Source organism: Mastigoproctus giganteus, chromosome 9 (genome assembly GCF_048544385.1).
Source record: "Mastigoproctus giganteus isolate SK-2022 chromosome 9, ASM4854438v1, whole genome shotgun sequence".
Taxonomy (NCBI): Eukaryota; Metazoa; Arthropoda; class Arachnida; order Uropygi; family Thelyphonidae; genus Mastigoproctus; species Mastigoproctus giganteus.
Window position 1 is genome coordinate 91,867,663 of NC_143583.1, and position 227,479 is coordinate 92,095,141.

A 227,479-nucleotide genomic window follows, 5' to 3' on the forward strand; every position below is an offset into this window, starting at 1 on the left:
CTTGTCCACAAGGGTTATGTCCTATCTGTTGTGCGGGATTGTCCTATCTTTTATTATGGTGTGGTCCCAGTACAGCTTGTGCATTGGGGTCTAGTACTGCCTGGGGTTCGTACTTGTAGTACGATACACTTTCTTCGATAAACTGCTATTTCCTTCCTAGCTTCTGATGTATTATCGTGGCTACCTCGTCGTGTCTCTGAGTATACTGAGTCTGGGTGATTACCTTGCATCCCGCGCTGATGTGTTGGATCGTTTCTGAGGCTAGGTGGAATCGTCGTAGGCTGTAGGCTGTGTACATGTTGCAGCACGTCTTGTAGGCATGCTCCATAACTACTGCATCTATGATAATTGCTCTTTGCATCCTTTCTGCTGTTCGGCCATTATGTTCTGGCTCTCCAGGTGATCTGATATCTCCTTGGTTATGCAGCTGGTCAAGATCTTGTACATTGTTGGGAGGCAGGTGATCAGCCTATATTTCGCCTGGTTTCTTGTATGTTCGTGTTTTGGCTTCAGATATGTGATTCTCTGAGTGAGAAACTTTGGGACTGTCTGTGGGTCCTTATCATTCGGGTGAACTGCTCTGCCAGGTGCTTGTGTGTGCAAGTGAGCTTCTTGTACCATTAGTTGCTGATGTTATCTATTCCTTGAGTTTCTCCAGTTGTGAGAGTTCTTCATCGTCTGTTTTACTTCTTCTTCTTCCCGAATCTCCCATTCTCTCATTTCTTGTACGTCTTTGATTTTCTTGTATTCTAGTTCTAGCCAGGAACCTCGGCTGTTATGTCTTACTTCCATGCCGCATATCTTTCCCCCGAAAATCTCAATCGTCTTGTGCTCAAGTGGTCCGTTCCCTACTTTCATGTCATCTCCGAGACTCCTTTAGAAGCCTCTTTGATCTTCATCGAAGATTCGGTTGTTTAATTTCCTCTGTGCACTCTCTTTGTATCGGCGTAGTCTCCTGCTGAGTGCAAGGAGGTTCTGCTTCAATGTGTCCAAGTGTTCTCCTAATCTCTGTTTTTTGTGTCACGTTTGCTGTGGATGCTGTCTCTCTTGATGATGCTCTTTTCCAATTAATTTCTTACTCCTATTGCCCCATTGGCACTAGGTGAAATGGCCTATCTTCACTCTTAATTCTTCTATCTTCTGCTGAAGTCTTCTTTCCCAAGCTGGCGGTTCCTTCTGTTTTCGATTCTTCTGCTGCTGGTCTCTCGTTTCTCTTCCATTAGTCCATTTGGCTGCTACCGCAGCACAAAACACAGAGATAGTTCAACACTGAAAGCCATCCACACGGCTGTGTGGATGGCCTCCAGTTCGTTCTTTCTTCTGGATATCATGACCTCATCTCTTTCCACTTCAGCTGCTGTGGGTTGTATTTCGTCTTGCTCTTCCTCCTCTAGTTCGGTGTTAGTATGTTCTTCCTTCTCTGGTTCTGTATTCTTTATCCTTTGTAGTTAGTCGCTCACTTCCTTCTTGATTTTTTCCAAGATTGCAGGAGCTATCAGATTCTTTGTGACAATGGTCCTTCTCTGCTTCGCTATTCGCTGTTTGGGGACCTGAATATCCGGTAATCGTTCCAAACACTGGTAAGTCTCGCCCTTTAAGTTGTCATATCGGTCTCCAGCTTCGTTATTTTGTAGTATGCTTACATGATGTACGTATTCATTTCGATGCTCGACTTCATGCGGTGGCGTTTTCTCCCTTCCTGGGTGGTCACTATTGCAGCCTCCCAGGAAGCACTTCCAGTTGGTGGGGCTGGATGGTCTTGCCCTTCTCTTGTGGTAGCCATATGGAGGACAGAACCACTTGCTCCACTGTGTTCCTCGAGAGACTGTCTCTGATTTTTTCGAACCGACCCCTATGTCTAAGGCCTGACCGCGAGTGACTTTATGCTGCGCCACACTCGATACAGTACGATTAATATTTCTCTGCGACATCATCCATCATAACTATTATTATTATTATTATTATTATTATTATTATTATTATTATATATACAATAGGAAATCTTATATGCAATAGGAAAGAACCTAACAAAAATGGAGAATGATTTACAACAGGATGCAATACATTTACAAACTTGGTTGCACGATAATAAATTAGCACTCAGCTTTTAAAAAACAAAATTTTTGGTAATAAGACCTCCTCATAAAACCTTGGACATTCAACCCTCTATCAAATTGCACAAACATGATTGCCTACATGATCAGAATTTCAAGAATTGCAGATGTCTAACTGTGGAAGAAGTTTCAAATCATTGTTACCTTGGGTTATGGATTGATTACAGTCCAAGTTGGGTTATGCATACAACAAACTTGAACAAAAAAATTAGATTTTATGTGTACTTTTTCTACTACATTAAGAATAAGTTAAATCTTAGAACAAAAGTTACCTTAATTTATGCATTAGTGGATTCCCAACTCAATTATTTAGTAAATATATGGGCACGAGCATACAACAAACTTGAACAAAAAAATTAGATTTTATGTGTACTTTTTCTACTACATTAAGAATAAGTTAAATCTTAGAACAAAAGTTACCTTAATTTATGCATTAGTGGATTCCCAACTCAATTATTTAGTAAATATATGGGCACGAGCAAATAAAACAGAAATAAGGACAATAAATAACTTAATGAATAGGATTCTGAAACTTTTAATGGGGACAAACTCTTGGAATGACCTGAACAAGAGAAGGCAATTTTTGTTGAAACATAAAATACTGTATCCAGTTCAAAAACTGAAGTTAAATCTATTCTTAAAAAATCTTAACACTATTTTTGAAGAGTCGAATCTGCAAAGAAATGTCTCACAAAATTTAAGGAACCCAAAAGCAATTACTTTGCCTCACCCTAGGATACTAAATAGATTTGGAGATAGGCACACAATGAATATAATAAACAACTTGTTGGCTAGCATTGATTTCAGGCTCAGGAGAAGTTACCCCATCTCCAAATTAAAATTCCTAATAAGAAAATTCTTGATACTCAATGACACAGTAGATTAGAATTGTTATGCAGATAAACTACTACCTCTGTTTACAGTGTGGAATATACTATGTGTAGTGACTTCACAGTCTTTTCTGTAAGATAACAAATTTGTACAAAACTGTTGTAAAGGAAGAATTACAACTTGTTGTCAAGAAAATTTACTTTTCTTAACAAGTTCATTTATTGTAAACGAATTCTCTTGATAAATAAAATTGTATTGTATTATTATTATCCGTATGGTGGAAAGCAGCCTGAGGCTTATGGTGCATCAGCCAAAAAAAAAAAATTTCTGAGTTAGCCTGAGAGAGAGAGAGAGAGAGAGAGAGAGAGAGAGAGAGAGAGAGAGAGAGAGAGAGAGAGTCCAAAGTATAAGGAAATCACCAAGAAAGGGAAGAATTATGATATTGTTCATTATGGTGTCAGAATTTAGAATATATTTTTTTACGTTTCCCATTTTGGTAACTGTTCCTTGTGTTTTGTCAGAAGAAACCTGATTGGTGAATTCTGTGCACAGGGCGTAAAAGAGTGTAATTTGTTTGATGTCTAACGGTCCCAGGGGTCTCCCTCAACTCCACATTGTGTACTCCATTTGTGTATCACAGAACTCTGTGAAGGTCAGAGGTTTAAAAAGTGTAATATGTGTCTGTTAGGATTGTGTAGTGTAGTGTTATGTTGTTCTTCTGACCTTTCAGCCGTTGGGCCCCTGGTGGAAAATGCCCCCCCCCCCCATTGCCCACACTGTGCACCGAGGAGATAGTTTAAGCAGTAGAGCGATCACTTAAGTACTCGATCAGGCCCTGCTACCTAATTTCCGAATATTTCAGTGGCATGGGCCTAAAAAAAATTAATAAATTTATAATAAAATAAAATAAACTAGTAATAAAATTAAATAGACTAGTAATAAAATAAAATAAACTAATAATAAAATTAAAAAAATTAAATAAGTAAATAAAGTAAAAAAAAAATGTGACATGTAGAAACATGGGGATGATAGTGTAGACAACACCAAACTGGTCAGTGTGGGGACAAGCTCCACCAGGAGAAAAGAGGTCAGCAAGGAGGGGAGGGGACAGAAAACCGTCCCCCCGCTCAAGGGATGGGGATTAAAAGTGAATTGTGCTAGAGCGCCCCGTTCAGGTCGTCAATGTCAACAGTCACTATCAAGCAATGGATCCATTATGGAGCTATGATTTTTTGAAGCATCCTAGGTTGAAAGAGGAGAGATAAGATAAACTGTTACTTCATAGACTTTGTTGCTTCTTCGCAGTTGCTAAACTACTTACTCGTTAACTTCCCTGTCCTTATTCATGTTATCGAGGTAATCGAAATTTGCTCACACACAACACACTACTAGTGAAGTTTCTGCTGTCCCTACAATGTCTGCATTTGATGCAGACATTGGGGGATAACAGAGACGTGGTTTCACTAAAACATAAGTAATAAGGAATATGGGGAATACAATGTATAAGGAAAAAAATAGACAGGACAAGAGTGGTTGGGGTTATTCTCTTAGTTAAGGCAATGCATACAATTGACATGGGTAGCAAGTGTAATGTTCAGTCAGTATGGTGCGACATAAGAATTGGGAAAACAAAAATGAAAATAGGAGCGTGTTTTAGGCCGATTTACTATGATGAGTATTCCAAACAGCTATACAGAGAAATAGGGTGGGCCAGTAATCAGATTATCTTATAATGGGCGATTTTAACTATTCAGATGTTGACTGATATTTGTAGGTTGGTCCTTCACAGGCCTTTTGTACATTTATTGTATGACTGTTTTCTACAGCAGCTTGTTAGAGAGACAGCAGGAGAGAGTAATAAATACTCTTGATATGATAATCAGTAGTGATTATTCATGTACTGTATTAAGAATCTGCAGATAAAAACGCTACTATGTGGTAGTGATCAGAGTATATCGATGTAGGATTTACTTAAAGATGTAATACCATCAAGGTCAAAGGGAAGGGCTTTGCTTACATAAAAGGTAACTATAGTGGTCTCAGATAGGTTTTAAATTCTATACAGTGGGATCAACTAATGATGTTACCAACAATATATTCTAAATGGTAAGCATTAAGTGAAATAATCATAGAAGCTACTGAGCTTTTCATACTAACAAAGAAATATAGTACTGTTCAAGGCTAGACCTAAATGGATGTCAGATGACCTCATGAGATTTGTGGCAGAAAGAAAAATGTATGGGATGCATATAATTATCAGGTGATGCAGAAGCCTATGATAGGTATAAACTACTCTCCAATCAAGGCACAAAGCAGGTGAGGCAAGTCAAGGCATATTATGAGAATTTTGTGGCAAAAAAAAAGCCTAGAAAAGCAACAAAAACTTCTTTACGTATATTAACAGTAGAAGGTGGAGGTTGAAAGAAATTGGACTTGATGTCGATGGTTTAACTTTTGATGCGCTTGCTCTGGTGTCTGAGAGTCTGAACAGATATCTTGCTTCTACATTTATAAATGATGACGCCACAAGCCACCATCAAACTTTCAGTGGAACCTTCCGTACAGGACGACATGTTTCAAATCGGACTCAGACATCCAGTGGAGACTGTGGCAAAACATCCTTCCCACCCCAGTCAAGCTACAAATCTTCGGGTTACGCTCCTCAAACTACTGCCTCTTCTGCGCCACGCCAGGTACCCTGGAACACATATACTTCGCATGCCCTGTGAACAAGGAACTCGTCAAATACGCTTTGGATGCAGCAAAGCTTGCCTGCAAACACGCCCACACTACTGGTACCTACTTCACTCTGAGCAGACAGCACACACCACCTGCAACTTCCTATTCATTGCGGCCAAGGCTGTCATTTACAACTTCTACTTAAAGCACACAAGAAGCAGTGACGACGTATCTCCAGTCGACACATCGGCGCAACATCTGAAGTAGAGCCTATGGAGGAAGTTGCAGAGCAGATTTCTACTCGAATTCCACAGCAAAAAAACAGAAACTGTGGATCATCTTAACAGCGAATGGCGGTCACCTCTTCACCATCACTGAACAGTCCATCACTTTCAACGTGTGACATTTAATATGAGAATGATCCAACGCCAAGAAACTGTTTTCTTAATTCCTGAAATTGAAATGTTGAAACGTATTTTTTTTTTTTTTCTATGTGAACCCCAAACACGAGAGGTATTAGAACCTATAGTACTTAGTACCGTGCTTGGGTTGGAGGTTGAGAAGACGAAAGAAGATATTTGTTGACATTGGATTTGAACTTCTGTAGATTGTTGGTTGAGGAAGATGAAAAGTTGGTTCTGTGGGTTTCAAGTTGGACAGTAAATGGATGTTGGCTGGTGGCGGCACGTGTTCGGACTGTTTTGAAAGAAGTTTTTAAGAAGAAGAGGCATGTTGCAGAAACAGTGCGCCTATGAGAAAGCGAGTGGAGAGACTCTGTTAGAGATGAACCTTTAATTAACCTAACTGCCCTCTTCTGAATGGAATCAAGAAGCCAGAATGAAATACGAATAATTAGAATGAAATACGTTGTATTTCATTCTAAAAAGTTTTCTTTATCTTTCCTTTTTTATTTTTGTACATAGAATGTAAATAGTTGTTGTTGAAAATGTATCTACTGTTCAGGTTTTAATAAAAAAAAAAAAAAAAAAAAAAAAAAAATATATATATATATATATAAATGATGAATTGTTTAGGATGGGGATATCCAAAATTTATCAAACTTTAACAGGGAGCTGAATGATGTTGCGTTGAATTTGAAGTGTTGGTCAAGACATCAAAGGCGGATATTGTTGGGATATCAGAGACATGGTGTCACACTGATATAAGGAATGCCGAACTGGAATTTGGGGAGTACAATGTGTACAGAAAGGATAGAGAGGATAGGAAGGGAGGAGGTGTTATGCTGTTAATTAAGAAAAACATAAAATCAAAAGAAGTGCGTCCAGTTGGTTTGTATAGATGAACAGTGCACTGTTGCGTCAGTTTGGTGTGACATAAGCACTGCGAAAGCAAAAATAAGAGTAGGAGTGTGTTATAGGCCTAATGACTCGAATGAGTACAATGAACAATTGTACAGAGAAATAGAGTGGGCTAGTAAATCGGAATGTCTTATAATGGGGGATTTCAACTTCCCAGATATTGACTGGAACTTGTGGGTTGGCCACTCACACACTAGTCAGACATTTGTGGATTTATTGGATGATTGTTTTCTGCAGCAGCATGTTCGCGAGGCAACCAGAGAAAGTAATATTCTTGTTCTGGTTATCAGCAGTGATCATTCATGTATTAGGAATTTGCAGATAAAAGAACCACTAGGTGGCAGTGATCACAGTGTACTGACGTGGGATTTACTTAAAGATTTAATTACCATCAGGGGTAAAGGAAAGGGTTTTTGCTTCCGTAAAGGCGAGTACAATGGTTTCCGACAGTTTTTAAATTCTGTACACTGGAATCAACTGATGATGTTACCAACAGTAAATTCTAAGTGGGAAGCATTCAAGGAATTAATCGTGGATGCTACTAAAAGTTTCATACCTATTAAGAAATATTGTTCAAGGTTTAGGATTAAATGGTTGTCAAATGAACTAATGAGACTCGTAACAGAGAAGAAAAATGCATGGGATGCATACAAATTAACACGTGACACAGAAGCCTATGATAGCTACAAGTTGATCTGTAACCAAGTTACAAAGGAGGTTAGGCAGGAGAAGGCAGATTACGAGAAATCCTTGGCAAAAGATGCTAAAAAAACAGCAAGGATTTCTTTACTTATATAAACTCTAAAACGAAGGAGATGAATCTGATTGGTCCACTTGACATCGATGGTTCGACTGTTGATGATCCTGCTCAGATAGCAAAAAACCTGAATGAGTATTTTGCATCTACATTCACACGTGAGGAATTATTAAGGTTTGAAAATGGCAGAAGGTTATCAAATTGTAGCAGGATACTTAATGATTTTGTAATAACTGAGAGCAAAGTGGAAGAGAAATTGTTGAAGTTAAACATAAGAAAAGCACCTGGGGTGGATGGGATCTATCCAGTTATATTAAAGGAGGCGGCAAAGCAACTAAGCAAACCGTTAGCCATAATTATGAGAGCATCCTTGGACTCAGGGGAGGTTCCCACGGACTGGAGATGTGCAAATGTATCCCCAATTCACAAAGGGGGATCGAAGGGTGATACGGGTAATTACAGATCAGTTAGTTTAACTTCTGTTCCGGGTAAAATAATGGAGTCGCTGGTTAAAGATGCATTGCAGGATCATCTAGACAAGACTGCAGCAATAATTCAGACACAGCATGGGTTTGTTAGGGGAAAGTCTTGTCTGACAAATTTGATAGGATATTATGATGTGGTTACAAAGAAACTGGATGTAAAAAATAATTTTGATATCATATACATGGATTTCAGGAAAGCTTTTGACACTGTTGCGCATGGAAGACTATTGTGCAAATTGGAGCAGAATGGTATTAAGGGTAAGTTGCTACAATGGATAAAAGGATGGTTAAGTGGGAGAAGACAGAGGGTAGTAATAAATGGGTGCTGCTCTTCTTGGACTAATGTTATTAGTGGAGTCCCACAGGGTTCGGTGTTGGGTCCACTGTTGTTTTGTGTATTTATCAATGATATTGATGAAGGTATATCAGGCTTAATGTCGAAGTTTGCAGATGATACAAAGGTTGGCAGGGTTGTTAATGACAGTAATGGCAGTGTGCTACTGCAACAGGATCTAGATAATTTGGGCAGATGGGCTAAGAAGTGGCAACTAAAGTTTAACCTTGACAAATGCAAAGTACTGCATATGGGTAGAAGTAACCCCAGAGAAACGTACCAACTGTGTGGTACTACACTTAAGGTGGTAGAAAATGAAAAAGACCTGGGAGTAATTGTGTAGGCAGATATGAAGTTTTCTGAGCAAAGCAAACAGGCCGCCAGGGCAGGTCATGGGGTTTTGTCAATGATATATAGGAATTTTGCTAGCAGGGAAAAGGAGGTGATTGTCCCTCTGTATAAGGCAATGGTCAGGCCACGCCTTGAGTACTGCGTACAGGTCTGGAGGCCTCATTTTAGGAAGGATGTAGATTTACTTGAGTGTGTACAGAGAAGGGCAACAAGATTAGTGAGGGGAATGAAGGGATCCTCTTATCAAGAGAGGCTTAAGTTCTGCAAATTGCAGTGGCTGGAGACTAGGCACCTGCGCGGTGATCTGATTGAGGTCTATAAGGCCTTGAATGGGTTCAGCACGCTGAATTCTGATGGGATCCTTCCACTTGTTCAGATTACGAACCTAAGGGGGCATAAATTCAAATTAAGAAAAGACAGATGTAGATTGGATGTGCGAAAATTTGCCTTTAGCTAGCGGGTGGTTAATTGCTGGGACAAACTTCCATCTCTCGTTGTGGAAGTTGATAGGTTGAATAAATTTAAGGAGGAACTGGACAGGCATTTGTGATTTTTTTTTTTTTTTTTTTTTTTTTGGCTTATGCTGCATAAGCTCATACATTTGCTCTCTTGCATCACATGCCACTGCTACTACTACTACTACTACTACTACTACTACTACTACTACTACTACTACTACTACTACTACTACTACTACTACTATCTGAGAGGAAAGTGGTAGAGAAATCGTTGAAGTGAAACATAAAAAAAGCACCTTTCAGCGGATGGGATCTATACAATTATATTTATGGAGGCACAAAAAATGTGCAAACCCTTAGCTACATTACAAGAGCATCTATAGGTTCAGGAAAGGTCCCTGTTTACGAAAGATGTGAGAATGTATTCCCAGTCCACAAAGAGTTATCCAAAGGTGACTGGGTAATTATAGACCCGTTAGTTTAACTTCTGTTCCAGGGGAAAATAATGGAGTCCTTGGTTAAAGAAGTATTGCAGGACCATCTAGACAGGAGGACAGTTATTCTTCAGTCACAGCGTGAGTTTCTTAAGGAGAGAGATCTCGTGTGATCAGTTTGTTCGGATACTATGATGCAGTGGTAAAGGAAAAGGATGCTAAAAATTATTTTGACATCAAATACTTGAATTTCAGAAAAGCGTTTATTACTGTTTCTCATAAGACTGCTGTACAAATTGGAGTAATGTGGCCTTAAGGGAAACTTGCACTGAAAAGACAAAATTCATGGAACAACTGGTTCCTGAGAAACGCAACGCTGTCACTCCTCTCGCTAGTAGACGAATTCAAATCTTGGCAGGTATATAGGTACACTGCATGGGTCACTCTATCGCAGAGGTGTTACAGAAATTGTACTGTCCGCGTTCGACAGTATCAAGAGTGTATCAGAAATACGCCATTTCCAGAATAACATCTCATCGTGGACAGCGCTGTGCGAGATGAAACGTGGTGGATGAACGTTGCCTTCGACGTCTGTCTCGCATTGTTTCAGCCAACTGCAGAGTGACAGATGCAGAAATCATCGCTGACTTCAACGAGGGTTGTTCAAGAAACGTCCCCATCAAAACCATCAGGCAATCAGCTGCAATAGGTTATGGAAGCCGCCTACCCACCACAGTCCCATTGCTAACGCTACGACGCAGGGCTATACGCCCCATCTGTGCGAAAGGACATCGGCACTGGACCTTGGATGTTTGGAGACGGGTCTTGTGGTCCGATCAGTGTACTGCTATGTGTAGAGGAATGGTTGAGTAGGAGAAACAGAGAGAATTATTATCAATGGACAGTGCTTTTTATGGACTAATATTAAATGGAGTCCCATAGATTTCGGTGTTGGGCACATCGTTGTTTTCTGTATTTATTAATGACATTGATGAGGGTATACCATGCTTAATATATAAGTTTTAAAATAATACAAAGGTGTAGTCAGTGGTTAATGACAATAATAAATGTATTTGCTTCAACTAGATCTAGTAAAAGTAGGCGGTTGGGCTGGGAAATGGCAGTCGAAGTTCAATATTGACAAAAATGTAAGGTACTGCTAATGGGTAACAATAGTCTCAATTAACATACCATCTCTATGGTACTACACTCAGGATATTATAAACTGAAAAGAACCTGGGGTAATTGTGCACTCAGATGGGAAGTTCTCTGAGCAGTGCAGACAAGCGGCCAGGAAAGCGCATGGGTTTTTGTCAATGAAATACTGTAATTTTGCTAGCGGAGTTAAGGAGGTGACTATTATATTGTATAAGACAATGGTTAGGTTACATCTTGTGTACTGTATGCTGGTCTGGAGACCTAATTTCAGGAAGGATGTAAAGCCCGCTGTAACGGTTACAGGGAAGGGCAATGAGATTGTTGAGGGAAACAAAGGGGGTACTCCTACCAGTAATGTCTTCAATTTTGCAATTTGAGCGTCTGACACTAGGTACCTGCGAAGTGATCTGATTGAGGTTTTTAAGGCTTTGAATGGCTCGAGCAAACTCAATGCTGATGGGTTCTTCCTCTTGCTCAGATTATGCTCATGAAGTGGCCGAAATTCAAATTCAGGGAGGATAGTTGCTGCCGAGAAATGTGCAGAAGTTTTCCTTCGGTCGATGGGTTTTTGATTGCTGGAACATGGTTCCATCCGTTGTCGTAGAAGAGGAAATTTTGAATTAATTTAAGGAAATATTACACAAACTATTCGATGAGACGGATAGGTGAAATGAGATTATTATTTATTTTATTATTTTATTTTTTGGTCTAGTGCTATATAAGCTTGCTTTCTTGCATCGTTATATGCCACTCTCGATAAGGCATCTTATTTTTTGATTTTGTCTGTTCATGGACATTTTTTATGATATTTGATATTTGGGCTGAAATGTTTAAAGTTATGATGTTAAAATTGGATACTAACATTAAAGTTCGGACTTCCTAAATTAAAATTAAATTTAGTTGAATAAGTTGTGTATATTACCTTTTAATGTGAATGTTTTGTTGTTTTTTTTGCAACAACAGATTAAACAGTCTTTCATCTGTTGTTGTAGAAGTTGTTCCTCACGTCGGTGTAGTCTAAAAGGTCATCAGTGTACTTGAGAACCAATGTAGATCAATTTTATTTGAAACACACACACACACACACACACACACACACACACACACACACACACACACACACACACACACACACACACACACACACACACACACACACACACACACACACACACACACACACACACACACACACACACACACACACACAAATATGATGGTTGTATTAGCATTAGCATTAGCAGAGGCATATGATGCAAGAAAGCAAGCTTATTCAGCATCAGCCAAAAAAAACAAAAAAAAAAAAAAAAACCCACTCCCATTTCACCCCTCCGTTCGTTCGAAATACCTGTCCAGTTGAGCTTTAAATTTGTTTAGGCTATCAACTTCAACAACCAGTGATGGAAGTCGGTTCCACCAACCAACCACCCGCTGGCCAAAGGCAAATTTCCGCACATCTATCCGACATCCGTCCTTCCTCAATTTGAATTTATGCCCTCTGAGGTGATTATTCTGAGAAAGATGAAGAATCCCATTGGCATTGAGCATGCTCAAACCATTCAAAGCCTTATACACCTCTATCAGATCACCTCGCCAGTACCTAGTCTCCAGACTCTGTAATTTGCAAAACTTAAGCCTTTCTTCGTAAGAGCAACCCTTTGTTCCATTTACTAATCTTGTTGCCCTTCTCTGTACCCGTTCCAGCAGCTCTACATCCTTCTTGAAATGAGGCCTCCAGACCTGTATACAGTACTCAAGATGTGGCCTTACCATTGCCTTATACAATGGAATAATCACCTCCTTATCCCTGCTAGAAAAATTCCTGTATATCATTGACAAGACACCATGAGCTACTCTTGCAGCTCGTCTGCACTGCTCAGAGAACTTCATATCTGCCTGCACAATTACCCCCAGGTCCTTTTCATTCTCCACCACTGTCAGTGTAGTACCGCAGAGTTGATACGTTGCTCTGGGGTTACTGTTTCCCATATGCAGCACTTTACATTTGTCGATGTTAAACCTCATTTGCCACCTCTCAGCCTATCTGTTCAACCTGTCCAGATCCTGTTGCAGCAGCATAGCGTCAGTATTGTAATTAACGACCCTGCCAACCTTTGTATCATCTGCAAACTTGGACATTAAACTTGATATCCCATCATCAATATCATTCATAAACACCGAAAACAACAACGGACCCAACACTGAACCTTGAGGAACTCCACTAATAACATTAGTCCACGTTGAGCAGTGTCCATTGATTACCACTCTCTGTCTTCTGCCACTCAACCATCCCCTTATCCATAGCAGCAATTTGCCTCCAATGCCACACTGCTCCAATTTGTGCAGCAGTCTTCCATGTGCAACAGTATCAAAAGCCTTTCTAAGATCCAAATATATAATATCAAAGTTATTCCCTGCATCCAGTTCTTTTGTGACTACATCATAGTATCCAATCAAATTGGTCAGGCAAGACCTGCCCTTAACAAAACCATGCTGCGTCTGAGCTATAACTGAATTCTTGTCTAGATGATCCTGCAGTGCTTCTTTAACCAGTGCCTCCATTAATTTACCTGGAACAGAAGTTAAACTAACAGGTCTATAATTACTTGTGTCAGCCTTTGAACCTCCTTTGTGAATTGGGGTCACATTTGCACATCTCCAGTCCATAGGTACCTCCCCTGAGTCCAAGGAAGCTCTCATAATTATGGCTAAGGGTTTGCTTACTTCCTTTGCTGCCTCCTTTAATATAACTGGATAGATCCCATCCACCCCAGGTGCCTTTTTTATGTTTATCCCCAACAATCTCTCCTCCACTTTCCTCTCAGTTATTACAAAATCATCCAGCTCACTGCCAATGTTTACTTTACCTACATCATTCTCCTTCCTGAATAACTCCTCATGCGTGAATGTAGATGCAAAATACTCGTTTAGATTGTTAGCCACCTGAGCAGGATCCTCAACTGTTGAAACATCAATATCCAGTGGACCAATCTGATTCATCCCTTTCCTTTTCGAGTTCAAGTATGTAAAGAACTCTTTTCTGTTTTTCTTTGCATCCTTTGCCAAGGATTTTTCATAGTCTGCCTTTGCCTGCCTAATCTCCTTTGTGACTTGGTTACAGACCAACTTATATCTATCATAGGCTTCCATGTCACCCATTAATTTGTATGTATCCCATGCATTTTTCTTCTCTGCCACATGTCTCATTAGTTCATCTGACAACCATTTAGGCCTAAACCTTGAACAATATTTCTTAGTTGGTATGTAAAGCCTGGTAGCCTCCAAGATTAGTTCCTTGAATGCTTCCCATTTTGAGTTTGCTGTTGGTAACATCATCAGTTGGTCCCACTGTATAGAATTTAAATACTGTCTCAGACCATCATAGTCGCCTTTACGAAAACAAAAACCCTTCCCTTTACCTCTGATGGTAGTTACCTCCTTGAGTAAATCCCACTTCAACACACTGTGATCACTGCCACCTAGTGGTTCATTTATCTGCAGGTTCTTAATGCATGAGGAATCACTACTGATAATCAGATCAAGAGTATTGCTCCCTCTCGTTGCCTCACGAACATGCTGATGTAGAAAACAATCATCCAATAAATCCACAAAAGCCTTGCTAGTGTGCGAGTGACCAACCCACAAATTCCAGTCAATATCTGGGAAATTAAAGTCCCCCATTATAAGACTCTCTGATTTACTGGCCCACTCTATTTCCCTGTACAATATCTTATTATACTCATCAGAGTCATTAGGCCTATAGCACACTCCTACTCTCAATTTTGATTTCCCTATGCTTATGTCACACCAAACTGACTCGACGCTGCCCTGTCCATCGATGTCGACTGGCTTCACTTCCTTGGACTTTATGTGTTTCTTAATTAATAGCATAACCCCTCCTCCCCTCCTGTCCTGTCTATCCTTTCTATACACATTGTATTCCCCAAATTCCAGTTCCGCATTACTTATATCTGTGTGACACCACGTCTCTGATATCCCAACAATATCTGCCTTTGATGTTTTGAGCAATACCTCAAATTCATCAAATTTATTTACCAAACTCCTAGCATTGGTGTACACGCAGGTATACATGCACCTGTTTCTATTCTTAGCTACCCTAACACAACCCATGTGTTTACTTGTACCGCAATGACTCCCAGCAGTCTCTGAAATATCCTGCATCCTGTTTTTCAGACTTCTGCTCATTTCAATAGAAGCAGTGCAAGAATCACTTCCACCTCTGCCACTGGCTACTGTTAATCTATTAGTCCTTGTATCCCCCCCAACTAGCAGTTTTCCGACCCACCTAACACTGCCTCGACAGCATCAGCAAAAATTCTTGCACCCTTTCTATTTAAGTGTATCCCATCCCTGTAGAAGCAATCTCTCCTGTTAACAAGTACAGTCCAGGCTGAAAAAAATTCTACCCCTTGAGCCTTGCACAATCCCTCCAGGGCCGAATTGATCGACAAGGCTCTCATCATATACTCCCTCCTATCGTGTCTGGGCAGAATTGCAGACACTTTCAAGTTCAACCCTAATTCACGGCTTTTTTTCAACAGTGACCTGTACTTGCTAAGTAATTCCGCCGGTCTCCTACTCTTAATATCATTAGTGCCAACGTGTACAACTATATCACCTTTTGTGCCCTTAAAAGATGATATCCGTTCTACAACGTCATCAAGCTTTGCCCCTGGCAGACATACCCTGGTCCTATTCCACCTATCCTTTTTACAAAGTATGTTCCCCGTTTCCCTGACAATAGAGTCACCAACAACTACTAGTTCCTGTGGGACCAGCGCATTCTGCCTAGGGGGCTGCTTCTGTGTTGCCTGATGACCAAGTGCAAGCTCTGGCGTTGATGTGGGCAGCTGAGAGCTTGATGGGCCCCTCAATTTATTTCCTTCGAGGGCATCCACCCTGTCCTTCAAGCTCTCATAAAGGCCCATAACAACGCTGAGTTGTCGCCTGATTTCCTTGCACTCCTTACATCGTGCACACACAAAGACATCCCCCTTGGCAGTATCATGTCCCGTACCCGACTGCTCCGCAAACATCAAGCAAACAGTGCATTTTAATAGACTGTGATTCAGAGGGCAACTGCCCCCCTCAGTTCTCCCCTGAACCACAGCACTCCCATTAGCTTGAGCCTTTTGCTTTGCTGCTCTGGTCAGAGTCATGATTCCGATTTAATTCAATAAAATTCAAAACAAAAATTAAATCCTTAAGTTATATCCCAAAACAGTTATGTTATATATATATTTTTTTCGGTATCTAGTGTTTTCTACGAGTTCCCTTTATACAACTTCCGTATCACGTGTACCACTATAGTTATGTATTAATTATTTGTTAGATTAATCGTTACATATATATATATATATATAGAGTTAAAAGTACAATTTAATTGACAATAAAGTTTATCAAGATTAATAGATTTACTGATTAATTGGCAATATTATATTATGCACTATACGACACTAAGCTTATGCTATCGTGTAAAAATGGCGGGAATTCACGAACGGTATTTCTACGGACTAGTAAGTATTGATTAGCTTCCAAATCTCGCTATCTCAATTTAGAATAAACTAAGGCTCCTGACTAGGTCTATAATCTACTTATAGAAGATAATTTGATATAACAGTTGGTTAATAAATCGACTAAATTTGGTTAAAAAAAAAAAAAAAAAAAAAAAAAATGTGGTTTGTGACACGTCGATTTGATACCGTTACCGATACTAAGTAATATCTACAAAATCTCTGTCTAAGTTAAACTTTAAACTAAGTATCGTAACTAGGAATATAAAGCTACTCTAGAAAATAAGGTAATATGACAATTTAAACTAATAAAGCAGAAAATAAATCAGGAAAAACTTCTCTGTTTGAAGAGCTTTAAGGAGCAATGGCCGCACAGGCTAACCTCGCACCCAGTGACAGTCTGCGCGGTAGCACAGTGGTATCGTCACCGTCCTCCCCACACCGGGTGGAAAAGGCTCGGGTTCGAATCCCGTCGATGACGCGAGGAACTTTAGTAGGCTTTTTTCAGTCCGTAGCTGAGTTAGTCGGTCTCAGACGTAGATAGCAAGATTTTCCCAAGAAACTGAGGATTTTTTTCGTCCAGCAAACAGGCAAATCGACCCGAGAACACACGCAATCATTTACAGGATTGTAAAGGATGATATTAGGGTCTCCTGTAAATGATTACACCGTAATCATTTACAGGAGACCCTAATATCATAATTTGTTTGTATGTGATGTTGACTCTTTAGTGCGTGTGCGCAGTGCTGGATTAAGATACGAGTTAACTGGGCCTATGCCCAGGGCGCCAAAAACCAGAAGAATAATGAGGAAAAAATGAAAAAATAAAAAAATAATAATATTAAAAAATGTATACAGGAGAACCCGGATTAAGAAGTTTTCCAAGGGATTGGAGGTTTAGAACTTCTTAGAAAGGAAAATGACCTAAGGGTATGAAATATTAACTACACAAATAAAAATGAAAAGATACACGTACATAAGTTAAAGATAATTTTTAAGTACTATTTCAGAATTTATAAATATTTTACTCTGCCTACGGGAAACATTTTTAAACTGAGGATTTCTAATTGCTTAACATTCTGTTCATTAAACTGTTGTGTTCATTACCAAGTTGGAAGAATGAGCACCTTTGGGATTTCAACAAACCTTGAAAAGGTTACAATTACATTAAAAGAGAGCTACACTCCACTAAGTAATTCAGAACTGTTCACAACCATCAGAACTTAACGGTTTACGTGGTCTACGTATCCAATCATGGATGTCGATGAAAACAAGTTGCAATATGTCACTTCCATTATATCAAAATATTTCTATTAAAAAGGTTTTAGCGCTGAAAGTCTCAGACTACGGAAAATTCACTTGCTATCTGCGCCTAAAACCGACTAACTCAGCCACGGAGTGAAAAAAGTCCATTCAAGTTCATCACGTCATCGACAAGTTCGAACCCGGGCCTTTTCCACCCGGTGTGGGGAGGACGGCGGCGATACCATTGTGCTACCCACGCATACTTATATCTCATATTAAGGTATGTTCGTGTCCGACAGCACCTGGGATTTCTCCCATCTCCGCGTGTGTTTCGCTGTATCGAGGACAGTACACTGTCAAGCCAGAGACTTGAAAGTGTGTGGGCCGTGTCAGTGCAGTGTAATATGTTGTGCCCAATGTTTGTCCGGCTTATTGGCCGCCAGGCCCCTAGTGGGGGCCTGACGGTACCCATACCGTGCCACGTGGAGGCTAGCTGGGTGTATCCAGTATCACAACAAATTGTTCTGGCAGGTCCTGCCACCTAGTTTCCTGGGATTTCAGTGGCTAGGACCTAAAAGGAAAAAAAAAATTGCGTTTAACATTAATGCTTAATGGGATTGCTGTTAGGAAATCGATGGTTCGGGTTGAACGCTAAAGAGATGTGTTAAAGGCCTAATAGGTCGGCAAAATTTTGATGTTATTAAATTTAGACATGTGAGGCTATACGCTAGATAATAAAAAAAAAAATTAGGTGGCTAGGACCTAAAAGAAAAAAAAAATTATGCGTTTAACATTAATGCTTAATGGGATTGCTGTTAGGAAATCGATTTTTGGGGTTGAACGCTAAAGAGATGTGTTAAAGGCCTAATAGGTCGGGCAAAATTTTGATGTTATTAAATTTAGTCATGTGAGGCTATACGCTAGATAAAAGTTAATAGTGTTAGTTGTCTTAGAGATTTACACGAAACCGTTAGAATTTAGATGTTGATTAGAATTTGGCGCTTCGACAATGGATTCTCGGAGAAGACTAAATTAGTAATTTAGTCTTCTCCATTGGCTAAGTGTTGCTTCTTAGAGATAGTGCAATATCAGGGCAACTCGGTGTGAAGGCATTCGTCTGCGCGGGTAGCACAGTGGTATCGTCACTGTCCTCCCCCACACTGGGTGGAAAAGGCCCGTGTTCGAATCCCGTCGATGATGTGAGGAACTTTATATGGACTTTTTTCACTATGTGGCTGAGTTAGTCGGTCTCAGGCGTAGATAGCAAGGTTTTCCCCAGAAACTGGGGTTTTTCGTCCAGCATACAGACAAATCGACCATAGAACACACGCAATTAACAGACATAAGACAGCACGGCAGATGAATTTGATTATCCAGGCGGCATAAATATAATAGTTTGGTTTTAGTTTAGTTTGGTGTGAAGGCATTAACAATATGAGATACATGTATATCAAAAACAATGCCATTTATAGTAGTAATAGTAATAGTAATAGCCATATAGTGCAAGGAAGCCACAGGCTTTTGCTACACTAGCCGAAAATAAATTCAAAGGTCAACTATCCAGTTGACCCCAGGGGCTCACATCTGGTGAGTATGGGCTTGGCAAACCCAGGGTCCTGAGCTGGATATCATCATTATTCTCTTTCTTGGTGATTCCTTTCTACTTCTGACACTCTCTCTCTCTCTCTCTCTCTCTCTCTCTCTCTCTCTCTCTCTCTCTCTCTCTCTCTCTCTCTCTCTCTCAGGGTAACTCAGGGAATAATAATAATAATAATAATAATAATAATAATAATAATAATAATAATAATAATAATTTATTCAAAATTTATTTCACTTATTTCAGTGGTTTACTACGAACTGAAATGGTGCTTCGCACTAACTTGTTCAATTACCAAATGTTTATATTGTTTAATATTTTTTAATATTAAAAATAAATAATTTCGATATTTAAAAAATGTATTAAGTGGGAAAACGTCATTATAATGATACACCTATACTTCTTTTATGAAAAATAAAATAGAAAATAATAGTAATTTAAAGTTTTTGAAACCGTAAGAAATATTCACGAGACAAATCACGAACTTTTTATGCAAGAAAACTTTTTACACGGGAAAATAATACATTACAACAAATAGAGTTGGAATTGGGATTTAAGAAACCAAACGTAGTACAGGGGAAAACTTCCTATGGGGGAATTTCTTATCCGGGTTCTACTGTATATCCTTATTAAATTGGTGCCGAAAAATCTCTGTGCTTTCGGTACTTCTTAACCGTGGTCCGGCCCTGCATGTGCGTTAACTGTGAACAGCTAATCGTAGGATAGTTGTGTGTTACATCTCCTTATGCTAAAATTTTTTGTTTATTTATTTATTTTTATTTTTTTATTTTATTTTTTTGAAGAAAATCGTTTTACTCTTGTTTCAGAGTAAAACGATTGTAAAAACTGTAAAAACTTCACACTGGTGAAGTTTTTACAGGAAATCGAGCTTAGGAATAACATTCCCATTGAGGAAATAATCAGTTATTCAGATAAAATTTTAATTTAGACAACGTTAATTCTAAACAGTTCAGACAGTCTTATTTTAAATTCACTTAAAAAAATAGAATAAGAAAAATATTTATAATGTTTTGAGGGTTATGTTTGGTGAAGTGACTTTGTTCTGATGAAGTGGTTTATCTTTTGCGAAACAAAAACGAAAAAGATACTTTTTAACCAGCTGGCAGCACTATTACGGAGTGTAAATTTGTAGTCATGTCTGTAACTGGCACACCGGCGGATTTTGAAGATGAGTTATTTGAAGATGATAATCTTAATTCGTTTATATCATTTCCACCTGAGGTGCAAAATGCAATTGAGCAGGTTAGATAATTATATATATTTTTAAGAGAAGATATTGTGTTAGCAGTCATTTTTAATTCAACTTGAGCAGGATATTTTCTTGACAGCATTGTGTTATTTTATTCTCTTCATTTACGATAAAATAATAATAACAACAATAATAATGATAATATTATTATTATTATTAGTAGTAGCATTATCCATATAGTTCAAGGAAGTCAGAGGCTTATGCTGCACCAGCCAAAAAAAAAATTTCTGAGAGAAAGAAAGAAAGAAAGAAAGCAAGCAAGCAAGGGTCAGAAGTAGAATGAATCACCAAGAAAGATATATGATTTATTAAAATTATGCTCTTTTTTTTTTTTTTTTTTTTTTTAACTCTGCCCTTTTTTATTATTTATTTTTGGGTCCACCCATATTCACTCTTATTATGGGCGAAAACTTAGAGGTTATGAAAGGTGCTAAAATAGGAGAATAATTTATGAAATGATAACACAGTACTTCTCTCACAAATTGGTTTGCAGAGTGGTTAATGGCAGTAATCTGGGTGAGCTACTGCAACAAAATCTAGGAAAATTAGGTTGATTGGCTGAGAAATAACAGTGGAAGTTTAACATTGGCAAATGATAGATACTGCATATAGGTAGCAGTAATCCCAGATTAAAATACTAACTGTGTGGTACTACACTCAGAGTAGTGGAAAATGAAAAAGACCTGGGGTAATTGTGCAGTCAGATATGAAATTCTCCGAGCAGTGCAGACAGGCTTCCAGGGCAGCTCATGGGGTTTTGCCAGTGATATACAAAAACTTTGCTATCAGGGATCAGGAGGTGGTTATCCCTTTGAACAAAGCCACGATTAGGCTGCACCTTGAGTACTGTATGTACTGTATATTTGAAGTATTTCGATCTACTGGAATGGGTGCAGCGATGGGCAACCAGATTCTTGAAGGGAGCAAAAGAATGCTTTTACCAAGGAAAGCTTCAGTTCTGCAAATTGAGGCATCTGGAGATTAGGCACCTGCAGAGAGAGAGAGAGATCTGATTGTGGGTTTTAAGGCCTTGAATGGATTGAGTAAGCTAAATGTTGTTGGCATTCTTCCTCTTTCTGAGACTACACACATAAGGGGCATAAACAAGTTGAACAAGGATAGTTGCAGGACAGATATGTGAAAGTTTGCCTTCATCCAGTGGGTGGTTGATGTTGGAACAGACTTTCATCTGTTGGTGTCGAAATGGTTAGTTTAAAAATAAATTCAAGGAACAACTTCACAAATTGCTGGAGGGGATGAATGGATGATGGAGCAAGTTCTTTTTTTTTTTTTTTTTTGGCTGATGCTTTGTAAGCTTGTTTTCTTGCATCATTTGCCACTACTAATGCTGCACAGATTTAAACAAATTGCAGTCAAATATAATATGAAATTTCAGTAAATAAAGAAATTCTGGAACAGTTTCAAAGGACCCTTTTTGAATTAAATTGGAATAATATTAATTTAATGAAGTTTAAATATTTTGGCATGGGAATTAACATCAACATAGAATAGTGGATGTAGTCATGAACAATGTTGATAAAATAGCTGGATGCTCAAATAGTGCTGTTTGGTAGAATAAAAATCTAAGAAAAGAAATAAGTGGTCTCCGACAGTTTTTAAATTCTGTACAGTGGGATCAACTGACAATGTTACCAACAGTAAATTCTAAGTGGGAAGCATTCAAGGAATTAATCGTGGATGCTACTAAAAGTTTCATACCTATTAAGAAATATTATTCAAGGTTTAGGCTTAAATGGTTATCAAATGAACTGATGAGACTCGTGACAGAGAAGAAAAATGCATGGGATGCATATAAATTATCAAGCGACTCAGAAGCCTATGGCAGATATAAGCTAGTCTGTAATCAGGTCACAAAGGAGGTTAGGCAGGCGAAGGCAGATTACGAGAAATCCTTGGCAAAAGATGCTAAGAAAACAGCAAGGATTTCTTTACTTATATAAACTCTAAAAGGAAGGGGATGAATCTGATTGGTCCACTTGACATTGATGGTTCGACTGTTGATGATCCTGCTCAGATAGCAAACAAACTGAATGAGTATTTTGCATCTACATTCACACATGAGTAGTTATTAAGGTTTGAAAATGGCAGAAGGTTATCAAATTGCAGCAGGATGCTTAATGATTTTGTAATAACTGAGAGCAATGTGGAGGAGAAATTGTTGAAGTTAAACCAAGAAAGGCACCTGGGGTGGATGGGATCTATCCAGTTATATTAAAGGAGGCTGCAAAGCAACTAAGCAAACCCTTAGCCATAATTATGAGAGCATCCTTGGACTCAGGGGAGGTCCCCACGGACTGGAGGTGTGCAAATGTATCCCCAATTCACAAAGGGGGATCGAAGGGTGACACGAGTAATTACAGACCAGTTAGTTTAACTTCTGTTCCTGGTAAAATAATGGAGTCACTGATTAAGGATACATTGTAGGATCATTTAGACAAGACTGCAGCAATAATTCAGACACAACATGGGTTCGTTAAGGGAAAGTCTTGTCTGACAAATTTGATAGGATATTATGATGTGGTTACAAAGGAACTGGATGCAAAAAATAATTTTGATATCATATATTTGGATTTCAGGAAAGCATTTGACACTGTTGCGCATGGTAATCAATGGGTGCTGCTCTTTGTGGACTAATGTTATTAGTAGAGTCCCACAGGGTTCAGTGTTGGGTCCACTGTTGTCTTGTATATTTATCAATGATATTGATGAAGGTATATCAGGCTTAATGTCGAAGTTTGCAGATGATACAAAGGTTGGCAGGGTTGTTAATGACAGTAATGGCAGTGTGCTACTGCAACAGGATCTAGATAATTTGGGCAGATGGGCTAAGAAGTGGCAACTGAAGTTTAACCTTGACAAATGCAAAGTACTGCATATGGATAGAAGTAACCCCAGAGAAATGTACCAACTGTGTGGTACTACACTTAAGGTAGTAGAAAATGAAAAAGACCTGGGAGTAATTGTGCAGTCAGATATGAAGTTTTCTGAGCAATGCAGACAGGCCGCCAGGGCAGGTCATGGGGTTTTGTCAGTGATATATAGGAATTTTGCTAGCAGGGAGAAGGAGGTAATTGTCCCTCTGTATAAGGCAATGGTCAGGCCATGCCTTGAGTACTGCGTACAGGTCTGGAGGCCTCATTTTAGGAAGGATGTAGATTTACTTGAGCGTGTACAGAGAAGGGCAACAAGATTGGTGAGGGGAATGAAGGGATCCTCTTACCAAGAGAGGCTTAAGTTCTGCAAATTGCAGTGGCTGGAGACTAGGCACCTGTGCGGTGATCTAATTGAGGTGTATAAGGCCTTGAATGGGTTGAGCACGCTGATTTCTGATGGGATCCTTCCACTTTTTCAGATTATGAACCTAAGGGGGTACAAATTCAAATTAAGAAAAGACAGATGTAGAATATATGTGTGGAAATTTGCTTTTAGCCAGCGGGTAGTTAATTGCTGGAACAAACTTCCATCTGTTGTTGTGGAAGTTGACAGGTTAAATAAATTCAATGAAGCGGCTAAATATGGCTAAAGAACTTCTCGTTCAGCGGAGTTGCAAACACGTGGATACCCTTACCGATACTTTTATGCAATTACAAGGCCGAGTAAAGAATAAAAACACCAAATTAATCAGAAAATCACAAAATAATGTTATACTACTAAATTTAAATCAAAAGTTTTAGAAAAACAATAATTTCAAATCAATAAATAAGAAAAATCCACTTAGCGGCTTTGAACACGACCGTCTCCTCATTCAAATGCATAACTGAATAGAGAAAAAGAATTTAAGAAGAAGAAACTGTTTGGAAAATAGTACATTACAAGTTGGTTTCAGCTTTTCATCAATGGCAAAAATATCAAACGAAAAGTGCTTAGAAAGCCTGATTATGCAATGTGCAATTTGTTGTTATATAGCCATGCAACTTCGAATTTATTTAAAACTGTTATTTTACTACCTTTGATGTAATTAATGTTAAATGTCACTACCTTTAATGTTAAATGTAATTTCTCTGGAGCAGTTATCCTATACTGACTTTGCATAAGGTGATACCCACAATTAAACATAGTACCTTTTTTTTTCATTCATGTTACACCTTCAGATGATTTCAGAATGGTAGGTAATCTTTGATTTAATTTATCTTAGTTGTGTTGCAGCAATTTAACCTGAGAAATCAAGAAATGAGTTCATATAGTTGATCTGATTTTTCTATCCCTTTTTTCAAATATGAAGAGTAATTATACGTCTTTACTGCCTATTTATGGTTAAAAAGTTGGAGAAAGATACCATAGAGGTTGAAGGAGCATCAGTTGATGTATATTCACAACAAAAAATTTTGAATAAACATAATGAAGGTTTGTGCAAATTATTGGCAGGAATGGGCAAATGAAATTTTTTTTTTTTTTTTTACTGGTGCTGAATAAGCTTTTCTTCCTTCCATGTTGCCAATACCATTTGAAATTAACTGTGGTTGTTGGTCATAAAATAGAATGAACAATAGCTAATGTTTGTATTAAATTATTATAGAAGGGATATAATCTGGGAGGGTCCAGTAATATGACAGAAAAAGAATCTTATGGTGAATATTAGGAGTAGTCTCATGAACAGGTTCAACTTCTGGAAAAGATGTTGAAATTTGCAGTGACACCTTACTGTCCACCCCCTTACACACATTTGCTATGGGAGTAGAAACATTAGAAACATTTGGCATAAGAAGAGGAGGGAGTGTTGCACAGGGTGACTAATGTGTTAAGAGGAGTCCATCCCTTCCCATTCAAATATACACTGGCAATAGTGGAAAGTGTTATGTGAATTAATGGAAGATCTGAATTTGGCCGTACTTACAGCCAATAAAGACAGGTGTTACATGTTATCTGATAATTCTCTGCATTACAAAATGAGGAGTGTTTCCTTAAAATATATGAAACTAGCATTAACGTTGCAATTGATGCGAGAAAGCAAGCTTTACAGCATCGATAAAAAAAAAAACAACAACACTTCCCATTCACTTATTGATTCCCTCCATAGTTTGCCTAGTTATTCCTTGATTTTATATAAGCTATCAAACAGCAATAGATGGAAGTTTTCCAGCAATCAAACACCTGCTGGCCAAAAGCAAACTTCTGCACATCTATTCTGCAACCATTCTTCCTCAATTTGATTTTGTGTCCCCTCATGTGTTTGTGTGTGTGGTCTGAGCAAGAGGAAGAATTTCATCAGCATTGAGCTTGCTCAATCCATTCCAAGCCTTAACACCTCAATCAGATCACCTAGCAGGTGCCTAGTCACCAGATGCTGCAATTTGCAGAACTGAAGCCTTTCTTGGTAAGAGTACCACTTTGTTGCCATCACCAATCCTGTTACCCTTCTCTGTACTCGTTCCAGCAGCTCCACATCCTTCGTAAAATGAGGCCTCCAGACCTGTATGCCGTACTGAAGATGTGCCCCAACAATTGCCTTATACAATGGGTAATCACCTCCTTATCCTTGCTAGCAAAATTCCTGTATGTCATTGACAAAACCCCATGAGCTGTGGTGGCAGCTTGTGTGTATTGCTGCACAATTATCCCTAGGTCCTTTTAATTTTCCGATACCCTGAGTGTAGTACCACACAGAAATTATTGATAATTTTTAAATTATAAAAAGTAGAGTAGATAGGTATATAAAAATTTTAAATAAATTTACAAAGTAAATTAGTCAAGAAATTAATGATTTTGAAATTTACCACTTGATTGTAATCAATCATTGTCAGCTACTGGTTTATATGAATAGATACAGGGGATAGCCATAGTTTTTCTGGCAAATGTTACTGTTGAAAAGACAGTGATGGAACAATTAAAATTGTGCATGTCTTGTAATCCCCCCTCGTATATGGGGGAGATTTACAAGGGCAATACTTTTTCAGAAATTTGTAGGGAGCGCAAAGAATAGTTATTAGGTTTCATAAGTAGGTAGTCATCCAATATTAAATTAGGATGGAGTTGTAGTGTGACAATTATCTTTCTTTCCCCACTGCTTTAGTAAGTGTGTAGCACAGTGGTCATCATTGGAGTACAGTACAGCCATTTGAGTTGACAGTGGTTTGAGTGACTACTAAAGTTTTTGTATTCTCTTGTTTGTAAACTTCTCTGACCCTATGTGGCTGTCCCAAAGTATGAATAGAATACTTATTTTAAAGGGAATGGGCTATAGTGTTTGCACATAAGCATTTATATATGTATTTTTTGACAGTGAGAAAAGGAATTAAGATAGGGTAAGATCTAAAGGTGCATGGTTAACTAGAACACATTGTAAGGCATTATATAGAACAGCTGTCAGGCCATCTTACTCACATACTCATTTTGTTACAAAAACAAAATAAAGCATACAGGGTGATTCACTACCAGTGCGACAAACTTGCAGGAGGTGTAGGGGGCACAAAGACGAATCAGAACCACATAGCATTGCAGGGTCCGAAATGCCTTTGTCATGCGGTAGAGGATGTTGAACGGGAGGTCGCGTGAACAGCAATCCCGCTGGAAGTCAGCATTTGCAAACCTGTTCCTGAGGCAGTCGGATGGACGAGTATTCAAACGTTGAACTGGCCGACATGCACCTTGCATATGGAGCTGCAGACTGTAACAAGCGCGCTGCTCTGCACTTGTACCAGGAACGTTTCCTGCACAGGCGTGCTCCTCATCATATGATTTTTGCACGGGTGCACAGAAGGTTATGTGAGACTGGTTGTTTCACGAGAGGTACCATGAATCGAGAGCGAATGACGAGGATGCCAGACAATGAGGAGAATGTCCTACGTCTTGCAGAAGGCAATCCGAGTACGAGTACTCGAGCGATAGGCCAACGATTGGGTATTTCCCAATCCACTGTATGGAGGATACTGTCAACAAACCAAATGAGTTCATACCATCTGCAACACATCCAATCATGGAGCCTGCGGATTATCCACTCCGGAGGACTTTTGCTACTTGGTTTCTTCAACAGAAACGGTTCGCAAATGCTGACTTCCAGCGGGATTGCTGTTCACGCAACCTCCCGCTCAACGTCCTCTACCGCATGACGAAGGCATTTTAGACCCTGCAATGCTATGTGATTCCGATTCGTCTTTGTGGCTCCTACACCTCCTGCAAGTTTGGCACACTGGTTAGTGAATCACCCTGTATATTCCATTTTTTCTGGCATGTTTGAATGGATTACCCAAATTCTTAAATCATACCTGATTAAATTTATACAGATGCTGGTTAAGAAACCAGGAAATATTCATTAGCATGGTAAAAATTCCCCTTTCTCTACTTAAACAGAGTGGAGTGGTTTATTCTATTCACTGTGTAGGCTGTGAGTATCACGTTGCAAATTAGAGAGCCATCTGAAAGATAGAGTACAGATGATAATGTTGCTATAGCTCAGGTCATTCTGCATTTGTGGTACCTTATTGGGAGGAGTTGCATCATTTGGCTCTGTGATGTCCAGATGAAGGATGTAGGCTGCAGTTTTGGAAATGGTTAAAAGGAATATTAATTAGAAATTAAGAATGCACTTTGAATCATTGGTTGCTAGAGCAACAATCTTTGGGAAATAGATTTCTGAACATATCCATTTTATGCCTAATAAATCTATTTCTTTGAATTTTGCTATTTTTATGACATATCTGCACACTTTCAGATTTTTATTATAATTCTTTCATTCAGAGAAACTTTCATAATGCTACTGATGCACATCTATTATTTTGGTAGAATATTTTTGGCAATAGTATATGGTCTTTTGATAACACAACCATTGTGTGATCTGTAGAATCATTTGGAAGTAAAAAAAAGGACATCTGCTCTTTACACCATTGCACAACTGATCTGCATGTGATCAGCTGCATTTGTCCATGTGATTCATGACTGCTGGAACTTTTGGGTTTTTTTGCATAATTGTCTGCTGCATTATCTCCCTAACTTGCTTACAAAATTTGACTAGATTCCACCAGTTTTTTCTGCAGGTGCATCAGAGTAGTTGAATTTTATTTCTAACTACTCTGTACACACAATTTTTGGATATAATTTTCTGTATTTTTTATCTTTTGTTATTGTTTAGAAATAAGTTGCTTTTTTTTTTTTACCAGGTGTCCAGAGCATTTTAATGATATAAATTTGCAAAAACTTTTTTTCATTAGTATAAAAAGGAGCTACGATGCTCAATACCTTCTACATTGTATTTCAATATTTGTAGAAGAATATGAGAAATTTACCTCAATATGATACATAGAACCTTCAGTGTGACACTCTCCAGAAATTGAAATGAATATAAAATTAACGCAAAATGATTACAGTAAGAAAATCAATTAAAAACAATTTTTAAAAAAAATTCAAAAATTTTAACGTGAATTTTGAAGGTGAATTTCTCTTATTCTTCTACAAACAATTTTTTCGATAATGTGAATTTGTGGACAGACAGACAAGATAATTAATTTATCTGTAACACTGCTTATAGATTGTATTTGATCATGTGTTGCACTCAGCATTAGTAGAGGCACATGATGCAAGAAAGCAAGCTTATACAGCATCAGCCAAAAAAAAAACCCTTTCCATTTCACTGATCCATTCATTTCAAATGTTTGTCTAGTTCTGCCTTGAATCGATTTAAGCTATCAACTTCCACTACAACAGATGGAGGTTTGTTCCAGCAATCAGCTACTCGCTGGCTAAAGGCAAACTTCTGCACATCTATTCTACAACTGTCTTTCCTCAGTTTGAATCTATGCCTCCTCAGGTTTGAAATCTGAGCAAGAGGAAGAATCCCATCAGCATTGACCCCTGCTCAATCCATTCAAGGCCTTATACGCCTCAGTCAGATCACCTCACAGGTGCCTAGTCTCCAGAAGCTGCAATTTGCAGAACATAAGCCTTTTTTCATAAGTGCACCCCTTTGTTTCCTTCACCAGTCTTGTTGTCCTTCTATGTATTTGTTCTAGCAACTCTACATCCTTCCTAAAATGAGGCTTCCAGACCTGTATGCAGTACTCAGGTGTGGCCTGACCATTGCCTTATACAAGGGGATAATCACCTCCTTATCCCTGCTCACTTGTTAGATGTGTATAAAGTTTGCTTTTAATTGTTTTTTTTTTTTAAACACTAATCATTGTTATTGTAATCTTTCTTCAATAGCTTTGCTGCATGTAGTTTAAAAGCTACTTTTTTTACAGGTCCTTCCAAGCACAGATCCTCTTGATAGGCCAGATTTCAATGCAGTAGATTACATTAACACTCTTTTTCCTACAGAGCAGTCATTGTCTAATATCGATGAAGTTATTGGTAGAATGAAATTAAAAATAAGGTACTTTTCTAGATACACAATAATATTTTCAAATTTTTTGCTATGAAATTTGAATTGTTAGAAAATAGAATTTGAGCATAAGAAATGAAATGTTATTACATTAGGCTAGTGAACATTTTAATTGTGTAAGAAATACATTTTGTCTTTATAAGGAAGCTAAGTTTAATGGGAAACAAGTATGTTTTTACTAAAAAAAAAAAAAAATAGTATGGCCACAGTTTGTCATTGTTGGAACTTCCTTTTAAGAAAAATATGTGGAAAAAATATATAAATATTAAGAAAAATATTTATATATTGATCATTCAAATGTAAATGTTATAAATTTAATTATCAGAGATTGTTCCCAAATTTGTTCTAAATTGCAGTTATACTAGGAGAAAAAAGTAGTAATACTAAAAAAAAAAAATAATAAAAAATAAATTGCTTTTATACCCTTCCTGTGAGGGCAGAGTATAGAAGCACATTCCGTTAGCAATGAGGGTGGAGTATAGAAGTACTGAGTATACAATCACTGTGTAATAAAAATGTTTTATCTATTCACCCATTTCTTAATATGTATTTTGTATGTTAAATCCAACAGTGCTGTTGGTTTTTTCTCATATTTTTGCAGTGATTGAAAGTTTTGATTTTACATTTATATGTGTCGCACCTGGATTGTGAAATTGACCAGTTTCTGAAATGGGAAAGTTTTTGTCTTCCTCTTGCCAATTTCATGAATAGGGCGAAAACGTGCCCAGTTCATGAACTGGCAGTTTGCTTGAAAACTTCCTTTAGTCTTATAGCATGTTTGGATTAATAGTGAACTGGTGGTTTGTTAATGGGCTTCCCTTAGTAGTGGGCTGGGATTAATAGTAATCTCAATGGTATGTATTTGTGAATACGGTATACAGTTACATTGGTTGTGACAAAAGCAGCAATTTGCAATCACAGCTGCTCAAGCATAGCTCCTCCTACCACTGGTAGTGATTTGCTGCATTTATTCCTTTTTTGCTTAGATTAACCTGGAAATCTATACCATGTGTTTGCTAGGCTGCTAATTACTGCAAATGAAAGTAGTAAAAAAAAAAAAAAAGTTAGGTTATTTTAAACAACTGTTCAGGAGGAATTCAAGGGGAAAAAACACAAGATTAATGTGTTTTTGACTTAATAAATGGTAGCAATAGCTTAATTTTTTAGTACTCACCTTAATATGAACTGCAGTTGGATTTAGAATAAGTGGAGTGGGAATTGGCTAAAATTGAGGTTAATATGGGTGAGCTTAATTGTTTTGAATGGAATTAAAATGCACTCAAGGAAATAGAAATGCACATTTTCATCCTTGGTTGTCATGAAATAAATTGAAAAAATTGGAACTTGAGAATGTAATCATGGAGACCAATAGCAGTAACAATTGGCTTTTGTATTAACGTCTTCAGTTGGTAATAGTCAAGAAGAGAGAGAGCGTGAATATAAAGAACTCTAAGTTCCCGTGATGCTCTTTGATGCATGCGGGGTGCATGAGATTCCAGGCCGGGGAGAGATTATATGATAGTTTTGTGTTTAATACATTACATTTAGAATGATGTCGGAACCATTCTATGATTAGGGCTTCATACTGGTAAATTCTGAAACTGGATTTTAATTTAATAATGGGAACTGCTGAATCTACTAGAGGGGTGTGGTTATGGGATTGTACGTGTAACATGAGTTCTGTATTTGATTGTCAGGTTCTAAAACTATTATAATGGTAGTATGCTCGTGTGTTTAATGTTTTTGTAGAGTCGCATTTTGAAGTGGTGCTTCCGATATAACATGCATTACATTTTTGCTGGCATTTTATTAAATATACTATATTGTTCATATGACTGATTTGGTATTTGTAGGATTCTTTATAAGAGTTGAACATGGATCCTAATTTATTGTACGTAGAAAATGTGAGTGTAATATCACTATTTTTAAAATTTCGCCTGAACTGTCTAGCAAGGTCACTATGATAAGGAAGAACTACGCGTGTGTTGTTGTGTATTTTATATTTGGGTGGTTTATTGATATTATTTTGAACATTAGAAATTGTTTTTTGAATCAACTGTAAGTGGTATTTCCTGGATGTAAATTTTTCTTAATGATATTGTAATTCATTAAAAAGGTCATTCTGCGTGGAACTATATTTGATGGCATTGTATATTTGATTGTATAAGACTGCTTTTTTTTGGTATTAAAGTAGTGATGTGATTCATAATGTAAGTATTTCCCAGCATGGATATTTTTCCTGAAGATCTTAGTTCTGAAATTATTGGATTATATTATATTATATTATATTATTGGATTTATATATAGTTAGGTTAAGAAAATTTAATTGTCTGTTTTCTTCTAATTCAAGGGTATACTTTAATCTATCGTGAAAAGAATTAAATTTAGTAAGAAGGCTGTCAATTAAAGTTTTATTACTAATTATAAGAATGTCATCAGCATAATGTGTGTATAATTTTAATTCTGCAGGGTAAGGTTGTAAGATTTTATTTTCTATGGAGGCTAAGTATATTTCAGATAGAGGAGCTGAGATCCTAAGATTTTATTTTCTATGGAGGCTAAGTATATTTCAGATAGAGGAGCTGAGATCCCCAGTCCCACGAGTAAACCAAATATTTGTTGATATATTTGGTCATTGAAACGGAAGTGTCTAGTGTCTAATAGAAAGGAGGTGAGTTCTAGTATACTATTGATTGAAAGGGAGGTGCGATTAATTAGGGTGTTATCATTGGTTAGAAATTCGCGGTAGGGCCTGTAAAGCAGTTGGTAAATGTACATTGGTATATAATGAAACTACATCAAAGGATGTCATAGCAGCCCTTGCGCCAATAAACCCACTCCAACAACAACAACATCAAAGGATGCTAAAATATCTGTGTTGGAAATAATAATAGGATTTATTTTCTCGAATGCTTGGATGGTATTGCTAACTCTAAATTTAGAAAATCATGTGGGGGAAAAATAATTTTAACTAGAAAGGAAGAAAGGTTGGCAAAAGCTGATTTATTAAATGAGATTATCAGTCTTAGTGGGTGGTTGGGTTTATCTAGTTTGGTAATTCCAAACATATGCGGAAGGATGTTATTTCGTATACCGATTTGTTGTAAGGTACGTAGGTTGATTTCTTTATTTGTCCTTAGATTTCTTAAAATAATATCAAGTCTATTTTTATGTTTGGTGATATTATATGTGTTATCTGGTTTGTATGTATCTGAATCAGAAAGAATTTGGTTTATTTTTTCGATATATGTACTTTTATTTAGGATAACTAAAGTGTCTCCTTTATCTGCTTTTTGTATAATAATGTTTGGGTTATTTTGTAACTTTTTTATGTCCATTAACTGTTGTTTATTTATATTGGGTTGCGACTGGAATTTGATTTGAGAATGGAATTAGATTGGTGTATTATGCCCCATTTATCTGGATGATGTTCTAATTTGGTCTGAAGTCCTATAATACAATCTTTAGAAGGATAGTTATTATCTTTGATGGAAAAATTGAAACCATATTCAAGACCTGTAAGTTCTTGAATGCAAGTTCGATGGAGGTGAAAGATTGTGAAGACATGTTAACAGTAGATGTTTTTTGAGGTTTATATGTTTTATGTGTAAGAATGTTCCATTTTTTTTATTGTGTCTAAGTTCGATATCTTTTGTAGCAGCTGTAATGTGTATTTCATTATATGTGGTAAATTCCTGCCAGGATTGGGGGTCCATATCTAAAAATTAATACTAAAAATTAAGCTATTGCTACCATATTGGTACTTTAAGGAATCCTACAATTCATCTAATTATCAGAATTTTTAAAATATTTTTAATGGTTTAAACGCACCTTAACTGCACTGATCTTCTATCAACTCTTTGTCTCTAAATGCCTTTGATCATGCTAAACCAAGAGACACAATATTCAAAAATCCTTATAAAATACTTCACTAATAAAACCCATATCTCATTTTTAAAAAAATGCTTTACTTATAATATTATTCCTAAATTTGCCGGTATTTTCCCGAAACATATTTGTAAAAAATATCTTTATATTGTCCACCAAACCTGTTTTAATATTATACGGAAAGAATTATAAAAAAGATATAACAAATAATGCCGACTCCTTCACCAAATACACTTGCTCAAATTTAATCTCAAAAGAGATATGGACCCCCAATCCTGGCAGGAATTTACCACATATGATGAAATATGCATTAGAGCCACTACAAAAGATATCGAACTTAGACACAATAAAAAATGGAACATTCTCACACATAAAACATATAAACCTCAAAAAACATCTACTGTTAACATGTCTTCACAATCCTTCACCTCCATCGAACTTGCATTCAAGAACTTACAGGTCTTGAATATGGTTTCAATTTTTCCATCAAAGATAATAACTATCCTTCTAAAGATTGTATTATAGGACTTCAGACCAAATTAGAACATCATCCAGATAAATGGCACATAATACACCAATCTAATTCCATTCTCAAATCAAAATTCCAGTCGCAACCCAATATAAATAAACAACAGTTAATGGACATAAAAAAGTTACAAAATAACCCAAACATTATCATACAAAAAGCAGATAAAGGAGACACTTTAGTTATCCTAAATAAAAGTACATATATCGAAAAAATAAACCAAATTCTTTCTGATTCAGATACATACAAACCAGATAACACATATAATATCACCAAACATAAAAATAGACTTGATATTATTTTAAGAAATCTAAGGACAAATAAAGAAATCAACCTACGTACCTTACAACAAATCGGTATACGAAATAACATCCTTCCGCATATGTTTGGAATTACCAAACTACATAAACCCAACCACCCACTAAGACCGATAATCTCATTTAATAAATCAGCTTTTGCCAACCTTTCTTCCTTTCTAGTTAAAATTATTTTTCCCCCACATGATTTTCTAAATTTAGAGTTAGCAATACCATCCAAGCATTCGAGAAAATAAATCCTATTATTATTTCCAACACAGATATTTTAGCATCCTTTGATGTAGTTTCATTATATACCAATGTACATTTACCAACTGCTTTACAGGCCCTACCGCGAATTTCTAACCAATGATAACACCCTAATTAATCGCACCTCCCTTTCAATCAGTAGTATACTTGAACTTACCTCCTTTCTATTAGACACTAGACACTTCCGTTTCAGTGACCAAATATATCAACAAACATTTGGTTTACTCGTGGGACTGGGGATCTCAGCTCCTCTATCTGAAATATACTTAGCCTCCATAGAAAATAAAATCTTACAACCTTACCCTGCAGAATTAAAATTTATACACACATTATGATGATGACATTCTTATAATTAGTAATAAAACTTTAATTGACAGCCTTCTTACTAAATTTAATTCTTTTCACGATAGATTAAAGTATACCCTTGAATTAGAAGAAAACAGACAATTAAATTTTCTTAACCTAACTATATATAAATCCAATAATATAATATAATCCAATAATTTCAGAACTAAGATCTTCAGGAAAAATATCCACGCTGGGAAATACTTACATTATGAATCACATCACTACTTTAATACCAAAAAAAGCAGTCTTATACAATGCCATCAAATATAGTTCCACGCAGAATGACCTTTTTAATGAATTACAATATCATTAAGAAAAATTTACATCCAGGAAATACCACTTACAGTTGATTCAAAAAACAATTTCTAATGTTCAAAATAATATCAATAAACCACCAAAATATAAAATACACAACAACACACACGTAGTTCTTCCTTATCATAGTGACCTTGCTAGACAGTTCAGGCGAATTTTTAAAAATACTGATATTACACTCACATTTTCTGCGTACAATAAATTAGGATCCATGTTCAGCTCTTATAAAGAATCCTACAAATACCAAATCACTCATATGAACAATATAGTATATTTAATAAAATGCCAGCAAAAATGTAATGCATGTTATATCGGAAGCACCACTTCAAAATGCGACTCTACAAAAACATTAAACACACACGAGCATACTACCATTATAATAGTTTTAGAACCTGACAATCAAATACAGAACTCATGTTACACGTACAATCCCATAACCACACCCCTCTAGTAGATTCAGTAGTTAGCATTAGTAGAGGCATTTGATGCAAGCTTATGCAGCATCAGCCAAAAAAAAAAAAAAAAAAACCCCCACTTCCACTTCACCCCTCTGTTCGTTCAAAATACCTGTCCAGCTGAGCCTTAAACTTATTTAGGCTATCAACCTCCACTACAAGGGATGGAAGTCTGTTTCACCAACCAACCACCTGCTGGCTAAAGGCAAATTTCTGCACATCTATCCTACATCTGTCTTTCCTCAATTTGAATTCATGCCCTCTCAGGTGATTTTTCTCAGCTAGAGGAAGAATCCCATCAGCATTGAGCATGCTCAAACCATTCAAGGCTTTATACACCTCTATCAGATCTCCTCGCTGGTGCCTAGTCTCCAGACACTGCAATTTGCAAAACTTAAGCCTTTCTTTGTAAGAGCACCCCTTTGTTCCATTCACTAATCTTGTTGCCCTTCTCTGTATTCGTTCCAGCAGCTCTACATCCTTCTTGAAATGAGGCCTCCAGACCTGTATACAGTACTCTAGGTGTGGCCTGACCATTGCCTTATACAAGGGAATAATCACTTCCTTATCCCTACTGGAAAAATTCCTGTATATCATTGACAATACTCCATGAGCTACTCTTGCCGCCCATCTGCACTGCTCAGAGAACTTCATATCTGCCTGCACAACCACCCCCAAGTCCCTTTCATTCTCTACCACTGTCAGTGTAGTACCACAGAGTTGATACGTTGCTCTGGGGTTGCTGTTTCCCATGTGTAGTACTTTACATTTGTCAATGTTAAACTACATTTGCCACCTCTCAGCCCATCTGCTCAACCTTTCCAGATCCTGTTGCAGTAGCATAGTGTCAGTAGTGTCCTTGACAACCCTGCCAACCTTTGTATCGTCTGCAAACTTGGACATTAAGCTTGATATACCATCATCAATATCATTTATAAATACAGAAAACAATAATGGACCCAGCACTGAGCCCTGAGGGACTCCACTAATAACATTAGTCCACGATGAGCAGTGTCCATTGATTACCATTCTCTGTCTTCTCCCCCTCAACCACCCCTTTATCCATAGCAGCAATTTGCCTCCAATGTCACACTGCTCCAATTTGTGTAGCAGTCTTCCATGTGCAACAGTATCAAAAGCCTTTCTAAGATCCAAGTATATAATATCAAAGTTATTCCCTGCATCCAGTTCTTTTGTGACTGCATCATAGTATCCAATCAAGTTGGTCAGGCAAGACTTCCCCTTAACAAAACCATGCTGTGTCTGAGCTATAACTGAAGTCTTGTCTAAATGATCCTGCAGTGCTTCTTTAACCAGTGCCTCCATTAATTTTCCTGGAACAGAAGTTAAGCTCACAGGTCTATAATTACTTGTGTCAGCCTTTGATCCTCCTTTGTGAATTGGGGTCACATTTGCACATTTCCAGTCTATGGGTACCTCCCCTGAGTCCAAGGAAGCTCTCATAATTATGGCTAAGGGTTTGCTTACTTCCTTTGCTGCCTCCTTTAATATAACTGGATAGATCCCATCCACCCCGGGTGCCTTTCTTGTGTTTATCTTCAACAATTTCTCCTCCACTTTACTCCCAGTTATTTCAAGATTCTGTAGCTTACTGCTAGAGTTGAATACACCTCTGGCATTCCCCTCGCTGAATAACTCCTCATGTATGAATGCCGATGCAAAATATTCATTTAGTTTGTTAGCTACCTGAGCAGGATCATCAACAGTTGACCCATCAATATCAAGTGGACCAATCTGATTCATCCCCTTCCTTCTAGAGTTTACATAAGTAAAGAACTCTTTGCTGTTTTTCTTTGCATCTCTTGCAAAGGATTTTTCGTAATCTGCCTTCGCCTGCCTAACCTCCTTTGTAACTTGGTTGCATATCAACTTGTATCTATCATAGGCTTCTGTGTCATGTGTTAATTTGTAAGTATCCCATGCATTTTTCTTCTCTGCCATATGCCTCATTAGTTCATCTGACATCCATTTTGGCCTAAACCTTGAACAATATTTCTTAGTTGGTATGTAAAGCCTAGTAGCTTCCAAGATAAGTTCTTTGAATGCTTCCCATTTTGAATTTGCTGTTGGTAACATCATCAGTTGGTCCCACTGTATAGAATTTAAATATTGTCTCAGTCCATCGTAGTCGCCTTTACAGAAGCAATAACCCTTCCCTTTACCGCTAATGGTAGTTACCTCTTTGAGTAAATCCCACTTCAGCACACTGTGATCACTGCCACCTAGTGGTTCATTTATCTGCAGATTCTTAATGCATGAAGAATCACTGCTGATAATCAAATCAAGAGTATTACTCCCTCTAGTTGCCTCCCGAACATGCTGATGTAGAAAACAATCATCCAATAAATCCACAAAAGCCCTGCTAGTGTGTGAGTGACCAGCCCCCAAATTCCAGTCAATATCTTGGAAATTAAAATCTCCCATTATAAGACTCTCTGATTTACTGGCCCACTCTATTTCCCTGTACAGTTTCTTATTATACTCATCAGAGTCATTAGGCCTATAGCACACTCCTACTCTCAATTTTGATCTCCCAATGCTTATGTCATACCAAACTGACTGAACACTGTACTGTTCAGCGATGTCGACTGGCTTCACTTCCTTGGTTTTTATGTGTTTCTTAACTAATAGCGTAACCCCTCCCCCCTTCCTATCCCGTCTATCCTTTCTGTAGACGTTGTACTCCTCAAATTCCAGTTCTGCATCCCTTATATCTGTGTGACACCACGTCTCTGATATCCCAACAATATCTGCCTTTGATGTTTTGAGCAATACCTCAAATTCATCAAATGTATTTACTAAACTCCTAGCATTGGTGTACACGCAAGTATACCTGCACCTGTTTCTATTCTTAGCTACCCTAACACAACCCATGTGTTTACTTGTACCGCAATGGCTCCCAGCAGTCTCTGAAATATCATGCATCTTGTTTTTCAGGCTTCTGCTCATTCTAATAGAAGCAGTGCAAGAATCTCTTTCACCTCTGCCAGTGGCTACTGTCAATCTATTGGTCTTTGTCTCCCCCCCAAGCTAGCAGTTTTCCGACCCACCTAACACTGCCTCGATAGCATCAGCAAATATTCTTGCACCCTTTCTATTTAAGTGTATTCCATCCCTGTAGAAGCAATCTCTCCTGTTAACAAGTACAGTCCAGGCTGAAAAAAATTCTACCCCTTGAGCCTTGCACAATCTTTCCAGGGCCGAATTGATCGACAAGGCTCTCATCATATACTCCCTCCTATCGTGTCTGGGCAGAATTGCAGACACTTTCAAATTCAACCCTAATTCTCGGCTTTTGTTCAACAGTGACCTGTACTTGTTAAGTAATTCTGCCGGTCTCCTACTCTTAATATTATTAGTGCCAACGTGTACAACTATATCACCTTTTGTGCCCTTAAAAGATGATATTCGCTCTACAATGTCATCAACCTTTGCCCCTGGCAGACATACCCTGGTCCTGTTCCACCTATCCTTTTTACAAAGCATGTTCCCCGTTTCCCTGACAATAGAGTCACCAACAACTACTAGTTCCTTCGGGACCAGCGCATTCTGCCTTGGGGGTTGCCTCTGTGTTACGTGATGCCCAAGTGCAAGCTCTGGCGTTGATGTGGGCAGCTGAGAGCTTGATGGGCCCCTCAATTTAGTTTCTTCGAGGGCATCCTCGAAGAAAACTAAAACTAAACCCTGTCCTTCAAGCTCTCATATAGGCCCACAAGAACGCTGAGTTGTTGCCTGATATCGATACACTCCTTGCATCGCGCACACACAAAGACATCCCCCATGGCAGTATCATGTCCCATACCCGATTGCTCTGCAAACATCAAGCAAACAGTGCATTTTATAAGGCTGTGAGTCAGAGGACAACTGCCCCCCTCAGTTCTGCTCTGAGCCACAGCACTTCCATGAGCTTGAGCCTTTTGCTTTGCTGCTCTGGTCTGAGTCATGATTCTATTAATTTATTAATTAATTATAATTAATTATGTTATGTTATTAATCATGTTAAATATAATTAATTATATTACGTTTGTAATCTAAGTCGTTATATGTATTTATTTAAAGTACAATTTAACTGTTAACGAAGTTCAACTAACACTATCTAGTACGGTATATAACTATCGTATCACAAAGGCGGGAAAGTTACGAACGGTGAATCTACGGACACTTAAGTATTAATTAACTTTCAAATCTCGCTGTCTCAATTCAGAATAAACTAACGATTCTTACTAGGTCTATAAGCTACTTACAGAAATAATTCGATGTAAAAAATATTCAATCAAGCGGCTGAATATGGCTAAAGAACTTCTCGTTCAGCGGAGTTGCAAACACGTGGATACCCTTACCGATACTTTTATGCAATTACAAGGCCGAGTAAAGAATAAACACACCAAATTAATCAGAAAATCACAAAATAATGTTACTACTAAATTTAAATCAAAAGTTTTCGAAAAACAATAATTTCAAATCAATAAATAAGAAAAATCCACTTAGCGGCTTTGAACACAACCGTCTCCTAGTCGCCTCGTCTTAAAATCCAGTTTCAGAATTTACCAGTATGAAGCCCTAATCATAGAATGGTTCCGAGATCATTCTAAATGTAATGTATTAAATGGAAAACTACCATATAATCTCTCCCCGGCCTGGAATCTCACGCACCTGAGATTCCCGCATGCATCAAAGAGCATCATGGGAACTTAGAGTTCTGTATATTCACGCGTTCTCTCTTCTTCACTATTACCAACTAAAGACGTTAATACAAAAGCCAATTATTACGGCTATTGGTCTCTGTGATTACATTCTCAAGTTCCAATTTTTTCAATTTATTTCATGACAACCAAGGATGAAGATGTGCACTTCTATTTCCTTGAGCGCATTTTAATTCTGTTCAAAACAATTAAGCTCACCCATATTAACCTCAATTTTAGTTAATTCCCACTCCACTTATTGTAAATCCAACTGCAGTTCATATTAAGGTGAGTACTAAAAATTAAGCTATTGCTGCCATTTATTAAGTCAATTAAATTTGTACCTTAAGGAATCCTACAATTCATCTAATTAATGTGTATTTTTATTTCATTTGAATCCATTCCGGATAGTCGTAACAGACTTTGATTTTAAATTGTTTTTTTTTTTTTTTTTGTTTTGTTTTTTTTCCCCACTCGAATCACTCCTGGATAAAACTAACATAACATAACCTAACCTTTCCCCCCTTCTCCCCCTTTTTTTTTTTTACTAGACTCGCACACTAACCTACCTAAATGGGTGTAATATATTAAAGATTAACCTAAATAACCTGAATCAGAATTTTTATTTAATATTTTATAACTAAACAACTTTTTACTATAACCTGTGATAATCATTATAACATTGTTGCTACTTCAGTGCGAGTGTCCTTGGAGTTTTCTCTCTCTAAGAATAGTTTTAAGAGTTGTGTTTTATTTTATTTTTCATAATAAAATAAATTCATTTATCATAATGTTTTATAACTAAACTTTTGTGGTGGTTCAGGCAATAAACAGTTTTTATACTCTAAGACATGTTTATTCATATTATTATTTAATATTAAATGGTCAGTTCATGAAATGGGCAGGACACAGTCCAGATGTGACATATGCATTACATAGGTGCATACCAGTATTGGGATATATAAGAACTCATAAATACATAAAGTTAAAATTTGGTGCATTGCTAGAAGAATTTGAGTCACTGAAAGAATCGGTTCTTGCCTTTGACAATAATGAAACTGGGAGCTCATCAGGGACTCAAGACTAATAACCTACCAAGCGATGCACTCCCGATTCGGGCCCCATAACAGAATAACCAAGTACAAACTGCTCTGGTTCAAAAGGATCTAGTTCTATTAGAAGACTAATAGAACTAGATCCTTTTGAACCAGGAAAAACGGGAAAAAATATTTTTTTCCCATTTTCCCTGACAATGGAGTCAGGGAAACGGGGAAAAAATATTTCCCGTTTCCCTGACTCCATTGTCAGGGAAACGGGAAATATTTTTTATAAATGGGATAGATGGACTAGAACCAGGGTATCTGCCGGGAGCAACAATTAATGCCGTCACCAACAGATTGTCAGATTTTAAGGGGGTGTAAAGAGAATATTATTATTCATGTGGGGACGAATAATGTTAAGCGCACATGATCTGACAATTTGTTAGACAAATATAGGACCATGCTGAAGAAATGCCATGAGTTAGGTCACAATGTCTGTGTATCTGCAATTCTTTCTAGGCACGATAGGAGAGATTATATTCTGAAAGCTTTATGGATTAACTCAAGGCGTGAAGGACTCAGCAAGTCTTTTGGGGGAAATTTTTATTAGCTTAGCCATCACTTGTAGGTAGAAGGAATATGTTTTGTAGAGACAGGATACATTTAAACAAAGAGATATAGGACCATGCTGAAGAAATGCCATGAGTTAGGTCACAATGTCTGTGTATCTGCAATTCTTTCTAGGCACGATAGGAGAGATTATATTCTGAAAGCCTTATGGATTAACTCAAGGCGTGAAGGCCTCTGCAAGGCTTTTGGGGGAAATTTTTATCAGCTTAGCCATCACTTGTAGGTAGAAGGAATATGTTTTGTAGAGACAGGATACATTTAAACAAAGGTGGTACAAAGGTTTTTGCCAGAATCATTGAGGATACCTTAAAGGTTCAGGGAAACTGCTAGTTTGTGGGGGGGGGGAAACAAGGATAATATAGATATGCATTTATATGATGATATTGTTCTCATTTGTTACTGCAACAGATCATATTAGCAAGATATTCTGAGGGCAGAAATGTTTCAAATGAGTGGGTAGCTAATGCCAGGGAAGCAAGCTTAAATAACTTCAATGGGTGTGTAAGGGTAGTTAACTATACAAGAACACCAAGTCTTAATTGCAAAATATAGTAATGTCGGAATTGTCATCAATAAAATGAGTGAATTTGAACTGCTGGTTAGGATAGGTAATGCTGACATAATAGGGCTAACAGAAATGTGGTGCCACCTAGAAATAGGGGATGACGAGTTTCAGTACGGTTTGTACAGTGTATTTACGAAGGATAGGGCAGATTGGAAGGGGTGATGGGGTCATGCTTCTTATCAAAAGTAGCCTGAGTGCAACGAAAACTTTCCCAGATTCAGACGATTTGTATGCTAGTATAGAATCTTTATGGTGGGAGATTGTTGGAAGCAAAGGTATAATGAGAGTGGCAGTAATCTATAGGCCAGGTGATTGTAAAGTTTATGATGAGAGCCTCTACATGCAAATAGAATGGGCAAGTAAGTATCAATGTCTTATTATGGGTGATTTTAATTTGCCTCTAATTGATTGGAGCAAATGGGAACAAAACTCGACATGGGTGACAAAATTTTTAAATCAACTAGATGACTGTTACTTGTATCAACATGTTGGAAGGTACTAGAGAAAAGAATATTCTAGACCTAATCATCACTCACGAATCAGATGACGGCACCTCCGTAGCCAGGTAGGAAGTAGCAGCAGTGCGTAGCACACGCTTCTTGATTAGATCGGGGTTCGAGCCCGTCACCACCAAATATGGAGGATGCAGAAAGGTCAGGGAATGACCACCGCATATCCCAGAGCAATATGGCCTTAGTTGCTAATGCTTCTAAAAACCAAATAACAATGAATCAGATGACATAATAGGGTTGACCATACAGGAACCAGTAGCAGGAAGTGATCACAGAGTTCTACAATGGATGATGGAGAGAGAGATAGAGAGAGAGAGAGAGGGGGGGGTAGCAGCAGTTAAAGGCAAATGAGTGGGTTATAATTTCTTGAAAGGAAATTACGATGGCTTAAGGTGCTACATGACCTCTATTAACTGGGTAGATATCTCACAGAGAGCGAATACAGTGTAATTATGGTAGGCCCTTAAAACATTAATCAGAGAAGCCTTGAATGTGTATATATCATTAAAAAATTTAAAACGTACTCCACGAGGAGGATTCCAAGTTGGATTAATAATGAAGTTGGCAGTTTACTTGAGCAGAAAAAGACTGCATGGAAAAGTTGCAGAGCAATAAAGAGTACTGAAGTCTATAATAGCTACAAATTTATCTGTAATAGTGCCACAGAAAAAAAGTTAGGCAGGCAAAGGCAGATTGTGAGAAATTGCTAGCAAAGAGTAGGAATAAGGAATTCTTGACATATATAATTGCAAAGAAGAGAAGAACAAATCAGATTGGACCCTTATATAATGGACATGGGATAGTATTAGATATCCCAACCGATGTTGCAGATGAACTCAGCAGTTACTTTGCATCGATATTTACACAAGAAAAACCCTTTATGTCACTGAGAAATTATGGGAGTTCAGTTGAAAAATATATAATTAATGATATTGAAATTTCACATGATTATTTAATGAAAAAACGTTCGAGCCTACACATGAATAAGGCTCCTGTGGGTTGATGGCATATACCCTATAATTTTAAGGGAGATGGCAAGTAAGTGCATTGAACCATTAAGGCTGATTATGAGAGCATCACTGGATGCAGGAGAGATTCTCTTGGATTAGAAAAGCCAATACATAAAGGCAGTTCTAAGAGTGTAGTGGGAAATTACTGACTGGTCAGTCTAACTTTAGTAGCAAGTAAAATCACTGAGTCAGTGATCAGGGGTGGAATTCAGAATCATTTAAATAGAAATGGAATTCTGAAGGATACACAGCATGGTTTTGTAAAGGCAAATCATGTTTAACAAATCTAATTCCCTAAATCCAGTTCATGAGTGATCCTGTCAAAATATCTAATCAGATTTGTTAAACCTGATTTTGACATTGTTTATTTAGATTTCAGCAAAGCATTTGACTCAGTCCCACGTGAGTGGTTACTTTATAAGCTGGAATAGGTTGGAATCAGGGAAAATCCTTAAGTGGATAGCAGGATGGCTTCAGGGCAGGAGACAGAGGGTTGTGATAAATGATTATTCCTCAGATTGGGCTAATGTAAGAAGTGGGGTTCACCAAGGACCAGTATTGGAACCATTGTTGTTTTTGATTTTCTTTAATAACATTGATAAAAGGATAGAGGGCATGATTTCTAAATTTGCAGATGATGTAAAGATCGTTAGAGTAGTTAATGATCACCGCCAAGCAGAACTTCTTCAGAGTGACATAGATTTGACTTCAGGGATGGTCAGAAAAATGGCAGCTATGCTTTAATTCAGCAAAATGCAAGGTCTTACACCTGGATAACAGTAACCCCAAAATAACTTATATACTTGATGGAGTTGAACTAAAGCTGGTAGTGGAAGAAACAGAGAGAGAGAGTTGGGAGTTACGATACCGTCAGAAATGAAGTTCTGCAAGCATTGTAGACAGGTTGCAAGGAAGGCCCATGGTGTCCTATCAATGATTTATCAAACATTTTCTAGTAGAGATAAGGACGTCATAATCTCATTATATAAGGCTATTGTTAGACTACACTGTGAATACTGTGTTCAAGTGTGGAGACTGCACCAAGAAAAAAAAAAAAAGACATCAAGCTTCTTTGAACGGGTCTAAAGACTGGTAACTCACCTGGTGAGATCAGCAAAAGAGCATCTATATGAGGATAGACTTTGAATATGTGTGTTGCACAGCTTGGAAACTAGGCACCTTAGAGGAGAATGATTGAGATGTTTAAGGCTCTGAGAGGTAAAAGTAAAATTAATGAGGACGAAATTTTTATGATTATAATTGATTCTGGAACTAGGGGCCATAAATTTAAGTTATAGGGTGAGATGTTTAGACTGGACTGCAGGAGTTTTATTTTAAATTCAAGTTATGGGGGGAGATGTATAGTCTGGATTGCAAGAAATTTTAGCCAGTGAGTTATAAATTATTGAAAAAGTTACCAGTTGGGGAAATTCAGAGGTCAGCCGAATAGTTACTTATGGGAGGAGTAAAATGCATAAGTTGTCTATTTCCTTATCTTTTATTATTTATTAATTATTTTTTTATTTTAATTGTATTATTATTATTTTACTCTTTTTTTTTTTTTTTTTTTGGCTGGTGCAGCATAAGCCTTAGGCTTCCTTGTACCATATGGCCATTACTAATACTAATACTAAAATGCATATATTATTTTTATAAGTTTTTTAAGTTTTGTACAGCTACCAAATGGAGGTGTAAGTTATTTCCACACTTGTTCTGCTGTATTTAGAGAAAAACAAAAAAAAAAACATTTATTTTGAATCCTAATTATTTGAAATATTTTTATATCCAGATTAATTATAAGGATTACTCCTGAGATATAATATCTGAGGTGTAATCGCTATCATTCAGACTCTAACGATCTCCAGCAATTATTCTTGCCTTTCTCTTTCAATTGAACATCACTCATTTCAAGAAATATCATCCCAGCATGCAAAATGTCACTTATATTAAGGTAAGAAAGCAGTTTTACAGTATAACACAAATAAGAACATGTTATAAAGTTACATTTATAATATATATACAATAAAATATATTGCTTTGCATAAGTCATAAGTCAAATTTTATTTGTAAACTTTGACTTATTAACTTTTTGACTTAATAAACAACCTCTAGGGAGACATATTCATAAGTCAAGGACCATCTGTACATAGTTATATAATATTCATAGTAGGCAAGAGGTATTGTATTGAAGTTGTATCTGCAATTGTCACCTCTAAGTTTACCATATGGGATGAACTTGAGGTAGAAATTTCAAAAAACACTGAGCCTTTCACCTGTTATGAGCACTTTTTTTGAGCACAAATTGAGGAAAACAGGCAGATGGAATAAAGCTGAATTATTAATGTTGATAAAGGAGATAATTTGCTCTATCTCTGGGAACTTAGATGTTTTATAAATATCTAAAATTTTAAGACTTTAATGAAGAGCAATAGTAGGATGTAAGAGTTAAATGAACACTTGATTTATGAGCTCAGAAATGTTCGATTACTTAACTTATAGAAAAATGAGTACCTGCTTGCAACGTTCAAAAGAAAGCATGGATATGTCTATAACAGAAAATTCTTTGCAGATTTATTTTATATTCATTTAAAAACTGCTTAAAAGATGAATTTATTTTGCAAGCCTTTAAAGCAGAAGTCACAAATTCAGAAGAAAGAAGATTAAAATTGTTAGAGAGAGAGATAATTGATCAAATGTGTCTCTCCTGATTCCTATATCTCTATAATTTGTGTACTATGGCATATAACACTTTCAGTCAAATGCACATCACATAAATATGAGTGTTACCAAAGAAGAGAAGAATAATGTTAGAAGTTAGATTAGGAAGACATTTTCTAAACAGTTAATAGATGATTTTAAGAGCCCTATGTGTATATGAAAGCTTAAGCAAAATTTAAATTAGAAATCAGAAAGGTAAAATTTAGCCAAATTTTAGCATTCATTTCAGTACAAATATGAGAAATCCACATTCACATTGAGCTGCAAATCACATATTTGTTATTAGTATTAGTAGTGCCAAATGATGCAAGGAAGCAAGCTTATATAGCATCATCCCCCACCCCCCAAAAAACTTTCCACATCACCTGTTGATCTTCATTAATAATTTGTATAATTCTTAAATTTATTCATACCTCCACAACATCAGACGGAAGTTTGTTCCTAAATTCTGTCCCGTCCCTTTAAGTGGTTGTTTGAGAAAGAATAAGGATGCCATCAGCATTTAGTTTACGCAATCTATTTAAAGCCTTAAACACTTCTGGCACACTATGGCCATAATTGCCGATGCGCCTAATAAATCCCTAAACAAACAAACAAGCAAGCCTTAACACGCTGAACGCCGACTACAAGTTAATTCGTATTTGGTGATCTGGCCCAGGACGCCGACTACGAGTTAACTCAGACTGGTATGACTTGCCTTTCAGGTGCGGCTTCTGGGATAAGAATGAAAAATCAACCACAGCATCAGAAAACAGAATTTATTCACAAAAAAATAAAAAATTTTTTTTGTGAATAAATATTTAGTGCACTGGACAGTAATAGCGTGTTCCACGACATTTTTTATTTCTTATACATACTCGACATAGCTTAGTCGGGGGTGGTTTTTTTTTCAGTTGTTGGTATCGCCAACTGAAATTCTAAATAATGAATTTTACGTTCAGACCTAATCTTCTTGAAATGTTTAGAATTTTTTCTCCAATCAAAGATTCAATGTAGCTTTTCCGTCAAGTTACGGGTTCCATCAAAAAATGTCCGAAATTCAGAGAAACCTGTAACTTGACGGAAAAGGATGTATGCGTTATGCATATAATTTCTATAATATATAATGCAGTTTTCTTTGGACATCTGATGGTTTTTCTTAGCGCTGAATAATACGAGAGTATTTGATCCGATCAATCTATGAACCAGAACCGTACGACTCGTCAAAAAGCTCTTCAAATTCTGAGCCACTCATATTAGCATAGAGCTCAAGCTCTTCTTCACTCAGTGATCTCTTCTTATCCATGTTTTAGGGGTTTTTTTTTTTTTTTTTTTATTAAAAAAAAAAAAAAAAAACAAATTACTAAATACAACGTACACGACAAAGTCTGTGTCACTGCAGCGGATTTACGCGTAGCACAGATTGATATACAGAGAATTCTGCAAGTTACAACACGTCGAGTTAACTCATAGTTGGCTGCCACAAAGAATTTTCTATTACATACGCCAAAGGTTGCGGGTTCAAATCCCGCCTCTGGCTTGGATCAGAGTAAAATGCAAAAACTTTGGGAGGTGCATTATGGCCACAGAAGGTGATGCGCCAACAACTAACAAAAAAAAAAAAAAAAAAAAATTTACATACGCCAATTACGAGATAATTCCCGAGGCTTCTTTTTATAACAGTATGCTATTTTTGTGAGTTTTGGTGATGAATATATATTATAATTTTGGTTTTGAATAATTTAACATGCCTAACTCAAATTGACATTGGAGACCAGTTTACCCAAATAAGCCTTGGCAGTCAACGTGTTAAACACTTCACTGAGATCGCCTAGTTTCCAAGTGCTGCATGTTGCAGAACTAAAGCCTTCCATATTAAGAATACCCTTTTGTGTCCTTAACTAATTTCATTGCTCTTCTCTGCACTACTTTCAACAGTTGCACATCCTTCTTAAAATGAGGCTTTCAGGTCAGAATGCAGGGTTCAAGATGTGGTGTAACTATTATTTTATACAATGGGAGAATCACCTCCTTGTTCTTGTTGGCAAAATTCTTGTATATAATTGGCAGAACTTTATGAGCTGACCTAGCAGCCTGTATGATGCACTGCTCAGAGAATTTCATGTTGGACAGTAAAATTACCCCCAGGTATCTTTTGTTCTCCACCACCATTATACCTAATTGGTATGTTATTCTGGTATTACTGCTGTCCATTTGCAGTACCTTGCATTTATCAATGTTAAATTTCAACTGCCACTTCTCAGCCTGTCTGCCTAATATTTGTAGCTTTTTTGCAGTAGTATACTTCGATTCCTGTCATTAACCACCTTGAAAACCTTTTTTTTGTCCCTTGAAAACTTAGACAATAAGCTTGATATGCCTTCATCAGTATCATTAATAAATTTTGAAAACATTAAAGTTCTGAGCACTGAACCCAAAGGGATGCCACTATTAACATTAGACCAAGGAGAGCAGTTCCAATTTATAGCCATTCTGTCTTCTGCCATGTGACCATCCCTTTATCCATAGCAGTAACTTGCCCCTAATGCTACACTGGTCCAATTTGTATAGTTGTTTTTCATGTGAAACAGTGTCAAAAGCTTTGCTGAAATCTAGTATTTGATGTCAAAATTATATTTTGCATCTGGCTTATTTGTTACTGCATCATAATGGTTATTCATATTGGTCATACAAGACCTCCCCTTTAACAAATCCATGTTGGGATTTCCATGTAACTATTATTCCTCTCAAGATAATCCTGTGATACTTTTTTAACCACTGATTCCATTATTTCCTCTGGAACAGAAGTCAAGCTTACAGGTATAAGTACTTTGCCCTTTGATCCTCCTTTGTGAATAGGAGAGACAGTTGCACATATACTATCTCCCCTCCCCTGCATTCAAAGATGTTTTCATAATTATGGCCAAAGGTTTGCTTACCTCTTTTTCCTGCTTTTTTAAATATATTTGTATAGATTCTATTGGCTTCAGATGCCTTATTTACTTTTAGCTCCAAGTTACAACTGAGTATACTTCTGGTATTTTCCTACTTAAGTTCTACAAATTAGAGTGTCTGGAGACTAGGCACCAGCGAGGTGATCTGATAGAGGTGTATAAAGCCTTGAATGGTTTGAGCATGCTCAATGCCGATGGGATTCATCCTCTTGCTCAGAATAATCACCTGAGAGGGCATAAATTCAAATTGAGGAAAGACAGATGTAGAATAGCTGTGCGGAAATTTGCCTTTAGCCAGCAGGTAGTTGGTTGGTGGAACAGACTTCCATCCCTTGTTGTGGAAGTTGATAGCCTAAATAAATTTAGGGCTCAGCTGGACAGGTATTTCGAATGAACAGAGGAGTGAAGTGGAAGTGTTTTTTTTTTTTTTTTTTTTTGGCTGATGCTGCATAAGCTTGCTTTCTTGCATCATATGCCTCTACTAATGCTAATACTTAAAATCTTCTTCACACATGAATGTAGATGCAAAATGTATACTCAGTTTTGTCAGCAACCTGAACAAGACTAGCAATGGTTATGCCATTCATATTTACTGGGCCAGTGTGGTTCATCCCTTTCCTTCTAAACACAAGCAAAGAATTTTTTCTTTGCTGTTTTTCTTTGAATTGTTAGCCAAAGACTCCTCATAATCTGCCTCCTTAACAGTTAATCATATTGGTCATACAAGACCTCCCCTTTAACAAATCCATGTTGGAATTTCCATGTAACTATTATTCCTCTCAAGATAATCCTGTGATACTTCTTTAACCACTGATTCCATTATTTCCTCTGGAACAGAAGTCAAGCTTACAGGGGTATAAGTACTTTGCTTAATCTCCTTATTGGCATGATTGCAGAGTTGTTTGTACTTACTGTAGGTTTCTGTGGCCCTTGATAATTTATAATCATCCATATGCATTTTCTTCCCCTCTGCCATTAGTTTTATCAGTTCATTTTTGATATTCATTTGGGTCTAAACCTTAAAGAGTATCTTTTAGTTGGTATGAAAAGCTTAGTAGCTTTTGTGATTACTTCTCTGAATGCTTCTCTTTTACAATTTGTAGTTGGCAATATCATCAGTTAGTCCCACTGAAAAGAACTTAAAAACAGTCACAGACAAACAGAAAACAACTTAAAATTTCAGTCACCATTACAAAAGCAAAATCCTCTCCTCTTACTCTTGACAGAAGTTATATCTTTAACTGACTCTCGCATCAGTACGTTATGATTACTGCCACCTACATTTCCATTATCTGGAGATTCTTAATGCATGAAGAGTCCCTGCTGATAGCCAGATCAAGACTGTTATTTCCTCTGGTCACCTTTCTAATATGCTGCAGTAGCAGTCATCTAGTAAATCCAGAAAAGGTTTGTTTTTATGTGAGTGCCCAACACACAAGGTCCTGTTAAAATCTCCCATTATTGCAGCATTCTGATTTTTTTGGCCTCTCTTTGTCGATATAGTTGCTCATTATACTCAACACAATCATTTGGCCTATAACATACTATTATGTTTATTTTTGTTTTTTGAGTGCTTATGTCATATGAAACTGGCACAACATTGCACTGCCTTAGATTCTATGTGTTTCTTAACCAAGAGCATACCCTCTCCTGGCTGTCAGTTCCATACATGTCGAACTCACCATATTTAAATTCCACATCCCTTGTATCTGGGCAGGAGCAGCAGTGCGTAGCACACGCTTCTTGATTAGACCGGGGTTCGAGCCCGTGACCACGAAATACGGAGGATGCGGAAAGGTCAGGGAATGACCACCGCATATCCCCGGAGCAATATGGCCTTAGTTGCTTATGCTCCTAAAAACCAAATAACAAACAAAACAAACATCCCTTGTATCTGAGTGGTATCATGTTTCTACGTTTGATGAGTTAATCAGTACTTCAGATTTGTGAACTTTGTTAACTGTACTCTTACCAATAATGTACAAACAGGTACATGTATTCAAGTGTAAAGTGTATTTAGTGTCAAATGGCACCAGGGGTTTCCCCCATCTCCGCGTTGCTTTCATTGTAGGCGTACCAGTTCACTGGGAAAGCCAGAGATTTAAAAGTGTATAGATATTGTATGAATGTAGTGTTATGTATCATTGTTCTTCTGGCCATTTAGCTGCTAGACCCTGCTGGAGCCCAACGTTGCCCACACTTGGCCCCATGGAGGCAGACTAGGTACACCAGTATTGAGAAATTATTTACTCTGGCAGGCCCTGCCGCCTAGTTTCCTGAGATTTCAGTGGCTAGGGCCTATGAAAAAAAAAAAAAAAAAAAAAAATACATACATATATAATAAAAAAAGGGGGGGGGGATATGGACGCTAGAATCTAGTTAAGCCGAAAGGGGTTCGTGTATGCGGTGAGAATTTGGACACTTAAAAATTTTTCATTGTGTGGGGCATCGCTGGTGATATAGGCAGAGTAGGGAGGGAGACTGAAGACTGGGGGGAAAGACAGAAGTATGGGGACGAAAGAGAAGGCGACCCCAAGGCAGAACAGTGGGGCATGCTCGTGCCCCACCACGAGAAAAATAGGGAGTGGCAAGGAGAGGAGGGGACAGAAGCACTGTCGCCTCCCCCCCAGCCAGGGAAGGGAATGAAAGTGTGTTGGGCTAGAGCCCAGCACAGGTTGCCAGTAGGGCATGTGGCAGCAATTCCTGCTGTTCAGTTCGGTTGTGATGTTTGGGTTTACAGTCCACTTGGTTGACTTATGTTTTGTTTTCTCAAAGGGTATTTCAGTCAGTTTCATTTGTTTTATAACTGTCTATTTTCATTTTTAAAATCAATTTCTTATGTAGCTACCATTCAGTGCCAGATTAAGGTACGGGCTAGTAGGGCCCTTGCCCCGGGCGCAAAATTGAGGCAAAAAATATGTATATCCTTAGTAGAGTGCGCTGAAAAATCTTTCTGTCTGGGTCATGGAAATGCCTTCGTTTGGCCCTGCATGTATTTGCTTGACCCTTGAGGACCTTTACCAGGGCTTGTAATCTGTTATATTCCTTACTTGTTGACAGGTAAGTACAAGTACTCACTTGTAAATAACTTGATGAATTTGAAGTACTGATTGAGTCATCAAATGCACACATTGTAGGGATAGCAGAGACATGGTGTCACTCAGACATTAGTGATGCTGCATTTGAATATAGAGAGTACAATGTATACAGGAAGGACAGACAGGACAGGAGGGGTGGAGGTGTTATGCTCTTAGTTAAGAAGCATATTAAATCAAAGGCAGTGCATCCAGTCAACATGGGTGACCAAGGCAATGTTGAGTCAGTTTGGTGTGATATAAGCACACAAGGAAAACAAAATTGAGGGTAGGAGTGTGTTATAGGCCTAATGACTATGATGAGTATACCAAACAGCTATACAGAGGAATAGAGTTGGCCAGTAAATCAGAATGTCTTATAATGGAGGTTTTAACTTTCCAGATGTTGATTGGAATTTGCGGATTGATCACACACACACACACACACACACACACACACACACACACACACACACACACACAAGCAAGCAAGACTTTTGTAGATTTCTTGGATGACTGTTTTCTACAGTAGCATGTTAGAGAGACAACAAGAGGAAGTAATACACTTGATCTGGCTATCAGCAGTGATTCTACATGCATCAAGAATGTGAAGGTAAAAGACCCACTGGGTGGCAGCAATCAGTAGGTATGTAGCAGTTAGTTATGTCTTTAATAAAATTCCACTAAGGTGGAATTTAATTACACTGGGTTAACTGTTGATGACCCTGCTCAGATTGCTGATAATTTGAATAGGTTTTTTGCATCTACATTCACACATGAGGAATTAATTAGGGGAGGAGATGCTAGAAGTTTATAAAACTCCATTGGGGAGCTAATTGACTGTGATAACTGAGAGGAAAGTGGAAGAGGAATTGTTTAAGCTGAACATTAAAAAAGGCACCTAGGTTGGATGTCATCTGTCCAATCATATTGTTCTGTTGCTTAAATGGAATAAATTAAAAAAAAAAAGCCCCAGGGGTTAATCTTGGGGACTTGACTAAGTGACTTATCTAAAGTATAATTAGTGAAGTTTGATTTAAATTTCTTATTGATTTGTTACGTTTCAAGTTTTCTGTTGCACGAAGTGCATAGATTAGCTGCCCTACGTTCTCGTTGTCTGGGGTGAGCGGTTAGGGGTTCACCCCCCTAACCGGCTAAACGGGCATTGATTAGGTGGGGTAGAGTGAATTTGGTTAAATTGTATTTGTATTGTAAAGTTAAAAGTTGTAAATAGTTGGCAATTACAGCCCTTTAATGTTCGGTAAAAAGTCGAGCGCTAGCTCTCTTTCCAAGAAGAAAGCACATACTGAGATGGATGTGGATAGTGATTCAGGAGATTCAGAGAGTGAAAACTCTGAAGTTCAGGAAGAAGTGGAAGAAATAGTTCCTGAAGGGACACCACAGGATACAGCTTCTAAAAAGGGAAGGAAGGAGGTATGGACACCAGAAAAGAAAGTTGAAATGATATGCAATATGAAGAAGTTGTTGAACTCTATGATTAAAAGTTCAGGACAAAGACCAGTGGAAACTAGTATGGAAAAAATAGTGAAGGCACGAGAGAGATTAAAGGCTCTCCTGTTACAAAGAGAACACCGAGTAACAGGTAATGTGGCAACGAAGATAATGGAAATATGGGATGACTTAGAAATGGTTATAGTAAAGTTGGAGATAGATCTACAAGTGAGCAAAGTTGAAAAGGAAGGTACTCAAGAACAAAATAAAAAGGAATATGCTACCGTATTAAAAGAAAAGTGTGTTGCAAAGCCTCGGGTAGCAATTATCACCACTAAGAACAAAAAACATAAATGTAGTGAAGACATTAAAAAAGACCTAATTAGAAATGTGAGACCTGAGCTACAACATGTTAAAGTCCAAAATCTAAGAACTGTTCTGGATAATAAGATCGTCCTCGAAGTAGAAACAGAAAAAGATATAGATATGCTCGCAGAATGTCCAAAGTTCAAAGAACTAAAATTATGTGTAGAAAAGGTACCGAAGAGAAATCCTAAAGTTTTGATTTACGATGTAGATCTAGATGTGAATGAAGATGAGTTAAAAGAACAATTATGGATCAAGAACTTAAAAGACTATGGTGTAAACCAAGAAGTGTACCAAGTAGGGTTCAATGTGGTATCCGTGAACAAAGCAAAGAGCAAGAAGTTAAATAACTGGATAGTGCAGATACCAGGTCCTGTCCACAAACAGTTGATCAGAAAAGGAAAAGTGTTCATCAATTGGTCCGCTTGTCGGGTCCGTGACATTGTCACGGTAACCCAGTGTTACAGATGTATGAATTATGGCCATATTGCGAAGACCTGCAAAATGAAAGCGTTCTGCGGACATTGTTCAACCGAAGGTCATTCATATAAAGATTGTGAGAACAAGGAAAAGTCACCGTGCTGTTTAAATTGCAAGCGTAAAAAACAGACAGCAGAACATAGTGCCATAGACCATGCCTGTCCTGAATATGAAAAGGCTATAGCCTTAAATCGAAGAAGAACAGATTATGATTAGAGATAGTGCTGTGCTTGGAGAGAGACCTAGTGTGAGACTACAATTTTATTATGAAAAATTTTTTAGCCGCCTTACGAGTAGAGGTCTTCCTCCACGAGGAAGGGGCGGTAACTGTGGTCACACGGGATATTTGCTTATCTCTGTGTGACCACAGGCTAAAGACCGAGAAAAAATAATAAACTGTTTAATCAACAGAAACGTTAGAACAGTTTTGGCCTAATAACCATAGTAGTGATGATAATTCACACAAATAATAATTGTAATAAAACTAAAAAGATTAAGACTTTTGCGCAGATAGGCTATTGCCTGGGTGGCGCACTGAAGGTTCTGTTGCTTAAATGGAATTAAATGTCCAATCATATTAAGAGAGGTAGCAAAGGATGTAAGCAAGCCTTTAGCCGTAATTATACTTGGATTGGGGGTAACTATGGACTGGAGATGTGCGAATGTATTCCCATCTCATAAAGGGAGATCAAAAGGTGACATGAATGATTACAAACCTGTTAGCTGAACGTGTGTTCCAAGTAAAATAACGGAGTCACTTGTTAAAGAAGTAATGTAGGACCATCTGGACAGGAATGCAATTATACTGTAGTCACAGCATGGATTTGTTAAGGGGCAGTCTTAGTCTAACCAATCTGATAAGTTACTATGAAGCAGTGACCAAGGAACTGGATGCAAAAAATAACTTTTATATCATATGCTTGCATTTCAGGAAAGCTTTTGATGCTGTTGCACATAAGACTGCAGTACAGATTAGAGTAGTGTGACATTAAGGGAAACTTACTGCTATGGATACAGGGATGGTTTGGTGGGAGAAGACAGAATTCTTATCAATGGACACTGTTATTCATGGAATAATGTTTAGTGGAGTCTCCCAGGGTCCGGTGATGGGCCCATTGTTGTTTTCAATATTTATTAATGATACTGATGAAGGTATATCAGGATTAATGTCAAAGTTTGCAGATAATACAAAGGTTGGCAGGGTGGTTAATGACAGTAATCAGGGTGAGCTACAACAACAAGATGTAGGAAAATTGGATCAGTGGACTGAGAAATGATAGATGAAATGGCAAGGATGGTTTCAGAATAGATGTGGGGAAGTTTGCTTTCAGTCAGTGGGTGGTTGATTGATTGTTGGAACAGGCTTCCATATGTTGAAGTGGATGGATTGAATAAATTCAAGGAAGAACTGGACAGATTCTTGGAGGATAAGTTTGGATTGTGCGTGTGTGTGTGTGAGTGAGTCAGTGTGAGAGATACTATATAAGCTTGCTTTCTTGCATCATTTGCTTCTACTACTACTAGAGGGCACAATTTTATGATATTAATCCACTATAGTGGAAATTATATATATTTTTTCTCTTGCTGTATTTGACTGTAAAACGAGTTGGTGTGATTTTCTGTTTAATTTACTTCAAATGTTTGCACTAAATAAACATTAACTGCAGCATCCACATGCTGTTCCATGTTTGAAGTTGTCTCAATCACAATAAATTCTTTTACTATGTTCAGGAAATAAAATATTATTAGAGAATTTCTATGTAGTGTTTTTGTATTGTATAGTAATGAATAATTAGTGAAGTCAGTTAAAATACTGTTCAAGTCTTAGGCTTAAATGAATGTCAGATGAACTAATGAAACTCGTGGCAGAGAAGAAAAATGCATGGGAGACAAATTATCAGGTGAAACAGATGCCTGTGGTAGATATAAGCTAGTCTGTAATCAAGTCACAAAGGAGGTTAGGCAAGAAAAGGCAGTGTACGAGAAATCTTTGGAAAAGGACGGAAAGAAAAACAGCAAAGACTTCTTTACTTATATAAACTCTAGAAGGATGGGGATGACCAGATTGGACCACTTGATATTGATTGTTCAACTGTTGGTGATCCTGTTCAGACAGCTGACAAACTGAATGAGTATTTTGCATCTTCATTCACACATGAGGAATTCTGTAGAGAAGTGGAGGCCAGAAGTTTATCAAACTCTAACACGGAGCTAAATGATTTTGTAATAACTGAGAGCAAAATGAAGGAGAAATTGTTGGAATTAAGCATAAAAAAGGCACCTGGGGTGGATGGAACCCATCCAGTTATATTAAAGGAGGCAGCAAAAGAAGTAAGCAAACACTTAGCCATAATCATGAGAACATTCTTGGATTCAGGGGCGGTCCCCATGGACTGGATATGTGCAAATATATCCCCAATTCACAAAGGGTGACACTGGTTACCCTTTGTGAATTGGGGACAGACAAATTACAGACTTTGTTAGTTTAACTTTTGCTCTGGGGAAAGTAATGGAGTTACTGGTTAAAGAAGCATTGCACTATCTATACTCGAAAAGAATGCAGTTATGGTTCATACACAGCATGAGTTTTTGTTAAGGAGAAATCTTATCTGACCAATTTAATTGGATAATATGATGTGGTCACAAAGGAACTGGATGCAAAAAAATAATTTTGATATCATATACTTGGATTTCAGGAAAGCTTTTGATACTGTTGCACATGAAAGACTGCTCTAAAAATTGGAGCATTATGCCTTAAGGGTAAGTTGTTACTATGGATAAAGAGATGGTTAAGAGGGAGAACACAGAGTGGTAATCAGTGGGCACTGTTCACGGACTAATGTTATTAGTGGAGACCCCCAGCATTCAGTGTTAGCATTAGTAGAAGTATGTGATGCAATAAAGCAAGCTTATACAGCATCAGCCAAAAATGTAGACACTTCCATTTCACCCATTTATTTGCTCCAAAAGTTTGTCTAGTTTTGCCTTGAATTTATTTAATCTCAACTTTCATGACAGATGAGAAGTTTGTTCTAGCAATCAACCATCCACTGGCTAAAGGAAAATTTCTGCACCTCTGTTCTACAACCGTCTCTCCTCAGTTTGAATTTATGTCCCTTCAGACACGCAATCTGAGCAAGAGGAAGAATCCCATCAGCATTGAGCTTGCTCAAACTATTTAGGGCCTTATACACCTCAGTCAGATCCCCTTGTAGGTGTCTAGTCTCCAATTGCTGCATTTCACAGAACTTAAGCCTTTCTTGGTAAGAGCAACCCTTTGTTTCCCCCTCACCAATCTCGTTGCCCCTCTCTGTTTTCGTCCCAGCAGCTCTACATCCTTCCTAAAACGAGGCCTTCAGACCTGTACACAGTATGCAAGGTGTGGCCTGACCATTGCTTTATACAAGAGGGATAATCATCTCCCCATTGTTGTTTTCTATGCTTATCAATGATATTGATGAAGGTATATCTGGCTTTATGTCCAAGTTTACAGATTATGCAAAGGTTAGCAGGCTTGTTAATGACAGTACACTACTGCAACAGGATGCAAGAAAATTTGGCAAGATGGGCTGAGAAATGGCAACTGCAGTTTAACATTGACAAATGGAAAGTACTGCATATGGGTAGCAGTAACCCCAGAGTAACATACCAAATGTGCAGTACTACACTCAGGGTAGTGGAAAATGAAAAAGACCTGGGGATAATTGTGCAGTCAGATATAAAATTTTCTGAGCACTGCAGACAAGCTGTCAGAGCAACTCATGGGGTCTTGTCAATGATATACAGGAATTTTGCTAGCAGGGATAAGGAGGTGATTACTCCTTTGTATAAGACAATGGTCAGGCCACACTTTGAGTACTGCATTCAGGCTTGGAGGCCTCATTTTAGGAAGGATGTTGAGCTGCTGGAACAAGTACAGAGAAGGGCAATGAGGGTGAGGGGAAACCAAGGGGTTCTCTTACCAAGAAAGGCTTAAGTTCTGCAATGAAAAAGTCCCAGACACTGCAAGGAAGGAGCAGTGTCTGAGACTAGGCACCTGCGAGGTGATATGATTATTTGTATGTATAAGGCTTTGAATGGTTTTGAATAAGCTCAATGCTGATGGGATTCTTTCTCTTGTTGAGATTATGCACTTGAGGGGCATAAATTCATATTGAGGAAGACAATTGCAGAATAGATGTGTGGAAATTTGCCTTTAGCCAGCTGGTTGTAGATTGCCAGAACAAACCTCCATCTGTCATTGTGGGAGTTGATAGTGTAAATAAATTCAAGCAAAAACTGGACAAACGTTTGGAGCGAATGAATAGGCAAAATGGGAAGGGGGTTTTTTTTTGGTCCGATGCTGTATATGCTTTCATCATATGCCGCTACTAATGCTAAAATTGTTGGTTGACTCCGTAGGGGTCACTCTTCCTGATGAACTATAGACCTTGTAATCCCTTTTATTCCTTTCTGGTGGGCACATTTTTCTGATATTTATCCACTGTAGTAGGAAGTATATATTTTTTCCTCTTGCTGTATTTGCTCTTGCTGTAAAATGAGTTGGTGTGATTTCTTGTTTAATTTACTGCAAATATTTGCACTAAATAAATATTAAATGCAGCATTCACATATCATTGCATATTTGAAGTTGTCTCTGTCAATTAGTTCCTTTACTATGTTCAGGAAATAAAATAACAGAGAATTTCTGTGTACTGTTTTGTATTGTGCAGTAATGAATAATTAGTAATGTCAGTCAAAATTGTTTGCCCACCAGGGGGTTACTCTGCCTGATGAACTGACATTGTTATCACCCTGTTTCTACTTATTTTTGATGCAGCAGTGTAACGTGATTTCTTTTTATCTGTTGTTTGAAAATACATTTCTGTTACAGTAGTTTCATATTGTTTGTTGTGTAGCAAGAAACTTCACGGTCATTAAAAAAATAATAAATAAAGCTCCTTGTAATCTGTTGCTCATTCACGACATATGCCTATACAGATGAACTGCCATTAAAGGAAAATAAAAGTAATTGTTCGTGTGTAATAAAAATTCATTGTTTCTATCAAATATAATGAAATGTAAATCAGTGGAGTGTATTTTAAGATCATATTTGTGTATGTCATCTCAACTTTATAAGTTGAGATGACACTGATAACTTGTGGTAGTAAGATATTACATGTTAGAAAGAAAGCTAAATTTGTTCTTATATTATTATCAAATATAATTTTGTGAAGTGCAGGAGAAAAATATTTTGGCAATATTCACATGAATTTATAACATGCTGAAAGCACTTGGCAATCCACCAGTGAGTTTCTCCACTCTGTTGGTAGTTGCTTAGGGAGACATATTGACTTTGCTATAAAAAAAAATTAAATATTTTCCTTCAGAGAATTTTATATAAACTATGACTTGTCTGTAAGGCAAGGAATGTGATGAGACTAATTACATTGAAACTTTCCTTTAACGGATAGCCATGGGGAACAAGAATTTGTCCATTAGAGAGGTGTCCGCTAACAAGAAGTCTGAGGGAGAAAAAAAAAAAAAAAAAGAAAGAAAGCAAAATCGTTAAATGTTTAATGTAAAATTAAATTAAAATATATACAGATTTTGAACAATATTTTTGTAAATAATATACAATTACATACACAAGAGATAAAGAAAAATCGTCAAACATTTAATGTAAAATTAAATTATATACAGGTTTTGCACAATATTTTTGTAAATAATATACATACAAATGTACAATTGTGCTATGCATATTATGACTTTATCTTAAGAAAAATACATACAGTAATCACTTATTTTCTTCTGCACCTTCTTCTGGCTGATAATTTTGTTTTCAACATTTGTTTGGAGTGAAGAAACCATCGAAAGTCCTTCGGTATCTTCTTCAGTGGCGAAAAACATTTTTAAACGATTGATTTGTATGAGCGCTTCTTCCATTTTCATCGGTGGTTCGTCATTAATATGTTCTTTGACAGAATGACCTACTTCCATTTCTTCATCCTCATGAGGAACTTCTTGAACAATATCGATGATAATGTCATTGATATCTAGAGCACCATCTTCTGTAGTGAGGTTCGAGTCTATATCTTTGTAGCCAGGGTCACTTGTAGCTGAAGTACCGTACATTATCAATAGATGAAGTTCTTGTTCTTCTTGGTGCTCCACATTGCTGTTCACAACTTCAATTTTTGCGTTTAAGAAGCCAGACTTTACAAAACAGTTCATGACAGTTTGTTTTCTAATTCTGTTTACTGAAGAGGAAATCCATTGAATTGCATCTAGGATGCTGATTTTCTTTGCAAGGTCACTCGCACATGTTACATCGTTCATGTCTGCAATAAGATGTCTTAAAACACGTTTTCTGTAGTGAAGTTTAAAATTTTTTATTATCCCTTGATCCAAGGGCTGACACTCTGCAGTTGTTTGGTGGCAGAAAAACGATTTGAATGTTGGACAATTCAATGTGCAGGTGAGATGCAGCATTATCCATGAAAAGAATAATTTTTCTGTTTTGACGAATCATGTTTTGGTTAAAGTGACTTATCCATTTGCTCATGATATCTTGTGTCATCCACGCTTTTTTATTAGACTTCCAGTCAACATTCAAAAGATTCAACTTTATGCCCTTGAAACAACGAGGATTTTGTGGTTTTCCTATAAAAAGAGGTTGTTCGAAGTCTCCCAGCATATTTGTACACAATAGTACAGTCAAGCATTCCTTAGAAATTTTTCCGCCCTGGCAGTTTTCGTTTTTTAGACTCATTGTTTTTTCAGGAAGAGCTTTAAAAAACAACCCTGTTTCGTCACAGTTGTAAATATCCTTAGTTTCAAAATCACAACATAAATCTTCCAATTTGACAGTCCACTCTGTTACAACCCCAGTATCAACAGATCTACCTTCACCACTTACGATTTTCCAAGAAATTTTATGCCCAGTTTTGAACTCATTTACTCCCATAGATTTTGCAACCTCCAAAGCCTTTTCTCTAATAATAGGCCCATTAATGGGAATTTTTTTAGCATGTGCATGACAAAACCACTCATACGTAACATGGTCAATTTGAAGTCCAACAGTTTTCGGGAATGATTTTTGAACCTGATCATTTCCGTGTTGCCAAAATTGTTTGAGCAGGTCATTTTTTTTCTTTAGGATGTCACTTACCTGCATCTTCCTGATTTTGAATTTTGCAGTGAGATTGCGAACACTATTTTTTTGCCTATCATACACATTAGTGAGTTCGACTTTATCTTTTAAAGTTAAATGTTTATGAGGAGACATTGTGCACTTCACACGACACTGAAAACTGAAACTCAAAAGACGAAAGGCCGACCAAATCCCCTCCCCCTGCACACACCGAATTCATCAGAAGTTTGACACGTGCCTTAAAATTCTTGAAAAAGGGTTTAGAACCGCGACGTAAACCTTGATAAAATTCAGAGAATCGGAAATAGAAAATAAACACACGAATGAGGCAACACGTGGAAGAAAAGTTCCTAGAAAAAAGGGCCGTGAGCTCGCCCACCGTCCATTATGGTGAGATCAAATTAAGTGCTAATCTAAACGAACAGTGCAGATTGCCTGTCCGCGTCCGTTACAGAGAATGTCCGCTAGACAGAAGCTGAAAACACGTTAAAACCAATAGAGGAGCGTTGGAGAATTTGAAAATGTCTGTTGTAGAGAGATGTCTGTTAGAGAGAGGTGTCCGTTAGAAGTTTCACTGTATTTTTCAGACACCAGGAAGAGAGGCAGATGAATGCAACCTACCCCCCACCTGCAGAATGAGACACTCAGTGGACTACTGGTGAGTTGCCTCATCTGGGAATGACCCACTGGTTGGTCTCCCCAGCATGAATATGTTAAATTTAAAAATAATGAATATATATTTTTTTTCTTTTGCTCCTAAGTATTTGAAATATTTTTATAACCTGTTCTTGCTGCTTTAGTTTATAACTTGACCTTTTTGAGGATACTAAAAAATTCTGCATTGTGTTAAATATAATATGAATAATATGAACATATAACAAGAAAAAAAAATTGTGCTTCAGTTCAGTATGAATGAAGGTGTGTGTGTGTGTGTGTGTGTGTGTGTGTGGAGCACACACACATGCTTCAGCTGGGAAATGTTTATTTATGGATTGGAAGAGCTAGGCAAATTAATGCTAATTGCAAATTGCTCTGCCTTGAAACAAAATAGCCACACCGAAATTTTAAGCAAACTCTTGTATTCACTTACATTCAAAATTTTACAGTATTTATAGGAGGAGGTGGCTTAGAGTAGCTTGATGAAAATGTCTTTATTTTGATCCATTATCTTGATAATGACTATATTGTTAAAAGTAGAAAGTAGTCCACTCTCTTATCGAAAAGAAAAAATATTTAGAAATTTTTGTTTTCCCATTGGATTAGATTCCCCCATCCTTTCATATTACCATTTATTACCATATGTGTATTTTTGGATCAACTTTCTTGAGCAGTGGATTGCATGAAGCAGAATGGTGAAATTTCTACTACATTCTCCAAACTTAACCCATATGAAGTTAAGGTTGGTAAGTTAATGTGTATGCTGTGAAACCCATAAAAATTGAATATCTGAAGAAGCATTTTATTGTTGATTTTTGACAAATATTCCTGTTATTTCTAATGTATACACTACTGTCATTTCTGTAAAAGTGTCTATCCTTATCTTTTTAAAGTTTGGCTGTGTTTTGGTAGTATATTATTTGCATGTTATATATCCAGTTACACATGCTGCTCTGAAAATTTCCTGTCTTGTTGTTAACCAAGTGCTCTGTAACCACTTTAATAACAAAGTGTCAGTACTCCTCTTATTATATAACTGTCCTAGATATACTGCAAGAGGAGTATTAAAAAAATTTCTGTTTACAGTATAAACAGACTTTTTTTTATAATGGTGATATGTCTTCATTTATCATATTTTACTTGGTCTTATCATTAGGTATACTCATGAAATTTTAGTGTGTGAGTTGGAGTATTGTGAAGCAAGATTTTATACAATCTTTTATACACAGAATTTTAGAATAAAATTTTAGAATGAAAGGAAAAATAATATTTTTCCTTTCATAAAACAGTTGTAAAATTATAATTTTACATGTTTGGATGTCTTAAATACCAAGAAACATAATAGCAGATTTAATTTTGCTTATTAATGAAATATGTTTCAGTATCATATTGATTTTCTAATAATGGGAATATTTTAAAGTTGTTTCAGTGATATATAGGAAAAACTAATAATAAAAAGTAACATTTAGTTTTTTATTTATTTATTTTTTTAAATTTAAAGACAACTAGATGATGAAATTAGGACTGTGGTTCGGGGGCAAACTAGTATGGGACATGATGGTCGCCAAGCTTTAGAAGAGGCCCAGAAAGCTATTCAGCAACTATTCGCTCACATTAAAGATATCAAGGATAAAGCAGAAAAATCTGAACAAATGGTAATATTAAATGATTTCTTCTATGATATTTTGTTCATTAAAAAAGATTGAGATGAAGTGAAACTCACTTTACTCCTAACTATCTTTCATAAACAAATGGATTGGAAGAGCTAGATACAAGTTTATAATTTATGCAATTTTACTCTGGTAAATACTGTAAAATACATTAATTCATTATCAGATTAAATTTGTAGGCACATTGTCAAAAGTTGACAAGTTATCAAGGAATAAACCCAAAAATACAAGTGTATGAACATCCATTGTTGAATTAGCTTCTAATTTCCTCACACAATTATTTTGCCTTAACAGAGCTGTTTAAAAATTTCTTACATTTTGTGTATTTTAGTCATAACATCATTCCACCAATAGATATAAAAACATTCTCATGATGAAAAACAAAAAAAAAAAAAAATAAATAAATAAAATAAAGATAACACTGTCTCAAATGGAAATTAAGATTATAGACATGTGAATTCTTTGAAGTTTTTAGCATTTTTTCAGTGTCAGATATCAGAAGTCTTAAAATCAGCTCAAAATCATCTTCAATGTCATCTCAAAAGTTTAATCTTTTCCAGTTTATTTTCTTATGTTTTCTGTGTGCTTTATTCTTTACAACTGTTGATTCTGAAACTGCAGATAAGTTACAGAAATGTCTACTAACTGGACTCTGTAGATTGACTCTTTTGTCTCCCCCCCCCCCAACACACAGTGTAATAAATAATAGATAAAACTTTTGGTTATACTATATGATGTAAAGCAAATGTTTCGTTTTGACAATAGCTCTTTAAGAACTTTGGAAATAACTCTTGAAAAAGAAGTTACCAACGTATAAGGATGATTGGAGCTTATTCAGACTTGCCAATCTCCTGATTTAGGCATGTGAATTTCAGTTTTGTTCTTTTATATGCCATTAGAATGAGGTTTATTTTTTCATGGATTTATATGAATTATAAATTGCAGGTGTTTTTTTTTTTTTTTTTGTTTTTTTTTTCAGTTTCTACTACTTAGCTCACAGATCTCTGTGGTTATTTTAATTCACTGATTAGAATATCATATAATAAGCTAAGATTGGTAATGTAATTATTTCATTTCTCTAAATTAATGTGATAAAACTTTGTTGCTTAATAATACCAATATCTAATACCCTGTTACAATCTGTGGAGATGAAATAGTAATGCTACTTGTTTGGATCTTCAATGAGTTGTGTTAATTTGTTCAATCCTCAATAAAAAAAAATATATATATATTTAATCTTAAAAACATTCATGTGTTTAAATATATATATATATTTTGTGCTTATATACAGGAATTTTATAAATCAATGATTATGCTGTACCATGTATACAGGTCTGGAATTATCATTTTAGGAAGGATGTGTACCTGTTGGAATGGGTGCAACAAATAGTAATGAGATCAGTTTCTGATTCTGATTCAGATTCTGAGATTCATAAGAATCTCAGAATCTGAAATATCAGCCACATCTACCTCAAATTCCAGAGAGTTTTGGAATTCTCTTGGTGCTAAAATAACTTTTAAAGATAAGTGTAGGATGCAGAAAAATGTATAGAAATTTCAAAGAAATGCAGATAACAAGTAATTTATCATGAATGCACAGCTATTGATCTTACAGAATAGTCAAGCTAAAGTTCATGTATTTAATCAGATTGATATGCATCCGCAAAAATGAATGATAAGAAATAAAAGGTGAAATGTAATTCTAAACACTAGAGGTCAAATCAGTTGTAGAGAATGTTTATATATATCTATAATGTGATCACTCCAAATTTGGCAAATTCCAGAACTGGCAAAGAAAAAGCTTTAGGAGTGCTTGTTGAGAATTTTAGATAAAAAAATCTATAAAATAACATAAAATAACAAAATAAAATTTCAACTAAATTAAATTAAATTTTTTCATGCGTAGCCTGATATGGAATCTTATTGAGGCTTCATAGAAATGATCTGTGAGGGTAAAAGTTTTTTTACCAGTTGAAGGAGGAACTTGGCTTTGAAACAAAGCTAAGCAGTTAGTTAACAAAAACTAGCATTTTGTATTATAGTTTAAAAATTTAATAAAAGTTTCTCTTAATGAAACAATATATTTTCTATTGTCTGTAGGTAAAAGAAATCACAAGAGATATTAAGCAGTTGGACCATGCAAAACGTCATCTTACTGCCTCAATCACAACATTGAATCATCTCCATATGTTAGTAGAAGGAGTAGATAACTTGCAGTAAGTTTTTCAACTATCTATCCATATATTTGTAATATTTATTTTTTAGGCACATTAGCATATATGCATAATATGCCTATTGTCTTCGCCATATACATCTGCCTGCACGTAATAACTCAATTTCCAGTAGATAGATTTTCACAAAATTTTGTATTTCACTCTGTTAGAATAATTTGCCAAGTCTTCCCAAATTACATTACAATCAGTAATGTAATTTTTTTTTTTTTTTTTTTTTTTCATGCATACACGTGGGTTATCCATATGTCATGTATTGTAATTGAAGCACTACATATGGATATTGTTTGTCGCCATGCACTAATTAGAGGAATGAATGGGCAATATAGCAGATGCACAAACAAAATGTTTTCAGTTCATTAGTAAAACTTGTGTTTTGTTTGTTTTTGTTTTAAATCATGAATTATCACTGGTCAGCAAAAAAAAAAAAAAAAAAAAATTTTTTTTTTTCACTCCGTATTAAAATTCAGGGTAATTCTTGTAGATTTGACATTGCTGAATTCAAATATGGCAGTCGTATTGCTGTAACACCCACCAATTTTAAGGGAGAGGGGATTAACGTCAAAAAGGTTTCTAGTAAAAAGATTTCATATATTATAAGAAAATGTTACGTACAGTACTAAATATTGAAAAATGGGTGTATTAACCTTATTCTATTTACAAAAATGTTTATCTGATAACAAGACACTTATCTTGTCATTTTTTGCATTTTATAATCATCCATTGGTGTATCCCATACAAGATTCCAACAGTAGTCTGCCAACATTGGGGTACAAGGGTATTCACCTGTTAGGCAAGATTTTGCAGCTCCAGCGAATGCTAAGTTTTTATTTATATTTAGCCATTTTATTGACTTAATTATTATATTAATTATTTTCTATAAGTAGCTTTATAGTCCTAGTCAAGCTCCTTGGTTTATTTTGAATTTAGATAGCGATTTTGAAAGTTAATACTTAGTGTAGATTTTAATACTTAGTGTAGATTTTACCATTCGTAACTTGCCACCATTGTTATATGATACGGAATAGTGTAATGTATATCCCGAACTTGATAGCATAAGGTATAACATAAAATTAGATAGCAAATATGTAGCACTGCATTAAAAATCTGTTAGCTTAGTATAGTATTATCAATTGGTCCACTTGAGATCGATGGGTCAACTGTTGATGACCCTGCTCGGGTAGCTAACAAACTAAATGAATATTTTGCATCGACATTCACACATGAGGAGTTATTCAGCGAGGGGAATGCCAGAGGTGTATTCAACTCTAGCAGTAAGCTAGAGAATCTTGTAATTACTGAGAGCAAAGTGGAGGAGAAATTGTTGAAGATAAACACAAGAAAGGCACCTGGGGTGGATGGGATCTATCCAGTTATATTAAAGGAGGCAACAAAGGAGGTAAGCAAACCCTTAGCCATAATTATGAGAGCTTCCTTGGACTCAGGGGAGGTACCCATTGACTGGAGATGTGCAAATGTGACCCCAATTCACAAAGGGGGATCAAAGGCTGACACAAGTAATTATAGACCTGTGAGTTTAACTTCTGTTCCCGGAAAATTAATGGAGGCACTGGTGAAAGAAGCACTGCAGGATCATCTAGACAAGACTTCAGTTATAGCTAGGACACAGCATGGTTTTGTTAAGGGGAAGTCTTGCCTGACCAATTTGATTGGATACTATGATGCAGTCACAAAAGAACTGGATGCAGGGAATAACTTTGATATTATATACTTGGATCTTAGAAAGGCTTTTGATACTGTTGCACATGGAAGACTGCTGCACAAATTGGAGCAGTGTGGCATTGGAGGCAAGTTGCTGCTATGGATAAAGGGGTGGTTGAGGGGGAGAAGACAGAGAGTGGTAATCAATGGACACTGCTCATCGTGGACTAATGTTATTAGTGGAGTCCCTCAGGGTTCAGTATTGGGGCCTTTATTGTTTTCTGTATTTATAAATGATATTGATGATGGTATATCAGGCTTAATGTCCAAGTTTGCAGACGATACGAAGGTTGGCAGGGTTGTCAAGGACACTACTGACACTATGCTGCTGCAACAGGATTTGGAAAGGTTGAGCAGATGGGCTTCGAGGTGGCAAATGAAGTTTAACATTGACAAATGTAAAGTACTACATATGGGAAACAGCAACCCCAGAGCAACGTATCAACTCTGTGGTACTACACTGACAGTGGTAGAGAATGAAAGGGACCTGGGGGTGGTTGTGCAGGCAGATATGAAGTTCTCTGAGCAGTGCAGATGGGCTGCAAGAGTAGCTCATGGTGTATTGTCAATGATATATAGGAATTTTTCTAGCAGGGATAAGGAGGTGATTATTCCCTTGTATAAGGCAATGGTCAGGCCACACCTAGAGTACTGTATACAGGCCTGGAGGCCTCATTTCAGGAAGGATGTAGAGCTGCTGGAACGAGTACAGAGAAGGGCAACTAGATTGGTGAATGGGACAAAGGGGTTCTCTTACGAAGAAAGGCTTAAGTTTTGCAAATTACAGTGTCTGGAAACTAGGCACCAGCGGGGTGATCTGATAGAGGTGTACAAAGCCTTGAATGGTTTGAGCATGCTCAATGCTGATGGGATTCTTCCTCTAGCTCAGAAAAATCACCTGAGAGGGCATAAATTCAAATTGAGGAAAGACAGATGTAGGATAGATGTGCGGAAATTTGCCTTTAGCCAGCGGGTGGTTGGTGGGTGGAACAGACTTCCATCCCTTGTCGTGGAAGTTGATAGCCTAAATAAGTTTAAGGCTCAGCTGGACAGGTATTTCGAACGAACAGAGGGGTGAAGTGGAAGTGGTTATTTTTATTTATTTATGTTACTTTTTTTTTTTTTTTTTTTTTTTTGGCTGATGCTGCATAAGCTTGCTTTCTTGCATCAAATGCCTCTACTAATGCTAATGCTAATTAATCAGTAAAATTTATTAATCTTATTAAATTTCATTGTTAATTAAATTGTACTTAAACGGAATCACGACCCAGACCAGAGCAACAAAGCAACGATCACAGATTAGCGGGAGTGCTGTGGCTTGGGGAAGAACTGAAGGGGGAAATTCTCCAACACATCATAGTCTAAAAAAATGTGCGAAATGTGAGGTTTGCAGACCTTTCTAGAACAATATATGATCTAGCCAAGGAGGATGTCTTTGTGTGTGTGCTAGTTGCAGAGATTGTGAAGAAATTAGGTGCCAACTTAGCATTTTGATGGGCATCTATGAGAGTTCGAGGTGTAGGGTAGATGCCCTCAAAGAAATTAATATGAGGGGCCCATCAAGCTCTCAGCTACCCAACTCAATGTTAAGGCTCACTCCTGTACATCATACAACACAGCGACAATTTCCAAGGCAGAGTGCACTGGTCCCACAGGAGCTAGTTATTGTTGGTGACTCTATCGTCAGGGAGACAGGACATATATTATGCAAAAAGGGATAGGTGGAACAGGACCATGGTTTGTCTGCCAGGGACAAAAGTTGATGATGTAGAGCAGATATCATGTTTTAAGGGCACAAAAGGTGATATTGTTGTACACATTGGTACTAATGACCTTAAGAGTAAGAGATCTGCAGATTTTCTTAACAAGTACAGGTCAATGTTGAAAAAAAGTTGCGAATTACGGTTAAATTTGAAAGTGCCTGCAATTCTGTCCAGACACGATAGGAGGAAGTATATGATGAGAGGCTAGTCAGTCAGTTCGGCCCTGGAGAGATTGTGCAAGGCTCATGGGATAGAATTTTTTTCAGCGTGGTCTGTGCTTGTTAACAGGTGAGGGTGCTCCTACAGGGATGGGGTACACTTAAATAGAAAGGGTGCAAGAATATTTGTTGATGCTATTGACGCAGTGTTAGGTGGGTCGGAAAACTACTAGCTTGGGGGATTCGCAGACTAAAAGATTAACAGTAGCCGCAGGCAGAGACGAAAGTGATTCTTGCACTGCTTCTATTGTACTGAGCATCAGTCTAAAGAGCAAGTTGCTGGGGATTTCAAGTGCTGCTGGGAATCATCATTGAACAAGTAAATACATGGGCTGTGTTAGGGTAAGTGTAAGAACAGGCGTATGTATACTTGCATGTACACCAATGCTAGACGTATAGTAAATAAATTTGATGAATTTAGAGTGCTGATCAAGAAATCAAAGGCAGATATTGTTGGGATATCAGAGACATGGTGTCACACAAATATAAGCAGTGCAGAATTGGAATTTGGGGAATACAATGTGTATAGAAAGGATAGACAGGGTAGTAAGGGAGGAGGGGTTATGCTGTTAGTTAAGTAACACATAAAATCTAAGGAAGTACATCCAGTTGACATGGGTGGACAGTGCAATGTTGAGTCAGTTTGGTGTGAAATAAACATTGGGAAAGGGAAAATGAGAGTAGGAGTGTATTATTATTATTATTGCTCTTATATTATTTCTCCCTGACTCCTATTGCTCTTATCCTATTGCTCTTATATTATGTCTCCTTGTCCACAAGGGTTCCACCTCGTGAAGGGTACTACTACCAAGTACTCAGGGTGGTTGTTGTTATGTCTGGTGTTACTGTTGGTCGAGGAACTCTGAACTATCCTACAGCTGTTCAGGATTGTGACTTTCTGGAGTTCCTTGTAGGTGTTCGCTGGGAGACCTATTGATGCTAGACTGTTATGTAGGGTCTTTGGCACCATATCTGTGGCTGACACGATGATCGGGATGGTTGTTACTTGTTGTATATTCTACATCTCTTTGATCTCCTGTCTTTAGGTTCATGTACTTCCTGATTTTTTTCCCCATGGGTTTTCTGGAGGTTGCCAGCGTTGGGTACCCCTATGTCGATCAGATAAGTAGCCTTTTCCTTCTTGTCCACAAGGGTTATGTCCTGTCTGTTGTGCGGGATTGTCCTATCCATTATTATGGTGTGGTCCTAGTACAGTTGGTGGGTTGGGGTCTTTAGTACTGCCTGGGGTTCGTACTTGTAGTACGGTACACTTTCTTCGATCAGCTGGTATTTCCTTGCTAGCTTCTGATGTATTCTCCTGGCTACCTGGTTGTGTCTGAGTGTACTCAGTCTGGGTGATCACGTTGCATCCCGCGGCAATATGTTGGATCATTTCTGAGGCCAGGTGGCATTGACATGTGCCATTGAACACTCTGGGCTTCTTGGCGATGTATTTTCTGTAGTTCCTGGTGTTGATTACCTGGTCTTTGATGGCGAGCATGAATCCTTCAGTCTCGGAGAAGAGTGTTCCACTGGTGAGCCATGCATTGGAAGCAATTTTATCTATGTGACCTTGATGGAGATCATTGTAGTGTCTTCTCTGCCCATCTTTCTAGCTTTGTTTGTACCTCCTGGTTGGGGAGGGGGGACCTCCTCGCTTAGGTTGATTGAGATATACCACTTGTCTATCTTCCTTTTGACCTGGTGGAGCACTGCTGTGTGTTTCTGGAAGTAATCCTTCAGGTTAACTATTGCTGTCTTCTCTTGCTCAATGTGGTCTATCAGCCCCTTCCTCCTTCTTCCCGGGCAATTGTCAGTCTTTCCCCGGCAGATTTCGGGTGGTGTTGGCAGCTCTTGGCCATCATTGTCCTTGTCTTTCTCATGATATCCTCCAGCTCGGTGTTAGTCCAATCTATGACCCTGAAGGAGTATGTTAACACTGGGACTGCATAGGTGTTTATGGCTTTAACTGTGTTCCCTCCATTCAGCTTTGCTTTCAGCAGGCTTCTGAGTCTGATGGTATTTTTTGGTCAGGCAGGCCTTAATTTCCTTGTGCTGTAACTGCTGAACCTGCATCATCCCCAAGTATTTGTAGGCCTCTCCATCTGGCAAGGCTTCAATCTCTTTACCAGTCTGCAGGTGGTAGTTTCGGTTGACTAATTTTCCCTGGTGCAATCTGTGAGTCTTGCATTTGTCTAGACCAAATTCCATCCTAATATCATTGTTGAATTCTTTGATCTGGAGTAGTTGCTGGAGGTGCTTCTCAGTTCCTGGGTAGAGCTTGATGTCGTCCACAACATCAAGCTCTACACCTTCACCACCATATGCAGGTGGGTGAAGGTGCACAGGTTTTTCCTTCCTTCTTTGAGGTTATATCTGTACTTGCTACTGTTGAGCATGGTGGATAGCAGGTTAAGTGCTAGACAGAACCATAGTGGGCTCAGGGCATCTCCCTGAAAGATTCTTCTCCTGATGGATGTTTTCGACCTTAATGGTGGTACTCCATTTAGCCATCATTTCTCCTAGGAAGTTTGTCACTACTGGATTGATTTTTTTGTAAATGTTCAGTGCCTCTATTAGCCAACTATGAGGCACGGAGTCGAAGGCCTTGCGGTAATCGATGTAGGCTGTGTACATGTTGCGGCACTGCTTGTAGGCTTGCTCCATAACTGCAGCATATATGGTTAATTGCTCCTTGCATCCTTTGTTCAGCCACTTGCATCCTTTCTGCTGTTTGGCCATTATGTTCTGGCTCTCCAAGTGGTCTGATATCTTCTTGGTTATGCAGCTGGTCAGGATCTTGTACATTGTTGGGAGGCAGCTGATTGGCCTATATTTCGCCAGATTTCTTGTATCTTCATCTTTAGGCTTCAGATATGCTATTCCTTGAGTGAGAAACTTCGGGATTATTATTATTATTAGCTACATGTTGCAAAGAAGCCTGAGGCTTATGCTGCACCAGCCAAAAAATAAAAATTCCCCCGGTTACAGAGAGAGAGAGAGAGAGAGAGAGTCAAAAGTAGAAGGGAATCACCCATACTCACAGATGTGAGCCCCTGGGATTATTTATAGGCCTAATGACTCTGATGAGTACAACGAACAATCGTGCAAAGAAATAGTGGGCCAGTAAATCAGAATGACTTGTAATGGGGGATATTAACTTTCAAGATATTGACAGGAACTTGTGGGTTGGTCATTCACATGTTAGCAAGACTTTTATGGATTTATTGGAGGATTGTTTTCTACAGCAACATGTTTGAGGGGCAACCAGAGGGAGTAATACTCTTGATCTGATTATCAGCAGTGATTACATATGCATTAAGAATTTTCAGTTAAAGGAACCATTAGGTGACAGTGATCACAGTGTACTGATGTGGAATTTACTTAAAGATATAACTACCATCAAGGGTAAAGGGAAGGGTTTTTGTTTCCGTAAAGGTGACTGCCATGGTCTCAGACAGTTTTTAAATTCTGTACAGTGGGATCAACTGATGATGTTACCAACAGTAAATTCTAAGTGGGAAACATTCAAGGAATTAATCGTGGAATCTACTAAAAGTTTCATACCTATTAAGAAATATTGTTCAAGGTTTAGGCCTAAATGGTTATCAAATGAACTAATGAGGCTCGTGGCAGAGAAGAAAAATGTGTGGGATGCATATAAATTATCAGGTGATACAGAAGCCTATGACAGATGCTAGTCTGTAATCAAGTCACAAAGGAGGTTACGCAAGTGAAGGCTGATTGTGAGAAGTCCTTGGCAAAAAGATGCAAAGGAAAACAACATACTTCTTTACTTACTTAAATTCTGGAAGGAAGGGTATGAATCAGATTGGTTCACTTGATGTGGGTGGTTCAATTTTTAATGATCCTGCTCAGATAGCTGACAAACTGAATGAGTATTTTGCATCTACATTCACACATGAGGAATTCTGTAAGGAGGAAGGGGAGAACAGAAGTTTACTAAACTGTAACAGGGAGCTAAACAATTTTGTAATAACGGAGAGCAAAGTGGAGGAGAAATTGTTGAAGTTAAACATAAAAAAGGCACCTGGGGCAGATGGAATCTATCCAGTTATATTAAAGGAGGTGACAAAGGAAGTAAGCAAACCCTTAGCCATAATTACCAGAGCATCTTTGGACTCAGTGCAAGTCTCCACAGACTAGAGTTGTGCAAATGTATCCCCAATTCACAACGGCAGTTCAAAGGGTGACACAGATAATTATAGACCTGTTAGTTTAACTTCTGTTCCAGGGAATAATGGAGTCACTGGTTAAAGAAGTGATGCAGTATCACCTAGACAAGACTTCAGTAATAGTTCAAACAGCATGGATTTGTTAAGGGGAAGTCTTGTCTGACCAATTTGATTGGATACTACAATGTGATCACAAAGGAACTGTATGCAAAAAATGATTTTTATAGCATATAATTAGATTTCAGGAAAGCTTTTGATACTGTTGCACATGGAAGACTGCTGTACATATTGGAGCAGTATGACATTAAGGGCAAGTTGCTGCAATGGATAAAGGGATGGTTGAGTGGGAGATGGCAGAGAATGGTAATAAAAGGACACTGCTCTACGTGGAATCTTTCAGGATTCGGTGCTGGGTCCATTGTTATTTTGTGTATTTATGAATGATACTGATGAAGGTATATCAGGCTTAACGTCCAAGTTTGCAGATGATACAAAGGTTGGAAGGGTTGTTAGTGACAGTGAAGACAGTATGCTACTGCAGAAGGATCTAGAAAAGTTAGGTAGATGGGCTGAGAAGTGGCGACTGAAGTTTAACATTGACAGATGCAAAGTACTGCATATGGGTAGCAGTAACCCAAGAGAAATGTACCAACTGTGTGGTACTACACTCAGGGAGGTGGAGAATGAAAAAAGACCTGGGGGTAATTGTGCAGTCAGATATGAAGTTCTGTGAGCAGTGCAGATGGGCTGTCAGAGCTGGTCGTGGAGTTTTGTCAATGATATATTGCAGCGTTTCCCCAACTGTGTTCCGTTAAAAATCCTAATTAATAATAAAAAAATAAAAATAAATAAATTTTGAATATTTGTAGCGTACACCACTTTTGTATCATTCTAATTTAAAAAAAAAATTTTTTTTTTTTTGGTTATTGATATACTGTACTGGCATTGACTAAACAAATAGACCTCGTAACACTTTATTTTGGTGGGCTTTGCAAAGAGAAGTATGCATAGATGTAATGACATCTAAGAAAAGTAGCGATGTAGTGTTTTAATATGCAATTTAGCCTGTAGTAGATGGGTTGAGGGGGAAGTGAACCGATATCATGCATCATTTGGGTGGATGTAACAGAATAGCCTTCCACTGAAACATTCTTGCATGTTTAAACAGCAAGTCTGTAGTAGTGCGGAAAAATAGTAAGAATAACTAAACACACCTTCTTGTATAAATATTTTTTTTGATAATATCAGTATTTCGAAATATTATTATCAAAATAAATGATCGTGGGTTTGTGATTGAAAAAAGGAACTTTAAAACGAGAAGAAAGTACTTCTAGTAGTGCAACCGTGGTTGATGAAAACGAACACAATATTGTCACACTTCAAAGTGAGGATGAACAATCGCAGCCTTTTGTTCCCCAAAAATCGGAAGCGAAAAAACAGGAACCAACTAATAAAAGACCAAAAAGAAAGTGGCGCCTCCATAGTCAGGTGGGCAGGAGCAGTAGTGTGTAGCACACGCTTTTTGATTAGACCGGGGTTCGAGCCTGTGCTCACCAAATATGGCAGATGCGGAAAGGTCAGGGAATGACCACCGCATATCCCCGGAGCAATATGGCCTTAGTTGCTAATGCTCCTAAAAACCAAATAGCAAACAACAAACAACCAAAAAGAAAGTATGATGACAGCATTTTGAATTTTGCCTTTACATGTGTTGGAAATAAAGATGCTCCTCATGCTATTTATTTGTTATTTGGTTTTTTTTAGGAGTATTAGCAACTAAGGCCATATTGCTCCGGGAATATGCGGTGGTCATTCCCTAACCTTTCCGCATCCTCCGTATTTGGTGGTGACGGGCTCGAAACTCGGGGTCTAATCAAGAAGCGTGTGCTACGCACTGCTGCTCCTTCCCACCTGGCTATGGAAGCACCCACTCCTGATGCACAGTGAGTCGCATGTAATAAAATATTAGCAAACATTTGGCTCCCGCTAAACTTGTGTTCTGTAAATATATTGTGAGATGAAAAGTGTTCCATGACAAAAAAAAGTTTGGGAAATGCTGATATATAGGAATTTTGCTAGCAGAGAAAAGGTGGTGATTATCCCCTTGTATAAGTCAGTGGTGAGGCCACACCTTGAGTACTGTGTAAAGATCTGGATGCCTCATTTTAGGAATGATGTAGAGTTGCTAGAACGAGTATAGAGAAGGGCAACAAGATTGGTGAGAGGATCAAAGGGAGACTTAAATTCTGCAAGTTGCCGCATCTGGAGACTAGGCACCTGTGAGCTGATCTGATTGAGGTGTACAAGGCCTTGAATGGTTTGAGCAGGCTCAATGCTGATGGGATACTTCCACTTGCTCAGATTAAGAACCCGAGGGGGTATAGATTCAAACTGAGGAAAGACAGTTGTAGAATAGATGTGCGGAAGTTTGCCTTTAGCCAGTGGGTAGTTGATTGCTGAAACAGATTTCCATATGTTGTTGTGGAAGCTGATAGCTTAAATAAATTTAAAGCTGAACTAGACAAACATTGTTACATTTGGAATGAATGGATGGGTAAAATGGGAGGTTTTTTTTTTTTTTTTTTTTTGTTGCTGATGCTGTACAAAGGGTACTAGGAAAGTTTTGCAATATGACGCAACAATGAATCACAGGAAGCTGCTTGTTGCTGCATGTTGAGACATGTTCATACGTGCATAGTAGCCGCCGCGCCAAGTCGATGGGCTCAGTTATTCATTAGTTGTGAGAGTGTAAAGTGCTTGCGATGGCATCGTGGTCACGAAATGAGATAAGGACAGTTTTGCGGTATAATTTCGTGCGTGGTTTAACCGTAGACCAGTGCTTAGAAGAAATGACTCTTGCACTAGATGATAATTGTCCACATCGTACGATGATATTCAGGTGGTATAGAGAATTCCAAAGGGGAAATTTCACTCTGGAGGATTCTGAGAGGCCGGGAAGGCCACGAACGTCAGTTACGGAGGAAAACGTTACTGCTGTGAGGAAAATGCTTGACGAAAACAGGCGAGTGACCTACCAACAGATAGAGGATACTTTGCGCCTAAATGCACCAGCAATTCGTTCGATTCTGCAAGATCATTTGCACGTGAAGAAACTTTGTTCTCACTGGGCGCCGCATCAACTGACTGAAGAGCAGATGACACGACGTGTGACTTGGTGCCGGGAGATGTTAAAAAAGTTTGATAAGGGACAATCTCGGTATGTGAAAAACATCGTGACAGGTGACGAGACTTGGCTGTACTATTACGATCTGCCGACCAAGGCTCAAAACAAAGTTTGGGTTTTTGATGACGACGACACACCCGTAATTGTCAGAAAATCCCGATCTGTAAAGAAGAAAATGATAGCTGTATTTTTCAAATCGAGTGGAATTGTGGAACGTGTCGTTTTGGACACGCAGAAGACAGTCACAGCTAAGTGGTATACTGAACAATGCCTGCCTAAAGTCATTGGATCTATGAAGAACCTGCGGCCAAAGTCAAGAATGGACACCTGGTACCTCCATCACGATAATGCTCCAGCTAACCGCGCCAAAGCTTGCACCGAATATTTGACCACGACAGGACTGAAACTTCTCGAGCACCCTCCCTACAGTTCAGACCTTGCTCCCTGCGACTTTGCACTGTTCCCGCATGTGAAAATGAAGCTAAAAGGGAGGCAGTTTTCCAGTCATGAGGACCTTCTACGGGCTTGAGACAACGAGTGTGCTTTACTCCCTAGTGAAACTGGCAGAACTGGTTTAAAGATTGGTTTCGGAGGATGGAGAGGGGTATTGAATGTAGAGGAAATTACGTTGAAAAAATTAAATAAACAAAGCTGTATTGCAAAACTTTCCTAGTACCCTTTGTATAAGCTTGCTTTCTTGCATCATATGCCTCAACTAATGCTAAAACATATTTGGATTCCAATTTCCCCGGTATGTTTTTTCCATTTGAGAAATATTTTTGTGCAACCTTTCACCATCTTCATCATAGGCCACTCCCAAGTTTTCAGGAAAAAAGTCTAAATGGGAATGTAGGAAATGAAGCTTTAATGATAGGTCTTGGTTTTCAGTCATTAACCTATGGTATTTGAAAACTGAGGGTGATGAGAGCACATAATTGAGTTTTTTAACATATTTCCTATGATAATCTGTCAAATTTATTTCATACAAAAATTCTGCTTTTTTCGGCCTTGGCGACATATTTATATTGGATTATAATACCTTTTCAGCAGGTATTAAAATATAGTATAAAGAATTATGATATCTTATATACAAATTTAAAATATTGTAAAATTGGAGGAGGAGTTAAATTATTTTTCCTTGATGTAGTTTCATTATACACTAATATTAATGAAATATATGTGCTGGATGTAATTTGGGATTTATTAAACAATAACACTATTAACATTAACAGTACGAAGATACCCAAAAAAGAGATATTTGAGCTAATTAAGTTACTGGTTGGGCCATTAAGTTTCAAACCAGTAACTAATTAAGTTACTGGTGTGAAAGTAAGATTTATAGACAGATTTTTGGTTTGCCTATGGGTTTGAACTTGAGCGGCCTAATATCAAAATTGTATTTAGATAGATTAGAAAATATACATTTAACAGTTTTTACCAAAAATCACATTTTATGGAAGATACCTTGACGACATCCTCATTATAACGGATTATGACACTACAAATGAAGTTTTGCAAACTTTTAATAATATGCACATTAGGTTAAAATTTACACTCTAGAAAGAACAAGAAGAAACAAAGTCCATAAATTTTTTAAACATTACACTTAAGAGGGAGGGCAAAAATATTAATTTTAGTATTTATCGTAAGCCCACAAATACGGGGATGTTCCTACATTATAGTAGCTACCACCGATACTCATATAAAAGGTCAATCTAGTTCTTAAATGCATTCAAATACTCTTCTGCACAGCTCGCCTTACAGATAGAAATAGAAGAACTGACGAATAGGTTCCTAAATAGAGGATACCCTATTACCTCTATCAATAGCATTAAATTAGAAACTAAAGACAAAATAATCAATAACAAACTTAATGACAGGATTATTAAAAAATATTTTATTTCAATGCCGTATGTTGAACACTGGTATAGACAAATTAATAACCTTTTTAGAGGTACAGAAATGAAAATAGTAGCAAAACTGAGCCATAAATTATATGCAACACTAAAAATCACAAGCTACTATCGACATCCGAACAAACACATGACCTCGTCTACCACATTTCATGTAAGGATTGTGATTCTTCTTGCATTGGATCTGACAGATGTATTTTAAACTCAAGGGTTAAGCAACATGAAGCATCAGACCATGCATTGTGTGCAAATGTATTGGAACTAGCATTCCATGAGATAAATGAAAACCACGCATTCCTGTTTATTGAAGCCAAAATTTTAAATATTCAACATAATTATAGTAAGTTATTGATTGCCAAAACTTTAGAATGAAATTACAAAAAAACTCTATTAACATTCATTGTCCATTTCTCATATCTGATTTGTGGTTGTTCAAATGCATGTGTACCAAAGACTAATCTCCTATTTATAAGATTCCGAACACATGTTTCGTTAGATTCATTCCACCCTGTGGACATGACACTTGTCAAAGTTTTGGTCCACTTAAGGGAGGAAATTTAGTGTATTTTAAATTCATTGTTTTATCCTACTTTTATCTCATTTTAATAGTATTTCATTCATATTTCAAATTTGCATTTATGACAAAATGTCTTCCTTCACTAAAGGTTGCATGGGGGGTTTGATATTTCTGGGGTTGGGTTGGGGTTCACCACTGTGATCCTGGGGTTGGACTACCCATGTGTCAATAGTGAGGAACACATTATGAGTTTTAAATTATGTAATATTGTTTTAATGTATCACTTCATAATTTATTCGCATAAGAAGTGGTAAAGAAGAAATCCTACTGACTGAATAAAAGGTAACTCCTTGTTTATTTCTAAAATATTAATAGGACTTAGGAAAAATTGAGCATATGTAAGCTCTCATTTATGTACTAAAAAATTTATTCTGAATGAAAAATGTATTTACTTCATAAAATTTTGTGTAAACAAACTGCACATGTACACTTAATTGTTTAAATCAGAGAGTTTTAGATGTGTGACGTATGGACCATATACATCTACCAAATTTTGTTGCATAATTGAAGTATTTCCAGCTTTTACAAACAAGTTGATGGTACTAATTCTATAGAGGAAAATAATTTAATGAGATATTTAATAAATTTATTTCATTAATGCCACTGTGAGCTGTGGCTCTTGAAAGATGACTCTGATCCACAAACCCTTCTGTATCTGACACTTCTAGTTTAAACTTTTCCAACTGTTGTGAAAGTCATAACCAGTTTCTTCTGATGAACTCTAACATTTTTAATTATTAATGATTTTTGACTTACAGACAGAAGAGAGATGAGAAGTGAAGAGACAGAAGTAATGAAATAGGTACTGATTTTAATTGCTGCTCTTAATCTTGTAATTGTGACTATGAATCAAATTATAATATCAGTGGGTGAGATATCCTGTAAGTAGGAAACAGTATTTTAACAAAAGTAGAATGGAAAAGTTGAAGTTATGGGATGGATAGAACTTTATTGTATTTTTCTTGAATTTGTCAGAAAGCATAAAAATTTAAATGCCAGCTCAGTGCTGTAAATTCTATTCATGAAATGCTGTTATAAACTGTAAGCCTTTGTTAATGATATTCTTGTACTAGAAACTTTTATTAGAAGTTTTATTAAGCAAGTTGGAAACTGGAGTAGTGACTTTGCATATCTGTGGAGTGGATCACTGATGGAAAAGTTTCATACAGTTTGGATTAGCTTATTAAACTGATGTTATGAGAATTCTTTCAAAAAGCTGATATAATAGGATTAACTGAGACTTAGTATGAGAATGTGGTGTTTCCAAATAATGTGTATAAGGAAGGACAGGGAAGAATGGAGGTGGGGGATTATGTCTGGTAAAAAGTTGCCTGAATGTAGTAAAATTGTAACCCTATTCAGAACAATTTCATGATGCCATCCATAGACCCTGTGTGGTGCAAGATAGTAAGCAGTAAAGAAAAGTTGAGAGTGGTAATAAACAGACTGCCTGCTAGTGATGAGTATGATAAGAGTCTCTCAATCTATGTTGATTGGGCCAGTCTTGAATACGTTGTTATGGGAGATTTCAAGATATTGCTTCAAGAAAATTGACCTCACAAGTTGAACTGCTAGTATGGACTAGCAGTTCAACTTGTGAGGTCAATTTCTGAATCAACTTAATGATTAACTTGTATCAACATGTCACAGAAAGTACAAGGATGGAGTGGAGATGGGATGGGATTCTTAATCAGATCATCACCAAGAACTAAAATAATATCACAAATATAATGATACAAGAACTGTTTTCAGTGTGATTGTAGTCTTAAAGTGGTCAATGGCAAATGAGATTTCAATAGTCAAGGATAAAGGCAAGAATTGCAGTTTAAAGGATGAGGATTACTGTGGACTAAAAAAGTTATTGAACTCAATCAGATGAGATGAAATATATAACAAGGAAAGGGCCATTTGTTCATCACTGCTTTTTCTTAACCGATTTTAAGTATAGGGTCATTAATCCAAGACTAATTTTATATTAAACACACTGTGTGTGCATAATACACAGTTTTATTTTAAGCAGTGTGTGTGTGTGTGTGTGTGTGTGTGTGTGTGTGTGTGTGTGTGTGTGTGTGTGTGTGTGTGTGTGTGTTGATATCACAAATGGCAGCAAGTTAGGTTTCTTTCTTCTGTGATACAAGTCTAGAAACAATACATGCACTCTGAGATGTACATTTTTTGTATATTTTGTTAATCCTGATATTGGCATTAGTACAGGCATAGGATGCAAGAAAGCAAGCTTATACAGCATCACCCAAAAAAAAAAAAAAAACACACACACACACATGCTTCCCATTTCACCCATCCATTCATTCAAAAAGTTTGTCTAGGTCTTCCTTGAATTTATTTACGCTATTAACTTCCACAATGACAGATGAAAATCTATTTCAGCAATCAACTATCCACTGGCTGAAGGCAAACTTCTGCACGTCTATTCTACAACTGTCTTTCCTCAATTTGAGTTTATGATCCATCAGGTTCATAATCCGAGCAAGAGGAGGAATATCATCAGCATTGAGCCTGCTCAAACCATTCAAAGCCTTATACACCTTAATCAGATCACTTTGCAGGTGCCTAGTCTCCAGATGCTGCAATTTGCAGAACTTAAGCCTTTCTTGGTAAGAGACCCCTTTGTTCCCCTCACCAATCTCATTGCCCTTCTCAGTACTTGTTCCAGCAGCTCCACATCCTTCCTAAAATGAGGCCTCCAGACCTATACACAGTATTCAAGGTGTGGCCTCACCATTGCCTTATACAAAGGGATAATCACTTCCTTATCCCTGCTAGCAAAATTGCTGTATATCATTGACAAGACCCCAGAAAGATGTACCACATAATTGGTACATTTTTCTCGGGTTACTGCTGCCCATATGTAGTAGTTTGCATTTGTCAACGTTAAACTTGAGTTGCCACTTCTCAACGTTGAGTTGCCACTTCTCAGCTCATCTGCCCAACTTTTCTAGATCATGTTGCAGTAGCATACTGTCATTACCAACCCTGCCAACTTTGTATCATCTGAAAAATTTGATATTAAGCCTGATGTACCTTCATCAGTATCATTGATAGATATACAAAACCTTACACCGAACCCTGGGGGACTCCACTAATAACATTATCCACAAAGAACAATGTCCATTGATTACCACTCTGTCTTCTCCCACTCAACCATCCTTTTATCCATTGTAGCAACTTGCTCTTAATGCCTACTGCTCCAATTTTTATCAAAAGCTTTCTTGAAATCCAGCTACATGATATCAAAAGCTCTCTTGAAATCCAGCTACATGATATCAAAATTATTTTTTGCATCCAGTTCCTTTGTGACCAAATCATAGTATGCGATCAAATTGGTCAGATAAGACTTCCCCTTAAAAAACCCATGCTGTGTCCGAATTATTACTGCCGCCTTGTCTAGATGATCCTGCAATGCTTATTTAACCAGTAACACCATTATTTTCCTAGGAACAGAAGTTAACCCTATCAGGTATGTAATTACTCATGTCACCCTTTGATCCCCTTTATGAATTGGGGATACCTTTGCAATCTCCAGTCTGTGTGGATCTCCTGAGTCCAAGGATGCTCTTGTAATTATGTCTAAGAGTTTGCTCACCTTCTTTGCCACCTCTTTTAAGATAACTGGATTGATCTCGTCCACGCAGGTGCCTTTCTTATGTTTAACTTCAACAATTTCTCCTCCACTTTGCTCTTAGTTTTTACAAAATCATTTAGCTCCCTGTTAGCATTTAATAAGCTTCTATCCTCCACTTCAGAATTCCTCATGTGTGAATGTAGATGCGTAGTACTCATTCAGATTGTCAGCTGTCTGAGCAGATTCATCAACAGCCAAACCATCAATATCAAGCAGGCCAATCTGATTCACATCTTCCTTCTAGAGTTAACATAAGTAAAGAACTCTTTTCTGTTTTTCTTTGCATTCTTTGCCAAAGATTTCTTGTAATCTGCTTGCCTAACCTCCTTTGTGACTTGATTACAGACTAGCTTATATCTGCCATAGGCTTCTGTGTCACCTAATAATTTATATGTATGCATCCCCAACATATTTCTTCTGTCCTGAGTCTCATTAGTTCATTTGATATCCATTTAGGTCTAAACCTCGAACAGTATTTCCTGGTTTCAGGTATCTTGATTATATTATCTCAGTAGAACACAACACATCTAAAAAAAAAAAACAGAGCAATAAATAGTTTTGCATGTTAAATAATTTACAGAACAAGGTGTGTGTGTGAACAAAAGCAACAATATTCTGATGATCAGCATTTAATAAGGAAGTCTTTCTTAACAATGTTCAACCATGTGACTGTCTGAACCGTTATACCACAGTAAAGCAAAATTATTTTCAATCTGAATGATCAAGTTGCATTAACATTCACTGATTTAAATTAACAGCAAACTAGATTCAGTATAGCAATGCTTAACTTTCCAGGCAAATTTATCAAAAGTCTAAACATAATCATTAAAATTGTGAAAGTTATTTCCATTTTTCTAACTCACTGGTTTTGCAAACTTGTGTTCCAGGCTTATGATGATTTCTGCCTCCAAATTCTGTAATGGCTCTCGCAGGGCCAATTTTCTTATATAGTGCTTACAGTAGTTGAGAATAAAATAGAACATGAAATTTAAAAAATTCTGTTTGGGTAATAACAGACGTTGAGTAATAATTAAATTAAGCAATGGAAGTTTCTTAAATAAAAGAAGACAGCCAATTTTTGAAGTTATTCTTTACTCCTCATTAGCTTCAAGGTGATTATTGAGAATTGTCACACTGGTTTGCTTAGGTTTTACTTCATAGTCTGTATGTCATTGCACACACATTTTAATTAACACATTGTAATTAAAACTGAGCCCTCTTAATAAACTGGACTTGCTGATGACCTTGGTTAGTTTGGAAGAAAATCTGTAACATGATGTATTAAATTGGACCATGAGAATGCACATCTGGCTTTCTGTCAAATTTGGAGCAGTGCTTTTTTGTGATAATTACTTGAAATAGTCTTGTGACACTGGGCACTACCTTTTGACCTTGGTGACATAAGTTGTGATGTTTGTTGCAGTAAGTATTAGTTCAAAAGGTTAAAGGCTACTGCCTTCCATCACTCTTCTTTTTCACCATCTCCATTTAGCATTTCTTCAAAATAGAATACAAATTTATTTGGCCTATGAACAGCTGAATGAAGAGGTTCCACTTGTTTTATTTGTAATTATCACAGTCCTTTGAAGATATGATATGTAGATATGACTAATTTAATTCCACAAATTTTATAATTTATGGTATAACATAAAGTTTGTTTTCTGATTGTCATAAACAATTAATTTAGATGATTTGCATTCTATTAGAAACATCATATCAAAGAAATAACAGTGGCATGTATGGTTTAGTGAAGTAAAAATTCATTAATTATAAAATATGTATACAGATTAATAACTATGCTTTACAACTATTTTATTTGATACTTAGGGCTTTGACAAAAAGAAGACAGTATGGGGATATAGCAAATCTCCTACAAGGTGTCATGAACGTACTAGAACATTTTCAGAAATATATGGATATTGTTCAAATTAGACAGCTTGCTGACCAGTAAGTATTGATTTTGTGTTAATAATCATTAGAGAATTTGATACAGTCTACAAATATGATGTGCACTAAACAGTATCTACACCAACCTGTCCATCTATTCCTACTGCTAACAGTAGGAACAGATGGACAGGTTGGTGTAGAATTTTATATATAGAAAGCAATATTAAACCTTTTTACTTAAATGTTCAGTCCATGTCATATAGCAGTTTCTTTCAACTTCTTTCTCCAAATCTTCACTAGAATTAATTATTTATGACTGAATTTGAGTATCACTTTACATTTCAGACTATCTTGTCTGTTTGAAAGATGTGATAAAAAAATTTATTTATTCTCGGCTAACAAGAATAAATGAAACTGAACTGCTTGAATAAAAGACTTCCATAATATTGAGATTATTTATATTATAGGGTGGTGACTATTTTGTTTTGCATCTGTCATTTCTACTTCAGTATTTAATTTTGTAATAAGCATATTTATATTTTGTTTATATGTTTTAGGGTTCATTGTATAAGGTCTGAACTAGCTCAGCAAATTATTGCAGACTTTCATGCTGCCTTTGCTGGCTCAAATGCTAAGGTATGTATATATTATTATACAGTAAATCTATTACACTTCTGGATATATTTTTACTGATTGGAGCAGTGAAATAATATTAAATTGGTTGTTTTTATTCACATCTGATAGTATGACAGTAGAAACAGATGTGATTTGCAACTACAAAGATGCTGATTGTAATTTGTCTCAGATTAATTCTTTTATCTGAAATCTATAATAAATTTCTGTAAAAACATTGCTTAATTCCTTTAAAAATAGCATGCTTTTCATTAATATATTTGTGATAACAGATTTATTGTAGTACTCATGGGCAAGTAAATTGGGAATGATTTTATGAAGAAGCATCATTAAAAAATGTGCAGTGTGCATTCAACTTGTGTTGTGTGCTTCACAATTTGTTCTGCTAGAGGGGTTGAAGTGCATTATATAGAATTCCTCCTTTAGTTGGGCATTTTCCTTGTCAGAAGTCATGTTGGCATTGGAGCAAATTGCTAATATGAATATCCACCAGAAATTAAGTAAAACTGCCACTGAAACTTTGCTGATGCTCCAACTGGTATACAGGGTGATTCACTACCAGTGCGAAAAACTTGCAGGAGGTGTAGGGGCCACAAAGACGAATTGGAATCACATATCATTGCAGGGTCCGAAATGCCTTCGTCATGCGGTAGAGGACGTTGAACGGGAAGTTGCGTGAACAGCAATCCCGCTGGAAGTCAGCATTTGCGAACCATTTCTGTTGAAGAAACCAAATAGCAAAAGTCCTCCGGAGTGGATAATCTGCAGGCTCCAATGATTGGACGCGTTGCAGATGGTATGAACTCATTTGGTTTGTTGACAGTATCCTCCATACAGTGGATTGGGAAATACCCAATCGTTGGCCTATCGCTCGAGTACTCGTACTCGGATTGCCTTCTGCAAGACATAGGCCATTCTCCTCATTGTCTTGCGTCCTTGTCGTTCACTCTCGATTCATGGTACCTCTCGTGAAACAACCAGACTCACGTAACCTTCTGTGCACAAGTGCAAAAATCGTATGATGCAAGTTTGTTGCACTGGTAGTGAATCACCCTGTATATAGCACGCCTGTGAGGGAAAAGTTCCTGGTACAAGCACAGAGCAGCGCGCCCATTACAGTCCGCAGCTCCATACGTGAGGTGCATGTCGGCCAGTTCAACGTTTGAATACTTGTCCATCCTACTGCCTCAGGAAGCGGTTCGCAAATGCTGACTTCCAGCGGGATCGCTGTTCACGCAACCTCCCGTTCAACGTCCTCTACCGCATGACGAAAGCATTTCGGACTCTGCAATGCTATGTGATTCCGATTCATCTTTGTGCCCCCCATGCCTCCTGCAAGTTTGTCGCACTGGTAGTGAATCACCCTGTATATAGAAATGGCACTATGACCCAGAAGTTGTGTGGTTGGGTGGCACAGAAGATGTACTGGAGGCCAAGTTTAACTGCAATATGGTGGGGTATCTATGTGGACAAGCAACAGAAAAAGGATAAATGGCAAGAATATCTGAGGAACTGTACTGCGAGGACAACAGACAACTAGGAAATGACAACACCCAAACAGAAGGTGAACATCAAGACTTTCTAATGGAAGAACTGGAGCAAGCTATGAAGTCAGTGAACAACAACAAAGCAACTGGCATTGATAACATCCCAGCCGAACTACTCAAATAGCTCAGAACAAGAGAAAAACAACAGCTCCTCAATATTTTCAATAATATCCTCAATAGGGGGAAGCTACTCCTTCACTTTCTGAGATCCATCTTTATTCCCATACCAAAAAAAGGCAAGAGCAGCAAATTGAAGGCAAGATTCAAGAACAAATTGGAAAAGACCAGATGGGTTTTAAAAAGGGTGTTAGCACAAGAGAAGCAGTATTTGCTCTGAATACACTGGTAGAAAGAGTAATTGAACACCAGCAGAACCTATTTTATCTGCTTCATTGACTTTAACAAAGCATTTGATTACTTGAAACATGATATCCTCTTTCAGCTCTTGAACAATGTTAATATCAGTCCCAGGGAACTAAGGATACTATGGTTACTATACCTTGAGCAAGAAGTGGCAATCACTGTAGAGGGAGAAAACACAGACTGGGTACAAATCCAGAAAAGAGTGAGGCAAGAATGTATGTTGTCTCCTATGCTGTACAATCTCTATGCTGAAACCATTATAGAACTAATACAAGATTCTAAAGAAGGAATTACTTTTAATGGTTCAGTTATCAGTAACCTGCGATATGCAGAAGATACTGCCCTCATTGCAACATCAGAGGAAAAGCTACAAACACTCCTCAGCAAAGTAGTAACAGCCAGCAAGCAGATAGGCGTAACGATTAATGCCAAAAACACCTTGCTTGGAATCAAAATATGCTGTGGCAACTCCCCATTGAACAAGTGAGGAGCGTTAAATATTTAGAGAAGCTCTTTACAGATAATAATGACCAAGGCACAGAAATTAGAAGCAGAATTAGTATGGCCAAAAAGGTATTTAAGAATCTTAAGAACTTCTTCTGTGACATGAAACTGGATTTCCAGAAAAGATATCGAATGGTCAAGTGCTACACATGGAGCACTCTCCTATATAGATGCGAAACCTGGGTCATGCAGAAATCAGGAAACTGGAAGCCTTTGAGATGTGGACGCTCAGAAGAATACTCAAAATTCTGTGGATAGATCAGGTTACCAATGCGCAGGTCCTTAAGAGGGCAAGGACCATATGGTACTACTAACTACAATTGCAAAGAGAAAGGCTGCCTACCTCAGGCATATTATAAGCGGCCCACAATATGACCTGCAGAGACTAATCCTACAAAGGAAGATTAAAGGCAAAAGAGCAAAAGGAAGACAAAGAAAAAAATGGCTTGATAACATCAAAGAATGGACAGGGGTCTTACGACACAAGAACTATTTCACAGAGCAAGAGACAGCTGGCTGGAAAATGTGGTCTCCAATGTTCAAATTGAACATGGAACCTGAAGAAAAAGAAGAATGATATGTATGTGCTGATCACAAAATGAATGACACAGTGACAGCTGCTCTTAAGAGCTTTGTGGAAACTGATTTTCAGCAATGCTTTTGAGAACTGCACAGCTGAAAGCAGATGTGTAGTTGCCTAAGGACGTTATTTTGAGAGCAGTGGTGTGTGTTATCTTGAATTTAAATCATAAGCTCTGACAGTAAATCCATTATTGGGACTTTTGGAACCAACCTCATATATTTTAATATCTGTAATTAGAATTTCCTGTTATTGTTTCCATTCAAAATACGATGTGTGTCATTTATAAATATTTAAATTAAAAATGTTCCATTTATACTCTGGCATGGCCACATTGATCATAGGAGTTTACAACTGATCGCGTGACAATTAATATGAAAATAGAAAATTAACATAAAATCATCAACTGTATTTTTTCACACAAAATCAAACCACATTCAAATCAAAACCAGGGATGAGGATGCTAAAAGTATATTAAATTCTAACAGGAGCTAAATGATTTTGTGATAACTGAGAGGAAATGGAAGAGAAGTTGTTAAAGCCAAATGTAAATATGGCACCCTTTTTTATATTTAAACCTATCGACTACCTGATGCAAGATTATTTTTACTAAACCAATGTGTGAATTACCGTTCACAAATGCGCTGCAAGTCCATGAGTGGCAATGCTTTTGAAAATCAATTTTAATGATTTTAGATATTTTAACCTGTGTTTTTTTAAGAATAAATCCAACAATTATTTTCAGTTCTCATGTTAACATGTGGTATTGGTTTTTTGGGAGTGTTGATAGCTGTCGACTTCTCCTGGCTTTTCCTGATGCGTTATGTCAGGGATGAGAATTGAATTAATGACAATCTTTTAATAAGTATTTATTTTTATAATTTTAATGTAATTTTCATAATTGATTTTATTTAATATTAAATATGGGACATTTATTTCATATAATTATATAATCACATAATCCTTCCAACATTAGTATTGGGAGAATTCTGATTCTACATAAAGATATGAAGTTTCCTTTTATAGTTTATAATAATAACATTAATAGGACATATTGAGCTTTATCGCTCTTACGATTTTAATTAACTCTTTAAAGACATACATTTTATTTAGGCCACCTTGCAATGTATATTTTCCAGAGATTGCAGTTTACAGAACCCCATGATTTATTGGTAAGAAAATTCTTTTGTGCCCAAACTAATTTGCTCTTCTCTGCACCCTTTCTAAAAGATCTAGGTTCTTTCTAAAATGAGATTTCAGAACCTTTATGCAATATTCCAGTGTGGCCTTACCATTGCCTTATACAATGGGATAATAATCTTTCTTTCCGTTGGAAAAATTCTTGTATATAATTGATATAACCCCATGAGTGTTCTAACAGCCTTTCTGCACTGCTCAGAGAATTTCACATCAGGCTATACAATTTCAACTAGATCTTTTTTCATTCTCTGTTGCAACAGCAGTAACAAAAGTGGAATTTCAGGATGCAAAACTTGATGCACCTTATCATGGATGGGATATTATAGCTGATGACCAAACTGGGTTCCATTCCTGTCAACAAAAAAAAAAAAAAAAATAAAAAAAAAAAATACCATATGTGTACCTTGTATGCATGAAAGATGTTTTGTGTGAAAACATTTTTTGACGAAAATCAGAACCTTTTTTAAAATCGAATAGTTACAACTGAAATTGTGAACAATGTAATGTTTTATGCACACGCTCGCTTCTTACTCTACCGAATCAACGTTTGGAAGATGTTAGCGAAATCCAAGCCAATAGCCTAGTTACCCATTTGATTGTAACCATTTGTTGAATAGTATGATTACAACAATACAAGTATTTGTATTATTGTATTCTGCATTTTCGTTGCATTCCATTGTTAGGTGCCGCTGTAGATGTTTTTGCATCAATAATTTCTCAGCAGTAAAATACACTGAATGCCACACTGCTATAGTCTTTGTGTTCAATGATGCTGAAGAGCATTGTCGAGTGTATTGAGCAAGCCAACCTAACAAAATAAAGATGGTGGTGGTATGGTGGCAGTGAACGAGCAAAAGCGACAGACTATCGAGACTGCGTAAAAGACAAACAGAAAATCAAAAGTTAAATTTCGCACTGCCTTCAACCAGCAATGCCACTCCATCTAACAATAATGTACCCAAAGTGAATATTAATTATGTACAATGGAACAATTTCTCCAATTGCAGAGCAGATGAGTTTAAATGATCAAACTCCTTTTCCATACACCAACTACTATTCAAATAAGAATAGGCATTGAGAATTTGAAAGAAGATTTATGAAAAACAATTTCTGTTCTGTATGCTGCATTTGTGATAATCTATGGTTCAAAAATGACATAAAGAAACCGGCTGCTAAAGATGCACCATTGATACGCACTACATTTCCCGATGTTGATGTCGACAGGATCCTTGTGTGTAATAGCTGTAGAGGATCACTTAAGAACAACACCATTCCAGCACTATCTAAGTCGATTGGCTTGGTCTACCCAGAAATTCCATCGCATTTACCAAAATTAGATTTAGTGACAGTGTGGCTAATTTCTTTGTGCAGTTTCCACCAAATACTCACCCTCCCGTCCGCTCGAAATAACTGGAAGTGGGACTTGTTGGACCAGGAGACCCGTCTCCAACCATCCAAGGTCCAGTGGCGATGTTCTTTCTCTCAGTTGAGGCGTATAGTTGTGTTGTGGTATTAGCAATGAGACTATGGTGGGTTGGTGGCTCCCATAACCTATTGTGGCTAATGATATTGCCTGTTGGTCTTGGTGGAGACATTTCTGGCACCTCCCTTGTTGAAGTTGGTGGTGATTTGTGCCACTGTTGCTCTCTGGTTGGCTGAAACAATGTGAGACAGATGTTGAAGGCCACGTGCATCCACCACATTTCGCCTCCCATAGTGCTGTCCACATTGGCAACCCAACGGTCGCAGGTTCGAATCCCGCCTCGGGCTTGGATCAAAGTACTGCAAAAACCTTGGGAGGTGCATTATGGCCACAGAAGCCGATGTGCCAACAACTACCAAAAAAAAAAAAAAAAAAGTGTTGTCCACGATAAGATGTTATTCCAAAAATGCCATATTCCCAATACACTCTGGATACCGTCGAATGGGGATAGTGCAATTTCTGTACCACCTCCACAATAGAGTGACCCATACGTCGGGCACCCACTATCATTTCTCTTTCAAAGTCAGTTAACTTACAATATTTATCCATACTGACATTGAATTACCATCTATGTGAATGCAGTGTACCTATATACCTGCCAAGCAGTGGGTTCGTCCACTAGCAAGAGGGATGACAGCGTCACGTTGCCCAGGAACCAGGTATCCCATGAATTCTGTCCTTTCAGTATAATATAAAAATAAAAAGATAAATATTACCACGTTATGCTTATCTTATTATTAATCAATTTTTTGCATTAAATTAGTGTGTGTGGGTGCATATATTTATATCTTTTTTAATTCTCCTGTAGCATTTCAGTCCTAGTCAACAGTTAGCAGAAGCTTGCCTGGTCGTATCCGTTTTAGAGCCAAAAGTCAAGTAAATATCTTTTTGTGTTACTCAGTGTAAGATATTATTATTATTATTTTCATGAAGCATGATTTTTATTGAATTATTTGTATGTGTATATGTATGTATGTAGACAGAATATGACACAATTTGAAAATGGTGTTAAATTAGTTAGAATTATGTTGTAGAAGGCATCTTATGTTTATAAGATGCCTTCTTGGTCATTGAAGATTGGTTGTAGACATTTTAGCTCAGGCCTAGGAGACCTGAGCATGTTTCAGCATCTAACTAGACTGACACTTGGAAGTAACACACTAATGGAGCTGTATTCAGCTCACATGCATGCTGGGTTTTCAGCATCATTCAGTTGTTCTGTGGCAGCAGAAATTTTCTCTTTGCACCTTTATATTTGTAGAACTGGATATATATCCTATAGGTGAGGATTAATGGAAATATCAATGCTACTGTACTGGAGCTAACCATCCAGGTGTGAATCAGGCTGCCTTAAAACAAATAGGAGTGCAAGGCAAAAGGCTGCCTTTACAATTCTACACATATGGACGGCGATAGATGAGTTGAAAAAGCAAGACCAATCGTGTTCGATGCATGGAGTAGCTTACCAGACAAGTATATAAATTTGAAAATATTTGCATTTGGACTTCTATCAGTTTTTGGTTTGACATATTTCTGCGAGCAAATATTTTCAAACATGAACTATATTAAAAATAAATCAAGAAACCGTCTGCAATGCGAGTCTCTCAGCATGTTTAAAGATGAAAATTATGGCATGCTCATCTGATGTTGAGAGACTTGCTCAAGAAGTTTAGCAGCAAAAGTCACATTAATTTGTATCTAATTGAATATTTGTTACATTTTTTCAGTATTAATAAATAATATTTCAAAAAAATATATTTTTTTAATACCCTTCCTTCCTTCCCACTCTATTCCATTTCTTAAACTCTTCCCCTCACCCCCAGCTTGAGCTGAGGTGTGGCTCTTTGGATTCTCTCTTCTTTTTTAATTAGATCAAAAATGGCTCTTCACACAAAAAAGGGTTGCCGACCCCTGACTTGGTACAATACTACCAGCTTGCATAATGGATGCCTAAAGTAACCAAAGCCATGTGTACACTCATGGTCAAGTTTTGACATTCCCTCTTATTCTCTTCTGTCTAATATGAGTTGTAAAAGATACTATACAAAGGGTACTAGGAAAGTTTTACAATACAGCTTTGTTTATTTAATTTTTTCAAAGTAATTTCCTCTACATTCAATACACCTCTCCATCCTCCGAAACCAATCTTTAAACCAGTTCTGCCAAGTTTCATTAGGGAGTAAAGCACACTCGTTGTCCCAAGCCCATAGAAGGTCCTCATCACTGGAAAACCGTCTCCCTTTTAGCTTCATTTTCACATGCGGGAACAGTGCAAAGTCGCAGGGAGCAAGGTCTGGACTGTAGGGAGGGTGCTCGAGAAGTTTCAGTCCTGTCGTGGTCAAATATTCGGTGCAGGCTTTGGTGCGGTAAGCTGGAGCATTATCGTGATGGAGGTACCAGGTGTCCATTCTTGACTTTGGCCGCAGGTTCTTCATAGATCCAATGACTTTAGGCAGGCATTGTTCAGTATACCACTTAGCTGTGACTGTCTTCTGCGTGTCCAAAACGACACGTTCCACAATTCCACTCGATTTGAAAAATACAGCTATCATTTTCTTCTTTACAGATCGGGATTTTCTGACAATTACGGGTGTGTCGTCATCATCAAAGACCCAAACTTTGTTTTGAGCCTTGGTCGGCAGATCGTAATAGTACAGCCAAGTCTCGTCACCTGTCACGACGTTGTTCACATACCGAGATTGTCCTTATCAAACTTTTTTAACATCTCCCGGCACCAAGTCACACGTCGTGTCATCTGCTCTTCAGTCAGTTGATGTGGCACCCAGAGAGAACAAAGTTTCTTCACGTGCAAATGATCTTGCAGAATCGAACGAATTGCTGGTGCATTTAGGCCCAAAGTATCCTCTATCTGTTGGTAGGTCACTCGCCTGTTTTCGTCAAGCATTTTCCTCACAGCAGTAACGTTTTCCTCCGTAACTGACATTCGTGGCCTTCCCGGCCTCTCAGAATTCGCCAGAGTGAAATTTCCCCTTTGGAATTCTCTATACCACCTGAATATCGTTGTACGATGTGGACAATCATCATCTAGTGCAAGAGTCATTTCTTCTAAGCACTGGTCTATGGTTAAACCACGCACGAAATTATACCGCAAAACTGTCCTTATCTCATTTCGTGACCACGATGCCATCGCAAGCACTTTACACTCTCACTACTAATGAATAACTGAGCCCATCGACTTGGCGCGGCGGCTACTATGCACATATGAACATGTCTCAACATGCAGCAACGAGCAGCTTCCTGTGATTCATTGTTGCGTCATATTGCAAAACTTTCATAGTACCCTTTGTATGAGTTATGACAGGCACCATGACTCAAATTGTACATTTCTTAAATTTAGAGGGACAAATTTAAAAGATTCACAAATCAGCTTGTAACTAAACATAATGTTAATTCTCTAGGCAGTTTCTCAAAAAAAAAATAGTGAATAAAATGCTGCTTACACTTTCTCAGCTGTGACTGGGGAAATTGAGTAGTGTAGTGGTATATGGAATGTACTGTAGAAGCCACAAGGATTTGCATATACCATTTTATGTGTATGGCATATCTAAAAATTTCACATCATACTTCCCCTCCCCCAACATAAACAAATCACAAGTGGTTAAATTAATGAGATAAGCTAATAAACAAAAAATCTAAGCCCACTTCAAAAATTTATGCATCTTTGTGAAATTCATTTCCATATACAGTCATCTAAACCCCACTTAATTTTTCTAATGGCATCTCAGCTGTTGTTTTCTTTAACCATCACTTATTTCATTTGTCCTGGTTGCTTGCTCTGAGCAACGTCAGAAACTTTTAATTGTGTGATTACCACCATTAGAAGGTAGCGATTATGCAGTCCTTAATTGGAAGATGAAGAAAGAGACATTAAAGTAAAGGGTTTTAATTTTAGGAAAGGGGACTCTGACAGTTTAAGGTTTGCTACATAGTTTCTGTTGATTGGGGAGATGACTCATAAGCTATTACTACTTTGTACTAAAATCTTGGTCTCTCATTTCACAAATTATACTTCATTATAAGTTTTGTTTTACTAAATTTCTTGTTGACAAATTAAGAAAGATTTAGGAGGCTAAGATCTTATCTATGAAAATATCTAAACCTCACAAAAACTTTGTCATTCATTTCACAAATATACATGGTCTCAGTTCAAGGCTCATTGATGTCTGTTTCCACTTACAATCTGCCAAACCCCATATCCTTTTTCTGACAGAATCCCAGTTATCAGTCGATTCAACCACTGCTCATCTCAGTTGTCCAAATTATTCACTTTATGATTCCTTTTGCTTCAAAGGTGGTACTTGTGCACATGTCCATTTTGATCTAAGAAAATATCTAAACCTCCCAAAAACTTCCTCATTCGTTTCATAAATATACATGGTCTCAGTTCCAGTCTCAATGTCAGAGACTCTGTTCCCTGTCAGTAATTTTTTTTTTTTTTTTTTATGAAAATCCCAAACACGAAAGGTATCAAAACCTATAGTACCGTGCATGGGTTGAAGGAGAAGTATGGGGGGAATGCCGGAAACTTTGCTCTAGAGACTAAACATGGGTTTCACCACTTCAAGCCTCCACAAGTAATAAGACTTAGTAATTTGGAATTGGCTGTTTTCGATCTTCTCTGGCTTAAAATCTCTCCACCACATTGTCAATTTCATCTGTTGCTTCTATCATTCTCCCAACTTCACTAATCACTTGGAACTCTTTGACTTTATCCAATCTAACTTTCTTAACAGTGAAGTTATTTTCCTTGGTGATTTTATTATTCACAACTCCAGTTTGCTTCTGTTTTCTAGTCACATGGACCCAGCTGGGCGAGATGTTGAGGCTTTTTCAGTTGCTAATGATCTTGCACAGATTATTCCTTTACCTACCAGAAAATCCTAACCATACATCCAACATGCTTGATCTTTTTCTCACAAACAACTCTTCTAAGTACACGCTCGAGGTCCTCTGAGTGGTCCTCTAGGCACCTCAGATCACAACTTGGTGATGGTCTTGGCCATTCCCAACCTCATTCCTATGAGGTTGGGAATGGCCATGGGAAAAATGGCCATGTTGTTTGGCACAATGAGATGATCTATGAGATTTCTTTCTCTTGGTCAGATTACTCTTTTAAATCTTTTGATCTCAACATTTGCTCAGATCGTGTAAGTGAAATTATTCTTGTAGGGATGAAATCCTTTATTCCATGCTCCACCTTAAAATCTTATCCTTTATCTAAGCCTTGGTTTTCCAATAAATGTGCTGAGGCGGTTCAGGATAAGAATGTTGCATATTGCAATTGGCTTATATTCAAATCTCCAGGTTCATTTTCTGCCTACACCAAAGCTCACAACAATTGTATAGCAGTTATTAATCAATCCCAACTAGATTTCGAACAGGCTAAGAGTAGAAAACTTGCTTCTTGTCCAAATGGTAGTCGAGCATTCTGGTCTCTCCACCACAATCTCTTGCCAAAGCTAATGGCCACAACTTTTGTCCATTTCTATTTTAACCTCTGTCCAAACCTGACGGTTCTGTTGCCACTTAAGCCAAAGATAAAGCTGACCTGCTAGCATTCTACTTTTCTTCTAACTTGATGATTTTGGTAAACCACCTGATACCATTCCCAGTACACTCCATTCAATGCTTCATGTGGTCTTCCATCAAAAGGATGTCAGAAGGATTTTGAAAAATCTTGATGCTAAGAAAGCTCCAGGTCCTGATGATATTTCTCCACTTGTTCTCAAAATCTGTGCTTCTGAATGCACCCATGTTCTGTCACCTTTTTCCACTTTCTTATTAAAAAGCTGTTTTCTCCTCTGCTTGGAAATGTGCTCATATCCAGCCAGTTCCTAAAAAGGGTGACAAATCTCTCCCATCCAAATATCATCCCATTGCACTTTCTTCTACCCTTTTTAAAGTAATGGAAAACTAACTTCCAACTCTTAAACTGTCTGAGGGTTTGCTTACTTCCTTTACCGCCTCCTTTAATATACCTAGGGTGGATGGAATCTATCCAATTATATTAAAGGAGGTGGCAAAGGAAGTAAGCAAACCCTTAGCCATAATTATGAGAGCTTCCCTGGACTCAGGGAGGGACCCGTGGACTGGTGATGTGCAAATGTGACCCCAATCCACAAAGGAGGATCAAAGGCTGACACAAGTAATTATAGACCTGTGAGATTAACTTCTGTTCCAGGGAAATTAATGGAGGCAGTGGTTAAAGAAGCATTGCAGGATCATCTAGACAAGACTTCAGTTATAGCTCTGACACAGCATGGGTTTGTTAAGGGGAAGTCTTGTCTGACAAATTTGATTGGATACTATGATGTAGTCACAGGAACTGGATGCAAAGAATAACTTTGATATCATAGATTTGGACCTTAGAAAGGCCTTTGATACTGTTGCACATGGAAGACTGCTGCACAAATTGGAGCAGTGTGGCATTGGAGGCAAATTGCTGCTATGGATAAAGGCATGGTTGAGTGGGAGAAGACAGAGTGGTAATCAATGGACACTGCTCTTCATGGACTAATGTTATTAGTGGAGTCCCTCAGGGTTCAGTGTTGGTCCATTGTTGTTTTCTGTATTTATAAATGATATTAATGATGGTATATCAGGCTTAATGTCCAAGTTTGCAGACGATACGAAGGTTGGCAGGGTTGTAAAATGACACTGCTGCAACAGGATCTAGAAAATTTGAGCAGATGGGCTGAGAGGTGGCAAATGAAGTTTAACATTGACAAATGTCAAGTACTACATATGGGAAGCAGTAATCCCAGAGTAATGTATCAACTCTGTGGTACCACACTGAGAGTGGTAGAGAATAAAAAGGACCTGGGGGGTAATTGTGCAGGCAGATATGAAGTTTTCTGAGCAGTGCAAGAAGCGAACAGTCTGCAAGAGTAGCTCATGGAGTCTTGTCAATGAGATACAGGAATTTTTCTAGCAGGGATAAGGAGGTGATTATCCCCTTGTATAAGGCAATGGTCAGGCCACACCTTGAGTACTGTATACAGGTCTGGAGGCCTTATTTTAAGAAGAATGTAGAGCTAGAGCTGTTGAATGAGTACAGAGAAGGGCAACAAGATTAGTGAACAGAACAAAGGGTTGCTCTTACGAAGAAAGGCTTAAGTTTTGCAAATTACAGCGTCTGGAGACTAGGCACCTGCAAGGTGATCTGATTGAGGTATATAAAGCCTTGAATGCTTTGAGCATGCTCAATGCTGATAGGATTCTTCCTCATGCTCAGAATAATTGCCTGAGAGGGCATAAATTCAAATTGAGGAAAGACTCTTGTAGGATAGATGTGCAGAAATTTGCCTTTAGCCAGCAGGTGGTTGATTGCTGGAACAAACTTCCATCTGTCATTGTAGAAGCTGATAGCTTAAATAGATTCAAGGCAGAACTTAACAAACATTTGGAGCAAGGGGATGGGTGAAATAAGGGTGTTTTTTTTTTTTTTTCCTTCCCTGATGCTGTATAAGCTTGCTTTCTTGCATCATGTGTCCTTGCTAATGCTAATTCTAAAAAATGCTAACTGTCTAGGAACCTTCCATCTGATTAACGATTGCCAGTATCAATTCCGCCAGTGTTGATCAACTAGTGATATTCTGGCTTCTGTTACCCATCTATGGATAAATTCAATGGAAAAGTTTGGTGAAACTCAAGCATTTACTCTTTACATTCCAAAGGCTTTTGATCTTGTTGGCATAAAGTTCTTCTAAATAAGCTTCTTTATGGTTTGCCAACTGTTTTTTATAATTGGGTATACAGTTTTCTCTCTGACCATTCCCTGCATGTGATGGTAGATAGCTCTGTCTTCTAATTTCTCCACTAATACTGGTGTTCCCCATTTAGTTCTTTCACCCACTCTTTTCTTCCTGTATATTAATGACCTTCTTTCATTGAGTGCAAATCCTATCCATAGTTTTGCTGATAATAGCACATTGCATTCCACTTTCCATTTTGAGAAACCTTGCCTTGCACAATCAGCTTCAACTTCTCGAATATCCACTACCAATTCCTTAAATACCAATCTCCAGGTAATTCTCCACTGGGGCAAAGAAAACTTAGCTGATTTCAATCCTTCTAAAACTCAGTTCTGTCTTAAATCTCATAAAAAAGGATTCTTCTACTCCTATACTTATCTTTGATGACACTCTGATTTCCATGCAAAATCATATATCTCTATTGGGATTATCCTGACTTCTAATCTCTCTTGGCATAAGCACATTACAAATATTGCTTCCTTTACATCTAAAAAAGTGGGTTTTCTCTTTTGCTCTCAGCATTACTTTTCTTCCAAACAGCTGTTCACTCTGTACAGATTTCAGATCCTCCCTACCATGGAATACCATGTCCACATCTTGGGTGGTGCTCCCAAAACCTCTCTCAGGCTTCTCGATTCCATTCAAAAGAGGGTAGTTAGGTTAATTAATGACTCACCTCTAACAGAGTCTCTTCACTCTCTGTCTCACAGATGTTCTGTTTCTACTGCATGCCTTTTCTATAGATACTTCCACAGGCTCTGTTCTTCTGAATTGGCTTCTATAATTCCTGCTTTCTCTTTCAAAGCAATCCAAACACGTGCCGCAACCAGTCAGCATCCTTTTGCTGTACAACTGCTCATTAAATGAGAGTGTATTGTATATTTTTTCTGTAAAGTTTTCTGTTTTAATGTTTTTTATATTTAAATTGCTGAAAAGACTATGAAATAATTTTTACAAAGTCTTATGAATTATTAATTGTAAGCAAGCATTTTATCTTTATTGATTTTATTCTCTATTTTCTTTCATAATTTCCATTAGGCGAGAACTGTTGCAGTGGTTTGTGGCACTTCAACTGGCTGAATATACTCATCTTTTCCAGGAAAATCAAGATGCAAGTAAATTTAAATATTTTTAGGCTTCATTTTCTACTTAGAGATTTAAGATTTTTAATAATAAGTTATAAACTTTATTTTCAAGTTTAAAACTTGAAAATAAAGTTTTAAGCATGTACAAAAACTTAATTTTATATGCATGATAGACACAAAGTATTTTTACAACTTTATTGTGTTTTTTTTTTTTTTTTTTTTTTTTTTTTCAATTTAAAAAAAGTAAATGAGATAGAGAAAAACAGTTTGTTCCATTGGGTAAAGAAAATAAAATTTTTATTGATGTGTTTGTAGGAGCTTTGAAGCACGAATACTTTATTTCATGCTGCAAGAACTACTGAAAATAATGTTGCCATTAGAGAGTTTCCTTCACCTATGAACGACACTGGCTCTCTTTAAAAGGTATTCATAGCTGACTGTGCAAGTCTGAGAAGATCATATACGACAAGTTTTTGTTCACAGTCCACAGAGTTTCACAAGAAGGATATTATCATTCTTCTTGTGGAAATTAGAAATACAGGGCAACCCCCATATAACACGATACTTGTACAACACAGTATTTATACAACATGGTTTCACTCTAACACTGTTTGAGAATTGCTGGAAACCTCGCATAACATGGTATTTTTTTGCTTTTGTGCTGGGAAAACCCTTCTATTATGTTGGATGTAATTTTTCAACATTTTCATTCCTTTTTGTGAATCCTAACTGTTGACTTGCTAGTCGTTATCGCCTTTGTGATATTTTTCTAAAGCACATATCTGGAGGTCACTACCATAAAACAATAAAAACAATTTGCAATTTCTGGTTTATTGGGCTTTTCAGTTAGTGCAATCAATTATAAACGGGTAGTAAACTCTATCGTATTGTATTTGTGAAAGTACCGATAGCTGTAATTCTGTGGGTTTTCACATTATCATGGTGAAATATGTAGTGAAATTAATTGCTTATCATTTTTATTGTTTTAATTTTTACAACAAAAAAAGTCAGTGAACAGAAATATCAATTAGTTTGTACATATTACAGTACGTATTAATTAAGCTATGTACGTACACGTAAATTTATTTTTATTTTGCTAGCTGGTAAATATTCTTCCAATTTTCATATGTCTTTTAACTTCGTTAATTTGTAAGGTAATAAAGTTAAATTTGCGCTTTTTATCTTTATTTTTATAACCTGTGAATAATATTCCTCCTATTTTTGCTTATTAGAAACACCTTTTAAAATGGATTTATTATGAAGAGTCCATCCTAAAGCGATTTAGCATTAGCATTTCTAGAGATATACAATGCAAGAAAGCAAGCTTATGCGGCATCAGCCGAAAATAAATAAAAAACCGTTCTGATTTCTTCCCTTCATTTGCTCCAAATACCTGTCCAGCTCAGCCTTAAATTTATTTAGGCTATCAACTTCCACAACAAAGGTGGCAGTCTATTCCACAAATCAACTACCCGCTGGCTAAAGGCAAACTTCCGCACATCTATCCTACAACTGTCTTCCTTCAATTTGAATTTATGCCCTCTCAGGCGATTCTGAGCAAGAGGAAGAATCCCATCAGCATTGAGCATGCTCAAACTGTTCAAGGATTTATACACCTCAATCTGCAAAACTTAAGCCTTTCTTCGTAAGAGCAACCCTTTGTTCCATTTAATAATCTGGTTGCCTTTCTCTGTACTCGTTCCAACAGCTCTACATCCTTCTTAAAATGAGGCCTCCAGATCTGTATACAGTACTCAAGGTGTGGCCTCGCCATTGCCTTATACAAGGGGATAATCACCTCCTTATCCCTGCTAGTAAAATTCCTGTATATCATTGACAAGACACTATGAGCTACCTCTTGCAGACCGTCTGCATTGCTCAGTAAACTTCATATCTGCCTGCACAATAACCCCCAGATCCTCTTCATTCTCTACCACTGTCAGTGTAGTAGCACAGAGTTCATACGTTACTCTGGGGTTACTGCTTCCCATATGTAGTACTTTACATTTGTCAATGTTAAATTTCATTTGCCACGTCTCAGCCCATCTGCTCAAATTTTCTGGATCCTGTTGCACAGCATATTGTCATTAAAAACCCTGCTGACCTTCGTATTGTCTGCAAACTTGGACATTAAGCCTGATATACCATCATCAATATCATTTATAAATACAGAAAACAACAACGGACCCAACACTTAACCCTGAGGGACTCCACTAATAACATTAGTTCACGAAGAGCAGTGTCCATTGATTACCACACTCTGTCTTCTCCCACTCAACCATCCCTTTATGCATAGCAGCAATTTGCCTCCAATGCCACACTGCTCCAATTTGTGCAGCAGTCTTCCATGTGCAACAGTATCAAAAGCCTTTCTAAGATCCAAATATATGATATCAAAGTTATTCTTTGCATCCAGTTCCTTTGTGACTACATGATAGTATCCAATCAAATTGGTCAGACAAGACTCCCCCTTAACAAAACCATGCTATGTCCGAGCTATAATTGAAGTCTTGTCTAGATGATACTACGGTGCTTCTTTAACTAGTGCCTCCATTAATTTCCCTGGAACAGAAGTTAAACTAACAGGTCTATAATTACTTGTCTCCCTTTGATCCTCTTTTGTGAATTGGGGTTACATTTGCACATCTCCAGTCTGTGGGTACCTCCCCTAAGTCCAAGGAAGCTCTCATAATTATGGCTAAGGGTTTGCTTACTTCCTTTGCTGCCTCCTTTAATATAACTGGATAGATCACATCTACCCGAGGTGCCTTTCTTATGTTTATCTTCAACAATTTCTCATCCACTTTCCTCTCAGTTATTACAAAATCATCTAGCTCACTGCCAGAGTTTAACTCCCCTCTGGCATTCCCCTCCCTGAATAACTCCTCATGTGTGAATGTAGATGCAAAATACTCATTTAGTTTGTTAGCCACCTGAGCAGGATCATCAAGAAAAATGTTAAACCATCAACATCCAGTGGACCAATCTGATTCAACCCCTTCCTTCTACAGTTTACATAGTTAAAGAACTCCTTACTGTTTATCTTTGCATCCTTTGCCAAAGATTTCTCATAATCTGCCTTTGCTGCCTAACCTCCTTTGTTACTTGGTTACAGACTAGCTTATATCTATCATTGGCTTCCATGTCACCCATTAATTTATATGTATCCCATGCATTTTTCTTCTCTGCCACATGTCTCATACTTCATCTGATATCCATTTAGGCCTAAACCTTGAAATATTTCTTAGTTGGTATGTAAAGCCTAGTAGCTTCCTAGATTAATTCTTTGAATGCCTTCCATTTTGAGTTTGCTGTTGGTAAAATCATCAGTTGGTCCCACCATGTAGAATTTAAATAATGTCTCAGACCACTGTAGTCTCCTTTACGAAAGCAAAAACTCTTCCCTTTACCCCTAATGGCAGTTACCTCTTTGAGTAAATCCCACAGGAGCACACTGTGATCACTGCCACCTAGTGGTTCCTTTATCTGCAGATTCTTAATGCATGAAGAGTCACTACTGATAATCAAATCAAGAGTATTACTCCCTCTAGTTGCCTCCCGAACATGCTGATGTAAAGAACTCATCCAATAAATCCACAAAACCCTTGCTAGTGTGTGAGTGACCAACTCACAAATTCCAGTCAATATCTGGGAAATTAAAATCCCCCATTATAAGACTCTCTGGTGTACTGGCCTAGTCTATTTCCCTGTACAGTTTCTTATTATACTCATCAGAGTCATTAGGTCTATAGCACACTCCTACTCTCAATTTTGATCTCCCAATGCTTATGTCACACCAAACTGACTCAACACTGCACTGTCCAGCTATGTCGACTGGCTTCACTTCCTTGGATTTTATGTGTTTCTTAACTAATAGCATAACCCCCTCCTCCCTTCCTATCCTTTCTGTTGACGTATCAGTTTTTGTATCAGGGATCAGTTTTAAGGGATTATGCTTTTTTGCCATCAAACTGAATTGCATTATGAAACAACTTCCTCCTGTAAACTCATCAATCAACATAGAAGGCACTGTAAACTGTGCCTTCTATGTTGATTGATGAGTTTAGCATATTCTCTCAATTCTGCAAAATGAGGGTAATCGAGAGACAACTCTGTTGTAGTTGTCTCTCGATTGCCATTATTCACTGACCACCTGGGCTCATGGGCAGTTATTCGCTGCCCAGAAGGCACCTCTGTAGCCAGGTGGGAAGGAGCAGCAGTGCGTAGCACACGCTTCTTGATTACACCAGAGTTCGAGCCCTTCACCACCAAATATGGTGGATGTGGAAAGGTCAGGGATTGACCACCGCATATTCTCGGAGCAAAATGGCCTTAGTTGCTAATGCTCCTAAAAAAACCAAACAACATCGCTGCCCAGAAGCTAAGTTGGATAACTGCCTATAAGCCTAGTGAAAAGGCCATTTGGATACATTTTCATTGCAACTGCAATCTTCACCTGGAACCTGAACTGAGACTAGTGCAAAATTCTATTCCAGTAGTACCTGGGACTAGATCTTTCGGGATCATATTTGATAGAAAGTTGACTTTCCTACAACACATCCGTCAACTACATGCAAAGTGCATGAGAAGCTTGAATATTCTATGTGCAATCTCATCTAACTCTTGGGGTGCTGACTGATCCACTTAATTGCTCCTCTATCATGCAATCTAAGTTAGATTACAGGCCCCATGTATATATATGCATCTGCTAGACTCAGTGTACTCTGATGGCTGGAACCCATCCACCATCAGGTGATTCGTATTGTCAGTGGAGCATTTTGAACTTCTCCAGTCCAAAGTCTCTCTCGAAGCATGTAAGCCACTGTTATTTCTTTGTAGGAAACACTTGTCTTTAAAGTATGCATTCAAACTAAAATCCCCTGCCAGATTATCCCACATAAACAATCTTTTTTTGAGCCATGATAGGAAAATCTTTGTAACACCCATCAGACTGCCAACCGTCCCTTTTGTATTTATGTCTAGGAGCTGCTCAGAGAACTTAACATCACGGTAGACAACATTGCCCTGTTACTGGCATGCCTGAACACCACCGTCATACAACTTCTCTGTTAACAAGTGGGGAAAGGCCACCACTCTGAATTCTGTCTACCGACAGCTCTGTGCTGCCCACTGAGCCAAATACTCTGGCATCTTGCCCGTCTCACTGATGGCTCGAGGTTAGTTATCTGTCAGGTCTGCCACAATCTTCCCAAATAATTAAATGCTTTATTTTCTCAACAGAGTTGTATGCTATTGAATTAGCCTTGGGCCACATTAAAACTCACAATTACCAAAGGTGTATGGTGCATGCAGACTCTTTAATATTTGTAAAAGACTAAGAGAAGTTTGCCTCAATATGATACGTAGAACACTTTCTTATGATACTCTCCACAAACAAAAACAATTAAATCAAAAATCTTACATTATAGTAATAAACAATTAAAAATTAATTTAATGCAATTAAATTGAGCATTATAGCTCTGGTTCATACTAACAGACTCTTTAAGTATACTACAGGCTTTATCAGGGATGAGATGTAAGTCACATCCATTCCTGACCTGGGTTTAGCATATGTTATATGCCGACCGGGCTAGCCGAGTGGGTAAAGTACCTGCCCGGCAACCCAAAGGTCGCGGGTTCGATTCCCGCCTCGGGCTTGGATAAAAGTACTGCAAAAACCTTGGGAGGTGCAATATGGCCACAGAAGCCGATGCGCCAACAATTACCAAATCAAAAAAAATCAAGCATACGTTATATTCTCTTTTTGAATGTTCCTTTGACATCTGTTTCTGCTGAATCCCAAGCCACACTGCGATCAAGGGTAGTGAATTGGCTGCTGCAGCCAGGTCACTGCAACCTCAGAACAACTGTACCCTGTTAGACCACTATACAGACTACAGGCAATTAATACACAAAAGATTACTTTCCCACTGGCAACAGTCTTAGACTGGACAGGTTACAAACAAGGTCTATCAGATAAATCTTATATTTAAACTCTGGCAGTCTATCTGTGCAGGAACCACAGAGAGGAAGTTGTTTTTGCTTACCGCCGCATAAGACACACAGTCATCTTCATTCCTGCTGAGGGCAGATGGCCCTCCTATGTGTGAGCAATGTGACACCTTTTTATCCATAAGACATTTTATCCAAATGTCCACTTTATAGGCATGACCAATGTTGTTTATCTTTTACTGATTTTAGCCATCTGACTGAGCCTTATACAGTCATGTTTTATCTGACAATGTCAATGTATCAGCTGTTTTTAGTTATTTAAATATTTTTACACATATTTAAAATGTACTGTTTTATAAATTTTTTACTATATAATATCCGTGTAAATACACCATAGTTTACCCATAAATTTAACTACATAAGTAGTGATGATATATTAAGGATTCCTTATGTGCTTTGATGTAACAACTAGATCATAAGTATAGTGTAACTTAATTTTCAGCACTCACCTCATAGTAATCCACTTGGTTTGATGAAATTTATAACAGATACATAGCAGTAAAACTTAAATTCTGTTTAATAGCTATTTGTAACTAAGTGTAATTATGAATTTAAAAAAAAATAATATTTAAAAATTGAGCTTTAAAACGTTAAAATTTGCCTAAGAAAGGAAAGTGCACATTCCATTCTATAGTTGTCTTATTAAATTCATGTATTAAAAATTAAAGTGAGATAAAAGCTAATAGCTGCGCACGAGCAACTTTCAAAACCTACAGATTTTTTATTATACTCATCATAATCATTAGGCCTATAACACACTCCTACTCTCAATTTTGATTTTCCAGTGCTTATGTCACACCAAACTGACTCGACACTGCACTGTCCAGCGATGTCGACTGGCTGTACCTCCCTGGATTTTATATGTTTCTTAATTAATAGCATAACCCGTCCTCCCTTTCTATCCTGTCTATCCTTTCTGTGCACATTGTACTACCCAAATTCCAGTTCTGCATTCCTTATATGTGTGTGACACCATGTCTCTGATATACCAACAATATCTGCCTTTGTTGTTTTGACCAACACCTCAAATTCATCATATTGATTTGATTACAATGAACCAATCGTAAAACGGGGGTCCACTGTATTTTTTGGGAGATCCCTGGGTTTGTGCTTGTTTGAGACCATAAAAAATTGCGAATTCAAAGCTTGCAGTTCATGGCATTTAAGATTTTTGTAAGGTTATTTTGGTTTTTATTTGATCGTTTATTTATTTTTCCTGGTATCTATTACTAAACTTTGATTCTTATGAATCATATTGGAATAATTTATTTGTTGTGAATTAAATTTCAGCCCTAAATTATGTCTTAGGAAAGCAAAAAAGCACTGCTCAAAAGAAAATTTATTTCTTTAGAATCAAAGTTATAAATTTTGGATTGTCTTAAAAAAAGGGGAAAAGGTATCATACGTTGCAAAAAGTTTAAATTTAAATGAAGCAACAATCTGGACCATAAAGAAAAATGAACAGAAAATTAGAACTGCTGTTGCTACAGGATCTTCATTTCCACAAATATGGCAGCTCCTCCGTGAGCACCAATAATTGAGAAAATGGAAAAAGCACTCAGTATTTGGAGTGATGATAGCAGTAAAAAAACGGATCCCATTAGACCGAAATGCCATTAAACAAAAGGCACTAAAAATTTATAACCATTTAAAAGAAAATGGAGAATCTTCTGTTAAGAGTGATTTAAAAACTGCTTCTCGTTACATAACATAAGAATTCAAGTGGAAAGTGCATCGGCTGATAATGAAGCTGCCAAAAAGTATGTAGAGGAATTTCAAAAAATTATTGAAGAGCACGGATACACACCACATCAAGTTTTCAATGCCGATGAGACAGGTCTTTGGTGGAAAAAAATGCCCAAAAAAATCTTTATTTCTAAAAAAGAGAGAACTGTACCAGGCATCAAAAGATTGTGTAATGTTATTTATGTGCAGTAATGCATTAGGAGATTATAGGATAAAAGCTATAATGGTTTATAGATCCTCTAATCCTCATGTAATGAAAGGTGTAAATAAAAATGTGTTGGGTATCTACTGATTTGTTTAAAGAATGGTTTCTAAATTGTTTTGTGCCAGCTGTGGAAAAGCATTTAAAGTGGAAAAAATCTAGATTTCAAAGTTTTATTACTATTGGATAACATACCAGGCCATCCAAAAGGTTTAAGTCATCCAAGCATTGAAGTAATGCTCCTACCACCTAATACAACTTCTTTAATTCAGCCATTGGATCAAGGCATTATATCTACCTTTAAAGCTCATTACATCAGAAAATTGTTACAATGGATTTTGAAAAAAATTGATTCCAAATCTATTGAAGTGATGGAGGCATGGAAACATTTTTCAATTGTGGACTGTATCGGAATCATAGCTTTATCGCTCAAAGAAGTAAAACCATCAACATTAAATGCGTGTTGATAAAATGTATGGCCAGAGTCAGTTCATTCAGGAAATATGGTCAAACTGGCAGAAAATGGAATCAGTGTGATAGTAGAACTTGCTAAGTCGGTAGGAGGGGATGGTTTAGATGTTATGACTACTGAAGATATTCATGAATTACTGGTAGAAAAAGAGGCTGGTGAAGTGGATTTGGTGGAAATGGCATTGGAAGTAAACCAAATCAATTCAGAGGATGATAGCGCAGATGAAAATTCTGAAGTTCCAAATTTTACACTAAAAAGCCTATGGGAAGGCATAAACTTAGTAATTACAATCATATTTTTTGAATGCAGATCCTTCTACTGAAAGGAGCACAAATGTCAAAAGGGAGCTTCAAAAATGTTTAGCTCCATACCATGAAATTTACAAAGATCTATCAAGCAAAAGCAAACAAACCCAGATTACTGATTTTTTAAGGAGAGCAGAAGATACATGAAATCTAGATGCTGAAGAAGAAAGTTCAGAAGGTGGAGATATTCTGCAACAGAGAAAATGTTCTCATTTGATTGTGCTTAGCAGTGATGAAGAGGAAGAAAAGTAAATGAATGTACATTATCTGACCTATGTTTCACAGTTTGTAAGGTAAGATGTTTGTTCAGTTATTACTATTTAAGTTACTACTATTATAAAAATAAAGTTAAAATATTAAGTTATTACTATTATAAAATTTAAGTTTCCGATAGTTATAAAAAAATTTTTATATTTTTGTTAGCTTTTGGAACATAACCCCCCTTTTTGTACTGGTTCTTAGTCCCATATAACACCATCATCCAAGTTTCTTGCGATGATCGACTAACTGGTTAAAATAAATTTATTAAAATTTAAAAAAAATGATATATACATAAGGTAAAACAGAAATAAAATAAGATAAGTGTTAAAGTACAATAAGATAAAAGAGTTAAAATATAATATAATAAAAGCATTAAAATACATAGTAGCTTTCGAAGCGAACTGCCTCTTCATCAGCTAGTCTGTGAATGGTGTACTTCAGTATATATTGATGGTTACAATAGCACAAGTCAGCTGGGCATGATCATGTAACACATATATCAGCTTACTGTGCTAACTTTTTTGAGATTTTTGTCAAGGAATTAATGAAATGTGAATTTCCAAAATCAGCTAGGTTCAGTGTGGTATAGGATAAATAGTTTTTCATATGGCTTGTTGAAACCATATAGGAAATAAAGTTTCATTGGGATAATCTTTCATTCTCTCAAGATTATTTACAAATAATGCAATCAATTATATAACATTACTTCTATTCAGAATCATTTTTTAAATATTACCGATATAATAAACAGTACGTATTTTATATTATTAAACTGCCAGCAAGAAATTTAAAGTACATGTCATTAGTCCTGAAATTAGACATATATTTTTCTAAGAATACTTATATCATTGCTGCTGCTAAATGCAACAATACAATGTCGAGAGTTATAATACAATTTAATGTTGAGTGTAGTGTACAATCATATAACATGTAGTGGGAGAAATATGTATTTATATATATATATATGTGTATATTGGTGCATTATGGCCATGTTGCCCTTGCACTGTAAAGCCCATAAACAAACAAACAATATGTATGTAATATGTATGTTATTTAGATAGCATGGTTGGATAAAATAGATCGCCGATATACATGGCTAAAGAAACACCTCCTTGACTTTGAAGAAAAGTTCGGTAGAATGTTCCCACCAGACTGGGAAGTTAGTGAAAGAATTGCTGTGGAATTTTCAGAAATAACAAGGTAAGTTTTTCTGTATCTTGATCAGTTATATTAATCAAGAATCAGTTATTTCAAGGTTTCTTTATTACAAATATCCTGTTGATGTTTCTGGAAATATAAAATATATTTATTCTACCAAAAAATAGAAGATAAGTCAATTACATAAGTCAAGGTAGGTGAAATAAAAAAAATATGGTATTGTACTGTATCTTTACTTATTCAGTGACTATTGCTATTGAAATATGCAAAGCATTAAACCCCTAACTCCATCCAAAGTTCAGCAGAGCTAAATTCTCTGCTTGCATTTCTCAGACTAGTGGAACTGTTTAATAGACCTGGATATATTCCCATACTTGCCAGAGTTCAGTTTTTTTTTTTTACAGATTTTTGTTTTCTTTTGTAAGCTTTTAGTTGTGTTTCTTTCTTTATTTTCTTTTTCTGTTTTTTCCCTAAATGTATCAGGACTCATTTAAGCTTCAAATCTGCTGTCACTCAGTTCATGTTTGTGTGGAGAAAATCAGTCATGTGCTCAGGCTATGCTTTCAGTTTCTCTATCTTGGACAGTATTGGTGTTAGTAGGTTTGTGTTATTTGTTCATCTGTAAATAGTTAATTTTAATTAATTGCTTTTTAAAGATGGGTAACTATATTAGTTGAGAATGCTAAGGGTTGTTTCTGCATGGAGCATCTTAGAAGACATGGACTACAGTGCCTGGAGACTAGAAACCATAGGGGTAACCTAATCAAACTGTTTAATGCCTTAAAGAATAATGATGAATGAGGAAGGTATATTTGCATTAGCATGCAAAACTAGACCTAGGGAACACAAATGTAAAATTTGAGGAAGCAGTGGAAGGTTAGATCTCACCTATTGGCAGCACGTCGTTGATCATTGAAAGTTGCCTTCCAAGAGAGATCAGGTAAAAATTCTGAAAAATTTCAAGTTAGAATTGAATAGTTACTTTTTAGTGATGGTTAAATTGTGATTAAGTGTTTTTTTTTTTTTTTTTTATTTAATTGACGTAGAATAAGTTCATTTCCTTGTATCACTTGCCTGATTTAATACTAATGCAAAAAATATTTTTGGAAATGTGTAGATTACGTGAGAAATTTCTATTTTTTCTGTGAGTGTTGAATGTTGTTTTCTGAAAGTTTTTCTTCATTAAATGTATAACTTTCTACAGATTGTTCATTAAATTATACGATATTGGCTGGTACTTTGTTTTTATGTTGTTGCATTAACAATAAAAATATTTAATAAAAATTCATTTGTATAAAAAGTTTCCTAACTTAATCCTCCCTGAGAAATGAAACGTATACATAATGTATACTAAAATTCATAAATATTAAATTTAAAATTTTATGGCAGCGTTTCTCAAACTGGGATCCATGGAACCCTGGGGGTCCGTAGACCAGTTCCAAGGGGTCTGCGAAACGGTGGCCGACCATATATATATGCATATGACATATGCATATGTTATATATATGGGTCCGTAAACTTTTTTTAATTTTTGAAAGGGTTCGTAGATATCAGTAGTTTGGGAACCACTGTTTTATGGGAATGAATTAATTAAGGCAACACTAATATACTACATGAAAGACTAAGTTATTTTGTTGAAAGTGTTACAAATACATTGAAAACATCTCAACAGGAACACTTGAGCAGTTTTGAAACATTTCAAGAAGTCACTGTTTTTTGTTGTCAGGCCTGTTGTTTTGTTGTTAGGCAACTTCTGGATAGATGAGGCTTGTAGTAGATGAAACAAACAGATGAATTGTTTTTGCAGTATTAGTTTTCTCTCAATTTTGGTGTGAGAAAATACTACATGCTATTATGAAAGAAGAAAGAATTGATGTATAGTGGTCCTTGGAATTGGATGTTGAACTGTGACAGATATACAAGGAAGTTTGTATATAGTAATACAGTAAAACAGTTTTGAAATACAGTAAACCCTTGATTTAACGGACCAGACAAATAATATTAATCTCTGCCATATTATTTTTTTTAGGTTATACGAAACTTCAGTGTTATTATTAATTAAAAATTAATAATAATTACCTATTTCCATTATTGTTTTGATAATTACATACTTTTATTTTTATAATCAAATTCAGGAAATTGTTTTTTATTCTTTCTGAAAACATGTTCAAACATGTTCAAAAGGACGACGAGGAATATTACAACTTTCTGAAAGTGATAAAGCCCAAGAAACCTATAGGGAAAAAGAAATCCAAAGAAAAAATTAGTCAAGAAACACTTGTCATGGTGAACCGAAGACAACAAATGAAGAGCAAGAAAAACACTGACATGGAGAAAATTGAGTATACTGAGTTATGCAAAGCCATTAGAAAAAGACTCAGAGAGGACATAAGAAGATTTAACACAAGTAAAGTAGAACAAGCATTAAGGAAAAATAAGGGATTTAAATCAGCAGCCATGAGCAGTAATACAGAAAGACAAATGGTACTGAATCTGAAGAATAGTGATGGTGTACTTATAAACAGCAGAGAAGGCATAATTCAAATAGCAGAAGACTACTATAGAGAATTATACAAGGAGCGAGGGAATGATGCCAGCAGTGGGGAAGATGGATTGCAAAGTAGCAACATATACGACATACCCGATATTCTTCCTGATGAGGTAGAACATGCATTAAAGAAAATGAAGAATCGGAAAGCCCCCGGGGAAGATAAAATTGCTGTAGAATTGTTAAAATTGGGAGGAAGAGACATAACACAAAAACTGGCAAGACTATTCACAAAGTGCATTAGAAAAGGTGTGATGCCTAAGCAGTGGAATAATGCAATCATAGTTTTGCTGCATAAGAAAGGAGATTAAAGGAAACTTGTTATCCCACATCTACAAGTTGTTCACAAGGGTCATTACTAACAGATTAGAAAGAATACTTGATGAGAATCAACCGAAAGAGCAAGCTGGCTTTAGGACAGGATTCTCAACTATGGATCACCTTCACGTAATATCACAGCTAATGGAGAAAGCAAATGAATATAAAACACCATTATGCCTGGCATTTTTGGATTATGAAAAGGCATTTGACTCCATACAGCAGAAGGCAAATGTTTTGGGCACTGGAAAGACAAGGCATAGATACCCCATATATTATGATTTTGAAGAAAATATATGAGAGTGCTACCTCCTTTATTAGACTAGACAAAAACAGCAAATTTAAAATTGAGAAAGGAGTTCGACAAGGAGACACATTATCTCCGAAGCCGTTTACTGCTGCCCTTGAGGAAGCTTTCAGACGATTAGACTGGTCGCAGAAAGGAGTCAATGTAAACATAGAGTACCTAAACCATTTATGATTTGCAGATGACATTGTGATCATAAGCCACGATCCCAAACAATTAGAGGAAAATCTTAATCAGTTATGCAGAGTTAGTAAGGATTTTGGACTAAAGATGAATATGGCTAAAACAAAAGTAATGATGAACAAGTATGCCACGGAAAGGGAAATAATGATTGAAGGAGCAGTAATTGAAAAGGTGGAGTCATATACTTATCTGGGACAAGTTATTAGCTGTAATAATGATAAATGGCTGGAAGTCAAGAGAAGAATAAATTTTGGATGGATAGCATTCAGGAAATATAGTCACATACTGAAGAGCAATATCCCAGTTTGTCTGAAACGTAAAATAATGAATCAATGTATACTCCCCACCATGACTTATGGAAGTGAAACTTGGGCACTCACCAAAAGAATGGAAGAGAAGCTGAGAACTACACAGTGAAGAATGGAACTAATTATATTGGGAATCAGACTGTTAGATAAGAAGAGAAACACATGGATTAGGTAGCAAACTCAAGTAAAGGACATTCTTATCAAAACTAAAGAACTAAAATGGTCTTGGGCAGGACACTTGTCTCGAAGACATGATGACAGATGGACTAAGAAAATAACAGAATGGTACCCAAGAGGAGCTAGAAGAAAATCTGGAAGACAAAGGCGGAGATGGATAGATGAAATTCATGAGTTTTTGGGTAGTAAATGGATGGCCAGTGCTCAAAACAGAAGGAACTGGAAAGTTCCTTCTGTTTAAATTAAAATTAAATTTTAATTTTAAAATTAAAGTAGCTCTGAAGCGAGTTCTAAAGCTCGTACTGAAGAGAAATTTGGACAACAGGTACAATAAAGAATGCGCTCGCCATTTATTGGAAAAAAAAAAATTAGTTACAAAATTTGTCACTGTATGGCGTGTAACTAGTTATGATTATGCAAATAACTTGCATTATTTGCATAAGTTATTGCCACAGTGCCACTACTCAGCTCTACTGTACTGTATAAAAGCAAAGCAGTCTCTTCAAAATCATACAGTAGATGTTTGCCTGCACTACGGCAGCAATGCCAACAATGTTTCAGGAAAAGGTGCTATTAGTGAAGCTGTACCATCAGAACAACAAAAATGCAGCTGCTGCTATCATAGAATTCCAGTGGACCTATGACTGCTTATGCTGTCTGCAAAATGATTGGAAAATTTGAAGCGACAGGACATCTTGGTGTTCAACCAGGTAGAGGTCGAAAACGAGTGGACCGCTCTCGTGTTGAAGATGTGGCTATGGCTGTCATGGATTTATCAAGTCAATCTCCATGTGGTAGTGCAAGTATGCCAGCTGTTTCTCATGAAGTGGATAGGTTGTATTCCACTGTAAGGATAGTAATGTGTCAAGTGTTGCAGTACTATCCTTACAAGGTGCACATGCTACAGCAGCTAAAGCATGGTGATGCAAATATTCGTTTCACATATGCACTTCAATTTTTTGCATGAATGACAGTGGATATCGCTTGGCCATGGAACTTCCTTTGGAGTGATGAAGCCCACTTCTGCTTAAATGGACAAGTGTATACGCACATTTCAAATGAAACTGTTGTTGACCAAAATGGAGGACACATTGAACAATTGTAGCGCTGTTCAAGTGATTTGTATTGCCCCAGTGCAAATTTTGTAACTAATTTTTTTTTTTTTTTTCCAATAAATGCCAAGCATATTCTTTATTGTACCTGTTGTCCAAATTTCTCTTCAGTATGAGACTTAGAACTTGCCCCAGAGCCCTCTACATAGGGATACTTTAATTTTAACAACCCTGTAGTTAGCTTCTTCACCATGACTGTGCCATGCAACATGTAACTCACCATCTATCTGTTTTTGATCAACAAAAATATTCCTGTCTTGCCACAACCACTTTATTTTTCTGATTTTGACACTGCAAAACTTTTAACCAACCTCAAAATTAAAACGTGACACAATAAGAAAACAGTTTGTTGATTCAAGAAATCTAGTCAAATACAATGAACTGTCTAAAATAATTCACAAAAGAAGACTTCCACAAATGTTAGAAAAATGTTTTCATTGTCTAAGAATGTAAACATTTAACATTGAATAAAATAAATGGTTTGCAACATTTACTGAACATTTTGATGAGACCTTACATCCATGTATAGTGTGTGTGTGTGTGTGTGTGTGTTATTTTTCTTAAAGTAAGAACATAATCCAGTTTTGTTTTGTTTATTTCAGTTAATTTTTCTTAACATTGAAAAGAAAAACCGAACATTGATAATTGTCTTTTTGATAAAGAGAATCTATATGGTATGCTAACAGAATAATGCAAAAGAATTTTCTTAGACCTCTGATGATAAAGGGGAGCAGACATAATTAAACATGCAGGCATAATTCATTTTAAAGTGGCACAACCTTATTTATTTATTTATTTTATTTATTTTTTTTGAAAAGACAAATTCTTTAGGGTATAGTCCATTAGTTGCATGAAAATTCCTGACCATGGTAACTAAGCCGTATAATATTTACAGGGAAAGAAGTACAGCATTGGATATTATATAATTTAAGTGATTTGCAAAAATAAAGTTGTAAACACTTTATCCAATGATTGAAATTTATCTTAATGTTGGGTCTGTTTTGTACCCTTTCTGAGAATATACTTCCCCACTTACCCCCATATTTGGAGCTCTCTTTATGTGGTGAAATGAATTATAGTTAGGTAGAGTTCCACAACTGCAAGAAAAGTAAACCTACTGAGAGAGAAAAATATCAAATCTTATAGAAGTATTCCTACAAAAAGAGACTTTGATTTTTGGATTTAAGTCTTATCAAGATATATAAGGATTTAAAATGTTTGAGTGTACTAAATAATGGAGATATACTTTTTAATTCATTGATGGTAAAGACTAAAGGACATATACTTAAGAAAGTATAGTGTAAACTTAGTATATGAAAATTCTCTTGTAGCCAAAGGATTATTAACTACTAGAACACCTTTGCTACCTAATTTTTTGTTAAGAATGGGTTGGGTAAATAACCTTAATGGAATCAAGTGACAAGTTTGTTTGGTTTTTTTTTTACAAGAATGATGCTTAATAAATTTGGCTTTTCATTGCATCATTTTATTTTATTGGTTCTACTTATATAGTACCAATATAAACAGTATATGTTTATAGTGTTCATAGCTGCATGATTTTGAAAGTTTTATTTTAATAATGTAAACATTTATTAAAAATAACATAAGCTTTTATTTTTCCTGCGAATTTATTTTTGCTTTTGTTTTGACAGGAAAGAATTAGCAAAAATTATGGCTTCTCGAGTTCATGAAATAGATGTACGGTTACTCCTTTTTGCAATTCAGAAAACAACCAATTTTGAAGTACTACTGGGTCGTCGATTTACTGGTATCACCATAGAAGGAATTGAGAGGTCTTTGTTAACATGTACTGGAAGAAAAGTAAGATGAACTATTTACACATTTTTTCAGGTTACCAGATCCAAAAAAAAACCCCATAATATAAATTATCTAATGTTGTTGTTATTAATGAAATTCATTAATTTAAAGGCTAAAATAAAGAGCCTAATGACCTTCTTGTTGTGTTAATATATTAGCATAAATTCAGAATCTGTTTTTTCCCACAGACTATACCCATAACTAAAATGCACAAAGCACTGTTGTCTCAAAAACTATATATCCAATTAAATATACATTAAAGTTCAAGGCCCACTAACAGGTACATAGATAGGAACACCAAATAAACCAGGTGCTGACTGTTAATCCCAAACATGGAACCTACTGTGATAGCTTATAAAACCACTTCAGACCTTATCAAGTCCTTTTCAGTGAGACAATAGGCAAAACAAAAAGACTAAATGTAACGGTCATTCTCATACATCCTCTTTATAAATATGCTGGGCACAACCATTTCCAACTTTGAGTAAACTGTAAGCCACAACATAGAAAATACAGATGGGGATAGAGGGACCAAAACAAATCGGACTCAGTGACTAAAACTCTTGGGTTTGATTCATTTTGAATAAAACAAATAAAACAAAAACCTGATTCCATTAATTAAAGAAAGAAAAATGCTGTAAATAATAAAACATAAAAATTAGAAAATTGAAATGAATGTTAAATAAGTACTGTATTGTATTACAGACAGTGAACAAAATCATCCCAAAATGGCTCTGTACAATGTATATTTAATTAGATATAAAGTTTGAGGCAGCAGCACTTTGTGCAGGTTAGTTGTGGTCTTTGAAAAATTCAAATTATAGCATTACTTTGTCTGCTAATATAACACTGTCTGTAATAAAATACAGTACTCATGTTCTTTTGAATTTCATGACTTTTATGGTTTATTTAGGCATTGTTTGGTTTATTACCTGTGGATTTTTGTCCTTTAATTAACAGAATCAAATATGTTTTGTTTAATATGCTGATTTTGTTTGGTATTTTAGTCACCTTAGTTTGATTCATTTTAGTTCATTTGATAGCATAAAAGCAGTAGCAATTATGCCTTCAAGTGGTTTGCATATATGTAAATAAAATGTGATTTTAACATTTTTCTTACCTATTTGGTTTCTGTCGTCATTTACTCTATGGTTTAGTTTTTTTCTTTACTCTCTTTGGGTTTTTATCCTTCATAAATTCATATCTCTCTGATGTAAATCATTATTTACAAGTTTACATTATGATTTTTTCAACAATTTCTTTTCATTAGCCTGATTTTTCATTTAATGAATTTGGTTACATGAACTATTATTTGGAAAGCAAATAATAGTTCATGTAATCAAATATACACATATATTTATCAAATATGCACATCAAATCATAAATATACACATATATTCATTTAAATTTCCACTTGAACTCCCAATTTTAATTTCAAGTACTAACTGAGTGTGCTATTGTGCTCAATTCTGGTATGGTTTAATCATTTTTTCAAAATGATTTAATCTTTTTTAAAACCTTAACTTTAATTTAAATTGTTATTCAGTTCACCTTAATTAGAATGATTCCAGATATTAAACAGGGTGTTCCAAAAAGAAGTAAACACTTTTAGATGTTCACAAAATAACTAACTGTGCATATGAGAGTAAATTGTCACATATTAAATGATAACTAAACTCTGAAACCCATTACAAATGTACTTTATGATGGGTTTCTGTGAATAATGTGCAATGCAATTTTCATATATGCTACAAAAAGGAACCACCAAATCAAATTTAATCCTCCATGGATTAAATTCATTACTATCCTAGATAATAGCAAACATGGTTGCAATAATATGAATTATGTGTAAGTAAAATTATAATATATAAACTGTATTCACTAGTTTGCTAGTTTAAATTAGATTTTCATCTTGTTACTGCCTCTGCTAGTAACAAGATTTCATTTCTCTGTATGGAATCTAAAACCAAATATTCATCTAAGGTACTGAATATGGATTTAAAGAGATGCTCCGTACTTATCCTGTGACTTTTAAATTAGGTGTAGAATTGATATCTGAGACTAGGATCTTCAGTGAAATAATTTCTTCTGAGTATAATTCAAATATTCTTCTGTGCTGAAAACAAATTCAGCTATTCAAATACTACCATTATTACTCTCCAACATTAAAAATTTTTCTCCTCTTTCTATTTCTTCATACAAAATCATCATCTGTCCTTAGCAGAGATTGACTGGATATTCTGATAAAGAAATTACTATAATGAATGACTAATTGCTAGTTCATAAAGTTGTCATCATCTCAGGGTAGTAAGCCAAACAGGCTGACATGTTCACTGCTGTTTATATTTGCAATGGTCCTCTGTGTGTGCCTTGGGCCACTTCTGTGGGGGTGCTTTTATTGGGGCACTGGAGCAAATAGGCCCTGTGTTTTAGTAAATAGAGTGGATTTCATTTGTGAAGGATCATCACTCCAAGTGGCACTGTTATCTGTAGCATTCTAGCATCAAAAGATGTGTTTGAATGAGATTCAGAATTTGTATCACTTGAATAGAATTCTATTTCAGTGTCAGGTAACATATTATAAAGAGCTAGTTCAATGTTAACAGCTTCAGCATACTGTCCATCCCTGTTCCTTTTCATTCCCAGACTGTGGATCCATTATATCAACCTGTTAGGGTAAAACTTTTTAGGAAAATACTTTTTACACAAAATTTTATCAGTAAACACACACTAAGGATGATGTTTTGTTTTTCACAAACTAAAGAATTAAAATTCAGCAAGCATAATCTTCAAAAAATTTACCTTTTCTTCTTATGGAAAATACTAAACTAGATAAAATTACTTAAACCTAAGCAATGAACATATGAAATTGTGAATCAAGTATACAGTTTTTACAGCTCTCTAGACAGTGCAATCAATGCTAAGCAAAATCCCAGCTCTAATGAAAATAGCTTGTGCTATTGAACAGTTGTTCATTTCATGTGCCTTTCGTTTTCAGTACTCATTTATTGACCACAATTGAATGGACACAAACTTGCATCAAGGCTCAAAAATTGTGGTTTGTTTAGATGCAAGTTTGCATTCTGGCAGCAAATATGTTAAGAGAAAGATAGCTTAAGTGATGGTACATAGAGCTTCATTGATTGGTATTAGATTTATGATGTTGAACAGGGACAGATAGATAATTTATCTTGCTTTAATATACAGATTTTGGTTTTGTACTCGTACAGCGTATTTCACACCAGCATATGAATTATAAATAAATATTTTAAATCAGTAAAAAAATGCGTCAACTTGTTCCATTATGTAGTGTTAGTATTATTATTATTTTAGTTTCATTTAGTTTGTTTTTTATATATAATGACTATTTTCTGTATGTACTATTTCACTTTTGGAACTCTTGTGAAATAGAAACTGTTTGACTTTAAGTGTTTTGTTTTAGGTAAAGCCAAATACAAATCCATTTGAGGAACCTGATGGACCAAATCCTTTTTCTGAAGACATGGAAAAGGAAGAGAAATCAGAGAAAGAGGATTCTTCAGACCATAAAGTAATTAAGTCAGTAATTAGAAATATTCATTAATATTTTCATAATACATGTAAAAAAAAGTTTTACAATATCTCATGTTATCTCTACAAGAATTTTCTTAACATAACATAACCTAACCTAACCTGAGGTAACAAAAAATTTTAACTAAAGGATTTTCAGAATAGCACAGGTTTAGAGACTAATCTTTATTGAAGACATAAAAACACAACTGCTCTCTAAATTGTAAAGAAAAAGGTTTCATTGGAAAAAATATATTTTTAGATAAAAGCATAAATATATATATATATACACAGACATAACAAAAAGGGTTTTCCATATCAAACATGAGGTATTATTTTGGATTTTTTTTCCGAAAAGAACAAGGTTTATTCAAGGCGAGTGAGTTGTTGTCTTTGATATCATACTTAAGCATCATTCTTCCTTATGTTAAGTGTAGAATATTAAATGTTTCTTATTAGCATTGGTAGTTCTCTGTCAAAGAGTTTTTTAGTATCCAGCTTCTGTCAGAATTCTAGCCTTTCTCTTTATATGCAGTGTTTATTTAGATATACAAGGTATGGCAATAAAGTCCTAGACTTGTGGTGTTGTGGTCGTGTTCAATGAGTTTGAAAATAAACAGAAATGGTATGTTATGGTTGAGACTTCCTCCAACAGATGGCGGTACAGAGATTATCTAGTAGACTGGCAAGTGACAAGTATCAACTAGTTCCTTTAGTAACATAAATGGTGATCTACGTTCTGTGTCATAATTTTTCAGTTGAGTAAAGAAGTGGTTTTCAACCAGGGTGCCGCAACAACATTCCAGGGGTGCCACGTAATTTGAGTTTAAGTTACTTAAACTTATTATTATTTTTTAATTTATAAGTTTATTTCATTATAAAAAGGTGTAGAGTATCTTTTTAATTTTGTGGTGATCTATAATTGATGTTTACTTAGTACCTCTGTATAAAGAATAAAATTATATACTGTATATATATAATTTGTATTACGAAATGTAATTTTTATAATTATATTATTGTGATAAATATCATATAACATATATATTTTTTAATATTATATATATATATACAGATAGAGAGAATTGGGTCTAACAGGCAGAAAATTGAGTATGGGTGCTGCAGAATAAAATAAATTACTTAGCGGTGCTGTTATTAAAACAAGGTTGAAAACCACTGGAGTAAAGCGTGAATATCAATTTTGCTTTAAACTGGGAAAATCTGCAACAGAAATGCATGAAATATTAAAACTATTTATGCTAATGAAAAGTTAAGTCATACCAGTGTGTTTGAACAGTATAAGGGATTCAAAGATGACTGTGAGGATGTTCATGATGACCCAAGAAGTGGGCATCCATCGACCTCTTGAAATGAAGACAGGATTGCAAAAGTTCAGGAAATTATAGCAACAGATTGTTGTTTGTTTGTTATTTGGTTTTTAGGAGCATTAGCAACTAAGGCCATATTGCTCCGGGATATGCGGTGGCCATTCCCTGACCTTTCCGCATCCTCCGTATTTAGTGGTGACGGGCTCGAACCCCGGTCTAATCAAGAAGTGTGTGCTACGCACTGCTGCTCCTTCCCACCTGGCTACGGAGGTGCCTGATTGTTGTTTGACCATCAGAATGATGACTGATGAGTTGGATATGAATAAGATGATTCATCAAATTCTGCATGAAGATTTAGGGTAAAAGAAGGTCTGTGCAAAATTTGTGCCTCATGGATGAGCAGAAGCAACAAAGAGTGACACCATGTAAAGACTTCATCCAGACTTGTCAAGACAATTCTAATTTCCTTGACTGTATTATTATTGGAGATCAGTGTTGGGTGTTTCAGTAAGATCCAGAGATAAAGCATCAGAGCATGCAGTGGACTCCAAAATCATCACCAAAGTCCAAAAAGTTTTGTTTACATAAATTCAGGATTAAGATAAAACTGATAATGGTTTTTGACAAACGGTATGATTCACAAGGAATTTGTACCTGTAGGGAAGATAGTCAATGTTGTTTTTTATGTACAGGTGCTTCAGAGACTATTGAAGTGAATTTCCTGGGTGAGGCTGCAGTTTCAAGAGAAAGGTAGCTGGTTCTTGTTGCACAACAGTGCCCCCACCTGTTCCACATTTATTGTGAAGACATTTCTGACTAAACATGGCATTGCACAAATCAACCATCCACCCTACTCTCCCAAACTAGCACCAGCAGACTTCTTTCTCTTTCCCAAAGTGAAAACTGCCACCAAAAGAAAGAGATTTCAGGATAGTGAGGACATAAAGAAAAACGTAATTGCTGAACTAACTGAACATCATCTCTTTTCAGAAACTTTTAGAATGGTGTATTAAGTATGTTCAGTCAGTTGGTGATTACTTTAAATAAAAATAAAATCATTTTTGAGCTCCTTCACTTTGTGTTCTTTTTATTGCACCAATCCAGGAACTTTATTGGCACACCTCATATGTCTGATCTGAACACTGACAATTTATATACAGCATACAATTACCCCCTCCCCACTTTCCCTCCAGCTGAAATGTGTGCTTATGAACAAGCATGTTGAGTTTTTGCAGCACTGGAACTTCATAGCCATCTCCAGACATTTTGTGGCCTGGCATGTCCTATTTTACACAAAATTGTTTTTACACATAAAAAATTCCATAAATATACCACTTCATCATAATCAGCCATTTTTGATCCACTGTAGGATGAAGGCCTACCCAGTTTTCCAGTTCCTTCTGTTTTGTGCAATGGCCATCCATTTACTAACCATGAACTCGTGAATTTCATCTGTCCACCTCCGTTGTTGTCTTCCAGGTTTTCTTCTAGCTCCTCTTGGGTACCATTCTGTTATTTTCTTAGTCCATCTGTCATCATGCCTTCAAGCTATATGTCCTGCCTAAGACCATTTTAGTTCTTTAGTTTTGATAAGGATGTCCTTTACTTGAGTTTGCTGCCTAATCCATGTGTTTCTCTTTTTATCTGACAGTCTGAGTCCTAATATAATTCATTCCATTCGTCGCTGTGTAGTTCTCAGCTTCTCTTCCATTCTTTTGGTGGTGCCCAAGTTTCACTTCCATAAGTCATGGTGGGGAGTATACATTGGTTCATTATTTTATGTTTCAGACAAATTGGGATATTGCTCCTCAGTATGTGACTATATTTTCTGAATGTTATCTATCCAAAATTTATTCTTCTCATGATTTCCGGCATTTAGCATTTATCATTATTACAGCTAATGACTTGTCCCAGATAAGTATATGAATCTGCCTTTTCAGTTACTGCTCCTTCAATAATCCCTTTCTGTGGCATAATTGTTCATCATTACTTTTTTTAGCCATATTCATCTTTAGTCCAAAATCCTTACTAACTCTACATTACTGATTAAGATTTTCCTCTAATTCTTTGGGATCATGGCTTATGATCACAATGTCATCTGCAAATTGTAAATGGTTTAGGTACTCTAATCTTCTGAAAGCTTCCTCAAGGGCAGCAGTAAACAACTTCGATTGTGATATTGTGTCTCCTTGTTGAACTCCTTTCTCAATTTTAAATTTGCTTCTGTCTTTGTCTTCAAGATCATAATATATGGGGTATCTATGCCTTGTCTTTGCCATTGCCTTCTGCTGTATGGAGTAAAATGCCTTTTCATAATCCACAAATGCCAGGCATAATGGTGTTTTATATTTATTTGCTTTTTCTATTAGCTGTGATATTACATGAAGGTGATCTATAGTTGAGAATCCTGTCCTAAAGCCAGCTTGCTCTTTCAGTTAAGTTTCATCAAGTATTCTTTCTAATCTGTTAGTAATGACCCTTGTGAACAACAAGGAGATGTGGGATAACAAGCTAATTGGTCTATAATTTCCAGTTTCTGATTTATCTCCTTTCTTATGCAGCAAAACTATGATTGCATTATTCTACTCCTCAGGCATTGTGCCTTTTCTAATACATTTTGTGAAGAGTCTCTTCCTCCCAATTTTAACAACTCTACAGTAACTTCATCTTCCCCTGGGGCTTTCCGATTCTTCATTTTCTTCAATGCATGTTCTACCTCACCAGGAAGGATATCGGGTATGTTGTATGTGTTACTAATTTGTGATCCATCTTACCAATTGCTGGCATCATTCCCTTGCTCCTTGTATAATTCTCTATAGTAGTCTTCTGCCATTTGAATTATGCCTTTTCTGCTATTTATAAGTACACCATCGCTATTCTTCAGTTTCAGTCTCATTTGTCTTTCTGTATTACTGCTCATGGCTGCTGATTTAAGTCCTTTGTTTTCCCTTAATGCTTGTTCTACTTTTCATGTGTTAAATCTTCTTATGTCCTTTCTGAGTCTTTCTAATGGCTTTGCATAACTCAGTATACTCAATTTTATCCTTGTTAGTGTTTAGCTTGCTGTTCATTTGTCATCTTCAGTTCATCATGACAAGTGTTTCTTGACTAATTTTTTCTTCTTTGGATTTCTTTTTACGTATAGGTTTCTTGGGCTTTATTACTTTGAGAAAGTTGTACTGTTCCTCATCAATATCTTGGTCCTGAACAGTCTGCAAAAGCTCAAACTTGTTCTTAAGTTCTGGTACATACTGTTTTTCTCCTCTTCTGTTATCTCAGAGACCTTCGTATTATTTACTTGAGTCAGTTTTTTCCTTTCTTTTCTTACATCTATATCAAGTGTGCATCTTACCATTCTGTGATCTCTTCCAACCTTGTTCAAGACAGTAACATCATTCACGATATATCTTCTGTTAGTGAGGATGAAGTCGATTTCATTAGTTATTAATCCATTTGGGCTCTTCCCTGTCCACTTTCTGTTCAGCCTTTTCTTGAAAAAAGTGTTCATTACTGACATTCCTCGAAATTCTGCAAATTCCACAAGTCTTTCACCAATTCTGAAATTTCCTATAGGTCCCCTTTCTACGCTGTTTTGTCTCTTTCCAACCTTAGCATTGAAGGCCTTCCATAATGATAGTGTAGTGGATTTTATGCTCACCTAGAAGGCTCTCAATTTCGGTGTACATTTCTTCAACCTCTTCATCATCATGGCTCGGTGTTGGTGCATAAATCATTATAACCTTTAGCTTGTACCTCTTAGAAATCCTGAGTGATGCACTTTTGAATTCCAAAATGTTGTTTTTTATATCTTTATGGACCAGAAAGCCAACTCCACCTTTGCTCCTTTCACTGTTTCCATTGGTGTATAGCAGATTTCCACTTGATAAACTTATAAGTGATTCATTTCTTCTTCCTGTTTCAGCCAAACCAATGATATTCCAATTCACATTTTCTAATTCCTTTTCCAGCTCTAATATCCTATCATCACCAATGAGCGATCTTATATTGTAACAGGCCAAGTTCAGTTTCCATGCATGGCAGCCTGGTCGTACCCAGAGATTCTTAGCACTCTCTGCTTCCACTCTGATCCTCTCTCTGCTGTAAGAGGGGGAGTGAAAGCTGCTGGGGACTGAGGGACATTTTTTTTGTCATGCTCTCATTTGCTGGAGGGTTTGGTCTTTTTCTCTTCACACTGACCAGGCATCTTGAAGAGAACCACTCTACATGTTGTCGCCACCTAAGTGACATAACAGGGCTTACCATCAAGAAGGTGTGCAATAAATACACCACTTAGTCAGCCATTCAAACTCTCTTTTCTTATAAATTCCAGCTTAGCATTTTGGTTATTCCCATTCCAACTCAAAATATCCACTTTTCTTGTTTATACTCTGCCACAACTACCAAGTCAGAGGAGTTTACAATAAATCATGAATACAATTGCTAATCATATTTAGCATTTGCTGGCTTGAACCATTGTCCACTCAAAGAGTGTGTGTGCTACTGCACTCTCGCTCCTGACCACGCAGCTATGACAGTAATCATATACATAATGAAGTCTGACAAAGTTGAAAATTATCCTAAAACAAAAAAAAAAAAAAAAAAAAAAAGGATAAATGCTGCTTCTGTCCTATATTTTCTTTAATATATTAGTTAATTTTTTTTAGAATTTTTCAGAGCTCAGCAATCTTACTATGATGGCAGTATACTTTTATATATGTGGTTAACTAGGCCTAGACAACTGAAAGCATGGAAACATTTCATAGCATAACCTTGCCCTATTTCATGTTTGTGAAATTGGGCAAGTTAGGACATAAAAACTGAAAGAGCCAATCATGACTCAGTTTTAAGCCCTTTTCATGTTTAAAAATCCTGCAGTTTCAACAGGCAAGAAAGAATTATTATACGATCAGGGAGGTAAAATTATGTTTATGATTGTAACAATTAAGTTTTTTATATTTTGTGTTAAAACTTGTTTTATTGAAGGGAATATAATTATTCCCTTCAATAAAAGTTAATGTAAATAATTGAATTACTATTTAAAGATTCTCTTTGTAGTTGTTCACTAACACAGGTGGCATTGTATCCACTAGAGAAATGATTTATATGTCTTTTAAAATAGATCATACTAGTTATTATGATACTCTAGTAACTAAATATTACACTGTAATAGTGCCAATTTAAAAATGTTTTGGAAATAAATTTTCCAAAACAGCTTATTGTAGCTCATTACACACAAAAGAAAATAGCTGTATATAGCTTGTTCTATGTTATAACAAGTAGATGTGGCTTCAGTGAAATGATTTAAAATTAAGTATTAAGTTAAATTTTGCTCACTAAATAGCCAAAATCTAGATACAGTCTACATGTTTCATTAGAACTCACCATTCAGGTAAATTCACGATTATAAAGCACTGAAACAGAGAAACAAGGCCAAGGTAAACAAAGGTAAGAGCAAGCCACTTTTAGACTTAAGACTAAGATTTACCTTATGTAAGAGAAGGTAAGTCTTAGGTTGAGAAGTTTATGATTTGTTCATGCTTGTCAGCAGAGATATACATCTTCCATCTTTTTTATAATAAAAATATTTTTATAAATAAATGTCTATATGATAATTTTTTTATATAATAATTACAGACATGAAAGGTTATTGGAATTTCTTATATTCTAATATAACAGGTTTCAGTTCCCTTATACCATGTGAATCACTTGAAGGTTGAAAAACCAGACATATGTTCATTGAATACAAAAGAGCTGAAGTGCATCATTAATAGTGCAGGTATAAGCTATTTGTAAAATAAACACACTACACTAAACTGCATTGAAAGAAATGTACAGGAAAAGTCTTTTCTTTATACTTATCTTACTAGTAACACATAAATGCTTGGTCATTTTTATAATATTTTTGTGTTATTTGCCATTGACAAGAAAACCAGAGTTTCAGAATGTTTTTCCTACCTTGTGTAACTTTTAATTAAAGTTTTCTAAATTATTCTGTCCTTACATAGCAATGTAGTATATATATATTTTACAAGATGTTGGACTTATTCAAAAATATGGTACATGACTCAGTTCTGACTGAGACTGGCAGTACTTTGGGCAGTAATTTGTAGGCTATTCTTGAAGGGATCATAATGTGACTATTGAATCATTGCTGGGCACTAGATGCAGGATGAGTGATTATCTGCAATTTAAACTTGGCACATTGATACATGAAATTGGGTTGCTGAGAAAATGAGTTGATTCTCTAGAGTAGATTAAACCTGGTGACTTGGCAGCAACACAGATTTCAGACAAAAGGATGTCATGAAATTGGCTATTAGTATATGAATGGAATAAGAAAATCATGGAAACTGGAAATGTCTCACAGCAGCCACAATCCAGGTGCAAGCATAATTGCTAAAGATGTGGAATTGATCTCAGAATCATTTATGCTTAATCTTCAGAAATCTGTTCACGTGTGTGGTCAGGAATTGCAGATTCCTCATTCAACAATGCACAAGGTGCTGCATAGGTGCACAAGACTGCATGCATATAGGATTCAACTTATATGGGCTCTTAAGCTCAGTGATTGTCCACAATTCCATGCATTCGCCACAGACTTGTTGTGGCGAATCCGCAATTTCACCACAGACTTGAAGTACTCTTCCTTTGGTACACATAGCACAGGGGCTACAGCAGATCACTGATGCTATTGCAATAATCAAAACAAGCATGCACAAGCAAACCTAGAGAAAGCTAGTATATTCTCTTGATCACAAGGGGGGGGGGGCTCATATCAAAGTGGAATATTGATGACTGAGTGAACATAAACTACACGATATGTCCTTCCCAATAAATCAAACCCCATTAAAATGTGATTCTAAGTTGGAAATATTTTATGTAACAATCAATGGTGTAACTAATTAGTTATCAGTTTTCATGTGAACTAATGAGATTTTGATTTGATTATAGATATGAACATTTGATTATAGACATTGGTACTAATGATATTAAATGTATTGGGAATTTCGCTGAAAAGGTGTTTTGAATTGAGGCAAAATATATTTTTCTGCAATTCTACTCAGCAACAGTAGGAGGAATTTTATGATGAGTCTCGTCAGTTAATCCTAGGCTTGAGAGACTGCAAAGCTTTTGGTGTGGGGAGGTTATTAACATGGCCCTGCTGTAGTTGGTAAAAGGAATTTTGCGGGAATGGAAATCATTGAAGAAGTTTTAGGGTTTCTGAGAAACTCTTAGTGGGGAGGCAGAGGAAACAGGAGAGCTAATAATGTGAAATTGATCAGTGATATGGGCCAATGTTACACTTGTACTCTACTCCAGGATTCAGATGAGAGGCTTTCAGAGACCAAGAGCAAACTGCGATCTAACAAGACCATGGATGATCATTCATCAGTTCAGTATGTGATAGAAGCAATATACTACAGGCTACTGATGGTGCAACATGCTTCAATAGTTATAAGGGATGTATGACACCACCCTATATAAAGGTGGTGTCACCTTGATATAGGGATGACAAATTTCATTTTGGAATATACAGTGTTTATAGTAAGGACAGGGAAGAATTATAGGAAAGTTGAGAGTGTGAGTGGCAACAGACTGAATAATAGCAAATGATATGATAAAAGTCTCTATATGCATCTTCTTTTGTAATGAGACACTCAGTCTTGTTATGGGAAATTTCATCTTAAATTAGAAATCATGGACTGGCACCTTGACTTATGGGGTAAATTTTTTGAATCAGCTTGATGACATCTGTATGAATGCACAGAAGAGTACAAAGGGCAAGAATATTCTTTGGTCTGGTCATCATCAGTGATCCAAATAATGTCACAAATATGATGATACAGGATCCATTAGCAGCAAATAGCCTTAGTGTTCTAAAGTAGACAATTGCAAATCAGAATTTCACATTCGAGGATAAGGGCTGGAGTTTTAATTTGAAGAAAGGGAATTTTTCAAATAGATAGCCTAAGGAGGTTCTTAAACTCAGTTGAAATGAAATATATAAGAAAGGACAGTTTCTTTCAAGACGTCCATCATCAAATTTATAAGTGCATTGATTCATTAACGTATGAGTGCACTTGTAGCTTTCTACACAAGGAGGATGCTAAGATGAATAAAAAGGGATTTAGCAAGAATGACAGATAGCTCAGATTCATATAATTATAAGTTGAGTTGTAATGATGCCACAGAGAGGATAAGGTAGGCAAAGTCTGAGTATTGTGAAATCATTAGCTATGAGAACCAAGAATGGGAACAAGGAATTTTATTCATTTGTAAATATGAATGGAAAAAAGATTAAACCAGATAGGACCTTTGGAAATGGTAGAATCATAAATAATCCAGCAGATGTCACTAGTGAGCTGAATAAATACTCTGTGTTGCGCTTCTCAGTAGGAAGTTCCTTTTGAGGTGGAGGATATTTTTTGCTAATATATCTCAGTTCTGCAAGCTATATATTATTATACAAGAGTCTAACAAACAAATTAAGCCTAAAAGTGGATAAGGGCCCAGGTACCAGTAGTATTTATTAATCAGTATTGAAAGGGGCTTCAAAGATATGCACCAGACCTTTAAGGTTAATCATTCTTGACTTGGAGAAATGCAAAAAGAGATAGGTAGAACAGGAACAGGGTATATCTGCCAGGGGCAAAAGTTGATGACGTTGTAGGGCAGATATCTTTTAAGGGCACAAAAGTGATAGTATTGTACACGTTGGCACTAATGACCTTAAGAGTAAGAGATCTGCAGATTTACTTAACAAGTACAGATCAATGCTGGAAAAAAGTCACGAGTTAGGGTTAAATTTCAAAGTGTCTGCAATTCTGCCCAGACACGATAGGAGGGAGTATATGATGAGAGCCTTGTCAAGAAATTCTACCCTGGAGAGATTTTACAAGGCTCATGGGGTAGAATTTTTTTCAGTGTGGTCTGTGCTTGTTAATAGGAGAGGGTGCAAGAATATTTATTGATGCTATCGAGACAGTGTTAGGTGGCCCAGAAAACTGATAGCTTGGAGGGGATACACAAACTAATAGATTAACTACGGCCACCGGCAGAGGTTAAAGCAATTCTTGCACTGTTTTTATTGGAATGAACAGCAGCCTGGGAAGCAAAGGTGCTAGAAATTTCTAGAACTGCTGGAATTCATCATGGAACAAGTAAATACATGGGCTGTGTTTGGATAACTAAGAGTAAGAACAGGTGCATATATACTTGCATATACACTAATGCTAGGAGTATAGTTAATAAAATTGATGAATTTGAAGTGCTCATCAAGACATCAAAGGCAGATATCGTTGGGATTTCGGAGACATGGTGTCACATAGATATAAGCAGTGCAGAATTGGAATTTGGGGAGTACAATGTGTACAAAAAGGATAGGAAGGGAAGAGGGGTTATGCTGTTAGTTAGGAAACACATAAAATCTAAGGCAGTGCATCCGGTAGGCATGGATGGCCAGTGCAGTGTTGAGTCAGTTTGGTATAACATAAGCAATGGGAAAGCAAAGATGAGAGTAGGAGTGTGTTATAGGCATAATGACTAATGAGTACAATGAACAACTGTATGGCGAAATAGAGAAATCAGAATGTCTTATAAAGGGGGATTTTTTTTTTAACTTTTCCAGATATTGATCGGAACTTGTGGGTTGGTCACTTACACACTAGCAAGACTTGTGTATTTACTGGATGACTGCTTTCTACAGCAGAATGTTCGGGAGGCAACTAGAGGGAGTAATACTCTTGATCTGATTATCAGCAGTGATTATTCATGCATTAAGAATCTGCAAATGAAGGAATCACTAAGTGGCAGTGATCACAGATTACTTGTGGATTTACTTAAAGATGTAACTACAATCAGGGGTAAAGGAAAGGGGTTTTGCATTCATAAAGGTGACTATGGTAGTCTCTGACAGTTTTTAAATTCTATACTGTGGGACCAACTGATAATGTTACCAAAAACAAATTCTAAATCGGAAGCATTCAAGAAACTAATCTTGGAAGTTACCACGCCTTTCATACCTGTTAAGGGGCGCCTCCGTAGCCAGGTGGGAAGGAGCAGCAGTGCGTAGCACATGCTTCTTGATTAGACCGGGGTTCGAGCCCGTCACTACCAAATACGGAGGATGCGGAAAGGTCAGGGAATGACCACTGCATATCCCGGAGCAATATGGCCTTAGTTGCTAATGCTCCTAATAACAAACAAACATCATACCTATTAAGAAATACTGTTCAAGATTTAAGCCTAAATGGATGTCAAACGAACTAACGAGACTTGTGGAAGAGAAAAAAAAAAAAATGCATGCAATGCATATAAATTATCAGGTGACACAGAAGCCTATGGTAGATATAAACTAGTTTGTAATCAAATCAGAAAGGAGGTTAGGCAGGAGAATGCAGATTATGGGAAATCTGTGGCAAAGGATGCAAAGAAAAACAGCAAAGACTACTTTACTTATTTAAGCTATAAAAGGAAAAGAATGAATCAGATTGGTCGACTTGATATCAGTGGTTTGACTGTTGATGATTCTGTTTAGATAACGGACAAACTGAATGAGTATTTTCCACCTAAATTTACAGATGTGAGGAATTCTGTAGGGTAGTGGAGGACAGAAGCTTATTAAACTAACATGGAAGTAAATGATTTTGTAACTGAAAGCAAACTGGAGGAGAAATTGTTGAAGTTAAACATAAGAATGTCACCTGGGGTAGATGGGATCTATCCAGTTATATTAAAGGAGGTGGCAAAGGAAGTAAGAAAACCCTTAGCCACAATTATGAGAGTATTCTCGGGCTCAGGGGAGGGCCCCACTGACTGGAGATGTGCGAATGTATCCCCAATTCACAAAGAGGAATCAAAGGGTGACAAGAGTAATTACAGACCTGTTAGTTTAACTTCTGTTCCTGGGAAAATAATGGAGTCTGGTTAAAGCATTGCAGGATCATCTAGACAAGACTGCAGTAATAATTCAGACATGGCATGGATTTGTTAAGGGGAGTCTTGTCTGACCAATTTAATTGGATACTATGCCGTAGTCACAAAGGAACAGGATGCAAAAAATAATTCTGATGTCATATACTTTGATTTCAGGAAAGATTTTTGATATTGTTGCACATGGACGACTACTGTACAAATTGGAGCAGTATGGCATTAAGGGCAAGTTGCTACAATGGATAAAAGGATGGTTGAGTAGGAGAAGACAGAGTGATAATCAGTGGGCACTGCTCTTCTTGGACTAATTAGTGAAGTTCCTCAGTGTTGAACCCATTGTTGTTTTGTATATATATCAATGATATTGACGAAAATATAATGCTGAAGTTTGCAGATGATATGAAGGTTAGCAGGGTTGTTAATGACAGTATGCTAATGCAACGGAATCTTGAAAAGTTGGGCAGATGGGTTGAACATTGACAAATGCAAAGTATATATATATATAGTGCAGTAACCCTAGAGTAACATACCAACTGTGTAGTACTACACTCATGGTAGTGGAGAATGAAAAAGACCTGGGGTAATTGTGCAGTCAGATATGAAGTTTTCTGAGCAGTGCAGACAGGCTGCCAGAGCAAGTCATACGGTCTTCTCAATGATATACAGGAATTTTTTCCAGCAGGGATAAGGAGGTGATTATCCCTTTGTATAAGGCAGTGGTCAGGCTGCACCTTGAGTACTGCATACTGGTCTGAAGGCCTCATTTTAGGAAGGATGTGGAGTTGCTAGATGGAGTACAGAGAAGAGCAACAAGATTGGTGAGTGGAACAGAGAGGTCCTCTTACTAAGAAAGGTTTAATTTCTGCAAATTGCAGTGTCTGGGGATTAGGCACCTGCGATGTGATCTTATTGAACTACTTTTATTGATGTGTATTAGGTCTTGAATGATTTGAGCAGGCTCAATTCTGATGGGAGTCTTCCTCTTGCTCAGATTACGAACCTGAGGGACATAAACTTAAATTTAAAAATACAGCTGTAGAATAGACGTGTGGAAATTTGCCTTTAGCGCCAGCAGGTAGTAGATTGCTGGAACAAACATCTGTCTTTCATTGTGGAAGTTGATACCTTAAATAAATTCAAGGAAGAACTGGACAAATGTTTGGAGTGAATGGATGGGTGAAATGGGAAATGGGTTTTTTTTTTTTTTTTTGGCTATCGCTGTATAAGCTTGCTTTCTTGCATTATAGGTATTTTCTATTGCTAAGTGCTAATGTCTTGTCATTACAAAAAGGTCTAGGGATCAGAAGGGCAACAGTAGACCAGTCACTTTAACCTTAGTGGAAGTGAAGATTTTGGAATGTATGGTCAAAGGTACAAAGATCATCTTGAGAGGTAAAATAGCCCAAATGATCACCACATAAAGAGAAAATCTTCTCTAGCCATCCTGATATATAATAAAAATTTGCACAATCAGAATGTTTTTGACATGTCAGCAACATGCCTGATCAACATATTGGAATATATATGGATCACTAAGTACAGTAATTAATTGTTTTTCATTGTAAATTGCCTCTTTTGAAAGAGATCAGATCACATTTGATACATCTCACTGAATGCAAAAACAGTAGTTCAGTTCTAGTGGATTCCAGGCCATTCTGGAGTCTTCGAAAATGAGAAGGTAGCTTAAACTGCCAGAAATCCATATTCACTCATTCCTGTTTCATCATTCACCTTGGTTCCATATATGGACTACTTATCCACTATACAGCAGGATTATATTGACTGATGGACATTAATATGGCAAGACAAATTCATAATATACTCCTGCAAATCAAGCAAACTCCATCACTCAGGTGCTCTTTGCAAAAACATATATTGTAATGCCTAACTGACTGACAGATGAGCACTCTCCCATGCCATACTACTTTTATTGTCACTCCCTGTTCACAGTAAACTGATCCTCCTTGATTCTAAAATCAAGCTGCTAATCCCATAACTTTTAGATCCCTGATTAGTCCAGCATAACTTATTGGAATCAAGTCATTTAAAGCAGATTTATATGAAAAATTTTCTACTGTATCTCATGCTCAGTATTAATGACCGAATCCACATAACTCCTGTTAATCATGATTTGCTTAGCATTAGTTGCCGTTGTGGAGAAAATCCCTAAACCAACCAACCAACCAGTATCTCTCTCTCTCTCTCTCTCTCTCTCTCTCTCTCTCTCTCTCTCTCTCTCTCTCTCTCTCTCTCTCTCACACACACACACACACACAATGCCTTGATCACTTGGTATAGGCAACAGCTACCATTTACATTAGTGCTGATTGGTAAAACAGAAAGTATATGCAAACAGTATTCAGCTTTATATATATCAAATATAACTGAGATAGCATTTCATAGTTTTTCAAGAAACCTGAAAAGAGTGAATAGAAAAAGTCATTTTAAACATATTTTGTGAGTGGTTGTATTGCTGTAGTATGGAAAAATTAAAACAAGTTAACAAGAACTATTATCATTGCAAAATCCGATCACCACATAAGTGATATGTGAAAGATAGCATAAAAAAAATCAGAATTAAACAAATTGTTTACTAAATTCTTTTAGTAGTTTCGTGGTGTTATTAAATGTATGCACAACAAATATTTTAATCATAGTGGGTGCCATCCATATTTTTATAATTTTTCATAACTTTTTGAACATTTTAGTGATGGTGGTTAATAAATTTAGAATGTACTAAAAAAAGGTCTAGGGTTGAAAGCCTCAGACTGCAGGAAATTTACTAGACAAACAAGTTAGTGCAAAGCATCATTTTAGTTCATAGTAAATCACCAAATTAGGTGAAATGCTATCATTTTTGTTACTTCTCAAATTGTGAATGGCTTCAGAACGAGTTGCCTGCAATTGCACACTACCTCAGATATGCTTCTCCAGTAGGGAAGACTAATGTTAGTTTACTTATTCTTGATGGATACTACCACCCAAACGGCCCCGTTTCAAAGCTTGGCTTCTAATTGGTGGGCAGGTAGGTACCCCAGTGGTACAGTGAGTTAAACTTTATAACCTAATTATGAAGTTTAACTTCATAATATGAGAGATGCCAGACAGTGTGCGATAGTAAAGTATTAATAAGAGTTAGAGCAGAAAGCCTCAGACTATGGGAAATTTCCTAGACGAACAAGTTAGTGCACAGCATCATTTTAGTTCCTAGTAAATCACTGAAGTAAGTGAAATGGCATTGTTTTTGTTACATCTCATATTGTGGATGCCTTCAAGAGTCGTCTGTTATTGCACTACCTGGAATAAGCAATGTTTCCTCAGTTGAGAAGACTAATGTTAGTTGTTCTTGGCAGATTCCATCACAGATGGTGTACGATAGCAAAGTACTAAAAAGGTTTTAGGGCTGAAAGCCTCAGACTATGGGCCCACCCACTGACAAGAAGCCAACACACTTTGAAACAGTGCCATCTGGGCAGTGGTATTTGCCAAGAATAACTAACATTAGTCTTCTCTACTGGAGATGTATAACAGACAACTCATTGTTGTGAAGCTGTTCACAATTTGAGATGTAACAAAAATGATGCCGTTTCACCAATTTAGTTGATTTACTATCAACTAAAATTATGCTTTGCACTAACTTGTTCATATAAATTTAGAATGTTATTGTAATTATAGTGGTATAGCAGTTTGAAAAAAGTTGATATTTTAGTTTTGTTTTTGGCAACAAGAAATATTGGATTATTCATAATCAGCATCGCAATAAAATTTCTTCTTTATTTGCAAAATTTAGTATGAATTATGGTTTTTGTTTTTCTTTTGTCAATAATAAGTACGGTAATTTATTTTATTTTTCAGTATTAGGTAATCCTCACGGTCACATTTTTGTAATGTGCAGCTATTCATGAATATTTATTCTCCATTTTTAAATCTTGTAATATTCCATAATAGAAGTGAAGTATTTTATGCTTAATATGTATATTTATTGTTCTATTTCTAGAATACTGTAATAAAGCCAAAACTGAATCCTTTCCAAGGCATAATTTCACGTTGCTTTGAACCTCATTTAAATATATATGTGGAATCTCAAGATAGGTAACATATAATATAGTACTTTATTTAACACTACACATAATTTTTAATTGTGTGATGATCTTTTTCCTTTTTAATTTAAGAAATTTATTATTATTATTGCAAACATTGAAGTTTTTATTATTTTCAGGAATCTTTCTCAGTTAATGGAGAAGTTTGTTGAAGATATACAGAAAACAGCATTACCAAGGCCTGAAACTGGTGGAACTGTAGTTCTTCCATCTTGTGGTGATCTGTTCGTCTTTTATAAAAAATGTCTAGTTCAGTGTACACAGCTAAGCACAGGGCCTCCCATGTTATCGTTGGCATCAACATTTCAGAAATACTTACGGGAATATGCTAACAAAATACTTCTTAACAGTTTACCAAAGTAAGTACTTTTATAAGTAGGTCATTTAATGGAATTGAGTCATTTTTAACTGAATCATTTAATTGTAAAAAAAAAAAAGATATGCATATGTCACTTCCTGCTTTCAGCTAATTTAAAATTTTTCAGTGACAAAAAAAAAAAAAAACACTCATAAGTGGTCCACAAATGGCAGCCGAGTAATGTATGGAACTTCCTTTTTTTTTTTTTTTTAATTTCACTTCTTCCATGTCTTTCTGAATATTTTATATGTAACGATGCAAAATAGATAAGTATAAATTCTCTGAGTTCTATCCTTGAATGGTTATCCATGAGGTCCACAATCCAATATTTTCAAAAAATTTCTGCTAGAAAGATTGTGTATGAAAAGTGGCTTAAGGTCACCATTGTGGCAAAAGCTTTTTTTGATGTTTTCAAACTAAAATCCAATTTTAGAAGAGGGTCCAATGGAAAAGGAAAGCAAAAAAGTGTAGAAAATAGAAACCCACATAAGTGAAGCATGCTGATGTTTTATTACTTGAATAAAAACACAGTGGTTCTTGAAACTTCAATTAACATCAATCATTCACTACAATATTGACGTGAAAGCCAAAGAATAATCTTCATGCTGTATTGTCATCACACGATGACACTGTGAACAAACTTATCCTTTAAGACAAAATATTATAAAACTGAAAAATAAATAGACAAGTTAAAATAAAGAGAAAGCAGCACACTTGATTTCCTATTCAGTGTAATAGTGATTCATCATCTATTAAGAATTTTCAAGTAAAAGAACCAATATGGTAGCGATCACAGTGTATTGATGTGGATTTATTCAAAGAAATAATTACTGCCAAGGGTAAAGAGAAAGGAATTTATTTTTACAAAGATTATACTGGTTTATGAAAATTTTAAAATGCTTTTCAGCGCAACTGACTGATATTTTTAACAAAACAAATTCAAAATGGGAAGTGTTCAGGTTAGTAATCGTAGAAATTATTGGTTATTATGATATGATAAGTTATGATGAGTTTGACTATTCCTACATACTTATTTTAGAGCCAGACATTAAAAAAATACATGCGGCTTATTTCTCATAAGAGGTGAAAAGAGTTGAAATTAAACTATTTAAAAACATGCCCTAAGGAAGAAAGTGTACAGCTTTTTCCCAGGTTGTCGTCTATAAAAGAAGAATCGGAATTACATATTAAGAATCAAGTGTATTAAAAATAGAGCCCCAATGTAAGACTTTCGATACTATCATCATCAGTTGGTTTTCATGGTAAGCAAAGGTAGCTGACTTTATAATGATTTTAACTCTCGGAATGCACTACTGTATCACGTGGGGGAAACTTAACACATTAAGTGCCATATTGGCGAAAGGCTTACCAATAATTTTGCTTTTAAAACTTTGTATGATGTGTTCTGACAAAACCATTCAATGGCCAAAGCCTCATATTGAATTAATTTATAATTGGAATTTAATCTGATTAGAGTTATTGCAGAATCTATTAATGGGGTGTAATTGAAAGATTGTGCATGTTGGCTAAGTTCAGTTATTGAGTGGTTCGATTGTACACTATTATTAGGATAATATGCTCTGGTGTTTGCTGTCTTGAATGATCCATATTTAGCCATTGTGCTACCTACCTATATAGCACGTGTTTGTTTTGTTGGCATTTAATAAGCTATATTATGTTATTTGTGTCCTGAATATTGTATTTGTACATTTCTTTGTATCTATTGAAGAATGTTCCCAGTTCATTGAGAAGACTAGAATAACATCACTCCCTGAAAAGACATTGTGGAGTTAGCATTAGTTGAGGCATATGATACAAGGAAGCAAGCTTATACAGCATCAGCCAAAAAAAAACCCTTCTCATTTCACCCATCCGGTCACTCCAAATGTTTGTCTAGTTCAGCCTTAAATTTATTTAAGCTATCAACTTCCACAACAACAAATGGAAGTCTGTTCCAGCAATCAACTACCTGCTGGCTAAAGGCAAACTTCTGCACATCTATTCTACAATTGTCTTTCCTCAATTCGAATCTATACCCCGCAGGTTCTTAATCTGAGCAAGCGGAAGTATCCCGTCAGCTTTGAGCCTGCTCAAACCATTCAAGGCCTTATACACCTCGATCAGATCAGATCACCTTGCAGGTGCCTGGTCTCCAACTGCTGCAACTTGTAGAACTTAAGCCTTTCTTCGTAAGCTCATCCCTTTGTTCCTCTCACCAATCTTGTTGCCCTTCTCTGTACTTGAGTACTGTATACAGGCTTCCAGACCTGTATACAGTGCTCAAGGTGTGGCCTGACCATTGCCTTATACAAAGGTATAATCACGTTCTTCTCTCTGCTAGCAAAATTCCTATATATCATTGACAAAACTCCATGACCTTCTCTGACAGCCCATCTACATTGCTCAGAGAACTTCATAACTGACTGCGCAGTTACCCCAGGTCTTTTTCATTTTCTCCACCTCCCTGAGTGTAGTACCACACAGTTGGTACATTTCTCTTGGGTTACTGCTACCCATATGGAGTACTTTGCATTTGTCAATGTTAAACTTCTTTTGCCACTTCTCAGCCCATCTGCCTAACTTTACTAGATCCTGTTGCAGTATCATAATGTCTTTACTGTCATTAACAACCCTGCCAACCTTCGTATCATCTGCAAACTTGGACATTAGGCCTGATATACCTTCATCAATATCATTGATAAATACACAAAACAACAATGGGCCCAGCACCGAACTCTGGGAGACTCCGCTAATAACATTAGTCCACATAGAGCAGTGTCCTTTTATTACCGCTCTCTGCCATCTTCACTCAACCATCCCTTTATCCATTGCAGTAACTTGCCCTTAATGCCATACCACTCCAATGTGTACAGCAGCCTTCCATGTGCAACAGTATCAAAAGCTCTCCTGAAATCCAAGTATACAATATCAAAATTATTTTTTGCATCCAGTTCCTTTGTCGTTGTTGTTGTTGTTTGGCTTTTAGTAGCATTAGCAACTAAGGCCATGTTGCTCTGGGATATGCGGTGGTCATTCCCTGACCTTTCCGCATCCTCCATATTTGGTGGTGACGGGCTCGAACCCCAGTCTAATCAAGAAGCGTGTGCTACGCACCGCTGCTCCTTCCCACCTGGCTACGGAGGCGCCAGAGTTCCTTTGTGATCACATCATAGTATCCAATCAGATTGGTCAGTCAAGACTTTCCCTTAACAAACCCATGCTGTGTCTGAATTATTACTGCTGTCTTGTCTAGGTGATTCTGTATCACCTCTTTAACCAATGACTCCATTATTTTCCCTGGAAGAGAAGTTAAACTGACATGTCTATAATTATTTATGTCACCCTTTGAACCACCTTTGTGAATCGAGGATACATTTCCACATCTCCAGACCATGGGGACCTCCCCTGACTAAGGATGCTCTCATAATTATGGCTAAGGGTTTGCTTACTTCCTTTGCCGCGTCCTTTAATATAACTGGATAGATCCCATTCACCCCAGTTGCCTTTCGTATGTTTAACTTCAACAATTTCTCCTCCACTTTGTTCTCAGTTATTACAAAATCATTAAGCACCCTGCTACAATTTAATAATCTTCTGGCATTTTCAAACCTTAATAACTCCTCATGTGTGAATGTAGATGCAAAATACTCATTCAACTTGTTTGCTATCTGAGCAGGATCATCAACAGTCGAACCATCAATATCAATTGAACCAATCAGATTCCTCCCCTTCCTTTTAGAGTTTATATAAGTAAAGAAATCCGTGCTGTTTTTCTTAGCATCCTTTGCCAAAGATTTCTCATAATCTGCCTTCGCCTGCCTAACCTCCTTTGTGACTTGATTACAGACTAGCTTATATCTGCCATAGGCTTCTGTGTAACCTGATAATTTATATGCATCCCATGCATTTTTCTTTTCTGCCACGAGCCTCATTAATTCATCCAACATCCATTTAGGCCTGAACCTTGAACAGTATTTCTTAGTTGGTATGAAAAGCCTAGTAGCCTCCAAGATTAAGTCTCTGAAGGCTTCCCATTTAGAATTCACCATTGGTAACATCATCGGTTGATCCCACTGTATAGAATTTAAAAACTGTCTGAGACCACTGTAGTCACCTTTACGAAAACAAAAACCCTTCCCTTTACTCTTGATGGTAAAGGGAAGGGTTTACTGATGTGGTATTCCACATCAGTACTCTGTGATCACTGTCACCTAGTTGTTCCTTTATCTACAAATTCTAAATGCATGAATAATCACTGCTGATAATCATATCAAGGGTATTACTCTCTTTGGTTTCCCCTCAAACATGTTGCTGTAGAAAACAATCCTCCAATAAATCCACAAAAGCCTTGCTAATGTGCGAGTGACTAACTCACAAGTTCTAGTCAATATCTGGAAAGTTAAAATCCCCCATTACAAGACATTCTGTTTTACTGGCCCATTCTATTTCTCCGCACAACGGTTCATTGTACTCATCAGTACAATGAACATTAGGCCTATAACATACTCCTACTCTCATATTCCCCTTCCCAGTGTTTATGTCACACCAAACAGACTCAATGTTGCACTGTCCACCCATGTCAACTGGATGCACTTCCTTAGATTTTGTGTTTCTTAGCTAACAGTATAACCCCTCCTTCCTTCCTACTCTGTCTGTCCTTTATGTACACATTGTACTCCCCAAATTCCAATTCTGCAGTGCTTATATCTGTGTGACACCATGTCTCTGATATCCCAACAATATCTGCCTTTGATGTCTTGATCAGCACTTCAAATTTATCAATTTTATTTATTATACTTTTAGCATTAGTGTACATCCAAGTATACGTGCACTTGTTCTTACTGTTAGTTACCTTAACACATCCCATGTATTTACTTGTTCCATGATGATTCCCAGCAGCAATTGAAGTCCCCAGTAACTTTCTCTCTAGGCTGCTGCTCATTACAATAGAAGCAGTGCAAGAATCACTTTCACCTCTGCCTGTGTCTACCATTAATCTTTTAATCTTTGAACCCCCCTCCCCCAATCTAGCAGTTTTTCGACTCACCTAGCACTGCCTCGATAGCATCAGCAAATATTCTTGAACCCTTTCTATTTAAGTGTATCCCATCCCTGTAGAAGCAATGTCTCCTGTTAGCAAGCATAGACCATGCTGAGAAAAATTCTACCCCATGAGCCTTGCACAGTCTCTCCGGGGCCGAATTGATTGACAAGCCTCTCATCATATACTCCCTCCTATCGCGTCTGGGCAGAATTGCAGACACTTTGAAATTTAACCCTAACTTGCGACTTTTTTTCCATCATTGATCTGCACTTGTTAAGTAAATCTACAGATCTCTTACTCTTAAGGTCAACAGGTAGCACAATCAATGTCATCAACTTTTGCCCCTGGCAGACATACCCTGGTCCTATTCCACCTATCCTTTTTGCGTAATATATTCCCCATTTCCCTGACAATATTCACATTGTTGAGCAAACTGACTGTGATATGGAAGCGTGACCCTGGTGTGTTGTATATAGCTGTTCTTCATTTTATTAATGAACGGTTATATATTTTATTTCTTACTTTAGATGTAGTATGCTGTTTTGGGTATTTTCTTTTAGTGAAATTTTTAGTTAAACAACGTAATTCTGCTACTACATCTTCTTGTGAGTGACTATTTTATAGGATTGTAAATCTGGTTGTATAAAACTAATTTTTTTGTACTGTAAGAATGGTGTGAATAAAAATTTATTCGCACTAGATTTACAATGCTTTAAAATACACTCACAAGAAAATGTAGTAGCAGAATTACAATGTTTAACTAAAACCTTTGCTAAAAGAAAATAGCCAAAACAACTAATACAGGATACAATATCTGCAGTAAAAAATACAATAAATAACCCTCCCATTAATAAAACGAACAGCAGCTATAAACAATATACCAAGGTCACACTTCCTTATCATAATTAGTTTGCTTGATAACTCTGCAACTTCTTTTCAGGGACTGATATTATGCTAGTCTTCTCTTCATACAATAAACTGGGAACATTCTTCAACAACACAATATTCAGAACACAAAAAACATAATATCTTATTAAATGCCAACAAAACTGCAAACTGTGCTGTGTAGGTAGCACAATCACTAAATATGGATCATCCAAGACAGCAAACACCAGAGCTTATTATCATAATAATAGTTTACAATCAAACCACTCAATAACTGAACTTAGCCAACATGCACAATCTTTCAATCACACCCCATTAATAGATTCTGCAATAATCCTAATCAGATTAAACTCCAATTATAAATTAATTCAATGTGAGGCTTTGGCCATCGAATGGTTTCACAGAACACATCGTACAAAGTTTTAAATGCAAAATTACTGGTAAACTTTTTGTGAATATGACGCTTAACATGTGATACAGTAGTGCATCCTAGGTGTTAAAATCACTATAAAGACAGCTACCTTCTCTTACCATGAAGACCAACTGATGATGTGTTAATGTTGAAAGTCTTACATTGGGACTATGTTTTTAATATGCTTGATTCTTAATACACAATTCCAATTCTTCTTTTATAGACGACAATCTGGGTAAAAGTTGTGCACTTCTTTCTTTCTTAGGGCATGTTTTTAAATAGTTTAATTTCAACTCTTTTCACCTCTTATGAGTTCACTTTTTATACGGACTTTGAGGTGAGTACTGCTGCCATAGGCTACTGCTAAACGATTTAATGGAAACTAATAGTACTTCAAGCTCTAGCTGATTAACATAATTACTAAAACAAATGTACCATTTTTCTCTGTGAATCATCCACTGACCTGGTCATCCTCTCCTTTTTTTTACCTGCCTTAGGTGTATTACCAGAAGTGTTCTTTCTAAGCTCTTTAAAATTTTCCTATGTCAAAATGCTGATGGAATTGCAATCTCTCAACTGCTTGTTAAAACAAAAGAATTTTAGACTGAAGAGTAAATTTCCACGAAATGAAAATATTGCTGAATAATCAGAAGTCTAAATTATGGCATTTAAGATAAAAAGTTTTTTTTTTTTTTTTAGAAACAAACCCCTACATTTGGAGTTTATTTTAAATAATAATAAAAATAAAGAATGTAAACTAGAAATATAAGTTAGGAATAAAGAGGTGATCAATTCTTACTTTTGTTATCACTATTTTTTGATGCTGAGGAAATAAAAATTGTTTTTAAATATAGTTTGATTCACCACATCAGTAGATTAAAGTTTTATTATATACTTGAACATAATGAATATTTTTAATACATGCATTAAAAAAATAATTTTCTTTTGATAGGATAAAGAAGGGCTAAAAAACGTGATAGTGAAATATCAAACAAGGAATTAATTTACCTAACAATAAAACTACTTTATGGTTATGCTGTAGAGAGGAGGGTAGGCGATACTGTCTTTACTGTCTGCTACATTAGCATTCAACTGGAAATTTTACAGTATTTTATGAACTAGAGTGTAAATCTTTATCTGTAGCAGGAAATTAAAAGCTTAATATTGTTTAATAAACTATTGGACTTAAGCATCCAGGAATTTAAGGCTAACATTAAAATTAATTTTAAATCAATGAAACCTTATGTTGACTCCTACTTTACATCTATTTTGAGTGAAACTAAAACAGGTTTAAGGTAAAAGTCAATGTTAACTTTGAATTTCTGGATGCCCAAGTTTAGTAGTTTATTAAACAATATTAAGCTTAATTTCCATTTATATATATATATATATATATAAAGATTTACACCTTGACCTGTAAGATATATTACCCAGAGTTGAGCATTAATATAGCAAATGATAGAAATATCTCTCCACCCACAGCATAATCATTAAATTTGTTGTTTTAGTGTTAAATAAATTCCTTGTTTGATATTTCATTATCACGTTAATTTTTATCCCTTGTTTATCTTATCAAAAAAATTAAAATGTTAGATAATTAATTTCTTGTTTCATATATTGATAGTACATTATAATCATCCCCCACCCCTTTATCCCATTATGGCCTCAGAAGAAGGAAGTAATGTCAGTTCCCAAAACATCAGGTCATCCTTGTCCTCCCACATGATCTTTTGTAAAATCCTTTCTCTGTTAAAATTGTTCTCGTAAATTTTTCTATGCCATCTTAATGGTTATGGTGAAGTTGTGAATTCCTCTGGCCCCTTGTGGCTATCTTGGAGTATAAATTGAAATTTAAATTTCAACTTTTATATGCAAAATGAATTATTATTGGCATGGGTTACATTTCCATGAGTTATAGACATTTTCTAGGGTTTGATTCTATACAAACAAAGCTCTATAAGATATACAGTACAATGCTGTCATAAATGAACAGCATTATACTTTGAATATCGATCTATTTCCCCATACTCAAATATAAATGGATGAAAGTTGTTATAGTAATATTGTTTACAAGCATGATAATCAAAGTACATTATTATTAATAGTAGTAGTGGCAAATGGTGCACGAAAGCAAGCTTATATACATCATCAACAAAAAAAGCCAGCATTTTACCTGCTCGTCTCCTCTAACAGTTCATCTAGTTTTTCCTTAATTAATTTTTGAAATTACCAACTAACCACTTCCAGAACAGTGGATGGATATCCACTATTCTGGAAGCAGTTGGATATCCACTGCCAGGTGGTTAACCGTTGACTTAACAGTTAACCACCTGGCTGAAGGTAAATTTCTGCACATCTGACTTGCAAACATCGTTCCTCAATTTGAATTTATGGCCACTCCCTTGTGTGTGTAGTCTGAGCAAGAGGAAGGATTCCATCAGCATTCCCCTCGACGTGGGCACCTGTACGTGTTGAGGGGACCTCCCAATGACGCTGCTGGACTTCCAGACTAGCATCACTGGGATCCAATGCCCACAGCCTAGGTTCCGGGCTTACATCAATGGAATCCGACGTGTTTGCCGTGCACTGCGACCCGTGGAAATTCGGAAAGGGGGATCCTGGTGGTTGAGGGGCCCAGCTTCAATACACCACTTTGGCCCCTGCTTCGACAAGACGGGTGGTCCTGGAAGGCCCGGCTAGGATCAATCGGCTAGTAGGCTCGCCTGCGAGGGTCAACCGTGTCAATGCCACGCCCCCTACCCTCATGGTCCGAGGGACAGGATTCAGGCTGGCGGCAGTGCGGGTATAGTATCTGGGTAGCCCTGGTGTCCCACTCCCGAGCGCATTTATTGCATGCCGGGTAGTGGGCGTCCCTTTGGGCTCCGTGGTGGGTGGGGAGCCCGGGCACTGAACAATTTAAATAACTTCATGAATCCTGATAAACGTATTCCTTCAGGGGCCCCAATCCGGTCCCTATCTGAAAATAATGACGGAGAGGCAGATAGCATTATTGCTACAAAGAGGCAGCGAACCGAACTACCATCAGGGCCTGTCCCAAGGTTCTTAATAATGCATTCCACCAATGAAACACCGATTGGTAAAATGTCTTCCTTTTTTATACAAAAAGGGTTGGATGGGTTAGCAGGTACACCCAAGTCAGTTAAGAGGCTCCGTTCTGGGGACCTCTTGATTGAAACAAAAAATGACGGGCAGTCTGAACATCTACTCTGAGTAACATCAATCGGAGGTATACCCATAACAGTGACACCACACAGAACACTAAATTCATCGAGAGGTGTCATTTCGGAGTGGGACCTTCTCGACGTCACCGAGGAGGAAATCTGCTCCGAATTAAAACCACAGGGAGTTACTGCCGTCAAGAGAATCACTGCGCGAAGGGAGGGGAAAATTGTTAAAACCAGGAGTGTTATCCTGACTTTTAACTCCCCCAAACCTCCTGATGAGATTAAAGCTGGATACATCAACTGTCCAGTACGTCCATACATTTTGAACCCTTTACGGTGTTTTAAATGTCAGAAGTATGGACATTCTCAAATGGCCTGCCGTGGAGTCCTTGCATGCGCCTGGTGCGGTGCAAAGGACCACGAAACAACAGCATGTTCAGCCACTAAACCCACCTGCATTAACTGTGAGGGAGAACATCCGGCCTATTCAAGGGCATGCCAGAGGTGGAAAGAAGAAAAGGAAATTCAACGGCTGATGGCAGAGCTAAACATATCGTACCAGGAGGCAAGAAAAGCAGTGAAACCTCTTAACATCAAAAAACCTACCTACGCCCAGAAGGTAGCAGGGAGATGTTCAATTGGGACTCAGACGGACATGTCCGTCCCTCCAAAAGAATCATTTACTCCCATTGCACGTTATCTTTTAAGCTCCCAAAAACCTGCACAGAAGGACCAATCAGCTGCCACTCCTATATCGGTACCTCCTAATGCTCCACAAGTACCAAAAGCAAAAGAAAAGAATAAGAAAGGGGAAGTAACACCTAGTACCCAGGAAAACATGGATGTCGAGCAGAAGGAGGTACACGATGAGTCAGTTTTGGAACTCTTCGCTGGGGAAGAAATGGACACAGGACAGCGTCCATACTTCCCCAGGAAGGATAAATCCAAGACTGACAAAATTAAGCCCTCAGCACCTCGGAAGCTGCCTGATGGACCCACCAAGTCCAAATAATGGCTAAATTCCTACAGTGGAATTGTCGTGGATTCCGGCAAAATACTGACGACATCAAGGCACTCCTGCAAAAGCACAAACCAGTTTGCTTTTGCATACAGGAGACTTATTTAAAGGCAAATGATGACCCCACCATGCAAAACATTACCATCATTCGTAAGGATAGAATTGTGGATGGTTCTGCCCACGGAGGAGTCGCAATCCTCGTCGGCAACCAGATCCCATTCCAGCCTTTGCAGCTTACAACTAGCATTGAAGCTGTAGCAATTCGCCTTACAGTGGGGTTCCTATTAACTGTCTGCTCTGTTTATTTGCCACCTGGGATTGACATCCCCCAGAAAGACCTTGATGATCTTATCATGCAATTGCCCTCCCCTTGTTTAATTCTTGGGGATTTCAATGGACATAACACTCTGTGGGGTAGTGCTGACATCAATGGAAGGGGACGAGTCATAGAGCATATGCTCACTGACAATAATCTCTCCCTCCTAAATGTGGGAACAAACACCTTCTTCCACATTCCTACCCGTACTTTCTCTGCCATTGATCTTTCTATCTCACCCCTTCTCTACTTCCTTCATTTGCTTGGGAGGTGGAGGAGAACCCATATGGAAGCGATCACTTCCCCGTGATAATCACCCTAACTAGTGGTAGACCGTGTCTTCCATTTAGTTTACCGCGGTGGAAGCTTGATCAGGCTGACTGGAATGCCTTTCAACATCTGGCAAATCTTGACATCGCTACAGTCAGTCAGGTGCCAATCAATGATGCAGTCGTGTACGTCACAGAAGCAATTGTCCAAGCAGCTGCAATTGCAATCCCAAAATCATCTAGCCGGTTCCCACTATTTCCGAAACCTTGGTGGAATTCTGAATGCACAGCAGCAAAAAAAGCACAAAACAAAGCCTGGGGGATATTCCGCAGATATCCCACAACTGAAAATTTAGTAACATTTAAACGTGCACGTGCGAAAGCGCGTTATGTACGACGTCAGAGCCAAAGGAAATCTTGGATTCATTTTACATCTTCCATAACTCAGGCTGCTAGCTCAAAAGTAGTCTGGGATAAGATCCGGAAAATGAAGGGAAAATATCCACCGTGCCCTTTTGTGATCCTCGAGCATAACGGATGTCCAATTGCAGATCGAACTGCAGTAGCAAATACTCTAGGGGAAACATTTGCAAAAATCTCTGCAATAACATTTTTCCCGCAGAGTTTTTGGCCCTGAAAGAGAAAAATGAGAAAAACCCCCTGAACTTCTATTCAAAAGGGCTTGAATCGTATAACAAGCCCTTTTCACAGGAGAAATTAAATGCTGCACTCTTTCTCACGCACGCAAGTGCTGTGGGGCCCGATGACATCCACTATGAAATGGTAAAACACCTCACACCACAATGTAAGGATCACCTGTTAATTCTGTTTAACAGAATTTTTCTTAATAAACAATTTCCGGATTCCTGGCGGAAGGCAATCGTTCTTCCCTTCCCAAAACCAGGAAAGGATCCTAGAAATCCAAGTAACTACCGTCCTATTGCTCTGACAAGCTGTTTGTGCAAGATCCTGGAAAGAATGGTAAATTCTCGCCTGGTATGGTATTTAGAAACAAATGGTCTGCTTTCCAGGACACAGTGCGGTTTCCGAAGAAATAGATCCACTCTGGATCATTTAATCCGATTGGAAACGTCCATTCGTGATGCTTTTATTAAATCCGAGCATTTGGTAGCAGTTTTCTTTGATATTGAAAAAGCGTACGACACAGCCTGGCGATTTGGGATTTTAAAAGACCTCTATAACTTTGGTCTTAGAGGTAATCTTCCTCTTTTTATTAAAAACTTTCTTTCGAATCGCCAGTTTCAAATCCGTTTAGGATCCACCCTCTCTCGAGTTTTCTCTCAGGAAGAGGGAGTCCCACAAGGATCCGTTCTAAGTGTCACGCTTTTCGCAATCAAAATAAACTCTATCGCAGAACAACTTCCACCCACTGTAAACAATGCCCTCTATGTTGATGACTTTGCTATATTTTGTCATTCATGCAATATGAGGGTCATTGAAAGGCAACTGCAGAAAACCATTGACCATCTTACAGCTTGGTCTTTGGCTAATGGGTTCAGATTCTCATCACAGAAGACTGTTTGTGTACACTTTTGTCGCAAACGTAATCTTCATCCTGACCCAGAATTAAGGCTAGGGCAAAATAACATCCCAGTTGTAGCAGAATTCAAATTCCTTGGACTTATTTTCGACAAAAAGCTGACATTCTTACAACATATTCGTCAGCTGAGGACAAGATGTGTCAAAGGGCTTAACATCCTTCGTGCCCTTTCGTCAAACCTCATGGGGCGCAGATCGTGCTACCCTTCTTCGTCTCTACCGGGCACTTGTCCGTTCCAAACTCGATTATGGGTCTCAGGTCTATGGTTCTGCTAGAGATAGTGCCCTTCGGTGGATAGATCCAATCCACCATCAAGCCATCCAGACAGCCACTGGAGCATTTCGCACATCTCCTGTCCAAAGCCTTTACGTCGAAGCAAATGAACCATCTCTGTCTCTTCGACGTAAGCAGTTGTCCTTACAGTATGCATTCAAATTAAAAACCCTGCCCGATCATCCCACGTGGCCATCCGTTTTTGAGCCGCGTTGGGAAAATCTCTACAACACCCGTCGGACTGCCAACAAACCTTTTGGTATTCGCATTCAAGGGCTGCTGAATGAGCTGAACTTGACGGTAGACAATGTTGCCCAGTCACCAAGGCAATTCTTTCCACCCTGGCATGCTCATTTTCCAACTTGCGACTTCTCCCTTAAGATCTGGGAGAAGGCTACTACACCGCCATCTGTCTACCAGCAACTCTTTGCAGTACATTTGCAGTAGATGGCTCAAAGTTAGAATGTCATGTGGGATCTGCTGTTGTGTTCCCTCACAAAACAATATCCTATAAGATCCCACAAGAAACTAGCATTTATACTGCAGAGTTGCATGCAATACAAACAGCCCTAGATCACATTAAAAATTGCGACTACCAGAGGTATATGATTTACTGCGATTCATCGAGCGTGTTGCAGACTCTGGTATCGGTGGGTTTTAACCCTCATCCGATCCTGTCCAGGATCCAGCAGATTCTTTTTTCTCTCAAGAAATTAGAATTCGATATTCGCTTTTGCTGGATCCCAAGCCACATTGGGATCCGGGAAAATGAATCGGCTGATGCTGCTGCCAAATCAGCCATTTCCCTGGATAATCATTGCCTGTCAGTCCCCTATACAGACTACAGGCAAATAATACGTTCTAAATTACTCTCCCAATGGCAAGATTCTTGGCACGGACAGACCACAAATAAATTACATCAAATCAAGCCTGTAATTTCGCAATGGCAGTCCAGTCTACGCAGGGTCCGAAGAGAGGAAGTTGTTCTTGCTCGGCTCCGCATAGGTCATAGTCATCTAACTCATTCCTACTTGCTGAGGGCGGATGACCCACCTATGTGCGAGATGTGTAATGTTATTTTAACCGTTCGTCATATTTTAATAGAATGTCCTGTTTTTATAGAAGCCCGACGCTTGTATTTTACCGCTTTTAATAATTTGACTGAGCCATTTACACTCAGTCAGATTATAGGTGACAGACACAATATGTCTGAAGTCTTTAATTTTTTACAATTTATTAATTTTTATACAAAGCTCTAAATTTTATGCTTTTACTATCATACCTTTTTAACACAAATGTTTGACGTGGTAGCCTTGGCTACCAAAATATTTAATAGCATTTTAAAATTTGACTTGGCGCATTATGGCCTTAGCTGCCAATGCGCCATAAAAAACCAAATCAAACCAAACCAAACCATCAGCATTGAGCTTACTCAATCCATTCACATCCTTAAACACCTTAGTTAGATCTCCTTGCAGATGCCTAGTCTACAGGTGCTGCAATTTGAAAAACTGAATTCTTTCCTTGTAAATGCACCCTTTTACTCCTTTCACCAATCTTGTTGCTCTTCTCTGCACCCATTCTAGCAGATCCACATTCTTCTTAAAATGAGGCTTCCAGACCATTTTAAGAAGAATTTTAAGAAGATTTGCAATACTCAAGATATGGCCTCAGCATTGCCTTATCCAATGGAATAATCACCTCTTTATCTGTTCTGGCAAAATTCCTGTATATCATTGACAAAACCCCATGAGCTGTCTGGCAGCCTGTCTGCACTGCTTAGAGAGCTTCATATCTGAAGTTCTCTAAGCAGTGCAGACAGACTGCACAATTATCCCTAGGTCTTTTCTTTCTCAGCCCATCTACCTAATTTGTCTAGGTCTTGTTGCAGTAGCATACCCTGATTATTGTGTTAACTACTCTGCCAACCTCTTAGAATGTCCAAATACCAGCTATGTCATGAGCTAGTTATGTGTGAATAAATTGAATGTTTTTTTTTTTTTTTTTTGATTTGGTAGTTGTTGGCGCATCAGCTTCTGTGGCCATATTGCACCTCCCAAGGTTTTTGCAGTACTTTGATCCAAGCCCGAGGCGGGAATCGAACCAGCGACCTTTGGGTTGCCGGGCAGGTACTTTACCCACTCGGCTAGCCCGGTCGGCAAATTGAATGTAACTTTTATCAATATGATTTAGGATACCTATTTCAAAGATTTGTACACAAATAGACTTAAATATTGGATAATAAAACCTCTAATAATTTTTCAAATATTACCTGACAATTTTTGCTTAGATTAATATAAAAGCTTTGAAAGAAATAAATAATGAGAAATGGAATAACTAAAATATAATAATTTGTAAACATGATAATTTGTGCACCTTAATTCTCAGGAATTTGGCATCTGATAAGGCACTATGAAGTAGATTGCAACTATGGATTCAATGTTTTCTAATTTGTAAACTGTGTTTTGGCTATGGATAACAGGAGTAGTGTGGAAGGAGTATGAGAATGTCTTTTTATTATCTGATAGTTCTATTTTGGGAATAAATTTCAGAAAACTGAGCTCACGAAAATAAGGATGTCCCTTTAAGGTATCTGGTAAACAAAAAAAATGTTTGTGTGGATTTTTAAGATAAAATTAAAACAAATGTAAAAAATCAAGCACTGTTTTCTATGATCATTTGGTCATAGGGTTGAAGCTCATAAAGGTTAATACCAGTTGCATTCCACAAGAAATCTTCTGTTGGTTAGTTGGGGGGATTTTGATATGTCGCCAAAGGTTCTTGTGATAACTGATAATGTGATCATTTAGTGACATAAACCACTTTTAGTCATGTGTCAATAATTGGTTCAAAAATGGCTTGTTATTATGATTGTGAAAGCAGCAACAAGCAAATTGATAGTCTCTGAAGTTAAGTATGTACATCTTTCATAATTGATGCAAATGATTGATCACAATGAATCTTTCCAAAAGCATCTGGCATGTTTGGTTTGAACCTGAATGAATGGCTTCAGTTTTTCGTCACCAATGGCAATTGGTCGTCTTTTACTTCATTGGTTATTTATCACCTGATTACATTTTTTTCAACCATTTTTGGGCTGTGTGTTCACTCAGTGTGTTCATGGGTTGCTTATGTAGCTTTTGTGTCAACTGTATACTCATAAAGTAAACATGCTCGAATAATTGCAAGGGCATCCACTAAATTTGCTATATAAAAATATAAAGATAAATATTACTAACTTATGCTTATTATTAATCAATTTTATGCATTAAATTTGGTGTGTGTGTGAGTGAGTGAGTGCGTGCGTGAGTGATGCCAACAAATATCTTGTCTTCTTAGCCTTCAACCCATGTGCAGTAGCTATATACTATGGTTCTACCCTTTCATGTTTATTTTCATTAATGTTGGTATATCTGGTACAGTTGAAAAAGTCTTCAGAGATATTTCAATTTTATTCTGAAATAAAACTTTCAACAAATTATTATGTATTAAATTTAAAACACTATTTTATTTCAAGGATTGGTAGTACTCCCTCTTTAACATCAACTGGATTAATTCAGAACTTTCAGAACCTTTTAAGGGAAGGAGAAGTTACTCGCTTTACCCCATCCGAGCAGTGTAGAATATGTAGCATTTTAACAACAGCTGAATACTGTTTAGAAACAACCCAGCAGGTAACTAGAATTTGTGAATTTGAAATTAATTAATGAAATGATTTTATTTAAAATAATATTAGTAATTTTAGTAATTCTTGGCTAATATTGACTAACTTTCTATTTTTCTATTAATTGAAAAATTTATAACTATAATTATAAATTATAATTACTTATTATTTTAATTATAAGTAATTATATATTTTTTAAAAAAGTTTTATTTTTTGAATTACCAGTCATTTTTTAAAGTTTATTTTCTATATGAATGTTTCTAAATAATATAATTTATGTAGCCTTTGTCTCTGCATAATTTTAGCAGATGCAGTTTTTAGAAAAGTATTTTTGCTGCGTCAGTCATAATTGACAACTTGTTAATGGAGTTGATTTTTAATTTTTACTGAAAAGTATATTAAGATTAACCTCAATGTCCCCTTGTGTTTTCATTTAGTGACAACTTATATCTGTGTGTGTTTGTGTGGTAATCATCTTATACATAATGAGTAAGAACAAGGATTTCAAATTATTCACTTTTCTCAACCTTGTGATATTGTATTGAAAAAGGCATCTCTAATCTATCAGCAGCATGAGCTTGAGAAAGGTAATTTGTAATCCTTGTTCTTACTCATTGTGTACACGAACAAGAACCTGATGAAGGGTTTTTAACATCATTTTCATTTATTAAAATTATTTATCATGTTCTATAAAGCATTAGAATAGTTTATTTCTTTGGATATTGCCTGTGAAGAAAACATCTCATTTAAAGACATGATTAAAGCCAACTAACTTCTCAGTAGCATCAGCAAATATTCTTACATTCCCATATCAATTTTCCTATTTGAACTTATTATATATAAAAAAAAATACTATGCATGTAACTGAACTCATTATATTTCATTACCAATAGCATACAGTTGAATTATAATTTCAAAAAAATATCTAAGTTTGAAAATCAATGTTCCATATAGCTTGAAGATAAATTAAAAGAAAAGGTGGATCTTGGTTTATCGACCCAGATTAATCTGAGTGCTGAGCAGGATGTATTTCATAGGTATGTATGTGTTTAATTTGTGAAACTTTATATTAAGAATAGTAGCCTATTGAGATTTTATCATAATTAGAATTTAGTATGTTTTAGAATACCTAAAGACTGAACAGTAATGTCTGGGACTTAGTGCACCAAAGAAGCACAAATGGAAGAAAATGCAACTGAATGTACAATTATATGATCATATTACTGGAGCTTTATTATAATTACCAGAGGAGGGGAGGTGTTAATCTTGTTCTACTAAGTGCATAGTATATTTCAGTTACACATCACTTGTGTAATGTGTATATGTTTAGTCAAGTTTAATCTATCAGCACATTAGCCTAGTAAGTGTTTCATTTGACTTAATTCAACTAAAAACATCTTTTATTTACACTTTCACTCCAATCAAAATTTATTAGATAATCAGCATTTCTATTGGATAAAATTTCATATTAAGTTTGTAACGATTACCAATCAGACTCACTTGCCAGAGGGGGGGGGAACAAAAACTAGAATGGTTAGAATAGCTGACTGTCAGAATGGCAGTTAATTCAAACAGTTTATTTTACATGATCCTGCTGGAATGAAGATTAGAAGAGATCAAGTAATTAAATTAAATCAAGTTTAGTTTTAAGGATGCATGTACATAGAACTTTGTTTCCTTATCCCAATTTACTGTAAATATAATTTAAAAAGGAAATAATTTGACCACTTTGGCTGTTAGGCATTATTATGCACACAAATGTACAACCAAAATTAACTTATTAGATTACATGACTCACAAGATGAGATGTGCACCAGCATGTTAGAGAGACAACAAGAGAAAGCAGTACTCTTGGTTTTATTATTAACAGTGATTTCATGCATCTCCAGATAAAGGTACCACTAGGTTGCAGTGATCTTAATATACTGATGTAAAATTTTACTTAAAGATATGTAACTACTATGAAGGATAAGAGAAGGAATTTTGCTTTCATGAAGATGACTACAGTGGTTTTAGACGGTTTTAATTCTTTTCAGTAGGACCAACTGATGTTACCAATTGCAAATTCTGAATGAGAAGCATTCAGGGAAGTAATCATAGAGGCTACTATACTTTTTATAACTATTGAGAGATATTGTTCAAGGTTTATGCCTAAATGGATATCAGATGAACTGATGAAACTAGTGACAGAGGAGAAAAATGCATAGGATGATTATAAATTAGCAGGCGATGTGAAAACCCACAGTAAGTATAAGCTAGTCTGTAATCAGGTCACTAAGAGAGTTAGACAAGCTAAGGTAGATTATGAGAAGTTTTTGGCTATGAATACAAAGAAAAGTGTGTTCAAGTATGGAGACTACACCTAAAAAAAAAGACATTGAGCTTCTTGAAAGGGTCAAAAGACTGGTAACTCGCGTAATGAGATTGGCAAAAGAGTGTCCATATGAGGAAAGACTGAATATGTGGGTTGCACAGCTTGGAAACTAGGCACCTTAGACGAAAGACTTGATTGATGTGTTTAAGGCTCTGAGAGGCAAAAGTAAAATGAACGAGGGCAAAATTTTCGTGGTTATAAATGATTCTAGAACTAGGGGCCATAAATTCAAGTTATCTGGGGAGATGTTTAGATTGGATTGCAGGAAGTTTTATTTTAGCCAGCGAGATATAAATTACTGGAATAAGTTAACCTACATGGGTGGTAGAGGCTGACAGTTTGGGAAAATTCAAAGGTCAGCTGGATAGTTACCTGTGAGAGGAGGAAGACACATAGTTTGCCTATCTTTAATTATTTATTTTATTTAAATTTTTTATTATTGTTAATTTACTTTTATTTTCTTTCTTTTTTTTTTTTTCTTTTTTTTTTGCTGGTGCAGTGTAAGCCTTAGGCTTCCTTATACCATATCATCATCATTCATCATTCTACTCTTCCGTTTGGCACAGGTTGAGTCCCTATTTAGATATCGTCCTCCATTGTTGTCGATCTCTTGAATCTTGCATCATTTGCCGATAACTCTGAAAGCCTGTGTTTTCCTTTAGGCATTGGAGCCATTCTCTTTTGGCTCTTCCTGGTGGTCTCTTATCTCCAGTTCTTCATGTCAGTACTATATTAGGCAAGCCTGTGTTGTTTAATCCAGTTCACATGTCCAGACCACTGAAGTTGTTTTTTGTAGATCTGCTCTATTATTCTTGTTAGCTTACAAGATTATACCGAAAGGGTTTCTATTATTCTGCATTCAAAATTTAGGTCTCTTCTTACTTGTTCATTAGTTTTATGTTCTCTCCAATTTGTTTTATTGATTTTCCTTAGACATCTCATTTCAAATGACATTGTTTTTTGCCTTTCTTTCTTATTTATTCTCCGATCCATAAGTTTCTGTGGGTATGATGACAGTTTCATATAGTTTAATTTTTAGACTATTTGAGATTTTATTGCTCTTCCATAGGTTTTTCAGTTTGTTCATGTTTGTCCATCCGATGTTCAGTCTGTGATTAATTTGGTCAATATTACTTAGGTTTCTGGTTATTAGAGAGCCCAGGTATAAAAATGTTTGTATTTGTTCTATTTGTTGATTTTGGATGCTTATATTTATGTCTTCTATGTTTTTTCCGATTTGCATTACTTTGGTTTTATTTATATTAATAATATTAATATAAATAAAATTTATATTAATTCCATAATTGTTGCTTGCTTTATCAATGTTTGTTAATATTTCTTTTAGTTGTTCTTTGGTTTCTGTTAAAATCACAATATCATCTGCATATTTTATCTGGTTTATATTTTTTCCATTTATTATTGTGCCTCTTTTAGATATGGAGATAAAGGGCATCCTTTCATGACTCCTTTCTCTATTTCAAATTTCTCTGTTTTAAGGTTGCTGAATTTTACTATTGCTCTTGTATTTTTGTAGAAATTATTTACAAACATGATTATTTCATGATCAAGTGGGATTTTTTCAGATACAAGTTGATCTGTAACTTGGTTACAGATCAACTTGTATCTATCATAGGCTTCTGTGTCACGTGTTAATTTTTTATGTATTCCATGCATTTTTCTTCTCTGCCATGTCTCATTAGTTCATCTGACATCCATTTAGGCCTAAACCTTGAACAATATTTCTTAGTTGGTATGTAAAGCCTAGTAGCTTCCAAGATAAGTTCTTTGAATGCTTCCCATTTTGAATTTGCTGTTGGTAACATCATCATTTGGTCCCGCTGTATAGAATTTAAATACTGTCTCAGTCCTTTATTAGTTGCTTTATTAAATTTTCTCTGTTTACAGAGTCAAATGCCTGCTTGAAATCGATGAAACACAGATAAAGAGGTTTCTTCTTATTCCAATATTTTTCTGCAATAATGTTTTGTGTGAATATTTGGTCTATTATTGATCTGCCTTTTCTAAATCTTGTTTGTTCTTCCCCTATTGTTTCTTCATATGTTTTAAGTATCCTATTTTGTAAGATCCTTATAAATATTTTATATATATGGTTTAAAAGGGTAATGGGTCTATAATTCTGACAATTTTCTTTATCTCCTTTTTTGTGTATAGGTACTATTATTCCACTTTTCCAGTCTTCTGGTATATCACCTGTAAATAAAATTAGATTAAACAATCTAATTTTATTTACAGGTGTGAGGTGTTTTAACATTGCATCACCTCCGAATTTTCATAGTTCTGCTTGAATACCATAATTTCTGGGTGCCTTGTCATTCTTCATTTGGCTAATTGCTTTCTGAACTTCTTCTTTTGTTATCGAGGGTGCTTTATCTCTTCTATTGTCTAAGGCAAGAGTATTTTTTCCTTTCCCTTTGAACAGAGTTTGGTAATATTCTTTCCATATTTTTTTTAATTTCTTGCGTGTTTCTTGTTTTTATATTGTTTTTATTTTTCATCATCAGTGTTTTTGGGATGTATGTTTTAGAGAGTTCTTTTATAACCCGGTAAGTTGTTTTAGAGTCATGACGTTTATTTGCCTCTTTGCTTTGTCTTCCAACCATTTCTTTTTAGCAGCTTTACATAGGTTGCCTATTTTGTTTTTTAGGGCTTTATATTTTTCCCTTTTGTCTTGACTATTTTCTTTGTTTAGGAAGTTTTTCATTTGTCTTTTTTCCATCCATACATCTAAAATTTCTGCTGTAATCCAAGAATTATTTGGTTTTGGTTTTGTTCCCAAGGTTTCTAAGGTTGTATCTTTAGTCATTTGTTTGGTTTTCTCGCATATATTTTCCACAGATAATGGATAGTTTATATTTTTTAATTTTTCTTGTAGTGTTTTCCCATAAATTTCCTTTATTTTATTTTCTTCAAATCATGATATATTTAATGTTGCTCTTTTGTTCTTCGGCTTTGTATTTTAAAATTTCCATTTAATTGTTGCTGCTAGCAGTTGATGGTCAGTGTCAAAATCTGTATTTCTAAGAGTTTTAACATTTTGAATGGATGATTTCCAGTTGTTATTTATTAAAATGTAGTCAATACAGTTTTTTGTATTTCTATCTGGTGATGTCCATGTATACTTATGTTGAGATCTGCGGTAGAACAGTGTTGGTGATGAATAGTTTATTTTCTTTGCAGAAGTTCAAGAGTTCTTCTCTTCGCTCATTTCTATTTCCTATCCCGAACTTTCCTAATATGTCACTGAAATCTGTCGAAAAGCCTCCAACTTTTACGTTAAAGATCACATTATTATTAAAATATCTTTTTTGTTTGTGTTATCCATGGTTTCTTGTAGGTCTGAATAGAAGGCAGCTATCTCTGTATCATCATGTGAGGAGTCTGGGGGCGTATACCTGGATTATTTTTATGAAGATTCCTTTTTCTTTACCTTTTATTCTTAAACTTATTCTTGAGGTGTGTGGGGGTGAATTTCTATTATTGAATTTAATAGATATTTCTTTACTATGAAAGCAACTCCTTTTCTATGTATGTTGTCTTTTCTCCCTGAATAAAATATTCTTCCTTCTGTCATATCCAGTATTCCTTCTTCTGTCCAACGTGTCTCTGACATTCCTACGATATCCCATTTGATCTTTTTCAATTCTTCTACCAATTTTATTTTCCCAGTAAAGCGATCTTACGTTTAGCGTTGAGAGATACATTTGAGTTTTGGCTGACCATATAGCTTTTTTCACAGCTGTCCAGAGAGGTATAAGAACAGCCATGTCAGTTATCCCAGACAAGGTAGCATGACTGTTTATCTTACAATGATTGAGATCTATAGGGTTTAAGGCAAATAATGCAGCCGGCTTGCCATTCTATTGCTGCATAGTCCACAATTTAGATGGGACCAGTATCTTGGAAGAGTGACAGACTTCCACTGTTGCTGAAGATAGATCCTCCATCTTCACCTGTAACCCAGGCAGGGCCCCATCTCAGGTACTGTTGGCTGGAGCCACTGAGCCTAGGGTTTTTTTACATGAGGTATGCTCCTCCCCCTCCTCCTTTCTCATCCGGGCTTGGGACCGGCAATGGCATTGTTTATTTATTAGTTATTATTAGTAATGGCCATATGTAGCATATGGCCATTACTAATAATACAGTAGCATAGAATTCTTATGTTAACACTAGAAGCTATTGCTGCTATAACTATTGATGATCCTGTTCGTAGTTCTCACAAACTGAATAAATATTTTGCATCTACATTTACATGTGAAGTAGTTTTTATATTTGGAAATATCAGAAATATACCAAATTATAACTGAGAGCTAAATGATTTTGTTAAAACTGAGAAGAAAGTGGAAGAGAAGTTGTTGAAGTGAAAAGAAAGGCATTTAGGGCTGATAGAATATATTCAATTATATTAAAAGAAGCAGTAAAAGAGGTAAGGAAACCTTTGGCCATAGTTGTGAGAGCATTTATGGATTCATCAGAAGTACCTGTGGATTGTTCAAAGATTTTCATTGCTCATTCTCCACCACAAGTGTGGTACCACACTTGTGGAGAATGAGAGATCTTGGTATAATTTTACAGTCCAACATGAAGTTCTCTGGGCATTGCAAACAACTCATGGTATTCCATCATTGACGTACAGGAATTTTGCCAGTAGGAACAAGGAGGTGATTATCCCATTATATAAGGCAATAGTTATGACACATCTTGAGCACTGTATACAGGCCTGGAAGTGCCATTTTAAGAAGAATGTGGAACAGTTGAAATAGGTGCAGAGAAGAGCAACAAGAGTAGATAACGGTATTCTACCTGAAAGACTAGTTCTACAAATCGTAGTGTTTGGGAACTAGACACCTCTAAGGAGACTTTGTTTAAATGGATTGAGTAAACTAAATAATGATGTTCTTACTCATTCTCATACAACATGCATTAGCATTAGTAGAGGCATTTGATGCAAGAAAGCAAGCTTATGCAGCATCAGCCAAAAAATAAATAAATAAATAAAAAATAACCACTTCACCTCTCTGTTCGTTCGAAATACCTGTCCAGCTGAGCCTTAAACTTATTTAGGCTATCAACTTCCACAACAAGGGATGGAAGTCTGTTCCACCAACCAACCACCCGCTGGCTAAAGGCAAATTTCCGCACATCTGTCCTACATCTGTCTTTCCTCAATTTGAATTTATGCCCTCTCAGGTGATTATTCTGAGCAAGAGGAAGAATCCCATCAGCATTGAGCATGCTCAAACCATTCAAGGTGTTATACACCTCTATCAGATCACCTCGCAGGTGCCTAGTCTCCAGACACTATAATTTGCAACACTTAAGCCCTTTCTTCGTAAGAGCACCCCTTTGTTCCATTCACTAATCTTGTTGCCCTTCTCTGTACTTGTTCCAGCAGCTCTACATCCTTCTTGAAATGAGGCCTCCAGGCCTGTATACAGTACTCTAGGTGTGGCCTGACCATTGCCTTATACAAGGGAATAATCACCTCCTTATCCCTGCTAGAAATATTCATATATATCATTGACAATACACCATGAGCTACTCTTGCACCCCATCTGCACTGCTCAGAGAACTTCATATCTGCCATTGCCTTATACAAGGGAATAATCACCTCCTTATCCCTGCTAGAAATATTCATATATATCATTGACAATACACCATGAGCTACTCTTGCACCCCGTCTGCACTGCTCAGAGAACTTCATATCTGCCTGCACAACCACCCCCAGGTCCCTTTCATTCTCTACCACTGTCAGTGTAGTACCACAGAGTTGATACGTTACTCTGGGATTACTGCTTCCCATATGTAGTACTTTACATCTGTCAATGTTAAACTTCATTTGCCACCTCTCAGCCCATCTGCTCAACTTTTCTAGACCATGTTGCAGCAGTGTACTGTCATTAGTGTCCTTAACAACCCTGCCAACCTCCGTATCATCTGCAAACTTGGACATTAAGCTTGATATACCATCATCAATATCATTTATAAATACAGAAAACAATAATGAACCCAATACTGAACCCTGAGGGACTCCACTAATAACATTAGTCCACGATGAGCAGTGTCCATCGATTACCACTCTGTCTTCTCCTCCTCAACCACCCCTTTATCCATAGCAGCCATTTGCCTCCAATGCCACACTGCTCCAATTTGTTCAGCAGTCTTCCATGTGCAACAGTATCAAAAGCCTTTCTAAGATCCAAGTATATAATATCAAAGTTATTCCCTGCATCCAGTTCTTTTGTGACTGCATCATAGTATCCAATCAAATTGGTCAGGCAAGACTTCCCCTTAACAAAACCATGCTGTGTCCGAGCTATAATGGAAGTCTTGTCTAGATGATCCTGCAGTGCTTCTGTAACCAGTGCCTCCATTAATTTTCCTGGAACAGAAGTTAAACTCACAGGTCTATAATTACTTGTGTCAGCCTTTGATCCTCCTTTGTGAATTGGGGTCACATTTGCACATCTACAATCCATGGGTACCTCCCCTGAGTCCAAGGAAGCTCTCATAATTATGGCTAAGGGTTTGCTTACTTCCTTTGCTGCCTCCTTTAATATAACTGGATAGATCCCATCCACCCCAGGTGCCTTTCTTGTGTTTATCTTCAACAATTTCTCCTCCACTTTACTCTCAGTTATTACAAGATTCTCTAGCTTACTGCTAGAGTTGAATACACCTCTGGCATTCCCCTTGCTGAATAACTCCTCATGTGTGAATGTCGATGCAAAATATTCATTTAGTTTGTTAGCTACCTGAGCAGGATCATCAACAGTTGACCCATCGATATCAAGTGGACCAATCTGATTCATCCCCTTCATTCTAGAGTTTACATAAGTAAAGAACTCTTTGCTGTTTTTCTTTGCATCCCTTGCCAAAGATTTCTCGTAATCTGCCTTCGCTTGCCTAACCTCCTTTGTAACTTGGTTACAGATCAACTTGTATCTATCATAGGCTTCTGTGTCACGTGTTAATTTTTTATGTATTCCATGCATTTTTCTTCTCTGCCATGTCTCATTAGTTCATCTGACATCCATTTAGGCCTAAACCTTGAACAATATTTCTTAGTTGGTATGTAAAGCCTAGTAGCTTCCAAGATAAGTTCTTTGAATGCTTCCCATTTTGAATTTGCTGTTGGTAACATCATCATTTGGTCCCGCTGTATAGAATTTAAATACTGTCTCAGTCCATCGTAGTTGCCTTTACGAAAGCAATAACCCTTCCCTTTACCCCTAATGGTAGTTACCTCTTTGAGTAAATCCCACTTCAGCACACTGTGATCACTGCCAGCTAGTGGTTCATTTATCTGCAGATTCTTAATGCATGAAGAATCACTACTGATAATCAAATCAAGAGTATTACTCCCTCTAGTTGCCTCCCGAACATGCTGATGTAGAAAACAATCATGCAATAAATCCACAAAAGCCTTGCTAGTGTGTGAGTGACCAGTCCCCAAATTCCAGTCAATATCTGGGAAATTAAAATCCCCCATTATAAGACTCTCTGATTTACTGGCCCACTCTATTTCCCTGTACAGTTTCTTATTATACTCATCAGAGTCATTAGGGCTATAGCACACTCCTACTCTCAATTTTGATCTCCCAATGCTTATGTCACACCAAACTGACTCGACACTGCAGTGTCCAGGGATGTCGACTGGCTTCACTTCCTTGGATTTTATGTATTTCTTAACTAATAGCATAACCCCTCCTCCCTTCCTATCCAGTCTATCCTTTCTGTAGACATTGTACTTCCCAAATTCCAGTTCTGCATTCCTTATATCTGAGTGACACCACGTCTCTGAAATCCCAACAATATCTGCCTTTGATGTTTTGAGCAATACCTCAAATTCATCAAATTTATTTACTAAACTCCTAGCATTGGTGTACACGCAAGTATACATGCACCTGTTCTATTTCTTAGCTACCCTAACACAACCCATGTGTTTACTTGTACCCCAATGATTCCCGGCAGTCTCTGAAATATCCTGCATCTTATTTTCCAGGCTGCTGCTCATTCCAATAGAAGCAGTGCAAGAATCACTTTCACCTCTGCCAGTGGCTACTGTTAATCTATTAGTCCTTGTATCCCCCCAATCTAGCAGTTTTCCGACCCACCTAACACTGCCTCGATAGCATCAGCAAACATTCTTGTACCCTTTCTATTTAAGTGTATCCCATCCCTGTAGAAGCAGTCTCTCCTGTTAACAAGTTGAAAAAAGACCAGGCTGAAAAAAATTTTACCCCTTGAGCCTTGCACAATCTTTCCAGGGGTGAATTGATTGACAGGGCTCTCATCATATACTCCCTCCTATCGTGTCTGGGCAGAATTGCAGACACTTTCAAATTCAACCCTAATTCACGGCTTTTTTTCAACAGCGACCTGTACTTGTTAAGTAATTCCGCCAGTCTCCTACTCTTAATATCATTAGTGCCAACGTGTACAACTATATCACCTTTTGTGCCCTTAAAAGATGATATCCTCTCTACAACGTCATCACCCTTTGCTCCTGGCAGACATACCCTGGTCCTGTTCCACCTATCCTTTTTACAAAGCATGTTTCCCGTTTCCCTGACAATAGTCACCAACAACTACTAGTTCCTTTGGGACCAGCGCATTCTGCCTTGGGGGCTGCCACTGTGTTGCGTGATGACCAAGTGCAAGCTCTGACATTGGTGTGGGCAGCTGAAAGCTTGAAGGGCCCCTCACTTTTAATCCTTCGAGGGCATCCACCCTGTCCTTCAAGCTCTCATATAGGCCCATAACAACGCTTTGTTGTCACTTGATTTTCTTGCACTCCTTGCATCGTGCACACACAAAGACATCCCCCATGGTAGTATCATGTCCCGTACTCGACTGCTCCACAAACATCAAGCAAGTAGTGCATTTTAAAAGGCTGTGATTCAGAGGGCAACTGCCCCCCCCCCCTCAGTTCTCCCCTGAGCCACAGCACTCCCATTAGCTTGAGCCTTTTGCTTTGCTGCTCTGGTCTGAGTCATGATTTCTATTTAATTTCAATTTCAGTACAAAATTAAAACCCTAAATTTGTATCCCGACACAGTTATAACGCTATATTTATGTTTCAGTATCGAGTGTTATCTACGAAATCCCTTTATATAACTTCCGTATCAAGTTAAGTATTAATTATTTATTTTTACTAATTATATATGTTACGTAACCTAAGTCGTTATGTATAGTTAAAAGTACAATTTAATTAACAATGAAGTTCAACAAGATTAATAGATTTTACTGATTAATTGACAATATTATGTACTATACTATACCATATTAAGCTTATGCTATCTAGTTTCGAGGGGACATAAACTTAAAATTACCTTAAACGTATAAATAAACTTATATAACTATATCTGTAAATAACCTATAAATAAACATAACCCTAGAAATAGGAGGTTACAGATAGGTGTGAAAAATTTGCTTTTACCCAGAGTAATTAAATAGACTTCTGTCTGGTGTTGTGGAGGTGCATATTTTCAGTAAATTTATGGAAGGATTAGGTATATTACTGGAGAGGATGGACAGATGAGGTGGGTAGGTTTTTTTTTTGCTGATGTTACATAAGCTTGCTTCTTTGCACCATTTGCCAATATGTATTAAAAAGGAACTTAGTAATTCTATATAAGGTAAACAGAAACGTGTTCATAAAATATTATTCATTCTGTTAATTCTATTAATATATTCATTAATTTAATTAATTTATTCTGTTAATATATGCAAACCCCCTGAGGAGTTATGGGGAAATGTTCATGCAGGATGAATATAACTCAGTTTTGTTGTTTGAAAATTCATAGTCAACAAAAAGTGACTAATGGGATTCAGTTATGATTGGTAGGCATATTTTTCTTCAATTTTACTAGGGTAGCACTCAAGCTCTCCTTAGGATGACTTGCTCAGGCTGCAAAGGTCAGAAAAGTGTCAGCTGTGTTTTAATGCAGCAAAATGCAAATCTTGCATTTTGCTGCATTAAAATATAGAATTAAAAATTAAAAAAAGTAGAAGAAGAAAGGTGTCTGTGATTTTAATATCGGCAGATATGAAGTTTTCTGAACAGTGTAAACAGGCAGCCAGGAAAGCCTATGATAGGACACCATCAATAGGACATCAACAGTGTCCTATCAATAATTTATTAAACATTATCCTGCAGATATATGGAGGTCATAGTCCCACTGTATAAAGCAATTGTAAGACCACATTTGGAATACTGTAATGTGGTCAAGTATGGAGACCTCATCTGAAAAAAGACATTGCACTTCTTGAACGGGGACAAAGATGGTTGAGATTGGCAAAAGGTTGACTATATGAGGAAGGACACCATATATGTGGGCTACAGAGCTTGCAACCAGGCACCTCATAGGCGACCTGATTGAGATTTATAAGTCTTTGAGAGGGGTTAGTAAAATGAACGAAGGCAGAATTTTCACTGTTATAGTGAATTCCAGAACTCAGGGACATAAATTCAAATTATAGGGGAAGAGGTTTAGACTAGATTGTAAGAAGTTTTCTTTTAGCCAGCAAGTTGTTGTTTGCTGGAACAGGTTGTCCTCGCAGGTAGTTGAGGCTGACAGTTTGAATAAATTCAAAGGTCAACTGGATAATATTTACTCTGAAATGTATGCCAACGTTGTCATGTATTCCAGATTTTTGTTGTTTGTATTCGTGATTTAGTTCATACTGACACTATGAGAGAAATTTACGCAGACATTGCTTTCCTACTCACATATTAGTTTGTTCTGACTGATATGCAAATGTAACAAATCTCATTAACGTTTTTCTTGGTTTCTTAGTGGAGGGCAGGAAAACATCACTGTAACTTTTGCCACTGGTTGAAATACTTTGTTGAAATATTATTGCAAACTGTCATAAAAAGGAGGAGATTTTAATAACCTCCATGCTATCACTTCTATATTGAAAATGTCTTATTACATTATTAAAACTGTATGCCGGAAGTGTTTCAGTTTTAACAGGATTGCTGGCATGAATACTTTAAAGGAGAATCATAATAAATAATTAATAAATGTATATGTTTTTAAAAATAATTTGGGCCTGGAACGTTTCTGCTTACACTTTTACAGTCTGTAAATCAGTAGATTGTACTTAGAGACTAAAAGATATTGTCAGCACTGGTATTCACTATCTAAAGAACAAACAAAAAAATGAAATATATAGTTAAAAAAAAACCAAAAAAAACACTATCATGAATTATGTTTTACTAGCTGGGAACACTGTTGTCTCAGTAGTGGATAACATTACACCCCTATTACTGGAGGTATAGTATATCATTAGCATTAGTAGAGGCATACGATGCAAAAAAACAAGCTTATGCAGCATCAGCCAAAAAAAATCCCCTCCCATTCCATCCCTCCATTATATCATTATATTATACAATTATTCTATACCTTATAATATTATTCAATTAAAATGATATTGGTAACTTTGGGCCACCTTTTGAATAAAAAGTAGTAATTTCTAAAGTGAGTGTAAGCCCTAGTCCTTTTACTAGAGGAACAGTAATGTCCCCAGAGAGTAAAGAGAAAAAAAAAAAAAAAAAAAACATTATTTTCTCAAACTATTTCACTACCCGCATTTAAATACAAGGGTGGGTCAACGAGTAATGCACTTTAAGCTGTAACATCTTTGTTGTCTGAGATATTGTAACCATACATAAAATACAATCTTTCAACTTTGTGAAAATATCACTCAATGTAAGAACCACCATACTTGCTGCATTTTCTCCAGTGTTCTTTCCAGGCAAGTGAATGCACTTATGTCAAAATCAGGAGGCTGACATTTACACCAATGTTTAATATCAGAAACAAGATCCATATCACTCTCAAATGCCTTATCACACAAGTATTCCTTCAGTCTACGAAACAAACAAACAAAAAAAAAAAAAATCTGATGGGACAAGGTCAGGACTATAAGGTGAATGAGGTGTTATGCTCCACCCCAGCTGGGCAGTCTTTGGCAGTACCGTCTGTGCTGTGTGTGTAGCCTTGCATTATACTGAAGAAACTTGATGTCTTGCCGATTCAATTCAGGTATTTTGATTTTCAGAGCTCAATTAAGCTTTTCCAGGGATAAGCGGTATATTTCTTTGCTGATGTTCCACTTTCCAAGAAATCAATAAAAATTGTGCCATTTTTATCCAGGGCAAATTGGGTTAGCCTGATAAAATAGCCTGTTTTCTGAACATCTATCTCATTTTTATCACTCAGACTGTAAATTTTCAGATAGTGTAGTCATCACTGGGAACCTATCACAGAAATACTATTTAGGTGATTTTGAGGTGGATTGCAGTAGAAAGAATGAAAGCTAGACAAGTGTGTTATATGGTTTACCTTCATAAAGATTAAAATAAACTTTTAACACACGAAAAATAGTATTAATGATTTTTAATGAAAAATCAATACATACCCTTAATCACTAGGATGTATTTCAAGACAGTACTACGTCTGGTCTTCTCAGGCCTTATGAAAGTGAAGAATTTGTGAAGAATTTGCAGTTGCAGGAGATATGCTACTTGGACTCAGTTTCCAGTGGATCTCTTGGAACTGTATGCTCTTCACTTTTATAGGCCTGAGAAGACAAGACATATTAGTCTTGAAACTTAGCCTAGTCATTAAGGGTATGATTGAGTATTTTCTCAATAAGTACTCTTAGTGATTTCGGTTGGATCAGAAAAATTCCTTATGACAATTAGGAAAATCCTTAATAGTGGAAAATTATGCAAGGAAGCAAGCCTATACAACATCAGCCAAAAAAAAAAAAAAAACTGCCCACACCATTTGTTCATCTTTTCTAATAATTTATCTGATTTTTAAAATTTTAAAACTAATCACCAAATGGAAATTTTTTCTTATAATCAATTAATCTGATCTACTGATCCAGAGCCTGCTTACAGCACTGATTTAGTGTTATAACCAGTTCTAGAATAGGCACAAACTAGCCCTTAAAGACCATCCGAGGCCACTCCTATATCCCCCCCATGCAAAATGATTGTTGTCTGATCTAACTATAATACATTATAGAAATATCACAACATACAACTTACTTTAAATTTTGATGGATCTACCAGAGTGCTTCTATCTTATCCCATCCACCCCATGCAAACTTGTAAAGCCTATTCCCTCCGTAGACTTCACAGGGGATCTTTATGCAGGATGACTAGTTGTCCGTTCCCCTACACACACACACACACACACACACACACACACACACACACACACACACACACACACACACACACACACCCCTAGAAAAATTAGGGAGATGGACTGAGAAGTCCTTCTCAGTCCTTCATGATGGACTGAGAAGTCCATCATGAAGTTCTCTAAGCAGTGTAGACAATCTGCTAGGACAGCTTGTGGAGTTCTGTCAGTGATATATCAGGCTTAATATCCAAGTTTGCAGATGATACTAAGGTTGGCAGGGTTGTTGATGACAGTATTGGCAGTGTGCTACTGCAACAGGATCTAGAAAGGTTGGGTGATAGGCTGAGAAATGAAAAAGTTTAACATTGACAAATGCATAGTACTGCATATGGGTAGCAGTAACATCAGAGTAATGTACCAACTCTGTGGTACTGCACTCAGTGTAGTGGAAAATTAAAAAGACCTGGGGTAATTATGCAGTTGGATACGAAATTCTTTGAGCAATGCAGACAAGCTACCAGAGCAGGTCATGGGGTATTTTCAATGATATACAGGAATTTTGCTAGTAGAGAAAAGGAGGTGATCATCCCTTTGTATAAGGCAATGGTCAGACCACACCTTGAGTACTGCGTACAGGCCTTGAGGCCTCATTTTAGGAAGGCTGTAGAATTGCTTGAGCGAGTACAGAGAAGGGCAACAAGATTGGTGAGGGGGAACGAAGGGGTCCTCTTACCAAGAAATAAGTTCTGCAAATTGCAGCATTTGGGGGCTAGGCACCTGCGAGGCAGGCGCCTCCGTAGCCAGGTGAGCAGGAGCAGCAGTGCATAGCACACGCTTCTTTATTAGACCGGGGTTCGAGCGAGCCCGTGACCACCAAATACGGAGGATGCGGAAAGGTCAGGGAATGACCACTGCATATCACCGGTGCAATATGGCCTTAGTTGCTAATGCTCCTAAAAACCAAATAACGAACAATAACAACCTGCGAGGCGATCTAATTGAGGTGTTTAAGGTCTTGAATGGTTTGAGCAGGCTCAATTGTGATGGGATTCTTCCTCTTGCTCAGATTATGAACCTGAGGTGGCATAAATTCAAATTGAGGAAAGACTGTTGTAGAACAGCAATTTGTTCTGTGCAGAAATTTGTCTTTAGCCAGCAGGTAGTTGATTGCTGGAACAAACTTCCATCTGTCATTGTGGAATTTGATAGCTTAAATAAATTCAAGGAGGAACTGGACAAACTTTTAGAGGCAATGGATGTGTGAAATGTTTTTTTTTTCCTTCTTTTTTTTTTTTTTTTTTTTTTTTCTTTTTGACTGATGCTGCTACATAAGCTTGCTTTCTTGCATCACATGCCTCTACTACTACTAAAGATAAATTGATATTACTACTTCACGATAAAGTATTTATTCTACATTTAAAAAATGATGTTAATAGAATGAAGTTTTAGAGAAACTTTTTTTTATCATATCATGTGATAATTGATGATTGTGTTCACTGTTATTATTTTAGTGTTATCTCTAATTGTATACAACTGTTAGTTCAAGATTTGGAAGCAGCCTGTGAACCTGCTCTGACAGCCATGAGTAAGGTAAGGTTTTTTCGCAAATAAATCACATAATTTCCGTGTGTTTAATTCTTTTAATGTAGATCTTTGTTTTGAAAGGCAAGCTTTAATATACAATAAACTTTGAAATATGAAAAGATTTTTCATTCACATAAGCCAGTGTCTCGTAGATTGTCAGTCCATGTTACCACTGAAATGGCCATCACAGTAGAACACGTGGGACCAAAATGGAAACACTCTGTCATGATATAAGATATATTACTTAACGTGAACCATTTTCAATCAGAATTCTTTTCTCTCCCTTGTATATGCACAACATTTTTCAGAACCATGAAGGATTCTTGTTATATTCTTTCCGAAGAAGTGAGAATTCATTCAGAATGAAGCCAACAGGTGGATTGTTAATTTTTCAACCGTGGCTTCCTGACAGAAGCTACTTGAAATATATATTTCTGAGATGGTCTTTGAAAGCACTTGGAGAAAAGTCACACTTCAAGACATGACACATGATTGCTAGATTTGAGTGATGTTTTTTGTTTTTATCTATTCCAGGGGACAAAATTTCTTTTAAAGTATCACCAGCATAGGTCTCTTTTAAAGAAGAGCATCTGTTCTGTTCTGGATCAACATTCTGTTATCATTTATTAACTGCAGTTCCCTGGGGCAAGTTACACTTGCTTTTTTTATTCCCCATTGATTTTTGAAAGGGATAATTTTGCAATAATCATTATGCTGTATTCTTATTCTCAACACAGTCACATTGCCACATTAAGTAACATCACCTCAACTGACATTTGTATTTGCAGTTGATTGACAAGTTCTTTAATGCCTTTATTTAGATTACTTCTCCAACAGCATTCATGCCATTTTTTTTTTTTTTTTTTTTTCTCTTTCCTTGCAAACTGAAGAAACTGTGCATTTCCTCAGAATGTTTGTTTTTCTTGTAGAACGCAACCTATTTCAAAATGAGCTTAGAAAATGCTCCTAATCTGTGTCTAAGGGATGACACAGCTAATAAAATAGTTGGATGATAAAACAAATTGTAGACTGCTGTCTACAATTTGTTTTAGCTGGCAACAATACATATTTGTTTTCTATACTGAACTTCCTTTTGGCTTTTCTTTTGTTCATAATATTCATATATTGCACAATAGCGATTTTAAAACTAGCACTATAATTGCATCATATTCCTTTCCCTTTCAGTTCTTCAGAATCTCTCAGTTCCGTTTGATCACTCATATCAGTATATAATATTTTAACATGTTATTAAATGCATAGTGACACTCATCTAATCTCCTTAAATATTAAGGCATTACTAATATAGGCATTACTTTATTTTATCCAGAAACACAATTTTGGTTAGTACTTTTAGTTATGAAATACTATTGTGAAAAAAATTATTTTTCTTTTGTGGAGTGTAATAAAAGTAATTCATATAAAGTAATGAGAAACTTCACTGCATGAATGATAAAAATAAAATTTAACAAAGAAAGCATGATAACTATTTAAATGCTCTTACAGTAACATATAAATGGAATTCACAGACAAAGAAATAAATAAAAATGATTTAAATTTAGAATATGCTAGCCATACATTATTGTTCACTTTTATTTTAAGTCACCTTATTTATTTCTCTCCTTAAATTCCAAATCTCCATGTTATTGTAAGCTCATCAAAGCAGTGAGCTTGTTTGTTTTTGTTATTAAATTTTATATTGTATTATATTATATTATATTATTTATATTTTTGTTGTATTTCTCATTCACATAATAAAGTGTCTCATTTCTAAAAGATTGTATACTCTTTAATACATATATCAGCAGTTTCAGACGACCAAATAAAGTATGAAGTATTACTTGAAAAACATCTTTGGATTCTAGTCAGAAGTGTTATGGATATAATTATATTCAACATTCAGAATTTAGCATTAGCATTAGTAGTGGAAAATGATGCAAGGAAGCAAGCTTATACTGCATCAATCAGAAATAAAAGACACCCTGACATCTCCGATTTCATCTATTCATTCCCTCCAATAGTATGCCTTGTTCTTCCCTTGAATTTATTTAAGCTACCAACTTCCACAACAATAGATGGAAGTTTTGTTCCAGCAATGAACCACCTGCTGGCTAAAGGCAAATTTCCACACATCTTTTCTGCAACTGTCCTTCCTCAATTTGAATTTGTGCCCCCCTCATGTGTGCAGCCTGAGCAAGAGAACAAATCCCATCAGTATTGAGCTTGCTCAATACATTCAAAGTCTTAAACACCTCAATCAGATCATCTTGCAGGTGCTGAGTCTCCAGACTCTGCAATTTGCAGAACTGAAACCTTTCTTGGTAACGGCACCCCTTTTTTCCCCTCATCAATCTCATTCTTCTCTGTACTCATTCCAGCAGCACTATATCCTTCCAAAAATGAGGCCTCCATACCTGTATGCAGTACTCAAGATGTGCCCTTACCATTGCCTTATGCAATGGGATAATCGCCTCCTTATTCCTACTACCAAAATTCCTGTATATATTGCTCAAAGAACTTCATATCCAACTGCATAATTACCCCCAGATCTTTTTCATTTTCCACTACACTGAGTACAGTACCACAAAGTTGGTACATTACTCTGGGGGTTACTGCTACCCATATGCAGTACATTACTCTGGGGTTACTGTTACCCATATGCAGTATCTTGCATTTGTCAATGTTTAACTTCAATTTTCATTTCTCAGCCTATCTGCCTAACCTTTCTAGATCTTGTTGAAGTAGCATACCATCATTCCTGTCATTAGCCAGCCTGCCAACCTTTGTATCATCTGCACACTTGGACATTAAGCCTGCTATGGCTTCATCAATATCATTGATAATTATAGAAAACAACAATAGGCCCAACATCAAACCTTGGGAGACTCCATTAATAACATTAGTCTAAGAAGAGTAATGTCCATTGATTACCACTCTCTGTCTTCTCTCACTCAACCATCTCTTTATCCGTAGCAGCAACTTGCCCTTAATGCTACACTGCTCCAATTTGTATATCAGTCTTTTATGTGCAACAGTATGAAAAGCTTTCCTGAAATCCAAGTTGCTATCAAAATTATTTTTGCATCCAGTTCTTTTGTGACCACATCGTAGTAGTATCTAGTCAAATTGGTCGGACAATTCCCCTTAAAAACCCATGCTATGGTCTGAAGTATAATTGCAGCCTTGTCTAGATGATCCTGCATTACTTCTTTTACCAGTGACTCCATTAATTTCCCTGAAACAGAAGTTAAACTTACAGGTCTGTAATTGCTCGTGTCAGCCTTTGTGAATTGGGGATACATTTACACATCTACAGTTCATAGGGACCTCCCCTGAATCCAAGGATGCTCTCATAATTATCACTAAGAGTTTGCTTACTTTCCTTGCTGCCTCCCTTAATATAATTGGATAGATCTCATCCAAAAAAAATCATTTAGCTTTTTTTGAGTTTGATAAACTTTTGGCATCCCCTTGCCTAAAGAATTCCTCATGTGTGAATGTAGATGCAGAATACTCATTCAGGTTGTCAGCAACCTGAGCAGAATCATCAACAGTCAAACCATCGTTATCAAAGGGAGTAATTTGATTTATCCCCTCCTTCTAGTGTTTACATAAATAAAGAAGTCTTTGCTGTTTTTCTTTTCATCGTTTGCCCAAGATTTCTCATAACTTGTCTTCACTTGCCTAACCTTCTTTGTGACTTGATTACAGACTAGTTTATATCTACCATAGGTTTCTGTGTCGCCTGATAATTTATATGCATCCGATACATTTTTCTTCTCTGCCACGAGTCTGATCAGTTCATCTGACATCCGTTTAGGCCTATACCTTGAAGAGTATTTCTTAGTTGGTATGAAATGCCTAGTAGCTTCTATGATTAATTTAGTTTCACTTCATGGAATTTCATTCAGGAGGAAACAAGTTTTCAGAATGCGAAATTTTATTTCGTAAGGATATAGGACTATAGATTACAAATAAGTTGGTTAAAAAAAGTAAAATTTTGGCTAAAAAAAGTGATAAAAAATGCAATGTTTTGGTCTGATATGCTAAAGTAACAACTAAGTAAATTACATATAAAAACAGAGAACACAGATGTCTTTTAAATTGAAGCCTGATATATACATAGACTTAGACAAGATTTGGAGAAAGTGTTATAGAAAAAAATGCTAATAGAAGGTTAACTGAATTCCTTCATTTAACGGTCTCCTAAATGCATAAATAAACATTTATAATGTAGTATAGTTGTAAAAAAGAAAAAAAATGTGAATTATATAAAGTATTAAACTAATGACAAAAATTAGTTTTGTATATTATTTTGGAGGAAAGCATACAGATATGAGAACAAACGATGGAAACTAAAAATGAAGTTTTTTTTACAGTATCTTTCATGATGAATTGGAGACAATCCATGGCATTTTGAATTTACACTGTAATATATATATATTTTTTAAATGAGAACCCCAAACAAGAAAGATATCGAAACCTATAGTACTTAGTACTGTGCATGGGTTGAAGGAGATGGAGGATGCCGGACACTTTGCTCTGGAGACTAAACATGGGTTTCACCAATTCAGGCCTCCAATAAGCAAAGTGGTGGTATTGCTCAGTTGATGAGAGTCATCTAACTCCTAGTATTAGTAAGTATTAGTATTATATTACCATTATATTAAAGTATTATATTATTAGTGTTATATTATATGAGCATTAGTAGTGGTACTGGTTAGTATTGATACTAGTAATACTGTGCATGGGTTGAAGGAAACGATGGGGTGGGGAATGTCAGAAACTTTTCTCTGGAGACTAAATATGAGTTTTTTTCACTTCCATCCTCCAATAAGCAAAGTGGTGATATGATCACCTTGTCAGCTCATATATACCTGTATTTTTGAGGGCTGCTATTTTCTGAATCAATTCTTTTCAATGCAGATAATCAGTTCAGATTTATTTACAAACTCGCTGTGTTCAAAGAGTATTAGGAAATCTTAAACAGCTCACAGTTACATAATTGATAATAAATAATAATAATAATACTTATCCCTCCACCATTACAAAACATTTAGTAACAGCAGGAGAAGAGGAGAGCACAGTCCACAAAGATTTTTTGGAGATGATTATGCATTACATTTCAGTTAGACAATTTCAGAATAATCTTTAATAAAAATTAATAAATTTAGTTCAAAAGATTATATCTGGAAAATTCTGATAAATATTATACTTATTATGATATTTAAATTAAATCAAATTATGCAATGCTCAGTGTTATTACTTTCAAAAGCTGCTTAGTGATTTTTTATTTATTTGTTTATTATTATTATTATTTTATTTATTTATTTGTTGATGTGACATTCTTATTGAATTATAAAGAATGATTCAAAAAGGAGTAAACACTTTGTGTTCATGAAACACTGACTATGCACATATCAATGAATTCCCAAATACCAAATGATAGATAAGTTCTGAATTTTTTTTTTTTTTAAATCTCTGTTGTAATTTAAATTTCTGTCATATCCAGGAAGAACATTAAAATGGCTATTCCATTGGGGAGATAAGTATTTTATGAAAAAGAAGTATTTTGAAAAGTTCATACTAGTTACTGAATATGATATGCAAATGCAAATTTAGTAATTAGTGTGCAGTGTTGTTTTTGTTCATGATCTACCACTATGTAAGTCAATTTACAATTGCTGCAAACAGTTTGAAAGCAAAGAGTATATCTGCAAAGGGATGATTCTTCCAGGTCCTCTATGCCACTAATGAAATAGTGCAATGTGCAAAAGAAGTCTCACAGCGAAACCATAAAAGTCCACTTGCAAGTGTAGCTACAGTTGAATATGCCCCAAATACAAGTTTAGCATATTCTCCAGAAGCGTTTACTTTTACAAGCTAGCAGATATTAAAATTAAAGACAAACATAAGTGATGTGACTTGCTGTCATTGTCAACAGAAAGTGCACAAAGATGGTACTGCAGTATGGCTTGTTTTCACCGATGAGGCCACTTTTTATTTAATGTTTGTGGATCATTGAAAATCTTCACGAGGTCATTGAGTATGAATAGAACTCTCCATTAGAAAATTTATGCCCCTTTCTTTTTTATGCAAAAGACAATGAATGGAAACATTTACCTTCTCTAATTGGCTTATTCCTTGACTTTATGAATATTTCACTTATTTCCTCTTATAACAAGACAGTGCATCACCTCACTTTCATGTGAATGTGTGAGAATTTCAATAATTCTCTGTCGAGCCATGGATGGGACAAAATACTGAAGAAGATGATGTGATGCTACTAACCCCCACCCCTTTCTCCAGGTCCCTTGACCTGACACTAAAAATAATAGTAAATATTATTAGTAGTATTTTTTTAGACGACTGTGTAAATTGTGCTGTTGTTTCCACTGTTGCCAATAGATATTGCTGAAATGAACCACATAATTACTGGGGTAGTGGCATCAGTTACTACACATATAATGGCAAAATTTTTTCGGAAAGAAATGGGCTCTCAAATTGTCATTTGCCATGTTCCTTGTGGAGCTTGTATCAAAGGATTGTAGGGTTTGTAGAAAACTTTCAGACATTCTTTGGCCATCTGTTTATGTCGCAATAATAGTAAATGCCAGGTTTCATTTCTATGATTTTTTAAATCAGAAAAAAAATGTTTACTTCTTTATGAATCACCCTATACATTGCTTTCTATTCTAAAACCTAAACAGCTTTCTTTCATTGTTTGTGATAACATGCTCACTAAAACAGTTGGGAAAGAGATGGTCATTGTTGAAATTTTCATTGCCAGAAACATTCTAGGGTGTTCATTGTTTACTACTACTTACTCCATACTCCAGAATATATCAAGATTTAGTTTCAGAAGATAACTTTTTTTTTTCCCTCACTGAAGATGGTAAAATTTGTAGAAATAAAATATTTCTTAGTATTAAGAGTTCTGCAAGCCTAAACTGCTTTCTGTATTAATCTCTTTCAGTTAAACATCTCATAATGAATTGCTTCTCTTATTTAGAAAAAAAATTATTGAGTACAAATTTTATACAAATAAATATAATTTACTCATGAATAAAATATTTAAAGCTCCTTCTCCCTCCCCTTTTTTGAACTATAGATACAGTGGTCTGTAGTAGAAACTGTGGGTGACCAAAGCAGCTATGTTACTGCCATTACATCTCACCTAAGGCAAACTCTTCCTTTGTTGAGAGATAACTTAGCTACTTCTCGAAAATATTTTACTCAATTTTGTGTCAAGTTTGCCAAGTAAGATTTGATATTCTTTTGATAACTTTTGATATTCTTTTAATGTACACTGATTTTAATAAATACACTGATTTCAATGAACTGTTATAAAAAATAATTTTTTTTACTGAAATCTGTGTATGAATTTCAAATATTATAAATAACAGGCATGCTTACTTCCTTTCTCCTTATCTCTCTCTCTCTCTCTCTCTCTCTCTCTCTCTCTCTCTCTATACATATATATATATATATATATATATATATATAGGCTGGCCTCGATTAACGCGATTAATTCGTCACGAAAGTACGTCACACAAAACAGAAACGCGTTAATCGAATATAATAATCAATAGGAAAAATTATAATTGGTTCTTGACCTTCTGGAATGTCCATAAAAAATTTTAAAAATACCTTTTAAATAACTTTTTAACTGTGTACAATGTAAACGATAAGAAAAATAATTATGGAATTAAATGTTTATTGCATAAAACAGCAGTTCCCAAACTGCGCGCTGTGGAATATTTTAAATTTTCGAGGGAAACACAGCGATATCCGACATCTGTTGAACACCACGCGAACTACTAGCTCGAGGTCGTTCACAGTTTCAGCATTTCTTATTAAGTTGTTTGGACCTAACTACTAAACGGAATTGTTAGGTATTTCTTTTGGTCTGGGTCGCCTTGAAAAAATTACTGAGACACTAAGAGCGCCGTGAACCGAGAACATTTCGGAACCTCTGACATAAAGTACACAGTGAAGAAATGACTGTTGCGGAAATATTTGAACAGTGTTGACTTTCTCTTTTCATCAATCAATTTCCAATAGCCGACAATAATCTTCTCTGGGCCCTGGCAAAATAAATATCGCAGAGAACCTCAAACCTTTTGTTTGAGGTTCTATGCGATACGAAAGATTTCATCTAATTCTTTTACTGTTATCTCCTTTGCGGTAACATTTTCATCTGGCTCATTTAAAAATTTGAATTTTTATGCAAGTATGCATTGTCTTTATTAGCAGGAGACAAACAAGTAACACGTCTTCTTCCAATGGTTGATGGAACACACCGAGGCGGGCAGCAGGCAAACGTTTGTTTATTGCCCGTACAACTTGGGGTAAGCTTAACGCGCGATTCAAATCTTTTTCAACTATCGCATAAAAAAAAAAATCCCATTAACTGGAAAGTTGCATCGTGTAAAGTGAAAAGTGGTATATTTTTTTCAAATAGCGTTAACTGAAAATCGCGTTAATCGAACTCGCGTTATGCGAGGCCTTGCTGTGCGTATATATATATGTCTTGTTTATCATACAGTATATATGTATGCACACAAAGCTCTACGAAATTAAGAGCCTTTCCGGAAAAATGAAGGGTCTATCCAAACACTCCTCTGTGGATAGTTAGTCACGTCCTACCCAAAACATGTACCACTTGTCAGACACATCTATAAATATGCTTGTAGACTATCGAGGAGACAGTAGTATGATTGTGAATACAAGATACTGCAAATGACAAACAGACTTCCAGCGTGGTAATAGGCTGCCATATGAGCATTTGGTCTGTACATGACATTTCAGCAGCACTGAAGATCTCTAGGTCAACGATTGGTGATGTGATCTATAAATGGAACTGGACTATTGCTGAAACTGACCCAAAAAACCTCCAAAGCTGTGACAGAACATGATAGGAGAGTCCTAAAAATAATCGTCAGATCAATATCACAGCACACAATGTCTGATAGACATGCCTGGCTGGGCATGATAGATACCAGGAGAAAGCTACCTGCTGGACCGTATCATACCTACAGTGAAGTTTGTGAAGGCAATGATAATCTAGAGCTGTTTTTTAATGGTTTGGCTTGGGACCATTGGTTGTTTTGGATAAAACAATGAAAGCTGAGTTCTGTCTAAATGTCTTGGCCAATAATGTATTACCTACATTGTGGCAGCACATTGGGAAAGGCCGTGCCTATATCAGGGACAGCGCTCTTACTACTTGCTTTGTGATGGACTGATTTGAGGATATGAGCTTCAAAAAGTTGCCTTGACCTCATCAGGTGCATGTGAGGAAAGACTGCCCAAAAAACAGAGCTGAACTGGTTGGCACTTTGAACCATGGAAGCTGTCATAAAGGCTAAAGGTTTCAGCACGCATTATTAGTTTTCCTGTAAATTAAGGTTTTTTTGTAAATATGCAAGTGCCTAGATATTAATGATAGGGTAGTGTATATAATAAACAAGAGAAAAAGGCAGAAGATGGCAAGAGTAATTAATTGTAAGGATAGAGGCAGGGTATATAATTACACCTGCAAGTACAAAGTTGTTTAGAAGAATGTAATGTAAATAATGTAATAAAATATGACAGAAGGTTGGTAGATGTGTGTGCATTTGTTCAATGTAAGGGAAAGAATATGCGGGATAGCAGTAAGAAGGGAATTTGATAACAAGTAAATAATGAAAATGCAAAACATATACATTGAAAGTGAATTAGAGGCTATGTTATTAATGTAGTATTGGGCATTTATTTTTTTTATAATATAGATTAATATAGAGAGCCAAAATCAGATAGGGAGGAGTATGCAAATGGAAGGAAATTAATACCAAATCATCATCTTCTGCAGAAATAATGGACTATCCAAGGACATAGTGTTTCATTACTTCAAACTGTTGCTTTGTTGTATAAAAACAAATATAACAAAATACTGGTAATTCAAGTAACTGATAATACTGTTAATACTAGAAGGAAAGGGCTGAATCACATTGGTCCTCTGGATATAAATGGCATAACTATTGATGATCCTATACAGATAGCTGATAAACTGCACAAATATTCTGCACCTGCATTTACACATGAAATTATGAGAGACCGGGCTAGAATAAGTTTATCTAATACGATTGGGAAATAAATAATTTAATATTAATGGAAAGGATAGTAGAAGGTGACCATCTTCTACCATCCTTTCCATTAATATAAAACTTCTGCAACTAAAAGTGAACAAAGCACTTGAGACTGATGGACTCTATGCAGTTATATTAAAAGAATCTGCAAAAGAGGCAGTTAAACCTCTGCCCCTTATAATGACAGAATCTTTAGATTCAAGAGAAATCTCTATAGATTGGAGATATGTAAATGTATCTTCTATTCACAAGTGTGATAATTACAAGACAGACAGAGTGATTAGGGTAAGTTAAAGTAATGCAGGGTCATCTTGATACGAATGGAACCATAAAGCAACCACAGCATGGATTGGTTAAAGGTCATGCCTGAAAAATCTGATTAGTACTGTGAGGTCATCATAAAGGAACTGTTTTCGGAGGATAATTTTTGAAAACATATACAGCCACTCCCCGACTTACGTAAAGGTTGTGTTCCGTGGAACTCTACATAAGTTGGAATTTCCCTAAATACTTATAACAGCACTCGCAAATTTGATTGAAGCAAAAAAGAAATTTTCGGCGAACATGTAAATAGAATTATTTATTCAGTTTTTTATCTCATGCATAGGAATGATTATAAAAGTGTATAAAATTAAAAAAAGAGAGAGAGGAGACAGGCAAATGTCAGCAAGTTTTACCTTTTGAGCATCGTTGCCAGAATTAACTCTCCAGCTGATAAGCACACTGCTGCAGAAGTTGAGGGCTGTGGAGATTTAGAAGGGGTTTTTTCCAACAGATCACAAAATTTCTCTGCAGCTGCAGAATTGGCACTAGCGACTTCACTGCATACTTTAATGTTTTAGAAACCAGCACGATGCTTGATCCTATTAAACCACCCCATTGCTTGCCACGAACTTGACTTGGGGTTTGCCAAACTTATCCTTATCTTCATAAATTCTTCTTACTTTTGCTTGAATGGCCATTGGACTCAGGGGCACTTTCTTCTGAATCTGATTTTCCATCCCTATTATTAATAGTTTTTCCATCTTCGATATAGCACCTGAACACTGTTTTGTGATCACTGTTGATCTTAAACGCGTTGAACCTTTAACATGTTCTTTTATACGCGCACTGTTCTTTAAAATAGTATTCACTGTTGAAGCAGCGAGACCTAATTCCATGCAATAGATGACAAACTTTGTTCTGCTTCATACTTCTTAATCATTTTCATTTCGAAATCAATTTTGTTTCATTTCCTAGCACTGCCAGCACTTGCATTTTCTGTTGGTTCCTTTCCCATCACCATTGTAATAAGTAAATAGGAATGAAGAGAAGATTCTGAAAATTTATTTATGTTTTTTATATGATTGAAGATTTCAGTGAAGGAGAACTCATTTCACCATAATACTGTAATGTAAAAACCCACAGAATTCCAGTTATCAGTATTATCACAAATGCAATAAGATCGAGTTATTGGGTTCACATTACGGTATTTTCATGATACGTCCATTCATTCCTACGAGTTGCAAAATACGTTTCCACGATTTTTTTTTTTTTTTTTTTTTTTTCCCAGTTTGCACCAGCCAGCAAAAACTTACATAAAGTCGAATTTCTGTAAGTCGAGTATTACGTTAGCTGGGGAGTGGCTGTACTTAGATTTCATTAAAGGCTTTGACTACCATAATTGCTGTATAAATTGAAGAAATATGACATTAGAAACAAGTTACTATTATGAATAAAGGGATGGTTAAGTTGCAGGGAACAAAGAGCAGGTATAAGTGGCCACTGCTCTTCATGGACTAACATGATGAGTGATGTACCACATGTTCAATGTTGGGCCCACAGTTAAATATAAGAAATGTAAGAATATTTGCTGATGCTATCAAGACATTGTTAGGTGGGTCAGAAAACTGATAGCTATGGAGATACACAGACTAATAGATTAACTAAAGCCACAATCAAAGGTCAAAGTGATTCCTGCATTGCTTCTATTGGAACATGCAGCAGCGTGGAAAGCAAAGTGTCAGGGATTTCAACCCTGCTGTGGGTCATCATGGAAAAGGTAAACACCTGGACTGTGTTTAGGGTAACTAAGAGTAAGAACAGGTGCAAGTATACTTGCAATACACTAATGCTAGGAGCATAATAAATAAATTTGATGAATTTGAACAACTGATTAAATCATCAAATGCAGACAATGCAAAGATACCAGAGACATGGTGTCACTCAGACATAAGAGATACAAAATTTGAATATAGGGAGTACAATGTATAAAGAAAGGAGAGGAGGGGAGTTATGATCCTCTTAATTAAGAAGCATATTAAATCTAAGGTGCATCCAGTTGACGTGGGTAACCAATGCAATGTGGAGTCACTTTAGTGTGACATAAGCACTGGGAAAATAAAAATGAGAGTAGGAGTGTGTTATAGGCCTAATGACTATGATAAATATAACAAACAGCTGTATAGAGAATTAGTGGACCAATAAATCAGAATGTCTAATAATAGGGGATTTTAAGTTTCCAGATATTGACTGAAACCTGTGGTTTTGTCACTCATTTGCTAGCAAGACTTCTGTGGATTTATTGGATGACTGTTTTCTAGAGCAGTATGTTAGAGAAGGAACAAGAGGAAGCAATATTCTTAATATGATTATCAGTAGCAATTTTTCATGTACTAAGAATCTGCAGGTGAAAGACCCTCTGGGTATCAGTGATCACAGTGCATTGATGTGGGATTTTCTTAAAGATGTAACTACTGTCAAGAGTAAAGGAAGGGCTTTTGCTTTCATGAGAGTGACTACAATGGTCTCAGACTGTTTTTAAATTCTAATACAGTGGGACCATCTGATGATAAGCATTCAAAGAAGTAATCATAGAAGCTACTAGGCTTCTCATACCAACTAAGAAATTTCCGGGCTTAGTTTCCTTTTACCGAGATTTGTGGCAGAGAAGAAAAATGCATGGGATGCATATAAATTATCAGATGATACAGAAGCCCGGTAAAATAAACTAGTGTGTAATCAAGCAACAAAGGATGTTAGGCAACCTAAGGCAGATTATGAGATGTCTCTGGCAAAGAATGACAAGAAGAGCAGCAAAGATTTCTTCACTTATATTAACAGTAGAAGGAAGATATTAAATCACATGATCCACTTGATGTTGATGGTTTAACTATTGATGATCTTGCTCAGATTGCTGACAAACTGAATAGGTATTTTGCATCTATATTCTGCATGAAGAGTTCTTTAGGAAGGGGAATGCAAGTTCATCAAAATTTAACAGGGAACTGAATGTTTTGTGAAAAGTGGAAAAGAAATTGTTGGAGCCTAACTTATCAATGATTTTGTTGAAAAAGACACCTGTGGTGGATGGGATCTATCCAGTTATATTGAGGGAGGTAGCAAAGGAGGTAAGACACCATTAGACATAATTATGAGAGCAATTTGAATTCAGGGGTGGAACCTGAATGTTCAAATGTATCCCCATTTCACAAGGGGTTCAAAAGGTGACAGGAGTAATTACAGACTGTTAGCTTAACTTCTGATCCAGGGAAAATAATGGAGTCTCTAGTTAAGGAAGTAATGGAGGATCATCTAGACAGGAATGCAATTATACTGCAGTCACAGTGTGGATTTGTTAAGTATCCAGTCTGACCAATATTATTGGATACTATGATGCAGTAACAAAAGAGCTGGATGCAAAAAATTATTTTGATATCATATACTTGGATTTTAGGAAAGCTTTTGATGCTATTTTTCATAAAAGACTGCTGTACAATTGTTGGTTGTACAGGGACAGTTACTGCTATGGATAAAGGGATGGTTGAGTTGGGAGAAGGTAGAGAGTGGTTATTAATGGACACTGCTCTTGATGGACTAATGTTATTAGTCGAGTCCCTCAAGGTTCAGTGATGAGGCCATTGTTGTTTTCTATATTTATTAATGATATTGCTTTATGATAAATATATGAAAACTAATGATAAAGCTTTTAATACTGTTGCACATAAAAGACTGCAATACAAATTTAAGCAGTGTGACATTAAGGGAAAGTTACTGCTATGGATAAAGGGATGGTTGAGTAACAGAAGACAGTGGTTATTAATGGACATCATCATCAGGGGCAGGCCGTGCCGAGGGTGCAAGGGGTGCACTGCACCCGGGCGCTAATGTTCAAGGGGGCACCTGAAACTTACATATATGAAGAAAATTTTAAAGGGGATGCCAGATTTCAATCGGCACCCGGCACCACATACCCTAGGAACTCAAGTGGAGTCCCCAAGGTTCAGTGCTGGACCCATGCCCATTGTTTTCTATATTTATCAATGATTTTGTTGAAGGTATATCAGTCTTAATGTCTATGTTTGTGGATGATACAAAAGTTGGCAGGAAGGTTACTGAATTAATCAGGGTAAGCTACTGTAACAAGATCTAAAAAATATTAGGCAGATTTAACATTGACAAATATAAGGTATTGCATATGGGTAACAGTAATACAAGATTAAAGTACCAACCATATGATAGTACATTCAGGATAGTGGAAAATGAAAAAGTCCTTAGAGTAATTATGCAGGCTGATATGAAGTTCCCTGAACAATGCAGACAGGCAGCCAGGTTAGCTCATGGGGTTTTGTCAATGATATGCAGGAACTTTTCTAGCAAGGATAAGGAGGTGATTATCCCATTGTACAAGGCAATGGTTAGGCCACATCTTGAGTACTGCATGTGTGTGTCTGGTGGCTTCATTTTAGGAACGTTGTAGATCTGTTGTAATGGGTGTAAAGAAGGACAACGAAAGTGGCAAGGGAATGAAAGAGTGGTCTTAACAAGAAATGCTTCAGTTCTGCCAATTGCAGCATCTGGAGACTAGGCACCTGTGAGGAGATCTGATCGAGGAGTTTAAGGCTTTGAATGGCTGGAGTAAGCTCAGTGTTGATGACATTTTTCCTCTTGCTGAGACTACACACAATGAGGGTGCATAAATTCAAATTGAAGAAGGATGGTTGCAGGATAGATGTGCAGAGGTTTGCCTTCGGCCAGCAAGTAGTTGATTATTGGAACAATCCAACAATCAACAAATAACACTCATCACAGTCATTCAGCCTATAACATACCCTTATACTCATTTTTGTTTTCTCAGTGCTTATGTCACACAACTGACTCAACATTGCACTGGATGCACTGCCTTAGATTTTATGTGCTTCTTAACTAAGAGCATAACCCCCTGCCTGTCTTCTCTGTCCTTTCTATGTACATTGTAACCCCCCCCCCCCATATTCAAATTCTGCATCCCTTATATCTGAGTGATACCACATCTCTGATATCCCCACAATGTCTGCATTTGATGACCTGATCTGCACTTCACAAATTTACTTCTGTGCTTCTAGCATTTGTGTACATGCAGGTATACATGAATCTGCTCTTACTCTAACACAGTAACTTAGTTACTTAGTTACTCTAACACAGCCCATGTATTTCCTTGTTTCGCGATGACTCATAGCAGGCCTTGAAATTGCTGGTTCTTTGCTTTCCAGGCCACTGCATCTTCCAATTGAAGCAGTGCAGGAATCGATTTCACTTCTGACTGCGGCTATTGTTAATCTATTAGTCTATGTACCCCTCCCCCCAAGCTGGCAGTTTTCTGAGACACCTAACGCTACATTGATAGCATCAGCTTGAACCATTCTTGAACCATTTCTATTTAAGTTTATCTCATCCCTGTAGAAGCAGTCTCTCCTGTTAACAAGCTCAGACTAAGCTGAGAATAATTCTACCCCACGAGCCTTGCACAATCTCTCCAGTGCTGATTTGATTGACAAGGTTTTCATCATGTACTCCCTCTGGTGTTTGGGCAGAATTCCAGATACTTTCTAATTTAACCCTAACTTGTAACTGTTTCTCAACATTGCTCTGTATTTGTTAAGGAAATCCTCAGATCGCCTACTCTTAATGTCATTAGTGTCAATGTGTACAACAGTATCACCTTTTATGTCCTTAAAAGATATGATATCTATGCTCTACAATGTCACCAACTTTTATTCTTGGCATACCCTGGTCCTATTTCATTTATCCTTTTTGCATGACATATTTCCCATTTCTCTGACAGTAGCTTCACTGACAATAGCTACCTCCTGTGGGACCAGCACATTCTGCCTTGGGGGTTGCCAGTGTGTTGCCTGATATGCAAGCTCATTAATGCCCATTAGAATGCCAAGTTGATGCTTGATATCCTCACACACTCTTTACAGTGAACACATTCAAAGACATTCCCTTGGCTGTATGTGTCCCATTCCAGATAAATCTGCAAACATCAAACAAGCCAGTACATTTTGTGAGGCCATGATTTGGAGGACAACCTCCCCATTCTCCCCCCAAGTCACAGCACTCACACCACTTTGAGCCCTTTGCTTTGCTGCTCTGGTCTGAGGCATGATTTCTGTTCTAATTCAGTTTAAATGAGAATACTACACAAAGTAATATACTTAAATGTAATAATAACACATTGCACTGGTTATTCAGTAATAATACATATTATGCTATCAAGTTTACGTTATTAAATATACAGGGCTCAAAAATATTGGTACAAATGTTTAAGGGAGGTAGGTAACATCTAAAGAAATGTGAATCACATGGAAACCCATAACCGGAAACACTACGGGAAAGTAGTAGCAGAGGCACAAGAAGCAGAAATGGCACAAGACAGTAATTAGTGGCAAACATTTATTTGACATAATATTAACGATGGAGTACGAGATGGATGCATTTCATGATGTTGCAACAGATGCTTGAAGGTTCCACCATGAGACATGATGCATGCGTGACACCGACGCAGCATGGATTGGCAGACATGGTCGAACACACCTGGACTGGAGTTTCTTTGACAGTAGCAGCAGCGCAGACAAGTCTCGCCACAAGATCCATTTCCATCTCCACAGGTGATTCATATATGATAGATTTGAGGCCCCCCTCACAAATAATCAAGGCTCGATAAATCAGGTGAGCGTGGGGGCCAGGCAATGGGTCCACCACAGCCAATCCATCGGCGCCCAAAATGCCTGTTCAAATGGTCACGAACACATCTTCCATAATGGGCAGACGCCCCGTCATGTTGAAACCAAATGTTGCATCTCTTTTTTATTTTTTTTTTTTTATGAAAACCCCAAACACGAAAGGTATCAAAACCTATAGTACTTAGTACCGTGCATGGGTTGAATGAGAAGTATGGGGGGAGGGGGATGCCGGAAACTTTGCTCTAGAGACTAAACATGGGTTTCACCACTTCAAGCCTCCAATAAGCAAAGTGGTGGTATTTCACCGGTTGATGAAAGTCATCTACCACACAAAGTTGCTGGATTCACATTGCCAAGTTGTTACCATTGCCATGGTAACAGGTATGGGCCGACTAAGCAGTCACCGACCATACCTGCCCACACATTTATTGTGAAGCAATGTTGTGCCGCATGGGGGCGCACACCATGTGGGCCCTCTGCTAATCCATACACTAGGTGCATGACTGCCAGCTCACAGTTTGTATATCGATGCATGCTCTTCGTGCAGCGACTACTGCTTGAATGAGTAAACTAGAAATTTTCCCTCTCGCGAACTGATGAACAGCACTGTGTACCGACTTACGGTGACGTTTCCGGTTATGGGTCCCTATGCGATTCAGATTCCTTTAGATGTTACCTATCTCCCCTAAATGTTTGTACCAATATTTTTGAGACACCCTGTATATTATGATATTGAGTTTGCATTATTAAGTATATATTATGATTTCAAATTTACATTGTATGTATTATATTATTGCGTCTACACTATGCCATTATGCTTGTAAAGTTATAAGTTAATTATAATATCTAATAAAACTATCTATTAACACTAACCTACATGATTTGAACCTTTGAGATACCTATTTACCTCAATTAAACACTAGAATTCCCCTACCACTTGTTATAGTATAAAATTACGAAATAAAATATTTGCACGAAATCACCAATACAAAGGTTTTACATATATTAAGTAGTAATTTACAAAATCTCTAACAACTAGAACTGTAAAGCTATTTATAGAATATAAGGATTGAGGCCTAATGTTTTAAGAGCCTTTTGTGTATTTGAATAAGACGTACACGTTTATGAAACAAGTCTTGTCAGAAATTTTTTGGGCAATAGCAATAAACTTCAATTAACATTCTCAAGTTTTTCTTCACTTCACTTAGCAGTGAAGGGCATACAGTTTCTTGTTTTGTTTTCATGAATGCTGTCTGTTTTGTGAAAATGGATTACTAATCATGAAATTAGTGATTTGCTTGGTACTGATGAATTGGGATATTTTTCACATACAATTTTGAATAAAAGTATTGTTCAACTATAAACTCAAGTTCAGGCAGGAAATATGGCATAATGGCTTCATCACGAACAAACCAGTATGGACAAGTTTGTGTAAGTGGAGTCTAACAGCCACTGTTTCGCAATCAGAGGTATACAGTGTTTACCATTGGCATGTGGTTTTGTAAGATATGTGCGAGTACCAAAATGAGAGAAATTAGCACTTTCATTTTGGTTTCTGTGAATTTTGAATTATCCTCTACATGTTTGTTCATGCCATCTAAGGTTTGCACCAGTTACTTTTAAATGGATATTAAGATTTTTTCTTATTTCCAAGAAAACTCCAAGATTTTTTCTTACTTCCCCATTTGTAAATATGATTTTGCTGTTCTATTTTATTTTTCTGAAAACTTTTGTTTCTAGTGTCAAATTTTTTTAGTAATTCCTTTATTCTTATCCAGCTCTCAACTGCATAGGCAAAATAGGCTAAAAAATACTGTTGTAAACAGCTAATTTTGTCTTTTGCCTAATTTCTTTTCATTCCAAATGAATATGCTTAACACCTTCACTGCTAGCTTTTCTGATGATCTTTTTGACCCAGCATTGAGTCAATCCAGATTGAGGAGGGCAGAGGCATTCCTGGGCTTTCTTCTCACTATGCCCTAATTAGTCAGCTGCCAACTAAGATTACTTGGCCAAAATATCTAATTTTTCTTCTGTCAAATCAGAAGAAAATGATTGTTGAAGTCGTGGTTTCCCCCTCCAAGTGGATTGAAAACTTCATGATGTGCAATTAATGCATCAATATCAATTAACCTGCTACACTACCTGCTTTATTTATTCTATTGTTTCTTTTTATGTCTAATCTTTCATTTTCATTAGATACTTCCTGATATACACTTTATTCTTAACAAGTTCAAATGTAATAAATTTCAGATGATACCAAATAAAGTGTTGTTATTATTATTATTATCTCTTTCTTCTCCTAATGGGTTTTCCTCATCCCTTGATGGCTACTTCCTGACATGCAAAATTACTGACTTGTTCTAATTTTTTTGTTATTTACTTTGCTCTCTGAATTTTCTTTGTACCACCCAAGTCACACAAATTCTGTTTTTTATGTAACTAATATTCTTGTAAAATTCTCTACAATTCTTACCTGTTTTATTTAGAAATTCCTAAAGATTTTGTAGGCTACTATTGAACAGCACATTTTTATCAGCAAATATTAATGATCCAAAATTTACAATATTCCATATTGAAAATTGTTAATAAATCACATTTGTGTTTATTGTATAATTTATTTGATTTTTTTTAATAAATCAGAAGACTATTTTATTCATTACATTTTTAATGTTTTCATAGCTCATTTATTCCAAAGTTCATCAATCATCTGTTCAAGTGTAAACCAGTGAGTCCTGTAGGAGCAGAACAGGTCAGATTCTGTTTTACTTTTGAACATTGCGTAAAAAGTAAAATTTTTTTACTAAATATTGATAGCCCTAAGTTTTTGTTTCTGTTATTCATTTCAGCAAAAACTCCTTTACATTTTTATTTTATGCTAATAAAATTCTATTATCTACCATGTTTTTTTTTTTTTTATTATTATAAAACATTAGCATATTTTTATTATAATCATTTAACTTATATTATTATCATACAAGCATACCTCCATCTTTCCTGTTTTTGCCAGCTTTATATTGTTGACCTGTTTTACAGTTTTTCTGATAATTTTCTTTTTCTTTTAAGATTTCAGTCAGGTCCCCCCCCCCCAATATATATGTGTAATATTAGTTATCCTCCAAAGCCACGGCGCCTCCGTAGCCAGGTGGGCAGGAGCGGCAGTGCGTAGCACACGCTTCTTGATTTGTCCGGGGTTCGATCCCGTCACCACCAAATGCGAAGGATGCGAAAAGGTCAGGGAATGACCACCGCATATTCCCGCAGCAATATGGCCTTAGTTGCTAATGCTCCTAAAAACCAAATAACAAAATCCAAAGCCACCACATGGCAGCTTTGCTCCTGCTTAGCATGGAGAATTAGTCAGTCATATCTTAAGTATTCACTTTCAGTTTCTCTTTTTTTGGATAGTAGTAGTAACAATGTTTGCATGATTTGTTTGCTTGTAAATAGTTATTTTCTTAATTATTATTATTATTGTTATTTTTAAAATAGTTTTGCAAGTGTGTAGCTTTGCCTGAGAAGTTTCTTTTCTGTGTTTTTTCACAATTCAACTCAAGTCACTGAACTAACTTTGTCTCCCTTCTATTTATATGAGGGTATAATGTGTTTACGGTCTAATGGCACCAGAGGTTTCTCCCATCTCCACGTAGCATACATTGTCATGTGATACAGAACACTGTAGAGGCCAGAGATTTAAAAGTGTATGGTTATTGTAGAGTGTTGTGTTGTGCACCGTTATTCATCTGACCTTTTAGCTATTGGGCCCACTGTTTGCCACATTATGCCCCTGGAAGGCAAGTCAGGTGCACCAGTATTAGATATTTACTCTGGCAGGTCCTGCCACCTAGTTTTCTGCGATTTCAGTGGCTAAGACCTAAAAAAAAAAACACTAGGATTGAGTTTAGCCAAAAGGAATATAAAAGATTAAAACTTTGGATGTTGGGCTCAGTAAATTTTGACATGCTTGATGCTAGTAGTGAAGATAGAGAGGGAGGGTAGACTGAAGGCTAGGGGAAAAGACAGAAGTATGGGGCCAATAGAGAAAACAACCCCAGGAGTCAGTGGGGCATGGCCATGCTCTGCCAGAGGGAAAAGAAGGGGTGGCAGGGGGGGGGGGAGAAAGGAACTGTGAATTGGTGGAAGGACTAAATCAAGTAGGTTCTGTGGTGGTGGGAAAGTCCTATACCTTCTGAAGAGGTCTTAGGAGAATTTGGAAAATGCAGCATAGGTGTCCTCTGATTCCAGGAGATATTGTTCCAGAGTATCAGGATGAATTGAATTGTGATATCAGAATGCACCGAAGGTCCTCGTATAATGGGCACTGGTACATCAGATGCTCCCATGATTCAAGTTGGCCATAGGACCAGAAAGGGTTGTTGGTGAGACCCAGGGTGATAAGTTTTCCTCTGATGGCACTGTGTCCAGCTGATAGGTTGTCAGGAGACCTGGGGAGAACCAGGTTGGTGACTTCGGGTAGGTTGTCCAGATGTTTGGAATGAATTTTTTGGTTATGGTCACTTTATCTGTGGCTGTCCATCGTTGTTGCCAGGTCTGTTGAAGAAAGGTAGCAAGTCGTCGCTTCTCCACAGTGCAGTTGTTAGTCAGATCGGTGGTGAAGTTTAGAAAGGTGACAGATTTGTCTTTTGTCAGGTGGTAGAGTATGGCACACTGGACGACCTCCAGATCCAGGGGAAGGTCTACCATCAAGACCTGCAAACTGTGCTTAATGACAGTGCTATATGCCCGAGAGATGGGGAGCAGGATTGAATGGTGTATGGTTTCAAGTTTTCTTCAGTTGATTATAGTACTGGCTCTTGTGTACCATACAGGAGTGCCATATGTGGTCCAGTAGGAATACTGCCTTGTAGAAGAGGCTGAGAGTTCTTTTCTTGAGTCCTCAGTCCTTACAGGTGACTCTTGCAGTTAGGGCAGAGTAGCCCCTTATCTTCTGTCTGATGTAGGCTAAATGGGGTTTGAATGATAGGCTCCTGTCGAGATATAGTCCCAGGTACTTTAATTGTGCTGCTAGTTTTATTGTTCTTCCCTGGATTTTAATTTGTGGGGGTCGGGTCAGTTGGAGGTTACCTTTTGGCAGTACAGAGCAGGTTTTGGATAGTGAGACATGTAGGTTGTGGTAGGTAGCCCAATTTTGCAGAGTTTCCAGTACCCGGTTGCCAGACATTTCCAGTTGGGCCCTGCTGCCAGCATCAGAACCAGGTCATCGTCATAGGCTTGGGCTCTGACTTTACCAAGGTCTTGGTTGAGGAAGTCACCCAGAACGAAGTTCCATAGCAACGGGTTGAGAACGAAGCCTTGTGGGCAGCCTCTAAATACTTGCCTGTTGACATGGCGGTAGGGTGCTCTAACCGTGGTGCTCCTTTGGGATAGGTACTGCTTTATTACCTTGTATAGGTTGGTGCAAATTTGCCATCCTAAGTCTGCCAGGATGCTCAGCCACCATAAGGTGTCGAACGCCCCGGCGAAGTCAATCGAGATGACTAAGAAATATTTCTGGGTGCAGGTGTGAGCTGCAGTGACAATACTATCTAGGGTGTCGATGGTGGGCCTACCCTGCCTGAAACCAAATTGGTTGTTAGAAGAGAGACCAGCTGTATTATAGTGATGCTCGATCCTTTGGTGTAGAAGTTGTTCAAATGTCTTGCTAATTACTGAGAGAAGGGCTATGGGATGGTATGATTCCGGGAAGGTTTGTTGTTTAGTCAGATTCTTCAGTATCAGGCAAACACATGCTGTCCTCCAGGCAGTCGGGAACCATCCGGTGCAGAGGCAGTGGTTGAATAATTGGAGTAGGTTAGGGGCATACTCAATGACTTTCTTAATGATCTCTGGCTCCAGGAGGTCCAGGCCAGACCTCCTAGAGCTAGATCGGTAGTGAAGGGGTGGCATGCATATGAGGGAGGGTAGTTCAAAAAGTTCATATTCTAACATGACATAGTCCTGGCCACTGGGACTATATCGAAAATCCAGCTACACACCCACAGTTGCAACCACATCAGAGTTGGAGGCATACCTCTTCCCAAAGATGTTATCCTTCAGCTTGGGAACAAATAAAAGTCACTAGGGGCATGATTTGGAGAATAAGGTGGATGCTGAAGCAACTGTATGGTGGGCATCGCAGTCTGGAAGATGTGACTGCATGCATTGTCTGAAGGAGCAAGACACCTTTCATAGTTTACCATGCCACTTTTCCTTGTTGTCTTCATGCAGTTGCTGTAGCATTCACCAGTGACAGTGGTGCCCTTTTCCAGATAGTCAATTGTGATATTGCCTTCTGCATCCCAGAGAACTGATACCATCATCTTGCCAGCTGATGGAGCAACATGGAACGTCTTGGAAGGGAGAGAACATGGATGCTTCCACATTAGACTTTGTTTTTTAGGTTCTGGGTCAAAGTGATGAACCCATGTTTCATCCATTGTAATAGTCTGGGACTAGAAATTTTGTGAATCCTTGACGCATGTTCAAGTTGGTGGTGCACATTCATGGGGAGAAATGGCACTAATGTTTGTGGTGCCTGATGCAAAACCATGTAATGGCACCTAATTCATTTTTTTTTTATGAAAACCCCAAACACGAAAGGTATCAAAACCTATAGTACTTAGTACCGTGCATGAGTTGAAGGAGAAGTATGGGGGATGCCGGAAACTTTGCTCTAGAAACTAAACATGGGTTTCACCACTTCAAGCCTCCAATAAGCAAAGTGGTGGTATTTCACCGGTTGATGAAAGTCATCTACCACCTGGATCTTAACATGCATATATATGCAGTAGCACATCTAGCATTTCAGTTTGTGAGGTTAGCCCAGAGAAAATTACTAGTGACTTAAAAAAGCCCTCAAAAATTTACCAGTGTACAGAAAAGCATCTGCACTCTGCAGAACCATTAAAAGAAGGCACTTAGCAAAATAGTTTATTAATAATTCCTCAACAGTTCTACATTCAACATCATTAAGGGATTATGGATTACTGTACCTATTGCTGTGGTATAATTGTAGATAGTGAAAACCTAACAGTACAGTAAATAAGAAAAGGTATTTTGTATTTGGGGTAGAGAGAAAGTAGAAATTTGATATTGAATATTAAATGTAAAACATATTTTATTAATGGTGCGGTGCCTATTTTAGGTGGCACTTGTGCCCACCTAAAATAGGCACCGCACCCCTAACACTGGGCCTGTTCGTGGGATCCGCTGAGCACTGACCTTTTTTCATCTTTAATTTAGCTAGTGATTTTTTAAATTACTATTTATTATTTGTAGCGTTATTGTATTGGTGTTTTGGTGTGAATATCGTAACATGTAACTAGTAGCGGAATAGTAGGGTTCGGTTGTGATAAATAAGTAGCTCGAAGGTTCTAATCAGTTTTTTTTTTTTCATCATTAATGAACTGTGCTTAATGTATCTGCAATAAACACAATTCATTTGGGTAATTGTGCAGGCAGGTATAAAGTTCTCTGAGCAGTGGAGACAGGATGTCAGGATGGCTCATAAAATTTTGTCAATGATATCAAGGAATATTGCCAGGGATAAGGAGATGATTATACCATTGTATAAGGCAATGTTAAGCCACATCTTGAATACTGCATACAGGTCTGGAAGCTTCATTTTAGGAAGGATGTGGATTAGTTCAGGCCTTGAATGGATTCAGTAAGTTCAGTGCTGATGGAATCCTTCATCTTGCTCAGACTACACATATGAGAGGGCATAAGCTCGAATTGAGGAAGGATGGTTGCAGGTCAGATGTGCATAAATTTTCCTTCAGTCACAGGGTGGTCGACTATTGGAACAAACTCCCAGTTGGTGTGGTAGGGTGGATAGCTTGAATAAATTCAAAGAAGAACTAGAAAAACTGTTGGGGGGGGATGGATAGATGAAATGGGAAGTGTTGTTTTTTTGATACTATATAAGCTTGCTTTCTTGCATCATTTTCCAATTTAATAATAATAATAATTTTGCCTTTTCTTGTGGTATGGCTACGATAAGGAAGGGGCAAAACCATCCAGCCCAACCAACTTGAAGTGCTTCAAGTGCAATTGTGCAATTGGCCACCCAGGATGGGAAGAAATGACAATGTACAAAGTGGAGTGCCGAAACAAATATGTTCAGCATGCACATATACTACGAAGTAACCAAGATGGAGACACATGACAATGTACAAGAACAAACTACACAACGAGTGGTCGGAACAATTCCTGAGAGTTCAGATCACCAAACAGCAAATAGCTAATCAGAGGTGGACCATTTTCTGGGATGAAGAACCTGATAGCTCCTGCAATCTTGGAAAAAATCATTCAGGATGTGAGTGACCAACTACAAAAAAAGAACAAATAACAGAACTAAAGGAGGAAGAGCAAGAACAACCCAAAGCACACCACCCAGAGCACCCAAAGTGGGAACATACGAAATATCCGGAATAGATGAGTGGAAGAAGACCCTATCAGAATTCAAGGGAATAGAGCCTACAAAGACCCATACCATACCAAAACAGAGACCCAATAGAATCTTGTGGCAATCACAAACCAACTCAATCAATGAATAATATGAGATCAACTCAACAATGACAAAGTAACAATGGATGCCATCTGCACAGCAGTATACTGTAGCATCATAGCAGCCACCAGGATCAATGGAAGAGAAACTAGGGACCAGAACCACCATCATGAGAGAAAAGGCTTTGGCAGAAAATAGAAAAGCTGAATCAAAATAGGCCAGCTAACCAGTATAGATAAATAGAAGCAAGAAGCTGATCGGAAAAGTGAAGAGCATCCTCAAGAAAGGCAACACCCACAGCAAGTGTCAGACCAAGAATCAGAGGATAGAAGAATACCTAGACACCCTGAATCAGAACCCTCTCACACTCAGTAAGAGGCTATGCTGTACAGAGAGAGCACTCAGAGGAAAACAAGCAACTAGAGCATTGGACAAGAGGAGAAGCGTAATGGACCACACAACCAGAACGTGATCGAAGAGTTCTGGGGGCAACCTATGCAGCAGTGAAATTAGACATGATGCCCGGGTCCCCTGGATAAACCTAGAATGGAAGAAAACCAGGAACACAAAAGAGATGGCAGAATGAGAGGTTCATGAGGAAGAAGTACAACAGGTGATTTAATCTATACCATTAGAAACTCAGGAGCCTGCTAAAAGCAAAGCTTATGTACCCACTCCATTTAGCTGATGTCAATTAATGATGTCAGTGTACAAACTTTGGTATGTCTAAAAAATTCAACTATGTAGTAATGATGCAAATGCACTAACTAATGTCAATTTGATTTTACATGGTTTGAGTCTTTAAGTCTAATAAGCACACCTTTTAGTATCTCGTATTGTGTAACTATGTTAAAACTGGGTTGTCAACCCTTATACCTTTGAGTACCTACCTGCTCACTGATGAGAAGCCAAACATCTTCAAAACAGTGCTGTCTGAATGGTGGTAATCAACTGAAAATAAGTAATAGTAGTCTTCTATAATGGGGAGGTGTTACTTATTTGAATAAGGAGGGCAACTCATTGTGAAGGATTCCACAATATAAGATGTTACAATAATGATGCCAGTGTACAATGTCTAAAAAATCCATTGCCAATGTTTTTGTCTAAAAAATCCAATGCCAATGTTTTTGTCTAAAAAATTCAACTATGTAGTAATGATGCAAATGCACTAACCAATGTCATAGTTTGAGGCTTTCTGCCCTAAAATATTATTACCTTTGTTTTAATTATATTTTTCATGCTTTTTTTAATATGCTTAATGAAATAGCATATTAAAAAAAATTCATAACAAGCTTTTTAATGGCAAACATTGATAAACAGTAAGAAAGAAGGTTGGGAAATTATCAACCTTTCTGTCTAAAGCTAATTATAAATAGGTGTAAAAGTCATTGTCTCTTAGTCTACTTGTAAATAATTTTGCAACTAAATGAATTAATATTTTTCTAATAAGGTACAAAACTGACTAATCTCAGTGAGTGAAATATAGAAAAATGCCCAACTTTCTTGAGCAACATCACTTGAATATTAATATTATTAGACATTCAGCTGGTATTTGCGTGTTAATTATAAATAAAAATTTCTGTGAACTGTTCTTTCTGGAAAACTGAATCACAGTGAACTGTTCTAAATCCTCTTATGGGAACCTAACAGAAACATTGGCTTCTGATGTCTTCAAAGTTAGGCACCTTTTAGTGTGGCATACAAATATGTTTGAAAGTTTTTACTGTATTATTATTTTAAAATTTGGACTAAAGCCATTTTGATACTTTTTATTGCATTTTGTTTCTTGTAGTTGTTACTTGATACCCACATGCTGAAAACAGTTTTGTTGGATTTACCATCACTTGGGTCACAAGTTGTGAGAAAAGCTCCAGCAAGGTTTGTTAGTGTGTGAATTTGAAATTTTTTAATGGTTTGATTATGTTAGTCCATATTTTATAAAGCAACATTTATTATTAATAATTCTTTTTGTACAGAACTACTTGAGATATGCATATGAAGATAAACCAGAGAAAAATAACTGATACAACTAAAAATTGTGTTATGTCAGGTTAAATTGCAGTTTTGTAAAATAATTTAATTTCTAAAATAACTTAATTTTTCTCAGTAGGGCCTGCTCTTATTAATAGGGGAGATACACTTAAATAGATGAGGTGCAAGAATATGCACCTAATGCTAATGATGTCAAGGCAACGTTCGGTGGGTTGGAAAACTGCTACTTTGGGAAGGATTACACAGACTAATCAGCCTGGAAAGCAAGGTGTCGAGTATTATGAGGCCTGCTGGTAGTACAAACAGGACAAGCAAATATAGGCATCTCCCATTTTATGCGAGGGTTCCATTTTGTAAAAATCACATAAAGGGAAATCATATAAAGCAGTATCTTAAACCTGTAGAAAAAAGGGGTTGTGTGAAATAGTATTAATTGTTGTGTCCCAAATGAACTTTAATCATTTAAATACGTGCTAACATACATTAAGAATTAACACTAAGCTTAACATAAATGTTTTTTGAGATATTATTTTAACAAAAAATAGATCAACACTCACCAAAATAGGCATAGGCAGATAGTAAGGTTTAGGGGAATGAGATGTGGGCACTGATGATGGAAGATTACATATCTTCCAGTGATGTAGAGTCATCTGGGTTTGAATTTGAATTTGGAAAATGAGGCAGGGTTACATCAAGTGGCAAAATCTCTGGTGGGCTATACAACATTGAAGATGTTGGAATTGATAAAGCAGCTGGCTCATCAGTGTGATTTGGATATGAAGTCTGGCCTGAGGAACTGTATAATTCGAAACAGACACTAGCTCAGAAAACCGAGCTAGTATGTTTCTCTGCATACAGTTCTTTGTAAGGTGTCAGCATGTTATCAAGACCACATTTAAAATGCAGGCTTCTTTCATAACTGGGGTCTCTGCATCTATTATTCCCTGTACAAGTGCCTCAACTTGAGAGAAGAATGCAGACAATTGCTTTGCAGTCAAATCCTTCACTTGTTGAACTCTGTCTTCATCATAGTCTTTTTTTTTTTTTTTTTTTCCTGAGTCATTTTCATTAGATCATCCACCTTCAGCTGTTTTTTGTGGGAATTGATGACTTCCATCATGTCTTCTACTTTCGTATCAGAGAACCACTCACTGCTCACTTTCTTTCCAATCTCCACAATGTCATGTACTACAGCAGTGAATTTAGGAAAACCTTGAAAATCATTCACACAGTCAGCCCACAGAGACTTCCAGGAAGTATTGCGAGTTCGACTACTTTTGCCTCCTTCCATGATGCCTGGATGTTGTAATTCTTCCACCAACTCACATACAGTAGGCTTGCTTCCTGGGTTATCGAAGTCATCCGTTGCATCAAGGAGCTGGCTCATGTTCTATGTAGGTAGTAAATCATGAAGGTTGATATGATCCCCTGGTCAAGTGGTTGGATAAGAGATGTTGTGTTTGGGGACAAAAACAATACACAGATGTTGGGATTAATTATGTCATGGCATCTTGGGCATCCTGGAGCATTATCTAAAGCAGTGTTCTGCAACCGGTGTGCAAACTTTTTTGAAGCTGTATACCTATAAATAATACTATACTTATTATGATTAGAAATTTACAACTGAGAACGTTTATCTATTGTAAGAAATGAACTGTACATTATTTTACTCCCAATTATAGTTTTTATATATGTTTCTAATGCTACTCATTGTTATATTTCACAATATGCCATTTTTAATAAAACCCAATGTTGTACGTGTGGGACAGTAAATTATTTTTTGCCTGAGTATGCAACACTTGCATTCTGAAGAAAGCAGGTGAGTGAGCTGAACCGAAAAATGCAAGGCAAGAATGAAAATCTTTTTGCAAGTATGGACAAGATTCAAAGCTTTCAGAATAAGTTGGATTTGTAGATACAACGCATTCCAAATGGGTTGTTTGAAATGTTCCCAACTGTATGACCGTTTGCTGCTGGCAATAAAGTGGTGATGGACTTCATTAAAGAACATTTAGATAATTTGCAGCAGAAGTTCAAGAATTATTTTTTGGAGAGAGCATTGAAGACAGACTGGGTTCATGATCCATTTGTTGCACGTGCAAAATCTCTTCTGATGAATGTACAAGAGGAACTAATAGATCTGAAGGCGAACAAAACATTGTGAAGTGCAGTTGGACGCATTTTGGTTGTCAATAAAGAAAAAACGCCCAGCTAGCTCCAAAATGGCAATTAATGTGTTACTGCGCTTTTCGACCTTGACTGAAATTAAAACATCAAAGAGGGAGAGACTCAGATCCACTGATGAAGAAATGATGCTTGCATTGTCAACGATTCTACCAAGCATCAGCCCTCTGTGTTCAGCAAAGCAGGCACAAGTATCACACTGAAGTTATGCATAGTTATTTGGTTTAATATTAATAGATTTTTTTTTTTTTTTTGGTTTTGCTTTGCCTTTATACAGTGATTTATGGTTCATAAAATGTTAATTAGATAGTGTGAATCAGAGCTGTAATACTCAATACGTTCTACGTTGATATTAATATTTTTAAAATAATAAGAGGAGTTTACCTCAGGCTCAAACCCATTGGATTACCAATGGGTTTGAGCCTGAGCAGCTTAATGTCAGAGATCTATCTCTCAACAATTGAGCATATACATTTGACACCTTTTCGATCCCGTATCACATACTGTGGGAGGTATTTAGACGATGTTCTAGTTATTACTGATAGTAGTACTATCCAAGACATTTTACATTCGTTTAATAATATTCATTCTAGACTCAAATTTACATTGGAAATGGAGGATACGGATACAAAGTTATTAAACTTTATAAATTTCACGCTTACTCGGAACTCAAATAAAATCCAATTTAGCATCTATCGAAAACCTACAAACACCGGTATGCTTCTACATTATAGACCTTATGGCATTGTGCTACTGCAACAGGATCTAGATAATTTGGGCAGATGGGCTAAGAAGTGGCAACTGAAGTTTAACCTTGGCAAATGCAAAGTACTGCATATGGGTAGAAGTAACCCCAGAGAAACGTACCAACTGTGTGGTACTACGCTTAAGGTGGTAGAAAATGAAAAAGACCTGCGAGTAATTGTGCAGTCAGATATGAAGTTTTCTGAGCAATGCAGACAGGCTACCAGGGCAGGCCCTGGTAGCCTGTTGGGGTTTTGTCAATGATATATAGGAATTTTGCTAGCAGGGAGAAGGAGGTGATTGTCCCTCTGTATAAGGCAGTGGTCAGGCCACGCCTTGAGTACTGCGTACAGGTCTGGAGGCCTCATTTTAGGGAGGATGTAGATTTACTTGAGCGTGTACAGAGAAGGCAACAAGATTGGTGAGGGGAATGAAGAGATCATCTTACCAAGAGAGGCTTAAGTTCTGCAAATTGCAGTGGCTGGAGACTAGGCACCTGTGCGGTGATCTGATTGAGATGTATAAGGCCTTGAATGGGTTGAGCACACTGAATTCTGATGGGATCCTTCCACTTGTTCAGATTACGAACCTAAGGGGGCATAAATTCAAATTAAGAAAATATGGATGTAGAATAGATGTGCGGAAATTTGCCTTTAGCCAGCGGGTGGTTAATTGCTAGAACAAACTTCCATCTGTCATTGTGGAAGTTGATAGGTTGAATAAATTTAAGGAGGAACTGGACAGGCATTTGGAGGGAATGGTGTGATTTTTTTTTTTTTTTTTTTTTGCTGATGCTGCATAAGCTCATACACTTGCTTTCTTGCATCACATGCCACTACTACTACTACTACTATCACCCATTCACCTACAAAAGATCGATTATCTTTAATCAATTTCTAAATGCCTATAAATATTCAACGATGGAGTCTGCTTTGGGCTCAGAAATACAAATATTAACTAGTAGGTTTTTAAACAGGGGTTATCCCCTTGCCACAATAAACCGAATTAGGATACAGGCTAAGGATAGGATACAAAATACTACACCAACCAACAATAGTAATATCAAAAAATACTTTATTTCTGTCCCATATGTTGAACAGTGGCACAAACAGCTTAATAGATTCTTTAAAGATACCGAATTTAAAATTGTGGCCAGGCCAATACGGAAATTACACACTATACTGAGCAATCGCTCGGTTCTTTCCGCGTTCGCAACACAAATTAATGATCTGGTATACAACATTTCTTGCAGTGATTGCGACTCGTCTTACCAAGGTTCGACGCAATTTTCTCTGAATATTCATGTAAATCAACATGAAGCCTCAGTTCCTGCTTCTCGTTCAGCAGTCAGAATTAGCCTTTCATGGCATTAACAAAAAACATACTTTTTTTATTTAACGAGGCCAAATACTTAATGTTCAGCATAATTATACGCAACTATTAATTGCAGAAACCGTAGAAATTAAATTACACGAGAATTCTGTTAATGTTCGGTGGCCATATTTGATCTCCGATGCGTGAACCTTTACGCGCATGTGCAAAGACAAATAATCACTATCTAAGTTTCAGCTTCAACCCTATTCGGTAATTTTCATTCCTGTGATCATGACATACAGTTGAAAAGTGTTGTCAGCTTCAGGAAGGAAAATCGTTTTGAATATTTTCGTTAGATTCTTTTTAATTTTTAATTGCATTAAATTGATTTTTAATTGTGTTAAATTGATTTGAATTGTGTTAAATTGGTTTTTAATTATTTATTTTTTACTCTAATGTAAGTTTTCGATTTTTTCGTTTTAATTTCTGGAGAGTATCATACGGAAGCTATATTGAGGTAAACTCCTTATTATTTTACAAATAAAATGTTAATATATGCATGTGCCAATTTTTGTTGGATTGCTGGAACAATAATAATTGATTCTCTTGTGACTTATAGCATATTTATGTTAACATTGCTGTAAACTATGCTTTTTTGGGGATTAACATTTTGATGTGCCATGTTGGGTCATGGATAACTTAAGGTGTGCCGCAAACAGAAAAAGGTTGCATAACACTGATCTAAAGCAAGGTTAGCATCATTAGCAGAGGCATATGATGCAAGAAAGAAAGCTTATACAGCATTAGCCAAAAAAAAAAAAAAAAAAAAATCTTCCGATTTAACCCATCCATTCGCTCAAAAGTTTGCCCACTTCTTCCTTGAGGTAGTAATCAGGACAGTAACCCTCAGCTTCCACAGCAAAACATTTAGTGAACCAGTCTTCAAAGGCTTATTCGGTGACCTAATCCCTTTTTTATTTGCTGTCCAGTAAACTGGTAACATATTCTTGATCAACCATTTTAGAGGATGGGCATTAAATGAGTGGTAAACAAGAAGAGGCTTCAGCTTATAATCACCTGCAGTGTTACCACATAGCAAGGGTGTCAGTCTGTTTGCGTGGGCTTTAAAACCGGAGCAACCTTTTCTTCCTTGCTGATGAATGGTTGAAGAATTTTGAGCTTGTGGGAACAGATGAGTTTATTGGAAATTTTTACCATCTTTTTGATTAATTAAATTGTGTTTGAAAAATAGTTTAATAATCTAAGTCATGATTGTTAGCCTATTCTTAAATTTAGCTAATGATTTTTTAAATTACTATTTATCATTTGTAGCATTATTGTATTGGTATTTTGGCATGAATATCATAACATGTAACTAGTAGTTCAGTTGTGATAAATAAGTAGCTCGAAGGTTCTAATCAGTTGTCAGGCATATATTTTTTTTTTTGTTTTTAGCTAAGAAATTTTACTTTTTAGTAAGGATATAATTAATTTAAAACTGCAATCTTAATGGTATAGTGTAACATATAACTCGAACTTAATAGCAACATATATCACTGTATTTAGGAATCTATTAGCTTAGTGTAGTATTGTCAATTAATCAATTAAATTGTATTTAAATGGAAATTGTGCCCCAGACTAGAGCAGCCGAGTAGCAGGAGTACTGTGGGTGGCTTGGGGGAGAACCGAAGGGAGCAATTCTCCTATGAATCATGTCCTAACAAAATGCACAACTTGTGCAATGTTCAATATTCTTTCTGGAACAGGACATCATGATATAGCCAAGGGGGATGTCTTTGTGTATTCGGTGCAGAGAATGTGAAATATTAGGTGCTAACTCAGTGTCCTGATGGACGTCTATGAGAGTTTGAAGAGTAGGGTAGACACCCTTGAAGAAATCAAAATGGGGGGGGGGCATCAAACTCTCAGCTGCTCAACTCATTGCCAGAGCTCACACTTGTGCATCAGGCAACACAGTGGCAATCTCCAAGGCAGAATGCATTGGTCCCACAGAAAGTGGTTATTGTTGGTGACTCTATTGTCAGAGAAATGGGAAATATATTGTGCAAGAAGGAGAGGTGGAATAGGGTATGTCTGCCAGGGGGAGAAAAGTAGATGACGTTGAAAAGTAGATATCACCTTTTAAGGGCACAAAAGGTGATATCGTTGTACACGCCAACACTAATGATATTAAGAGTAGATCAGAGAACTTATTTAACAAGTTAGTATACAGCTGCTCAACTCATTGCCAGAGCTCACACTTGTGCATCAGGCAACACAGTGGCAATCTCCAAGGCAGAATGCATTGGTCCCACAGAAAGTGGTTATTGTTGGTGACTCTATTGTCAGAGAAATGGGAAATATATTGTGCAAGAAGGAGAGGTGGAATAGGGTATGTCTGCCAGGGGGAGAAAAGTAGATGACTTTGAAAAGTAGATATCACCTTTTAAGGGCACAAAAGGTGATATTGTTGTACACGCCAACACTAATGATATTAAGAGTAGATCAGAGAACTTACTTAACAAGTTAGTATAAGTAGATAATAAGAGTAGGAGTCAGAGAACTTAACAAGTACAGGACAACATTGGGAAAAAGTCATGAGTTAGGATTCAGTTTTAAAGTGTCTGCATTTCTGCCCAGACACAATAAGAGGGACTACATGTTGAGAGCCGTATCAATCAATTTTAGTCCTGGAGAGAGTGAGCAAGGCTCATGGGGTGAGAATTTTTCTCACCTTGTTAACAGGATAGACTGTTTTTAAAGGGTTGGGATACACTTAAGTAGAAGGGATGGAACAATATTTGATAATGCTATCGAGGTTGCAATAAATGAATCAGAACGCTGCTAGCTTGGGGGAATGCACAAACTGATAGATTAACCAGAGCCTCAGGTAGAGGTGAAGGTGATTCTTGCACTGCTTGTGTTGGAAAATGCAGCAGCCTGGAAAGCAAGGTGTCGGGGGCTTGGTGTGGGTCATCATAGAACAAGTGAATACATGGCCTGTGTAAGGGTAACTAAGAGTAAGAACATCTGCATGTAAACTTGATGAATTTAAAGTACTGAATAAGTCATCAAATGTAGACGTTATAGGAATAGCAGAGACATGGTGTTACTCAGACATACATGATTCTGAATTTGAATGTGGGAAGTACATTGTATAAAGGAAGGACACAGGACAGGAGGGGTGGACAGGTTATGCTCTTAGTTAAAAAACGTATTAAATCTAAAGAAGTGCATTCAGTCGACATTGGCTACCAGTGCAATGTTGAGTTAGTTTAGTGTGATATAAGCACTGGAAAAACAAAATTGAGAGAATCAGTGTGTTATAGGTCTAATGACTCTGATGAGTATAATGAACAACTGTATAGAGATATAGATAGGGCCAGTAAATCAGATTGTATTATAATGGGGGATTTTAACTTCCCAGATATTGACTGGGACTTCTGGGTTGGTCACTCACGCACTAACATGGCTTTTTTTTGGATTTAATTGATGATTGTTTTCTACAGCACCACGTTCGAAAGGCAACCAGAGGAAATAGTACTCTTGATCTGATTACCAGTAGTAATTCTTCATGCATTAAGAATCTGCAGATAAAGGAACCACTAGGTGGCTGTGATCACAGTGTGCTGATGTGGGGTTTACTCAGAGGTAACTACCATCAAGGGAAGAGTTTTTGCTTTCGTAAAGGTGACTACGGTGGTCTGAGACAGTTTTTTTAAATTCTATATAGTGGGACCAACTGATGATGTTACCAACAACAAATTCTAAATGGGAAGCATTCAGAGAATTAATCTTGGAAGTTACTAGGCTTTTCATACCAACTAAGAAATATTGTAAAAGGTTTAGGCCTAAATGGATATCAGACGAAGTAATGAGACATGTGGCAGAGAAGAAAATTGCATGGAATACATAAAAATTAACAGGTGACACAGAAGCCTATGGCAGATATATGTTAGATCTGCTGGAATGGGTACAGAGAAGGGCAATCAGACCGGTGAAGGGAACAAAATGGTGCTCTTATCTAGAAAGGCTTCAGTTCTGAAAACTGCAGCATCTTGAGCCTTAGGCACCTTTGAGAAGATCTGATTGAGGTGTTTAAAGCCTTGTTATTAAGCTAAATGTTAATGGTTTTCTTTCACTTGCTGAGACTACACATGAGGGGGCAGAAATTCAAGCTAAGGAATGATGGTTACAAGATAGATGTGTGAAAATTTGCCTTCAGTCAGTGGGTGATTGATTATTGGAACAGGCTTCCAAGGCAGCCCATCCATTTCCACAACCACTGGCTTCTGTGGTTGTGGAAGTGGATAGGTTGAATAAATTCAAGGGAGAACTAGACAAATTCTTGGAGGGTATGGATGGGTGAACTTTTAGTTGGATAATGTTGGGATTGCAGTATTGGCGGGAGGAAGAGGGTTGTAATCAGTGCTAGAATTGCTGTTTCTTATTTTTAAATGACATTAAAAAAGGGATGAAGAACATGGTGTCAAGAATGAGAAAGTAATTAATAACCAGTGCAAAGCAATGTTCCTTCAGAATGACAGGTAGTTTCAAGAATTGTTAGAAAAGTTGCAACTATGTATTAGTGTCGCAAAATGCAAGGTTTTATATTTTGTGAAATAAAGCCCTCCGGTAGTCTAGGTGGCATGATTCATCACTAGATCTCATCAAGCGAATCTGCCATTCGCTTGATGAGATCTAGGTTTGATTCCTGTCAATGACTGGAGGAATTTCTGAGGTCCTCTTCATTTGAAGCAGTAGTTAAGCAGCAGTTAAAGGAATGGATGCATAATGAGTGTAGGGTTTCCGTGTGAGTTATTCTGGTAGTGTATTCAGATAGTGAGTGTAGGGTTTCCCCTGTGAGTTATTCTGGATTTTACAGCCTGCATGACATGCCTATTGGCTTGTGAACACACTTCTACAGACATAATACACTTATGGGTATGAGCACATATTTGGAGGCTCTTAATACCAATATTCAAATCTTCCGTAGCTGAGTGGGTGCAATAGCACACACTCTTTGAGTATACTGGGGTTTGAGCCCCTGACTGCTAAATACAGTTTATCTGCCAACCCGCACTGGACCAGCATGGCAAATTATGGTCCATTCTCTCAACATGACTTGTTGAGGAGGCTTTCATCCTGCAGTGGATTGACAATGGCTACAGATTTATTATTATTTTTTTTTTAATACCAATATTTATATTTTACTTGAGAAATAACAATCCCAAAATAACTTTATTTATACATTAAGAGAAGTTAAATTAAAGACATTAGTGGAGCAGAGAGAGGTTTGGGGGATTATGATACAGGTAGACATGAAGTCCGCCATACAGTGTAGATAGGTGGATATCTATGGTATCCTGTCAATGATTTATTGAACATTCTCATAGCAATAGGGGAGTTGTAATTCCAAGGCTGCATTTGGACTACTGAACTAGCATGGTAACCACACACAAAAAAAAAAAAAAAAAACCTGGACATTGGGCTGAGAATAAAGGTTCAATGTCCAGGTTTTTTTTTTTTTTTTTTTTGTCAACTGGCTGTCAAATTATGAAAGAACATATCTTTTTATGTTAAACAGTCCATTTGCCTCAAAAACTCTATTCATTTTTATTTTTTACAAGTTGAACAAAGGATGTCAGCCCAAAACATCACTTTTAGCAAAACTGAAGGTAGAGCAGTTATGAAATACCTGTTTCTACAGCAGAAAACACCAAAGGAAATTCATGCTAATATGTTAGTGATGTTAGGAGAGCAGTGTCCATGCTATTCAGCCATCAAAAGCTGGGTTGCAAAATTTAAAATTGTTTTTTTTTTTTTTGTTTGTTTTTTTTTTACACTTAGGATGCAGAGAGGACAGAAACACAATTTCTGCACCAGTGCCTGAAACTGTTGATGCCATTCGTGCCATAATATATTTAGCATATTTCTGCTAAACAGATAGCTGAGACTCTAGGCATGTCCAGAGGCATGTTAGATATGTTATTCATGACATTTTAGACATGCAGAAGCTTTCTGCCAAATGAGTCCCCAAATGTTTGAATGCTGATCAAAAGAAACATTTTCTATCTTCAACTCCCTTCTTCACCATTTTGAGCAAGGTGCCAATGATTTTTTGGCATGAATTATGGATGAAACATAGTTGTGTCATTATGATCCGGAGATCAAAGAACAGTTAAAGGAATGGAGGCATAGTGGCCAGGGCTGTGGAGCCAGAAGAAAATTTTGCAGTTCCATTCCCAGCTCCTTTAATTTATCGAATTTTTGGCTCCAGCTCCTTTAATTTATTTATCAAAATCCTAATTTAGTTTTGAACTGTTGGGGTGATGATACCCAACTGACAAATGAAAACACTGTTGTTATGATCTTTACATTATAGGCTAAAAATACACAGTTAATTTGACCATTACTTTAAAGAACCAGAGGAGCAAAAATGAATGAATTATGAATTGAAAACAACTTATTGCATTATAAAAAATAACATTGACTTATATTTGCCATATAAAAACATGCAAATTAACTTTAATTCCCTTAAAAACTGAATTTTCAAATTTTTAATTATGTATAGCAGTTTGTTCTTAAGAACAAAATTGCTTCAAGCAAGTCCTCTATCATTGATGCTCTTAAATCTGATTTAATGATTTTTAGAGCTGAAAATAAATGCTCTACACTGGCTTCAGTGGGGGGGGGGTGCAATGCACCCACCAGTTGTGCAAATCTCATATGATTTTAGAGTACTTTAATATTAGTAGGAGTAACATGTGGTACATTTTCTAATTCCAGTCGACAGCATTTTGAGCTATGTTTGTCAATAATCTTTTCACAATCAAAGGATATAAAAACAAATGGATCTCTTCAGCTCCATATACCTAACTGAGTTAAAGGTGAACTGACTTTTATTGGCTATACCATCATCATAAAAATTAAACCTAAAATGGAAATATTTGTTTTGTCAATTACTATGGAGTAGGTCTCTGTTCTGATGAGGAAGGAGAGCAAACAGAAATGATAATAAATGAATGAGAGGTAAAATAAAGAGATGAAAGGTAGGAGGAAATTTCTAGCCAAAAACAAAATGTTTGTTCAGGTTAATCCTAGAGTGAAAACCCTGCACCCTTGGCTTTTTTAAGTTCTGTGTTCTTAACTAATGGGATCTTTAAATTTAAGAATTAATAAGAAATTTTAAGATTTGAAAGATCTGGTTGTGTTCCCTGACTGAAATATACTTCAGTCAGAGAACAAATTCAAGATGCTAAAAATCTTTATTAAAACCTTTTCATATGGTAACACAGCTGATCTGAGGTGGAGGATTTTTCATCCTACAACCAGTGTAACTGACCATGACATGAAATGCACATAATTTACTGATACTCCTTGGCCTCAATTATCTTACTGCTTGCCAAAAAACCATCCAACCCAACAGAGTTATCACACAAAAGAATTTAAGAAATAAATCTGAAAAGCATCAACCCTGTAAATACTTTCTCTTAATTTTATGCATTGATATTTTTTGCATATGGCATTACTAGTGCAAATACCCATCAAAATAATCACATTTACAAATAAATCAATTCTTCTTTATTTAAATAGTTTAGCTTTGTTTTTTTTTTAACTTTAACCGAAAATGATATCCTACAAACACAAGGACAGTAATGCAATCATATATTATTATAGCTGATTAAGATGCTCTGTATATTAAGCTTAAAATGTCTTTCTTTTAGTTACACCAAGATTGTTGTAAAGGGTATGACAAAAGCAGAGATGATACTAAAGGTGAGTTATTTCTCTGAAACTACAGAATAAATTATTTTGGAGTTTCTTTCCATTAATATATGTGGAGTGGTCCACTTTTTGTGGATAAATAAACAGATAATAATAATATGTATATTTTATATATTTTTAAATATCAAAAAATAGTATATGAAACATATATAAAACCTAATTGGAGAAACAGTAAGTGTTGACTGCCATGGGTAGTTAAGGATTAGATTAGAAGTATTTGAAAAGTTGTCAATTTCAGTAAAAGAGTACTGATGGACAAAGCTGAAGAAGGTTATATATTTCATAGAGGTAGTTTTGGTATTGTTTTCTTAGATGAATGTAAACTGCCATAATTCTTGTTAAATATTTATTGAATTCAGTAAATCTGGAAGATGACTGTATTCTGACAAATCAAAATATAGTCATCCATTGAATATAACTACAATACATGGTAATAATTGTATATTGATTTGAATCATTTTATTAATTCAGGAATAATTAAGTTTTATTAAAATGATAATAACTTGGATCTACTGTATAGTGCAACTGAAAACAGATATCTTCTGATGTTTTTTTTCTCTATTATTGGTCAATAATATTATAGAGTGGATGGAAATGTATGCAACTCAAAATAAAAGAGCTGATTTCTCTCATTTTGGTAATCATATGAAATTCTTGCAAAATCACATTGATTACACTTGCACAAATTCATCCATACCAGTTTTTTCATTACAAAGTCATCGTGATAGGAAATATATGTTTGAATATGTGCGTTTGCAGTTCAACAATACTTTTGTTCAAAATTATATGTAAACATCAAAGTCAAATTTCAGGAAAAATATCCTGATTCACCAGTACCAAATGAATCTCCAATTTCACTGTTAGTAATCTATTTTCATGAAATGGATACTATTTGCAACAAAAAAAAAAAAAAAATTAACACCTTTCATTGCTAACTAAAGAAAAACTTGAAGATGTTAATTAAAGTTTATTGCCAACACATAAAAAATCACTAAGAAGATTTGCACCACAAATGGATGCCTTATTCAGGTACACAAAACACTGTTAAAAAGTTAGGATCCATTCTTGTTATATTTATGTAATGTACAAACTTAAAGAACTAACAAAGAAAGATTGCATTTTTGTTATTGTCACTGGTTTTGCATCTTTATTGATTTAGATGGAACTGGCAAAAAATCATGGTCCATTTAAATGGACCATGATTTTTTTTAGTGATAAAGCTCAGTTCCACTTGAGCAGTTACATCAATAATCAGAAAAGTGGAATATGAAAAATTAAAATCTTCATGCTTTTCATAAAAGGCCCTTATATCTTGCATGTATACCAATGCTAGAAGTATAGTAAATAAATTTGATGAATTTGAAGTGTTGGTCAAGACATCAAAGGTGGATATTGTTGGGATATCAGAGACGTGGTGTAACACAAATATTAAGAATACAGAATTGGAATTTGGGGAGTACAATGTGTACAGACAGGATAGGGAGGGAGGACATGTTATGCTGTTAATTAAGAAAAACATAAAATCAAAAGAAGTGCATCCAGTCGATATAGATGAACAGTGCACTGTTCAGTCAGTTTGGTGTGACATAAGCACTGCGAAAGCAAAAATAAGAGTAGGAGTGTGTTATAGGCCTAATGACTCGAATGAGTACAATGAACAATTGTACAGAGAAATAGAGTGGGCTAGTAAATCAGAATGAATTATAATGAGGGATTTTAACTTCCCAGATATTGACTGGAACTTGTGGGTTGGTCACTTGCACACTAGTCAGACATTTGTGGATTTATTGGATGATTGTTTTCTGCAACAGCATGTTTGAGAGGCAACCAGAGAGGGTAATACTCTTGATCTGGTTATCAGCAGTGATCATTCGTGTATTAAGAATTTGCAGATAAAGGAACCACTAGGTGGTAGTGATCACAGTGTACTGATGTGGGATTTACTTAAAGATATAATTACCATCAGGGGTAAAGGAAAGGATTTTTGCTTCCGTACAGATGAGTACAGTGGTCTCAGACAATTTTTAAATTCTGTACAGTAGGATCAACTGATGATGTCACCAACAGCAATTTCTAAGTGGGAAGCATTCAAGGAATTAATCGTGGCAGCAACTAAAAGTTTCATACCTATTAAGAAATATTGTTCAAGGTTTAGGCCTAATTGGCTATCAGATGAACTAATGAGACTCGTGACAGAGGAGAAAAATGCATGGGATGCATATAAATTATCAGGCAACACAGAAGCCTATGGCAGATATAAGCTAGTCTGTAATCAAGTCACAAAGGAGGTTAGGCAGGCAAAGGCAGATTACGAGAAATCTTTGGCAAAGGATACTAAGAAAAACAGCAAGGATTTCTTTATTTATATAAACTCTAAAAGGAAAGGGGTGAATCTGATTGGTCCACTTGATATCAATGGTTCAACTGTTGATAATCCTGCTCAGATAGCAAAAAAGCTGAATGAGTATTTTGCATCTATACACATGAGGAGTTATTAAGGTTTGAAAATGCCAGAAGGTTATCAAATTGTAGCAGGGTGCTTAATGATTTTGTAATAACTGAGAGCAAAGTGGAGAGGAAATTGCTGAAGTTAAGCATAAGAAAGGCACCTGGGGTGGATGGATCTATCCAGTTATATTAAAGGAGGTGGCAAAGGAAGTAAGCAAACCCTTAGCCATAATTATGAGAGCAATCTTAGACTCAGGGGAGGTCCCCACGGACTGGAGATGAGAAAATGTATCCCCAATTCACAAAGGGGGATCAAAGGGTGACATGAGTAATTACAGACCAGTTAGTTTAACTTCTGTTCCGGATAAAATAATGGAGTCACTGGTTAAAGATGCATTGCAGGATCATTTAGACAAGACTGCAGCAATACAGACACAGCATGGAGTTGTTAAGGGAAAGTCTTGTCTGACAAATTTGATTGGTGGTTATGATCTGGTTACAAAGGAACTGGATGCAAAAAATAATTTTGATATCATATACTTGGATTTCAGGAAAGCCTTTGACACTGTTGCGCATGAAGCTATTGTACAAATTGGAGCAGAATGGTATTAAGGGTAAATTGCCACAATGGATAAAAGGATGGTTAAGTGGGAGAAGACAGAGGGTGGTAATCAATGGGCTCTTCGTGGACTAATGATATTAGTGGAGTCCCACAGGGTTCGGTGTTGGGTCCACTGTTGTTTTGTATATTTATCAATGATATTGATGAGGGTATATCAGGCTTAGTGTCAAAGTTTGCAGATGATACAAAGGTTGGCAGGGTTGTTAATGACAGTAATGGCAGTGTGCTACTGCAACAGGATATAGAAGATTTGGGCAGATGGGCTGAGAAGTGGCAACTGAAGTTTAACCTTGACAAATGCAAAGTACTGCATATGGGTAGAAGTAACCCCAGAGAAACGTACCAACTGTGTGGTACTACACTTAAGGTGGTAGAAAATGAAAAAGACCTGGGAGTAATTGTGCAGTCAGATATGAAGTTTTCTGAGCAATGCAGACAGGCTGCCAGGGCAGGTCAGGGGGTTTCATCAATGATATAGGAATTTTGCTAGCAGGGAAAAGGAGGTGATTGTCCCTCTGTATAAGGCAATGGTCAGACCACACCTTGAGTACTGCGTACTGGTATGGAGGCCTCATTTTAGGAAGGATGTAGACTTGCTTGACCGCTTACAGAGAAGGGCAACAAGATTGGTGAGGGGAATGAAGGGATCCTCTTACCGAGAGAAGCTTAAGTTCTGCAAATTGCAGTTGCTGGTGACTAGGCACCTGTGAAATGATCTGATTGAGGTATATATAAGACCTTGAATGGGTTGAGCATGCGGAATTCTGATGGGATTCTTCCACTTGTTCAGATTACAAATCTAAGGGGGCATAAATTCAAATTAAGGAAAGGCGTATGTAGACTAGATGTGCAGAAATTTGCCTTTAGCCAGAGGGTGGTTAATTGCTGGAACAAACTTCCATCTGTCATTGTGGAAGTTGATAGGTTAAATAAATTTAAGGAGGAACTGGACAAACATTTAGAGGGATTTGTTTTGTAAATTTTTTTTTTGTTTTTTTTTTTTTTGCTGATGCTGCATAAGCTCATACACTTGCTTTCACTACTACTACTACTACTACTATATCCTCAAAAAATTGGAGTGTTGTGTACTGTTTGGTGTTTGAGAGTTATTGAATCTGTCTTCTTTGCAGTTGAAGGAAACATATACCAGGATTTAATAGAGATTTTTAACATTTATCATAATTTTTTAGAAATTACTTATCATTATAGTTATCATAATTACTGATATTTAGTTTACATGAATAATCATCCAGTATAAGTTTAATGAAAGTGATATATCATATTCATAACCCGGCCTTGACAGTTTGTTCAAGACATAGGCCACAACTGCTAAAAGTTACTCAGCAGCTTAGGATAGGGGAAAGTGAGCATACTAAAAAAGATGTTCTGGAACAGCCATTGCACAGTAAACTAGAGTAATATCACGCTGTGAAAACATCCATATTTTCACTTTGCTTGTTGGTGTCAAATTGATATAATATTAACTTCCTAAAGCAACCAACATAAATCAGCCTCACACTATGATGTACAATCCATTGATAATTAAATCATTCAATTTTATCTATATGCTAAATTAATTATAAATGATATATATTAACTGTTACCAGCATATACAAGAGATGATAAATTAAGCAAGATACAGATCGTGGTAACTGTAAACAAAGAAGTGGCAGGTCAGCCTCACAGGTGCTAGACCTGTAAAAATACTAGTCCCCAGACCAGATTTCTTAGTTGTCACAGTGGCCACAATGACTGTTTGTGAAGTCCTATTCATCACTATAGTGGTTATTTTTTTATGAAATTATTAAAAAAAAAAACTTAAGACATTTATTAATGTGTTTGATATGAATATTTTTCATATTATTTATTTATTTTTTTTTTTTTTCAGAAAATTTCTGTAGTGTTATGGTATTTGTAGTATGCTGAATAAATTCAATGCTAAAAATATTAGCATTGAATTGTACATTATCTAAAACTTATATACTGTATAAGCATTGCAGAAAATAATGGGAGAAAGCTACATTTTGACAATATTCTTTCTTTGTTCTAAAGGTGAAATCTCAGAATTTCTTTCACAGAAACCTCAGAAATTAAAGTCACAAATTAATACATCAAGGATATGGAATTTTTTTATATAAATGGGAGACTGCTGATTTAATTAGTGTTTGAGCAATGGAAAGTCTGCAAATTTTAATCTTCTGTCATACCGTTGCTATTATATAGAATGTAGTTTCTTAAACTGTACAATATAGATTGCTGGAAAAGTCCCCATACATTATTGATAGAATCCTATGACCACTACTGGCCACAGGTAATGAAACTTTCTTCCCATGGATTTTAGAAAAAAATTTATATGAAGTAACAAAGGTTTTAGAAAAAAAATTTTCTGTCATATAGTTTTATAAAATTGTCAAATAATCATAGTACCAGTCCCCCCACAAACATCTTTGTTGTCTATAAAAATTCTGGCAAATTGTCTGCATTACTAAGTGAAGTTCATTGTCAAATTGCCATGCATCTTCCTTTCAATCATTTCCTCTCAGTGTGTTCTGTATTTATTCTTTGATACCATAAAATATAACTTCACTTTCTAAATTGATTTTTAAATATTAAGTAGCTTAAGAAAGAAAGACATTAGATTTGATATTATTTCTCTCTTTTCCAATTTTTTTAGGTAGTGATGGCACCTCATGAACAGGAACAAGGATTTGTAGATAATTATAGCAAATTATTGCCAGAGTCTGATATTCAAGAGTTTCAGAAAGTCCTAGAAATGAAAGTAAGTGTATTTGATTAGATAAATATTATTGCTCATAATATTTATTGGTAATAATATTACATAATAACAAAAACTACTGAAAATAATGCTATCATACTGAAGCTAAAGGGGGAGTGAGCATTTATCATTAATGCCCAGTGTAATTACAACATGTTGAAGGTAAGGATTGTAGAAATATTGCACAGCATGTATGCCAAACACGTTTACATCTTAGATCTATATCTACATAGACCTGTTCAACTGAGTGGATTTATCATTGGCTATCTTTTTGGAAAAACAATGAGAGAAACCTATTAAGGTATTTTCAAAACTAGGGTTGAATCAGTCACTCCTCTCAAGTAGTGGTTGTAAGATATACAACCTTAGTTTTTTTTTCCCCTTTCCACAAATATGAGTAAAACAAGCTATAAATGTCACTGTGGGTTTCAAGAATGTTGGGGGAGGAACAACTACATTAAAGTTTATAGTGGAACTAGTTTCAATCTCTTGAAGGAATGGGCAGAAGTTGTGGCTAATGACTTTGCAACAGACCAGAATGTTGCACTCTGGGTTTATTATTAACTTGTTTAAAACTGTTATTGGTTTAGTGTACACAAAAAAAAAAAAAAAAAAAGCAGCATGTGCACCCTGTATGCACAAAAGATGTTTTATTTTATGTGAAAACATCTATGGCGGAACTAGAGTAAAACCATTTAAATTTTTGAACGGTTTGATTAAATCTTACTACTTCGAAGGTTGATATTGATCAAAATCTTGAGAAACAGATTTTATTAAAGTCTACATTTTATTCTTGCATTATATTACTATCCGCTTTCTTGCATAATATTACTACCCGCTTCTTACTCTACTGAATCAACATTAGTGACTGAGTTAGCATCATTAGGGCGTTTAGGAAGACATTTGTGTCATTTAAAATCTAACAGCCATTTAATAGGAAGTGGCATCAATTGCATTATTTCCATAAGAAAATTTCATTATCAATCAATTTTAGTCCAGTGCCTCCATAGATGTTTTCACATCAAAAAGTTGGAGATTTGGATCTAAGTCAATTATGATATACTTTTTTCTTATCCTAACAATCTTAGCACGTCTCTAATGGTTTACATAAAGAAGAGTTCAGGGTGGAATTAAGGACTTCATTCTTACAAGAATAATTTAAGTGTAAATATTTTGAACCATAGGAGATCAAAAAGAGCGGACTGTAGATGTCTCTCATAAACAGGGCTGTAGTGGAGGGTATACACCTTATACCTTCTGGATTTTTTAGGTGAATAGCATATACCGTCTGGTTTTTGAAAGACTTGAAAAAAACGAATATTATTAAAATATTTACTGAAAATTAAAAAAGAAGCTTTTCATATGCTGATTACCAAAATACAGAATATTATGTTTATAAATTGCTTGTTTTATTTTCTGTGGCCAAAGTTAATTTGATTAATAAACCTGATATGCACAGTATACTCTGCTTTTTGTAACATTCATAGAGTATACCTTCTGCTAATTTTATGACTACAGCACTGCTCAAGGAATATCAGAGTGGGGAATATGTACAAGTACCACCTTTAAAACAGAAGAAATCATAGAAAGAGAAGATGTATAAAATTACATAGATCCTCCATTTAGCATTGTAATTCCAACTGGCAGTAGGTTGAGAGTGGCTATGAGACATCAGCACTATTAGAGAAAAGACCATCAACAAGTTGTAATTTGAAGTACTGTGAGGATCCCTCAACACAAGCACTAGAACATGGCGATGGTGTTTTGCCAGGGATTCTGCTGATCTTCCAGGTTAGCATCACTGGGATTCACTGTACACAGCATAGGTTCCAGGCTAACATCATAGGAATCCAGCACTTGCTGCAACCTCTAGAAATTCAGAAAGAGGATTCTGGTGGTTAAGGGATACAGCTTCAACATGCCACTTGGCCTCTGTTTCAACAAGAAGAGAGATCCTGGAATGGCTTGCCCAGAATCAATTGATTATTGACCTCATTTGTGAGGGCTATCTGTGTCAGTGCCATGCCACTGTCCCCATGATTCAAAGAATAGTTTTTTTTTTTTTATGTGGGCATTGGTGTATGTATGGTGCTTGGATAACCCTGCATAACACTCCCAGCATATTTATTACTTTGTGGGTAATGAGCATCCCTTTGGGCTCTGTGGTGGGCAAGGAGTCCAGGCACTGAAAAAAATCTTCCACAAACCCTGATAATGTAAACCCTCCTTCTGGGACCCCAATAAGGTCCCTACAAGAAAATATGGACGTTGACCCAGATACTCTCATTTCAGCAAAAAGATGAACTGAAATTACATCAGTCTAACACCTCGACACTTGATAATTTCATTCTACAAGTGAAAATGAATATTCACTTGTAGATTTCCACACCCAGTAGCAGAACTACAGAATCTATGAGATCCACAAATATCCCCCTTGTGTTCTGTAACAATCAATCCAAACTAATCCCCTGACCCTTTCTGCGGTATTGTATGGTAGTTTTGCCACAGGGCATACCCCATGGATTTCCGAAGTTTGAAATGCATTTAGAGAACACATAAGAATCAGAAAATGGTGGAAATCTATTTTTGTTTTTACTTCCCAGCACAATTTAAATTTGTGGACTCCAGACAAAATATTCATACAGACTTCTGCAGAGGGAACCTGGAGAAAAATCAAATAATGATGTTTGAATACATACTGACCTGTACTGAGGCTTTTATTATGTTTGTGTAATCAGTATATATTAGTGATGTATATACCTGATATAGCTGAGTGGTCAATGTATTAACTTGACTGCCTGGCTATGTCAAATCAAAAAAAAACCTACATGATATATTTAACATATAAATTAGAGTAATCACTCTTGAACCATGTGAAATTAATAATGCTGAAACCACAGCAGCACAATATATATTTTGAATCTACTACTACTGTTACCATGATGGCCTCTGTAGCCGAGTGGTCAGGAGTGGGAGTGCAGGAGTGGGAGTGCAGTAGCATATGCTCTTTGAGTAGACCAGAGTTCAAGCTGCTGGCTATTAAATATGGCCAATCTGCCAACCTGCAGTGGACCAGCATGGCAGATTATGGTGAATTGTTGAGGAGGCTTCCATCCTGCAGTGGATTGATAAATGGCTGCAGTTTACCTTTTTGTTTTACTACTATTACCATATGAGAGGGGAAAAAAATAATTGGATAACAACCAAAATAAATTAGATAATTAAATTAAACAATGAAGGATCACCATGGGAAAAGCCCCCCAGCCTTATTATTTCTTGAAACTTTCTTACAAGATCAGAAACACATTCGGGGAATGGTGCTATATCAGTATCATTTTTTAAAAAAAAAAACATTTTTCTCAAGTAATGCTTTTTTTTTTTTATCCAGTGTGGCTTCCAATAGATGAATTTCCTTGAAATTTTGTTGGTAGATACAATACATGCTGAAGGAAAAAAAATGTATAAAATTTGCTATCATGCTTTTTTTTTCCCTTTACACACAAAGTGGTCCTTTTTGAAACTAATTCTCAGAAGTTTATAATGCAGCTTTCAATAAAAATATTTCCTTGAAATTTTATTACAAGATCAAACATCCAGCCACAGCCATATCATTTTTGAAAAATAATTCTGTGTAATATGTAAGCAGTTCTTTTTTTTATTATTCAGTGCTCAGTGTGCTGTTTTACACCAGTTTTTGTTTTTGCAATTTATAATGGAGCTGCCAATCACTAAATTTCATTGAAATCTTGTTGGTAGGTACAAATACAAAGTATTGCAGTGAAGTTGCTGGACTGATGCTGTTGTGGTCATGTTCAATGAGTTTTAAAATAAATGGAAGTGGTATTGTTATAGTTCAAACTTTCTCCAACAGATGGTGGTACAGAGATTATCCAGTAGGCTGACAGGCTGCAAGTAACAACTAGTTTCTTTAATAGCGTTAACATTACTTGTCACAATTTTGCAATGGAGCAACAAACGAATATCAAATTTTGTTTTAAACTGGAAAAATCTACAATAGAAACATATGAAATGTTAAAAACTTTATGGCAAAAAAATGTTAATTCACACTATTGTGTTTGAATGGTATAAGCCCAAAGATGGACGTGAGGGTGTTCGTGATGACCAAGAAGTGGGCATCCATTAACCTCCCAAAAAGAGGTCAGAGTTGTAAAAGTCCAGGAAATCGTCGTTGACCCTCAGAATGCTGGCTGATGAGTTGGATGTGAATATGGAGACAGTTTGTCAAATTCTGCATGAAGATTTAGGGAAAAGGAAGGTCTGTGAAAAATCTGTGCTATACAACCTCACAGATGAGCAGAAGCAAAAAGTGTCATCGTGCAGAGACTTCATCCAGACTTGGCAAGATTGTTAATCCTAATTTCCTCTGCTGTATCGTCACTTGAGATGAGTGTTGGGTGTTTTAGTATGAACCAGAGACAAAAAAGTTTTGTTTACAAAAATCCAGGATCAAGACAATGCCGATCATGTTTGTACCTGAAGGAGAGAGCATCAGTGCTGCATTCTACATACAGTTCCAAGACTATTGATGTGCATTTCTTAGGTGAGGCTGAAATTTCAAGAGAAAGGCAACAGATTCTTGTTGCACAATACCCCCCACCTATTTTGCACTTGCTGTTAAGACATTTCTGATGAAGCATGGTATTGTACAGATCAACCATCTACCCCACTCTCCAGATCCATCACAGTCAGATTTCTTCCTCTTTCCCAAGGTGAAAACTGCCCTTAAAGGAAAGAGATTTCAGGATGTTGAGGACATAAAGAAAAACATAACCACTGAACTGGATATAATTTCTTTGGCTTTTTCATTGACTTTTTTACAGAAACTTTTAGAATGGTACCTTGAATTAAAATAAAATTAAATTAAAATTAGTGGTGCCTTAAATTTTTCACAGACCTTCCTTTTCCCATTTTTGTGCTCTTATTATTGTTCCAGTCTAGGAACTTTATTGTCACACCTCGTATATTGAAGAATGAACCTATATAATAACTTTGTTTTTAAAAAATAATTCACTGTAAGGAGCATACACTTTTTTCATTTCTTTGCATGCAAATAAACAGTATATTTCCTCTCAGTTCCTGATGTAAACAAGTGGGAACATGTAGCTGTATTAACTGAGAAAATTTGTTACAGCTTACACGTGCTAGCCCATGCTGCACTGGTGCCTCCGTAGCCAGGTGGGCAGGAGCAACAGTGTGTAGCACACGCTTCTTGATTAGACTGGGGTTCGAGCCCGTGACCATCAAATACAGAGGATGCAGAAAGGTCAGGGACTGACCACCGCATATCCCCGGAGCAATATGGCCTTAGTTGCTAATGCTCCTAAAAAAAAACAATTAACAAAAAATAACCATGCTGCACCACACAAGCTGGAAGTCTAACAAATGAGGTAGCTCCTATCTGAAGTGAGCCATAGTGAGGGCAACTCTCACTTGTTTTACACCAGGAATAAGTTAAATGTTAGGCTTATTAGCATTTCATACTTGATCCTGTAGTTTTCTTGTTTGGGTGATAATTAATAGATTTCTGGAATTTTTAATGGAGAAATCAAAGATAATTTTTTTTTTTTAAAAGGTTGGGAATTTTAGCTGTGTTGACAGAAAAAAAATCACCAAAATTTATGTGGGATCATTACAACCCTGCATACAACCTTCTGGGTTAACATATTAAAATATCCATATTTTCATGTGCAGGTGTTTTAATGTGTAGATGTCCTATATGTAGTTGTTTTAATGTTTAGGTGTTTCATATGCACTTGTTTTAGTTACACCACCCTGTGGTGTAACTAAAACAAGTATCCCTGTGGATGATGTAACATTTTTCTTAATCATGCCACAGAAACACATTGTTGCACAAAGAAGTGTTGTGTAGTGTAATGTTTAGAATAGCTATTGCTTTCACATTTACTTTAATATGTCCAGTTTCTTCAATAAGTTTGGTTGAAATAAAATTTATTGAGGTCTGACAGGAACCAGACATATAATACTGCATGTGTAAAATGATTACTCAGTGCTGATTTGCATACTGTGCAGGTTTAGCGGAACACATGAGGAGCATTATATGAGTGAATGGAATATTAGGATCATTTACTATCACCATCACAATTAATTGGATGTGACATTGGTCATAACTACAGAAATTAAATTATGCTGTTTTCATGGTTTATTAGTTTTTTGCATTTCTTATATTTTTATATGAAAAATATGGAAACATTTCTCCCCATCCCTTCATCTTTACAAAGTGACAATTCAGTACTTGCTGTTAACAGTGTTTTTCATTTTTTTACCTCACTGACTCTTAAATAATTTCTTACAGGGATTAAAGCGGAGTGAACAAAGCATGATGACAGAAATATTTCGTAACTGCCAACCAGCCTCACTCTCGCCCACCAGTATTTCTGAAAACAATAATACTTCTCAGTCATACCTCATTGGAAGTAGTCCTGAACACGAATCAAGCAGGATCAAAAGATTAGAAAAATTAATTAGAAAAAGACTCTAAGGTAATATGAGTTAAACAATTAATTGTGCATAATAAGTTTTGAATATTTATTTTGGACGTTATATGAAAATGTTAATTTCATAATTATTTTTATAAACAAAAATGTTTAAAAATTATAAAATTAAATATAGTAGGGAGCATAAGGTTCTTTTCTGCTTGTATTTCTCTAGTTATTAACGAGGGGTATGAAAACGTTTTCTCCTGAACATGTTCACGCATCCCAGGAGGTTGAGATTTGAAATGTATACTACTCCTCTATATGGTCACCGCCAAAAGTGACACATTTCTCCCATCTTTTCCGGCACTTTCTTATGCCATTTTTGTAAAAGATCTCGCTTTCCTCTTGAAACCATGCTTTTGTCGCAGAAATCGCCTGCTTTTCCAAAAAGAAAAAAAAAAGAAAACAAATGATTTCAGCTGCAAAAAGAGGAAAAAGTCAGAAGGTGCCAAGTCAGGGGAATAACACCGGTTTAGCAAGACATGAAGTCATAACTTCCCATCAAGATCAGTGGTTGTGAGAGCAATGTGGACTGGTGCATTGTTGTGAAGCAACAGCATGCCTTTATTGAGCATTCCACATCACTTGTAATTGCTTCAGTAAGTTGCTATAGTACTGTGCATTAAGTGTGGTAAACTTCTCCAGGTAATCTGTGTGAATAATGCCCATTTCATCCCAGAAAACTGACAGCAACACCTTCCCTACAGATGGTTTCACTCTGGCCTTCTTGGTGATGGATGTTTCCATTATTTTGAAACCTATTTTTGTTTCTGAGTCAAAGTGATATATCCATGATTCATTCATAATCACCAGTTGGGAAAAAAATAAGGTCAGGATTACTGTCACACATGGCGATTAATTGAGCAGAGCTTTTTCCTCTTTGAAGACTTATGAGCAAGCAAAGAATCAGTTGTGCTGAAACCTTATTCATATTCAAATCATTATGAATTATGCACTCCACTGATCTATAGCTTATCCCTGTCTCAGAAACTATCTGTTTAATTGAAGGAGTTTGTTTCTGCACGGGTAATGCACACACATAGTTTCTACTACACAGGTAGTATGAATGCATCGTTTAATTATATCTCATATTGTGAATACTCTCAACAAGTTGTCATGGTATTGCACTGCCCTGAATAAGTAATGCTTTACCTATAGACAAGACTATTGTTACTTATTTTCGGCAGATACCATCACCCAGATGGTACCGTTTCAAGGCTTTTTGGCTCCTCTTCGGTGGGTGGGTGGGTAGGTAGGTACGTACCCCGTTGTTGCAATAGTGACATCCCAGTTATGCAGTATAACTCCACAATATGAGAGATACCTGATGGTGTGCGTGGTTTAATCTACATGATATTTCTTGGCTAAATGCTTAAGAGTATGAAGGAGTTTGTTTATGCATGGGTAATGCACACACATCATTTCTACTACCAAGGTAGTTTTAATTGTATCCTCCAAGAATAAGTAACAATAGTCTTCTCCATTGGTGAAATGTTACTTATTCGAGATAGTGCAATACCATGGGAACTCATTGTGAAGGTATTCACAATATGAAATATAATTAAAATGATGCATTAAAACTACCTTGGTAGTAGAAATTGTGTGTGTATTACCCATGCATTAACAAACTCCTTCATACTCTTAGGCATTTAGCCAAGAAATAGCTTTTAGATATCTGTTTATTTTTATCTAGGGGTCATTGAGGATCAGCTTTACAGTTTTCTCCACAAATTCAGCAGTGTGAGAGGTGGACAGCCACCCACTTTTTTCCTCATCATCATGGATGCTGTCATACCAATGTTTTACGTCATATGATGAACAGATACAATGCAGACTTTCTTCAGCTGGCTGTTTCCTTGCAAAAACAGGAATTTGGTAATGGATCGATATTCAGCTTTATCTGTGATGACCCGATATACATTTCGCTCTGTAGTAAAAGAAACATAAGAGTTCTAGCAATGAAACTTCTAATATATATTACTAGATAAACAAGCAACACAGTGAACAAAACAATGCTCATAAAATATACAGGTTGGGAGAAAAACTTTTTAATACCCCCACCTTGTATTTTAATGGTATTTATGACTTAACCAGGGGTTTTCAATATTTTTAAATCAAAATAAGTAGAACTAGCAAAAAGAATGCAATTTTTTTGTACTACCAAAAATTTTGTAGTAAGGTATTATTGCTGCATATTACTTTGCAATGGTGTATGTGCCTCCCACAAATACATAATGCAAGTTGGAATTTGCTAGTATAAACAATAATACTGTGGATTGCTATATTTTAATATATTTGGTTTTTCACATTACTTTTCATATTTTTATTAAATGCCTGAAGAAACATATCCTCAAATACAGTATACAGGATGAGTCAACAAAAAAAGTTGGTACACATTATAAGAGTAATCTTAAAATATATTATATTTAGAAAGCTAACTTTGTTTGTTATAGGAATAAATCAAGTTTTCTATACATCTTACTGAAATAACAACCCAAGATAAAATTCTTTTTTTAGTAAAACTTTATTATAAACATTTGTGCATGACAATCAGAACTGCCTAGGTGTTCTGACTCTCATTCACATGCAAAACATGTTATATGTCAAATAATTAAACATTTTGAGCAGACAGTGTTTTGTGAATAAATATTTTATTAGAAGTGTAAGGCTACATATAGCTTGAACAGACAGTAATGCAATGCATGTTAAACAAGCTCTGGATCAAAAACTCAAGAAAGAAAGCTTTTTACTCAGTTAAAAATACTTTAAACTTCAGTAACAAGAATTTTAAGCGATTTAGGATATGAGATTTACACTATTGCGCCGCACACTTTGAGGGTGATCCAGATAAGAAAGTTGAAGTTGCAGAGGTTTTTTCCCAGATGGATAATGTGGCCTTATTAAGTGGCTACTAATGTGGCCTTATTAAGCTGCATTGTTTAAATCTGGTGACCAGATTTAAACAATGCAGCTCTTTCTCTTAGGCATTTACAGCTATTTCTCTGTAGAGCTATTTAAAAGACCATGTTTATTCCAGGAAACTTTATAATGCAAAGAACTTAAA

The 227,479-nt window shown here is 36.6% G+C and overlaps 1 protein-coding gene across 1 annotated transcript; it reads left to right on the plus strand.

Moving 5' to 3' along the window:
- Positions 1 to 20,427: 20,427 nt before the first annotated feature.
- Vps53 (vacuolar protein sorting 53) lies at positions 20,428 to 226,206 on the plus strand. The gene is made up of 23 exons (XM_090381067.1): positions 20,428 to 20,559; positions 29,761 to 29,891; positions 64,772 to 64,925; positions 67,041 to 67,156; positions 86,215 to 86,334; positions 86,832 to 86,910; positions 93,393 to 93,460; positions 101,398 to 101,470; positions 111,500 to 111,642; positions 118,206 to 118,374; positions 121,814 to 121,921; positions 138,175 to 138,269; positions 138,397 to 138,636; positions 155,116 to 155,272; positions 156,217 to 156,299; positions 172,335 to 172,413; positions 179,516 to 179,664; positions 192,203 to 192,272; positions 199,822 to 199,907; positions 211,991 to 212,042; positions 217,796 to 217,900; positions 224,232 to 224,418; positions 226,109 to 226,206. Exons 1-22 carry the CDS (start codon positions 20,452 to 20,454, stop codon positions 224,415 to 224,417), a joined length of 2,571 nt encoding a protein of 856 aa, XP_090237193.1. The 5' UTR covers positions 20,428 to 20,451; the 3' UTR covers position 224,418; positions 226,109 to 226,206.
- The last annotated feature ends 1,273 nt before the right edge of the window (positions 226,207 to 227,479 follow it).

What these genes read in the sequence shown, in the direction of transcription:
- Vps53 (XM_090381067.1), top strand. Translation starts at nt 20,452, where the DNA reads ATGTCTGTAACTGGCACACCGGCGGATTTTGAAGATGAGTTATTTGAA. An exon ending in GAAGGAGTAGATAACTTGCA is followed by an intron (nt 67,157 to 86,214) that starts GTAAGTTTTTCA and finishes TTTGATACTTAG; the next exon opens with GGCTTTGACAAAAAGAAGAC. An exon ending in TAACATGTACTGGAAGAAAA is followed by an intron (nt 118,375 to 121,813) that starts GTAAGATGAACT and finishes GTTTTGTTTTAG; the next exon opens with GTAAAGCCAAATACAAATCC.